Source organism: Bubalus kerabau, chromosome 6, assembly GCF_029407905.1.
Source record: "Bubalus kerabau isolate K-KA32 ecotype Philippines breed swamp buffalo chromosome 6, PCC_UOA_SB_1v2, whole genome shotgun sequence".
NCBI lineage: Eukaryota > Metazoa > Chordata > Mammalia > Artiodactyla > Bovidae > Bubalus > Bubalus kerabau.
This window is the reverse complement of record NC_073629.1, coordinates 10,067,634-10,323,037: the sequence shown is the minus strand read 5'-3', so window position 1 is coordinate 10,323,037 and position 255,404 is coordinate 10,067,634. Positions and strand designations below refer to the sequence as shown.

At 48.0% G+C, this 255,404-nt stretch overlaps 10 protein-coding genes and 1 pseudogene across 17 annotated transcripts; 6 read left to right on the top strand and 5 right to left on the bottom strand.

Moving 5' to 3' along the window:
* Window positions 1-23,864: 23,864 nt before the first annotated feature.
* On the bottom strand, window positions 23,865-28,095 carry PIGM (phosphatidylinositol glycan anchor biosynthesis class M). Its single transcript, XM_055583877.1, has one exon. It carries the CDS (start codon window positions 27,735-27,737, stop codon window positions 26,466-26,468), a length of 1,272 nt encoding a protein of 423 aa, XP_055439852.1. The 5' UTR covers window positions 27,738-28,095; the 3' UTR covers window positions 23,865-26,465.
* A 10,292-nt stretch (window positions 28,096-38,387) lies between these two features.
* KCNJ10 (potassium inwardly rectifying channel subfamily J member 10) lies at window positions 38,388-72,073 on the bottom strand. The gene is made up of 2 exons (XM_055583878.1): window positions 71,867-72,073; window positions 38,388-39,527 (listed from the first exon to the last, which is right to left on the bottom strand). Exon 2 carries the CDS (start codon window positions 39,525-39,527, stop codon window positions 38,388-38,390), a length of 1,140 nt encoding a protein of 379 aa, XP_055439853.1. The 5' UTR covers window positions 71,867-72,073.
* LOC129654571 (40S ribosomal protein S18-like) lies at window positions 49,034-49,615 on the bottom strand. Its single transcript, XM_055583879.1, has one exon. The coding sequence runs from the start codon at window positions 49,547-49,549 to the stop codon at window positions 49,091-49,093; it is 459 nt and encodes a 152-aa protein (XP_055439854.1). The 5' UTR covers window positions 49,550-49,615; the 3' UTR covers window positions 49,034-49,090.
* Window positions 58,991-59,328, top strand: LOC129655865 (mth938 domain-containing protein-like; annotated as a pseudogene).
* Window positions 72,074-83,069: 10,996 nt separating the features above from the next.
* On the top strand, window positions 83,070-86,962 carry KCNJ9 (potassium inwardly rectifying channel subfamily J member 9). Its single transcript, XM_055583876.1, has 2 exons — window positions 83,070-83,920; window positions 86,595-86,962. Exons 1-2 carry the CDS (start codon window positions 83,071-83,073, stop codon window positions 86,960-86,962), a joined length of 1,218 nt encoding a protein of 405 aa, XP_055439851.1. The 5' UTR covers window position 83,070.
* Window positions 86,963-90,205: 3,243 nt separating this feature from the next.
* Window positions 90,206-97,304, bottom strand: IGSF8 (immunoglobulin superfamily member 8). Of its 3 annotated transcripts, none has more exons than XM_055583875.1 (7): window positions 97,093-97,304; window positions 93,694-94,071; window positions 92,432-92,893; window positions 91,709-92,116; window positions 91,083-91,496; window positions 90,622-90,752; window positions 90,206-90,490 (listed from the first exon to the last, which is right to left on the bottom strand). In XM_055583875.1, exons 1-6 carry the CDS (start codon window positions 97,145-97,147, stop codon window positions 90,637-90,639), a joined length of 1,833 nt encoding a protein of 610 aa, XP_055439850.1. In that variant the 5' UTR covers window positions 97,148-97,304; the 3' UTR covers window positions 90,206-90,490; window positions 90,622-90,636. The 3 variants fall into 3 exon arrangements, with proteins under 3 accessions (XP_055439850.1, XP_055439849.1, XP_055439848.1); XM_055583874.1 differs by having other exon boundaries at window positions 90,206-90,458; window positions 97,093-97,302; XM_055583873.1 differs by having other exon boundaries at window positions 90,206-90,752; window positions 97,093-97,303.
* Window positions 97,305-121,659: 24,355 nt separating this feature from the next.
* Window positions 121,660-146,658, top strand: ATP1A2 (ATPase Na+/K+ transporting subunit alpha 2). Its single transcript, XM_055583872.1, has 23 exons — window positions 121,660-121,795; window positions 126,481-126,585; window positions 126,814-126,873; window positions 128,279-128,482; window positions 129,184-129,297; window positions 129,547-129,681; window positions 130,387-130,504; window positions 132,464-132,732; window positions 133,608-133,806; window positions 133,931-134,040; window positions 134,169-134,303; window positions 135,340-135,529; window positions 135,646-135,821; window positions 138,959-139,095; window positions 139,536-139,686; window positions 139,771-139,939; window positions 140,170-140,324; window positions 140,598-140,721; window positions 140,925-141,070; window positions 141,271-141,401; window positions 143,423-143,524; window positions 143,620-143,711; window positions 144,675-146,658. Exons 1-23 carry the CDS (start codon window positions 121,784-121,786, stop codon window positions 144,701-144,703), a joined length of 3,063 nt encoding a protein of 1,020 aa, XP_055439847.1. The 5' UTR covers window positions 121,660-121,783; the 3' UTR covers window positions 144,704-146,658.
* Window positions 146,659-154,569: 7,911 nt separating this feature from the next.
* ATP1A4 (ATPase Na+/K+ transporting subunit alpha 4) lies at window positions 154,570-186,676 on the top strand. Its single transcript, XM_055583860.1, has 22 exons — window positions 154,570-154,719; window positions 154,903-154,962; window positions 156,828-157,031; window positions 157,763-157,876; window positions 160,316-160,450; window positions 160,706-160,823; window positions 162,301-162,569; window positions 164,318-164,516; window positions 164,758-164,867; window positions 165,048-165,182; window positions 169,412-169,601; window positions 169,742-169,914; window positions 175,361-175,497; window positions 175,880-176,030; window positions 176,312-176,480; window positions 178,091-178,245; window positions 178,400-178,523; window positions 179,742-179,887; window positions 183,407-183,537; window positions 183,628-183,729; window positions 186,273-186,364; window positions 186,648-186,676. Exons 1-22 carry the CDS (start codon window positions 154,570-154,572, stop codon window positions 186,674-186,676), a joined length of 3,093 nt encoding a protein of 1,030 aa, XP_055439835.1.
* A 3,736-nt stretch (window positions 186,677-190,412) lies between these two features.
* On the top strand, window positions 190,413-199,812 carry CASQ1 (calsequestrin 1). The gene is made up of 11 exons (XM_055583868.1): window positions 190,413-190,870; window positions 193,130-193,214; window positions 193,966-194,066; window positions 194,273-194,384; window positions 194,728-194,801; window positions 195,153-195,283; window positions 196,397-196,442; window positions 196,810-196,864; window positions 197,085-197,185; window positions 197,987-198,061; window positions 199,251-199,812. The coding sequence occupies exons 1-11, from the start codon at window positions 190,592-190,594 to the stop codon at window positions 199,374-199,376; spliced, it is 1,185 nt and encodes a 394-aa protein (XP_055439843.1). The 5' UTR covers window positions 190,413-190,591; the 3' UTR covers window positions 199,377-199,812.
* A 3,245-nt stretch (window positions 199,813-203,057) lies between these two features.
* On the top strand, window positions 203,058-213,741 carry PEA15 (proliferation and apoptosis adaptor protein 15). Its single transcript, XM_055583870.1, has 4 exons — window positions 203,058-203,217; window positions 209,862-210,035; window positions 211,383-211,538; window positions 211,686-213,741. Exons 2-4 carry the CDS (start codon window positions 209,864-209,866, stop codon window positions 211,748-211,750), a joined length of 393 nt encoding a protein of 130 aa, XP_055439845.1. The 5' UTR covers window positions 203,058-203,217; window positions 209,862-209,863; the 3' UTR covers window positions 211,751-213,741.
* Window positions 213,742-215,636: 1,895 nt separating this feature from the next.
* Window positions 215,637-254,799, bottom strand: DCAF8 (DDB1 and CUL4 associated factor 8). Of its 6 annotated transcripts, XM_055583864.1 has the most exons (15): window positions 254,491-254,637; window positions 254,078-254,233; window positions 253,511-253,583; window positions 240,980-241,054; window positions 237,908-238,569; window positions 236,806-236,946; window positions 235,665-235,759; window positions 230,611-230,721; window positions 223,496-223,568; window positions 222,944-223,001; window positions 222,325-222,432; window positions 220,835-220,965; window positions 217,230-217,349; window positions 216,706-216,822; window positions 215,637-216,072 (listed from the first exon to the last, which is right to left on the bottom strand). In XM_055583864.1, exons 4-15 carry the CDS (start codon window positions 241,026-241,028, stop codon window positions 215,956-215,958), a joined length of 1,782 nt encoding a protein of 593 aa, XP_055439839.1. In that variant the 5' UTR covers window positions 241,029-241,054; window positions 253,511-253,583; window positions 254,078-254,233; window positions 254,491-254,637; the 3' UTR covers window positions 215,637-215,955. The 6 variants fall into 6 exon arrangements, with proteins under 6 accessions (XP_055439839.1, XP_055439838.1, XP_055439836.1 ...); XM_055583863.1 differs by lacking the exons at window positions 254,078-254,233; window positions 254,491-254,637 and adding an exon at window positions 254,667-254,799; XM_055583861.1 differs by lacking the exon at window positions 254,078-254,233 and having other exon boundaries at window positions 254,491-254,643.
* Window positions 254,800-255,404: the final 605 nt, after the last annotated feature.

The following is a 255,404-nucleotide window of genomic DNA, read 5'->3' as shown; positions in this document are numbered from 1 at the left end:
CTGCTGTTCTCTTCTGCTCGTCCCCAAATCGGGCTGACACTGCACCTCCCAGGCCCCTGCCCCTCCCTTCCTCAGTGGCTGGACCATGGGCACCAGGACTGCACAGGGGGCTGCGCTGCTAATGGTTCCCTGACCACCGGCCCCACCAACCCTCTCACCCGCCCGGCCTCACCTGGGAGGCCAGCTGTTTGTAAACTCCCCCAGTGAAAACCGGGGGAGAAATGGAAACAATTTGAGGATCTCTGGTGCTTCCAATGGTAAAGAATCTGCCTGCCATGCAGGAGACCTGGGTTTGATCCCTGGGCCAGGAAGATCCCCTGGAGAAGGGAATGGCAACCTACCCCAGTATTCTTGCCTGGGGAATTCCACGGACAGAGGAGCCTGGTGGGCTACAGTCCATGGGATTGGAAAGAGTCGGACACGACTGAGCGACTAACACTTAGGGTCCCAGCGCTTGTGAACCAGACTGAATATAATAGGCATCAGAAAAGCGAAACAAGGGTGAGTTGTGCAGGAGGGCTCTGAGGTGATTGAGCAGTGGCTTAACTTATCATTTCCTACTTGAAATCGCCTTCTAACAGCTCCCCTGCCTCCAGCTCCCATCTCCTCACCTCTCCCAGACTCAATCTTTGTATAATTGAAATCTGACTGTGTCTCTCCCTTGAGGAAATCTTGCAATAATTTCCTGCCTGCTAGCAGGGGAACCCTGTCTCTCAGGCACCAACCTGAAGCCCTGCATCTCTCCACGAGAGATGGGGATTCTCAGTCCCCACCTGGGACCCTAAGCCTGGCCTTACCTGGAGCTGGCCGGCCCCAGCACTCCGTGTTCCATGGCACAGGGCCTCACAGGTCCTTCCCTGCCTTCTCAGCTGGCTGGCCCCTCTCACCCTTCGAGACTCACCTTCCCAGCGAGGCCTGCCCTGCTCTGTCTGGCACGTGCCTCACAGCTCCTGCCAGCCCTCTGGGCAGACTTCTGGCCCAGCATTTGCCACTGTGTGCCAATGGTCTATTTGCTTTTTCCCCTACCTTTGAGCCTCTTAAAGGCAGGGACCATATATTACTCATCTGTGTACCCAGGCCTGGCTCCATAAAGGCTGAAAGATGAAACCATAAATGAACATAGAAATGAATGCAGTAGTAACACCTCCGCTTACGTACCACCAGAGCCAGCCCAATGAAGGGATCAAGGAGAGGCCAGAGGGTGAGCGCTGCCTTGGTGACCCCAGTGGTCGAATAACCACCACTTAATCCTGGGACCCTGACATGATGGATGGACGCTGTTTCACCTTCAGGCTCAGTGTTTCCTCAGATGGGAGGGGCTGCTGGAGCTGGCCTAGCGCCACCTGGTGGACAGAATCTCCACTGCACTCCCCACCGAGGAACACAGCAACCCTCCTCCATCCTCCTCCCCGCCCCCCAACTCCCCACCCTTCCTGGGGGAGTCCTTGAAGACCCCAGCTGTGGATTGCCAGCCCAGAGGGTACTGGGGTCACCCCCAGAAGGTCAAGCCATAGGGCGTAGGGTGTCAGACCACAGTGTCACTGTCTGGGGAGAGAAAGCTGGAAACAACCTTCCTCTCTTGCCCACAGCAAAATGTTCACTACATTAACCACCAAGGCCTGCAATTCATCCAGGGGGTGATCTCCTGTATCCTGGAGGTCCAGGTAAAGACACCTGCCTGGAAATCAAAGAACTGCTTCCAAGGTTACTGCCCAAGGAGGGAAAAGTTGATTCAAGCAACTGGTTTTCCTGAAACGCCCCACGACCCCACCCCCAATCTGTATGAGAGGAAACACCCAGCTCCCCACCCTGAGTCCACCAGTCCAGATCTGTGATGTTGCACAGATCACAAGCTGTTTTGGAGACCACAGCAAGGGGAGTAAAATGATCCATTATGAAGATTTGGGAGGCAGGTCAGAGGCTAGAAGCTAGTGGCTATGAGGTCAAGGTCTTTGTATGGCCAGGCCAGTTTTGTCATTTAAAATAATTCATAGATGCCCATGCCACCTCCTTTCTAGTTCGCCCGAGCCCAGATGGACCAAGACTTCACCCAAAGTCCATCTTGGGTCCCAGACCAGTGTCTGCCTTCTGGACAGGAATCTTCTTCTTCCAACTTTTCCCCTCATCTCCCTCTCCCCCAACAGTAAATTTAGGACTCTTGGAATTTGGAATATAACTCAGGGATACATTATGACTTTCGTGGGCCATAGGCATTTTGGCCTTTGTCGGCCTCTTGCTCAATTAAAAATAATTTTTTAAAAAATTATATTTCAAGATTGTCAGTATAAAAACCAAATATAATTAATATACATTGGATTAATTATTCATTTTTAGAGTTACATTTATTTTGATTTCAAAAGAAATTAAATTTAAATAGTCTTCATGAGCCTGACCCACTCTATATTGTGGCCCCTAGACACGTGATTCCCATGCCTCGTGGGCAAATCATGCCCTGCAGAACTGAAGCCCCCACTGCACAGGTGCGCAAACTGGCCTATCCCCCGAGGTGCCCACGCTTGTGCCCTTGGTCAGCGTCGGCAACTGCAGCAGCCCCAGCGGACCTCAGGGAAGCCTAGGAGTTTTCTTTTAAGGGGATAGTGACAGTGATTCTCGGAGAAGGCAATGGCACCCCACTCCAGTACTCTTGCCTGGAAAATCCCACGGATGGAGGAGCCTGGTAGGCCGCAGTCCATGGGGTCGCTAAGAGTCGGACACGACTGAGCAACTTCCCTTTCACTTTTCACTTTCATGCATTGGATAAGGAAATGGCAACCCACTCCAGTGTTCTTGCCTGGAGAATCCCAGGGACGGGGGAGCCTGGTGGGCTGCCGTCTATGGGGTCGCACAGAGTCGGACACGACTGAAGCGACTTAGCAGACAATGATTCTAGTGGCCTCTTTGCTTCTCCCTGAACACCACAGCAACCTTCAAAGTAGCCAGAAGATCATGCTTCTAATCAAACCAGTCCTTGAACTGTTGAGGTTTCTCTGAATCTGGACTATGGGGCATGTGGTGTTGCAATGGGATTCTGTCATTATAAAATCTCATTTCCTTAAAAATAACTATTTGAAAACTTAAGAATTCTGAGAAACAGAAGTTAAGTGTTAGTGTAAGGTAGGTTTATATAGAAAGATATAACGAAATTTACTTTACATGTGAAGTTAGATCAAGAACACTTTTTAAATTATTCTTTCAACTAATAGTTATCAGAGCAACCAATATCATAAGGTCACAGATCTGTGAATTCTCATTTCATTAAAACCTCCACTTGGCAGCCTACACAACTTTTAGTGAATGTGAAAGTTCCCAACCAAAATATTGCCAAATCAATTAAATCAAGGCATTAAATCTGTGGCTGAAAAGTTATGAAACCACTTATATTTATTTATTAAATGGCATTTTAACTGCATTAACAGAATCATTAATTAGGCACATCATTTGTTTAAATTTTACAAACTTGTTCGAATTACTTTTGTAAACCGAACAAATAAGATAAAAATTAAATTTTAAAATAAACTGAACTACCTGGCATGTTAAATTATTAGGTGAAGAATTGTTTTGTATTTCATCAGCTTTATAAATTCACATGGTGACATATCGAGTTTCCCCAAGTAGGGAGGGATACACCTGTAAAAGATTAGGACCAGCGTGTCTTGTTTTACATAAATAATTGTATTGTGTTATGAAATTGTGGAACTTAATCAGAAGACTACTTAGTCTCTTAAGTCCTTGTTCCCACATTTTTTAAAATGAAAGCTCGGACTAGTCTGTAGTTTTCAAATGATTTTAGCTATGAAAACACTTTTATCAAGTGAAATAATCATAGCTAATAAGACAGATAATCTTTGTGGTTTCACATTGCATCCTCACAACACTGTGTGATCAGTGTCCTTACATAGAAGCTGAAGATACCGAGGCCAGAAGAGGTTAAGCAACATGCTCAAGATCACAGAGCTAACCACAGAGCCAGAATTCAAACCCAATTCTGTCAGCTTCAGACCTCATGTGCTTTAATCATTTGAAGCCCTCTCTGTGAAGTAAAGAAGCGGACTCTGCTGATTGAAAGGAAGGGGGCGGGGCTCCCCAGAGCCTCACTAACTCTACTTCTCATCCTAGGAGTTCAGTTTAGGAAATATCTGGTTTTTTCCTTTAAAAAAAAAAAAAAAAAAGAATTTCAGCTAAAAGTTTAGCCTTTATATCTGGCAAATCATTTAAATTTTTTTGATAAAACATTTTAAAATTCTCATAATTCTCTTTGGTCATCTGGTCTCAGTCTGCCTTCTTCAATAGACTCAGGGATTCCCAGGAGTCTGTAGATCCACAATTAATAAATTCAAGTATTAACCTAAGGGGTGGGATGGGGTGGGAGGTGGGAGAGAGGTTCAAGAGGAAAGGGACATATGTATACCTATGGCTGATTCATACTGATGTACGGCAGAAACCAACACAATATGGTAAAGCAATTATCCTTCAAGTGAGAGTTGGACCATGAAGAAGGCTGAGCACTAAGAATCGATCAATGCTTTCGAATTGTGGTGCTGGAGAAGAAGCTTGAGAGCCCCTTGGACAGCAAGGAGATCCAACCAGTCATTCCTAAAGGAAATCAACCTTGAATATTCATTGGAAGGACTGATGCTGAAGCTGAAGCTTCAATACTTTGGGCCATCTGATGTGAAGAGCTGACTCATTGGAAAAGACCCTGATGCTGGGAAAGATTGAGAGCTAGAGGAGAAGGTGGCAGCCTAGGATGAGATGGTTAGATAACGTCCCTGACTCAATGAACAAGAGTTTGAGCAAACTCCAGCAGGTAGTGAAGAATAGGCAAGCCTGGAGTGCTGCAGTCCATGGGGGTCTCAAAGACACAACTTAGCGACTGAACAACAGCAAAGAAATTCAAGTATTGATAAAATTCAGTTCAGTTCAGTCGCTCAGTCGGTCCGACTCTTTGCGACCTAAGATTCAAGGGAGAAATCCCATATACACAATAATATGGAATATAGTGCCATCTACTGGCACATCGTGGTATTGCATTCAACTTCCTCTTGACATAAAAGAAGCCAGTGGCTAAATTTTACCCTGTTGCAGGTATATATTGAAATAGGAGAAATTCCTGCTATACAGAGAGCAAGGGGGAGACAGTAGAATTTCCCAGTGGTTAAAATCCCAAGTTACGGGCCTGGATTTGCCATCAATAGCTGTATAGACTTGGTTACGTCCCTTGGTGCCTTGGACAAGAACTCGCCTTGGATCATGTGGGCTTTACCATTTTGCCCTCAAAGCACTAAGGACACCGGAAGGACAGTGCCAGAGAGGCAGAGCCTAGAGAGTGTGGCTTATCTCCTCCTCTATGATGCAGGCACTTCTCTTTTTACCTCTTCATATGCTAATTTTAGAAATAATATTCTATCCTCAAAAAGAATTTCACAGCTCTTTTCAAAAGTTTCTCAAAATTCTCTTTCTACTATAAAGACCTGGCCGACCTATGTCAGCATTTACTGGGCCTACCATAATTTACTGGGCTTCCCTGGTGGCTCAGAGCTTAAAGCGTCTGCCTCCAATGCGGGAGACCCAGGTTCAATCCCTGGGTCGGGAAGATCCCCTGGAGAAGGAAATGGCAACCCACTCCAGTATTCTTGCCTGGAGAATCCCATGGACGGAGGAGCCTGGTGGGCTACAGTTCAATGGGGTCGCAAAGAGTCGGACACGACTGAGTGACTTCAATTCACTTCACTTCACTTCTTCACCGTAATTTAAGGTCTTGCATAATTCTTTCCGAGTACAACATAGGAGACCCCCCCTTCTCCTGAAGAACTTACAATACGATTGAGGAATAAAACAAGCACATCATCTGCTCCTTCCTTAACTAAGCATTTTTGTCAAACCATTTGGGATATTTTTTTCCATGTGATCATATTTCTGATTTTGTAACACTAGTCAATGAGAGAGAGAATTCTTTTTATAGTCAGTCTTGCTGGAAGGCATCTTTGCTATAAAACCAGTGTTTCGGGAGTCTCTGGGGAAGAAACTGTGATGGAGTTGAGACCCTCTGTCATCACTTTATGTAACAGTGTTCCTTCTCATGGGAAGTGCGTCGGAATACGAGACTTTACAGGTATAATCTGCTATAAGCAAAGTACATAAGGCGCTGAGGGTCCCAGCCCAGACAACAGGCTGTATATCTGCAACAAAGGAAGACATACAGATCTCCTCCAATTTTCCATTCGTCTTCATTTAGTAATCAAGTTGCTTGATTTTTTAAACATTTCTATTAAGGAATGGACTTCCCTGGTAGCTCATTGGCTTCCCTGGTGGCCTTCCAATGCAGGAGACACAGAGTTGATCCCTGGGTCAGGAAGATCCCCTAGAGAAGGAAATGCAACCCATTCCAGTATTCTCGCTTGGGAAATCCCATGGACAAAGGAGAGTAGCAGGCTACAGTCCATGGGGTTGCAAAACAGCCTGGCACGATTTAGCAACTAAACAACAACAACAGTTATGGGAAAGGGAGCAGTATATTCCTCAATGATCCAAAGAAAGTAATGCTGCTATCGTGAATTATTAGTATTGATTAAGTATATTGGCCCAGGAGTTGTTCTAAGAGCATTAACTCCTTTTATTATCCCAACATCCCTAAAAAGTACATTTTTATTCTTACCATTTTACAGAGGGAGAAACTGAGCCTCAGAGACATTAAATAACAAGGCAGTTATCATTGACACCATTGATCCAGACTTTCTGCCCTTGAGGAAGTTATGAAAGGGAGTCAGACCAGCTCCCTCCACCCCCCAGTTGATGGGCTACTCTCAAGACCTTGTTGCAGACCCTCTCCTGCACGCTGCTCTGGCTTCCAGTATTATGTGGACAGATGAAGAACCCCCTCTTCTTTCCTTTGCCGGATCAGCAGTGGCACAGACAGTGCCCGAATATTGTTTGGCATTGTATTCAGTAAGGAAAAGGACATTTAAAAAGAGAAAGTCAAGTTCTTCTGGCCTGTCTGTGTCTCTAAGCACCCTGTATAAATCTATATTTGATAAGATTAGATTGATCAAATCTAATCTTCCTTTAAATCAGAAACAGGCCCCCCAGATTGATATTAAAGGCAAAAAGATGAGAGTTTCAAGATTCCAACAGGCATTTTTTAAAAATCAAAGAATTCTTTTACTTTCCCCTTTTTCCTCTAGCCAAGAAAATCCAAGAAGTACTTGACTATAACATGTGCAGTTATCAGATTTCGGTTGAAGATGAAGTTCTCTTTTCATGTATCTTAGACCTCTATAATACCGCCTTCCCCATTCTACCCTACCCCTGGTCTTGCAAGAAAGACCTCCAGACTGTAGGCAAGTCCTGTGGGCACAAAGGGATAACTCTTAAAGGAAAGTGTTCTCGCCTTTTAATTATCTTCCCAAGAGCAGGAATGATCAGCTGGAAGCTCCCAGTCATAACTCACTGACATCTTGCTGCTGCTGCTGCTGCTTCTAAGTCACTTCAGTCATGTCCGAAGACCAGCTGAATAGACAGGTCTGCTCTGATAGATATATTATGCAGCAAGCAAAGAACAAAGAGACTCTTCTCACGGGAATGTCAGCATCGCTGTGTGTTTTCATCCTTTCTTGTAATATGTATAATTTATCTTCTTTGGGAAAAGTACATATAAATTTTAATGCAACTTCCTAAAGAATAATAAACAAAGTCACCGTTCACTACTCCCATTCGTTTCTCAGGAGAAAGGGGAAAATCTTAACTGTATGATGAGTATTAGGGGGACTTCAGGCCAATAAAGGGGAATTTAACCAGAGATCTCCCCAGAGGGAAGGGAGGTCCTTAAGACAATAAAAAAGTATCTGTGCAATGACAAGACAGCCTCATCCTTCACACACTGACTAAAAAGCATTAGGTAACATTGAATAAAGAGGCACGTATCTCAGGATTTCAGGATTAGCAAGATGGATTCCCCTTAACAGCAAAAGAAAACACCAGGCACAGAATTTCTGGAAATGAAGAGTATTGAGGACATTGTTCACCCTCCATCCACTGTATGTCTCCCATCCACAATAGCCTTGGCAGGTGGCCAGTCCCCGTTTTGTTGTCCAGAAGCTAAAAGGAAAAGACCATCTAATTCAATGTTAGAGACAAATGCTTATCTCCTGGGAGGCTGTAAATTGCAGGCAGCCTTCAGGGCAGTAACCTGCTGAATGGGCTATGATTTTCACAAAGTGTGGGTCAGAAAACAGAAGCTGCCTATCCCTCTCTGCCCTCCCAGCTGGGCTCTGAGAGACCTCACAGATGCACAGCAGGCCCACCTTTCAATCTGAGAGTCAATGCAGGTGACATAAGTTGTGTTTCCAGTCCAAAATTGACAGTCCAAGTCAATACACTTAACACTGTCCCTTCATAATTCCCAGATGAAGTGACTTCCGGGGCAGAAGATGACAAACCCTCTACGTCTCAGAGTGACACGGACCAGAGATGAGTGAGTCTAGCATTTTGAACAAAGAGGAACAAATGCTTGTAAGACTAGCATTTTGTGGAGGGTGGTGCCAAATTTGAACCCCACCGCCGCCTCAGAAAAGGGCAGCGCACTGGAGTCCCCAAGGAGGGGCAGGTAGCCGAAGGTACGCCCAAGGCTTGCTCGAGACACAGAAAGCATGAGAAACGGAGCAGAGATGCTGATGATGTCTGGGGCCCCCATGTCACTTGGAGGGAGTTTTGGCTGTCCCATCAGCCTCGGTGTCCACAGAGGGAGCCCTTGAGTCAGAGGTGAGACTGGCTGCCCTTGGCCACTTCTTACCGTCACCCACCATGGAATTCCTAAGGTGATAAGATCAAGGAAATAAAAATTTGTTTCCTTTGCTGAGACTGAAAGACTTCAATAGGGACACATAACCTCAAACAGAACATCTATCATCTCCTTTTCTGGACAAGCACCGAACTTCCTCTGTGAGGATGGGAACACAGGGGGAAATTACCAGATGTAGAAATAAAAGGGCCCGTATGAGGAGTGCCAGGCAAGTTTAACAAAAGAAGGTTTATATGGATACATTCCAGCAAAGACTGAATCTCCAAGATAGAGAAAAGGGGTCTGTAGCCATCCAGGTAGAAAGCAAAACCAACAGGCTATTTATACTGAAAAGTAGAAGATTTCTGCTTTGGAAGCTTAAATGCAAAAATGTCATTCAGTAGCAGAACAGATAATTCATTTGTATAATGGAAGATGATACAACAGAGAGAATACAGTGTGCTTCAGCTATGCCCTCAGCACCAAGGAATCGCACTCATAAAACAGGGCAAAAAGGTGTCAGAAAAATACAGTGCTGTTTTTGGTGGTGGGGTGCTCAGTCATGTCCAACTCTGTGAGACACCATGGACTGTAGCCCACCAGGCTCCTCTGTCCATGGGATTTCCCAGGCAAGAATACTGGAGTGGGTTGCCATTTCCTTCTCCAGGGGATCTTCCAGACTCAGCTACAGACACCTAGTCTCTTGTGTCTCCTGCATGGGCAGGTGGATTCTTTACTGTGCCACTTCACAGAAAAACAGTATGATTCCATATATGTAAAGGTTAAAAGTAGTCAGTCTAAACATTGTATTATTAAGGATGCACATCTAAGAGGTTAAACTATAAACAAAAAGTTGAGATTACACTAACTCAAAACTCAGGAGTTCATTTGGCGAAGAAGTAGAGAGATGCTAATGGAAACTTCCAGGTGTTGGTGAAGTCCTGTTTCTCAGGCCAGTGGTGGCTGCACTGGCATTTGCTTTCTTATTATCCGTTAAATTGTGCAAATACATGTGATACACTATTCAGTGGGCTTCCCAGGAGGCTCAGCAGTAAAGAATCTGTCTGACGATGCAGGAGACAACAGAGACACAGGTTCAATCCCTGGGTGGGAAAGATCCCCTGGAGGAGGAAATGGCAACCCACTCCAGTACTTTTGCCTGGAAAATTCCATGGACAGAAGAGCCTGGTGGGCTACATGGGATTGCAAAGAGTCAGACATGACTGAGCACACACGCACATCTATATAACGTTTCAAATAAAAATTAGGACAGAGACATCTCAAATAGAAAATGAAATGCATAAAGGAAAAATTAACTTTTTTAAGATTTAAATAATGTACCAGTTAATGCAATTTTTAAAAATTAAACATAGGCAGAAATAGGAATATCATATAAAGTATATTTTAAGAAAAAAACTCACCAAAAAGAGAAAGAGAGGAAGATTACAATGGATGAATCTCATTTGTGAAAAACAGATGCAAAATTCCCAATAGGTCTTTTTAAAAATAGGATATTAGACTAAGAGGTATATTATTAAGGCTTATCAGGTACTGTTAGGTATTATTAGACTTCATAATAAAAATATGCACACAGTTTGACACTGGAACATCTCATATTAAATTCAGAGAAAAGTCTCAGGATAATATCAGTAGATGCCAAAAAGTCATTCAATTAAATTCAACAAAAATTAATTTAAAATTAAATATTAATAAAAAATTGAAGTGCCAGAGAACTATAAAAGTATACATCTTTGAAGTCAAACACTAGGGGCATTCTTATTAAAATTCAGTATAATATAAAGATGCCTGTTATCATGACTGTTACATTATTAGGAAGTTTTAGGCAAGTAAGTAAAAAGAATAAAGAAGCATACATGTTGGAAAAGAAAAGACAATTACAATGTTTTGCATGATGATATAATTATTTGAAAACATCAAGAAAATTAACTTAAAAAATGATTAGTACAAATGAGAGAGTTCTTGTGTTGTGTCTAATTGCAAAATAAATAAACAAAACTTAATAGCAATGATCACAACCTCAAAGGCCTTCAGGCAGACAGCAAAAATGAATGATGCAGACTGGTGGGGATCTTCTGGGACTATAGAAGGCAACAGCTTCTCAGCACCCATACATTTTCATCAAGAGAAAAAGTGACCACAGAGTTGCTAGATATTCGGATTTTTTAAGAAGTTTCATAAAATTATGTTTTTGTATGAAAATTTTCTGATTTTATATGTGGATAACTAATTCAAAAATTACATAAACTAAAACATATCCATAGGCTAGATATAACCAGGAGGCTCCAGTGTGCAATTTTTGATCAGTATTTTGCTATTATAACTACTCTGCAAATAGAATGAAGGGAAATGTGAAATGGGACAAAAATTGATTAATTTTTCAATAGCTCACCTTTTGAAATAAAACTAAATTTCTTCTTACATCACATCAAATAAAGGCTAGAGGGTAAAGATTTAAATGTAAAATATGAAGCTAGACAAGTACTGGAAAAATATATAACTGAATATTTATATAATCTTGGGGTGGGGAAGTCTTTCTAAAAATAACAACAATATAGATATTATAAAAGGAAAAAACTGACCATACAGTTTTTAAACATTTCAGTTCTCAAAAAATAAAAGGCTGTGGCAGACTAGGAAAAATACTTAAAACAAAAAAGATCAATAGCCCTTACATAGAAAGACGGATTGTACAAATCAATAACAAGCACCTTCAGAAAATATCAAGCATAGGCTGTGGAAGAGTAATTTGCAAAATAAGGAATGCCAACAGCCAATGAATATATTGTAACATCCCAGGTCACTAATCAAAGAAATACAAATAACGCCAGTGACTCAATGCCATTTTCCCCTATCAACTTGAAAAAGATTTTTTTATATATATTTTAATTTTTTAATGTATTTGACTGCACCAGATCTTAGCTGCGGCATGTGGGATATAGTTCCCTGACCAGGGATTGAGCCCCCGGGCCACTTGCATTGGGAGTGCAGAGTCTTGGCCACTGGATTACCAGGGAAGTCCCTGACAAAGATGTTTTTTTTTTTAATTGTTTTTGAGGTCCAGTGTTGACAAAGACATTTATCATTGGTAGAAGGATCTTTGAATACAGCTTATAGAACAATTTGACAGTATAGGTCAGAATGCTTTAACTCAGCAAGTCCATTGCTGGAAGTTTAGCCTAAGGAAATAAGAATATATACAAGGATTTAGTTGCAAGAATGTTATTACTGATATAATATGTGTGTGCTCAGTTGTGTCCAACTCTTTGTGATCCCATGGACTGTAGTCTGACAGGCTCCTCTACCCAGGTTGATGTAATAGCAGAACCCAAAAACAAACAAAAAAAGAGAACAATGCAAACACTAATTGAGAAATACCTAAATGAGTACATTCATAGTGGGAAATTCTTGGCAGTCAGTTGAAAGTCTGAAGAAGTCTTGAAAAATATTTATTATTATTGAAAGACATTCACAATACATTGCTGAGGATTTTTAAATTTTATTTTTAATTACATTTAAAACAAATAAAATTAAGTGTATTTTTAAATTAGTGTGACTCCAAACTACACAGTTGTATATACAAAGATCAGAAAGAATATATCCCAAGATACCAACAGAAGTTCTTACAGTGGTCATCTCTGGATTGTGGAGATATGATTATTGTGTTCCAAATCTCCTTTTTTAACATTTTGTTTTTGTTTTTCTATAATGAACATTTTGTTTTGATAACAAGGAGGGAAACTTTATTTTTAAATAAAAAATAAGGAAAGCTGGGGATACCAGGTGGACTAATTGATTATTACAGTTACTCAGCTATAAGTATTAGAAGGAACTAGATAGAGTTCAGATAGTCTGGTTTGCTCTGCATGTGTGCATAAACATGTATACTGGATATAATCAGGCTCACCTTTCTACTCACGTTTTGCTTTGACTGCTTTTAAAATAAAGTCATTTGCTAAACGCTGGTAAAGAGAGCCACCCCAGAAATATGCGAAATGCAATAAGAGAGCTTAGGCAGGATTTAATTTAACCTGAAAAATTAAAATTTTATTGCAAATACTCCACAAAATGGATTTTCTACACGTGGTTTATTAGAGTTGCTTATAAGTACCTGGTTTAGCCACAGTAACTTAATGGGCGCTATACAAATATTTACAGGCCCAGAGAGAGGTTTATTGGCAGACTTGGCCTTCCTGCCAGGCCTAGCAGTGAATTCCTGCCAACCCTTCAAACACACATAAAGAAGCTAGAAAGATTTTGCCAGTGATTTAGGCAAGGAAAAGTGTGGAGCTGTGAAGGGTCTGACATTTACTAGATGAATCTGGAGTGTATTCATAAACAATGCGAGTATCCAAAATAAACTGAGTGGTACATGTTAACCTGCAAACTAAAGACCTGCACTTTAAAACCAAAATGGCATTTCTCTGATCTCACCAACCACTCCCTGTCTCTGTTGCCCATTGCTGCCCAGCTAGACTTTCGACTCTGACAGTGCCCAGGGCTCGGTCTTAGGTGCCTCCCACGTGACCTCATCCCGCCTCTTGTTTTAGGTAAAGTCTGTGATCTGGTAGCTCCCAGACATACATCCAGCTGCCCACATGCTTCCCCACTCAGACATCTGACCCCTCAAACTTGACACGATATCATTCAATTCCCAACTCCATCTTCCTCCCTAAATCTGCTCCTTCTCTCAGTCTTTGCAGCTCAGTGAAGGGTATTACTGGGCTTCCCAGATGGAGCTAATAGTAAAGAACCTTCCTGCCAATGCAGGAGACATAAGAGACACAGGTTCGATCCCTGGGTTGGGAAGATCCCCTGGAGGAGGGCATGGCAACCCACTCCAGTATTCTTGCCTGGATAATCCATGGATAGACAAGCGTGACGGGCTATAGCCCATAGGGTCCCAAAGAGTCGGACACGACTGAATCAACTTATCTCACACACACGCAAAGGGCATTACTGGCCTCTTAGCTGCTCAAGCCAAAAGCTTAAGAAACATTTGGATCAACTTCGTCAGCACGTCCTGTCAATTCCCTCTCCAAAACACAAAAATACATGCTGAATATATCCCCTTCTCACCCTCTCCAGTACTACCCCCTTGATTACAGCCACCATTGCCTCTCAGCTAGATTACCGCAATCACCTCCAAGTTGAACTTTCTAGAATTCATTCTCCATCGCCAAACTGAATTTTTAAATGTAATTTATACGCACTTAAATCCCTCCAGTGACTTTCTATTTCACCCAGGAAGAAAAAACCCTAACTTCCCACCACTGCCTACAACTTCGGTGAATGCCTTTCCTCTACTCCCCATTCCTTGCAAATTCTTCTTTAGCTACAAGAGCCTTCTTTCTATTTCTGGGACTCCAAGTTCATCCTACCCATTGCACTTTTTGTCTCCTCTGGCTCAAAGTTCTCCCACCCAATTCCCACCCCATTCCCATTCATTCATTTTTAAAACAGTAAGAAATTAAGAATACGCACGGACAGAAAGCAACAAAATTCTGTAAAGCAATTACCCTTCGATAAAGAAAGAAAGAATAAGCACTGCGGTCACAATGTGTCCCTGGAAAACAGAAGACCTGGGTGCTTGTCTCCCATTGTTTTCAAGGTACGACACCTGCTGCAAACCAGTAGTGATCCCAGCAGCCAGCAACCCCCGAGGAGATGCTTTGACTCACAACTTCCCCTTCTGTAGGACGGGTCCCAACAGCTAGCTTCTCTCCTGGCAATTTAAAACCTGGACACAGAGATCTAGAGCCTGGAGGTCTCGATGGAGCTGGTCCCCTCCTGTGGAAGTCCCCAGACTACCCCATTTCTTGTGTTCCCAGATTCTCTTGTTCGGGTCTCTCCTTGGAGTTTATGAGCTACTCGGTACTCTTCAAATAAGTCCCTTGGCTAACCTTTGTTTCCGTAACGTACAACTGAAATGAACTTTGACTAAAATAATGAAGGACTCCATCTTAATTGCCTGGACTGCATCCTAGAACTCAGCTTCACAGAATCCTTCTTTTACACATGACTACTGGCTAACCCAGGGCTTCCACTCTGGTGCTAGTGGTAAAGAGCCTGCCTGCCAATACAGGAGACATAAGAGATATGGGTTCAATCCCTGGATCAGGAGGATCCCCTGGAGTAGGAAATGGCAACTTTCCAGTATTCTTGCCTGGAAAATCCCATGGATAAAGGAATCTGGCGGACTGCAGTCCATGGGGTCACAAAGAATTGGACACAACTGAGAAACTGAGCATGGATGGATAGATGGTTGGCTAACCCAGGTCATCCTTGGAACCAAAAATCAGCATTGATGTTGGCATAAGTGATAAGTGAAAGTCGCTCAGTTGTGTCCAACTATTTGTGACTGCATGGACTAAACAGTCCATGGAATTCTCCAGGCCAGAATACTGGAGTGGGTAGCCTTTCCCTTCTCCAGGGGATCTTCCCAACCCAGGGATCGAACCCAGGTCTCCCGAATTGCGGGCGGATTCTTTACCAGCTGAGCCATAAGGGAAGCCCGATGTTGGCATACTTGGGCAATTTAATAGTCATTTTGTCCCCTCTGACTGATATACACACACACACTCCTGAAGTCTCTCCAGGTCCTCTTTCTCCAGCATCCTTGAGGATGAATTATGTTCTGCTTTGATGTTTGCTCACAGCTCATCTCCTCTCTGCACTGCACGTTTGTACATGTACATGAAAGGGCCTCATGCAAACACAGCAATAAATCCAAACTCTAAGAAGGAAATCTCTCCTAGGAGGAACTTACTTCCCTTGCCTTTCCTGAGTTAATCTTCTTTCTATTTCATTTTCCCCAGTAGTTACATTTTCATCACCAAGACAGCGAGCTTCACTTTTTGGAATTTAAGGACTATTGATGAAGGCTACCTACTTTTTCACAAATAAATGCACACTCCCCACAAGCACACACAATCTTGCATGCAACAAAGAGCTCTTGGATTCTTGATTGAGAATCACTTCACTAGGAACAGTACTTCTGTGACCTTCTACAATCCCATACACACACACACATACATACCACTAATTCCCCCCTTTCTCTACCAATGACTCAACCACACTTCTGCTGTCAAAGATACTGATAAATTAAATGTGGTTCCTCCCTTCTAGGGTTTATTCTGCTGGTGAAAAAAAAAAAAAACCACCCAAAGCATCCTTAACAATTATAGGCAGATAAATTTATGAGTCATCAGAAGCTTCCCCCATTAGAACACTTCTCCAGGACAAACATTTAAAAATTTCCTAGATTACAGTTCATCTCACACAAGTTACATTTTAAATGCTTTCCTTCATGGGGAAGCACTCTTGGACTCTGACTGAGATTAGGAAACAGACAAGTTTTATCAGTAGCACACTTATCAGGAGTTTCTTAGATGGGTTATTTCCTGGGTAGATTATCGCAGTATTTAATCTCATCCATTTTTCATTGTCAGTTTCAGAAGGTGACATTTTTGGCCCTGTTCCCAGATTCTAGAGAGGTTGTCAGTTTGGAACCTGCAGCTTCCTATATACTGACTCTGCCTTCTAATTAGAGCTTAGAAAACACTGGTGTTTTCTGGGTTGCCTTCTAAAATCTAAATTAGAGTCTGCTAGGGGTCTGCTCTGGTGGCTCAGAGGTTAAAACATCTTCCCACAATGCAGGAGACCTGGGTCCGATCCCTGGGTCCGGAAGATCCCCTGGAGAAGGAAATGGCAACCCACTCCAGTATTCTTGCCTAGAGAATCCCATGGACAGAGGAGTCTGGTGGGCACAGGGAGTCCACAGGGTCGCAAAGAGTCGGACACGACTGAGTGACTTCACTTTCACTTTAAGGACAAGAAAAAGTGGAGAGGAGAAGGTGGAAAGAGGAAAGACTGGATGAATGCATTAGAGAAAGAACGGAAAAATCAGAGGCTGATCAGATGAGTCTTTTTTTTTTTCTTATAAAAGCCAGTGGCTCCTGATTGGCCTCAAGCCCCTAAGGTGTCTCTTCACCCAGTTAGCCTCCTGGTAGATGCATTTACTTTGTACGATTACTCATTAGAGTGGGGTTTCTCAACCTCTGCTCTGCTGACATCTGGGGCCAGAAAGTCTTTGTTGTCAGGGCTGTCCTGTGCATTGTGGGAGGTTAAGCTGCTTTCCTGATCTGTACCCTCTAGGTGCCAGTAACAAGTCCTAGTTGTGGGCACTAAAAATGAGTGGGGAGCAAAATCACCCCTGGCTGAGAATCACTCAACAGAGGAAAGTTGCAGACTCAGATTTAGGTTCCAATTCTAGCTCCATCCTTTACATCCTTAAAAAATAAACAAACAAAATAATATTTACTTGAGCCTGTTTTCTTTCTTTTTTAAAAATTTACTTACTTATTTGTCTGCACTGGATCTTAGTTGCAGCATGCAGGGTCTTTAGAGGTGATATGTGGGGTCTCGTTCTCTGACTAGGGATTGAACTAGGGCCCCCTGCATTGGGAGCACAGAGCCTTAGCCATTGGTCCACCAGGGAAGTCCCTGAGCCTGTTTTCAGGTCAGCAAATGCTTATCTCAAAAAACTGTTTTGAGAATGAAATGAAATGTGTGAAAAGCATATATTATCATTATTATTGAGCTCCCAACAGGTGTTTAGTAAGCATTTGTTCCCTCCCCATTTCAGCTCCATTTATTTAACACATATTTATTGAGAACGTATGCTGTATGCTAAGGATACAAGCACAGAACAATTCCTGTCCTCCAGGAGGTAACCCACTCTGAAAGGAGATAATACTGCAGGTTTCTACATGTACATGAAAGGGCATATGGACATATATTATAATAGTATACTACTATACTAGACCAAGTGCAATAATAATGTTTACCAAATCTTACAACTCTGGTCCTATTTTTCTTTCTTTTCTTACCAGTTAATGTCTCTGTATAAACTCACCTTGCATGCCTCTTGGTAGACAAAGGGGCCTGTGAATTGGGTCTTAAAAAACATGTGACAGTTCATCTGAAGAACAGGAGAAGCACATGTGGCAGAGAAAGAGAAAGAGCAAGGGCAAAGGCTTAACAGTGTGGTGATTTCAGAAAACCCTGCATCATTCAGCAGGTAGAGAGAGGCTGAGCAGAAGAAATTGGCCCAAGATGGAGGATGCTACACAATTTAGACTTTCTCTTGCCGGTCACGCACGGAGTCCTCTAGGATGCTTTTATCAGGATGGTGACAGGATCAGTCTGCTTTGGAAAGCGTGCTCTGGCAGCAGTCGGGAGGATAAATGAGAGGCGCAGTGGAGGGTGGGAGAGATGGGATCTGCGAGGACCAGTCAGGAGCCATCGTTTCCAGATGAGAGATAATGAGGACCTGAACTGTAGAATCGGCAGTGACAATGGCGAGATGCCAGCAGGCTCCAGGGACATTAAAAGGTAGAGCTGACAGGATTCAGTGACTGATTAGATGGGAAGGCAGGCAGCAAGCGAAGAAGGAATAGGAGGTGATTATAAGATTCTAGCTTAGAAAATTAAGTGGATAGACGGCATTTAGAAATGACAGGCACCCAGAAACTGCTCCTTTCTTTTCTCAGCTGCCACCATTGACACTGGGCAAAGAAGCTCACTATCCCTGGTTCCCACTTGACAGATTCATGTACAACTCAATTCAACAAACCCAGGAGAGTATGTGGCACACACAACAGCTCGATGACATGTGTTACTTCTGTTTGGCTTTTCTTGGTCCTGGGAACACCCAAGGAAAATAACATCAGTAACTAAGAAATAATCACTGTCCCTGGGGAACTCAGTCTAGGTGGCTCAGACACACAAGTGGGAAGTTACTGCACAATGCTATCTGCGCTATATAATAGGGGCACTGAATCAGAGAACGTTTCATGAAGGTCGTTGTTAAACCGAACAGGAGCTGGTGAGAGAGACAAGGGGATGAGAAGAACGTTTTGGCCAAAGAAATGGCAGATGAAGAGGCGTGAAGAGGTGGTGTGGTTTGGTATGACTGCAGGGTGGGTTGAGGTCCAAGAGGAAGTTGGAGTCATAGGCCAGGGCCACATCATAAAAAGTCTTGTGAGCTAAGCTAAGGAGAATCTAAAGTATACTTAATCACTGGGTGACCTAAGCAAGGGAGTTTCAAAGACAGCCCCCAATATTTACTCAGTATTGAAGGAAAACAGGTAAGTAATAAACATCTCAGTACCTAGTGCTAAAAGATAAACCAGCGCAATTAATTTTTTTAAGCTTATATGAGCAAAAATTGATTTAAATTGGGCAGATCAAACTGGAAGTGGTTAAGAGCAATCTACCTACAGGAACTAGGGGAAAGACTTTTACAGGGAAGAAGCAGAAGCAGAGCAAGGAAGTTATGTGACTGGCTATAGCTCCAGGTGTTGCGTTATTTGGGAAAAACCTACTTAGCTGTCCGTAACTAGCTTTCCTTAGGTTTCGGTTTGAGAGGTTAAGGCCTTCTTAACCTTTACAGGCTTAGGTTTTAGCTTGCTCATGCAGGCTGCTAAGGTTTTAGTTAACCTTAGTAAATGGTCTCCTTGTTTAACTAACTTAACACTAATACGCACCATGTTCTGTGCTGGCTTTGTCCAATGGATGGTTTAGTGAAGCGCTCCCAATTACTTTATATGTGTTTGCTCTTGCCATTGTCACACTGAATTATAATCACCTTTCCATCTGTGTCCTCTGTGAGACACTGTGAGCTCCCTGAAGCGGGGAACGTGGTCATAACCATCCTCACACCCCCAGCCTAGCTGAGTGCATGGAACATGACCAAAGCATGGAACAAAACAAATTCAGGAAAAATGTACTAAATGAGTGAATGCTCTATTGGACAACTTTTCCCCAAACTTCTACCTTCTAGAGTCCACATCTAAATGATAAGAGTAGCACAGAGAGAGGAGCGGTAACTTCAGCTCTGGAAGATGTGGGTTCTGGTTCTATCTTATGTACTAACTCTGACCTTGGGCATATATTCTGAGCCTTAGGGTTCTCATCTGTGACAAGAGATTCAAGAAAATACTCATGTGTCAAAATAACATGTGAAAGTACTTTGTAACACTGCTTAGTTTTTTTATATATATATTTTATCTTCCTTACAAATTAACATGTGATCAAAAGTCAGGAAAAACAGATCTACAAGTTATTCTATTACAGGCCAATAAAAATACTAATGTTAATTGTATTTCTCAACTAGCATTCATCTTCTGCTGGATACTGTGCATTCAATTCTGGTTCACCCTCGCACACTCCCATCCATTATACTGTCCTTCCTGGTGTTCTTTAAACCTGCCAAGCTCTTTCCTATCTCAGTGGCCTCCACGCAGCAAGGTACACTCCTCAGAGAGCTTCATGAGTGCTGGATCTTCGCTTCCTTCAGGTCTCTGCTCAAATGCCACCTCAAGATGCCATCTGCAACCACTTTATCTAAAATAGCACCCCTACTTCTCCTTACTGCCGTCACTCTTTACTTTCTTAGCTTGCTTAATTTTTCTTTGTGACAGTCGCCACAGTCGTGTATTTGCTTATTCTTTGCCTCCCATGAAATTGTAAGCTCCGTGAAGACAGTCTTTGCCTCACTCACTCAGAGATGCATCTACATTGCTTAGAACAATGTCTGGCACATAAAAGATACTTGGGGCCTTTTGTTATATGAACAGCATTTGGTAAATAAGTGAAGTTTCTCACTGTAATCACCTGTCATCATACGGAATTAAGAAGGACTTGCAAAATACAGAATTAGGATCAGAAGACCTACTCTTTTCACTAACAAGCCATTCGGTCTTGGAAAGCCACATGCTTCTTAGCCTCTATTTTCTTATCTGTAAAATGGAAATAGTAGAATACCTTCTACTGCCTCATTTTACAAATCACCAAATTGTTGTGGAACTTAATGAGGTCTCATATAGAATTCATTATATTAATGTTTCTGTCTTTACTGTTAACTCTTCAAGAGTATGGACCCTGTCTTGCTCATCTATTATTAGACTTGGTATAGGCCTGGATCTATAAATAATCACCAAAAGGATGGAGAGCAAAGGTTAAAAACTCCCTTTGTGAAATCACTGAGCTTCAAATACTCACACTACAAATTATCTTTAAATAGTCACTATGTCATTTCATCTTATATAGCAGACATAACAATTAGCAAAGTGTCTGAGCAGCTAGAAATATTCCCATTTTGTCTGGGTTTTGTTCAGGGTAATGAATATGAATGCTTGTTTTGACTAAATGAATGGTTCTCCTGGATCAGCACTGAATAAATGCTTGCGCTATTATTCTGATGATTCTCAGCTAGACAGAGGACACGTGCTTCCATCAACATAACGCCAACCCTTGAATGACCCCTCAACACAATGGAGAAAAGAAGTGCTGTGTAACTTAGGGGCTAGAGCCAAATCTCCAATGTGTACTGTCAGCCAAGGTATGACACGAATGCACACACACAAAACTGTCAGGTCAGAACCAGAAATCTAAAAAACCTGCGCATACATTCTCACATACAACTACTATCTTCTCAGAGAACCAGATCAAAATGAGAAGAAATAAAGCTTATATTAACAGGCAGTTAAAACAATTATTTAATACAAATCCAGGTTCTTTTCCTATATTCTAGTAAATTGGGAGAAAAAGACTTAAGTCTAGATTCTAAAAGGAGTTCCTTCTTTAAAGGCTTGTAAACAGAAGTGAAACCTGGGGAGGTGATGGGGAACAGCTTGTCCTAGGCGGGCATAAGCACTTTGGGTATATTAACGCATTTAATTCTTACAAGCAATTCTATGAAGATTATATTATCATCCCCAATTCATAGATGGAAAACTAATTTATCTAGATAGAAGAAATCTGTCCAAGGTTACACTCTGGGATTTGAACCTAAACTGTATGAATCTGTGTTTTCGTTTGCTATACTTTTAGTACAGGACATGAGTTTGAACCATATGAATGCACCCTGCAAAAAGTACATTGCAGAGCAAGAGAAATTTAACAATAATCATTTGGAAACCATTGATTTATAAATAGAAGGGCTAACATGTGGCTCAGCAAATCAACTTCTTAGACCAGGCTATGGAGGGAAAGGACATTACAAAGTCAGCAGTAACAAATTATACAATTTGGTGAGAGGGTTTGGATGTGGGAAGGGGTTATTAAATGTCTGGAATTACTAAAGTTGGGGAATGACAGAACCTTTTGCCCAACTGCAAGGGAACTGCCCCTCAAGCAAATACGTAAAAGAGTAAGGACAAATTGATTGGCAAGGTAATTGTTAAGAGTAGTGCTGAGTTTCATTTATTTTGCCAGAATCTCCACCTATTGCATCTGGACACTTTGGAAAATCCCAAAGCCTAATATAGTGGAAAGGTTATGACATGTAGTCTGGCAAAATGTGCTTCAAATTCTAGCCCTGTAATTTATTTCTAAGCCATTTAATCTTTGAGCTTCTTCATTCATCTATAAGATGGAAGTACAAATATCAATTCTAAAGTGTTGCTGTGAAAATTAAATGAAACCATATATGGCAGAATAGGTACCCCGAATCATTTAGCCATGAAAAGCCAGAACTTATCATCAAGATATAAAATCAGTTAATCACTTGTTGGAAGAGAGAAGTAGATATCAAGAATCTACACCCAGGGAATTCCCTGGTGGCCTAGTGGTTAGGATTCTGGCTTTCACTGTGGTGATCCAGGTGCAATCTCTGATCAGGGAACTGAGATCCCTCAAGGCTCATGGCCCAGCCAAAAAAATCTAAACATGAAATCTTTTATTTGGAAAACTTATTAGGCATGATTACTGCCCTGCATTTTCTTAGGAGGAAGACAGAAAGATTTGCACAAAAGAATTGTTCGGTCGACTTTGATAGAAGGTAAATCCCTTAGTTCTCACTTTGCTTTCAAGAACAGGGAAAGATCCAAACTTCCTAATTCTGGATTATTTATCATCTATTTCAGGTAATCTTTGAGATCCAAGAATGTCTATTCTTTAAAATTAAACACAAAATAATTGGAGAAACTTGAAAATGGACAGGATGCAAAATTATATTACATAACAATGTAATAGTTTTACAGGAAGAGTATTTTTATGCAATGCATGATGATGTACTTAGTGGTAAAGTTCAATGATGTTTTCAACTTTGTGTGGTTCAGGAAAAAATTGTATGTAAATAAAGCAAGCATGGCAAAATGTCAGTTGTTGAACTTAGATATGGTAGGCATATGGGTAATGTTTAAAACTGTTCATGGTAAAGCACTGGGGATGGGGAGGTGGGGAAACAAACAAGAAAGTGCTTTTAAGGACTGTCCCACATGAAATTTTCCATCTTTTCCATTTCTACTCATTGCAGATGGTTGAGGTAAGGGTGGTACAACAGAAAACAGCTGAAGAAGTGATATATTCAGTAATATATTCAACAAGTGAACTAACTAAAAGACAAGTTCTGCAAAGCTTTTGAAACCATGTTATGTCACTCAGACTCATTCAACAAGGTGATGAGAAGTCAGTAACTGAAGAATATGGTTTTCAGAAAGAGGTCCTTTCCAATGGACCTAATTCAGGGACTTTATCTAGGGATATTTAGGGACCACATTTTGAAGACATTAAGGCAACCACAGAAGAAAATAAGTCATGCAGTCCCTCTGTTTAGAACACAGACCTTCTTGAGAAGCATCCTTCCATGTTAATAATTAATGTTTATCTAGAAATGGGTATATTGATCTTAAAGGGTGGCATAAGAACCAAAAGTGTCATATAGGAAAAAAGCCAAAGTGCTATTCAATTTTAAAGTATTATAAAATGATAACAGTGTTATAGGATTAATAATGAAACCAAAGGACTGCACATGAAAAGACAAGAAATTTTACAAAACCAAAAAACAAAAATAAATGAAAAAAATTTTAAAGCCCAAGAGACCAAATAAAATCTTTTCTTGAGTTAATTTACTAAATGTCTTGTAGAATAAAAGAACACTTTCAGCATCTTCTAAGAAATGCCTGCAGTTCTTTGGTAGAGAATTTCTTATAAGGCAGGATTTGCTGATGAAATTCCCTCCAAAATCCCAACAGAACCCCACTGATTTCTAAGAATGTTAAGGTAATTTAAAATGTGGAAAATGTTTACTCTATGATGCATTTATAATGTGAACATTCATATGATAGAGTATTATTTAGCAATTTCAATGTAAGTATGAAGAATGTTACAACAAAGAATGTTGTTACAATGTTACAACAAAGAATGTTAAAGTAAAAAAGAAATAAATAAGTAAATACACTTGTGACTATTAAAAATACCAAAACCAATTATATTGAGATGTTGGAAATCTATTTCTGATTCCCTTTCCCTCCCAGTTCTGCCAGGAAAAAAAAATTTTTTAATTATTATTATAAAAGGATGAAGAAAAAAAAAAAGGAAGACTGCCATGGCTGGAAGGCCACTCACTATTGAACAGTCATATACAAATGTTAATGTTGCATATGAGACTAAATGTTACAAGAAAGGTCTCTGTCCTCAACAATTAATTCTCTCTGCTACTTTCATCCAAACAGCAACCCATGCAAAGTCACCCATTCTCCCCTTCTTCATCTTCTTTTTTTTTTTAATATTTATTTGGGTCCATTCTGCCAGGTCTTAGTTTCAGCACCTGGGACCTTTAGTTGCGGCATGTGGGATCCAGCTCCCTGGCATGGGATTGAACTCAGGCCCCCTGCATTGGAAGCACAGAGTCTTATCCACTGAACCACCAGAGAAGTACTCTCCCCTTCTTTTTAATGGTGGGTTGTAAAAGGTATCCATTTAAGAAGTGCTGCCAGTAATAGCATTCTTAATTATGACCTGTCTACAGACATCTTATTTTCAGACTTTTTTAGGCTTGAACTGACATGAAATATACTACTTCCTCTGCAGTTTTTTGGTTTTAGTGAAAGAACAATGTTGTCACATTACTCATCTTTTACTATCAAAATCATAAAACCAAACTCACTCATTGCTAATACATTTAGAGTGTTAGGGAGTCCCCAGTCTAGATGGGTTGTTTTTTTTAGCCTGCTTGTTTGAAACTCAGAGCATTTTTCCCTAGAAAATTAAGAGTAATAAGGAAAATGCACCTGGCTACTAAAGCCCATTTTCACAATCTCTCCGTCAATTTCCTGGTCTAGAAGACTAACGGCTATTAGAATGCTTCTTATACTTTTTAGGAGCCTCCTATGCAGGTCTTCATTTCTATCACGAAATTTTCATAAGTGAGGTATTTTTAAGCTGGTAAATGCCTATTAACGATTTATTTTTTTATCACCTAAAATCTCTAATTATTTTAACAACACTGATAATACTTGATTAACTTATATTTTGTATCAAAAGTCTCTTCTAGTAATTAGAAAATTAAAAACAAAGAGACAAAAGAGAGTTCTAAAATGTCATAACAGTATGTGACCTCAAACATCAAAAGCAAGATGCTATTTTAAGATGTTGAGAAGTTTAAAGATGAATGAATTTATCTTTTTAAAAATATTTATTTATTTATATTTATTTGGCTGCACTGGGTCTTATTTGCAACATGTGAGATCTTCATTCTTTTGTTGCGGCACATGGGTTTAATTGCTCCGTGGCATGTGGGATCTCAGTTCCTTGACCAGGGATCAAACCCAAGTCCCCTGCATTGCAAGGTGGATTCTTTACCACTAGACTACCAGGGAAGTCCCAAGATGGATGAATTTAAATTTAATCCTTTTTGTATAAAACCAAACAGTAAATTAATACCACTAGAATTAAGTGCTGAAAAACTAAGTTATAAAACAAATACATGAAACATGACTATAATTTAAATTCTTTGGATTCTTTATCTTCCAAGCCTCCACTTTTAATATGGAATTAATTTTCCCAACCTCAGTAGTATTACTTAACACTTTATATCTCAAAGCTATACTTATAGGAACACTTTGAGTTTTCACAGTTATCAGGAAAGCCTTAGAACAAAAGTGAAGGATAAAAGACAGTTTCAGACACTACCACAGTATAACTGTAACAAATACTGGCTTAGATTTCATCTCTTAACTGTATTCCTCTGTCCTTTCTACAAAAACCTTTTAGTATCTGATTATTTCATTAGCCTTTCCATTTTCAAACAAGAGGACTGCAAGGAGATCCAACCAGTCCATTCTAAAGGAGATCAGTCCTGGGTGTTCTTTGGAAGGACTGATACTAAAGCTGAAACTCCAATACTTTGGCCACCTCATGTGAAGAGTTGACTCATTGGAAAAGATTCTGATGCTGGGAGGGATTGGGGGCAGGAGGAGAAGGGGACCACAGAGGATGAAATGGCTGGATGGCATCGACTCGATGGACATGAGTTTGGGTGAATTCCGGGAGTTGGTGATGAACAGGGAGGCCTGGTGCGCTGCGATTCATGAGGTCACAAAGAGTCGGACACGACTGAGCGACTGAACTGAACTGAACTGAACCTTTACTTCCCATCATGTCCCAGATGAATGAGTCCTGAGGTTTCCCAAAGGGTGAAACTCAATTATTGAGCCCCCTCTATAAGTAAGGCAAACGTTCATTTAAATTTGTTGGAATAGTTTTATGCTCCAAACTGAACTTTCACTAGAGTGCTTAGGATGTTCAAAAAAAAATTTCTCCAAAGCTCTCTGTGATCCATTCAGAACAATCAGAATCCAAGTCGCAGAAGAATTGGAGCATATCAGTCATATTTGGTTCTGTCTGTCAGGGGTTCCTCCTTGTAATGGGAAATGATTTGAATGAGGATGGAACAGTTGATAAGGAGGAAGAACAAACCGGCTAACCAGATAAACAAAAAGGTGTTCTTTCCTTGAAACTCAAGAACATAAGCAGGAGCCAGCCATAAGGCCTGCCCGATGAACCATAACATCAGGAGAACCACGGCTCTTCTCCAAGGTATTCTCACTAGCGGCATCACAAGAGGCAGGAGGCAGAGGTACCAAAGAAAGTACTGAGAGGTGCAGACTTTGTTAAATGTCACAAAAATTGACGTATGAAGAAAGCAACAAAAGACAAGGTCTCTGTAATAGGCGAAAGACACTGCTGAAAGTAAGATGAACTGCGGCAGGAATGCGGCGATTCCCAGGGAAAAACTCCACTTGCTCTCTGCGGTCAAATACAACATGTAGAAGTATGGAGAGAAGTTGTGTCGGATATCCCGCCTGGTCAGGTGATAAAAGTAGGCGTGCTCCAAAAACTCCCAACCATATCTGTAATAAAAACCGAAGCTCAGGGCAAAAAACGTGAGTCCAGCAACTGCTACGAAGAGCAGCACAGCCCGATGACACAACCTTTTCAGGAATTCGTACAAACGAACCTGGAAAGAATATCGGGATTGACGGGGACCTTCGTCACTGTCGCGTTCCGGAAGCAAGTGGAGGGCAATGGGAAGGATATAGGTCACCGGATACATCTTCAGGTGCACTGCGAAACCATAGGATACAGCGGCACACGCGACGAGTCTTTTTTCTATTAGGTACAGGGTCATAAGCACCAGGGAGGCGACAATCGAGTCCGCATTTCCTCGGCTGGACACCGCCATAGGTAGGGGATTAAGAAGCCAAAAGACACAGTACCCGCAAGCCTGGCGGCGGCCCAGCCCCTTAAGAAGCAGTAGCCGGTATAGGAGGAAGGCGGTGAAGAGGTCGAAGCTGATGAAGAGAAACTTTCCGAACAGTTCATTTAGATAGATATTGGGAGTGAGCAGCCACGCCAACAGGGGAGTGTATCGGTATGTCGCCCTGAGGTAAGGGGAGCGCCCCTCCGTGACGAAACGCGCGGCGTCCGTGAAGACCTGGTAGTCGATGTCCGTATACCTCACGAGCAGGGTCCGGTCCTGGAAGACCCCATAGAAAACCAGGGCCACTCGGGCAAGGAAGGCCACAACAAACACCCCGGCGGGGGGCACCCGCAGATTCAGGAACTTATCTCCCCAGTGTGTGGTCGGGCTCATGATCTGACGGCACCACAGCAGCTCAGTCCCCAGCTCTCAAACTGCCCTGAAATGTGTAATCCTCGCTTCGGTTCCTCGCTTCAGAGTGCCTGCACAGCTATCAGCTAGGCGGCCAATCGAAAACAACTTCCGGCAGGAAGATCCGCCCCCGCCCTGCTTCCGGCCACATACCAGGGGCTGGATTCTCAGTAGCCGCTGCGGGAGAACTACCTTCTGCATTGGCTGTCTCTCTTCCGCTCCTTCTCCGGCGAAGGCGGGATTTCCGGTCCTTGGGGTAGGCGACTTCCGCTTGCCGGGCCGGTTGGCTCTGGGTGGGCTCTTTACAGAGCTGGACGTGTGTTATTTGTTGGTGGCCGTGTATTTCCCTCGCCTTAACTCCAGATGGGAGAGACTGACTCTAGAGCGGAGCGAACTTCGAGCCACATTCCTCTGGCCTGGGCGGGAGACCCGAGAGTGAAAAAAATAGGAGTGAAGAAAAAAATAAACCTGTGATTTCTCACGCTTTACCTCTCCTGCTCAAGGGTAATTCGGGGGCGGGGGGCGGGAGTGAGGCAGATTGTGGGCTACCAGAGAGCCGAGCTGGAATGAATTGAAAGGAGGCCCAAAGTGTGTGCAGTATTTGGGACCTACTTATATTTTGAAATTATTGTTTATCTAAATTTGAGTTGAACTGGTCGGCCTGTATATTATCCGACAACGCTTGGTGGAGGAACGGGAAGGGAGGACGGGAAGCTTCGGAGGTTTTCTAAAATATGTTATGCCCTCGTACTTCAGTGTCATTGTATTTGCTGTTCTTTCTGTCAACGTTGCCGTCTCCTCTTCAGTCACTACTTAACCCTTCAAGCTTCGGCTCACGTGTTAACTCCTGAAAGCATATGCTGGCTCTCAGCTCCCTTTTTCATCAGGCACTGTGATTTAGATGCCATTCCGCTAAGTGAGGATAGACGGACAGAGACCAAGGGGCTCTAAGTTCTAGAAAGTCATTCACACAGAAGCTCCTGCTCCTCTCTGCTGTCCAGTGCCTGCTGTCCCGTTGCTTTAAAATTCCCTTTTGGAATCACTATCCCTGTAATATAGCATTTGTCAGTGATAACTGTTTTTTGGTTTCATTTTCCTAGTTTTCTGTCAGGACGCTTTGAGTTCTTTGAGAATAGATTATCTTGTTCTTTTCTGTACAGGCGAATATCGCATTACCAGACTGATGGCATTCGGTACACGTTGAATTGATTTTCCAGGTTACTCATAGCAGAAGCTCTGGAGCGGCATCTTTGGGGATGCTTCCAACTCCCAGTCCTTTTCTCTTTGAAATATCCTTTATTTCAAGTTCTACCTCGTTTACTCATCCCACTCCAAAACCCTGTTCCCATGAATTTCTCACCAAGGACTCTAACCTGTGATCTCTTGCCCTTCTGTGGGCACTTACTGAACTTACAGTCTGCACTTCGGAATTTCACCATTTATTTTATATTGTATTCATAACCCTTTCAATGAGATTGTAGTGTTTTTGAGGTTAGGGGTTATATCTTATCCTTAATTTTTTTAAATTACTCATAACTTATTATAGTCTTAGGCACACAGTACATGTTCAGTAAATGCTGACTTTCTTGACTTTACAGATTGATCTACTTCCTAGGGGAAGTTTTCTATACTAGCATAAGGAAAGTAAATAACTCCATCTAGTCTGAATATGCAGCTCCGAGGACTACCCTCCATTCATCCCTTATACAATTTACATTTATTCTTTGGATAAACTGTCTTAATCTCACACAGCCGGTATTCATATTCTGATATCCCTTTGTCATTATCTGTACCTTAGTATAAATATAGACCTTATATTAATAGTAACTTAAAATTTTTTTTTGCCTGTGCTGGGTCTTTGTTGCTGCGTGAGCTTTTCTCTAGTGTGGAGAGCAGTGGCCACTCTAGTTGCAATGCGCAGGCTTCTCGTTTTGATGGCTTCTGTTGTTGCAGAGAAGCCATGTTGGAGCCATGGCAAAATGGATCCAATTAGAGCCCCCATTAATCTTAATCATTCCACTCTTTGTCCACCCTGTTCTATTTGCTTTCTTGTTCTTACACCCCACCCCCCACCCCAGAAAGAATCTGCCTGCAATGCTGGAGACCTGGGTTCGATTCCTGGGTCAGGAAGATCCCCTGGAGAAGGAAATGGCAACCCACTCTAGTGTTCTTGCCTGGAGAATCCCATAGACAGAGGAGCCTGGCAGGCTATAGTCCATGGGGTCGCAAGAGTCGGACACGACTTAGTGCACTGTCTCTCATGTCTCTTGTTGCAGAGCTCAGGCTCTACAGCACATGAACTTCATTCAGTATTTGCGGGATCTTCCCAGATCAGGGATGGAACCCGTGTCTTCTGTGTTGGTAGGCAGATTGTTTACCACTGAGCCACCAGGGAAGTCCCAATAATTACTTTTAACCTTTTTTTTTTTGTAGTTATGTAGCCATAAATACAATGGCACCATTCAAATAATGATGGTGATGATTTTTAATAGCCAGATTTGTTGACTATTACTATTTTTGACTATTGACTTTGTTGACTATTACTATATTTGCAGTATGTCCATCATCACACTAAATACTTAACCATGTAAGGTAGATAGTCCCACATTCACAAATGAAGAAATCAAGGCTTATGGAGGTTAAGTAATGTTCCTCAGTCACATACTCAGCTAGTGGCAGAGCTGGAACTCAAAAGCAGATGGCCCAGAGTATTCTTAACTACAGTATGGCTAACCTGCAAATAGAATGTTAATTATGATATCTGATTTCCCCCTCTCCCTCCCTTCATTGATCTCTTGTTTGAATCTTTCTGATATTTTCTCTCACTGTGATTTATCTCTGACTCTTTTCCTCTGCTAGTGATAGATAAGTGAGGGCTGGTCCCAGAAGGTAGAGGATATGGGAGGTAGACATCTGAGGATTAACTTAGTTAATCCTCCAGAGGGAGAAAGGGGTTCCTTTGGTTGGGTTGGTTTCGATAGTGTGACAGAAAGGCCTCAACCAGTTTGTCCCTATAGAGCTTAACCTAGTAAACGCATAAAACACATCAAATTTGGGAAATTAAGGAAACAGTAAGCAACTAATCAAAAGAAACTAAGTTTGGATCAAAGCGAGATGTAGATAGTGTTTGTGGGACTTAAGAAGGGAGTAGATTAGGGAAGGTAATTCTAGGCAACATTACTGTTTTGAGGTGAGACAGAAGTATCACGGCACTAAGGACCCCATATTGAGCTTTTTGCATTGGGCATAGGAGTTGTGTCTTCTCACTTCTCCCTGAAAAAGCTACATTTTTTCAAATGCTCCACTGTTCATTACCTCTTGAACTATTACTTAAAATCCTTCCTAATTCTCCCTTTCATTGTCTGTCTCTTGGATTCCAGTTTTTTAGAACGAACGGCTAGGGAGAACACACAGACATGCATACCTCAGCCCTAGCATCGTCAGTGAGGACCTTGGCCTTGGTTGCTGTGCTGTGTGTGCTCTCACTAGCTTTTTAGGTCCACTCTCTGTCTATTCCTCCCTGTTTTTTCAGCATCACACGGTTTCCCTTGCCCCCTGGCTTATTAGAATAGGCCAGTGGCAGGCATTAGCAGAACTTTGGCAGTGGCATGAGTTCCTCTATCTAAGGCCAAGGCTCCTGCTGAAATTATAGCCCTGTCCCTTGGCTACAACTCTCCACAGGTTTCAATGACAGTCCCTTCAGATTTAAGACTAGTAAAGGCTTCCTTAGAGAAGGGCATGGCAACCCATTCCAGTATTCTTGCCTAGAGAATCCCATGGACAGAGAAGCCTGGCGGGGTCCATAGGGTCAAAAAGAGACATGACTGACGTGACTTAGCAGGCACACACTTAGTAGGAACAAAGTCTTCCTACTGTTCCAAGTCCCTGGGTTCTTCACCAGCCCTGACCCTCCCCATACCTCTGCAGATAATCTCTTCATTAAATCATGTCCAGTTAGCCCTTTGAGCATAAGCATCTGCTTCCTGCCAGTGCCTTAATTCAATCGCCTTCTCTTTTTGTCTGGATCTTGCTTATATTTCCTGCTTTGTAATTTCTTTTGAGTCTATCCCTAACTCTTTTTGTGCTCAGCATCCTGCACCTCAGTCCAGACTTCAACAGCTCAATTTGATAACAGTATTGACACTTGTATTACACTAGGATCTGTGGCAGTTACCTTTCCCCTAAGTTTTGCAAGTCTCTAACTGGTTTAGTGTCTCCTGGTTCTCAATTCTGCAGCCAGATTGTTATTCATAAACAGTATTTTAATTAGATGCTTTATTTCCTCAAACATCTTCAATAGCTCCCAAGCCTGTAGAAAAAAATAGTAAACTGTTTAACCTGATATTAAATCCTTCCATTATCTTATGTTTTAAACCTATTCACCAAGAAAGCCCTCTATTCTAGGGTGTTTTTTATAATATAATTTTTATTTTATATTGGGGCTTCCCTGGTGGCTCAGAGGTTAAAGCGTCTGCCTACAATGTGGGAGACCTGGGTTCGATCCCTGGGTCGGGAAGATCCCCTGGAAAAGGAAATGGCACCCCACTCCAGTACTCTTGCCTGGAAAATCCCATGGAGGGAGGAGCCTGGTGGGCTACAGTCCATGGGGTCGCAAAGAGTCGGAGGGGACTGAGTGATTTCACTTTCACTTTCACAGTTAATTTACAATGTTGTGCTAGTTCCAAGTGTATAGCAAAGTGGTTCATTTATACACACACATATATACTTTTTTTCATTCTTTTTCCCTGTAGGTTATTTCAGAATATTGAGTGCAGTTCCTTGTGCTATACAGTAGGTCCTTGTTGATTATATCTTAGGTTTATTAATCATTCCTTAAATATACTGTGATACTTTTTCTCATGCTGTCCTAACAAAGGTTCCTGTTTCTCCTCACTTATTTATATACTACTTGTCTTTCAGTACAAGAACAGACTTGTCTCCCTCTTTTCTTTCCGTCCTTCATTCTCCAGTTCTGAGCATCACACATGCAGGCGGGCTTCAGGTGGCACTAGTGGTAAAGAACCCACCTGCCGATGCAGGAGGTGCAGGAGACATGAGTTCAATCTCTGGGTCAGGAAGATGCCCTGGAAAAGGTATGGCAACCTGGAGAATCCCATGGACAGAGGCGCCTAGAGGGCCACGGTCCATGGGGTTGCACAGAGTTGGACATGACTGAAGCAACTTAGCACGCATGCATGCATGCTGGTGCAGGGCTAGATGCCCAGCTGTACTGGTGACCCGGCACTGACAAGAATCGCAGTTAAAGTCACATGGCGCTTAAAGTCTAGTGGGTGAGGCAGATATTAGTCAGATAATGGACAAGTAGCAAAATTGCAGCTGTGACAAGTGTAATGAAAGGAGTACATGATGCAGTCACAGCTTTTAACAGGGTTTTGTCTACTGAGACTTAACATGGGAGTTTGCAAGCAGTACGGAGAGTTCCCCAGAAGGAATAGCAGGTATAAAGTCAGAAAAAACTGTATGTACCTTGATGGTATGTATCGTGTCTTGTTTGTCTCTTGAATGGTACATTTCTTGTAATAGGAACTCAGTTTTTGCTGATTTTTCTTGAATCCTATGTCAGATGTGTTCTAACCACACCTCCCTTGCCTAGTGCCCATCCTGGGGGAATGTTTCCCACAGAGATCTCACTGTTTAGAATATATTGTTAATGGTATATCTGGCCCTAATGTATGCTACTTGTTGTTTTGTCTTTTTTTCTTCACAAGTTGGCAAGTTTCTTCAAATGTTATGGGTCTGTATATTTCATATATCTTATATATCTTTCCTGTTTTATGTGTTCATGCATGAAGTCGCTTCAGTTGTGTCTGACTCTTTGTGACCCTATGGATCATAGCCCACCAGACTCCTCTGTCCATGGGATTCTCCAGAGAAAAATACTGGAGTGGGTTGCCATGCCCTCCTCCAGGGGATCTTCCCGACCCCAGGGCTCAAATCGGAGTCTCTTACATCCCCTGCATTGGAGGCAGGTTCTTTACTTCTAGTACCACCTGGGAAGCCCCATGTCCCATGACTCATCCCTAAAACCTAGTGTTTCCCAAATGTTGTAGATAAGTATTTATTGATGACGATAAGAGACCCAATCTTCTCCCTCTGTCCTTCCTTTTCTGGGGAACAAGAGTCAGTAACCATAGGGGTCTGTTTTTTCAATTCAGGACTGGATATTAACAACCAAGCCTTTTTCATGCTATTGACAGATAAGCATAGAAGAGAAATCCACTTCTTTGAGAATTTGGGGCAAGAAATACCTAATGATTAAATGAATAGGCATATAGAGCCTTGAGGACATATAAGGAACTACTCCGTGGTAGCGTGGCAGGGAAGTTGCGTTCATGATCGCTGGCTAAACAGGGCAATGCCTGGATTCCAAAGCAACTTGACTTTCCTGGATTAAGCTGAAACAGTTTTCAGATTTCTCGTCTTAACTTTTTTGTAATCCTTTTAAAACTGAGTGTAAAAGGTATTTGCTAGAGGATCCTAAAGTTAATGAGGGGAGGTGTGGGAAAGGAGTTGGTGGACTGATGGTAACACTAAAAGAGAAAGACCTGACCATGTTGTCAGCGGCTCTTCCAGCACAGCCCAGTTCCACCCTCCTTTCCCAAAGGAAGGCCAGTGAGTTCAGGCCGTAATAACAGGATTGGTTTTGATTTCTAAAAGAAGCTGAAGCGAAGAACATAGATTCAGCCATTTTATTTAGTAATAGTAACTTGTTTTGAACAGACAAAAATAAACCAAAAAAAAAAAAAAAACCAACAACCCCACATACTTTTCCTAGGTACGTTTGACCTGGTTTAGTCTTTAATGCAGTGAATGGAAAAACCATCCCTAGATATTTCTGCTTTCAATAGAGTTGGCCATGACTGAGCCCGAAGCCCAGGCTAACTTTACAGCAAAGGTAGTGTGTTATGTTATGTTATGTTACAAATAAGCTAGGTTAACTAGCAAGGGTAAAGGACCAGGGTAGCAGCCTTGGGAGGGGGCAGTGTCCTTGACTAGTAGCAGTAGTATAACTGGCTGCTTTTCTCTGCTCAGGTCTCAGAGAGAAATCCCTGATGGTCTTACTAGCTGAGGCTGGGTTAGGGGGTCAGGCGGGTAATGAGGTAAAGCACAGAGTAGGGATTTCAGAAGCCTCTCCCATCAAAGCTAAAGCACCATGCCCTGCCCCATGCCCAGATGCTGGAATTGGGACTCTTCTAGCACAGAAGGTATTCTCTTTGGGCTGCTTGCAGCCACACGGAAAGCTGGGCCTCTGCCTTGAGAATATCTTGGGTCCAGCAGCTCTTCAGTCCTGGCATTTAGATTCTAGGCTTGAGGCTTCCCTTTAGTACCTCTGACGCCAAAGTGCTCAGCCTCTCAGTTTAATAGCCATCACCTCCTGGGGCTGGAGCTTCAGCTGCCCCACCCCATGACAGCAGGGAAATAGAGAGGGAAACAGGACTTTTAAGTGCCACAGGGACAGACACTGGGCGTGCAAGCACACCGGCTACGTGGTAGACCGTCCTAGATTTCCACGGATGGAGTGTCTCCCCTCCTCCTGGTCCTGTCGGCAGCACAGGGTTTATTGGAAGCCTCAGTGGACACCTCTTTATTCTGAAGAGCAACTTCCACCCCTCCCTTTCCCATCATCAAACCTGAAAGCCTTTGTCAGGCTTTGCATGTTGAAATCAGGATCACTGGCTGTAAGTTCTGGGAACCTGGGGAGTCCTACCCCCCAAATGAGAGCAAGTACTTGCCCCCATGCTGAGCTCTCTGAATACTTTCTTTCTGCACATTCTGTATATTTGGTCCTATGTACATCTATATTACATCTCTCTATGTGTGTGTGTGTGTGTGTGTGTGTGTATATATATATATTATCTCTGTTTCTCTTTCTTAGATAAACCTTTGATTTATTTATCATAGCTTAATTCCCCAAGCCTCCAGCTACTTCTTGTCTGCTAACCCAAGTAAGACTCAAGGGTTTCATCGATTTCACTAGGTCCCCCCGTACCACCCTTCCTCATCTTTGCACCCTGAGTATCCTCCCACATGAGTCATGTTGCCCATCCTCTGAAATCTCCTCCCTTAAGATCTGTGCCCAGTGCTCTCCTGACAGTCCAAGTCCATGGTTGGTGTGGTCAGGGATCCCATTGCTCACCAGACCTGGCTGCTTCTAAAGCTTGCCTGATAGCCTGAAAGATGATTTCAGCTCAGAAGAGATGGGGGCTGTAGGCTAGAAAACCACTTAGGGTTGAGGGCAAGGGAGTGTTGTTCTCTGATGGGGCTTATAAGCCAGGTTGTATCAAAAGGATGGTATGATTTAAAGTGCAATTTAGAACAAAGTCAGGGATTGTGCAGGAGAATGAAAAAGGGTCAGTCAGAAAGTGTTCATTTTGTTATCCAAGAATCTGAGGAGTCTGGAGGCTTGGAATAGACAGCGAGGGAATGGGAAAACAGCATTTCTCTCAGGAGGGAAGCAACTGTACAGAAGAAACTAGGTGGAGGACAATTTGAAAATAGATCAGAAGATAGACACACAACGCAGTGCTCTTTGCCCGTACACGTTGAAGAAATCAGGTGAGTCAAACACTGAATAAAGTGTAGAGCCCAGAAGGTGACTCTTTGCCTTCTGTCTTCTGTCTCAGATTTTCAAGTTGTTCTGGTTCCTGTTTGCTTGAGAGCTAGGGAGTAATGGTGGGGTTTACAGTAAGTGGAGAATGAAGGGTTGAGTTCAAGATCATATAAGAGGATCTTGGGCAGTTGTAGTAAATGATAACCATGGGTCCACTCTCCAGATTTTGTGGGTTTCTTTGTAAGGCTCATCTTTACACAGATGCAAATACACATTCTGTATAAGTGTGTAGCTTATAACAATTGTGTGTGTGTGTGTGTGTGTGTGCATTAGTTGCTATAGCCCACCAGGCTCCTCTGTCCATAGGATTCTCCAGGCAGGAATACTGGAGTGGGTTGCCAGTTCCTTCTCTAGATCTTCCTGACCCAGGGATCAAACCTGGGTCTCCCAGATTGCAGGCAGATTCTTTACCATCTAGGCCACCAGGGAAACCCATAACAATTGGCTGGTCTACCTTAAATAATTTGCCACTTAATTCATACATTGACTCTATGCGAATCCATCTGGGGTGGGGGAGAGTGTTCCTTGGTACCTAAATGAGAACAGGGAGCACTCTTGGGATTTGGAGCTTTAGAGAAAGTTCTGGCATCCATACACCCTTTATGACCTCATACCACAGTCCCCATCAGGGAACAAGGAATGGCCTGAGTCTGATCTCGTAAAATATGCCTTTTAACTTGCCTGAAACTGGCTTCATGGCAAAGGAGAGAAGAGAGAAGACTGATACTCATTTTATACTGTCTCAGGAATGGCTGAGGGAGATCATAGTTATTTGATCAGGAGGTGTAATTTCCTCCCCTCCCAGCACTGCCTAACAGAATAGCTGGCACTTTTCAGAAGGGCACTGGGAGGGGTAACAGTGAATAGTGTCTGCCAGCCACAGAGTTCTGCCTCTGCTCAAACCTTAAAGCCACGCCAATTCCCAGAAGCTGTATATAGCAGTCTGGAAATCTGAGAATGTACTCCTCCCATTTGGTGGGTTGGTTTAACTTTCCTGCAACTCGGTGCCCTGTGAGTCTAGTTTTAGTCAAGCATCAGTGTTGAGAGGAAGGCCCTTGCATTTTCCCTCCCTCCCTTCAGAGCTGGGGTTAAGGAGAGTGGGTTGGGCAGGAAAGAATCAGGGAAGCCAGGGACAGTGTAATCAGGAACACTATTTCCAGACCTTTCTATGGGGCCTGGACATTGGACTTTTTCTAGGGGAATGAATTGGGGAGGGTCATCACTTTATAGGACACAGGGAAACAGGGCTACCTGGAGGACAGGTTCAAGGTTTTAAACAGTAGCTCTGCGTTAGTCACCCCACAATGAAGAATTCAGTATTCAGGTTGGGTACAGATGTGGTGGTTGTGTCTTTATGCTTTATATTCCCTGGGAGTAGAGGACATGTGTGTAGGAACTGGGTATCCAAAGAGAGAGTCCAGTTTAGAAACTAGAAAGAGGAAAACAGTGGGGACCAAGGTCCTAGGTTAGAGTCGGGAGTTGCCAACAGAAAGTAAACTACACCATGAAAAACCCTGGCTTCTCTCCATAGGTTTTGGTGGAGAAAAATTATTCTGCCGACCTAGATTTCTGAGGGCATATACCCCATCAGAGAGAGTCTTGCCTTAGGTAACATGGTAAGTGGGAAGATAGAGAGGGAGGGGGCTCCAGCCTCAAAGTACCAGACATTGGTGGTAATGGGAGGTGGGGGGGAGTCTATTCATCCAGCCGCACGGTCCTTCTAATGTGAGTCTCCAAGCATGGCTGAGGCCTTCTAAGCCACCAGCCTAATCTTCCCTCTCCTTCCCCCATCCTGGCTTAAGGGAGTTGTGCATCTTGGGGCCAAAGTGGGGTGAGGTGAAGGGAGGAAAACGTGGACTCCAGGTGACCTCGGGGTTAAAGAAGAGGAAGTGGAGAAGGATGCTTCTGGGGCTCCCCAGTAAGCCTGGATAACAAACATCCCTCACCCAGGAGCCACAAGAAGAGAAACCAGAGGGATGGGGAGGTGGGACTCCAAGCCGTCAGACATTGCTGATGCGTACACTAACGGCACTGCCCTCCTTCTCAGCCTGCTCCCTTAGCGACTCCTCCAACCTGAGCTTTTCAGGGTCTCCATAGCGTACAGTGCTGTCACGGAGGCCGCTTGGAGAGGCTACTTTCACCACTTGGTCAAAAAGGCTGAAGTCTGCTATGTATTTGCCATTGGCTGACAGCGAGATGGCGGGTATGAACTCATAGCCCCAAAGGATCTCCTCCGGCAGGTAGGAAGTGCGCACCTGGCAGGTGGCACTGGTGGATTCCACTGTCCCACTTAGGATCAGCACCAGCTCAAAGTCGCCCTCACCACTGCGGAGGGGGAGGTCTTTCAAGGGACTGGTCTCATCTACCACGTGGTAGAAAGTAAGGGGGAGGATGAGGAAGGGGCTGTCAGAGGCTGTATCCACTTGGAAAGTCACATTGACCTGGTTGAGGCGGATGTTCTCACCCTCCTTGGTCTGGTGGGTCTGAAGCAGTTTGCCTGTCACCTGGCAGCCAATGAGGAGGCTCTTACGCATGTTGGCCACTCGGATCATAAGGCAGGGCTTCCCATTGTGAGCGGCTACGACTGCGTGCTGGCTGAAACGGATGGTCTCCGCCCGCTTCTTGGGCCGGGCAATCTTTGCCAGGAAGGTACCTGTGATGAAGATTTCCAGGATGGTAGTGAGCACCAGCTGGGCAATAAGAAGCACGATGGCCAGTGGGCACTCCTCACTGATGTAGCGGAAGCCATAGCCAATGGTGGTCTGGGACTCAAGGGAGAAGAGGAAGGCCCCGGTGAGTGTATGCACCTGTACCACACAGGGGGTGTGGTTGGCCGGGGGGCCCAGCTCCAGCAGGTCCCCGTGGGCCACGGCTACCAGATACCACACTACACCAAAGAGGAACCAGGTGCCTGCGAAGGTGGCAGAGAAGAGCAGCAGCTTGTAGCGCCACTGCATGTCAATGAAGGTGGTCCACAGGTCCTTGAGGTAGAGGAAGCGCTTGTCAGCGATGTGCTCCATTCTCACGTTGCTGCGGCCATCTTTAGTGAGGACTCTCCTCCTCCGGATCCCTGGGCCCATTAGGGGCCGGCTTTCCGTCTGAGTGGTCTGGCTGTAATACACCTTGGCAACCGAAGTCATCTGCAGAGAGCAAGACAGCATAATGAGAGTTACTGCAGAAATCCAGCCAACTCCCAGCCACCCCCTTCCCAACGGGAAGGAAGAAGTAGTCATTTCAGTGCCACTGATCTTATTAGCAAATGTTTACTGAGCACTTGCAACATGCCAGGCCCTGTAGTGCAAGATGCTGGAAAGTCAAAAATGAATCTGACAGCTGACAGCAACCTTGTTCTCCAAGAATTCACAGCCTAGTGAGAAAGATACTTGTTCAGCAAAGCAAATAATTGCAATATAGTCTGATATTTTTAATCCTTAGGTGGGCCAGAGAAGAAAAGGTAGTAAGTTCCCAGTTCCTTGAAAGTGGCAGTGGGACTAAAGAGGGCTCTGCTGGTCTCCTTTCACCACAGAACTAGTTCTGTGAAGATCCCTAATTCTGAAATAGGATCCCTCCCTACTGTCTTGAATGACACCAGCAAGAAAGACTATCCTGTTATCCTTCCAGGTCAGTCCCCCTGAACACACATATGCCCTTAATTTCTCCATTCTCTCCCCAACCTCCACGTCAGTGCTCACTGGTGATACTAAGATACTCTTCTAGCTGAGAAGATAGCAGAAACTACCCATTCTTCCACCCCTCAAGATGTTCTCTAAGCACCCAGCCCTTTTCACTATTTATTATTATTATTGTCATTATCATCTTTTTGCATTATCTAGGTTTGGGTCTGGAGTGGTGTCAGAAAGAGCATAGACAACTGAGCAAAAGTAAACAAGCGATGGGGTAGGAAAAACATCAAACTGAAGCCTCCTGGCAGCACTGGGCCATTTTCCCAAGGACTGGGAGAGATGCCAGATTGTGGGTGGCAGAATTGTCTCGACTGAGTGAAGTAGGAGAGTTGGGGGTGTATGTTAGCTTGTGACCATGTGTGCTCAAGTTCAGATTCAGGAATGCTGTTTGTCCTGATAGTAGAAAGTGGGACAAGGCTCTGAAATAGGAGAACTCATTTAATACAAGGTGCTTGGCACCTCTGCCCAACGAATAACTTGTACTTTTCCAGCAGAGAAAGAATTATAATAAATTGAGCCCTTGGACTTGAGATCTGCCGGCCAGGCCTTCTGCGAAGGAGCAGGTGATCTCTGGGGAGTTTGTTTCTTCTTGGAGAACACAGAGAGGCTCATCACATTCTGCATTCTCAGAAGTCTGTCCCATTGCATTTTATCCTTCTGCACACTGCCCCTTAGCCTGTATTTCCATGGCCTTATTGTTAGAAAGCTCTAAATTATCTAGGTCCATTCATATATTCACCCAGTCAGTCAGTTCAGTTGCTCAGTTGTGTCCGACTCTGCGACCCCATGGACTACAGCACCACAAGCTTCCCTGTCCATTACGAACTCCTGGAGATTGCTCCAAGTCGAGTTTGAGTCAGTGATGCCATCCAACCATTTCATCCTCTGTCGTCCCCTTGTCCTCCTACTTTCAATCTTTACCAGCATCAGAGTCTCTTCCAATGAGTCAGTTCTTTGCGTCAGGTGGCCAAAGTATTGGAGCTTCACCCAAGTAGACACAAAATTGGAGATCACCAACAGACAAGAATCCAAGAATATTCAGAGACAACCAACAGCGCATTTTACACTGCCCACTTGGAACTCATCCACATGAGACTCCTCAGCCAGACATGGCTATTTTGGAGAAGGAGACCCTGTAATTCTGAAGTTTGAAAAATTTTTACTTAGGGCCCAAGTAAAGCCCCGTTCAGTACTCAGTAGTAGTAATATTAGTAAAAGGAACAATCACCACAAGACTCGCATCTGTGTGCAGTCACAGGTCACATGTTAGCATGCTGCTCATCTGACCCTCAAGCTCTTGAAAGAAGTGAAACTTCTATAGAAGATTTTGAAGAACAGGGGAATCTAAAACAGGTTCTAGAGAACAGAAGGCGTGCTAGAAAGTTGTGGATGAGTGAGCATGATTTTAATTTTCAAAAAGAAAATTTAAATGCATTTCATAAACTACAAAGAGGTAGACCATAGACAAGACTCTAGAATGGAACATTAAGATAGTGAACACTTGGGCAGGGTTGGGGAAAGGCAGTTATCAGTAGGACCCAGCATGGGGTTACTAAGAACAAGTCAAATGACGCTAACCTAATTTTCTTCTTTGACAAGGTTACTAATTTGGCACATCAGAGAAATGTAATAGAGAAAGTGCAACTAAGCAAGATTTTTTTTTTTTACAAGATCTCTCGTTATGTCCTTGGGGATAGAGACAAATGAACAAAATGCTTCTCTAATTGGGTGGCTTAAAAATAAAACATCAGTGTTACTGGTGAGTGGATCATGAGAGCCTGAAATAAGCTTTCTAATGATGTACCAGAGAGCTTTATCTTTGGTCTTGCCCTCAGTCAATGTTCTTAACACTAATTTTATTCAAAAATATAGAACACATGGCCATTGATTATGCAGATAACACAGAGCTGGGACAGATCAAAAAGAAGCCAGATGAGTGGGCCAAATATAACAAAAAGGATAAACATAGGATTACATATTTGGGTCCAAAAATTACCTGAGCAAGTTCTGCAATTGGAAAGATGTGATTTCATAAGCAGAACCATGAAAACAAATGTAAGCATTTTAGCAGAAAGTAATCCAATGTGAGTTACTTACGTGTTTTGACTGCCAAAAAGGCAGTGCAATTGTAAGTTCCTTGAGTTGAACTAAAGTATCTAAGGATTCAGCTGAGTCTGAACCTCTGTTCATCTCACATCTGCAGTATTGAGTCTCAAGGAACAATCAGGACATGAGGGTCTTCAGAACCAAATCATGTGAGAAGTGGCTGAAGGTAATGGAGAAGTTTACTTGGGAGAAGAGGCAGTCTGAGGGATATGAAGGCTATGTGAGAATATTTGGTTTGAATGCACTGCCATGTGAACAGAATTTTGAGCTCCAAGGGGAACAACCAGGACCACTGAGTTTAAACCATCAAGAAAAAGATAAACTGCCAAGAAAAGGATTACAGATTGATATGAAGAACATTGTAACAAATGTAGAAAGAGCATCTCAAAAGGTAGAGAGTACCCTGTCCCTGGAAGTGTTCAACGCCAGGTAGGATGAGAACTTTACAGAGATTCTATAGAGGAGATTAGAGCTTTGGATGGGAGGTTTAAAGACTGTCTTTAAGTTTCTGACTGCATTCATAGAAGATCAAGATGCCTGCCTCCTCCCTGTCTGTATCGCCTCACTTTATACCATGACATCCAGGGATCCTACACTGAAGTCCTAGCTTTGCTTGTGCTGAGGAGAGACCCTGTATAATCTGGGGAAATGGAAGCCCTTGGGGCTCAAGGAATGTCTTGCTTATTGTTCCCAACGTAATAGTCTATGATTATACATCATTTGGGGTCTTCCCTTGTGGCTCAGTTGGTAAAGAATCCGCCTGCAATGAGGGAGACCTGGGTTCAATCTCTACGTTGGGAAGATCCCCTGGAGAAGGGAAAGGCTACCCACTCCAGTGTTCTGGCCTAGAGAATTCCATGGACTGTATAGTCCATGGGGTTCCAAAGAGTCAGACACGACTGAGCGACTTTCGCTTCACTTCATATATCATTTTACAGTTTATGAGACATGTAATTTGACCCCCACACCGTGAGGTAACGAGGAAATGCATCATTAGAAACTAAGGTTCAGAGACGTTTGCTCCAAGTAGATTTGGAGCCAGAACCCAAGTCTTCTGGCTCCAGAACTTTTAAATTATAGCAACTGCTTCCGTATATCCCGAGTTCATTCTCACCATCTCATGTTCTCAGGAGGTGCCTCTGTAGTCTCCTGTATAGAGGAGCACAGCTGAGACAGAGAAGATGGGGCGCAGAGCTTCCAGAGGCCAGTGTTAAGGCGACAGATTCTTGGGCAGTGGAGGTTTGGGCTACTGCTAGTGGTGACTGCCGCCTCCAACTGTGGGCCTGCTGTTGCCAGCCTTTGTATCTGCCTCCTCCAGCTGCTACACGCTGCTCCCAGCTATTGCGCTACCTCCCACCGCCAGGCAGCTTTGTTCTCCACAGTAGTGAGAGTCAGAAGCATATAAACAAATCTGCTACACTCCACCCCCAGGGCTGGCTGGGCCCCTGAGAAGCGGGCAGCGTAGAGTTCTGGAAATGATTTGTTGCTGCCCCACCTGAAACACCTAACTGTCTCCTCTAGAGGGTGCTGTTTCCCCAGAACAGTCCCAGCCAGATACCAGGGACAGTAGCTGAAGAATTCTGAAAACAAAAGCAGCCTCTCAGCTGTCAGACACAATCACCTTCTTTCTACTCCAAAAATTAAGCTGCTACTGCTAAGTCACTTCAGTCGTGTCCGACTCTGTGCGACCCCATAGACGGCAGCCCACCAGGCTCCCCCGTCCCTGGGATTCTCCAGGCAAGAACACTGGAGTGGGTTGCCATTTCCTTCTCCAATGCATGAAAGTGAAAATGAAGTAGCTCAGTCGTGTCTGACTCTTCGCGACCCCATGGACTGCAGCCTACCAGGCTCCTCCGCCATGGGATTTTCCAGGCAAGAATACTGGAGTGGGGTGTCATTGCCTTCTCCAAAATTAAGCTAATGAGTCCCTAAAACAAAGGCCAGTCACACCTACCGTGATGTCTGGCACGTTCCCTTAGCAAACACCTCTCCCTCCTGATTCACACCTGCAGATGGATCTAAGCTTTATTTCTTTATGTAAGAGCTCATGAGTCATTTATTCTCCAGAATGGATTTATCAGAGCCTTTCTTGAGTACCGGACTGCTCTGCAGTACGCACACTCCTCCTGTGATTAAAACTGATTCCTGCCTCCCCATTGCTCTGAGCACAACATTCAAGGCTCTTCATGATTTGGTCCCTGCCTCCTCCTTGGCTTTGGTCTGGCCACTTTTCTGCTCATATCCTAGACTCTAGCTCCATAAAGCCCCTCACGTCTACCTTTACCTCTGGATCTGATTTTGCTCCGCCCTGCTCCTTGCCCACCAGGATGATGACCTTCAGCTTATCTTTCAAAACTCACCCAAGTGTTAGTTTCCCCCTTGGAAGCCTGCCTGACAGTTGAAGAAACAGTTCATCTCCACCTCCCCGCCTCCAGAAGCAGTTTGTACACATTCCTATTTTCAAACATCATGGTGTTTTGCAATGGTTTGTTTACAATTGTTTGCCATCTGTGAGTTCTAAATTTAAGGCCACAGACTGTGCACATCACCTGTTTCACTAGTACTAAGTGCAGTTTGTTAAGAAAGTCTGAGTAAAAGGATGACTAGAACCCTGATTTGGACAAACAAAGGCCTGAGTCAGGGCTGCAGCCATGGTCTACCTCACAGGGGCCCAAGTTTACACGTGTGCAGATGTTTACGAATTCTTTTTTCAAAAGGTGGGAAAGAGCAAGCCCCAGGCACAGGTCCCAGCTCCCTCTGGGTCTGCAGTTCCCTTTCCAAGAGGATGAAGGAGGAGAACAAGCCTATACACAGCTGTGGGCATTGGGGAGGACTCTGCCAAATGGCATGACCAGAAAGGATGCTTCAGCCCCCTCCCTGAGGCAGTGGAGGAGGGGCAGTTAGATCTGTGTACCTGTCAGGCTGGGAGTGGGGTTGGCGGGGAAGCAGCCCTGAGCAAAGAGCTTTATCTGTCCTCTCTGTGGCAAGAGCAACCCAAATGAAGAAGCTTTGGGATACAAATCCTAAATGCATCCATTTCCACGTGTGAATGAATTCTCTTTCTTCAACTTCTGCCCCGCTTTCGTTTCCTAAATAGTTAACAGTGCCAGGACTTCCCTGGTGGTCCAGTGGTTAAGACTTCGTGCTCCAGTAAAGGAAACCCTCAGAAGGGGAGAAAATAATTGCAAATGAAACAACTGACAAAGGATTAATCTCGAAAATATACAAGCAGCTTATGTAGCCCAATACCAGGAAAACAACCCAATCAAAAAAATGGGTGGAAGATCTAAACAGACATTTCTCCAAAGTAGACATACAGATGGCCAACAAACACAGGAAAAGATGTTCAACATCACTCATTATTAGAGAAGTGCAAATAAAAACTACAATAAGGTATCACCTCATACCAATCAGAATGGCCATCATTTTAAAATCTACAAATGCTGGAGAGGATGTGGAGAAAAGGAAACCCTCTTGCACAGTTCGTGGGAATGTAAATTGATAGATATGGCTGCTATGGAGAACAACATGAGTCCTTAAAAAAAAAAAAAAACTAGGAATAGAACTACCATATAACCCATAAATCCCTCCACTGGCCATACATCCTGTGAAAATCGTAGCTGAAAGGGGCACATGTATCCCAGTGTTCGCTGCAGCACTTTTTTACAGTAGCTAGGACATGGAAACAGCCTAGATGTCCATCGACAGATGAATGAATACAGAAATTGTGGTACATATATACAATGGAATGTTACTCAGCTTTAAAAAAGTACACATTTGAGTCAGTCCTAATAGGTGGATGAACCTATAGCCTATTGTACAGACTGAAGTAAGTCAAAGACAAATACTGTATATTAAGCATATATATGGAATCTATAAAGATGGTACTGATGAACCTATTTGCAGGGCATCAGTGGAGATGCAGATATAGGGAACAGACTCGTGGACACAGTGTGAGAGAGAGGATGAGACGAATTGAGAGTAGCATGGAAACATACATTACCACATGTAAACTAGATAGCCAGTGAATTGGCTGTGTGACACAGGGAGCTCAACCCAGTGCTCCATGACAACGGAGGAGGGCTGGATGGGGAGGGAGCTGGCAGGGAGGTCCAAGAGGGAGAGGATGTATGTATACCTGTGGCTGACGCATGTTGATGTATGGCAGAAACCAGCACAATATTGTAAAGCAAACACCTTGCAATAAAAATTTTTTTAAAAAAGACTCTGTACTCCCAATGTAAGTGGCACAGGTTTGATCCCTGGTCAGGGAATTAAGATCCTGCATGCATGTTACAGCCAAAAAAAATTTTAAATAGTTAACAGTGCCATAATCTCCAAGTTAACTGCATTGAAAATGTTTCATAACATCTCAAACTCTGCTCCTTCCTCATCCCAATATTCATCAGGTGCCACATGCTGTGGATTTGTTACTATGTCTCTTCCTCCTCATTTCATTGTCTGAGTTCAGGTCCTTAATACCTTTTGGCTGAACCATCAACCTCCTACTCATCTCCTGTCTCTATTCTTTCTCTCCCCAAATCCTTCCCACACTGCTACCGGATCACTCTTCCTAAGCTACGCCTCTGATCACGAATCAGTGCACATGCATCCGGTACTTCACATAGCACTTCTACTCTCGTGGCATTCCTATGAGGTGTTAAGGTTACAATCCTTATTTTATGAATGAGGAAACTGAAGCCAAGGGAGATGATGTGATTGGTAAATCGAGGTCTTTGGCCTCCCAAACCTTTCTCCCTCCAAACTCCATTTGTCATTGTACTATAACTATCTCAGATCCTTCCCCAGCTCAATCCCTTCTACTCTTGGTTTAGGTTTTACAGATGATGTGTCCACTAGGTATCAAAGACAGGCTAAACTCAGTCTGGAGCATTCGCAGAGTCTGCTTCTGTACCTTCTTTCCAGCCTTATTTCCTGCCTCTTCTGTCCTTGGCAAACTTCAGACAAACCAGCAGTCCCCTGGTCCCTATTGCACAAACCCCAGTTTTCCTGCCTTCAAAGGATTGTTCATTCTCTTGTCTCTTCTTGGACTCCCTTTCTCCTTGTCTTTATATAGTCGAGATATCTTTCAGAGCCCATTTCAAATGATTCCTTTTCCATGAGGACTTCTCTGACCCCCACAGCCTTAAGCCTCTGGGGAAAAAAAAAAAAAAATATATATATATATATATATATATGTGTGTGTGTGTATATTTATATTCCATCTATATCTTCTATTGCACATCTACTTGGTATAATATGTATCTTCTACTACAAAGAAGCTTATTGAAATAAGGATTCAGGTATAGCATATTTCGATTAGCCTGACGTATGATTAACACAATGTATGACACACAGTAGGTACTCACGAAGTAGTTTCAGTCAGGTCAGTTGCTCAGTCTTGTCCGACTCTGCGACCCCATGAATCACAGCACACCAGGCCTCCCTGTCCATCACCAACTGCCGGAGTTCACTCAAACTCACGTCCATCGAGTCGGTGATGCCATCCAACCATCTCATCCTCTGTCATCCCCTTCTCCTCCTGTCCCCAATCCCTCCCAGCATCAGGGTCTTTTCCAATGAGTCAACTCTTCACATGAGGTGGCCAAAGTATTGGAGTTTCAGCTTCACCATCAGTCCCTCCAATGAACACCCAGGACTGATCTCCTTTAGGATGGACTGGTTGGGTCTCCTTGCAGTCCAAGGGACTCTCAAGAGTCTTCTCCAACACTACAGTTCAAAAGCATCAATTCTTCGGTGCTCAGCTTTCTTCACAGTCCAACTCTCACATCCATACATGACCACTGGAGAAACCATAGCCTTGACTAGACCGACCTTTGTTGGCAAAGTAATGTCTCTGCTTTTGAATATGCTATCCAGGTTGGTCATAACTTTCCTTCCAAGAAGTAAGTGTCTTTTAATTTCATGGCTGCAATCACCATCTGCAGTGATTTTGGAGGCCCCCAAAATAAAGTCTAACACTGTTTCCACTGTTTCCCCATCTATCTGCCATGAAGTGATGGGACTGGATGCCATGATCTTTGTTTTCTGAATGTTGAGCTTTAAGCCAACTTTTTCACTCTCCTCTTTCACTTTTATCAAGAGGCTTTTTAGTTCCTCTTCACTTTCTGCCATAAGGGTGGTGTCATCTGCATATCTGAGGTTATTGACATTTCTCCTGGCAATCTTGATTCCAGCTTGTGCTTCTTCCAACCCAGCATTTCTCATGATGTACTCTGCATAGAAGTTAAATAAGCAGGGTGACAATATACAGCCTTGATGTACTCCTGTTCCTATTTGGAACCAGTCTGTTGTTCCATGCCCAGTTCTAACTGTTGCTTCCTGACCTGCATATAGGTTTCTCAAGAGGTAGGTCAGATTGTCTGGTATTCCCATCTCTTGAAGAATTTTCCACAGTTTATTGTGATCCACACAGTCAAAGGCTTTGGCACAATCAATAAAGCAGAAATAGATGTTTTTCTGGAACTCTCTTGCTTTTTTGATGATCCAGCGGATGTTGGCAATTTGATCTCTGGTTCCTCTGCCTTTTCTAAAACCAGCTTGAACATCTGGAAGTTCACGGTTCACGTATTGCTGAAGCCTGACTTGGAGAATTTTGAGCATCACTTTACTAGCGTGTGAGATGAGTGTAATTGTGCGGTAGTTTGAGCATTCTTTGGCATTGCCTTTCTTTGGGATTGGAATGAAAACTGACCTTTTCCAGTCCTGTGGCCACTGCTGAGTTTTCCAAATTTGCTGGCATATTGAGTGCAACACTTTCACTGCATCATCTTTCAGGATTTGAAATAGCTCAACTGGAATTCCATCACCTCCACTAGCTTTGTTCGTAGTGATGCTTTCTTTTTTTTTTTTTTTTTACTGTATAAACTATTTATTAACACAAAGCCCACACATTATTTCTTCTTGGACACACCCACAGTGCGACCACGGCGGCCTGTGGTCTTGGTGTGCTGGCCTCGGACACGGAGTCCCCAGAAGTGGCGCAGCCCCCTGTGGGCCCGAATCTTCTTCAGGCGCTCCAGGTCTTCTCGGAGTTTGTTGTCTAGACCGTTGGCCAGGACCTGGCTGTATTTCCCGTCCTTCACATCCTTCTGTCTGTTTAGGAACCAGTCTGGGATCTTGTATTGGTGTGGATCCTGCATAATGGTGATCACACGTTCCACCTCATCCTCGGTGAGCTCCCCGGCCCTCTTGGTGAGGTCGATGTCTGCTTTCCTTAACACCACATGAGCATATCTTCGCCCCACACCCTTAATTGCAGTGATGGCAAAGGCAATTTTCCGCCGCCCATCGATGTTGGTGTTGAGTACTCGCAAGATGTGCTGGAACTTCTCAGGGATTACTAGAGACATGGCGGCGGCCCCAGCGGCGGCGTGTAGGCCTCCAGTGGAAGAGCCGTAGTGATGCTTTCTAAAGCCCACTTGACTTCACATTCCAGGATGTCTGGCTCTAGGTGAGTGATAAAACCATCATGTTATTTGGGTCATTAAGATTTTTTTGTACAGTTCTTCTGTGTATTCTTGCCACCTCTTCTTAATATCCTCTGCTTCTCTTAGGTCTATACCATTTCTGTCCTTTATCGAGCCCATCTTTGCATGAAATGTTCCCTTGGTATCTCTAATTTTCTTGAAGAGATCTCTAGTCTTTCCCATTCTGTTGTTTTCCTCTATTTCTTTGCATTAATCGCTGAGGAAGGCTTTCTTATCTCTCCTTGCTATTCTTTGGAACTCTGCATTCAGATGCTTCTATCTTTCCTTTTCTCCTTTGCTTTTCGTGTCTCTTCTTTTCACAGCTATTTGTAAGGCCTCCTCAGACAGCCATTTTGTTTTTTTGCATTTCTTTTCCATGGGGATGGTCTTGATCCCTGTTTCCTGTACAATGTCATGAGCCTCCATCCATAATTCATCAGGCACTCTGTCTATCAGATCTAGTCCCTTAAATCCATTTCTCACTTCCACTGTATAATCATAAGGGATTTGATTTAGGTCATATCTGAATGGTCTAGTGGTTTTCCCCATTTTCTTCAATTTCAGTCTGAATTTGGCAATAAGGAGTTCATGATCTGAGCCACAGTCAGCTCCTGGTCTTGTTTTTCCTGACTGTATAGAGTTTCTCCATCTTTGGCTGCAAAGAATATAATCAATCTGATTTCGGTGTTGACCATCTGGTGATGTCCATGTGGAGAGTCTTCTTTATCAAGAAGTAGTTTATGAGTAAATAAATGAGAAGGAGGGTACTCCCAAATCACTCCAGCCACAGGGGCCAATGTAAGCATACTGAGAATCCTCCTCCACGAGGACCGAGGGCATATGGAAGCTCTTGGTCTGAGGACAACAGATAGAACTTCACTCTGGTTCAGGGTCTCTCTCCCTCTGAGGCCTTCTCACTCCCCATTCTTGTTTGTATCTTCTTTTGATTATTTTTTTATGATGAGTTTTCTCTTCCCTGTATCCACTGAAATGCCAATAACTAATTATCAGCACTATTAGATATGCAAACAAACCAAACATCCTCATCTGTAATGATGCACCCACTGCATAGGCATATTTATGCATTCTCAGGTGTGTGTTCGTGCATTTATACAATGAACATTTACTAGGTGCCAGATTCTAAACAGGACACTGAAATTATGGAGGTAAGTTGGATATAGATTCTAGCCTTGAGCACCTTACAATCAAATAAGGGAGACAACCACAAAGCAGACAAAATGTGATAAGTGCCACGGGGTGGGGGGAAGATCCATGAAGTCCTGGGGGACTTTGCAAAGGGAAAGGTGACATCTAGCTCAAGACGATGGGGCTGGAAAGACAACCAATATGTATTGACGGAGCACCTATTAAGTGCTAGGCACTGGGCTAAGCTGTTGGGGATATTTTAATGTTATCTCATATAATTGCTATTATCCTCATTTTTTTTTACCAGGAAACATAATCAGTAAGTAACAAGAAGAGTTGAGGTTTTTCCTCCACACCTGTTTCAGCCAGGGGAGATTATGTTAGAGAAAGGTGGCACTGGGACTGAGCCTGAAGGCAAGATTTGGACCCTTAGAGACTGGAGTTTGGGGGTGGGGTCAAAGAGAAGGCCCCTCGGGGAAGAGAGCAGTAGGAACAAAAGGTATAGCGTTGAGGCGACCCAGGGCCAGCAGGGGAGAGGAGCCAGTCATTTTGGTAGAAGTGTTGAGTGCACATGAGACTTAATGGGACAAATGGGAAAACAACGATGGGCTCTGATCCCATAACACCCTCCTGCCTTGTGGTCAGCTTCATGGATTTAAAGGTTAGGCTGTTAGAATGAGGGGCATGAGCCACGTGGCCTGGGTATGGAGCCCAGCGCCTCCCACAGGGATCAGATTCAGGGACTTGGTCCCCTGCCTGTAGTGCACACCCATTCAGAGCCCCCAGGGGGAGTCTTCTCTTCTGACCACGGAGTACTTCCTCTTCCTGGCGGCTGGTTCAGGGAAAGAGAAGGAGAGAGAATGAGGGCAACTATCATTTCTTGAATGCCTAGTTTAGACCAGCACATCACATTTCACCTTCGCAGCAACTCAGGAACAGAGTTTTGTTTTGTTTCTTTTTTTTTTTTAAGATTTTTTTTTTTTTTTGATGCAGACTATTTTTAAAGTCTTTATTAAATTTGTTACAATATTGCTTCTGTTTTATGTCTTGGTTTTTTGGCCACAAGGCATGTGGAATCTAAACTCCCCAACCAGGGATCAAACACACACCCCCTGTGTTGGAAGGCGAAATCTTAACCACTGGACCGCCCAGGATGTCCCGGGCAGAATTTCCATTCTTCAGTTCCTTATGGAACTGGGATGCAAGGAGCCCAGGTGACCCAATATATAAGTAGCAGAGCTGAGATTAGTATCTAGTTCTGGCTGCATTACAAAGTTCTCTCCACTATAGCTTCAGGTTAACATTACAGTGACCTTGCCTTTGCTGAGCAGATTTCACACTCAACAACCAGAGAAGATGGACACCTGGAGCAGGATGGGGGCTCGCAAGAGCCAGGTGTGAAGAATGTGCAGCAATCACCCAGGGTGCGTCTGAGGGTTGGTGGTCATACTCTCTGTTGTGTGACTGCTCCGTCCTAGTGTTCCTTCTAGGTCTGCATGACAGGTCTTTATCCTCCCCATTCCTTCCCTTGGACTCTGCTCCCAACTCTCTTCTCATCTCTTCTATCACCTGCACTGCCCTGCTCATATTTCATACTGGCTGTTTTACCAAAATGTATCTCCCCTTGTCTATCCTTCTTTTCACCTTCCTTTTTGTCTTTTCACTCCCCCTACATCTGTCTGGCCCATCCCTTTTTCTCCTCCAAGTTTCTTCTGCCTTCTGTCTTGCATCCTGGACATGTGATTTTGGAAGAGGGTGATATGGAGGAATACTGTGTGTGTGTGTATGTGTGTGTGTGTGTGTGTGTGTGTGTGTGAGAAAGAGAGAGTCACTCAGTCGTGTCCCACTCTTTGCCACCCCATGGACTATAGCCCACCAGGCTCTTCTGTCCATGGGATTCTCCAGGCAAGAATACTGGAGTGGTTAGCCATTCCCTTCTCCAGGGGATCTTCCCGACCCAGGGATCAAACCCAGGTCTCCTGCATTGCAAGTGGATTCTTTACTGTCTGAGCCACCAGGGAAGCCCGAAGGAATACTGTGCTGTCCATCAAATCACACCTCTGACCTCCAAAATCTGTGTCACTGTATCCCCACCCACATCCCAAAGCCAAGGTGCCCATGTTAGTAGAGGCATTCTAAGCCCCACAACCTCCCATTCACCCTGTTTCCTCCCTCCAGAGATGGCTTCTTGATGCAGGGATTTGAAAATGGGGTCAGAAAGGGAGGCAGTTTCTAGGAAGATAGGAAGAGTTCCCACTATCCAATTATTCTAGGTTTGAAGGGACAGGAGTACCTGAACCAATCACAGTGGGGTATAGATAAATGAATGGGTGGCTAGAAACAGGAAGTCGTAGTGCCAGCTCACTCTCTGTCCCAACAACAGCCCATCATGCTCGGGTGCTGTGTGCTGGGAGAGCCCTGTGCACAAACAGTGGGGTTGTGAGCATGATCGGAGGCTGGGTGGGTCTCCAAGCCCATACACATCTTAGACAGCTGAGTTAGGTGTGTGTCTGAGCCTAGCGTCCTAGAGACGGAGCCAGGGTATCAGGAACTCATAGGTAGGCAGTGGGCTGGACTGGGAACAAGAGCTTTCGGTACCTGCCTCAACTCTGCCTCTGACTAACAGTGATCTTGGGTAAGTATTTAAACTTCTTTGGCCATTATTTCCTTAACTGTGGAAAAAAGGGCATCATATTAGCTCCATACTTCTCAAACTAGGATGCCAAGAGGTGCTCAAAGCCACAGGATTAAATTTAACATACCTTCCTAAGATATCAATTTCACTCAAGGATTCTGAGGGGAAATCTTATTTTACTATTAAACATAGTTAATATTACACAGTTAAGTGTTAGTCGCTCAGTCGTGTCCAACTCTTTATGACCCATAGACTGTAGCCTGCCAGCCTCCTCTGTCCATGGGATTCTCCAGGCAAGAATACTGGAGAAGGTCCCTACTCCAGGGGATTTTCCCAACCCAGGGATCAAACCCAGGTCTCCTGCATTACAGGCAGAGTCTTTACTGTCTGAGCCACCAGGGAAGCCCCAATATTTAACAAACGATGTAAAACAGAGTACAGTGAAAATTTTATGTAATTTAAAAGACAAAACAGATTTCAAGGATATCCAGGGTGTGGGAGCTTATGACCCACACCTATATCTTCTGGGATAAAATTCCTTCTGCCTTTTAGAACCTGTTGCTGGGTCAATTTGGGATGCACTGTGCTTGAGAGTTATCAAGATCACTTCCTGCTTTAAAGTCCATGTCTAGCCTGAACCCCTCCCTGTGCAGATGGGTCCCATCCCTCCCACTGGCCTTGGTGGAGACAGGAGACTACTACTTAGCTTCCTCTCACCAACCATATTATCTCTGTTTTGGATACCAGCTCCAACTTGAATAGCGACCTTGGAGGCCCTCAGGAGGAGATCAGCTGCACAGTGGGGACTGAAAAGAAGCATTTCTAGGCTTCCAAGTGTTCTAAATGCGAGCGAGGGGAAGAGAGGAGAAAGGAGACGGTGTCAAGGAAGGCCTGGAAGAAAAGCACTCTGGGGTTATGTAAGCCCTCAAGGTTGGGAGAGGAATGGAGCTGGGTTTGGGGTTCTTTTGAAAGTTGATGTCTTTGTTCATTAATCTTCCTCCTGTCCTGCCCCAAAGAAAATAAACAAATAGAAACTGAGCCAGATGCACACAAATCTTGAGGTGGGGAAAAAAAGGGCCGTGTGTGTGTCCAGGGCCTGCCTTGCCAGCTGAGTCACTGCAGGCTCTGCCTCCCACCCTCCTGTCTCCTTCCCCTTCCCTCCCATCCTCTAGCCTCGGCCTGACACAAGGCCCTGGCCCAAGGAAGAATAGGCTTTTCTTCCCTTGTGTCAACGTTTGGAAAGTTCTCATAGCCTGATCAAAAGAAAGGATAAAAGCCTTCAAAGCATTTCCTGGGAGCCTGTGACCTCCATCTGGCCCTTCTGACCCTCTTGTGCTTTCCGGTCAGAAGAGGGAGGAACACAGAGATGGAGCCTTGTCAGATGTTCTCCTCTGTCCAGACGCCGCCCCAGTCAGTGTGGGCTGATTAGGACCACAGCCTCTTCCTCCACCCCAATTCCCTGGCAGTGACTCCTGTCCCATATGAGAAGGGAACAGCATTCCTGCAAAGAACTACCGGGGCGGGGAGAGGGGGATGGTTCCTCGGGGACCTCCTTCCCCCAGCTGGAGAGGGAGATGACTTCCTGGCACGTGCAGCCGGTGACGACTGCCTCTTTGATGCACCTGCCTCCCCTTGCCCCCGGCGTGTGCTCCCTCTTTGAGTCACCACCTGGCCACAGTGTCTGCCCCTACCCATTGTGTGGGGCCATAGGGCTGCACATCCTGGTCCTGTGTGAGGAGCTTGGCACCATCCAGAGTTCAGCTGAGGACAAAGGATGCACCAGTGCCTCCTCAGCCCCAGCTCCAGCCATCTGGGGAGCCTCCCGGCCTGGCCCCGTCTGGGTCCTCACCTCAGAAGAACGTCTCAGAGATATTAACCCACCCCTCCTCACCTCGACTGAAGAACCAGAAAAATCAGGCGCTAAGACACAGCTGAGGCGCTGAGAAGCAATGGCATTAATACAAATAACATCCGTTGTCATTGTTATTCTATTGTCATTGGTAAGACCTGAGACACCGAAGAGGTCCCCAAGGACACTGGGGGAGGTTTCAGAGGAGCTGGGCCGGCGATGACCAAGGGCTTGGTTCAAGACCTCGTGTTCATGTGTCAGCTGCCCTGACTCTTTAATCAGGCACCACCTGGCCTGGGTTCCTGAGATTCTCCATAGAACCCAACTGATTCCCAATGATACTAGTTGAGAGGATCACCCTAGTTTGGAAGTTAGAAGTATTCTTCCAGACAGAGCCCCGCTGGGAGAGTTCACCCCCATGCCCAGCTGCATTTAGCATAGAGGGTGCTGCAGATGGCTGGAGGGGAGCAGAAGAGATGAGAGCACTCCGCAAATTCAAGCTTCACCAGGTTACCTGCCCCCAACACCCCGCCCCCCGTTCTGTGCTGAAGCTCACCTTCCCACCACCAGGGGGCAGGGCACCCCAGCCCCAGGAGACTGCCTGTGCCCAGGGCAGCTGGGCTACACCTGCTCTAGCCGCCCTAGCTCCACCCCAGCCCCCTCCTTTTACTATTAGGTTAAAGCATACAAAATTACCCATTTTTTAAAATGTCAGCAATCTCAAGTGGTCCAATCTATTAATATTTAATAACAATAAAAACAAGAGCACCAGTCTCCTTCAAACTACCAGGGTCTGCGTTCTGCAAAGCACGTTAGAAACAATTTCACTTGATCCTCACAGCCAGCTGGGTGGCAGCTAGAGCTCCAAGAAGCTCTCTCCAAGGTCACAGCTTAACTTCCAGTCATCAAATCCAAGGGCATTTTGTCAGCCCTTGACCCCAGCAGTCTCTCTGCATCATGTGAGACTGATGACCAGTCTGTCTGTTCTGGACACTCTCTCCTTTGACTGTCCTTTGACTCTTAACTGCAATGTGATGGGGATCCACTGATCTGGAGACTTTGACTAGCTCTTAGCAGCTCTGCCACGTCTAGGCTTTGGGATTTGGGGAAAATCACTTAAACTCTTTGAGTTTCCTTTTCCTTTATTTGCAAAAAAAAAGGGGGGGGTCTAATGATGCCTACCTCCCCAGGGTGTTGGGAGAGTTAGATAAGCACACAGATGTACCAAGAGCACTGGGTGGGCCAGTACAGCCTGTGTGGAGGGTCTCACCATCACTCTCTGAGGTGCTCCTCCAGGCTCTCTCCTCCCTCTCTTTTCTTTTTTTTTTTTTTTTTAATTTTTTGGCCGCACAGTACGGCTGTGGCATCTTAGTTCCACGACCAGGGATTGAACCTGCATACCCTGTATTGGAAGCGCAGAGTCTTAACCACTGGACCACCAGGGAAATCCCATCTCCCTGTCCCTTTACATTTGGCCCATCTCTCTTGCTGTGGCCTCTTGCTGACCCTGAATTACTGATGTTTCTCAGGGATCCTCCTTGGCTCTCATCTCTAACCACTCTGCTCTCACTTCCTCTGCTGTTTCAGCCACTCCCACAGATCTCCCCTCACCTCTGCCTTCTAAGTCCAACCCTTACAGGCTCCCTCTAACTGAAGGTAATAGTTTTACCATGTTCAGACTCACTCGCTATTCTCAAAAGGGAGTCTCTTCTGTGCTTCCCCTCTTGTTAGCAGAATCACCACCCATTCAGTGCTCAAGCTGCAACCTTAGAGTCACCCTCCGTTTCTCTCTTGCCCCCCATCCAGTGGCTCACTAGGTCTTATCAATCTGCCTTTGTGGGCTTCTCTCCGTCTTCTTTGAGGCTGCCCAAGTTCTCTTTCACCTGAAACACTGCAATGATCTTCTGTCTCCCCACCCCCCAGCCTCGCCTCCCTCACCTCCACCTCCTCAGCCGCAGCAGCGCCTTTCAACAATACAGTTACATCCCATCGCTCTGGCTTTCCATCCTCAAAGAGTTCCACAGTTTCTGCAATAAAACCCACACATCTAGACATAGCATTCTGAATCCTTCCCCATCTGATGCCACCCTGATTTTCACAGCCTCTCCCTCTGGTTCTTTTCCCCTTCAGACCTCATATTCTAGCCATACAGAACTGCCAATGGCTCTTCAAATGCAGCCTGCACCCCCACTTGCATGGCCCCCAAGCTTTTATCAAGCAGGCCCCTCCACCTAGAATGCCCACTAGATGCCCTCTACATTCCTGGGACGTTTTACCACGTCACCAGTTCAGTACTCCTCTGTTCTTCAGAGATGATGAGCTCTTTGAAGGCAGAGGCTATATCTTAGTTCTCTTTTAAGCAGGTGCCTTTGAACTTAACCTAATTGATTAGTATAGGGAAAGGACTTAGACATGAAGTCCTGGTGTGACTCCTGGCTGGGGATGCCAACCATGCTGCAGGTGGGCCATCACTTACTCCACCTCCCGCCCTTCAAAGATATCACCAGTTCATCACAGTCCATTTTTTTTTTTCTCACTGAGCCTCAGAATCTTTCTCAACATGGTGATACAGAGAGCCATTTTCCAATGCAGTTAGCCTTACAAAGGAAACCTGTTTGTTATCTTGGCAGGTCTGAGTCACAGCCAGAGGTCCCTATCTATTCTTCTTTTCCACTATTGGCCATCCTGGTCTGTGCCATTTACCAGGCATAGGAACTCCAATCAATCTCTTCATCTCTCTAGGGCTCTATTTCCTCACCTAAGGAGGCAATAAAACCTTCCATTGTGTGTTTGGGATTACAGGAGTTAAAGTTTCTGAAATCTCTATGGCTCTTATGTAAATATAAGGTATTATTATTAGCCTACTTTGCAGATGAAAGAAAAATATCTACCAAATTAGAGAAACTAAGGATCAGAGAGGTAAAGTAACTTGCTAACGTTTATATAATGGCAAAGCTGGACCCTCTGTTCTCCAAGCCCAGTGGATCTTTACTCATGGTGCCTCTCCACACCCCCTTGGGCTTGATGGTGCTCCAGCTCCCCCTATCTTATTTGTCCTTTCTCCAGGGTAACAGTGCTTCATGGAGTAGGACTTCCTATAGCCCTGGAATTGGAGGAGGCTTTCCGCCCACCTCCTTCATCCTGCTGCTGCTGCTGCTGTTAAGTCACTTAAGTCATGTGCGACTCTGTGCGACCCCATAGACGGCAGCCCACCAGGATCCCCCATCCTTGGGATTCTCCAAGCAAGAACACTGGAGTGGGTTGCCATTTCCTTTTCCAATGAGTGAAAGTGAAAAGTGAAAGTGAAGTCACTCAGTCATGTCAGACTCTTCGCAACCCCATAGACTGTAGCCTACCAGGCTCCTCCATCCATGGGATTCTCCAGGCAAGAGTACTGGAGTGGGTTGCCATTGCTTCTCCTTCATCCTACTTCCCTATAATTCCCAAGGCAAAGCTCCCTCCAAACCCATTCACCCTGCCAAACGGTAGGAAAGGTGTTCAGTGAGGGATGCCCAATAGAATCCAGTTCCTCCATCATGCTCTGCAGCCCCTTTGCCCTCCTCCCCCAAACCCCGCACCTTGATAGCTCCAGGCAGCTAGCAGGCTGTTTAAAGCCCAGGATGAGAGGTAAAGCACAGAGATGTTTCGAAATGCATCTCTGAAGAGAGCACACTGGATTTCAGTTAAGTTCCTTATGTCTTCACCTGAAATTTCTACCCTCTCACAGGGGCAACTGAAGTACCAGGCTCTACCAAAATCTATAAGGACTACAAAGTGTGGCCAGGGGGAACTTGATAGGAACTGATAATTCCTGGTGTGCAGGCTACAGATGAGCAGGAAGTTGTCAAGAAGGGTGTGCAGATCCTTGTGATTGGCCAGGGGGTGACTGAGGCCGGGAGGGTACCCCCATTAGCTGTGGAGTACCTCAGGAAACAAGGCACTGATGTGCGGGTCCAAAGGACGCTAATGCCTTGCTTACCCAAGGAGTCGGGGCAGAAGTGGTCTCCATTCCCCCTGCTGATGGAGCCTTAAAAGAATAAATCACTAAGCAATGATCAAACAAATTTTGTTTAAAACTTTTTACAGAGCCCAGGATGCCAGGCCCAAGGAGATAAGGTTTCTGGGGTGGAGGCCAGGGAGCCCCTGAGCTGTCACCAGGTCTGCCACCAGAACCTGGGAGACCAGAGGAGGCCAGGTTAATGGGACTGGCTCCTTAGGGTCCTGGGACCAGTGCGACTTCCCACCTGAGAGAAAACAGGGAGGCTGACTACCTCCTGGCTGAGGGTCCCCTTCTCTATCCCCTTTCTTGTCTGGGACCTTAGACATTGTGTGGCTAGCCGGTGGAGGCTCCAAGAGGCAATGTAGGCAGCGGAGGAGGCATGAGCGTTACCCCCAGTGTAGAAGCACCTTCAGGAGAAGCTGCCAGAGGGGGCCTTTTATCTGTTCCACTTCTTCCAGGAAGGATCATGCTCCCCTTCCCAATCAGGAGGATCATTTCTTTTATTTTAAACTATTTATTTATTTGGAAGCTCTAGGTCTTAGCTGCAGCATGAGGGATCTAGTCCCAGACAAAGGATGGAACCCGGGCCTCCCTGCACTGGGAACATGGAGTCTGAGCCACTAGATCATCAAGAAAACCCCAGGAGAATCATTTCTGAACAGCTTCCTGACCAGTGCAGTGTTCATCTTGGTAACCTCCTCAGTGCCTAGTACAGAGCTTTGGCTAAGTAGTTCTTGGCTTTAAAAGAACCCATAGGATTGACATTGTACATCTCTTTTCCCTCCCTCAGGCCCCCTTTCTGGCGAGTGACCTGCTTCATCCTTGGGAAGCCCTTCCTCCGAGTTTCCCATGACAGTGTCAGCCTTTGAACAGCGGAGGGCGCTGACTCGGTCTCCCCGTCAGCCTTTACTCCAGGCTGAAGACCTGTCTTCTCTCTGGTTTCCCTCCATGCTCACTCCGCACTGCCCTCAGCCCACCTCCGCCAACACTCTCACGTCTCTATATCCTGAGGGGGCAGTGTGGCAGCCAAGGTCCACAGTGGGTACACAGGGAGCCTCAATGCCAGAAATCCAGAGTCTTCAGCAGAAAGCAGATCTTTCTTTCATGGCGAGAAAGGAGACAGGCAGAAAACTCCAGACCTGGACCCCAGACTGAGCCCAAGTCAGACAACTGGGGCCCAGAGCTTCTCCGGGGACCAACCAGGTCCTCTTGGGGAGCCCAGTGCTTCCCTGTACCCACGTGACCAAAGACAAGAGGACTGAGCTTGAGAAAAAGAAAAGTAGGAAAAGGAAGATGCAGTAGAAGTGGAGGGACCCCAGCTCAAAAGCTCCTAGGGTTACAGGCAGCAGAGTGTGTAATAAGCTGCCCTCTGCTGCCCTCTCCAGCATCAGTGTTCTTGGCCCTCCACATGCCCCTCACACACGGCCTCTGATCTCCAGCCACACTAAGCTGCTCCCAGCGCCTGAATGGGCCATGCTTTCTCTCACCAACAGTTCTCGGCAAACAGCAGGGCCTCTTCCGTGAAGCTCCCTTCCTCTCCCCACTCTCCTAGGTCGATCTCTACCCCTCCTTCAAGCCTCAGTGTGGATGTCAGTTTCTCTGGGAAGCCCTTCTGGATGCCCACAGCCTCGTTGTGAGTTGCTGCCCCTCATCCGTGTCCCCATATGCCATGGACTTCCCTGCCTCAGTCCTTACAATGAGCCAGGCCATGTGCTGAGTGTTCGCACACTGCATCATCCTATATCCTCCCTGGGACCTGGGTGATGCCATTGCCCTCATATGAATGTGGGGAACCAGACTCGCCCAGGAGGACCACTAGTGAGGAGGAGGTGACTGCAAGGTGAACCCAGGCCCACTGAAACCGAGATCTGTGCTTTTCCTTTGACCGCTCTACCATCATGGGGTGTTGGCGCTGGGAGGCCCCCATGGTCATCTTGTCCAATCACCTCATCCCATCGAAGAGAAAGCCAAGTCCCAGAAAAGCTGAGTAACTTTCCCACAGTCACAGAGCTGGCTTGTAGCACCAGAATCAGAGAATGACCCTGGCTTTCTTCTTCATCCCAGCCTCTCTCTTCCTACAAGATCTTTTCTTGATCCCCGAGTGCTGAAGGGCCAACCTGGGAGCATTAGCCACTGAGGTTTCCCCTCCAACCACAGCCCCAGTCCCGGGTGTGCAATGTGCCCCGCCCATCAGCAGGCCTCAGGAATCTAACCCAAACCCTAACCCGCCCTCCCACAACAGCAGCTGGCCCAGAGATAGACCCAGAAGAGCTGGAAGAAACAGCAGATAGGGGGCCCATTAGGAGAAGGCAGATCCAATGACACTCTCTGTGGGGTTTGTGAAGCTGATCAAGAGAGTTTCTCTGAGACAGCTGGAAATCACACAGCCCACAGGGGCTCTGAGCCCCTTTGGAACTGTCTCCTAGATGCCCCCCACCCCACCACCTCTGTTCAATAGGAGACTTAACCAGGCCTCTCTTTCTCAAGGGGAGTGGGTCGTCCACCTCTCTCCATCCTTCCCCTTTGCCTGGTAATCCCTTACCCAGGAAATACTTCCCGTTAAGTCAAAATTGACCTGTTGCTGCCTAAGCAATTTCCTCTTATTTTCACCCTCGATGGAGATGGAACCCCATAGGTGCCCTGAGCTTCTGATGTGTATTCAGGAAACTGACCCACCTTCCCTGACGGTGTCCTCGCCACTCCCTTTCCTTCTCAGGTCTCAGGCATACAGAACAATCCTGACCCTCAGACAGAAACCTAGAGAAGGTCTACTGTCACCCTGGGAGGGAACTGCTCCGTCGTTCCCCAGCTGTCAACTTATTCCTCATCCACATTCCTTGTCCAATCACCTCATCCCATCGAAGAGAAAGCCAAGTCCCAGAAAAGCTGAGTAACTTTCCCACAGTCACAGAGCTGGCTTGTAGCACCAGAATCAGAGAATGACCCTGGCTTTCTTCTTCATCCCAGCCTCTCTCTTCCTACAAGATCTTTTCTTGTAGAAAAGAAGTTTGGGGGCAGAGTGGCACAAAGATACTGACTAGATGCAGAACTAGATTCAGAGGTGGCTTCCCCGTATCCCTCCTCTGAGACAGAGTGCTGCTGGACAGGCTGAAGATTTTGGCCAGGCCCCCTTCTCCAACGGGGAGCATTTGAAGGGGCACTTGGAGACGGAAGAACCAGAGAATAAAGACTGGGGCAGAGTGTTCATACATGGAGGAAGACAGATGAATCATGCAGCTTAAGCTGAATCTGGTAGCGAGCCGGGGAGCATCCAAGATGAGCAGTGGGGTAAGGAATAGAAGGGTCCTCCTACTGGTAAAGATTTTGCCAGCAATGCAGGAGACCTGGGTTTGATCCCAGGTCTGAGCCACCAGGGAAGCCCATGAACACTGGAGTGGGTAGACAATCCCTTCTCCAGGGGATTTTCCTGACCCAGGAATCAAACTGGGGTCTCCTGCATTGCAGGCAGATTCTTTACCAGCTGAGCTACCAGGAAAGCCCATAGATCCTTATACAGACATAGGATATTAACAGGGAAGGTCAGAGTCAAGTGTCATGGACTTAAAATCAATACAGATCTCAATCCCTAAACCCTAGCCCAGAAGGCCATGTGGCTTCTCTCTCCAGTGATCCAGTCAGCAGCAGGGGTGGGGCTCATGGGAAGGCAGGAAATGAAAGGAGGTAGACTCACCCTGCCCAGAGGCGGTCAGAGGTCAAGGTGACCTTTCAAAGTTCCTTCTAGACTGAGAATCCCATTTAAGCTTCTTGTACCTGTTTTTTACCCCCTCTACCACCCATCCCAATATGCCCTGACTCTTCCCAACAAAGATGGGCAAAAGATAGCTCTGATAAAATTCCACATGGACTAGGTCATCCGAGGAGGTCAAGAGGCAGACAGTGCACGTGTGTGTACTCAGCCCTTTCAGTCGTGTCCGACTCTTTGCGACCCTATGGACTGTAGCCTGCCAGACTCCTCTGTCCATGGGATTTTCCCAGCAAGAATACTGGAGTGGGTTGCCATGCCCTCCTCCAGGGAATCTTCCTGCCCCTGGGATCGAACCTGAGTCTCCTGGGTCTCCTGCATTGCAGGTGGGATTCTTTACCACCAAGCCAACCAGGAAGCCCCTAGGCAGACAGTGACCAACACTGCTCCCTCCACAAAAAAAAAAAAAAAAACCAGAAAAACACCAAGCAGCATTCCAGAATAGAGTCCAGTCTTGCCACCTGGACATATCATGTCAGCTGGTCAGAGCCTTCCCGTAAAATGGGGACATAATAACGCTCCCGTCTACCTCACAGGGTTGTAAGAGGCTGTGACCAGGAGTGCACTGGGTGGGTGCAGAGGTGGTCGCCCTGGGTCTGGGCTGGGGCGGCTTGGGGTTCATCTTCCCCACACTGCTCCATTCAGTGTCTGGCTAAGCCCTGGGGCCGGGGGTCCTGGGCCCACCAAACCTCTCTGTGGGCGGTGAGACGCCGGGGGAGCCTGTTCGGAGGTCAGCGGAGGCGGTGTCTGTGGTTAACAGGTAAGCAGGAGCGGTCTGGAGCAGTGGGACATTTCCCGCCTCAGGGCTACATTCTTGAAGTCACAAGTGCAAACTTGTTATAACCTGTGTTGGAGCAGCAGGGGGCAGCGAGGGCATGGTGGGGGGCGGGGGGACCGGCGCTGAGCTGCCCGAGGCTGGTGAAAGGGGCGCAGAGCGGGTGGAGGGCGGGTGTGCAGGTGCATATATGCAAGTGGGGGGTGGGTCGGTGCGCCTGAGTCCGCCTGCTGGGTCCAGGCGCCTCCTCCGCTCAGATGTGCGGACGAGAGCGTGTGTGGGGCCGCATACAAGACCGTGCGCCTGTGTGTCTCTGCATATATGAGGCTCGTGGTGGGAGGGCGAGGAAAGGCGGGCAGCCACCAGCCGCGGTGGCTGGGCATGTGGAACCAAGGAGTGGGCAGGCTGCGTGCCCCTTCCCCTGGGCCGGCCTCATGGAACCTGAATTCCAAGTCCGTCCACAGACTGCCCGGCCCCGCCCCCCTGGGAGCCGGGGCCACTCCCTGCCGGGTGCCCATCTCCCCAGCCTGTCCAGGGAATGGGGAGGGGGGGTTGCCTCCTGCCCATCCCCCCTGGCCTTGGGCTCATTCCCCCACGCTCACTGGGCCCTCTGGACACTGGGGTGGGTGGGGGTGGGGGTGGGGGGAGGCTCTGAAAGCAGGTGACTGTTTGGGGGAACTCGGGGACAGAGCCCCCATTGTGCCCGCCCCGGAGCCGCCTCAATGGAGCTCCCGGGCACAAAGGGGCTTTGACAATGGGCAGGACATTAGTATGCAGGGCCAGCCCCTCGGCCCTCTCCCTGTCCCACAGCCCAGGGGAGGGGGGGGGGGGCGCTGCTGCCAGCCTCGTGGGTGGAGGCAGGGGATGGGGCAGGGCTGAGGCTGTAGAGATCTTAGCCCCCAAAGGCTCCCCTGGGGGCACTGCCCAGGAAACAGGGGAAGGAGACTAGACCAGGGCCCCCAAACCTGCCACTTGTCAGGGCTCTCCAAGTGGAAAAAGCCAGGGGGACTGGGAGGAGGAGGGGCAGTGCTGTGGGAAACCAGGATCCTTCCTCCCAGGCTGGACTCTTGAAGAAGCACGTGGGCAGTCTGAGTCCACCCACTTTTTGGCCTCAGTCTTCCCATCTATTCAAGGGAACTGTGTGGGTGGGAGAGGCAAAACCAAGCAACAGGCAGGAAGGTCTCAAACCTCAGCCTGCCATGTGTCAGAGTCGCCAGGCTGCATGTGGGTCCTGACCGTCCAGAATCCTTCTGCTCAGGGTGTGTGCCTGGAGTTCGGGGTGTTTAGGCTTCAGACAAGGTAGTGCCTGCGGCTCAGCCCAGGGGGATTTGGCTGATAGAGGAAGAGCCTGAACTAGCTCCCCTCCACCCCTGCCCCCACCACCACATGTTTGTCTGTCTCCCGCATCTGCCTCATCCCCTTCCCCAGGCTGTGGGAAGAGGCTTCTCCTCCTGGCCAGGGACACCCCCCGCCCTATCCCTCCTCCACCTCGACTAGCACCTTTGCACCACCCCTGCCTTCCCAAGGTGCGAGCACTGCCTGTTGGCACCACAGGACAAAGGGCAGGGTTGGAGCAACGCGGAAAGGCACCCCAGGGCTGGGAGACTGAAAGGGAGTGATGCTCGAGAAAGGGCTGCAGGCAGACAGCAGGAAAAGGGACACCCCGGAGAAGCAGTGTTGCTGATTAGACTTCCTCTGCCCTGGGTCAGGAACCCACGGGAGAGAGGGTTGGGGCCACTTTACAGAGGTGCTCCCTGCAAGGCACAATGGAAAACCTGGGCTGAGAAATGTCTTCTTCTGGCTTGCTTTCTCCTTTTGCAGTTGCTGTTGATGTCAGGAGGTCCTCCCTGCTACCCGCCTTCCTGCTCTGCCTTTAGCCATGGATGGCACACTTGGGATTGCTGGGGGAAAGGTAAGGTCTGCTCCCCTCTCTGAGCATCTTGAGTTTTTTCCCTCCACTGAAACAGTCTGATGGGGAGAGTGCAGAACTAAGAATTAGGACTCCTGGGTTCAGGCCCAACAACCCTGTTAACTTTTTCTGGGACCTCGCGCAAATCACTTTTTCTGTCTGGTTCAAGAAGCCCACATCTGCAACATGGGAAAGGTCAATTCTGCATCACCCTGCCTTCTGGGACCATGGGCAGTGGATTCAGGGACAAGGCTCTGGGATTTACGAAGAGCTCATATTATTCAGGATTATGTTAGGCCCTTTTCTAGCCTTACATCATCTAATTCTCAACAATTCTAAAAACTAGACACTATTTAAAAGTTCCATTTTGTAGACGAGACAACTGAAGCCCAGAGATGTTAATAATTTGCCCAGGCTTGTACAACTAGCAAGTGGAGAACTGAGATTCAAGCTCAAGCAGGTAGTCTGTCTCCAGAGCCCACATGATGAATCACTGCCCCATACTGCCTCCCTAGTGAAAATATTCAGAAGACCATGGGCAGCTGAGAGAAATCAGCCAGGATATTCAGATCACTGAGGGCTTTTCCAAACCTATCTTCATAATAACGCTAATATGTCATTTGCTTTTTTTTTTTTTTCACTTTCATTTTCTCATGGGTGTTCAGTAGAATTTTCCAGAATCAATGTGATATTGTAACCTATTGAATGCAGAAGCAGATATGAGATACCAACTGTCTTCTGTTAAGCCAGATATATCACACAGATTTGAGACAGTGAGACAGTGCCACTTACTAAATTTTGTTTGTTTTTAAATATAGCTATTTTTCATTAAAAATATGTCATTAAAGTTGACATCTAAAATAGGTTGATTGTTATTTTTGAATAAAGTGATATATATTTTAAGTTTGCTCTTTCTAACCTATCAGCAGATGTAATCTGCATGAACAAAACTCAATAAATTTTAAGATGTGAAGGGAGTCCCGAAATCAACAAGTGTGAGAGCCACCGCCCTAGACTCAGACATCCTTACCTTCTCCTCTTGCTGTTGCCTGTGACTTTTTTTTTAAGCAGACCAACCAGGGAGATTTGGACGTGGGGAAAAGGTCTTGGGGTTGAAACTAGGATGAGGGCTGAAGTTGAGTATATAATGCTAAAAAGTTAGGCCTAACCCCACTTGAGAACTATCTCCACATGTCTCCTAGCCTGCAAGCTCCTGCCCAGAGGTATGCTCAAGACCACGGGCCTGTCTCAGGCTGGATTCTGGTCTCTGCCCCTTTTGCAATCCAGATGCCCGCTGACAAGTCCAACATCAGGCAGGGGCAGACCTTCCTGGTGAGGAGAGAAAACTTCTGTGGATACCCATGTGGATTTTTGTGTTTGGGCCAGCAATGCTTAATCTGCTGCCTGTAATCTTAGGATGAAACTGTCTCCACAGGATGGGGAGCCTGGTAGGAGATAAATGTCTCTGGCAGTTCCCAGGAGAATTGGATAATAGGGTCTTATGTATACCCTAGTCTGGGCTTCCCAGGTGGCACTAGTGGATAGAACCTGCCTGCCAATGCAGGAGATGTAAGAGATGCAGGTTCGATCCCTGGGTCAGGAAGATCTCCTGGAGGAGGGCATGGCAACCTACTCTAGTATTCTTGACAGAGTTGGACATGACTGAAGTGACTTAGCATGCACAAATGTGCACCCTAGTCTAGGACACTCCTAAGCTTCTAAAGCCCTAAAAGTCAGGACCCTCCCCCAGAATCAGCAACCAGAAAGACTTTTTACCTAGAATCAAGCTGGTCAGTAGGCACTCTGTGCCCTGGGGTAGAGGGATCCAGGGAGGGAAAAGATGCGCTTGCTTCAGGGAGTCCACAGTCTGACAGGGGTGTAGGCCCCTCCCTAGAGGAGCCCCCATTATTGAAGGAGACAGGATGTCCCCTCCAGTATTACCACTGCCCAGGATGTCCTGGGCAAAGTCACAGACACAAAGGACAAGGGACAGGCAGGATGCTGACAAGAAGGAGTACAAGATGATAGAGCATTTAGGGAAATAGGAGGATGGAGATTTGCAGGAGGTGTGAGGTTAAGATCCATAGGCCTGTGTGAGGGCCCAGGGTAGAAGGGTGTGGCTCAGGGATTGCCGTGGGATATGCTCCCCCAGTACAAGGTCTGAATAGATTGGAGTCCCTAAAGAGGGGGTGCTGGAGGGGATAGGAGAAAGGCTGATATAAAGCAGCTTGAAGACTGTGATTGGGAACTTTAGTCTGAAAACCGATAGAGATGTCTGGGTAGGAAAGGGGCAAGGTAAAACTGATGCTTCATGATGACAAGTGCAGTGATGAGTCCGTGAGGTGAAGGGAGAGCATCAAGGAGAAAGAAAGGCGGGAGTCAGGAAAGTCCTGAGGAGGCTGCTGTGGGCACCCAGGCTCATGGGATGGACGGGCTGATCGGGCGGCAGGCAAGAGGTTGGCTCACACACCTGAAAGGAGTTGTGGGGGGAGGGGGGAAATGGGCAGGGAGGGGACAGGCAGGGCCATGGAGGGACCAGGGTGAGATGTGGGGACAGAAAGAAGCTGCCATCTTTGGCCGGAAGAAGTAAGTTGCCCAGAATGGGGAAAGACACTCTTTTAGGGAAGCTCACCAGCTCAGTTACATTTGTCATATCTGAGTTGAACGCAAGACATCTGCTAGGTGAAAACTTATGAAAAGAAAGGGCCAGGGACGTGGAGACCCAGGCTCTGGCTGTGGCCAGACTGTTGGAATGAAGACAGGAAGCTCATCTTCAACAACTTGATAATTCTCCCACCCTTCCAAAGTCTAGAAGGGTGGAGAGATAGACACCTAGGACAGACCTCAGAAAAAGCCCCAGGGAAGGGCTGTGGCAGGCCCAGGAGCCAGGCAAGATGATGGAGTAGAGAGTCACAGACGTGGGGGAACCACGATAGCCAACAACTGCACTGTTTTAGTTTCCACTTGTTGAGCACCATTCCAAGCCCTTTACAAATACTGACTCTGTTAATCCACAACTGTAACTTTTAGCCCCATTGTAAGGATGAGGGAATGTGCAGCTACAAAGCGGCACAAAATGGATTGTAAACCCAGGAAGTCTGACTCCAAGGCTGTGCTCCTAACTGCTATGCCTCTGCCTTTCAGGCAACAGAAATGCACCCTGGGATGCACTGTGGGTCGCACCTTCCTTCCAGAAGAGGCCTCTTGACCTGATACAGTAATCCCTGCATTTCTCTGAGTTTCACAGCTCCCCTCACAAGCCTTAATGATGGGCTTTTGTTTGTTGTTTGGGAGCTTTTTGTTTTTGCTAGCGTCCACAGGGTGGTCTCCCTCTCTTTTCCAAACTCCAGATCTCTTTCCTTCTATGGACATGCTTCCTGAAATCTAGCCTAAGTCCTTCAAGTTGCAGCCCCAACCCTTTCCCTAGGTCTTCTGCCATTGGCCACATCCACTCCTTGAATACTACACCTTTTCAGGGACCTGAAGTGCTAATTAAGCCCTCTCAAGCCCATGCTTCTCCAGCTTCCTTCTCCAGGCCACCATTTCAGTTCTCACTTCTCTCCTGCATTCCATAGCCAACCCCTCCCTTCTCCCCACCACCTCAAATCCAGCTCCCAGCTGGCTGACACCCACGGGAGGGTTTTTCCCATAATCCCTTTCTCTCTGCCCTTTCAAGGTTCTGATGGGGGGAGGGGATGAAGAGGGACCACGCAAATGCACTGTCTCCATGAAAATGGTGGCAAAGCCTATAATAAACTTGGATGAAGGGAGAAAAGCATTGAACTCAGCCTATGGAAGAGAAGGGGTGATGTGGTAAACTCAGAAAGCTCTGATTCCCAAGAGCTGCCCCTTCCAACCACCCTTCACTGGGTGCTAAAACAGTTGGATTCCAGATCTCCCATCTCTCTAATCTTTCTGCAGTTTCATCTTAACAGTGTGCCTTGGACTCTCCCTTCTCTCTGCCCCTTCCAGGGCCTCACCACCATCCCGGACAGCTTGGCCTCAACCTGGACCGTAGCACTGACCAGTCAGGCAAGAGAAGAATCTAGGCTAGCTGGGGAGGGGATTGAGAGTGGAAGTTTCTTCGTTCTGTCCTAAATAACCCTTGGCAGGGAAGCTGAGGGGCTCTGTGGCCCAACATCTCTTTCCCTCCCCACCAATGCCAGGGGGTTCAGCCTACCTTCCATCTTGTGTGCAGAAACCAAACATTTTACTAAAAGATGCAAGAGGCCGTTTCTCCTTTTTGTAGAAGTGGGTCTTTCTGCCTGACTCACTCCCCCACCCAGAGCCCTAAACCCCTTATTCCATCAATCCCAGCATGGCCCCAGAGGACTTCATTTAAGCTCACCCAGATCCAAGTGCGCCAGCCTTTCTGGTCCCTAGGGAGGACTGGGGAAGGAGGGCCCTGGGTCTTATGCCATGCCCTTCCCTTCTAGCCCAAGCCAGTGTGCACAGAGGTGCAGGTACAGAGATGGGGCACCCACCATCCAGTGGGGCACAGGGACGAGGTGGGAGATGCCAAGGGCCTGACAACTAACCCTCCCACACAAACAGATGCGTCCACAGACTGCATGTGGGGCGATGTTGGGGAGACAGATTTTTTCCCCCAGAGTAGGGGACAGCAGTGGGATTCTGCACTGAACCACAGAAGGGATGGGACCATACCCCTGCCCCCCCACCCCCCTGTATGGAGTCACTGCCATTTGATATCCACTGAGACAAGTTGGCTGCTCTGCTCAGGGTGGAGGGTGGGGGGATGGCTCAGAAAACAGCAGCTCCTTTCAGGGCCTAGGTTGGCAAGGCCTTTGGGAGGCTGGACTGGCCCAGATCACCCCCAACACCCCCTCTCTCCCTCCCACGCCACCACCACCAAAGGACTGGAGGGCGGCGAAAAGGAGTTGGCACTGCCTGGGCCATGCCTATTGCCTCTGTAGACCAGCCCTAGCCCCCCTCCTTGGCATGATGCCTTCCCTCACCCTCCTCCCTCATTTCCTCCTCCCTGAAGACCTAACTATAAACCAGGTCACCTGGTTCCTTCTACACTTGGTCCCTAGTACCCAGCTTATACTATGAGGAATTAACATGCCTGCCCCTCAGCACAGGATGGTGCCCACCATCATGCCAGGAACATAGAAAAGAAATCCTTGGAGATTAGGGAGACAGTTTTAAGATGAAACTAAATGGAACTCAGTGGTAGCTGCTGGTCTCTCCTCAAACTGGTTTCCTGATAGCCACCCCAAACCCCCCTCATTCCTAAACAAGAGTCACTCCTCATAGGACACCGAATCTCTCACCATCTCCCTCCCACCCAGAAATGCCTAAAGCAGTCCTGGTGGGGGAAAAAAAAAAAAAAAAAAAATTCAAGAACCACAACCAAGGCAGACAGGCTAAAAATCTTTAGCCAGAATGTGTATCAGTGAGCAACAGCAGCAGGCTTTAAGCCTAGGCCTCCTTTGGGGTCCAAATTTGTATTGGCTTCTTCACCACCCCTCTTTCCCAACTGTCTCACTTTGCAGTGGGGAGGGGGTTATTAACGGGGAGGCATGTCTTGAAATGGGAGGCAAATTGGAGTGGAGGGAAGAAGTTAAGTGGGCAGGGGGTCCCAGTCATACCAAGCTACTACATCTTCCTAATCTGAGCTGTATAATATGAGCAGTAGTTACACATACAGCTTTCTTCCTCTGTGTGAATTATGTGTGGGTGTCACTATGTGTCACAGCATGGGGAGGGGGAAAGGGGCTGGGCATGGGAGTGGGAGTAACCTGATGATCCTGGGAAAAGGGGGCGCTGTCTGGAGTGCCTGTGGGGCGTGCATGGTTATATGTGGTAGTTACTGAATTAGTTGGAAAGCTGTGATGCAACTCCAGGTCTGCCCAATAGGAAGGGGTATTAGGAAAGCCCCTTCCTGGGCTGAAAGCGCTGAGGTGACCAGCTTAGGTAAATTTCCCTTCTTGGAGAGCCCTTCCCAGACGCCCAAGGTGGGAGGCTAAGGAATAGGACTGTACCACTGAGGCCAGTCAGGGTAGGGACCCAGGGACTGGGGGCCCCGGTATCTCTGGAGAGTGAGGTAAACGGGACCCCGGCCTAGGCGGCAGCACTCTTTCATTAGGGCCAGGGTCTTACCTTGGGTCCAGGGTGGAGTGGCCCCTCGGATGGGCAGCGGGACAGACGGACGGACGGGGCGGGCAGGCGTGAGGAACGGAGCTGTGCAACCGGCAGGGCCAGGACTCTTAAACCCGGAGCTGGGATCAGATAAGGGCTGGTCCAGGGGCCAGGGCTGGGGTCGGGCCGGCCGGGGGCAGAGCTGGGCCGGGCCGGGCCGCCCCCTCCCTCCGCAGCGCAGAGCCAAACTTTGCGTGAATGGAGGGACCTAGAGGGGCCGGGCGGGCGGGGGCGGGGGGCTCCGGACAAGACCAATGGGAACGTGGAGCGCCAGGCCCGAGCCGCCGGGATTGGAGGGGCCTGGGCAGGGGGCGGGGCGTGTGGAGCAACGAAGCGGAGCCCCAGACAGCTGCAGGAACGGGGCAGAGAGCAACACCCAAAGACAGAGACCCAGACAGACTCAGGAGAAAGAGATGGAGAGACGATAGGCGAAGAGATAGAAGCCGAGCTGGCAAGGTGACAGAGGAAAAGAGAAGGAAGAAAAAGGAGGCGGTCGTGTCAGGGATGGGGAACAGAAGCGGGAGCTGGCGGGGGCGGGCCTGGGGCCGAGTTAATGAGGTGGAAATGAATTCAGCACCCGCCCAGTGGCCCGACAGGCAGCGCCGAAGGGGCGGGCTCCGGGGGCTACGGGGTTATATCCCTCGGCACCATTTCCACGCTGTTTGCCGTTTTCTAAGCGCTGAGTGAGGTCCTGCGAAATGCGCAGACATCATTCCCACCTGCAGTGGCTTGGTTTGAGAGGGGGCAGAACATGCAGCCCTAGTGCCTGGGAGGTGCCAGAGGCTGCAGAAAGGGAAAGAGCACTCTACTTAGGAGGTCTCAGGTGGGAGGACAGACTTCCGATAAGGTCCCTAAAGAATGCAGAGGATTCAGGTACTAGGAGATGATGGGGAGGGAATTTAAGGCAGAGATAGCTGCATTCAACAGTTCTGGGAGGACAGGCAAATACAAGTAGGCTTGGGAAAGAAACAGCAGCAAAGTGGTCCATTGGACTGGAATATAGAATGGTGGTTCTCAACCTTATCATCACAAGGGACTTATTTGATTATCTGAATCCATGTTTTGAGAGGTTTTTCTCCACAATCTCCCATTCTTGGCATACATTAAGAAAGAAAACATTTACTTCCCCATTTCTATACATCATAGATATTTAACTACTAATCAGTAAACCGTATTATCATATTGAGTTGATACACATCTGGGGGAGGAGAAAAGGAAAGAAACTTGACATTTTAGCTTAGTTCAACTTCTAAACGCCCTATGATGGATAAATGTCCGTTCAAACAGCCCCATGGGGCAGGCCGTGGGGGCAGAGGGGGTTGCACTGGGCTGAAGTAAGCACCACACGTATAGTGATTGTGGTGGGGGAAGATCTGGACCAAATATAGAGCTGTGCCCATTCACGGTCAACTCTGAAGGCGATGGAGAGCAATGAAGGTGTATTGAGCAGGGGGGAGACAAAGCTATAGCAGAATTTTAGGGGGGTTAATCTGGACGTGAGCAGAATGGTGACTCAGGAGGGAATCTGGCAGCAATCCTAGACTCTTCCTGAGCAAAAAGGTGGGGCAGGAGGGAACCTGGCAACAATTCTAGGCTTTTCCTGAACAAAAAGGTGACTCAAGATGAAACCTGGCAGCAATCCTAGACTCTTTCTTTACCTCCCTTATCTAAGCATTGCATCTACTTTTCTAAATCCCCTAAATCCCGCTCCCTTCCTCCCTAGCTCATCATCCAGTGGTCCAGGACCCCATCACCTCTCACCAGGATTACTGCAGCAGCCTTTCAACACCTACCTTTAGTCATTCTCCACTCTAACAATCCTTCGAATCATGAAATCCTTCTTTTAAAAAGAAACACCAGTGCCTCTGAAACACAGATCTGACTGTTTCACTTCCCAATTTAAGCTTTCAATGACTGCCCATTGTCTATAAGTCAAGTCCAAATTCTTAACCATGAAACAGAAGGCCTCTTATGGCCTGGACCACTCCAGTCTCTTCTTCTTCCACTGCCCCTACATCCCAACCTACAGGTTCCTCCTCCAATACTCAAGGTTGAGTCTTATGTTCTCTTTCCGTGTCCTGCCCCTGGAGCCTTCATGGTTTACACGGCTCCAGCTATGTTTCCTGAGTTATACCCAGATCTCTGTCTTCAGTCTTAGGCTGTCTTTAGAGGGTTACCTCCACAATTCCAGTTCCTTGCTGGGGATTTCCACTCTCAACTGGACAGGCACCAAATTGAACTCATCATCTTCCACCCCCAGTGTGACACTTCTCATGGCTTCTGTGACTTCTCATGACTTACTCTGTGTTTCTCCCGGTCAATCAGATTAAAAAGTTAGAAGTCATCTTCATTCTCACCCTTACCAACTGTGCTCCATCCATCGGGACGTCAACTAAATTCTGTCATGTCTCCCTTTGGCCTATTTCTCCAGGATATTCTTTTTCATTTCATGGCCACTTTTAGGGTCAGGAAGATCCCTAGCAGCCCAGGACCTTGACCCGCCCTTCACCTTTCCTTCCAGTCTCAAAGGAAGAGGCAGCCTGTATTCACCATGCCACTCCTTGTGTCCTTGGATCAAAACCTCAAACTGGTGGCCCTTGCTAACAGGTCACAGCCCAAACTCAGTAGCTTGACACTTAGAGTACTCCTCTGAGGAGTTGGAGGGGAGGAAGAATCAAAGGGCAGAAGCAGAAAGAGATACCTAGTGGTGAAGAAGTCTCTGGAGAAGTTCCTTACAAAAGGTCTTCACTTCTGTGTAGTTCAGAAAAGTCATTCACTGAAACTCAAGGTGTGGCAGGACTGGACAGTTAGAAAGCACTTAGACATTCTAGAATAGCAGGTGTGTGGGGACTGTAGAAAGTGTACAGATAACTTGAATGGCATTGTTGAGTTTTCCATTTTAAAATAGTGATTTAAATAAAAGTTTTGTTCTTTTTATGTTTTATACAATTATAGAGATATCTATTATGTATATTGCTTTTTGCATAGTCAGTTTTTAATTTTTGTCTTGTTACAAAAGAGAAGTCTCAAAACAGTCATTAGGAGACCAATATGGAATCAATAGTACAGACATAGGAAATTCATATGTGTGAGTGTTCACTATGCAAGATACACATATTACTTGAGATGGGAAAACGGAGAGGTTCGGCAGCTCACCTATGGTAACAGAGCAGAAAGTGTTAGATTTGGAATTTGAATCCACATATGTTGGACTCCAAAGTTTGTCTCAAGGTAATACTAGAGTGAATTTGCATGGTTGAAACAAAAACTCGGCATTATGAACACACGTTTGTATGAAAAATTTGCCAGGGTTGCCGTGTCCAGTGTTTCCCAATTTGGGGAACCGGCGTCCTTTGAGGACCTCCCCCCCACCCCATTCCTCCCTTTAGCAAGTTCTATCTTTCTTATTTTCAATGACTCCTTTCCAACTCATTCCTTCCAACTTCGGCCTCATCCCTTCCTTTATCTCATCCGTATAGGGCAGGGGCTTCCTCAGAGCACAGAGGGCCGCAGAGATGAGAAGCCTGTTTGGGGAGGAGAGTCCACAAGCGGGCAGCAGTATGAGGGGAAAGGCCAGTGGACAGAGGACAGGGAACCTTTGGGTCAGGAGGCATGAGGAGGCTCAGAGTAGACAACACTTCACAGTCAGGGGTGCCACCTAGAAACAGCAGACGTTGACAAGGAGAGGATGCCAAGGGGCATTTTAGTGTTCAGGCCCCATAAGGCTGAGCAATTTCCATTAGTAGTAGGGTGCCTACTAGCTGGATAATTCAGACCACGGAGGAGAAAGCCAAGAGACGGACTGAGCCTTCCCCCCGCCAGCCACGAATGGATTCATTATTTAGATATACCACTTCCTTTCAGTAAATGAGATATACACAAACATTTATAAGACATAAGTTATGGGATGCTTAATCACATGACCAAAGTGTTCTTCCCAGAGTTTCTGTAACTAGGTGGTTTGCTTGTTGTGTTGTTCAGTCGCTGAGTTGTGTCTTGACTCTGCAGCACCGTGGACTGCAGCACTCCAGGCTCCTCTGTCCTCCACTGGCTCCTGGGATGTACTCAAACTCATGTCCATTGAGTCAGTGATGCTATCTAGCCATCTCATCCTCTGAAGCCCCCCTTTCCGTTTGCCTTCAATCTTTCCTAACATCAGGGTCTTTTCTGAGTTGGCTCTTCACATCAGGTGGTCAAAGTATTGGAGCTTTGACTTCAGCATCAGTCCTTCCAATGAATATTCAGGATTGATTTCCTTTAGGAATGACTGGTTTGATCTCCTTGCTGTCCAAGGGACTCTCAAGAGTCCTCTACAGCACCACAGTTTGAAAGCATGAAGTCTTCAACACTCAGCCTTCTTTATGCTCCAACTCACATCCATACATGACTACTGGAAAAACCATAGCTTTGACTATACAGACTTTTTTTGGCAAAGTGATGTCTCTACTTTTTAATACACTGTCTAGGTTTGTCGTAGCTTTCCTACTAAGGAGCGAGAGTCTTTTAATTCACAGATGCAATCACCATTCACAATGGAAACAGTGGAAGACTATTTTCTTGGGCTCCAAAATCACTGCATATGGTGACTGCAGCCATAAAATTAAAAGACGCTTGCTCCTTGGAAGAAAAGCTATGACCAACCTAGACAGCATATTAAAAAGCAGAAACATTACTCTGCCGACAAAGGTCCATCTAATCAAAGCTATGATTCTTCCAGTAGTCATGCATGGAAGTGAGAGTTGGACCATAAAGAAGGCTGCGTGCCGAAGAATTGATGCTTTTGAACTGTGGTGTTGGAGAAGACTCTTGAGAGTCCCTTGGACAGCAAGGAGATCAAACCAGTCAATCCTAAAAGAAATTAATCCTGAATATTCATTAGAAGGACTGATGCTGAAACTGAAGCTCCAATACTTTGGCCACCTGATGCAAACAGCCGACTCATTGGAAAAGACCCTGATGCTGGAAAAGATTGAAGGCAGTAGGAGAAAGGGATGACAGAGGATGAGATGTTTGGATGGCATCACTGATTCGATGGACATGAGTTTGAGCCAGCTCTGGGAGATGGTGAAAGACAGGGAAGCCTGGCGTGCTGCAGTCCAGGGGGTCACAAAGAGTCGGACACGACTGAGCAACTGAATGACAACAATCACCATCCTTAGTGATTTTGGAGCCCAAGAAAATAAAGTCTGTCACTAGTACTTTCCTTTTTTTTTTAAATTAGGGCCTTTCTAACTGGTCCAATGGACAGAAATTCTATTAACACCCAATGTACTGCAATAGGAGGGAGGTAACAGGGAACACACGAACAACCAGGGACCAGGAGCCAGGCAGCCCAGATCTCAGGCCTGTCTATTCTTTTGGGACTCATCTCTTACCTGTAAAGTGAGGACTAATTCTGGACTGCCTCTAAAGACATTGACTTTTAAATCCTGGTCTACTTCCACCCAGTCCTATAAAGCAAGATAGACCTGTGTATGAGAAGGCTCTGATCCTTTTGCTCCTCTGAACTCAGCCAGAAGACAGCAAAGCCCTCAGCTTCAGAAGCCCACTGGGGCTCCGTGTGCCTGGATCTGGGCTCCACTTCTCCCCACTCCATCCTAATCTCCAGCCACATGCACTCCGGCAAACATATGCTACCTCTCCTCTGAACTTTGTAGGGCCTCATCTCCCTTGAATCTATAGAAATTGTTATAATCTATCTGATTGGCCTCCTTGCTCCATTAAGCTCATATCCTCAACCATCTCCTGACTCCATCATGCTTCTTCTCCCACTTCCAGCCTTTTACCCAAGAAGTTTCATGATATTGCTCAAGGAAACCTTCCCGGATTGGTTGATCCCAAGGCTGCCACATACAGGTGCACAGTTTGTGGACTGCACAAAGGCACCTGCTGAGGGGGCAGACTGAGGACCAGCATTCAGTTTGCCTTTTGTTGCATCATGGCTCAGAGCAGTGTTTACTGGAGGGACTCCCGTTTTCACTTTTTTAACCCCAAAGTACCACTTGCTACATGCCATAAGGAGTACATCTGCCCAGAGAGGGTTCCTTTTTGCTATTTTGTACTAAGTTTCTTTATAGACCAGCAATGTGGCCCCAGCTGTGACCCTCCTGCCCTCAATATTTTCCAGTTCCAAACCCAATCTCCCATCATCACACTGTACTGACATATTTAATTGGTTTCTTGTAAAGTTGCTTGCTTTATCCCATAATACTGACAGCTGGGATCTTGCCTATGTTTCTGTCTCCTGGTACCTAAGAAAATGTTTTTTCCCTCACTCTGTTCAAGTTCAATGATAAACAAAGAGTTGAGGTTAGATACCAAGCAAAATCCAGGACCAGAAGGATCGGCAAAGCAGGGCAGGGGGTTGTGGGCTTCTTCTTTGTCAGCAAGGCTATGCTCAAGGCAGCCTAGACTGAGGCAGGGGGCTGGCTGATACAGCTTCTGGGGGGCCCTGTCAGCTCTGCCATCTCCCCCTCCAGGAAATGGGGCCAGTCCTATGCAAATACGTTCTTGCCCAGGAGTTTGGTTTCTTCTCCCTGGGCGCCTGGCACAGTGGCACCAACGTGAGTGGCTGTTTGGCAGGACACAGAAGGGCAGGCTAGCAGTCCCGAGGCTCAGGTGACAGGGCTAGGCCCAGGAGACAGGGATGCTGACGGGGCTCTAGCTGCCCTCCTGATGCCAATCTCAGGCTGAAAACTCGATATTTCCACTTAGAACAAGAAACACAGGGGAGAAGGCTAGGAGAGGAGGGCAGTGTACCAGGAGTGCCCCCTGCAGGTCTCACTAGGTGGCACTAGATCAGGCGAAGGTGGCACTGGGTGGGTGGGGATTTCGGGAGACGCCTGGGCGGAGGATAATGAGAAGGAAGACCATAGCTAGCATCTTCCAGGTGGCGCCAGTGGTAAAGAACCCACCTGCCAATGCAGGAGACATAAAGAACGCAGGTTTTTCCCTGGGTCAGGAAGATCCCCTGGAGGAGGGCATGGCAACCAACTCCAGTATTCTTGCCTGGAGAATCCCCATGAACCAAGAAGCCTGGTGGGCTACAGTCCATGGGGTCGCAAAGAGTCGGACACGACTGAGCGACTAAGCACAGCACAGGGAACTACGATCCCACAAGCTGAGTTGGTGGCCAAAAAAAAGAGAATACTTTCATGTTCTGGTTTTTATGTAACAGTGTGCCTTCATGCACGTTTACATATATGAACATAGTAACTGCTTATATTGCTTTGCCATAGATGTTGCATTACCAAAGGAGTGACAAGATGTGTGAGTGTGACCACTTCTCTGCCAATATCCAACTCTGTGACATTCAGTAAACCATTTAACCTTTCTCACTTTTAGTTTTCTCATCCATAAATAGAGAAAATAGTACTTATCTCATAGGGTATCACCCAGGGTTTTTAAATGAGGTGTGTCTAGCTCAGAGCTGATATTCAAAGAATCCTTAATAGTAGTGTCAGTATTCGGAGAAGGCAACGGCACCCCACTCCAGTACTCTTGCCTGGACAACCCCATGGACGGAGGAGCCTGGTGGGCTGCAGTCCATGGGGTCGCGAAGAGTCGAACACGACTGAGGGACTTCACTTTCACTTTCCACTTTCATGCATTGGAGAAGGAAATGGCAACCCACTCCAGTGTTCTTGCCTGGAGAATCCCATGGACGGAGGAGCCTGGTGGGCTGCCGTCTATGGGGTCGCACAGAGTCGGACACGACTGAAGTGACTTAGCAGCAGCAGTGTCAGTATTCTGTGCTTATGTGTCTTTCTCCCGAGCAACCACGTGCTTCTGGTGGGCAGGGACTTATTTCTGTAACTGCTCCCAGCCAGCACATTACCTGGCACTTGGGCTCCATAAGAGTTTGTTGAATGAAGAGTTAGTAAGCCCTAACCTAGACTTTTTTGTTGGACATCTGGGCTGTTTCTAGACCTTTCACTGTTAACAAATTATACTCCAAAGCCCTTCTATTTACATTGCCTCATTCAATCTGCACACCCTGTGAAGTAGACGGAAAGAGGCTATTTGCACATATCCACGTCCTGGAAAAGATGGAGCAACTGTGGCTGACTGAAATGGGTCACCTCGCAAATCAGTGACAAAGGTCAGAACCCCTGACCCTACCTCCCTTCCTTGAGTGGATCTCTTTTCTCTCTGACTACTTTCTTCTGGATCAGGGTGGCCTCTCTAAAAATGAAGACTGTGATGGCGGGCCTGACCAAGAGCCTGACTTGAACCCAGAAAACTGCCTCAGGAGATCGTGTTACTCAGCACTGCCTTTTCCATCTTGCCAGGCCATTCCAGGAACTTCAAACCTTCCAGCACCCAGAAGCCCGACTGGAGGTGAATCCCCAGGAAACCAAATGCCTAATTCCCAAACACATCAGGGCTTGTATTTTCTCAGAGCAAGGAGCTTCTTAGGAAAGAGCCAGCATGTCAGCTTTTCTTTTTTTTTCTGAAGGGGTGAGGAGGCGAGCATTGAGTTGTCCAGGAGGAGGGACTTTGGCTAAAAATAGCTATGGCGTGTGGATCAGCCTCTAGTGGTACCCAGGACTGGGGAGGGGAGGGGGATGCTCTAGAGCTGTCGCCAGACTGGTTGCTGTGGAAACAGGAGAGGAGCAGGGGAGCCTGGGAAGTGGGGATGACACAGATAGCAAGTCCTAGTCAGAGCTGCCGCTACATTTAGGAGAAACAGCAGTGCTTGCGGCTCCCACCCTCCAGGGGTGCTTGGGGTGAGGGGGAGGCGGTGTCAGGGGCATGGACGCTTCCCCCCAGGGGTCTCCGCTGCCGGCTACTCTCCTCTCCACACGCTGTGAGTTGAGTTGCGGGGGACTTGGGTTTGGGCCCCTATTTCCAAGGCAAGTGGGGATTTGGGAAGAGCTGGTTACTGAGGGAGTTTTCATCAGATCCCCTTCCAAAAAATAAGCCCCCTTGCAGGCCAGCACTCTCAAGTGGGAGAAAGGGAGATTCAGCAGAATGCAGCACTGGGGTCTTCTGAAAAGGGGACACAGCATGCACGTGAAATAAGGAGGAACAGGCTGGAGGAACAGGACTCTCCAGAGGGAAGCTGCAGAAACTGAGTCTTTGCTTCCGGGATGGAGGCAACCATTTCACACCTTGGCTGCCCCATTGAGAAAAATGCAGACCCCACTTAAGGAAGATAGGAGAAAGAACACAATCAAAGTGAGGCTCACCTAGATGCCTAGGACAATGGAGGATGAGAGAGTTCTGGGGACTCTCAGACTCTGGGGTTTCTTCCCCACACATGGCAGAGAAATCTGCCTAAGCAGGCAGATTGGGGGTCAGATGACCTAAGACCTTGAGAGAACATCTGAAAGCCCACCTGGATGGAAGCTGGAATAAGTGGGCTCAGGTACTTTTCTGCAGGACCTGTGATCTCTAAGCCAGTCAGTGCTTGGAGATCACTTCTCAAGGATATCCTGGGCTGTGGGGAGAGAAAGGGACACTCACCACTGGGGGAGGGGAAGACCCTAACCTGCCATTGCACTGGAACTCGTGGATGTGTCCCTGATTCCTCCTGAAAAATAAATATAGGGGATGCCCCCAAGCTCCAAGCCATCTTGTTTTGGTTTTTCCTCCTGCCCTCTACCCCAGCAACACACACACACCACACATACACCCACACCCACACCCACACAGCCTCCAAAGATCTATAGAACACCTCACTCCAGAACTTAAATTCAAGAGTGCTGGGTTTGGAGTTACATATCCAGGCAGTTTCTCCCCAGGACCTGGTCAAATGTCCAGACCATCTGTGATCCTTATGTCACATCTTTCCGTCCACCACTCTACTACAACCAGTCCAGGATTCCTTGGAATGGGAGAAGAGGATGATTCCCAGGAAGATGGGAAGGTTGAAAAACCTTGAATCTTTATTCTTTACCTTTCCTTGTATGGGCCATACCTCCTAGGGGTCCCTAGATGCCTATGGAAGGGCTCTGGGTCTCTCTCTCTCAGGGCAGATTGCAGTCCAGAGAGCTGCTCACAGGGAAGAATTTAAAGCAAAATAAGGTAGGCTTCTCTTGGAATGTGAGATCTGGGACATATGGAGGGGGGCTGTTGTGAGGATAGTCAAGGGAGGTGGGAGGCTGGGGTGGGGAGAGAACTGAAGGGAGGAGAGAGGTAAATGTGGGTGCTTCGATCACTTACCTGAGTTAAAGGCTCATCAGGAGTAGGTTGCTAGAGGGTTACAAGCCTAATCTTGATGAACTTTGTGCTTCTTTTATCCTGGCTGTCCGTGTTGATCTCACATCCTCCGACCCTCCTGCCCATTTGCAGGCTGTCTCCACTGTGGAAATAACCCAGGGGAAACGGGGCTAACGCTACAGCTGCAATGACCAGCGTCAGTCCTCAGGGAGACTTCTCAGTGGGCATTTCCTAAGGTGGGAATGTTCAACCTTTGCCCACTGGAGATTTTTCACTCGCTTTCCACCACTTTCATTTCTCCTTTGTAAGCTTCTTGAGAGGAAGAAGATGTGTGGGGAGGGGGGTTGGGAGTAGAGTAAGCAAGGTCCAAAGAGGGAGGAATGGGAAAGACTTTCTGCGTCAGTCTCCTGGTGAATGGTAAAAGAGCCTGGTTAGCCGGCAGGCTGAAGGCGGAGATCAGGAATAAGGGGACTGCCTGACTTTAGCCTGGGTGGTGTGGAAGTGGGAGGCCTTTGGGCAGGGAGGCCTCTGCCCTGGAGAGGAAGATGAACCACCTGCTTTCAAGAAGCTCACAGCGTACAGATCTCAGGAAACTCCCTTCTTGCCCAGGGCCTTTTGCCTGAGGGTGGCTGTGAGGTGCTGTACAGCCCGGTTAGAGGCAGTGGGACCAAGATCTCTGTTACCACGCCCCGCCCTTTCCTTCTAAAATAATCAGTCATGCAGAGTGCGATCCAGTTCATACACCCTATCCCACTGGATCCTCACGATTTTGTGAGCTGCGGGTGGGGCCAGCTAGGGCTGTGTGTATCGTTCCCATTCTACCGATGCGGCAAGCCGAGGCTGAGAGGCAGCATGGGACTCGCACAGGGCCACCCGGCCCCTGCGCGCAGGCCCGGACGTCTCGGCCTCTCTGGCGGATCGGCTAACATGGCCCACCTCTCAGCCCCTCCAGGCCCCGCGCCGCCGCCCGGGCCGTGACCTCGCCGCCCGCGGCCACGGCCATGGCTCAGGAGAACGCAGCCTTCTCGCCGGGCACGGAGGAGCCGCCGCGGCGCCGCGGCCGCCAGCGCTACGTGGAAAAGGACGGGCGCTGCAACGTGCAGCAGGGCAACGTGCGCGAGACGTACCGCTACCTGACCGACCTGTTCACCACGCTCGTGGACCTGCAGTGGCGCCTGAGCCTGCTCTTCTTCGTGCTGGCCTACGCGCTCACCTGGCTCTTCTTCGGCGCCATCTGGTGGCTGATAGCCTACGGCCGCGGCGACCTGGAGCACCTGGAGGACACGGCGTGGACCCCGTGCGTCAACAACCTCAACGGCTTCGTGGCCGCCTTTCTCTTCTCCATCGAGACGGAGACCACCATCGGCTACGGGCACCGCGTCATCACCGACCAGTGCCCCGAGGGCATCGTGCTGCTGCTGCTGCAGGCCATCCTGGGCTCCATGGTGAACGCCTTCATGGTGGGCTGCATGTTCGTCAAGATCTCGCAGCCCAACAAGCGCGCCGCCACGCTCGTCTTCTCCTCGCACGCCGTGGTGTCGCTGCGCGACGGGCGCCTCTGCCTCATGTTCCGGGTGGGCGACCTGCGATCTTCGCACATCGTTGAGGCCTCCATCCGCGCCAAGCTCATCCGCTCGCGCCAGACGCTGGAGGGCGAGTTCATCCCGTTGCACCAGACCGACCTCAGCGTGGGCTTCGACACGGGCGACGACCGCCTCTTCCTCGTCTCGCCTCTCGTCATCAGCCACGAGATCGACGCCGCCAGTCCCTTCTGGGAGGCGTCGCGCCGCGCCCTCGAGAGGGACGACTTCGAGATCGTGGTCATCCTCGAGGGCATGGTGGAAGCCACGGGTGCGGGCGGCCCTGAGGAGGAGGAGCAGGGGAGGGGAGCGGGTGGGCAGGGAACTGGACCTAGAGGAGCCAGGGCCGACGAAGCAGGGGGCGAGGAGGGATGGGGGAACTGGTAGAGAATGGATGGAGAGGCTGGTAGAGGATGAGAGAGGCTGAGGTGAGATTCGGGATCTGGGTTAGGAGAAGTGTGTGAACAGAGTGATCCCCCAGAGAGCCGAGAAAAGGCAGGAATCCTCTGAAGCAGCCCTGGCCGGGGCCCTGGCTGAGAAGTGCAAATAGGGGAGAGTAATGACAGTAGCCAACCCAGTGCTTACTCCCTGCCCTCCACGTTTCCAAAGCACTTTACCCCTCTGAGCTCATTTAATCCAAATCCCATGAAGGACCCTGCTGAGGTTATTTCTCATGTTTGTGCTCATTTTTCAGGGAGCAGAATGCCCCAGTGAGAAGTTAAGTTGTCCACAGTTATAGGCTAAATAAGCAGTGGACACGGGCAGTCTGGCTTCAGTGTTCAGGGTGCAGAGTAGGAGGGAAGGTTAAGGTTTGCAATCTTTCTCAATACTGAGAGGTCCAGGCTTCTGGAATTTGATGGTGAAGGTTTTCCATGACCTGTTTTTCCTACCCTGGACCTTAAGGAGAGGTTGATAGCTGCTCGCAGCTCTACCTGGGTTTCCCAATCCATCAAAAGGCTCAGTCTCCACTGACAAAGGAAACAGATGACCTGAAGATTTCGAGCCCCTTTCCAGAAGGAATTGGCAATGTACCTGTAATGTCAGAACTTCCAACTCAGGCCTCCACAGTGAAAGGTTTGGGAGCAGGTAGGACAAGACCAGTGTAGCAGGACCAGCAGATGAGTCCTTTGATACTTGAGATCCAAAAGAGGGAGAGGGTACTTCCCTGGCAGTCCAGCAGTTGAGACTCTGAGCTGCCAGTGCAGGAGGTGGGGCTGGATCCCTGGTCTGGGGACTAAGATCCTGTATGCTTTGGTGGGGCCCAAAACATTTTTTTTTAATGGGGATAGAAATGGGAGAAGCTTGCAGGTGGATAACCCAAGGCCCATCAGGTGGCCCTGTGGCTGCTGCCTGTGTCCCCTGCTGGCTTATCCTAAGTTGGGGCCAGCAAGCACGCTCCACTCCGACCCTGTACCACTGTCTGCCCCAGTCTTCCTCACTCCTTTCCCCACACCGCACCCCGTTCCTTTCCCTTCCCCACTCACCCTGTTTCCTTTCCTCTCATCTCACCAGCTGGCACTCTTGCTGGTACGTGGGCGATCCCTGCCCAACCCTCTTCTCAGGTACCGCCAGCCCCTCACCCTCTTCCTTGAACCCCCTCTCTCCAGGGTCACTTTTGCTTCTTCTTCCCCTCCTCTCCTGGACATTTCCTATGCCAGCCAAAGGAACAGAGAATACCAATGTCCCCACACTGGCTCAAGGCAGGGCTTTCAGTGTTAAGAGCCAGTCTCTGCTCAGCTAGTGTTCACTCTTCTGTTCCCCTTTGTTCGAAGGTAGATATGAGCTGAGGGGGATGTGAGAGACCCCAAGTAGAAGAGAAGCATTTGCCGCAGTGGCTGTGGCCACCCCACAGGGAAAACAGGACACACGGTCATGGCAAGGAGTACGGGGGAGGGTGAGGTGAAGGAGAGAGGGAGGGGAGCTTGTCGGATTTTTCTAGAGAGACAAAGTTGGAAAGGATGGTAATATTTTGGGTGAGAGAGTCAGTATCCAAAATGCTTCTGAAAAGCAAGTATAATGAGCCAAAAACCCAACAAGATGACATTTAAAAGGAATAAATATAAAGTTCTAGATTTAGGCTTAAAAAAAATCACTTATGTAAGCACAGCATGGAAGAGCTCTGGTGAAAAAAGAACTGGGGGTTTTAGTTGGCCACAGGCAATGTGATACAGCTTCCCAAAATGTTTATATAATGTAATCTTGGGCCTATTAGCTAAAGAATCATGGGCAGAAGGAGAGGCAGTGAGCCCTCTCTTATGCGTGCATCAGGCCATGGTTGAAGTATTTGTCACATTCAAAGTGCTTAAAGCATCCTCCTTGGCCGTTCTGGGTTGCAGTCAAGAAAGTAAAAATTTTGGAAGCCAGGTCATAGGAATGGTGAAGGGAGACAGATATTCAGTCTGAAAGAGAGAAGACATGATGAAACCTGAGACTCCTGCTTCCGGTTACTTGAAGGGGTGTCATAAAGCAGAGGAATGAGACTAAGGGAAGCAGATTTGGGCTCTGTGTAAAGAACAACTCAAATATTAGAGCTATCACGCAAAAGAAGGGATTCCTTGTGAGGTGGTGAGGTCTTAATCCTAGGAGGTAATCAAGTGCAAGCTAAATGCACATTATTGGGAATGCTCCAGTGGGGTACCCTGTATAGAGGGGCAAGTTAGACTAGATGATCTCCAAGGTCATTCTCAAAGTTAAGCTTCTCTGATTGGCATCTCCAATGGAGGGGAAGGGAGAGGGAGAATGTGGGCCAGAGATGAAGAGTTGGAGTAAATGGAGGGGAGGAGGGGTACAAGAATTGGGAAGGAAGAGAAAGTAGACTGGACCAAAGGGGGTTGCGGGCCCTTGAAGAGGGCTACAGGGAAGAGTTTTAGGAATAGGATTGTGGAATGACACAGGAGAGGTAAGGCTGGGGCTGGGATCCCCTTGACCTATGCCCCTCCCCCCAGGAATGACATGCCAAGCTCGGAGCTCCTACCTGGTGGATGAGGTGCTATGGGGCCACCGCTTCACCTCAGTGCTGACCCTGGAGGATGGCTTCTACGAAGTAGACTACGCCAGCTTCCACGAGACCTTTGAGGTGCCCACACCTTCATGCAGCGCCCGGGAGCTGGCTGAGGCCGCGGCCCGACTGGATGCCCATCTCTACTGGTCCATCCCCAGCCGGCTGGACGAGAAGGTGGAGGAGGAGGGGGCTGGAGAGGGGGCTGGAGAGGAGGCGGGAGAGGAGGCAGGAGAGGGGGCCGGCGAAGGGGCTGGGGTTGACAAAGAGCAGAATGGCTGCCTGCCACCCCCAGAGAGTGAGTCCAAGGTATGACCAAATTCCTCCAGACCCCTGTGGCAGGGCCAGACACAGGTACCTGGGGAGCTGAATATCATAGGTGGAGAAGGAGTCCGGCAAGGTCCCTATGAATGCACCAAAGCTGGAGACCCCCCTCAGAATCTCAGGTCTGGGATCCAACTTGGACAGGAGAGATCCTGATTTCAGGAGAATGGAGGGTGGGGATGGGTGAACTTACCCAGCCTGTCTGTGACCTTCCTGTCTGTTCATGGGTGGATGCGTGGACAGAAGGATGGACCTGTGTGAGCCGGATGAGAAGATGGAAGCAGAGAGAGACAGTCAGTAGATAGATAAATGGGCTGACAGGCTGGTGGAGCGCTCAGGGCTGCCGCTAACTCACAGAGCATCTTTGTGCAAATTCTAAAAAGGCACCCTTTTCCTCTAGACTGACACCACCCTAAACCAGGGTGCACGGTTTGGGGAGCAGATGTGGGCTGCATTTTAGTCCCCTCTCTTCTCCTCAGCCAGCCTCCCCAAGTCTGGCGCATCTGTCTCACTGGACGCAGCAGCCCGAGCTGGCCCAGGGCAGAGAAAGCTGGAAGGGGACAGACAGAGAGGGAGAGGCTGTCCTCCTGCCTTCACCCCCACCACCGTGACAGGCTGGGGGCAGGCTGAGAGGCTGCGGGGGCAGCTCAGTAGGGTGTGAAGGATCTCGTCCACGATGCAGGGAAGCCAACTGTAGGGGAGATGCCAGAGCTGGGGCCCTAGGGCCCTGGGGCTGGGGCTGGGCCTGGGCAAGGCAAGCCGGGGATGACCATCTTCTAACAGCGGAGGGAGACCTCAGAAGTGCTACTGCAGAGGTGGGAGGGGAGAGCAGGGTTGTGAAGAGAAGAACCAGGGGAGACATGAAGCTCATGAGTTCACTAGAGCTGGGACACAGGGCCCTCGGGAAACAAGACTCAGTCTTGGGGTACAGTGAGAGGGAGTCATTCACATGGCTCACTGGGTGCCAGCTGAGTCCGGAGCACTGACCCGGGCATGTGTGGGGAGGATGGCCAGAGATCCGATTCCTATTCCGGAAATACAGCACGTGCACGTGGGAAAGACAGGGACATATGCCTTTGGCAACTGTTTCAAACCAAGAACCTGGGCAATCTCTCTGAGTAGGGGTGGGAGGGCTTGGTGATCAGAAAGTCGAGGGCTGAGTCAGACCTAGAGAGTGACCTGAGCCAGCAGTTGTGAACTGGGGTGGGCATCAGGGTCAACCTGGAGGCCTCGGGGACACAGATGGTTGAACCGCACTCCCAGAGTTTTGGACACAGTAGGTCTGGGGCAGAGACTAAAACTGCATTTCTAACGCGTCAGGTCCTGATGCCGGAACAGGGACCATGCTTTGAGAAGCCCTCCCCTAAGCAGACTGGGGGTTCTCTCAGGAAATGGGCATCAAGCTGAGGAGTCGCTGAGGATCCTTGGGAAGGAAACTGAAATATAACGGGTGGCAAATTGTGGTGGGGGGAAAGGGGACCAGGAAACCCAGGCTGAAGAGTTTAACTCTGGACCCAGGGACTCACCCGTCAGTGAAAATATGGCAGCGACAAACTAGAGATGGGGTTTGGTGAAGATGAGTAGGCATAATAGATAAAGCAAAGCAGCTGGGAGGGCTTCAAGGGGTGTCCTGGGGAGGCAATGGGAGCTGGAGGAGGAAGGGCATCAGTGACAGAGGATGGAATCCCACGTGGGACTTGAGGTAGGCTTAAACGTGGGAGAAGGTGTGAGAGAGAAGTGAGAGTCCAAATATCCAGATGTTGCTGTGGCCTGCCGTTTGCCCAACTGGGACAGGAGCCCCTGGAGACATGTTCCCATGCCACGTGCATCCCCTTCCTGGCCTCATCCCAGTCACCAGTGAGGCCCTCCATCCCAGGATGATGCAGGGAGAGCAACAGCGAGTGAAGAAGGGGCAGAGACGGGAGGACCTGTGGCTGGGAGAGACGTGTGCACACGCGTAAGCGCACCATCCCCAGCAGTGACCTCCAGCCCTTGGCCCTGGCTACATCCCACTCCTGAACTTTTAATAGAAGTCTGAACTCCTTGGTGGGGAGCACCCCACGGTGCTGCATTCCAGGCTGCGAAGCTGGGGTCCTATGAGACGCTGTACCTCCTGGAAGCAGGAAGGAGCCATGCTAGCTCAGGACGTCTTTGCCGCAGATCAGGGTCACCTGGGCCACCATCAGTCAAAGATGAGGTCCCTGCACCCTGGCATCAGTTGTTCACAAAAAAAACAAATGTTGGGGGGTGGAATGGGGTGTGCTTTTGGTTCAATTTGCTGAGACAGCTGGAGCCCGAATAGACGGGAGGGGACTGTTGGTGCCTACACTTGCTCCCGTGGGAGTTCACCCACTAAAAATGAACCCACTGCAGAGAACTGAGGCTGGATGGGAGGCCTGAGACCCTGCCGCCCCTCTCCTCATGCTCAGCCACCTCTCAGGGCCCCGCTGTGTGCGGCTCAGGGAGTCTGGAGACCCGGGTTCAAGTCCTGACTCTGTCACTACTTAGTTCTATGACTCTGGGCAAGTCGCGTCACTTCTCTGGGCTTCGGTTGCCCCATCTGTAAAAACAACACTTGGCAAACTGGTAATGCTCAATAAATGTCTAAATCACTGAGTTGAAAGAGATCAGAGAATCCTTAGGCACAGACAAATTCTGGGAGCCCCAAGGGCGCGGGAGGGGATGGGGTGGCAGCCAGGAGGAGCAGGGGGTTTGTAGGGGCTCCTCTGAGTGCCGTCCTCCTGCCACCCAGGCGGCTGTGTTCTGGGGCTTCCATTCTGCTGCTGTCAGACCGAATAATGAAGATCAGGAGGGAAAGGCTGAGGCCCCAGGGCCTGGGGAGAGGAGTCAGGTCCAAGATTAGCCTGATCAAGAGACTGAGATTGTAGAGTAGCATGGGAACTCAGAAAGGGGGGCACTAGGCCCTGGAAGCTCCTACCCCGCAACCTGGGAGAAGTCTGAGGCAAGGCTGTGCTCAGCTGGAACTCACCCGCCTTCCTCCCTTCCCTCCCCAAGCAAGAATCCCAACAGGAATCGGCTCTGCACTGACAGCTCGGACAGCAGATGGGACCCAGGTGTCCCCTCCTGGGGTGGGCGGCATGGCCCACGGAGGCCAGATGGTGTTTGTAGGGGGAAGAGCAGCCCGGGTTGTCCAGAAGAGGCTGTCAGCCCCCAGCAGCCTCCCTGCCACCCGCCCCAGCCCCCATGGCAGGGAAGACACAGCCAGCCCGGATTTTATAAAACAAGTTTATTCACATTTTAGAAAAACTAATTCTAGGACAGGGAACTGCCTCCCTTTGGGCTGGGTATGAGATCATGAAGAGAAGGCCAGAGGGATGAGCTTGGGAAGGAAGGCGTGGGGGGTGGGGGGCCATGTCCCCAGCTCTGGCTGGGAGTCAGTCAAATAAATTAAAGGAAGGGCAGGCAGAGGGAGAGGGTATTCAGACACCAGAGGCAGGCTTGCAGCTGGGCTGGAAGACAGTCACACCTGCAAGAACAGGAGAGCACACGGCGAGGGGGCTAGGGAGAGCGTGACTCCCTCCTGGCCCTTGCCAGGGTCCCGCAGAGCTGCGAGTTGCTGGGTAGGGCCAGGAAGGGAGCCATTCATCTTGGGACTGGGGAAGGCAGGGCTGGGGGTTCTCACCCCTCACCTGGGGTACGAGGAATCACCGTTTCCGCAGCCTTTTCATGAAACAGCAGGTGATGGAGCCGAGGATGGTGGCTCCGATGACTAGAGCAACCCCCGCGCCCACCAGCAGGGGCACAAACAGAGTGTCCAGGGCTGGGCGAGAGAGGATGGCTCTGTTCAGCCTGGGGTGTCCCTGCTCTCTACCCACAGTCCCAACCATTTGCCAGCACCTTCTGTCAAGCTGTCCACACCACCTTCTCCCACACACACAGTCTTCTGCCGGCTCCCTGCCCTCTGCACTCAAGCCAGTACCCACCACCAGGACACTGGAGCAGCTGGGTGGCGAACAGCCAAAAGCTGGACTTTTGGAGGAGAAAGAGGGACCAGAGGGACAGCTAGTGGGAGGATCAGAGGCAAAGGAGAGAACAAGAGCGGGGGATGGGGGGAGGCCTGAGCAAGGAGGACAGGGCGGGCGTAACTCACCATGCGTGTATGGGTAGACTGTGACAGGCCCTGAGCGGGCACTGCCCGCCTGGTACCAGCTGTAGTCAGCGTGCTGCACCCAGGCGCTGGGGGCGCAGTGGTACACGCCTTCGTCCTCAGGCCCCAAGCCGTGCAGTCTCAGCCGATGGCTTCGGGGCCCCACCAGCTCCACGCTGACAGGGCCTCCTCCAGGCCGGACTCCCAGCTCCGCCACACCGTCCTGGCCCACCCCACCCACCAGTTGGGCAGGGGCAGAGCTCAGCTCCCCCTCCTCCGGCCGCTCCACCCACCAGCTGGCAGCGAGCCGCAGCCCAGGGGGGCCGCCCCGCACGGAGATGTTGCAGAGCAGGGAGGCAGTCTCCCCGCGGTACACTGCGCCTCCCGCTAGCCAGGCCACGGCCTCCAGCACCACACCTGCACAACGAAAGTCAGAGGTGAAAGGTCAGGGCACATGGGGTTAGGTCCACTGTCCAAGCGATCCCCCAGAAATTCAGTGTTCCCACAATCTTGAAGAGGAGTGTGAGGCTGAGACATGGAGGCAGCTGATAGGGAGAGAGGCTCAGAAACGGAAGGGAAAGGTTCTACAGACCCCGAATCCTGTCCAGGGTCCAGCCTGCCCCGCTCACCTTCTTCTCGGACGTGCACAGGGAGGGGCCGGGAGCGAGCACTGGCGGCTTCGCGAAGCCGGGCCCCAGACCCTCGGACATAGGCCTTGGCTAGGCAGCGGTAGGTGCCCGCATCCCCAGGCCGGGCAGCCTCCAGCCGTAGCCGGTAGGTTCGGGAGGCCACCTTCTCCATGGCAATGTGCCGGCCCTCGTAGCCAGGGCCCAGGCTGCCCACTCCCTCCGTGTCCAACTGGGCCACCAGGCGGCCGGGCCCAGGTGCCCCTGCGGGTGCCATCTCCCAGCCCACGGAGTACGCGGCATGACGGCCTGGTGGGGGCAGGGCCCCCGACACATTGCACAGCAGCTCCAAGGGCTCCCCTGGGCCGACCCGACGCTCACCAGGCCCCACTGTCACTGCCAGCTGGCTGGCTGAAACACAGGCGGGGGAGGGGTGTCAAGGAGCCAGGAGAGGGCACGGAGCACCTGTCCTCTCTTGACCACAGGCAACTGCCCCCCATCTCCCCCACCCTGGGGCCGGCTCTCACCCTCAGCCGCGGCCCTCCCATCTCCACACCTGTTTCTGAGCAGAGAAAACCCATCACAGGTACAGATGCTAGTGGGAAGCAATGCTAACGAGACTGCTCACTCGAGGGAACGGGGGCTCCCAGGTCTCGGACCATGGTCCTCTAGTGTCCCTGAGATACTCTGGCTCCCAGCTGGCACTGGGGGACCCCGGGCACTCACACAGTGTCTGAACATCCACGTGCGCCAACACAGCCCTCTTCTCTGCGATCTGGGCCCAGCTGCCATCCGGATCCTGGATCCACTCGGTGGCAGTGCAGTGGTAGGTGCCTGCATCGTCCGCCTGGGCACCGCCCAGCACCATGCGGTACCGCTCGGGCCCCTCCTTGCCCAGCCGCAGCTCCCCGGCTGCCAGTCGCGCGGCATAGGGAGCTCCAGCGTCCACTGCCAGGTCGGGCCGGAGCCCCACCACTTCCTGCAGAGTCGCTCGCCCCACAGGCGCCTCGGGCACGGCTCGCCCAAAGGACACGGCCAGGTGTGTGTGCTTCTGCGTGCTCGTCCTCGCCAGGCAGCCCAGTGCCAGCTCCTGCCCCTCGTGCACTGTGAGGCGAGGGGGTGAAGTCGGGGCCTGGCGGCCTCGGGGCCCCGGAGGGCTAGCAGACACCTGCAGCGTGTCTGGAAGAACTAGAGAGAGCAGGTGGAGTGAGGGGGCGCTGTTGACCTGTGTGAGCTGTTTTCCACCTACAACTTATTTCCCTAAATAGACTGTGAGATCCTAGGAGGCAAAGACTTCGTGTTGTATCATTCCTTCTGTAACCCAGTGGTGCCAAGCACAGTGCTGGGCACACAGCAGGCACTCAATAAATACTTGCTGAGTTTCATAGAATCAGCTCATCGCCTACTCACCCTTATGTTTGAGAGTGACTCCTGTTTGAAATACTCAGCAAAGTGGCTCTGTCTTCCTTCCCGGAAGACAAAGAAACTTAAGAGAGCAAGAATGTCACGTGGTCTCCCTCCTCCTACCCTGCCTCTACTTTTCCCACTCCTCCCCCAGATCTGGATCCTGAAATCTCCAGGAATGGAGTCTGTTCACCCTATGGGGCTCCCCTACCCTCCAGGCAATGGAAAGCTTTAGGACACTTCCCCTTCTCCCAGAAAGCCGCTTGGTAGAGTAAGAGCTGTGCTGTGCTTAGTCACTCAGCTGTGTCTAACCCTGTGTGACCCCATGGACTGTAGCCCGCCAGGCTCCTCTGTCCATGAGGATTCTCCAGGCAAGAAGACTGGAGTCAGTTGCCATGCTCTCCTCAATAAGAGCTGTTGCCTGGAATGAAGAGTTCTGGGTTAGAGTCCCAGACCAGTAACTAATTTGCACAAAGTCAAATTAGGGGACCTCCTTGGACCTCAAGTCCCTCTTGAGTTGCTGGCCGGCCCTGACTTCCTGCCTTTTGGGAGAGAGCGGCCCCACCCCTCTCAGGGCCCAGTACCTCTCAGTTCCACTTTGCCGCTGTAGCTGCCCAGGTAGCGGGCATCAGTGGAGGGTGTGTAGCATTCGTAAATGCCAGCATCCTGGGCCTGCAGGCGGGAGATCCTGAGCACCGCGGCATCGCCCTGCAGACGCTGCACCTGGACCTCACCGGCGGCCACTCGGGGCCCAAAGATGGCGTAGGAGAACCGGGCGTCCCTGGTGCTGATGATGCCCAGGGCGGCCTCTGGGGCCTCGGGCCTGTACAGGAACCACTCGAAGTCCTGCTGGGCAGAGCCCTCATAGCCACTGACATTGCAGGAGATGGAGATGGCAGTGCCAGCCACACGGTACAGGGGCCCCTGAGGGACCAGCACTTCCCGGGCACAGCACCCAATTCCTACAGGGAAGGAAGGAGTTAGGCACGCCTGGGTCCTCACTGCATCCCCCCAGCACCTGCATCATCCTTGCTGCCTGCTTGTGAAAGGAAAGGAAACCTGAGCACACTTGGTGTACAGCTTGGGCCCCATTCTGAGAACCAGGAAAGGATACTGGAAGGCAAGACACCTGGGTCTCAAGGAGGTGGTGGGAGAGAGCCCGGTTAGCCTCAGAACCCAGAATCATCCCTGTTCCTGGCAGGCCAGAAGCAGAGCAGCCAAGTGCAGGAAGGAGTGTATCTGCTTTCTGATTTAACCTTTCCTTGATTCCAGCCGTACCCTCCCCTTGTTACCCCACTCTCCTGTCTGCAGACCAGGTGAGCCTTCTAGCTAAGGGATCCTGAGACCACATGTCCCCCTCCTTTGTTTAAAAGGAGCTGGAAAAACTTTGATCAGAAGGGCTGGTTGGCCCAGCTGTGTCACCTGGGCCAGGGGACTCCAGACAATGGAGCCACTGGCCTGGGCAGGAGAGGGTACAGGCCCAGTCAGTTCTCACCACAGCATCCCTCCCCGGTCTCCAGCTGTGTCATGAGCTCAGTGCTTCTCCGCCCCCTGGGGCTGCCGAGGCAGCTGAGGCTCACGGGGCAAGAACCAGCCTCTGCCCTGGGCTCTGGAGGCAGAGGCTCCCCTCCCCCACCAGTGCCTGCCAACCTTCCCCAAGGCCCAGCTGACACACAGTCCTCCCCCCACCCCACCCCACCACTCCCTAAACAAAAGCCTTAATTTGCATATAGTGTGCATTCATTTACATACTGCTCCCTTTCTGTAGGGAGGCTGTAACCACCACCACCCGGCCCCCCACCCGCCCTCACAGTTGTCCCCTCCCATCTCTCTCTCCTCAGAGAGGCCAAAACTCTTCTTCACCCCACGCTCACCCCTAGCCTGCCCTCAAAGGGTAGCCTTGTGGCCTTGGAGGGCTCAGCTTCTTCTTCTGTCTTTCCACAGCCCCAAATCACAGAATCTCAGGACACAAGGAGGGCTGGGTCAACTCTCTACCTCCATCTTACAGATGAGAAAGGTAAGGTACGAGAAGTAGAATGTCTTGGCCAAGTTCCTACTCTCCTTGGCTGGCCTCCCCATGCCCCTGTAGAGGGACAAAGGCAGGGAGGTAAATGGGGACATACAGGGGAGGCCTGAGGGCAATGGCCTCACCAAGCAGAGCATCACTCCAGGGACAGACCCCAACCTTTCTGCAGGGGCAGGAGGAAAACACCTAGTCTGTGGTCAGACTGTCCTCTGGAAGCCCTCCCCATAACTCTGTCTTCTCCCTGCGGCTGAGTCATGGGGAGACCTCATGGTCACCCGGTTAGAGCACAGGCTGGAAGTCCAGAAGCCGAGTTCCAGCCCCATGCCCATCCCCAGCTGTACTGTGTGGACTAGCCCCGTCCACGCTACACTGGAGGAGAGCTAGGAGCTTCTTCCACTTTAACAGGGAGAGAGCCTGTGACTCAGAAGGGCCTTGCCCCAGGGCGTTTCATAATCAGCGTGTTGGAGCCGACACCTTCACTGGCCTCAGGGCAGACTCTGCTTAGGAAGGCCCCCTCCCATCTTCCTGGCTCCACAACTGCTGATGCTTGGAGATCCCAATGGGAAAGTCACCCTCACCGCCTTGGGAAACCAGCTGCCAGGCAGCTTTCTCCACAGCCAGGCCCCCTTCTCTGGGTTAGCAGAAAAAGAAAGGAGAGCAAAGAGACCTGCTTCAGGTCTCTGGTGTGGGTTCAAATCCAAGCCCCAACACTCACTCAATGTGTTCTCTGGGGCAAGTTATTTCATTTTCCTCACCTTTAAAGTGAGAGTAAGTGCCCACATCCAGGGCACTCAGATCCCACACACTCTCTTATCTTTCTGCGCCACACTTACCCTGGGCTCCTCTCTGCGCCACGCTGCCCACTGGGGAAAAGAGGCCCAGTGCTAGGTAACCAGGGCCCACAGCTCCCTGCTCTGTATGGCCCTGCCTAGGGCCCCAAGGAGAGGACTCATTCTAGTCCCACAGGGCCCCGGGGACCTATGCAGTACAGGGAGGCCGCTTGGCTCTGAGATGGAGCGCTGGTCTAGAAACAGGCTGCTGGGGCTACGTCAGCCTCTGCCTTAACTATGACAGCTCCGAATCCGGGCACCAAAGCCACCCCCTCGCCGCCCTGTGCTCTGATTTCGAGGGTTGCAGTCTCCTGAGTCTGTGTAGGCAGTCACCATCCGATCCTCCTCCCCAGGCCAGCCCTACAGGGAGCCCTCCAGTTCACACCCAGAACATTTCCACTGTCACTGCCCTCATGCAGCCATGCAGCAGTGGTCCAGACAGCCCAGCCTCAACACCCACCGCAACAGACACGGGGTGCTTGGGGATCTCAGCATCAGTCTCCAGGAAGCCCGGTTTCTCCTGAGGCAGGGAGGCTGGGACTAAGGGGGTGTGACAGCTGGTGGGAGGCTACAGAAACAAGTGCTATCTGAGAGACCCGGCCCAGGATGAGGCTGACGCGTCAGATAATGAAGTTGGAGAGGGGGGTGCAATTAGGGGAGACTTACTTCAAAAGATCGTGGGGCAGAACGGGCCCCTGGGCCTCCAGCCAACTCGGGCGATTATGAAGATGGCCAGGCACTGCCCACGCAGGGCGAGTACCTAAGGCCGGGCCTGAAGCTGAGTGTGAGGCAGACAGGAATCGCAGCGCCCCCCGACCTGAGTGTGCCAGCAGGGAAGCGGGACCCGGCCCCCGGAGGCCTGGTCCCCAGGGACCGCACTTTGGTGGGTCCTCACTGTGTCCCAGCCTAGGGCCTAGAACCGGGGTGCCTCATCCCAACCCCAAGACTGGCTAGGCCGGCGGCCACAGAGGGCAGCTGGACGCCAGGCCCGGGAAGGCTGGAGGCGCCGCTGAGGGAGAAGGGGCTACCAGGGGCTCCGAAATGCTGGGGAGACGACAGGGCTGAACAACAGATAGCAGGCACCTGCCGGGCGGGGCTGGGAACCGGGGCGGGGGGGCCGGGCTTACCCAGCATTAACAGCAGCAGCGGCGGCGGCGGCAACTTGGGACCGAGGGCGCCCATCCTGCACAGCTGGCTCTAGGAAGGCTCTGGGGGGCGGCGCGGGCTCTGGGTGACCAGGGGTTCGGGGGGCGCATGCCCGGGTGGGGGTCACGAAGCGGAGCTGCGAGGCGTGGGTGCGCAGAGCGGAGCTGAGCTAAGCCGGAGCTGCCAAGTCCCCGCCCTCTTCCCTCCTCCCTCTTCCCTCCTCCTCGCCACCTCCTACTGCTTTCCCTCCCGCCTAGGCTACTAGGAAGACCGTTCCCGCCCCGCCTGGCCCCGACCCCTCCCAGCCTTGCCCAGGCCCCGCCCCGGCCCTAGGCTGCTGGCCCCAGTCTGGCCCCGCCCTGGTGCCCAACTCCGCCCCAGCCCCTTCCGACCCTGGCCCTGCTCAGATCCCCGGGTTTGTCCCGACAGGGTCCTGGACCTTGGCCCCGGCTCCGCCTGCCCCAGTCTCCGCCCCGACCTCAGCCCAGGCCCAGCCCGAGGGCGGCTCGGGTACTCGGCTCCGCCCAGACCCCGGCCCAGGCCCGCCCCCCTCAGCCCTAGCTCCGCCCCGACCCCAGTCCGCGGGCGGGAGGCACAGGAGCTTGGCCAAGTCCCTACAAGCTCCGCAGAGTGCACAGGTGCCCTGCACCGTCTTGCTTTTCTCTGAGAGTTAGATGCTAGGGCCCTGGGATGGGCGAAGTGACTGTGCCTTCGCGTTTAGAACCTGGCTATTTGCTCTGGACCTCTAGTTCTCGCCGCAAATCCTGCTGAAACGGGAAAGGGCGGGATCTAGACGTTGCGGAACTAGGAGGATCTGAACTGAAGGGCACTACCGGCTCCACGGGGTCACTGAAGACCTGTTTGCCACCCCCTGGGGGCAGAACAAGAGGAAGAGAGTTAGGAGGCTGGGCCGTCGGTGCCGTCACTTCCTGGCTGGCAATCCTGGTCAAGTTGCTTAATTTTAACATCCCTCCACTTTTCTTGTTGGCAAATTGAAATGAATGATATCCACCCCAAAGGATTTTTGTGACAACTGAGATAATGTACAGAAGGTGTCTGGCACAGAATACACTAAATACGAGATGCTGCTGCTGCTGCTAAGGCACTGCAGTCGTGTCCGACTCTGTGCGACCCCATGGATGGCAGCCCACCAGGCTCCCCCGTCCCTGGGATTCTGCAGGGAAGAACACTGAAGTGGGTTGCCATTTCCTTCTCCTCTGAAAATGAAAAGTGAAAGTAAAGTCGCTCAGTCATATCTGACTCTTCATGACCCCATGGACTGCAGCCTACCAGGCTCCTCGGTCCATGGGAATTTCCAGGCAAGAGTACTGGAGTGGGGTGCCATTGCCTTCTCCAGTGCATGAAAGTGAAAAGTGAAAGTAAAGTCGGTCAGTCATATCTGACTCTTCATGACCCCATGGACTGCAGCCTACCAGGCTCCTCGGTCCATGGGATTTTCCAGGCAAGAGTACTGGAGTGGGGTGCCATTGCCTTCTCCGAAATAGGAGATGGGGGAGGGGTAAATTATTTAAAACGTTTGCTAAGAGATTTAGTTCAGACCTAAAGACGGGGTGATCCTGGGGTTTAGGTGAAGGAGTCTCTAGTTCCAGTGAGGGGAAATGGGTGCTGGAGAAGACTCTTGAGAGACTCTTGGACAGCAAGGAGATCAAACCAGTCAATCCTAGAGGAAATCAACCCTGAATATTCATTGGAAGGACTGATGCTGAAGCTGACACTCCAATACTTTGGCCACCTGATGCGAAGAGCCGACTTATTGAAAAAGACCCTGATGCTGGGAAAGATGGAGGGCAGGAGAAGGGGGCAACAGAGGATGAGATGGTTAGATGGCATCATCAACTCAATGGGAATAAGTTTGAACAAACTCTGGAAGATAATGAAGGACAGGGAAGCGTGGCACGCTGCAGGTGCATGGAGTTGCAAAGAATCAGACTCAACTGAGCGACTGAACAACAACAAATACTGCACTGGGAGGGGTGGAGCCTGCCCAGAGGTGGGAGAGTGGGAAAGTCATCTTTCCCAGGTACTCTGTCTTTCTCTGCAGTGGAGAATGTGGGAAGTGGGGAGGAACAGGAAGGGTGGGGCCAGACCAGGAAAAGGGACAACCAGGCCTGCTAAGCTAAGGCTGTCAGAGTGGCCATCCATAGGGGGTGACCCCAAAGGTCATCTAGCACCTTCATCCTCAAACTTTCATCTGTTCCCACTCGTTCCCCCCAACCCTTCCTTTCACTCCTTACTCCCTTTTACAGAGGAGGAAATGGAGGCCCAGAGAGGGGAAGTGGCACAGGCCAGACAACCTTCCATGACTTTGTCTTCTCAGAGTCTGGCACAGAGTCTAGATCAGAGGAGGTGCTCAGTTGAAGCCACATCAGGAACCCTAGAGAGACTGGAGAAATTCTGAGGCAGAATCCTGGGGACCACTGAGGGAACCAGTGGTCCAGCCCCCTGCTCTCAGTACTTCCAGTTCTGCCCCAAGAATAGGGCAGCAGGGTGCCTTTTCCCTCACACTTTATCATATCTACAGCCTGATATCTCCAGACTCATTTTATCTAAACGCATCCACAGGCCAGATTGAGTTATGTGAAAACTGAAATGTGTCAGGAAGCTTTTGGAGAAAAGCCACACTCCCTTTACTTGGGAGTGGAGTGGACATGATGCCTTTCTGATGCTTGAGAGATGAGAGATGTTGCCAAACATCATTATCATCATAGATGCAATTTATGGGACGTGTTGATCTTAAAGATAACAAGGTCTGAAGCTACAAAAATGAGTTTATCCAGGAATAGCAGAGGAATTACAATTCAAGAGACACAAACTATGCTGAACCATAGGCATGTTGGAGAAGACAAAGAGAAGCTCAGCTTTCATAAGGAAGAGCTTTCATTTTAAGGAGGAAACGAGAGGGCAGATTTCTTTTTCATTTTCTGCAAGTGGTGAACAGCTTGTCATTGCTGAGTCAGAAGGAAACCGTTTTTCCTGTTTGGGTGGGATCTGTAAGCTATAGTGAGTGTTATGTGTGTAAGAGCCCTCTCTTCATGGCTTCCTGACTCCATTTGGACTTAGGTTTCCTTTGTTCATTTTCACATTTTCCCCTTTCGATCAAAATATTTCCTTGAAAGTGTCGTGTTGAGTCAACATTCTATTTGGTGCTTTGTTTCTGCAGAGGTTGGACAGGCAACAGTTGCAAAATCTTTAAATTATACAAAGCAAAATTAAAAGTGGCTTTGTCTGTATGATGCTTTTAAATCATGACCCTAAAGTAGTCAACTGACAAGAGCAAGTATACTTCTTCCCTATCTTGTATAGTTGAGTTTCTCCTTCTCCAGAGGCATTTATCCATGGGCGACAGGTGGTATCTGCTAATGCCACCTTGTTTGGAGTCAAGGCTATTGATTGTCTACAATTACTTTAGCCAGGAATTCAAGTGATCATTGTTAGGCTGCAGAAGCAGCTAGCTCTCCTAACACTAGAAAGTGAAAGTGAAAGTGAAGTCACTCAGTCGTGTCCGACTCTTTGCGACCCCATGGACTGTAGCCTACCAGGCCTCTCTGTCCATGGGATTTTCCAGGCAATAATCCTGGAGTGGATTGCCATTTCCTTCTCTAGGGGATCTTCCCAACCCAGGGATCGAACCCAGGTCTCCCACATTGTAGACAGATGCTTTACCGTCTGAGCCACCAGGGAAGTCCTCCTAACATTAGGGAGAGATTTACATTCATATGCTCATTGGCATTTTGACCCAAGAGGGATAGGCTCTTGCTCAGGAGGTGGGCCCAGAGTCATGTATGGCCCACGTAGCTTCCACTGGAGATGCTTATGAAGGTTTAATGGGGAAAATCAGTAGGAAGCTTCAGATTTATTATAGATATTAAGAGGGATGATTAAATATCCCAATAAACTCTGGCCTCCCATTTACCAGCTGTCCAAATATTCACAAACTCATTGAGAGTTTCATTTACCACAGACAAAGCTAAAGGCAGGTGGTGCACATAAACTTATTAATAGTGCCAATAACTGGAATTTGTCAATTGGTCTTTTAGAGCCAAGAGTCAGTGTGTTTGGGGGATATTTAGGGAGAAACCATTCTGTTCGTAGATTTCATCACTAAAGGCTGCAGAAAAAGGAGGTTTGTTTTGTTACAGCAATCAGACTTAAGATAATACTAGAGGGTCACCACTGACATGGACACATTGAGGTTTCTGGTACAAATCTGACAACTAGAAAGTGTTTCCTCTTTGGCAATGGATTGGGAAGCATGGGTGAGAGCACTGTCTTTCCAAGAAAGAGAGGGAGAAGATAAGGCAAGAAGTAACAGTAGGGGAAAGATGTACAGGCTGGGCATATTGGGAAAGCTGTTCCCTTCATCTATTATATGCTTCAATTCTTGGAAATCTTTACCTTTAGGTAAAGTTGGGGTGTGGGTCCAGTCGGGGTTTGGTGCTTTCTTTAGATGTGACACATGGATCCAAGAGCCTATTCCTTGGGAGTTTCATGGCCCAAGGGTTTGTTAACAGTACTTGATAGTGGCCTTTCCAGTGGCGTTGAAGACAGTCTTTCTGGAGATGGCTTTTCCAGTAGACAGGTTCACCAGGTTGTAAAGTGTGGTGCTTAAGGTCTTCATGCCCCAGGAGCATGCCGTGATTGTTTTAATATATGGTTAACTATAGTTTGTGGGTTCCAAAAGGAGTGTCCCTAAGATTCAGAAGAACCAATGGCAATGCTTTTGGCCAGGGGTCTCTACAAATTTTTTCTTTTTTTGAAACAATTTTTAAATTTATTTGTTTATTATTAGCTGTGCTGGGACTTCATTGCTGCATGGGCTTTCTCTACTCGTGGCCAACAGGGGCTACTGTCTGGCTGCAGGGCCCGGGCTTCTCATTGCGGTGGCTTCTTGTTGCAGAGCAAGGGCTCTAGGGTGTTCGGGCTCAGTAGTTGCGGCTCCCGGGCTCTAGAGCACAGGCTCGGTAGTTGTGGTGCACAGGCTTAGCTGCTTTGCAGAATGTGGGATCCTCCCAGACCCGGGGTCACACCCACGTCTCCTGCATTGGCAGGAGGGGAGCCACCAGGGAAGCCCTCCTATTGTTTTTTTTTTTTTTTTTAATTTTTAAAAATTTATTTATTTTTGGCTGTGCTGGGTGTTTATTGCTGTGTGGGCTTTTCTCTATTTCGGGCAGCTACTCTAGTTGCGATTGTGTGGGCTTCTCATTGCGATGGTTTCTCTAGTTGCAGAGCTCTGGGGCGAGAGGGCTTCAATAGTTGTGGCGCATGGGCTTAGTTGCTCCTCGGTAGGATCAAACCTGTGTCTCCTGCATTGGCAGGCAGTTTCTTTACCACTGAGCCACCAGGGAAGCCCCTCCTATTGGGTTCTGATGATGCCGTTGGTGCATTTGACTAGTCCTGAAGACTGGGGATGATAAGTGCAGTGAAAATGCTGCAGAACTGGTCAAACAGCACAGACTCCTTGTTGTACTTGACCAGTAAAGTGAGTTCAGCAGTACTAGCAAGTTTGGGGGTGGTTCCCTCAGATAGGAATGATCTTTTCCAATAGGATCTTAGCCACTGAGGAGTCAGAAGTTTATCTACATGGAAAAGCTTCAGTCCAATAAGAAAACATGCAAACCATTGCCAAGACATATTTACACCTGTGAGGTTAGGGTAGCTGTATGAAATCCATTTGCCAAATCTCAAATGGTCCATCAGGCAATTTAAAGTGCCTACAAGCAGTGAGGACATGTTTTTCCTGGATTGTATTTTAGGAATAAACATCAGCCCTGAATCCAACATCTTCCTAGGCAATGCTGCATAATATTGCTCTGATATCATCTGCTAAGAATTCATTACTTGGGAAAGCAACATTAAAGCCTGCCTACTGGTGTTAAAATCCACAATATGTAACACTTTAAACAGCATGTCAACCTGCTCCTTCATTTTGTCATCAGTAGCCTGTTTAAGCATTTTTGATTCAATTTTTTCTTGACTTGTTAAAGTTTATTAGAGTACCCCACTTCTTGAAATGGTTTAGCATTCTGAAGCAGGGGCTGTTTAATAGTAGCTCCAGTAGAAATTCATTTCCAGTCTGGAGAAGGGTTGGGGAAAGCCCCTGTGTTTTCTTAAGTCCCATCACTGGAATGTAGGAAGACACTGAAAAGATTGATTGGGTGACTGAAGACTCCTGAAGTGCTTATAGCAGTCTTTTTTTCAATGTCCTGGCTTCTTACAATAATGACAGGCCAGGAGGATTTTTACTTAAAGGCCTCCATCTGTTGAAGCTGGAGATTAAGGATGTTAATGGTTTTTTTCTTAATATGATCATCTAGGGTGCAGGCTAATCGGTTTGCCAATTTACGTCTGGAATAGACACGGTTTCCTGTTCTGTTCTGGTTCACTTCACCAAGAGAGAAAGGTCCTGGTTTAGCCTACTGATGAACACGGAGTTGAAGGCTACCCAAATGGATTCAACATCCAGAGGTAGATCAAAAATCTCAAAAACATTTGGTGTTGACTCTAAAGAGGGGCTTCCCTGGTAGCTCAGATGATAAAGAATCCTCCTGCAATGCAGGAAACCTGACTTCAATCTCTGGGTAGGGAAGATCCCCTGGAGAAGGAAGTGGCAATCCACACCAGTATTCTTCCCTGGGAAATCCCATGGACAGAGGAGCTTGGTCTACTGTAGCTTGGAGCTACAGTCCATGGGATCGCAGAGTCGGACGTGACTTAGCAACCAACACTTTCACAAAGATGTGCATAGATTCATTTGTTTCTGAGTGTAAGCATGAGTCTTATTCCAATTAACAAGTTTGGGGGGCTGCCAAGTGAAGTCATCTAGCAACTGGTGAGTGTGATTCTATAAGGCAGGGGGTAGGTCTCTCTTTCGCAGTTCTAGAGCTTTTTCGGGGTTATTCCAATTAGCTGTGTTCATTTAGTGTTGGGCTTGGCCTTTGCCAACAAGCATGTGAACTAGCTGGCATAAATCTGAGGAACCTGATTGGTAAGTCCAGATAACTGTATTAAATACCTCTGCAAAATCTATAAGGATCTTCAGTAGCTCTAAGAAAATCCTTGACTATGGCTGTAGTTGGGCCTTAGTCTAGAAGACATGAGAAATTAGGGGCTAAGCATTGGGACCCTCAGAGGGACTGATTTTAAAAGAGCAGGTTCTAAGAGGTTCTGATGAGGAGAAAGTAAGAAAGAGTGAGGCTTGGAGTAAAAGGGAAATTCAGTGACAGGGTTGGAATGAGGATGTGGTAGGTACAAAGGAAGTGGGGTACATGCAGAAGAGGAAGAGGACGGAGTCTTCCAATGCCTTTTAATCTTCCTGTGATGGTTTATTCACCTCAGTCAGTTGAGAAAGGTTATTTTGTAAAGCTTCAAGATGTCAATTGAGGACTTTCCTGGTGATCCAGTGGTTAAGAATCCACCTGTCAATGCTGGGGACACAAGTTTGATCCCTGGTCGGGGAAGATCCCACATACTCTGGGGCAACTAACCCCATGCACCACAACTACTGAGCCTGTGTGCCCTAGAGCCTGTGCTCTGCAACAAGGCAAGCCACCGGAATGAGAAGCCGGTGCACCTCAACTGGAAAGTAGCCCCTGCTCGCCACAACTAGCCCCCATGAGCTGCAGCGAAGACCCAGTGCAGCCTAAATAAATAAATAGGTGTCAACTGAGATAAGCATGCCATTCAGTTTGTTGTATTTCGGAGCCACAATCCTCAAGTTTCGTTCTGAGAGAAACAAACTGGGGAGACTGAAGCTTCGCCACTATGCAATTTGGATAGGTCAGTCCATTAGATTAAAAATGCAAACGCGGAGGGACCATAGTTTTTAAACGCAGAAGGGGCCAGGGTCCCAAAGGAAGGGCCATCCTCAGAGTGTTTTGAGGACTGGGATCCCATAACCTTAATTTAAAAGTTCAGGGGAAAAAAAAGAAAGAAAAAGTACTCACCAAAAGGACAAAAAAACAGATCCTGAATGAAGTCAGAGAATTCAACCAAAAAGAGGGAGCTTAAATCTGAGAAGAAACGTGTGAACCACAAGGAAGAAGGCAGCTCACAGGAGCAGAGAGCACGCTGTTCTAGGGGGCTCATCTCCTTTGGGTCCTTTAATGGTCGCTGTGAAATGTTGACCTTAAAAATGAAACATCAAAAGTGTGTTAGTTGCTCAGTCTTATCGGACTCTGTGACCCCGTGGACTGTAACCCATCAGGCTCCTCTGTCCATGGAATTCTCCAGGCAAGAATACTGGAGTGGGTTGCCATTTCCTTCCCCATGAAATAACAAGGTCTTAAGCTAATCAAATTAACTTTATCCATGAATAGCACAGAAATTGCAGTTCTGGTCATGCAAACTATGATGAACCACAGGCAAATCCAAACAGACAAAGGGAAACTTAAGTTTTACTAGGTTTTAGGAAGAAATGGAGGGCTTCCCAGGTGGCTCAGTGGGTAAAGAATCCAGCTGCAATGCAGGAGATGCAGGAGACTTAAGTTCGATCCCTGGGTCTGGGTCGGGAAGGTCCCCTGGAGGAGGATGTAGCAACCCACTCCAGTATTCTTGCCTGGAGGATCCCATGGACAGAGGAGTGTGGCAAGCTGAAGTCCATAGGCTTGCAAAGAGCTGGACACGGAGGCGACTGAGCATGCACACACACAGGAAGAAATCACAGGGGAGGAAGAGGCTGTGGGCAGGGGATTTTTATTGGCTCCAAGCAGTGGACGGCTTGTTGCTGAGTCAAACGGGAGACTTCCTTCTTGGTGCTGGGGTCTGTAAGCTGTGGTGAGCGATGAATGCATGAGAGCTCTCCCTTCATGGCATCCCGATTCCATTTTGATTCGGGTTTCCTTTGCTCATTTTCACAGATGCCTGCACACTAAAGCCCTTTTGGATATTACTTACAGCCTTTACAGTATGTTGTGCAGATGGTGTCATTTAACTGATGAGAAACCTGAGGTCCAGAGGGGTTAAGCGTTTTGCCCTAAGCCACACAGCTTTTAAGTGGCTAAGGTGTAACAAGTTCGGGCCTATCTGCCAAAAGCCCCCAGGCAGTGCCCATGGTTGCTACTGCTGCTGTTTTCCCCACTGATCTAGGAGTGGTCATTTTTTATGAAGTCTACTGAAAGAGGAATTTACTGCTCCCTAAGTGGAAGAATCACGAAGGTATAGAATTGAACAGGTTAAAATTTAGGCTTAAGCAACAGAGATATCTGGAGAAGGCAATGGCGCCCCACTCCAGTACTCTTGCCTGGAAAATCCCACGGACGGAGGAGCTTGGTAGGCTGCAGTCCATGGGGTCGCTAAGAGTTGGACACAACTGAGCAACTTCACTTTCATTTTTCATTTTCATGCATTGGAGAAGGAAATGGCAACCCACTCCAGTGTTCTTGCCTGGAGAATCCCAGGGACGGGGGAGCCTGGTGGGCTTCTGTCTGTGGGGTCGCACAGAGTCGGACACGACTGAAGCGACTTCGCAGCAGCAACAGAGATATCAACAGCACCAAACTTTCATCTTATCTGAAACCTGTACATCCTTAGGACTTTGGACCTTTTTAAAGTCTCCCAAGTATTTTAAAACATTGACTTTTTAAAAGCTTAAAAAAAAAAAAATCTTCCCATACCCCAGTGTCTTCCCAAGCCTCTCCACCCTATAAACTTTTCATTGAACAAATACCAATTGGAAATAGATAACTGTTAAGGACCTACTGTATAGCACAGGGAACTGTACTTAATACTCTGTAATGACCTAGATGGGGGAAAGAATCTTAAAATAGAGTGGATATATGTATACTTATTCACTTGGATTGATTCACTTTGCTATATAGCAGAAACTAACACAACATTGTAAATCAACTATACTCTAATTAAATTTTTTTCATGGGCATGCTGTGGAAGCATACACACACACACACACACACACACACACACACACAAATACCAGTTGGGCGACACTTCTTGCTGGGCACTGGAGAGCAGTGGTAAACAGGTGGACATGTTTCCTTTACAGAACATACAGTCATGCCACGGAGATGTACCATAGCAAGTGATAACCAACCCCCTAGTATGACTGTCACGAGAGGGACACTCAGAAGTAGAGAGCACCCCAGGGCTTGGGGCTGGGAAGAAGCTAAGGGCAGGCAGTCAGTGAGAACTGGGCGGGCCTCCCTGTGGGAACGCGGCCCTGGGAGACCCCCTCTTCTGAAGCCCCTCCCCAGGCTGCGAGTTCCAGAGGCTACCAGTAGGGGGAGCCCATTGCCCAGGCCTGAGTAGCCCCAGTTGCTTATGTAACCTGGAAACCTGGGGGAGGAGAACAAACCGCAGGCAGAGGCGCGTCACACATACAGACACACGCGTGTACCCGGAGAGGCTTCTTACAGAATGACGTCACGTCGCCAACAGAGCGATGCACAGACACGCAGCACGCGCACGTGCTGCAGAGGAGGGATATATCTCGGGGAGTGGAGAGCTTCCCATCTAGTCCATAAAAAATCCAACCAGGCGGACCCAGCACTGAGGCCGATGCCTGCAGTGGGTTGAGCAGAGCAAGGGGGAATGCGGCCTCTCTAGGAGTCTCAGGAGTCTTAAGGGAGGGAGCCAGGGGCTTCCCTGGTGGCTCAGACAGTAAATAATCCGCCTACAATGCGGGAGACCTGGATTCAATCCCTGGGTTGGGAAGATCCCCTGGAGAAGGGAATGGCAACCCGCTCCAGTGTTCTGGCCTGGAGAATTCCGTGGACAAAGGAGCCTGGTGGACTACAGTCCATGGGGTCACAAAGAGTCAGACACAACTGAGTGACTTTCACTTACGGAGGTTGCAGAGACATGAGTGAACCGGGACACGGTGATCAGTGATCCTGGGGGGCTGTCCTCACTATGCCATCCCCAGCCCGCCAGCTCTCCTTGTACCACCAGGGGTGGGCATACTTCAGGTACCAGGCTCGTGTTTCCCAGGCTTATTTTATTCATTTCCCCTAAGATGAAATATGCACAGGGCTCTGAGGCGGCACGGAAGTGTCCCGAGTCCTTGAAATAATTAAGACCCATGCTGTGTCCTGAAAGAGTGTGTGTATAACCTTGCTCAGATGTCACACTTCACAGTCACAATTGTGGAGACAGGGTTCTCGGAGAGGCACATTCACGGACGGGGCTGCTGATGTATTTTGACCTCCATCAGGTATGTAACGTGATCTCACCTAATCGTCCCAGGACCCTGTGAGCTTACTGCTGTTATTATCCCCATGAGGAGACCGAGGCCTACAGGAGTTTAGGAACGTGTCTAGGGTTAATGGATTAGTTACTGTCCAAACTCAGGTTTGAACCCTGGATTGTCTGGTGTGAGGAATCCGTAACTCTTGTTACACGGCTTCTTTTATTTATTCATTTGGCCACACCACGTGGCAAGTGGAATCTTAGTTCTCCAACCAGGGATTGAGCCTGAGCCCCCTGCAGTGGAAGCACAAAGTCCCAACGATCGGACTGCCAGGGAAGCCTTGTTACGTGGCCTCTTAAAGGCAAACGTGAGGGAGGGAGGTTCAAGAGGGAGGGGACGTATGTATGTCTATGGCTGATTCATGTTGATGTATGGCAGAAAGCAACACCACACTGTAAAGCAATTATCCTTCAATTTAAAATAGATAAATTATATTTTTTAAAAAAAAAGGCAAACATGGAGCAGCATGTATGTGAAACATGTATTCTACTCTGGACCCAGACAGCAGCATGGGGACAGGGTGACAACCACACCCAAGCACAGAGCACACACCCTCCTCCCCCCAGACACTTAGCACACTTAGCCACGAGCACACTTAGCCCTCAGCTCCGTTTCTCTTAAGTGTGTATAAATCCCAGTTTGGTGGGGGCTAAGAATCACACACAAGAATGTCCTGTGATATGTGTGTGTTTATGAAAGCCTTGACCCATACTGCCCCGATGAGCCATGTTTTCCCCTCCTCCCAGAAGGGAACATTCTCTCTGCCCACTTGCTGAGAGGCTCAACTCAAAGAGAAAAGACAGAGATGCTGTCTAAAACCTATCTTTACGCAGATGCCCAACTCGTGCAGAGATGAACCAAGACAGGTGTGCCAATCCAGGGACCTGGGTGCCCTGAAAGATAAGCACAGACATCATGCACACCCAAACCCACTCACTCCACCACAAAGCTGTTTCCCACAACCACGCACACTCACACCAGACCCGCCTTCCTCCCAGCCAGGCATCTGCATCCTCATGGGGAATTGTGTGTGTATCTACTCCCTGTACCCTCCTCTAGCCCTGGCTGGGCCCACACTCCTTCTCAAGTTCTTAAACCCTATGCCAAGTGGGTGGCACATCTGTTCAAGAACAGAGAAGCCACAGCACCACTGCCAGCCTGGCCCTGACTCCTGAGGAGACCTTGCCATCTCACCCGGATTAGTGCCAGCTGCCCCCCACTCTGGAATGCCGTGGAAGGATCCCTCTCTGCTGGAATCCCCTTATCCTCCCCCCGCCCCCTGACAGTCCCTTGTTCCCTAGTCCCACAGGGCTGGGTGCCCGGGCTCCACCCCAAAGGCTCCCCCATCCCTCTACTCCATCCCTAACCAGCTAAGAGGGAGCTGGTGCTGCAGACATATGTCTAGAGGGTGGCACAGGGCTGAGGCAACCCCTGCTGTGTGAGATCACTTCTTCCCCACCCGAACAGCTGGCGTGGGGGAGTGGGGACTGAGTAAGGGCAGAAGATGGCAGCGGTCTGGCTAGACAGATCTGTGGGCTGCATGTAGCTGAGCCTCCGGGGGCGGGGCAGGAGGTGGTTAACTCCAAGTGGCTGCCTCTGAGTCAGTGAGCGCAGATCAGATTTGGAGAACAGGTCGTTCCCAAGTGTGTCAACACCCGGCTCTGAGCAAGGTGAGGAGGAGGCACCAGGAACTGCTGATAGTGAACACCCGCTGTGTGTCCGGCACTGCTCTGCAGACCCTGCACACGCGCGCTCTCTCCCTTGGCCCTCGCAACAACCCAGAGGGCTGAGTCCTATCGTTACCTATTTACAGATGGGAGCAGGAGGCCTGGGGAGGATACATCACTTCCCCAAGGTCACCAGGCTAGCAAATGGTAGCACCTGGATGCCAAAGCCAGCTGTTTAACTCCCGAGCTTAAGCTTGTAACATTCCTCTTGCTCCTGCTTTCCTCCTCACACACTTATTCATACACGCACATGTGCGTTCGTGTGTGCAACCACACACTCTCTCCTGGCGTCTGTGCAAACTTTTGAAATAATAGTCTTTTCCCACCAGTGTATTTCCAGCTCCTGACACACAGTGGGTGTTCAATAAATATCTGCTGGATGAATGGAGGCAGTGCTGAGGCTCGGGAAAAGAGGAATCAGTAAGAGGCAGGTGTGTATGTGTGCGGGGGTGGGGTGGGGAGAGAAGAAAGGGTGAGAAGAATTCCATGAGTGCACTTACACAGCCCTCTAGAACTGCTGATGGTATGGAAGGCTTGCGTCTACCTCCGAGGCCCGGCGTTTCCAAGCGCCCTGGATGGGGAAAGGGGATTGAAAGCGGGGTTCACAGGGTTCCCTGAGTGAACAAGGGGCCTTACCTCTTCCCCTCCAATCAGGACAGAGTTTGGGGGGGTGAGGTAAGGTCTGGGAGGAGGGTAGGGAGCACACAGCCACTTGGGCCATTGCATCCCCTGCTTGTCACTATTCCCTGCCCCTGCGCTTCAAGCTTTCCCCAGTGCCCACCCCCCCCCAAAGCCCTGGCCTCCCGCCATCCACACCTGGACTCTCCAGGAACCTGGCACCCCTTAGCTCTCCTGGCCAAAGAGTGGACAAGTCCCCTTTTCCCTAGTCCAACTGAAACAAGGGTGGAATTTTTCCAAAGGCTCTCTGTTGGGAAAGGAAAGGGAAAACAAAGCCAGAAATAAAGATTACAAAAACAAAGAAACAGATGGGTGCAGGATCTCGCCACGGGAGGGAGCGGGCCTGGAGCCCTGATGCCCGTGCAGCCTCCCCCGCTCTCCCAGCACCTGTTCTCAGCCCTTGGATGGTGTTCTCCACTCTGCATTGTCATCCCAGCCTTGGTTTATATCTGCCTCTGCGTCCTGGCTGTGAGCTGCTCAAGGCCACTGTTGGCTCTTCTTGGCTCTGCCCCCAGGCCTAGTACAGTGCCTGGCAAGCAGTAGAAGTGCCAAAGACATGTGCCAAGCAACTGAGGAAGCGAAGGAGCAAGGGGGTGAGTGAGAGAGAAGGAAGCCGGGTTGTTTCTCTCTGGTGACCAGATCGCCTCCATGGTGGGCACCGTTGACCCCTCTGGAGCTTGTCTCACACAGGACACTTCCATCCAGAGCTGACAGAAAGCTTCTCCTCCTATTTCAGAGCCCAAACCTGCCATCCCTCAGCAACAACCCAGCCTGGCTTCCCGGGCAGCCTGGGATGGACCCAGCTCTGTCCTCTGGGGAGGGACGGGTCCTGCAGATCACATTCAGCTGAGGAACAAATTGCAGTCCTGAGACCAGGACATGGAAAAACAAGAGCAGGAAATCGTAGCAAACATGCATTGAGGATTTGGATTCACCAAACAGCCCTCTGAGTTAGAGCTGATGAGGAAATGAAAGCTCAGAAAAGTTAAACTTTTGGCCAGTGAGTGGTAGATCTAGAGTTTCTTTTCTTTTTTAGTTATGTGGTTTTATTGAGTATGGATTTGGTGGGGCTTCCCTGGTAGCTCAGCTAATAAAGAATCTGCCTGCAATGCAGGAGACCCCGGTTCGATTCCTGGGTTGGGAAGTTCCCCTGATGAAGGGATAGACTACCTACTCCAGTATTCTTGGGTTTCCCTGGTGGCTCATACAGTAAGAATCCGCCTGCAATGTGGGAGACCTGGGTTCAATCCCTGGATTGGGAAGATCTCCTGGAGGAGGGCATGGCAACCCACTCTGGTATTCTTGTCTGGAGAATACCCCTGGACAGAGGAGCCTGGGGGTCTACAGTTCACGGGGTCAAAGAGTCCGACACGACTGAAGTGACCAAGCACAGCACAGCACTGTGCCCCGAGGCACGTGTGATCTTATTTTCTGTGATCAGATGTTGAATCGGCACCCCCTGCAGTGGGAGCGTGCATGGGTGCTAAGTTGCTTCAGTCGTGTCCAACTCTTTGCAACTCCATGAACTGTAGCCACCAGGCTCCTCTGTCCATGGGATTCTCCAGGAAAGAATACTGAAGTGGGTTGCCGTGGCCTTCTCCAGGAAATCTTCCCAACCCAGGGATCAAACCTGCGTCTCGTACGACTCCTGCATTGCCAGGCAGGCAGGTTCCTTACCACTAGCACCACCTCGGAAGCCTCTGCAGTGGGAGCATGAAGTCTTAACCATTGGACCAGCAGGGAAATCCCAGATCTAGGGTTTCTTATCCAGGCATTCTGACTGCACAGCAGTTCCTGACCGTGTTGCCATTCAGCCTCTGCATGGGACAAACCAGCACACTGAGAAGAGCTGACATCCAGGGGAATGACAGGGGAGCAGGTCCAGCCGGCTAGCAGGACAGGGTGGTAGGAGTCCAGATGTGCAGGACTACCTACTCCAGGGGGTAACAAGGCACTGAGCATGGGCGCTTAGGATGCCAGCTCCTGAACCGGATATCCCTGGGGGAAGGCAACCGGACGGAACACACCCCCAAAGTGGGGGATCAAGCCAGTTAGTTACCTTCAGGAGTTCACACACATGAAATAGAACTTCTGTGTTCTCAACACAGTCAAAAATGTCAGGGCTGAGATTCCAGAATCAGACAACAGAGGCCTGGATGCGCCTGGATCTACCAGCTGTGTGGCTTCCATCCCATCCCTGAGTTTCTCTAGCCTTGATTTCACAGTGTGGAATAGGAGAATTAGTATGGTCTTGATCTCTTGTTTTTTTAAGGTTGTTCTGAAAATAAATGAGAATGTAGGAACCACAGTGCCTGGCTATGATCAAAGCTAGGGCTCCTGCGGCAGATCGAGGCAGGAGATTCTTCTTGGTGAACCGTGTCCTTCCCTGGCTCCCACCTACTCTGCTCTCTGTTCCCTGCTTTTTCCTTCCACTTCCTGGACTCCTCTTGAAGAGGGTAACCGCCACCCCTGCTTCAGTTTCCTCACCATGCACTCCTTGCTGCTGCTGCTGCTAAGTTGCTTCAGTCGTGTCTGACTCTGTGCGACCCCATAGACAGCAGCCCACCAGGCTCCCCTGTCCCTGGGATTCTCCAGGCAAGAACACCCTTCACAATTTTATTTGCAAACTCTACCCTCCTGGCTCAGACAGTAGAGAATCTGCCTGCAATGTGGGAGACCTGGGTTTGATCCCTGGGTCAGGAAGATCCCCTGGAGAAGGGAATGGCAACCCACTCCAATATTCTTGCCTGGAGAATTCCATGGACAGAGGAGCCTGGCAGGCAACAGTCCATGGAATTGCAAAGAGTCGGACATGACTGAGCGACTGACACACACACACACACCCTCCATGGAAATGGTTTTCTAAAGGTTACACCAGCAACTTCCAAGTTTCCCCAGTGTGGCCATCTTTCATTTCCCCCTGGCCTTCTGTAGCATCTGAAGCTGCTAGTTTCTTGCCCTTGAAACTTTTTCCTCTGTCGGTTTCCAGGCCTCCTCCTGGGTCTAGTTCCCCATCTCGCTGGCTTGTCTACTTCTCCGTCTTTGGATCCTCCTTCTCTGTGCTGGGTGTGACCCACGTGTCTGCCCACGACCGCTGGCGCTCTCCTCCGCCCTCCTGGTTCAGCGCTCACCTCTGTGCAGGTGACTTCCATGGCCTGTCCTCTCTCCCAAGCGCCAATCCTCATTTCACCACCCCCTGGGCACCTTCACCTGGAAAGCCTGCCAGCAGCATCTCACACTGAACACGCTCCAGGGCAAACATGCACCTTCTCTCCCACACAACCTTCTTTCAGCCATCCTCCGCCTTCTTTTTTGGCTGTACTGGGTCTTTGTTGCAGCACGTGGGCTTCTCAAGTTGTGGCACCAGTTTCTAGAGTGTGGGCTCAGTAGCCGTGGTGCACGGGCTTAGCTGCCCCATGGCATGTGGGATCTTGGTTCCCTGAGCGGGAATGGAACCTTGTCCCCTGCATTGAAAGGGTGGATTCTTTACCACTGGACCACCAGAGAAGTCCCCATAACCTTATGGTAGTCAATTCTGCACTAGCATCCACTTTCATCTTCAGCTCCTTCCTCCCATACAATCAATTGCCAAATCCTGAAATTCTACCTCCCAAAGTCCTTTTCTCTTCATTGTCATTGTGACTCTCTTGCTCCTGACCTTCATACCCCTTGGCTAAATTTTTGCCATAACCTCCTTTCTGTCTCTCCCAGCCCAAGACTCCAGTCCGTGCGCACACACCGCCTGCAATCATTGAACCATCTGAGAACATCCCTCCTCCCTGCTCAAACCTTTGAAGTGGCTCCATGTCGCTTATAATAATATTTTTCAAACTTGCTTGGTGGTAAAAATACTGAATCCCACTCCCCACCCCTGCCCTTATGGATCAGGATTTCTAAGAGATGTGCCTGCTTTTCTGTATTTGTAACAAGCACTCCAAGTGATTATTATCATCAGAGCCTTTAGAATGGCACCTAGCTGGTCTTCAAGGCCCCGCATGAAATGACCCCCACCTCCATTCCCAGTATCAGCTCCTGTGTTTCTTTTCTTTTTTAAAAACATATTTGTGAGCCAAGTCGCTTCAGTCATGTCCAACTCTGCAATCCTATGGACTGTAGCCCACCAGGCCCTTTTGTCCATAGAATTCTTCAGGCAAAAATACTGGAATGGATTGCCATGTTCTCCTCCAGGGGATCTTCCCAACCAAGGATCCAGCCTATGTCTCTTTTGTCTCCTGCATTGGCAGGCGCATTTTGTTTTTTGTTTGTTTTTTCTTCTTACACTAATGCCGTTATTTATTCGGCTGCTCTGTTCTGGGTTTTAGTTGCGGCATGCAAGATCTTTAGTGTGGCCTATGAACTCTTAGTTGCGGCATGTGGAATCCAGTTCCCTGACCCTGAACCCAGGCCCTCTGCATTGGGATCATGGAGTCTTAGCCGTTGGGCCACCATGGAAATCCCTTGGCTCCCATGTTTCTTGGCGCACTGGGAGTTCCAGGCCTGACCGTGGTGTTTCCTCTACTTGGAGCATGCTCTCTCTGGGTCTCTAAGCTAGACCCTACCCATCTGTTGAGGCCCAACTAGAATGCCACCTGCCCCCTGCAAGCCTCCTAATTCTTCCATCTGAGAACCATCTCTTCCTTCACCAAGCTGCCCTCGCCCTCTAAACAGAACAGTGTGCAGCCAGCTGTACTGTTCCTCTCCCGTGTCTTCTGGGGGCACTTCACTCTCACCACTGCAACCTAGAGGTTTCTGCACACATGCTCCTGGGGATAAGAACCCAGAGCAGATCCTTCTCTGCACCCCTGTACTGTGGAAATTACACATTCCGGTTCTAGAAACAAACTGCCTGGGTTTGAATCCCAGCTGCCCTGCTTGGGTTAGCATCTTGGGATCTTGGGGTTTCAGTTTTCCCATCAATAAAAGATTTGTTTGTAATTTAAAAGTTATTAAACTGAGGAACTCATGGAAAGTACACAAGCACTTAGCATGGTGCCTCATTAAGCTGTTAACTCTGATGAGCTAGAGTCCTTAGACATAGTTGGTTCCAACTCTGCCTGCACATTGAATCATCTGGGAGCTTTTAAAAGACACTAATGGCTGGGCCCCATCTCAGACCAGCTAAAACATGATCCTTGGGGTAAGGCCCAGGCATGGAACCTTAATATATGGCTAGGGGTGAGAACCTCTGCGTAGTCCACCCCCTCACTCTATTGATGGGAGGTAAAAGACTTATTCAGGTCCATACCGCTAGCTCATGGTGGAGTGAGTCCTATTCCGCAAGCCTCTGCCCTCCCTCTGGTCTAGCCTCAGTGATGTCTAGGGCTCTGTGGCCTAGCGTCTTTGGGATAGGGGAATTACCCAGGTGGGAAGCAGAGCCTAGGCCCACCCAATCTCATTCAGCAGAAATGGAGGTGAAGAAGTATGAGGAGCTAGAGGAAATGAGGTGTCCCCAAGGGCTCAGAGCTGCCCTGGGAGCTCAGGTCAAGGGATGCCGTGGAGGGATTTGGAGGCTAAAAGGCCATGAGATTCTGACAAAAGGACCATGAGGTGGCGACCTTGTTCGCCTTGATTGCAACAGTCTATCTAGCACCTGTGTGCAGGGAGCCTGGCACATGGTCAGTGCTCCAGAAACGCTGGGAGAGTCTGAAGGGGGCGGTGGCCTGACTGGGAACCCGCTCCACTGGCTGAGTCATCTATGGAGGCCTTCATGTTCCCCCAGGGGGAGGGCTGAGAACATCAAGAGAGAGCACAGGGTGAATGGGTCCAGGACTTGCAGAGAGACTGAGGCCCAGGAGAGGCCGAGCTCCATGAGGTCCCAAGGAGAGCTCGTTGTGCAGAGCGAGGCTGCTGCCCTGCGTCTCAGGTGTTTTCAGGGCCTCCTGGCCCATCTGGGAGTCCGGAACGCCTAAGGGGGCAGGAAGACAAACAGAGCTGTGTCCTGGGCCAAGTGGAGGGGGCCTGGTTAGGGGAGGAGGAGGCTGCGGGGGAACCAGGCTGCCTCTTGATAGGGGGAACGGAGAGGCGGGGAGCTCTGGGTCAGATCTCCAGCCAAACCAAACCTGCCCCAGGGGGCTGGGGGCCGCTCCCTCCCTACCCAGATGGAATCAAAGGCAAACAGGAACCCTAGCGGGCCCAGCTGTAACCCCTGCCCCCCACACTCAGCAGGGCCCATTAACCGCATCCTTCCCATTACCCCTCACAGACTTTGCCCAGCCCAAAGAAGCTCTGGAAACAGACTCATCTGGGTTTTATGGGTCAAACGCCAGCCAAGAAATGTCCGGTTTCTCCAACCTCACTCTCAACCTGGCTCTTCTCCCTCAAAGATAGCCAGACCCTTTCCCTTCTCACGAAGGTACTCTGTAAGAAATCAGGGTAGTCTTTGCTCAGACCCTGAGCCCTTCCTTCCCTCTATGCCAAGAGCTGAAGGGATCAGACTCATTTCCGAGAGTCATACTAGCGAACAAAATAGGAGTGCCTGCCCCTTGGATTTCCTTCTGAACCCTGGGCTCCAGGGTTGAACATACAAACACAGGTAATTTTTCCTGTTTACCTGGGTGGAGCCAAGTGCTAAGAAGGAAGTAGCCTGGAATTTGGGGGATCATCAGAGCTGTGAAGACACCTCAGAGATTTTCTAGCTCTGCTCATTATTCAGATGAAGGATGCCCCTTCCCTAAGGTCCCTTGAACGGTTCCACTGGCACCAGCCTCACTGGCCTGACGTGCAGACATGTCCCCTTTGCACTGGACCATGGTCGGGGCTGCAGGTAGGACTGTGCGAAGACAGGCCCGAGCAGATCTGGGCCATCGTGCTTAGCGGGGAGGTTGACGTGCATCTCCCAGACCACACTCTGATCCTTTCCTGCCCCTCCATCTGCCTTCCACCGCACTTCCAGGACACAAACATGGAGCCATCCCCACCCAGAGAGCAGCAAAGAGAGCCAAAGAGGTGGGCAGGAGCAGAGGCGGAGAGATTGAGGAAAATTCCTCCAGGCGCTCTGTCTTCTTATCCATTTTCTGAATTCTGTACAATGTGGTTTTACCAATTAAAAGGATAGAATAATCCAGAGGAAAAATTTAAAATGACAGAAGCAAGGAGACGGAAGAGGTTTCTAAGCTGCTTTCTGAGTGGTTTCAAAAGATAAGAAAGAGCACAGAGGCACAGATGTAAACACACAGAGAGAGAGAGAAAACAAATCCAACACAGCCCTTGTGGTCCAGTGGGGGAACTGAGGCAGCAGCAGGGCCTGGACAGGCTCTTTGCAGCTCCGAGCCCAACCTGCCCACCACAAGATCACTGCAACCTGCGAGGAGAGAGGGCTGGAGAGGAGGAGGGAAAAGAGGCACCTTTCTGGGACAGCCCAGGCTTGCCCTGCTCCAGTTCATCCTGTCGCCCAAGACAGCCTCCCAGAGCCAGGAGAGCTTTTTCACTCACTCCCCCAAGAAGGCCCCAGAAGCCTGGCAGTGGTGACAAGACCCTGAAGAGCAATGGGGGGGAAGGAGAGCAGCGGGGAGGGGAGGGAATGACGGAAGGGAGAGGAGAGACTGCCTGGAGCGGGCTGACAGAGGGAGAGGAGGAAGAGCAAGCAGGACCGGCGAGCCAGGGAGGGACTGGGGCAGAGAAGTGGGGTGAGGGGTGGGCGCAGGGCCAGGGGCGGCAGTGACAGCGACTCCCAGTGCTTCCTGCCTCCCACTCGCCCTCCCTCGCGCTCTTTCATGATCTTGAAACAACCTTCAAGTCTGGGCTGGAGGCCCCAGGAGGCCAGTCACTTAGGAAACAAAACTGTTTCTTGGAGACCTTGAAAGCCCATCTGCAGCTGAGCGGCGTCCCCACCCCCTCCCCGTGCACACACACATTCTCCCATGGACTCTCACGTACACCCACCCGACTCCACACCAGCCACACACGCACACCAGGAACACCGGGGGCGGGGTGTTGCCACGCTGACGACACCCTCTCCTCAGGAGTTCACTCGGCTCCTTCCCACAGGCTCTTCCCCACACACAGCAGCCCTCCGTCACAGACTAGCACACGTCTGCACCCACACAAGAATATACCCTCCTCTGCCTGTCTCCTGTCTCGCTCTCACGCACACACCTCCTTCTCAGACCCTCCCATACCAACAGAACACTTGATTCAGGACCACACAGCCTCTCCTTCGTGGGTCTGCTTTCTGATCTAAGACTTTCTCTCAGATCCAGCCCCCGGCCCAGTCCCCCTGGACTTCCGACCCCCTACTTTCAAGTCTTTCTTGCTCTCTGCTTCCCTCTTCTTACCCCAAGGGCATTGGTCCATGCTGGCACCACTGGCTGTGTTCAAAGGAAGCAGGAGCCCAACCAGGCACCCCAGATCAAAAACCAGGTGGCAGCTATTCTGGTTGATGTCCTGGAGTCGGAGGTCTGAAGAAGAGGAGGACGAAGGGGTGACCTCCCAGAGCCTCCACACTGTCCTGGGCAGGGAGGGAGGCCAGGGACACCCTACACAGGTGAGGGACGGGCCCTGGGCCCTGTGCTCCTTTGCTTTGTCTGAGTCCCAGATATGCATGTAGCAGCGCCCTTAGGACTGCGTGTGTGTGTGCACACGCTAAGTTGCTTCAGTCGTGTCTGACTCTGTGCGACCCCGTGGACTGTAGCCTGCAAGGCTCCTCTGTCCATGGATTCGCCAGGCAAGAACGCTGGAGTGGGTGGCCATGCCCTCCTCCAGGGGATCTTTCCCACCCAAGGATCCAACCTACATCTCTTAGGTCTGCTGCATTCTTTACCACTAGCGGCTACAGACTCATCCAACTGCAGGGCTAGGCAGGGACCCTCCCCTCTTCACCAGGTTTGTGTGGGCAGAGAGGAAGGGCACAGCCCCTTCCGGTGTTGGGCCTGGCTACAGGGACCAGGACCTTGGAAGGACTGGGCAGTACTGGGAGGCGCCAGCAGGGATGAGGACGGGGTGTGAAAACCCTGAGAAACCAGTGCTGGAAGCCGGCATGGCCTATCTCACCTTGTGTCCTGCAGAAGATAACCGGGGCACTCTGACCCAGGAACCGATGAGTAGCTGCTTCCTAAATCCCAAGTCATCTCTTGTCCACCCAGGGCAAGGCTGCCCCCTACCTGTAGGTCTCTCTTTCACCGACTTCTTCAGGCGGTCCCTCCTGTTGTCTAACCATGAGCCTTCTTGCTGCATCTTCAATTACTTCTCTCACTCTCCTCTCTACACACCGAGGCTTGAACTTGGATCTGTTTTCTTCTTGTTGTTTCCTCCCACTACCTGATCTCCCCAGGTCCAAAATCAAGGTGGAGGGGCCGGTGCAGAGAAGGGAGTTGCCCCCTTCCACTCACCCATCCTGCTGTAACCCAGGAAGAGAAGGAAGGCAGATGCTGGGCATGACCTACCGGATCCCTGTAATGGAAAATCCCAACCGCTGGCCCGGAGGGGGTCAGTTATTTGGGGAATTCAAACATGAACCCTGTGCTCTGAGAGTGGACTTGCTGGAGGAGAGGTCGATAATCCCTCTGTGGGGCATTCCCTCTGGGGCCAGCAAGGACCAGTCCCGCCAGCAGACACCTCAGGCGTCCGGCTGGAGGGCCCCACTCCCGCCCTCCTCTCCTAACTTCCTTTGACGCTTATTCGCCAGGGCTCAGACCTGACCCCAGCCCACTGGCTTCCCTCCACCAGGAGAACCCTGTCCTCTGGCAGCCTCCACGAGAAAGCAGGACTTTTTTTCTTTCTGTGCCCCTTCCGGTTTCCCTTTCCTCCTTTGGACCCCAGTTCTTTGGCTCTTTTGACAGATGAGCAGCGACACCACAGCATCCTGTCTTGGTCACCTCCCCTACCCCTGTTTCTGGCTGGTGTCAGCAACCAGAGCCCTCCCCCCTCCCCAGGCACTGCCTCAGTTTCTCCCAGGCTTCCCTGCAGAGAGGTCCCTGTGTGCTACCCGCCATCCTGCCTGCTGCAGACTCGGCTTCCTTTCCCCTCCACCCGCCCCCCAATAAGGAAGCAGCTGCCCTCCTTTCTAGTTCACAAGTCTGGTACTTGTTAGCATGCTGACCTCCACATACCTCTTTGAATCTCCCCATTTGCCTCTCTAGGGGCTTCTCCTCAGGTACCCAACAACCCCAGGCATAGCTTCAGCCCAGAGCTCTTGGTTAGTGACTAAGCAAGTAATGTGTCCCATCTGTAACCAGGGTGAAGGAAATCCAGAAAGAGATCTTCTCTGGAAGGCCTACTGGTCTGTCCAGGAGGCCCAGCCTGCCCTTCCACCAGCCGCCTCCCAGATCCTGCGAGTTCTGATGCTCAAACTTTGGAAAGGTGCATCTGGAGGGCTTGGGGAGACTCTCTGTCCTCTGTCTCCAAGCAGACTCCATGCTGCTCCTGACACTGTCTTTGACTCTTGTATCTAAGGGCCGGCCTGGGGCTCCAACGCTACCTTCCCCTGGCTTCGGCCACCCCACCACCTAACAGTGCAGGAAAAAGTCTCCCTTTCTTACTCTGGGAGGTTAGATACAGACTCAGGAGACCTGGGTTCTGATTCTGTTTCATCAGCTCAAACTGTCAGTCTCCCTGGGCCTCAGTTTCCCCATCAGGAAATCAAGAGGAAGATGTCGCACTTCATGGGCTCCGGCCTCTACCAGGCTGAGAGGACTGGTCCCCCGCGCCTGTCCCGAGGGGCGCGTTCCCCACAGGGCACAGCCTCACCCCCCCTCCCTGCCCCCAGCCACCCCCCCCCCCACCCCGCTGCTCTCGGCGGTGGTGCCAGGCCTCGGAGGGTGAGGGGAGCCCAGGGGGAGCACCCAGCGGGACAAATGGACCTTCCACGGGCCAGTTGCTTAAGGGGCGGGAGGGGAGGAGTCCTCAGAGATCCTGTTTCAACAAACGTTTCTTTCCCGAGAAGTGGAAGGCGGGGGAGAGGGGGAGAGGGACCTATTTAAAGCTACCCTGTTGCTCACTGTCTCGGTCTGTCTGCCGGGGTCTCTGGCCACTGCCCCAGACTGGTGATCTGGGCTTGGGTTCCTCCTGGCGACCTCTCCCGTCTAGGTCCCTCAGCCACTCTGCCCCAAGATGGGCCGTGGGGTGAGTATCTCCAAAGAGCAGGGGTCACTCTGGAGGGAGCCGTAGGGCTCTCTGGATGTGAGGGAGGCTGGCGGGAAAGGACGAGGTCAGGATGGGATGTGGAGGGAGGAGCAGTGGAAGAACGAAGAGTCTTCCAGCTAGGCTGTGTGCACAGACCCGCAGCGTTCACCACCCGCTGTGCTCTCCTCCTCCTCCGCGGCAGCAGCCCCCAGCCCAGCCCCGCATCTCCTCCAGCGCTCCCGCCTCCCCGCCTCATCTTTGTCCCTGCGCCTCCCCACCACATCCCCATCATCACCCTCTGGCCTCCCAGCTGCAGGGATCTGTGCCACTGTCAATGCTCCCCACCTTCGCCCCCCGCTGAAACTATCTGTTCCTCTAGGAGTCTCAGCCTGGGGGATGGGGGTCCAAGGTGAGGTGGGAGAGAGGGACAGGGGCCGTCCACTCCTGAGTCACCAAGCAGTTGTGCACACCAGCCCCAGGGGCCCTGAGCTCCCAGGACAGCTGGGAGGAGTGTGTGGAGGAAAGCAAATGTGCCCTGAGTCCCCCTGTCCAGCACCCCTGGGCGTCTCAGGCAGCATTGTCCTCCAGCTCCAAGCCACATTCCCAGAGGCTGGTGAGAGCTGCCGGCACCCCCCTCAGTCCACCCCAGCCTGTGGCATTCTGCAGCACTGAGTATGCCAAGGGGAAGATTAACAACCACCAGGGCAGAGGGGGGCAGGGCCAGGGCTTTGAATTCTTGGAAATGAAATTTCCATATGGAGAAAAGGGATCCAGTCCCTTTACATCCTGCGCCTGGCGGCTTTCCTTTTGTGGAATGCTGGCCGAAGACAGCAGAGAGGGAAAGGGTCTGGGGAACGACAGGGATGGGAGGGTGCTGAGGAAAGAGGGTGCCAGGGGGAACTGTGGGGGCATCTCTGGGGCTGGGAGGGTCAAGCAAGGACGTGGTTTCGCACTAAGTTTAGCAGCTGGGAAAACTCTGAGCTTGGACACCAGGGTTCCTGAGCTGGGGTGGGAGCTATAAATAGAACTGGGGTGTGTGTGTGTGTGTGTGTGTGTGTGTGTGTGTGTGTGTGTTGGTGACTCATGCATTCTCCATAGACTGCGGTTGATACAGATATTCCTGGGTGAGCACCTGTGTTTGTGTCTCAGGAGACAATTTTGCAAATGTGCAGGCCTTCGAGCATGAGTGGGCATAGATGTCACCGTGTGGGGGCACGTGAGGGTCTGTGAAGAGCTGTCTCTGACGTGTGGGCTTCACAGAGGAAGAGCTCACAGCCGTGGGAAGATACACTGGGGACTCTCAGCTGCACCTTGACGTCTTTTGCTCCCCGCAGGGAGCGGGAGTCCCCAGCTGAGGCGCAGGATTGCTGACCTCTCCCCTCCTCTGCCTTAGCACAGGGTGGACCCAGCTCAAGAAGTCCTGCTTGAGAAGCGATTTGACCTTGACTTCTTCAGGGGCCTGTGCTTTTCCCCCAGCACCCACGAATTCCCTCCCATCCACCCCCAGTAGCAAGCCAGGGAGTAGGTCTGGTTCTGTTCAGTCTGAGGCTGGGGCCCCTTGGGGCTTGGAGCTTAGAATTCAACCAGCCTTGAGACCCCCGAAGAGGGAAGGCACCCCCATCCACATCCCCTGTTCCCTGCAGAGCAAGAGCTCACTGTCACCACCTCCCCCTGTGTCGTGGAAGGGCAGCGTGGGAGTTGGGGGGAGGGACAGCCGGGTGGGGAGGGAGCCTGCTCCAGCTGCCACGAAGGGCAGTGGTGGGGAGAGCGATGGCTGATTTCCAGCTGCCCCCACTGTGTCCTGGCCTGGGCTCTCTCAGAAAGAACTCTCTGTTCTCCTTCAGCATTCAAGGTCCAGAGAGGGGGACTTGTGGACTTGTGGATGGGGGAGGGAGAAAGGGGGGGTGGTCCTTGCTTCCTCTCTTTCTTTCTTGCCTGAGCAGCCCGCTGGCCCCAGATCTCCGCAGGCTCCTGGCTGCAGAGCCTGAGATCTCTGCCAGGATGGGAGAGGGGACAGGGTAGTGTGTCCCTAGCTCTGTGACCGCCTGCAAGAGAGCAGGGTGGGCACTTGGGGGTTGCTGCTCAGCCATCATCTGTACATGCCAGACGTGCATATGTGGGCTGGCAAATTTTTAAAGCCATACCTTTGATTCCAATTTTCACAAACTTTATTTCATATCTAAGTATGCAGAAATTCTCTGGGCTCTGCTCCTTGGCCCCCAGTCGTAGCCTAATCCTCTGCGCATGCTCAGGCCTCATCCTACCCTAGGAGCTATGGAGGGTCACAGAGAAGTTTGTTTAACCTCGTCTCTTGCCTCTTGGCTCTTCAATGCTTTTCAACCATTCTCAGCCCTGTCCCACCAAGGACAGGATCCAAAGAATTAGATTGGTGAATCTAGGACTTTTCAACACATTCAATTCAATGAGTCCCCCTAAGTCACTGGGGAAAGGAGAGGTACCACTCACAACCCTTCCCCACTCCTTCTGTTGAGCTGTTTCAGTCTCCCCAGGAAGAGAGCCTTCAGGACGCCAAAAGTAGCCCTGATTCATAGATGCTTCACATGAAAACAAATGCAAGATTTACCAGTCATCTTTGCTGAGAAGAGCATTTCTGAGCAACACAGCCTAGGAGAGCTCACATCCTTCTAAACAGATCATTAGGCATTATCTAGGCGATAACGGTGTCCACCTCTCACTGCACTGCTCCCACCCCAGTTCCTGATTTCACTGGTCAGACTTCTATTTCTTCTAATGCTAGAATCTAGGTGCTAGATGCATGATCTCTTGTGATCAGGGCAGCTGTCACATTCCTTGGATTGCTCCTCTTTGATGGGAAAAAATTGTATTATCCTTGAGCACAATGGATTTCTAGGGCAGTAAAACTGCTCTATATACTATAATAGTGGATATATGTCATTATAATGAAAGTGTTAGTCGCTCAATTGTGTCCGACTGTTTGTGACCCTATAGACTGTAGCCCACCAGACTCCTCTGTCCATGGAATTCTCCAGGTAAAAATACTGGAGTGGGTAGCCTTTCCAGGGGATCTTCCCAACCCAAGGATCAATGCCAGGTTCAATGGTGAAGAATTGCAGGTGGATCCTTTGCCTTCTGAGCCACCAGGGAAGCCCATATGTCACTACACATTCATCCAAACCCACAGAATGAGCCCTAATGTAAACTACGGACTTTGAGTGATAATGATATATCCATGTAGGTTCATCCATTGTAACAATGTACCACCGGTGCCAGATGTTGATGGTAGGGGAGGCCATGCACGTGGGGGCAGGAGATATATGGGAACCTGTAATTTCTGCTCAGCTTTGCTGTCAACCTAAAACTCCTCTAAAAGAAAAGGTCTTTTTTTTTTTTAAGCATTATCCTGAAAAAAAAGCGGAGGTGGGGGTGGGGGGACAAAGCCCTTGATGTAAATCCCACCCAAGTATCCTCTCTTTATGGAAAAGAGAGGAGTGTTTCTATACTAGTGTTTCTATAGAAACACTAGTATAGAAACACTAATCCCTGAAGCCTTGGCCCGGCACTTGGGGTCCAGGAGAAGTAGGCGCAGGACAGCAACTGAGCAGCGCCTCGGCGACAAGGACGCCACGGCCTGAAGGAGTTAGGAAAGGAGCCTGGGGAAGAGGGAGCGAGCAGTCACTGGCCACACCACGCCAGGCCTCCTCAGCCCCTCCTGTCCTATCACCCAAGACCCCTTGGAAGGAGAGCTTCCTCACCCTCTCCCCACAAAGTCCCCTGTGAGACCCTGGAAGCCTGGGGGCGATGAGGAGCCCACTGACCCGTAAGAGGAGGGGGAACTGGTGACCTTGGGAAACTCCAGTTAGAATGTCCACCTGACTTCACCAGAGGACCCAGGAATGTCTGGCCCTAAGAGTCCCATGCATCTTCAGTTTCAGATTTATCCTCAGAGATGATCTCTTCTCTATTTAGACAAATAGGGCCCGGTCCTCTCCTCACCCAGTTGTGCTTTGAGGCTTTGTGTCCTATGTATCGCCTTTTACCCCGTCACAGGCAGGCCTGCCCAACAGGACACTCTGAGTGCCCATTTCCTGGAGGCACTGACCCTCCAGCTACTGATTTCTCAGTCTGTGGGCCCTGCCCATCATTTCCACACTCCACCACAACACTAGGGCTCCCCCCTCCTCTAGACACTTCCCTGCCCTGATCCCTGACTCCCCAAAGACTCCTACCCCCCAAATTCCTAACTCTCTCTTCTCCCCTCTGAGTCAAGCAGTCACACGTTGAGACAAAGACATTCCCACAGGGTGCTTCTACCCCCTCGATGAACCCCCCCCAGCCAGTCCCTTCCAGAACTCCAAATAGTGTAAGATGGTGGTTTTTAGCTTTTTGTTTATTTTACTTTAAGGGTTCTTTCAACAAACAAAATCTTAGCAGAAGCCCAGCTACTAAACAGCTAAGGGTGGGCTCCTGAGTCCTGAGCCCCTCAGCCTTTCCTAAAGTTCAAACACAGAGCCCCAGGACTCTGCCAACACTTTGCAAACAGAGAGCCTGGGGTCCCTGCCACCCTGCACCCCCTCTCCTCCCCTGGGATGACCACTGACTTTGAATCCACTGGCCTCCACTCCCAGTGCCTGGGTTCCCAGTCCTTCAGTGGGAATAGAAGCTCCAGCCTCCCTGACTCCCCAGGTCCTCTCTTCCTCCTGCAGGCCGGCCGTGAGTACTCGCCTGCAGCCACCACTGCGGAAAATGGGGGCGGCAAGAAGAAACAGAAAGAGAAGGAGCTGGATGAGCTGAAGAAGGAAGTGGCCATGGTGAGCCCCAGCCTGCCCTGCCAGGCCATGGGAAAATCTCCCACGCTGGGTCTCCCACGTGGGAAAGTCTCCCACGTGGGAAAGTCTCCCATGCAGCCCGTGCACTCCTGGATGCCCGCGCCCAGCCTCGCATGCTCCTTGCTCCCCTGCTGTGCTCTGAGTGCCCTCAGATGCATTCTAGACATGCTCAGCCTTCTTCCTCAAAGCAACTTGCTTTCCCTTCCCCAGGATGACCACAAGCTGTCCTTGGATGAGCTGGGCCGCAAGTACCAAGTGGATCTGTCCAAGGTCAGTGAAGGGGTGTCTAGGGAAGCACCAAAGAGGTGAGAGAACCTTTTCCCTGAGAGAGCCTGAGGGAAAAAGGAGCTTTAAAATTCAAATCCAACCCTCTTTATGGCTAAGGAAACCCAAGCCCAGAGATGAGGGACTAGTTGATGGCAGAGCCAAAACTAGGGTGCAGATCCTCTGCGTCTTAGTCTATAGCTCCTTCCCTGGCTGCCTGGAAGCCAGGGCTCCTTACACCCCAAGGTCCCGGAGGGCCTCTGGGCAGCAGCTCAGCGACACCTCCCCTCGTGGAACCGACATACCTGTGGTGGTGAGGGAACCCAGGACCGCTGTCACAGTAAAGCCCTGGGCGCCCACTATGCACGTAGCACTGGGGTAAGATTACCTACTTTCCTGATTCTTACAACCAGCCAGGTGTGGAGCCCTGTTCATTAAAGCAAGGACACTCAGGGTAACTTCCCTTGATTACGTCAATAGTTGGTGGCACGTCACATTACCAAGCCCATCATTTTGAAAAGTAATAAGTCATTCATCAAAAATGTAGGCCTTCCCTGACTGCCTTTTTGAAAATTCTATGCCCCCTTCCTTTACCTTACCTTATTTTTTAGAATAACATTTTTCACTATTGGGCAGTAATGTCTGTTTATCGTGTATCCCCTCATGAGATCATCAGCTTCACAGGGCAGGGACTTGTGGCTCTTGTCCATCCCTGGAGCCCAGCTCTGACTCGATTGCCTGACGTGTAGGCGCTCAGTACACATTTATTGAATAAGCAAGAGGACAGATAGAAAAATAGTTAAGAAATGGCTTCTGCCTTCAAGGAGCTCAAAGTCTAGCAGTCCAGTGCCTTGTGGTGAGTGCAGCCCTAGAATCATGCCTGGGATACAAGGGGACCAGAAAGGGGTTGTCTGGGCCAGCCTTGAGCTCAGGATAAAGGGCCAGGTGAAGCTTTCTGGGGAAAGTGATGAGTGGTGACCAAGCCTGTGTGACATTGATGGTCAATAATGTAGGACCTTCTTGAATCCTTGGTGAAGGGGAGAATCTGAAGGAAGAGAGATGAGGCAGGGTGGGGGGCGGGGCCAAGTGAGATGTCTTTTCAGAGAGCCTTATCCAGGCTGCCTCCAGACGATATTACTGGGGCCCTAACCAAAATGTGTCTCAACCCAAGGTTGACCAGAGTTGGGGGAGCCACAGCCCATATCCTCAGCCTTCAAAACCTCCAACACCCATTGCAAATGCCACCTCCTCCATGTGGCCTCTCCTGATGACCCCCACCCCTTCCAACCAGGCGGGATTTTTTCCTCCACCTGGACATTATGCCCTGTGAGGTTCCTGGCGGGAAATGGTGAAGGGCCAGGTTGGTTCTGGATGTGAGCTCAGCTCCCTCATCTCTCCTCACCTCCCTCAGGGCCTCACCAACCAGCGGGCCCAGGACATTCTGGCTCGGGATGGACCCAATGCCCTCACCCCACCCCCGACCACCCCTGAGTGGGTCAAGTTCTGTCGTCAGCTTTTCGGGGGCTTCTCCATCCTACTGTGGATTGGGGCCATCCTCTGCTTCCTGGCCTTCGGCATCCAGGCTGCCATGGAGGATGAACCATCCAACGACAATGTAAGCCAGCACACCTGACCTCTGAACCAGCCTATGACTCTGCCCTGTAGCCCTAAATCTTCAGTACAGTGGGTCGGGGGGAGGCAGGGAGCAAGACCTCTTGTACAATCCTACAGCCCTTCAGCTCTTTGGACTGAAAAGGGGTGAGGCTTCTGAAAGTGAAAGTGTTACTTGCTCAGTCAGGTCTGACTCTGTGACCCCATGGACTGTAGCCTGCCAGGCTCCTCTGTCCATGGGATTCTCCAGGAAAAATACTCAAGTGGGTTGCTGGGACCTCCTCCAGGGGACCTTCCTGCCCAAAGATCAAACCCAGGTCTCCTGACCTCCAGGTGGATTCTTTACCGTTTCAGCCACCAGGAAGCCTTCTATACACATCTAGAAACACCCCCTCCAACACACATACTCATGATGGAGACAGCCCCTCCCTGTTCCTTCACACTTAAGTGGACTTGTCTGCACCCCCACGTCTTTCCCCCCTCAAGAAGCCCTAGTCCTGGGAACTTCCTACAATTTCCCCATCCCCTCTAGTCTTAGGTGGCTGGGGATTAGCAGGTTGAGGGGGGGATGGGAGAGAAGGACTTTCTTCCACCACTCTCACTTTCAGACACAAACAAAGGGGGCACTAAACTCTCACCCTGAGTGGCAGCTGTCGCTCTAGGGCTGGGAAAAGTCAGGTCCTTCAAAGCCTGTCTCCTTACCAGCTTTATCTGGGCGTGGTGCTGGCAGCCGTGGTCATCGTCACTGGCTGCTTCTCCTACTACCAGGAGGCCAAGAGCTCCAAGATCATGGATTCCTTCAAGAACATGGTGCCTCAGGTAGATGGCTGGGGGCTGGGCTGTGGGCTGGGCCGTTAGGTTTCTGGGAGAGTCTGGCTTAGCTTTTCTCAACTCCTTGTGCTCAGAGAAGGAGGCTTGGGCAGAAAAGACCCTCCAGTTCTCCACACTGGAACCTATCTTGTTGCTAAGGGTGCCGGGTTTGTCCTTCTCCTTGGTGGGGTTGGAGGTGAGGGGGGAGACTGGTGCAAGAGGAAGGTCGGGGTAGAGATGAGCACAACTTCCCCGCAGCAAGCCCTTGTGGTGCGAGAAGGAGAGAAGATGCAGATCAACGCGGAGGAGGTGGTGGTGGGCGACCTGGTGGAGGTGAAGGGTGGAGACCGCGTGCCTGCTGACCTCCGGATCATCTCTTCTCACGGCTGCAAGGTGAGAGCGCCATGTCAGAGCCACTGGCGGAGTCTAAAAAGCAAGCTGTCTAAGGTGCATGGGGCCAGCTAGAGGCTTAATGTTTGGGAGACTCGGGCCCAGGTGTCAACACCTGCCCCCACAGTGCCCAGCCCCACCTGGTCCTATACTAGAGCTTGCGTGTTGTTTGCTTGTATCTGTGTGCCATGAATGCTCTGCACCCCGGGTGTTTCTTTGAGTTTCTTTGATATCCACTTCATAGCAACAATTTATTGAGTATGTGTCAGGTGCTTTATAGACATTCACACAGGTTATCTAATTTAACTCTGCCAGAGTGGTGTAATCACCCAGGGATGTTACGCGTGGTCACACAAGTCATGCCACACACAACCTTAGACAGTGCCATTTTCACAGACTACAGAGTTAGTGGCACCCCCTGTAGTTGTGCAGGGCAGACATTCTGCTTTCATGCCCCATTTAAAGGTGAGTAAAACAGAAGCACTGTTGGTTATGTAACCAGCCCAAGGTCACAGAAGAAGTCAGTGAGCCCAGATTCCAAACCAGAGCAGGGACAATAGCTGAGTAACACTATAAATATGTGATGAGAGCAAGTGTAATTCTGTCTCCAGTGTCATGGTGACTGAGTGTGGCTGGAGTCAGGACACAGCTGTGTGTGCACGAGCGTGTCTGCCCATCTGATGATCCCCACACTGCCTTCCTCCTCAGGTAGACAACTCCTCCCTGACAGGCGAGTCAGAACCCCAGACCCGCTCCCCCGAGTTCACCCATGAGAATCCCCTGGAGACCCGCAATATCTGTTTCTTCTCTACCAACTGCGTGGAAGGTGAGAGACCAGCCTGGTGGGGAGCCCCTGCTTCCAGCAGCAGCTGTGGGAGGAGCCTGAATTGTGGGTCCCCAGGCAGGACTGGGGGCTGTGGCCATGCTTGCTTGTCAAGAGCCTGGCTATGGAGAAGGGAATCAAAGGGTCTGGAGCCCTGAGTATTACAGGAATAATCTCTCCAGAGGGCAGCAAATTGGCTGGGGCAGTGTGACCCCATGGAATAGTTACCTCCCCACAGTAAGAGCTCTGTTCTGTCCACTCCAGGACAGAGCGGGTTCCTAAGCCTTCAGATATGAGCCAAGACCACTATACGCACGCACACACACACACACACATTGCCCAAACCAGCCTCAACTAGAAGACTTTGGTTTGACTGATGGCCCCCTTCACTCCTGGTTCTAGGGCTAGTTGCTTCATCTCCTGACTCTTGTTTGACCAGGACCCAGACTGGGGAAGGGGTAAGAAAGCATCCAGTCCAGGTGAACACTCAGGCCTTTCCTCAGGCCACCTCCAGGCCTGGGCTTCACCAAAGGAGCTGTTGATCATGCACAGGCTGCCCGGTGGGCCCTCAGCCCTGGCTTCTAGAGATGACCAAAGGCCAGGAAGAGGCCCCAGAGCTGTCACCGCCGAGTGGCTGGAGTCTAGGCCCACCCGAAACCCTACCCTCTGTGGTTGTGAGCGGTGTCGGGGGCTGAGTCGAGCTGGTGGGAGGAAGTGTCTGACTAGACGATGAGCCTCAGAAAGTGGGTCAAACGGGCCTTGTATCTGCCGCCTCCCCCTCCCCCCCACACACACCTCTCCCTTCTTGTATCTCATTTCTCTGCAGTGTGTTCTGTTTCTCTGGGCTTTTCCCTTCCTTCAGCAAGTTGGATTCACAGCAAAAAATATCACCACACATTGTTTCCTAAAGTTTTAATGTCCTGAGATTCTGAAAGTTGCTCTGCATTTCCCACAATTGATAAAAATGCCTCGTAAAACATGCCACTGATTACCCTGAACTGACTTTGGAGAGAGGAGAGGAAATGAATGGAACTAATGTTTTTGGAGCGCCTACTATGTGCCAGATGCTGCTTTAAGTATATCACAGCACTGTCTCATTTCATTATTAAAATCAGTAGGAAGGAATTCACACAAGGACGCAAACCCAGGTTTGGCAGGTTCCGATGCGCGCTCTTTCCACAACAGTGCACTTTCTCCCCTGAGTGCCCCTGGAATGTCTACCTAAGAGCTAGTGGTTGCCTAGCTTCTTCTAGAGAGATTTGTACCTAGTGTCGAGAAACAAAAACTTATGCCTACATGGAAAATCCATAAGTGCTTTACTTACGAATTTACTTATGAACACAATATATTGTGTTCAAAAATATTGTTATATTTTAAAATGATAACAAATGTGAGATTAGGGCTTCCAGGGTGGTGCAGTGGTAGAGAACCTACCTGCCAATGCAACAGACGCAAGAGATGTGGGTTTGATCCTTGGGTCAGGAAGATCCCCTAGAGAAGGAAATGGCAGCTCACTCCGGTATTCTTTCCTGGGAAATCCTATGGACAGAGAAGCCTGGCGGGTGACAGTCCATGGAGTCACAAAGAGTCAGACACGACTGAGCACACACAAGATCTAAGAGATGAGATTGATTTTACTGAAATACCCACAGGCAATACTTTTATTTCATTCACTGAATCTCCTCAATGTGAACTTTGAGTTTATTTGCAAGGATTTGCCCCCCACCCCCATCCCAGGTCCAAGTATAAGAGAGAATAACGTGCTGTTGCACTGAGTTCTGGGATTGGCCATCTGTCCTGGGAGAGCAAGCCAAGGGAGGTAGTCTTCTGGAGGCACCCTCCAGGATGGGAGTCCTTGGCTTATGCACGCTGTGCTGGCTTTCCTTTCCCAGGAAGCAGGAAGGGACTTCAGTTCCTAGGATCCCCAAGGTACCCGACCTGGTATCCCTTCCTGTGTTGCAGGCACTGCCAGGGGCATCGTGATTGCCACGGGTGACCGGACGGTGATGGGGCGTATAGCCACTCTGGCCTCGGGCCTGGAGGTCGGGCGGACGCCTATAGCCATGGAGATTGAGCACTTCATCCAGCTGATCACAGGGGTGGCCGTGTTCCTGGGGGTCTCCTTCTTCGTGCTGTCCCTCATCCTGGGCTACAGCTGGCTGGAGGCGGTCATCTTCCTTATCGGCATCATTGTGGCCAACGTGCCCGAGGGCCTGCTGGCCACCGTCACCGTGAGTGGGTCAGGTTGAAGGGCTACCTGGGGAGGGCTCTACCCCCCTGCCTCAAAAGCAAGAGAGGCTTATAGCTTTTCTGCAGTTTCTTTCACTTCCAGCCCCTACAATCACACATTCAATTTCTCATTACTACATGGCTTAGAATGTGGGTCTGAAAAGGTCCACTTTAGGACCTGGCTCAGAGTTTAAGTAAGAAAAGTCTCAGGTTGGGCTGTGTGTTAGCACTCAGTTTTGCTCCCAGAGCTCTTGCTAGTCACCGTTCCTCACAACCCTCATATTAGTCATCTCTCCACTGCCATCTGGAGCTTGTCCTGGCCAACTCTCCTGTCAAGCCTCTCTCAAAGGTCACCAGTGACTGACTAGCAAATCCAGTGACCTTTCCTCAGCTCCCATCCTTCACTCTGCCGCTGAAATGGATACTGCTGTCCACCTCCCTAGCATTCTCTCCTTCGCGGATGGCTGCGACAGGTTGCCGTCCCGGTTCCCCTCTCCCCTGTTCCCTGCAGCGTCTCCTCCTCCCTGCCCCGCACTGGTCAGCAGGCCTCAGTGCTCTGTTCATCTCTTAATGCACCCGAGTGAGCTCTTCTCCTCCCAGTTCCTGGTGCCTGTTCCATGTTGATGACACGCACATACCTACACCCTGCTCTGGCCAAACATCTGCAACTCCTTACTGGACATTTCACCTAAATATACACTCATGATCTCAGCTCAACACGTCTAAAGTGGAACACATTCACGACTTACACCTAGGTCCCTCTCCATGTTCATGGAGTAGGATCAAGACAGGAGGGACAGAGCCATGGTCTGGGGTAAGAACAAGGTCATCTCCAGCTCCAGGTGGAGCCCTTTTTACTGCCCACTCTCTCTACCAGGTGTGTCTGACCCTGACAGCCAAGCGCATGGCTCGGAAGAACTGCCTGGTGAAGAACCTGGAGGCGGTGGAGACTCTGGGATCCACATCCACCATCTGCTCCGACAAGACTGGTACCCTCACCCAGAACCGCATGACCGTCGCCCACATGTGGTTCGACAATCAGATCCATGAGGCCGACACCACGGAAGATCAGTCTGGTGACTGGGGGCTCTACCCGAGCGGGGGGGAATGTTCAGAGCACCGGGGTTGGCAGGGTGGGTGTGATGAGATAAGGGCTCTGAAGGGGAGCCAACTTCCTTCTTCTCCCTCCTTTCCTCCCAGGGGCCACTTTTGACAAACGATCCCCGACCTGGACTGCCCTATCCCGGATTGCTGGTCTCTGCAACCGTGCTGTGTTCAAGGCAGGGCAGGAAAACATCTCTGTGTCTAAGGTAAGGTGGAGGGTCCCCGCAGTCTACCCCCTTTCCTGACACACAGCTTCCCCTTTCACACCTTGTGGCTGCCCAGAGGATGGTGTGCTTGGTCCTCCACTGTGACACTGAATTCTGCTTGTTGGCAGCGGGACACAGCAGGTGATGCCTCCGAGTCAGCTCTCCTCAAGTGCATTGAGCTGTCCTGCGGCTCCGTGAGGAAGATGAGGGATAGAAATCCTAAGGTGGCAGAGATCCCTTTCAACTCAACCAATAAGTACCAGGTGGGGTTTGGATGCCGGGTCAGGGGGAGAGGAAGGGATGGGAGTGAGGGGCACACAAAGTCAAGGGGGAATCCTCAGGCAGAGAGAGGCCCTCTGAGCGTCAGCTCCTCTCACCCCTGCCTCATCCCCCTGGCAGCATGGATGACCAGACGTCTGGTTGCAACGAACTCCTGTCCCCAGCTCCCAAATCTTTGTTTCTTTACTATAAGCTGCCACCCTCTCAACTCTTCTCCACATCCTCTGGCTCCAGTCCCCCAACAGTTCCATTCCATTCAGTTGAATCATACTTTGGAAATATCCTTAGGGTATCCCCCAGTCTGTCCCTATTAAATGCCAGGAGACCAGCCTCAGAACCATAGAGGTGGGGCTTCCTTGGTGGTCCAGTGGTTAAAAATCTGCCTGCCAATTCAGGGGACACGGGTTCAGTCCCTGGCCCGGAAGATCCCGCTTGCCTCAAGGCAACTAAGCCCAGGCACCATAACTACTGAGCCCGCCCTCTAAAGCCCAAGAGCTGCAAACTATTGAAGCCCGTGTGCTTTAGAGCCCATGCTCCACAGGAGAAGCCACGGCAATGAGAAGCCCACACATCGCAACTAGAGAATAGACCTTGCTCACCGCAACTGGAGAAAGAGCTTGTGCAGCAGCGAAGACCCAGCGCAGCCAATAAATAAATAAATAAAATCTAAAAAGCCATATGGGTAAAGCCCCCTGAACCCAGTGTGGTGATGGGGCATGCTGATGACAGAGCCACCGTCGCCCCTAGCCCAGGGCCTGTCCTAAGTGATCAGAGTAAATATCTGCTGAGTGAATAAATGTCATATGGGAAAGTGACCGGCAGGTTGCAGGGTTATGACTATGAGGTCCAAACACCCATCCACACACAGAGACTCTCGCTATGTTGATAGTGGTCAATGGCTCAGGGGTTATCTTATTAAGGGAATTTTACCATCCTCTGCTCTTTCCCAGGCCCCATGCTGGGTGCTGGAGCTTCTGAGACAAGTCTGGCCCCCTCTGTAACTGCCTATCCTCTCTCCAGCTGTCCATCCACGAGCGAGAAGACAGCCCCCAGAGCCATGTGCTGGTGATGAAGGGGGCCCCTGAGCGCATCCTGGACCGCTGCTCCTCCATCCTGGTGCAGGGCAAGGAGATCCCTCTGGACAAGGAGATGCAAGATGCCTTCCAGAATGCCTACCTGGAGCTGGGAGGGCTCGGGGAGCGCGTCCTGGGTGAGGGGACAGAAGCAGGGAGCAGGGCTCAGGAAGGCCTCCCTGGGATGAGGGGCGCAGGGGGACACCCAAGTGACCACCAGCCTGCTCTCACTCCTCCCATCCGCCCTCTTCAGGCTTCTGTCAACTGAATCTGCCCTCTGCAAAGTTTCCTCGGGGCTTCAAATTTGACACGGATGAACTGAACTTTCCCACGGAGAAGCTCTGCTTCGTGGGGCTCATGTCCATGATTGACCCTCCACGGGCTGCCGTGCCCGACGCTGTGGGCAAGTGCCGGAGTGCAGGCATCAAGGTACTGGCCTCGCTTCGTCCCTCCTCCCAAACACCAAAGGTCCAGGGGATGTGAGGGCTGCTGCCCTGGGGAGACCCGACCATGGGTGGCCTCCTTCCCACTGACCAAGAGGAGAAGTTGTCCATCTGCAAGGAAAGTTTCAGCCCTGCCTTAGACTCTCACTCTGGTCCTTCTGCTCAGAGTAACCAGTCTTCCATGCCCATCCTCTCTCTCTCCAAGGCACAGCTCCTTCCACTCTGATTTCAAGCTGATCAGGCACCCCTGTCTTGGAGATCTGGTTGTTTTCCCCTTCCCAGGCACTGCCCACTCCCTCTCTCTAGCTGTTTGGGATGAGATTAGACCTTCTCAACAACTACTCCCTCTTCTGTGCTACGTGTGTGCTTCATTCAACAAATATTTTATTGTTTACCAAGTATGTACCAGGCACTGTTCAAGGTGCTGGTGTTCAACAAACAAACAAAAGTCCCTTCCATCTTGGTTACTTTCTTGTTTCCAAGATACAGCTCTTTACCACTCTTAGCCTGTCCAGTTGCCAGTTCTGAGGCCATCATTTGTTCTTCCTTTTTCAACATCTCACCTACTCCCAAATCAGCTCAACTCAGTCTGTCTATTGAGGGCTGAACCGGGCACTGGGGATACAAAAACAAATAAGATACAGTGCCTGGCCTCCAGAGTTCATGATCCCTCTGGGGGAAAGATGCCTTAAAATTAATCACAGAGCAACAGCTAGGGTCTTTGCGCACCTGCTAAGGGGCAGATACTCTAACAATAAAAAGAGCCCATTGTTTTGTGAGGCTTTATATTGGCGCCAGTGGTAAAGAATCTGCCTGCCAAAGCAGGAGACTCAAGAGACGTGGGTTTGACCCTTGGGTCGGGGAGATTCCTGGAGTAGGAAATGGCAAGCCGCTTCAGTATTCTTGCCTGGAGAAACCCATGGACAGAGGAGCCTGGCGGGCTATAGTCCATGGGGTCGCAAAGAGTTGAATACAACTGAGCAACTAAACAGCAACCACCACCAGAATATGCATCAGGTACTATTCTAAGCACCAAATCAGCATGATCTCATTTGATCTTCACTACAACCCTATAAGTAGGCACTATTATTTTCCCTTTTTTTACAGAAGGGAAACTGAGGCTTAGAGTAACATGTCCAAGGCCTCAGAGTTAGTAAGTGGTAGAGCTGGGATTTGAACCAAGGCATCTGCTATTTTTTAACCATCACACTCAAGCACTTGTGTGTATATATGTACATATATGTGATTTCTGAACCCTGCCACCACTCTTTGTCTGTAAGGTAGGCATCACTACTCCCATTTAAAAATAAAACAAGCTGAGACTCAGAACAGTAAGTAGCTTTCCCAAAATAAAACTGCTATTAAGAGGGAGATTGGCTAGAGGAAGCCTGGCCAGCTCATCTGGAAACCCCATGCTCCCCTTGTCACCTGGCAGCCTGTTGCCACGATCAGAACTGTCGCCAGGCCTGGGAAGGCACGTCCGGGAAACTCAGAGCAGCAGTGAGCAATTAAGTCCACCTTGGAGAACTGGACAGTTTTACAGAGGGCATGATATTTGATCTGGTCTTCGAAGGGTGAAGAGCGTTTGGAAAGGAGGGAGAGAGCGGAAGGCAGGAGCAGGGAACAGCGTGTACCCTGCCGTGGTTGAGCTGTTCAGGGCACATGGGGGTGGCACTGGGAGGTGGCCACGGAGTGGCTGGGATGGAGACTGGAGCCAAGGCCAGGGCCAGTTGGAAGGACTTGGCTTAAATGCCAGTCTTGGGCTTTATCCCGCGAGCCACTGGGAGTCACAGGTATCACAGGACAGAGCTAGCTCTTAGGAGGCTAGACCCAGATGGAGGAGGGGCTGCACTTGGAGAAGAGTTAACTCGAGTCAGGGAGACAGTGTAAGAAGGTGACACAGTAGCACAGGCAAGGAAATGGCCCAAATGAGGGCAGCGACAAAGGGAGTGGAGGAGTTAACACTTGACAGATGTTTTGAGAACTTGGTGGGCAAACTCAAATCGAGAGGCAAGGAAGATCCAGAAAACAGAGGGACTGGATGAACAGAGGGACAGAATCTCAGGTGGGGAGCAAAGAGGGCGGCTCAGTGAGGGTGGTGGGAATAGATCACTAGTTCTACTTGCCCTGACATTGGAAGGGTCTGTAAGATGCCCAGGGGAGATGTTTCTGGGAAAGCAGGAATATGCCTACCAAGGAAGGACAGGGCTTCAAGGAGAGGGTGGTGGACAGTGTCAAACTCCTCAGGGGGTGAAGAAGGATGAGGACTGCAAAGATGCTTCTGTCTTTCAGTTGGGAGGCCCGTATGGCCTTTGGGGGTGGAAGAGAAGGCAGGGGGGCCTGAAGAAGCTTCCTTCTCAGATCTGTGGGTTTCACTCCAAAAACCCCCACATGCAAATGCTGTCCTAAGCCAGCTCTGATGCTTATAAAAGCCTCTTATCCAGCCTCTCAGATGCTAACCACCCACCTCATCCAACTGCATCCATTCTGCAACAGCAGCAATGAACATCATCGCTGTTGAGGCGGGGAACCCCATGGTGAAGGGATGGCAGAGGCAGAGGAGCATGAGACGGAAGGTAGAGGGAGGGCCAGAGGAGGTGTCCCCTTCAATCCCTGCCCAGTCCAGTCGGGATGCCAGCAGCCACCACATTGAGCAGTAAGAAAGCCATGTCCGTCCTGGCTCCTGGGACTTGCAGCAATGAAGGGGCTGCAACCGAAGGGGCTAAAACAGACAGCCGAAGCCTTTAGTTCCTCATCAGTGAGATGAAGGAGCTGTTAAGTCTTTCCAACTCTGACAACCTTGTATCCCATGGAATCCAAACTCCTAAACAATCCTAGAGGCTCCTCTTCCAGGGGACACACATTAACCTCGTTACTCTATCAGAGAGTCTTTCCTGCATTTAGGCAAATGTTCTCTGTATCTCCTGAACACAACCTGCCATCTCTCCCTCTCAAACACACACAGTTCAGTCATTTTGGCTGGGCCCACTTCCAGCCCCACTACCCACAATCCACTGGTCCCACTTCCAGCCCCACTGTCTAGTTGGAAGACTTTGGGGAAGGAATAAAAGGAGAAAAAAAACGTAATGCTGCTTGCCTTTTCTCTTTCCTTCTTCCCGCCAGGTGATCATGGTGACCGGTGACCACCCCATCACAGCCAAGGCCATTGCCAAAGGCGTGGGCATCATCTCAGAAGGCAACGAGACAGTGGAGGACATTGCCGCCCGGCTCAACATTCCTGTTAGCCAAGTCAACCCCAGGTGAGGCTCTGCAGGACCCCTCGCCATCAACTCAGCCTCTCCCACAGGACGCTCGAGCATCCCGGGCTATCTGGTCCTAACCTCTGGTTCCCTAGTCCTGAGTGGGTGACCAGGCTGTGCTGTGTAACCATGAAGACATCACTTTCCCTTCCTGAGCCTCCATTTCCTCAAGATGAGGGTGTCTCTGCGCTACCAGGTTGCTATGGGAGCGAGATACGTGTAACCAGCACATGGCCTGGCACACTGTGCTGATGACCACGGTGACGCCACACGGGGAAGACTGAGCGCCATCCCCTCTAAGAGAGAAGTGGGAAAGGCAGGGCACTGAGCTGTAGAAGGAGAGGAGGACTGAAGCTGTGGGGGAGTCCCTGCAGCAGCGAGGAGGGGCAGGGGGTGCTCTCAGGCTCCAGGGAATCAGTGGGCTCTGCCCCTGCCTCCAGAGAAGCCAAGGCGTGTGTGGTGCACGGCTCTGACCTGAAAGACATGACGTCGGAGCAGCTGGACGAGATCCTCAAGAATCACACGGAGATCGTCTTTGCCCGGACGTCTCCTCAGCAGAAGCTCATCATCGTGGAGGGCTGCCAGAGGCAGGTGGGTGTGGGGGGCAGGGGCCAGGGCCAGGGCCAGGCGTGTGCAAGGGCTGCACCCCCAGCTATGGCTGTACCCTCTCCCCAGGGAGCCATTGTGGCAGTGACGGGGGATGGGGTGAATGACTCCCCGGCGCTGAAGAAGGCGGACATTGGCATCGCCATGGGCATCGCCGGCTCCGACGTGTCTAAGCAGGCCGCCGACATGATCCTGCTGGATGACAACTTTGCCTCCATCGTCACCGGCGTGGAGGAGGGTGAGGGACTGCACAGGCTGGGGTGGCACCCCGGATTCCGAGCTGGCACAGCTGCTTCCCTGCCTTTTACCTCAATTACAGACTCAACTCAGGGTTTCAGGCATCCGCCTTCTGATTTAGCTCCAATACAAAATCTCCCCCTACTGGGAAGATGGGCAGCCATGCTTGCAGGAGCCAGGGGTGGGCAGGGTCCCTCCAGCCTCCCTGATGCCCTCAGGACCTCCCCACAGGCCGCCTGATCTTTGACAACCTGAAGAAATCCATCGCCTACACCCTGACCAGTAACATCCCCGAGATCACCCCTTTCCTGCTGTTCATCATTGCCAACATCCCCCTGCCTCTGGGCACCGTGACCATCCTCTGCATTGACCTGGGCACTGATATGGTGAGGCCAGGGGTTGAAGGAGGTGGTGGGGCAAGGCAGTCGTGGGCTGCAGTGGGTAGGGATAGGCAGCAGAGGGAAGAAGAGGTGCAGCAGGGGCACCCGAGGAGGCTGGGAGGGTTGCAGAGAAGAGAAGCACAGGCCTGGAGGATGAGCGGGTTTGGGGAACTTACTAAGTGTTTGAATTGTGTCGAAGATTCTTCACTGCTGGTCGTCCTCTGCTCCCACCCCCTCCCTTCAAATGCCCTCCCCCCAACCCATGGCCCCCCTGCACAGGTCCCTGCCATCTCCTTGGCTTACGAGGCAGCTGAGAGTGACATCATGAAGCGGCAGCCGCGAAACCCGCAGACGGACAAGCTGGTGAACGAGAGGCTCATCAGCATGGCCTATGGACAGATCGGTGCGGCCAGACCCCGGGTTCAGGAGGGAACCCCAAGAGGATGCCTTTCCTGGCTTTTGAAGGGATGATCCCCCTGCAAAATTCCAGAACAAGGGCCACCTCCCCAAGGGTCAGCGATGTCCATCTCTGGCCCAGAGGGGCTGGCTCCACCCTGCTACCTGCTCTGACCCAGGCCCTGCCCTTTGTCCTTTGCCCACCTACAGGGATGATCCAGGCTCTGGGTGGCTTCTTCACCTACTTCGTGATCCTGGCAGAGAATGGTTTTCTGCCTTCGCGGCTTCTGGGAATCCGCCTGGACTGGGATGACCGGTCCATGAATGACTTGGAGGACAGCTACGGACAGGAGTGGGTGAGTGGGCCGCGTAAGTGCGGATGCATGTGCACAGTGTGGGGCTCAACGCCTGGCAGGAGTGGTCAGTCGGAGCTGGTGGGATTGGAGGCTAAGGCTGGTGCAGGTGCCCAGCGTTTAACATCCGCCCTGGAGCACAATGAACTCTGGTCCTCCCCTTTCCTCTCACTCTCTCACCTCTCTCTGCCTGCCCCCCGCAGACCTATGAACAGCGGAAGGTGGTGGAGTTCACATGCCACACGGCTTTCTTTGCCAGCATTGTGGTCGTGCAGTGGGCTGACCTCATCATCTGCAAGACCCGCCGCAACTCAGTCTTCCAGCAGGGCATGAAGTGAGCGCCGCCCACCACCTGTTGGCCCCGCCCACCGGGCAGAGCACACGTGGGGTGCACTCATCCACCCATACAGGCCCAGATCTGCTGGAGTCTCAGACGGCAGTTGCCCAGCTATATATCTGTAGCATTGTTGGAAATAGATGAGAGAAGAGGAAGGAGGGCTATGACCATTTCTGATGAGTTTCAATTTGCTTCTAAAATCTCCTTCACAATGGTCTTCCATCTTCCTTTTCATCTTCTCCCCATACCTCTTCTCTCCCTTCCTCCATTCCTTCCATCTTATACTCTGATCCTCACCCATCCTCACCCTTGGGCCAGCCCTAAATACAAGATCTCCTGTGCTCCTCTCCACTTGGCAGGTGGCTCCAGTTTGTAGCACTTGCCTTGTGATGGTGGTGGTATTCTTGCAGGGCAGAAAGTTACTTGGAGTCAAGTTCCGGGCCTTCTACTAGTGTGAGTTACAGGTGCCAGTCACTGTGCTAAGTGATTCACATACATCCTCTGACACGCCTGAGGTCACCCAGCTGGGAATGGCTGAGCCCGCAGCTGTTACACTGGGTGGCTCACCCATCCCAGAGCCTGGAATCCAGGGGGCACTCAGTGATTTCCTCTGCAATTCCAGCCTGGATGGTGATCAGTACTGAAGGTATCATCCCTATTTTCTTTCTTTCCTATTACTGCAAGCAATGGGCACAATCCCCGTGAGTTTTGTCACAATTTCTTACTTTTTTTTTTTTTTTAATTTCTTACTTTAAGAAGAAAAAAAAGAAAAAAAAAAAAGATGCCAAAACTCTGGTGAAGTTAAGAGCATTAAGATCCTAGGGAGAAGAAGGGGAAGTGTCTGTTAGATAAAGAAAGGTAGCCCAAGAGAAAGAGATTCCACTGAGCTAAAATCACTAATGGGGACAAGGCAGGGAGGAGAGAACAAGGAGCAGAGAGTCCTTACTGTGCAGGGTGCAGCAAGCAGGGAACATAACCATTCTTCATTGAGTATCTACGACCAGCAGCTACCAGGGGCTGCAGAAGACACTGAGAAGGTATAAGACACCCATGGGTCCTGAACTGAAGGGGTTTCCAAAGCATCTTGCTGGGGAGACGACACTTTCAAAGGCCATGTGCCTGGAGCACTAACAAGATTATAAGATGCCTGAGGGCAGGCCCCCATTCTCCAGAAGGAAGCTTCTCCAGCACAGGGCTGTGTAGGCTGTGTATCACCCAACACATAGGAAACATTTCTTCAGTGAATAAACGTATGTGTTATAGACAACAATCGGTGGTGAAACCAGTAAGAAAAAAAAATAAAGACAATCTTTCTTTGGTTACACAGTACTCTTGCTGGGAAAATCCCATGGACGGAGGAGCCTGGTGGGCTGCAGTCCATGGGGTCGCTAAGAGTCGGACACGACTGAGCGACTTCACTTTCACTTTTCACTTTCATGCATTGGAGAAGGAAATGGCAACCCACTCCAGTGTTCTTGCCTGGAGAATCCCAGGGACAGCAGAGCCTGGTGGGCTGCCGTCTATGGGGTCGCACAGAGTTGGACACGACTGAAGCGACTTAGCAGCAGCAGCAGAAGGGAGAAGGCAATGGCACCCCACTCCAGTACTCTTGCCTGGAAAATCCCATGGATGGAGGAGCCTGGTAGGCTGCAGTCCATGGGGTCGCTAAGAGTCGGACACGACTGAGCGACTTCACTTTCACTTTTCACTTTCATGCATTGGAGAAGGAAATGGCAACCCACTCCAGAGTTCTTGCCTGGAGAATCCCAAGGATGGGGGAGCCTGGTGGGCTGCCGTCTATGGGGTCGCACAGAGTCGGACACGACTGAAGCGACTTAGCAGCAGCAGCAGCAGCATCAGAAGAGGGCGTTTGAAGAAGGAGGACATTGTTTGTAGCCTTTCCTCGGCATTTCTTCCCGCCTCTCTCCCTTCCACCACCAAGGGTCACCCTAGATCTCTGCCCCCGCTTCTCGCCCTCCCCTCAAACCCTATTTACCCTCCTTTCTTTGCCTTTCCAGAAACAAGATTCTGATTTTTGGGCTCCTGGAGGAGACAGCACTGGCGGCCTTTCTGTCTTACTGCCCGGGCATGGGTGTGGCTCTCCGAATGTACCCGCTCAAGTGAGTGTCCCCTCGGAAGGGCCCCCCTGCTAGGAGCCAAGTTCTGGAACCTCGGAAGCAACTTCTGATGCCCCTGACACTTCTGTTTCCTTCAGGGTCACCTGGTGGTTCTGCGCCTTCCCCTACAGTCTCCTTATCTTCATCTACGATGAGGTCCGGAAGCTGATCCTGCGGCGATATCCCGGTGGTAAGCACCCCCGTGCCTCACCCCGACCCCGCAAAGTGCAGCCCCCCACTGTCGGCTACCTACCCTCCAGGGCTCTGAACGCGGACTCCACCCTCAATACGGATCCTTGCGCCTTTCCCTCCGGGCCCTCCATCCTGGGCTCCCTGGGCCTTGGAGCCCTGACTCCGCGGAACCTCTTCCTCTCCGATTCCGGTCCCACCTAACTGGTCTCTGAGGCCCTCCACCTTCCACCTGGAATCACAGAACATCGGAACTAGAAGGGCCCTCCGAGGCCATCTAGTCCCACCTCCACATTTTACAGACAAAGAGAGGGGCAGAGGTGAATTGATTCGTTCAGGGTCAAAAACAGAGGAGCCGCAGAACTGGCCCTACAGCCCAGGCCTCCCAAGTCCCAGGCATCAACCAAGTGTTTTTTTTTCCCCCCCAACAAGCATTTTTGGTCACTTAGTGGAGGTCGAAAATGGATGGCCTGCAAGCCAAATATGGTCCGTAGATATTGTTTGGTTTGGCTGCCCTGTATGGGGCGGGTGTTTTTTGTTTGTTTGTTTTTCAATTGGCCTAATGTCTAAAACTTAGGGGCTTTCACATAAAACCTGAATTTCTGACTTCTCCTGAAAAATCACAGGTGCTGTTGACCCCAGGTCCCATTTCTGCACAGCAGCCATGGACAGCTGCCCTTAAGGAACTCACTTATTACTTGAACAGTCCCTGTTGGCATTTCTATTTTCACCCCCATCCCAGTCTGGGCCCACTGGCCCCTGTGCTAAGAGCGGGTCTCTCCTTCCCCCTAACCCACGGCCCCACTCACTGGAGTCCCCTTCTCCCTTTCCACCTTCCACAGCTGTTTTCCCCTCCCTCCAGGCTTCTGTCCCACCTGGCCTCAGCCACCCAAGCCCCTAGGACATTTATCTCTTGCCTCTTTTTAAGCTCATGCTGCAACCCCACCCCTCATCTCTCTAACAGGCTGGGTGGAGAAGGAGACCTACTACTGAGCCGGTCGGAAAGAAGGAGCAGGCACAGAGAAGATGGGGGGCCCTGGAGGTGTCACCAGGATGGCATTGGGTAGGGGTGGAAAACACTGGGGTGTATTTAGGGGGGAGGGTGAGAGAATGAGGCAACTCAGCAGGCCAAGTTGGGGGAGAGGGTAACTTAGCTTGGGTTGATTGCCCCAGAGGCCTAACTAGGAGCAAGCAGCTTAGACACTACATGTCAGGATCCCCTCCCCAGATCCTGCTTCATTCTACATGCTGTCTTTCTTATCCAAGGAACTGAGGGGTACCCCAACCCTCTGCAGTCCCTGCCCCTTCACCCCCACCTCCCACTAGATTGACACCGAAAGGCAGGGATCTGTCTAAACCGGGGGAGGGGAGCTGTCTCCGATCACCAAGGTCCCTTTATCGCCCCAGCCTCACCCTACTTCCTACCTTTACCCCTCATTTGCTTCCTGCTCAACTCTGACCCCTGCTTCCCCTTCAGACCTGGAATCCACCTGGTGAGTGCTAGGACCTGAGGCCAGAAAGGGAACAGGTTGGAGAAGCTGGCCTGTCTGCCAGCCAAGGCCATTCAGGAAATGCTAGAGGAGAGCTTCTCGGACAGGTGGGAGGGTCGGGTATGGTGGAGGAGGTGGGCAGGAACGGAGAGGGGTCGATGACAGGACCTCTGACATAGACATCCTGGCCCCAGCTCTGAGTCCTGCCCTTTAGAGTAGCCTGCCAGCATACCAAATTCCAGGGTCGCAGAGGCAGAGGCAGGACCAGGAAGCAGTCTGGGGAGCTTCACTGAGGCTGCACGCTCAAGGTGCCGGTGGTGCTCCCCACAGACACTTGCTTTGTGGTCTGTTGGTCCCCAAGGCCCAGGTGTCACAGAAACTCCAGCTCTCTCTGTCAGCATCCTTGGTAATACCCTGGCCTTTAGAATGCCAAGTCCTCAGAAGTTCCACATGGTGCTGAAAGGGGGAGCTGCCATTCCCCATCATGCCCACCCGGATGAACCTGCACCACTCCCAGGCACTGCCAAGCCAGCCCTGGAAAAGAAGGTCCCAGGCCATGAGCTGGAATTGAGGTGGAGAAGTTTCCAGAAACATCCTGTCTTCCAGGGACACACAGAATGAGCTTAGGTCATGGACGTGGTTAGAACCTCTGGACAACACGAGAGAAAGCATTAGGAGTCTTGCCTTGGTCTCTCAGACGGCAGGGCTGTCCCGCCCAGGCACACGCCCTTCACACTATGATCATTGTGCCCACTTTCCCTTGAGACAGGGAGGTGGTTTCAGGTCCCTACAGGAAGATGCTTTTCCTCCTCAACCTCCTCCCCACCTGCACTCTGCTCTGTTGGCAGTGCTGCCCGTTCTCTAAGCCTGGCTTAGATTAGAAGGCATTGGGAATATCCTGTAGAGAGACACCTAGGTGAACCAAGAGTGTGAGAGACACACCTAAGGAAAATGGAAGACCTAAAGCAGACAGGAAGGAAGCACAACAGATAAACATCAGGCCCGCAAACAACCTCCCAAGGGCTATTACTTCAATACACTGGAATTTTACTTTATCCGAAGTACCTTGAAATAACGAGTCATTGCCTGGGGCTTAGAAAACGAAACAGGAAACCATATTAATTTGGGCCTGATGAATTTGAGATTTATTGACCATGGACAAAGGTTTATCTTGCACAATGAATAAAATGGCATTTGTTTAGCAGATTAAGAGCATAAACAATATTGCTAGGGGTGGCACATGTAGTCTCCTAAAACAATACTTTTTGGACACTTTAGGAATATCCATTTAGAAATAGTGAATGCATGGGCTAATTATCATCTGCTGTGTTTGTTAAAGAAGCATCTGCAAGACCTTTACTTGGTGACCTTTTGCAAGACATTAGTTTGAGGCAGTATGTATGTACTTGAAAACAATAAAGTTGCATTTCTTTATGAAAGAAGTCCCTTCCACAAGTCTGATTTTTATACTTAGCACTTGCCTCCCTCCCAGACTGTGATGTTGAAGTGTGTGCTGTGGCAAGATTTGACTTGTAGAGGAGGCAGTAGGGAGGGCAGGAGGTAAGGATCAGAGGGAAGCAACCTGGGAGCAGATGATGTCAGTGGAGCAAGAGAGAAAGGAAGAAGTTAGGTTGCAGAATGATCCGGAAGAGAATAGAGTGGGGCCATCCTTCCTGATGGCTGAACCCACCCCAAGAGCCATCAAGGCTTTTCTAGGACAGGAAAGAGTCCATGACTCTATAGGCCCTAACCCTGAGGGCCACGTCTGCTTTTTCCATGCCAGACCACAAGCAGGCCACTCTTACTATGAGCAGCAGGGTCGGGATGGCGGGGAGGAGATGGTGGGCTGAAGGACCCTGATTGTCAACACCAGTCAACAGTCTATACTGTTCTAGTTGTTGTTTTGGAGGGGGAAGAATGGAGGGAGAAGCAGATACAATCCTTGAAATTCATCTAAGTAGCGGACATTGGAGGCTTCCCAGGTGGCTCAGTGGTAAAGAATCTGCCTGCAGGTGCAGGAGACACAGGGTCAGGAAAATCCGCTGGAGGAAGAAATGGCAACCCACTCCAGTATTCCTGCCTGGAGAATCCCATGGACAGAGGAGTCTAGTGGGCTACAGTCCATGGGGTCACAAATAGTCGGACACAACTGAGTGACTGAGCCGCAGCAGCGGACATCAGAAATCTTCTCGGACAGGGTGTGATGGGCAGTAAGGAGGGATGCTTCTGTGCTGGGGATGGAGGGGTGCATGGGAGGGTCTGTGTTTTCCCACGAGTCCCTAACAACAGGAGAGAGGAAGACACCAAACTCACAGCCCTGTGCCAGGATCTTGGGATAGCAGTCAGGAGTCAGCTCTTGGCCCCTTTATTGCAACGTAAGCAGTGGTGGTGATGGTGAGTATTGTGATAGAACTTGCAGGAGAGCTTAGCGCAGCTCTCTCTGTGCTGTAAGTAGGCCTCACTTTTAGTTGTATGCACGCATGCATGAGGTCGCTCAGTCGTGTCCGACTCTGTGCAACCCCATGGACTGTAGCCTACCAGGCTCCTCCGTCCATGAGATTTTCCAGGCATGAATACTGGAGTGGGGTGCCACTTTAGTTGTATAGTCTCATTTAATCCTGCCTCAGGGCCTCTATTTTTGATGGTCCCTCTGCCAGGAATTGATTTCTCTAGTTCTTCACGTGACTGTCTGCCTCACTTTCTACAGATTGCCCCTTAAACATTACCTCTTCACAAGGTCCTCACAGACCACAGCAAATAAATTAACATTTTTGGCACCTCTTTCCCCATTCTCTCTGTTTTCATTCGTGAACACTACTTCAAATTTACATAGATAGGCGGATATAGGTAGTGTATAAAAATATATAAATATAATTCACACACACACATATATAGTTTTTTGTTTATACAAAAGCAAAAATGTTTGCCTGACTCCTCCAGAATTATTTCCATGTACACAGAAGTATTTCTCTCTTCACCACCTTTATTTATCACCTAAAAAAGTGATGCCTGACATGTATTGGGCAATTAATAAATATTGGTTGGATGATGAAAAAAATCCTCTTAATCCAGTGAAATGGAAACTATTGTTTAATTTTCAGATGAGAAAATTAGGGCTTGGAAAGGCAAAATTATGTACTCCATCTCAAAGATGGTAAGCATCTGAATCAGGATTCAAACCGGAGACCAGCTCCCTTAACCAGCATGCCATACTCATTGGCAACTGTGTGAACAGAAAACCCGTGGGCATGGAGGCAGCCTGATGAGTGCAATGGTTTAACGAACTGGGGAAGCTACAAAGGGAGCCAGGAATGCGTGGACAGTGAACATTTGACCAGTAGAGGCTGGGCAGATCCAAGTGATTAGAACCCAAGAAGGGGAGAGGGCATGATGGGTAGGGAGTTAAGAGTCAACCATCTTAGAGGCTGTTACTGAGAAGATGAGAGACTCTTACTATGGGATGTAGGGTAAAAATTAAGGTCAACCTCTGACCCAGGCAGACAGGTTTTCCATGCCTTTTCCTTTTTCCCTACAGAATAGTAAATATCAAGATTCATCAGAGACAGACAACAAGCTAAATACTCATAATGCTAAGAATGCAACACGACATAGGGCAAATGATTAGATCATTTGGTGCTGGTTTCGTGGAATATCCTTCCTAGATTTTGAATGCAGCCCCTCCCCCACACCTCTGGGGCACTTCATTAGGTGAAGCCGTGGGTCAGCTGTGTCTCTGATCCCTGATCCCACATTTATTTTAGGGATTAAAGAATGGGGGAAGTAGGAAATAAGGGGCACTCAAAACATTTTCCTAGATCTTTGGCCCCGGGTAGCATTAAAAACAACTGAATGCTGTACCGTCCATGGGGCCTGTGTCTATAAGCTTTCAGCCATCAGCCTGCTCAGAGCACTGAGGAGCAGATAAAATTGCCAACAATTAGAACTCAAAGAACACCCTTATATTATTTCAACTGTACTGCTACTGCTGCTAAGTCGCTTCAGTCGTGTCCGACTCTGTGCGACCCCATAGACGGCAGCCCACCAGGCTCCCCCGTCCTTGGGATTCTCCAGGCAAGAACACTGGAGTGGGTTGCCATTTCCTTCTCCAATGCATGAAAGTGCAAAGTGAAAGTGAAGTCACTCAGTCGTGTCCGACTCTTCACGACCACATGGACTGCAGCCTACCAGGCTCCTTGGTCCATGGGATTTTTCAGACAAGAGTACTGGAGTGGGGTGCCATTGCCTTAAGACAGAAAAAACTTTTATATTGCTCAGCCTATTTTATGAAACAAATACAGTTTTGATAGAATTTAATAAAATAAACAAATATGTATATTTGTTAATGTATCATCAAATAGTAGACCATTTGACTATCATCAAATAGTAGAATTCAAGGACAGTATATTGTACAGAAACTAACCACTAACATTCACTAGAAAAATGCTTAAATAATTATTTCAAAAGATGTTAGAAGGTTATCAATGAAATTTAACATTTATTCCTGATTAAGATGTTTGAGGAAAAAGCATTAAGGAAGACATAATATGTTCAGAGAAGCGGGGAAGGATGTATGAGTCTAGAAAACTATAATAATAACAACTATAACAAAAGCAATAGCAGCAACATTTGAAATCTTGGATAAGAAGTTTGTATTTATATGGTCTAAATAAAAGGACAAGCTGGAAGAAATAAAAACATAGTTTTTTGGTAACCAATATGGTTAAATATCTAAAAGTATCCAAGGAAGTCAACCAAAAGAAAGCTACAGCAACAACAAAAGAAGTCCTATAAGCAATGATTTCAAAATTAGAGGTACAAGACATTGGTTTTTTAAAAATAAAATTTATCTCTATGTATTAGAAAATACAGTAAAAGAGCTCTCTATTTACAACAGAACCAAAACAAATTACACTCAAGACTTAGCGTTTGTGACATAAGGTACTTATTAAAGAAAATTTAAAAACACAATGAGAATAATTTTAAAAAAATCATAAATGCACGGAAGGCTAAACTTGACTGTTGTTTGGGAAGACAGAATATAGTAAAGATAAAAATAAGTTGCTATAAAGAGCCAATATCATACCAATTAAAAGCCTCACTGTCTTTTTATAAAACATGACATGTTGGTTGTGACATTCAGCTGCAAGAGTCATCAAGTAAGAATATCAGAAGGTTTTTTTAATAAGTAATTTTTAATAAGTAATTATGAAGCAAATGTTCAAGCTGGTTTTAGAAAAGGCAGAGGAACCAGAGATCAAATTGCCAACATCCGCTGGATCATGGAAAAAGCAAGAGAGTTCCAGAAAAACATCTATTTCTGCTGTATTGACTATGCCAAAGCCTTTGACTGTGTGGATCACAATAAACTGTGGAAAATTCTTCAAGAGATGTGAATACCAGACCACCTGACCTGCCTCTTGAGAAACCTATATGCAGGTCAGGAAGCAACAGTTAGAACTGGACATGGAACAACAGACTGGTTCCAAAGGAGTACGTCAAGGCTGTATATTGTCACCCTGCTTATTTAACTTCTATGCAGAGTACATCATGAGAAACGCTCGGCTGGAAGAAGCACAAGCTGGAATCAAGATTGCCGGGAGAAATATCAATAACCTCAGATATGCAGATGACACCACCCTTATGGCAGAAAGTGAAGAGGAACTAAAAAGCTTCTTGATGAAAGTGAAAGAGGAAAGTGAAAAAGCTGGCTTAAAGCTTAACATTCAGAAAATGAAGATCATGGCATCTGGTCCCATCACTTCATGGGGAATAGATGGGGAAACAGTGGAAACAGTGTCAGATTTTATCTTTTTGGGCTCCAAAATCACTGCAGATGGTGACTGCAGCCATGAAATTAAAAGACGATTACTCCTTGAAAGGAAAGTTATGACCAACCTAGATAGCATATTCAAAAGCAGAGACATTATTTTGCCAACAAAGGTCTGTCTAGTCAAGGCTATGGTTTTTCCAGTGGTCATGTATGGATGTGAGAGTTGGACTGTGAAGAAACCTGAGCACCGAAGATGCGTTTGAACTGTGGTGTTGGAAAAGACTCTTGAGAGTCCCTTGGACTGCAAGGAGATCCAACCAGTCCATTCTAAAGGAGATCAGCCCTGGGTGTTCTTTGGAAGGAATGATGCTAAAGCTGAAACTCCAGTACTTTGGCCACCTCATGCGAAGAGTTGACTCATTGGAAGACCCTGATGCTGGGAGGGATTGGGGGAAGGAGGAGAAGGGGATGACAGAGGATGAGATGGCTGGATGGCATCACCGACTCCATGGACCTGAGTTTGAGTGAACTCCCGGAGATGGTGATGGACAGGGAGGCGTGGCGTGCTGCAGTTCATGGGGTCGCAAAGAATCAGACACAACTGAGCGATTGAACTGAACTGAACTGATGAAGCAAATGAGTAGATAACTGTAACGCTCCATATCAACCCTAACAGGTTTTAAAACATAACAGACAAAAATGATGGGTATCGAACCTTATAATATTTGGATAAAACCTGAAAATTCATTGTCATCAACTTATTTTTAGGAACTGTCTGGGGATGAACCACTCTGTGCTATTCTAGGGGCTTGGTACAGAGCCTAAATAAGCCCAGAAAGGTCCTCATTGTCATGGAGAAACAGAAAACTTAACAAGTCGATGGATAAGCGGCAGGATAATTTCAGAGGTTAAGAAGTGCAGTGAAGCCCACAAGTGATGGATTGAGGACTGCTTGTGAGAGCTGCTATTTTGGATTTGGCAATTAGAAAAGGCCTCTCAGAAGAGGTAGACTTTTGAGCTGAGATCTGTGGGGCAGAATGGGGTTTTCAAAAATAAATTCACTTGATTTTATTGTCAATAAAGTTGCCTTGAGGGACCTCCTATGTGCAAAGCTGGGCTAAGTGGTGTTGTTACATGGATGATGCCTAGATTAACTTAACAGTTTTAACTTTAATTCTAACCTTGCTCTTTGGGATTTATGATCTACATTAAACACAGAGACTGGGAGAAAATATTTGTAATGTATATGATAAGAGGTTGGAACCCCTTGGAACACATCAATAAGGAAAAGAACAATGGAAAATTGGGCAAATAATGACAATTTAGAAAAAGGAAAATGAAGTCCAGAAAGCCAATAAATATAAGAAAAAGCACTACCTAGAAAATAAAGAAATGGAAATTAAAACTGTAAGATATTAAAGTCTGACAGTTATGATAGAAAAAATGGTCAGGGTCATCCAGTGTAATCAAAGGTGTGGGAAGTGGACATTTCTGTATCTTGTTGGTGGAATATGGGTAAGACAAGCCCTTTTGAAGAGCAATCTGGTAGAAATTTTTTAAGATTTTAAATGAGAGTATCTTATGATTCAGAACAAGAATCAGTTCTATGTAAACTGAAGCTCAAAGGCCTAAAATTACTATATATAAGGATGCTGCTGCAGCAATGTTTTTAATAGTTAAAAAATTAAAAGGCAAATATCCTATAAATCAATTAGTAGTGGGAATGAGTGAATAGACCGCCATCAATACAGAATATGGTATGCCTTGTGGCCATTAAATAAAATCTTTACATAAATGAAAGGGGAGTTGAATGAGTCTGTAAAAAGTGAGAGTCCACCTCCTTATAGATACTATTAGTATAAATGTAGAAAAAAGACTGGAAGGACACACCAGAGCAATGACATCAGCGGCAGGGGGGGGTGTCTAAGTTTAGGGAGAGGGAAGGGGGACTCTCAGTTCCTATTTTGTATGCTTTTAGAAGAGAAGGAAATTTTCAGCCAATCTATTAAAGAAACAAACTATTACTTGTCCTAGCTGGGAAGGGAAAATTTCTATTTCTGAATACTAAAGGAATGTTACATCAGCCCCTAGGTGGATGTTTTCTGATCCAGTCATATTTTTGAAAAGCATGCCAAACCAAAATGCAATTAAATAAATATCCCACCTTAGAAAGGAAAAATGTATGTGACATGCATAACTGAAAAACGTATAAATAATATAAACATTTTGGCCACTTCAGATGGTTTTTTGGACGGGGGCACAACATAATTTTCCATGTAAAATATATATAAAGTTAATACAACCAAACAGCATACCAAGATGTCAATGAAGGTGAATAAAAGAGATAAATATGTCATGAGGAAATACAGGGTATTCACATGGAAAGGGTATTTTCGGTCTCACTGAAAAGAGCTGTACATTAAGCGACAGATAAGACTCATAACATTTAATTTAAGCTATATGTTGAGCACAGGGCTTCCCTGGTGGCTCAGCAGGTAAAGAATTTGCCTGCAATAGAGAAGACCAGGGTTTGATCCTTGCGTTGGGAAGATCCCCTGGAGAAGGAAATGGCAACCCACTCCAGTATTCTTGCCTGGAGAATCTCTTGGACAGAGGAGCCTGGCAGGCTACAGTCCATGGGGTCGCAAAGAGTCAGATACGAGTAGGTGACTTTCACTTCATTTCATTTGTTGAGCACATTCTATGTATATCAGATATGCTATACATGAAGCACCCCACTTTAATCCTTACTCTTGCCAGCTTACAATGTAGATGGTATCCCCCTCTAGCGATGAGGAAAGAGAGGCACAAAGGGGTTAGGTGACTTAACCAAAGCCACACTCCTCTGGTAAGCAGAGGAGACAGGATTCAAAGCCAGAACTGACTCAAAAGTCCAAAGTCTGACCTAACCTGCTATCTGATCTCCTATAACCAAAAGCTCAAAGTCAATGTCAGTGGGAAGTGCGCTTCTGCAAAAGCACACTCACATACAGACTGCCTACTTTATTTTTTAAGTCAGCTATCTGGGGCACCTCTGAGTCCTGGAAGCTGGCAGGACCAGGCTGGGACCTGTCTCTAGTCTTGCCTTCAGACGACAATTGTCTCTGTGGCAGATCCTGCTCCAATTGTTGCCAAACCCAGAGACTAAGACTTGTGTATTCTGGGTTAGAACTTTGCAGAGGCCTTTGTGACCACTGGCCTGGGCGTTGCCTTGTTGCCACGGGGGCTGGGGCTGGGGGGCTTCCAGCATACCCTGAAGCCCACTGCACTTCCTACCTGCTCAGGGTCCTGTAGCATCTTCAGCACTGAGGCACATAACACCCTCCACGCTTCATTCCATCGGCTCCCTCGCCTCCCTCGCCTTACCCCTTCTCCTTCCTGTGACTTAGGCCTAGGCTCCTCTCACCCCTCCACACCTCCCCCCTCCCCATCCAGGGCTTCCCCACCGCTGCCCTCCCTGCCAGCCTCCCTTGGCCCCCCTTCCATGAGCCGTTCTTCCACTCTCCCCAGTCTCCTCCTTCCTCTGACCCCTCACACTCCTCACTGTCTTTGCTTTCTTCCCATCAGTTGATCTGGGGCAGCCATATCCAGGGAAAACCATGGGGCTTGGAGGGAAAAAAGGGGCCATGACACCTCATGAGCGGAATCCAAACCCAGGACCTACAAACAGTCCTAAGATGAGTAAAAAAAAAATGAAGAGGAAAAAAAAGAAGAAAGATATGGAGGAGCTGAAGAAGGAAGTAGTCATGGTGAGAAGAGCTGAAGAGGGTGCTGGCAAAGTGCCCTCCAAAGTCTCTGTCAACCCTCAGCCTTCTAACATCTCACCCTGAGAATTCATCATGCGGGCCAGAGCCTCCCCTCTTCCCCACAAACGTTTCCCCTGGAAATGACGTGTCACCACCTGACCCTCAGTGGCTCTACTGTCTCCTCAGGATGATCACAAATTAACCTTGGATGAGCTCAGCGCCAAGTACTCTGTGGACCTGACCAGGGTGAGTGGAGGAGTTCCCCGAGGGAGGCAGAGGCTCTCCATCCCCGACCCTGAGGCTCCCAGGACAAAGGCAGAGCTGGAAATCTAGCCGCTGACTTGAAGGTCAATGTTCTGACCCTTAACCTGCACCTAGCCAAGGACACACATTCCGAAAAAGATGATAATGATAACTACTCCAAAGAGAGCTCAGGATTAGAGCAAAGAATAGGATGGACTAGGGCAGCATGTCTCAACCTTTGTCCCGGGGACCCATTCACACTCTTACAGATTTTCAAGGACTCCAAGGACTTTGGCTTATGAGGGTTACATCTAGCAGGCTTCCCCGGTGGCTCAGCCGTAAAGAATACACCTGCAGTGCAGGTATCGCAGGAGACGAGAGTTGGATCCCTGGGTCAAGAAGATCCCCTGAAGGAGGGCATAGCAACCCAGTATTCTTTCCAGGAGAATCCCAGGGACAGAGGAGCCTGGTAGGCTGCAGTCCATGGGGTCGCAAAGAGTTGGACACGACTGAGCAACTAAGCACAGCACACATCTGTCATCTATATTTATCATATTAGAAATTAAAATTAAGATGATTAAAAAGTATTTCCTAATTCATTTGTAAGAGTAAAGCTATTATCTATTAGTACAAATATTTTTATGTCAACTGCTTTTCAAAGCAAAAAAATTCGTGGTATTTTACATTTTTGCAAATCTAACATCTAGCTTTTTAGGAGAAGACTGCTGGATTCTCACATAATTTCAGCATTAACTCTGTTGTAGTATCATGTGACCTGTAGCCTTGGGAAAATGCTACTATATACTCAAGAGAATGAGAGTGAAAAGACAGACAACAATTTAGTGTTATTATGAAAATTGTTTGAGAATTCCTTCATGGTCCAGTGGTTAGAACTCTACTTGTGGCCAAAAGAAAAAAAAAAAATTGTTTGGCTTTGTGGATCCCCTCTGCCCAGAAAGCATCTCAGGACCCTGTAGGTCCCCAGGCCACACTTTGAGAACTGCTGGTTTAACAGCTAAACAGTATATTACCACTGCCATCAATTCACTGCTGCTGCTTCTACTCTAACCACTAATACAATGATCACAAATAAACAAAAGCCCTGGAAATAAAAGTTCCTCTGAGCTCTAGAATCTCTTCATTGGAGGGTCTTAGGGTGACCATCTGGTAACCAGAGATGAGCGTGGGAGACGGGTCCTGTTTTTATTTAAATTGTATTTTTCCAGGGCAGGTTGGGGAGTGGCTGATGGATATTTAAGAGAAGCTGCTTTCTTCTTCTTCTTTTTATTACAATCCTCTAGCAGATTTTTCTCTCACTGTCACTCAGAGGAAAAAGCACCCAAGCTTATGCACCAGGCTAGAGTGAGGATCTACTTTCATGTATCTAGCTGCTTGTTTGTTTTTTTCTATTTCCAAGTTAAAGAACCAAAGTGTGGATGTCTGTACGTTATAAGCATATGCTTTGTATCTCATCATTCCATTAGCCTGGCACACTGTATGATAAATCGTTTATATGCATCTCCTCACTGGAGGTGGAGTTCCATTAGGCCCAGCATCAGTCTTACTCACTTCAGTACTCTACCGTTGTACCCCTCCCAAGCCAGGGGTTCAAAAGATTTGTGAATCAACCCATAAACTAAAAATCCTTCCTATGTAGGGAGGCTAAATAATATCCTTCTGTAATGCAAGGTTTAGAACCCCACTTAGGTAGGAAGAACTTCCAGGCTGACCTTCGGAGAACTTCACTGGTCTCTCAACTTATCCTGGGGCTATAAACGGAAGATCTGTGCTCTGAAGCCAGGTTCTCCTTTGTGACAGCTACTTTCTTCTCATGGTTCTCCCTTCCTCCCTATTTCTTCTCCACACAGGGCCATAGCCCTGAAAAGGCGCAGGAAATCCTGGCTCGAGATGGACCCAATGCACTGACTCCTCCCTCTACCACTCCAGAATGGGTCAAATTCTGCAAGCAGCTATTCAGCGGCTTCTCCCTCCTGCTGTGGACTGGTGCCATTCTTTGCTTCGTGGCCTTCGGCATCCAGTTGTATTTCAATGAGGACACCACCAAAGACAACGTGAGTCTGTTCAACCACGGCTGCCCAGTCTCTGCTCAGCCCCTGCTGCTCTTCTGCTCGGCAGCCTAGCACTCCTGAAGTCTTCAGGTCCAAATCAATATACTCCCAGGGGTTGCTAAGAGAGCTTTGGTCCTTCCTGGTTTCCCTTTTATCTAGAAAGCCTCTTTAAAAAAAAAAATCTTGGAAATGCCCTGCAGTCCAGTGGTCAGGACTCCGCTGCACTGCATTGCTTCCACTGCAGGGGGCACGAGTTTGATCCCTGGTCAAGAAACTGAGATCCTGCCAGCCATGTGGTGTGGCCCAAAAAAGAAAAAGAAAGCGTCTGACTCAGCTCCCTGAGATACAGAGTTCTCTCTAGAAACTTGTTCTCCTTTCATTATCCTCCCGACTGATCATCAAAGCACATTGCTATCCATTCTCTTTCGCAGAATTTTAATCTCTCTCCTTCCTGTCCATCTCCCTCACGAGCCCCCTCCCGCTGTGAGTAGCCTTTCTGGAGAGGAAAAGATGGCGCTTCTCGGATCTGGAGTTTTGCTGGCTCCAAACTGTAGCTCGGGGTTGAAGCTGAAAGAGCCAGGCTGTCTCAGACTCTGCTCAACCGTGTGCTCTGCCACCAAGTCCCATGGGTTCCTCCACTCAGAGAAATGGCTATTACCCTTGCAAACTGACTTTCTGAGGATGAAGAGGGAGGAAAGAACCTATTGACGAGCCCTTGGTTTCCCTACCCGCAGCTGTACCTGGGCGTTGTGCTAACTGTCGTGGTCATCATCACCGGCTGCTTCTCCTATTACCAGGACGCCAAGAGCTCCAAGATCATGGAATCTTTTAAGAACATGGTACCTCAGGTAGGATTCATATGGAAGGATCTAGTGAGAGAATGTGTTAGAATGTAACCGAATATATGACCTTTATGTCCCTTGAAGAATTGTACTCTACCATGAGTGGACTGTGTGAGGCTGATAATGACGGTGAATTCATTTAAATTTTGTCCTGTCTCAGCTTAAAAGTACCCTGAGAAAAACACATCACTTTTGAAGTTGTCTGGTCTGAAATGCATAATCTGAATCTTAATGAGCGTAATGAAAGTGAGAGTGTTAGTTGCTCAGTGGTTTCTGACTCTGCGAACCCACGGGCTGCAGCCGGCTAGCTCCTCTGTCCATGGAATTCTCCAGGCCAGAATACTGGAGTTGCCATTCCCTTCTCCAGGAAATCTTCCCCACACAGGGATCTAATCCAGGTCTCCTGCATTGCAGATGGATTCTTTACTGTCTGAGCCACCAGGGAAGTCCAATGAGCATAATATGAAACCTCAAATCTGTTGGGTTCTATCCCCCCAAAAGTAAGGTGGAGGCACAGGGGGTTGGGGAAGGCAGATTCTTCAAATGTCGATGTTTTTAAAGACAGAGAACAGCTATGAAAGTGATGCAGATTGCTGCTGCTGCTAAGTCGCTTCAGTCGTGTCCGACTCTATGCGACCCCATAGACGGCAGCCCACCAGGCTCCCCCATCCCTGAGATTCTCCAGGCAAGAGCACTGGAGTGGGTTGCCATTTCCTTCTCCAATGCATGAAGGTGAAAAGTGAAGGTGAAGTCTCTCAGTCGTGTCCGACTCTTAGCGACCCCATGGACTGCAGCCCACCAGGCTCCTCCGTCCATGGGATTTTCCAGGCAAGAGTACTGGAGTGGGGTGCCATTGCCTTCTCCAGTGATGCAGATTAAAGGAGGCTAAATGGACATGACAGCTAAATGCAGTATCTGACCCTAGACCAAATCCTATGCTGGAGCAGAAAATAATGTCGTAAAGGATATGTTGGGCCAATTGATAAAATTGGAATGCAGACAGCAGATGAAAGTATTGTGTCTATGTGAAATTTACTGAGTTTGATGACCATTTTATGGTTATTTAACACCCTAATTCTTATGCTTGCATGCTTAGTCACTAAGTCATGTCTGGCTCTTTGCAAGCCCATGGACTACTGTAGCCCACCAGGCTCCTCTATCCATGGAATTTTCCAGGCAAGAATACTGGAGTGGGTTTCCATTTCCTTCACCTAATTCCTGGGAAATGCACCTTGAAGTATGTATGATAAAAGATCATGACTTATTGGGGACTTCCCTGGCAGTCAGTGGTTAAAACCTCAGCTTCCAGTGTAGGGGGTGTGGTTCGATCCCTGGTCAGCGAACTAAGATCCCACATGCATTACAGTCAAAAAAAACAAAATGTAAAACAGAAGCAATATTGTAACAAATTCAATAAAGACTTTAAAAATGGTCCACATCAAAAAAGATAATTTTTTAAAAAAAGATCATGATGTATGTAACTTGCCCTCAAATAGTTTGGGGGAAAAAAGAATGCACATACACACATGTAGAGACAGAGAACAAATCACAAAGCGGATAGGGTAAAATGTTAACAGATGAGTCTGGGTAAAGGTTATATAGGTGTTCTTGGTACAATTTTTATTCTTGCAACTCTTCTGAAAGTTTAGATTATTTTCAAATAAAACCTTTCTAGAGAACTTGGAAAACAGGACGGCAGAAGGACATTCCTAGGCACAGGGCTGGAAACTTGAAGAGGGACAGGCTCCAGATTTTCCCAATGACATGGTCATGTTCCAGGCTTTTAGCCCAGGATCTTCTCCCTTTGATGTCAACAGAACTTAATTCCTTCCTTGGGTAAGAGTGCAGGGGAGAATGTTTTGGTAGAAGGAAGTAGGAGTTTGGAGCCTATCAGTGTCTGCTGCCTAGCAAGCCACCCTAAAAACACCGTGGCTCAAAACGACAAATATCGTACTTCTCACTGTGGCTCGGCTGATCTGATCTGGGCTGAGCTTAGCTGGTGCTGGATGGTCTTAGATGACCTCATTCACGTATCTGGGGTCTCAGATGAGATGTCATGGACATCTGGACCTTTCTCCTTATAATCTCTCTTCCTCCAGGAGGCTAGCTTGAGCCTGTTCAATATGGTGACAGAGGGCAAGCCCCAGTGTGCAAGCATTTTTAAAGTATCTGCTTGCATTACATTTGCTAATGTCCTATGGGCCAAAGCAAGCCATATGTTCAAATCTAAGTATAGAAATTAAGAGATAAACCCCATTCCTACATGGGGTATAAGTGAGAGGAGCATCAAAGGGCCCTGCAGACAGTGATGGTAAGAATTTGCAATCTACCAAAGTGATCTGCACAAAGGATGTGGTAACCGTGGGAATCAGAGGACAGGAGACCAGGAACTGGATGGGAAAGAGAAAAGAGCTTTGGAAATGACCCTACACTGTCTTCCCACAGCAAGCTCTGGTCATTCGAGGTGGAGAGAAGTTTCAGATCCCTGTACACGAAGTGGTGGTAGGCGACCTGGTAGAAGTGAAGGCTGGGGACCGGATCCCCGCTGACATCCGGCTTATCTCTTCACAAGGATGTAAGGTGAGGGGTGTGAAACGCTGCGGAAGGAGGCCGAGTGCAGTCTTCGAGCACCTCGGTGACCTGGGCTCAGTTAATGAAATTACCATCTTATTCGGAACCGTGAGAAGTCACAAGAGCAATTTGAGGTTGCGGCGGTGTGCAAGTTTATGTTTCTGTCTGCGTGTCGATAATGATGCTGCTGCAGAAAAAGATATGTCATCTGTGTGAATCTTTTTTTCCATTCTCGATTTATGACCCTCCTCTCTCCCATCCCAGGTGGACAACTCATCCTTGACAGGAGAGTCAGAGCCCCAGTCCCGCTCCACTGAGTTCACCAATGAGAACCCTCTGGAGACCCAAAATATCTGCTTCTTCTCCACCAACTGTGTGGAAGGTGAATGTCGACTCATAAGTAGCCTAGATTCAAAAGTAAAGATTGATGGTGGTCACCTAGGGTGGTCCGGTGGTTAGGACTCCGACAGTCCACTGCAGGGGGCACAAGTTAGATCTCTAGTTGGGGAGTTAAGATCTTGTGTGCCAAAAAAAAGAAGCAAAGGTTGAAACAAAGATTTCTAGAACTCTCTATCATCTAAAGGTAGTAGGGAATGTAATAGCTAGTAAATAGGGTACCTTCTTTGTCACTCGTGAGCTGTACGATCTTAAATTAAAGGTCAAAGCCATCATTTCCACATTTGAACAATGACGATACTGAAAGTCACTGGTCCATAAATTTTTATGTGGGTTAAAGAAGATAATACATATAAAATGCTTAGCACAAGGCCTAACACATTTTAAGTGCCCTGTAATTGTAGCTATTTTTATTCTGTGTAGTGAATGGACTGTGCTCTATGAGCTGAAAATAGCATAGAAGGGAAGAAAATTATTCAGCCCTGCTAATTCATTCTTCTCCTGAAGTAAGCCCTAACTTCTCCTCAGCATTCCAAGAGAGGGTACTGACTTTAGAAATTTGAACTTGCCCCAGAGCAAACAGCTAATACGTTGACAAGTTGAACTTTCAGGCATGAGTCTTTCTGATTAAAAAATAAGAGCTATCTCTATAATATGTCGCTTTTCTGGGTGATTCTGACTGTAACTTTAATGGTAGGAATTTCAGTCATTGTGGTAAGGCAGGAAGAATTATTGTAAGCAAAGAACTTTGTGGGGCCCTTCATTTCAAGCCGCATGCCTGAGTGTTCTACATCCTGTGTGTGAAGTTTGCCTCCTGACTTAGGGCCCAGAAGCCCCACTTGTTATGGCCTGTGCCAGCCAGCAGGGGTCAGACTGGCTCCAGCCAGCAAAGCAGGGAGGGGGCTCCAGGCAGAGCGCTACTGCCACCTGGGCAGCGTTCTTGCTGGTAGGGGAAGGAGGGCTGTCCTCTGAGTGCCAGGATGTCTGGCAGCACCCTGCTTTCTGGCCATTAGGTGCCAGTAGCAACCCCTCCCATCTCGGTCTCAACTCAGATGCTGCCAGATGAGTCCTGGGGAGCAAATTGAGAAGCCCTGGGTTAGAGGATGGGGAGTTTGGGAACGCTGGATTCCAGCAGAAGGGTAACCACTATTCCTGGGGCTCAGGAAACTCTTCAGCTGCCGAGGACAAAATGAGAAACATGCAGGCAACAGGAGATATTTAGATTAAGTGCAACAAAGACGAAGATGGTGAAGGCGATTAGGCAATAAAATTGGCTATCTCTGGAGAACTGTGGAATCTGAGATTTTTCAGATTAGGAGCCCCTCACTTGTACAAACGAAAAGTAAAGAGAGCAGAACGTAATAACCTCTCAGAGACCCTTGTTTTTGACCAGTGACAGTTTTCTCTGTGTAGGAACCAAATCCAACAGCCTTCTGGATTCAGACTTCCCCCTTCATCCACAGGCTCAGCCCAAGGTATCGTGATTGCCACCGGAGACTCCACCGTGATGGGCCGTATAGCCTCACTGACCTCCGGTCTGGCAGTGGGCAAGACCCCCATTGCTATTGAGCTCGAACACTTCATCCATCTGATCACAGGGGTGGCCGTCTTCCTGGGTGTCACTTTCTTTGGGCTCTCGCTTATCTTGGGCTACACCTGGCTGGAGGCTGTCATTTTCCTTATCGGCATCATTGTGGCCAACGTGCCTGAGGGACTGCTGGCCACCGTCACAGTGAGTAACCAGGGTGTTGGGTGGCTCCAAGGCAGACAAACTGCCCCCAAGGAAGTGAAATCACTCGTATGTTCTTTTGTGGCTAAGCCTCTCAAGTGCAGAGTACTCCAATGCATACACAGATGTCAAATCATTTAGTTCCCAGATTACGCTGACTTCCTCCACCCGTATTTTCTGGTGCCTTCTCTCTTTAATGAGAAAAGAAGTGAGTTATGATGCAGAAAGCATTAGATTATAAATTACCCGGAGTGAGTTCCAGTCCTGGGTGTACTGGCTGGTGAACCCGGCCAACTCGCTGCACCCCAGGGCCTCAATTTATTAGGATTATAGCATCTTACTGGTAAGGACTTCAGAGTTCACAGAAATTCAACCTTTCAACCAATGCCGAATATCCTGTATAAAATCTGCAGGAGATGATGATGATTTCTAGTAATGGAAAGCCCACCCCACTTTTATCTGACTTCATTTCATTGCTGAGTTGCTCTGCTGCTGCTGCTAAGTTGCTTCAGTTGTGTCCGACTCTGTGCGACCCCAGAGACGGTAGCTTGCCAGGCTCCCCCGGCCCTGGGATTCTCCAGGCAAGAACACTGGAGTGGGTTGCCATTTCCTTCTCCAACGCATGAAAGTGAAAAGTGAAAGTGAAGTCGCTCAGTCGTGTCTGACTCCCAGCAACCCCATGGACTGCAGCCTACCAGGCTCCTCCGTCCATGGGATTTTCCAGGCAAGAGTACTGGAGTGGGGTGCCATTGCCTTCTCTGTGAGTTGCTCTAGTTAGATTTCATTATGTTGAATAGACATATGATTCTCTGTTTGATCCTAGTTTTCTTATCTGAAGGAACACAAAATAAGTCAATTCTCTCCTACAAATCTACCCTTTAATTTTTTTTGCAGTAGCCATTATATCCCCTCAAACTCTCCAGGTGGGGGAGGTCAAAGAATCCCTTTTCCCTTAGCCCTTCTTTCTGTGACATGATCTTCAGACACCTGTTTGGAGCATGTGCTTCTTTATCAATATCCTTCTTAAAATGGAAATGAGAACAATATCCAGGGAGTGGCTGGACTAGCACAGAAACATCAGGACTCATGATGTTATGTAAATAAAAGTTCCACAGTTCAAATTCTGTACATAACCACAGCCTACGAATTTATTTGCTTTTAAAATAACCTTGCCGCATGCCTGGTTTTCACTTGAATTATGGTTAACAAACATCTTCTGTTTTAAGTGATTTCTCAAGTCCTTTTCGGCGCTGCAACAGTCCTTCTCAGTTTCATCATTCTCTCCTCTTCATTCTTCCCTTAAACTATTGGGGCAACCCTCCTCCGCCCCCAGCATCTTATACCACAGTCAAAGGTTAGTCATCAACGTGGTCCTTGCAAAGACTGGGCTTGAGAAAGAGGTGTGGCCTGAACTTGAATGGAGAAGAGGCTGTGGAAGAAAAAAGATGAAAGGATCACGGGGGAGAGGAATATTCCAGAAGGAATAGGAGATCATTCTCTACAATACCCTGGTAAAGGAATGCACTCTTTTTTTGAAACTCTGCCATAAAGTACAAACCAAAATCATTTTCCTAATTTCCTTTACTGTGGCCACAGATGAGATTTCTAAAGACTAGGTGACAACAAAAGGGAAATAAGTGCCAAAAATTAAAAGAGCAATAAAAATGATCAGGTTTCCGAAACCACAGAGAGCTGTGAATAGCAGAGGTCTCCTCTTCATTTAAACCCCTCTCGCCTCCTCCTGGCCTTAGGTGTGCCTGACCCTGACAGCCAAGCGCATGGCTCGGAAGAACTGCCTGGTGAAGAACCTGGAGGCGGTGGAGACTCTGGGCTCCACCTCCACCATCTGCTCCGACAAGACGGGCACCCTCACCCAGAACCGCATGACCGTCGCCCACCTGTGGTTCGACAAGACCATCTACGAGGCGGACACCACTGAAGAACAGACTGGTGACTGGTGGCGTTGGTGGTCAGAGAGTGGAAGGATGTGGGAGATGTGATGGGTAGCTGAGAGGGCGTGCTAAGTCCAGACACTGAGGAGAGAGCTGGAGAGGGAGAGGAGAGCCAGGAGGCCTGGAGAAGAGGCGGCATCTCTGAGGAGTGTCTGGATGCTGAACGGGAGGCGAATAACCCCCTGCTTCAAACTCTCCTGTCCCCCCACTCCCTGCTCACAATTCTATTCTCTCCTCAGGGAATCCATTTGCCAAGGGCTCTGACACCTGGTTTATCCTGGCCCGAATCGCTGGCCTCTGCAACCGGGCTGATTTTAAGGCGAATGAGGAGAGCCTTCCCATAGCTAAGGTGTCAGGCCCAAGCGGGTAGAGGGGATTTCAGTGTCCAGCATATAAGCCTAAATCTCTCTTTCCTGGCCCCGGGTGATGCCCCCCAGCAGCCCTCCCCATTCTGCCCCTCTCCTTGTTACCGTCGGCAAACCCAGGTGCCATGCCTCCCAGGCTTATTACACCAACCCCATCCTGGCAGCGGGCAACAACAGGAGATGCTTCGGAGTCAGCGCTCCTCAAGTTCATTGAGCAGTCCTACAGCTCTGTGAAGGAGATGAGAGAGAAAAGCCCCAAGGTGGCAGAGATTCCCTTCAATTCTACCAACAAGTACCAGGTACAGAACCGACCAAAGTAGGAGATAGCGGTGGGGGACGGGCTCATCCTCTGTAGGACGGGGGAGTTTTACCTTTGCCTTTATGTCCGAGCTGCAGAACAAGATACAGTGTGTAACCGGCACCCCAGTTAGGAGGCAGGCTCACCAGAAGGGAAAGTGCGTGCATGTTAGCGTGCAAGTTGCTTCAGTCCTGTCCAACTCTGCGCCCCTGTGGACTGTAGCCCGCCAGGCTCCTCTGTGCACACGATTCTCCAGGCAAGAATACTGGAGTGTGTTGCCAGGCCCTCCTCCAAGAGATCTTCTCAACCCTGGGATTGAACCCGAGTCTCCTGCGGCTCCTGCACTGCAGGCAGATTCTTTACCACTGAGCCACCAGGGAAGCCCAAGGGAAAGTGGTAAACAGAAAAAGGCAGACATAGATGATAAAGGAAGAGGCGTTCAGCCCTAAGCAGTCTTGAGGCTACATCACTATGCAGAGAGCTAGTCACGAAGTACTCTCTGAAATGTCCACAGGCAGCAAGGGCTGGCTGGGTGTCTCTGTGTTGCTGCTGCAGAATATGTTAGATCTGTCAGTCACTTCCTTGAGTACCTTATCTCACAAGTCATCAAATATTTCTTTTCGTTCCATGCCCGCAGTTCTAGCAGCTGCCATCAGGTAGGCGGTCAGGGCTCTCCTGACTGTTTGTGAAGCTGCTTTTTCAGGGTCATTTTGTGCGTGATCCAGGGAGATGTGACCAGAGAAGGAGAAATGCTGCGGCAGGGACAGTGGTGGCCCTCACAGTAAAATTCATGAGAGGGACAGGAAACCCAGTACTTCCCTCCTATGTGGGAAACACTGGCACACTTTTAGGAGGGGTTCTGGGGGAAAGGAGGGGACAGCGGCATTACTTTTGGGGTGGGAGCTCTAGCAGCTAAGGGTTGATTTGCTTAGAATAGTGAAATTCTCTAAATTCATGCAATACCGAAAGCTCATTCAGGTGTGGATAACAGAAAAGAAATGAGACTCCCAAAAGTCAGTTTGGGTTTCGAGTCTTAAGAACACGTAACAGGGCTCACTTCACAACACATGTACTGAAACTAGAATAATACAGAGATTACTATAGCCCCCAGATGACAGGCAAATTCGTGAAGCGGTCCATACTTTTACATTTGAAAGTTGCTTAAAAGAATAGATCTTAAAAGTTTTCGTCACAAGAAAAACATTTTTGTAACTAAAAATAACAACAACATAATAAAAGCTATATAGATCTTTTTAAAACAAAATACCTACACTTTCACATTGAATGTTGAACAAGTGAAAGCTTAAGAAACAGACCTGAAGGTTTTTTGTCTCAACTGGCTTTTCGTCAGTGAAATAAGATAGGTCCCCTAGGCCCAGACTGCAAACCTATTTCCATTTTTTCCTGATGCTTAGTGGCCTCACTAACCAGACAGGAATTTTGTGCTTGGCAAGGCCCAATTAAAGCCTTCAACTGGAAAGAATTAGGTACCTCTCTTTCCACAAGATTCAAAATAAAAGCAAAACATAGTTATGATATTTGTTGGGATGTCCAAAAAAATAGCAATCTTTCCCCTAGATGACTGTTGGATGCCTTTTCTGAGCTATTGAATATCAAGTTCAAACAGCAAAATCCTCCTCTACACCAAGTGTGCTTGACCAGTCTGCAAGCCGCCAACTCTTGTGGGGCTTGCCTGGGGCCCCAAGAAAACCCCTCTGACTCATTTCTTTCCCTACCCATAAACAAGCTGCTTTATTGGCTTGCTCTCTGCTCTCGGGGCAGTCAGAGGCCCTGATATGCAAGGGACATACATCTTAGCCTGTTGATCGTTTGCAAGGCCTGGTCTCTCTCCCCTCTCTGAGACTGAAATGAAAGGAAGAAGCTTCTCAGTTCTGACATTTCCAGTTTCTTCCATCTTTTTCATCTGTAATTTTCTATCAAGGTGTGATTTGTGTGTGTGTGACTAAATTACCAGCTTAAGCAGGTAAGACTTGCTGTCATCTCCAATAATCTCCTATTGGAGATAGTCAGCAAAGGGGGTTTTTTAAGTGCTCAGAAAATTAAGCTTTTAAATTGTTTTTTACAGCTTTCTGCTTACGTGAGTTAAGGTTTTCCCTTTTAACTGCTTAAGCATATTTTGAATGAAATAGTTTTTGGAAAGTCTCCTGAGGAGCGGTTGTAACTACATTTTACACCCAGGTTTCGCATCTGGCTTCTCCCTGGGCCAGTGTGGTCTGGCTCCCTCAGCACCACAGGCTCAGTTCCTCCCAATGTGCTGATTTTGTTCCCCGACAGGTTATGTAGCAGGAATTTCCTGTCGATCATTAGAGGAACATCAGAAATAGCTCCTTTGCTCAGATCAGATCACAGAAAAATGAAAACTGAAACTGATCTTCTCTGTCCTTCAGGCTCCCTTCATGACTATGCCCTCTGCTCCACGACTGAGCCACAGGGATCCCCAGTCCCCTCTCAGGGGACTCGTCATGTTTCCAGGAGATTGGCCAGGGGGCTAGAATGGCTAACCATTGTACTTCACAGTTTTCAATATATTCTTTTTTTTTGGTTTGGAGATGTGTTCTGTTTATTGGTTAAAAAAAAATTCATAAACACAAAATAATAGTACATTCAACATATAAATAAAATTTCCAAAAATGCGATTATACAAATTTTACTGGCAACATGTGGAAATTAGTTTATCATTCCCAAAAATGAACATAAGAATAGTCTAAGCCACCACCCCTCACTAGATCTGACTCAGATTCATTCCTTCTTATGGCTGAGTAATATTCCATTGTATGTGTGTACACAGCTTCTTTATCCATTCATCTGTCGAGGGGCATCTAGGTTGCTTCCGCGTCCTGACTGTTGTGAATAGTCCTGCAGTGAGCATTGAGGCACATGTGCCTTTTAGAATGGTTTTCTCAGGATACATGCCCAGTAGTGGGGCTGTTGGGTCACGTGGTAGGTTTATTCCTAGTTTTTAAAGAAATCTCCATATTGTTTCGGAGAAGGCGATGGCACCCCACTCCAGTACTCTTGCCTGGAAAATCCCATGGACAGAGGAGCCTGGTAGGTTGCAGTCCATGGGGTCGCTAAGAGTCGGACACGACTGAGCGACTTCACTTTCACTTTTCACTTTCATGCATTGGAGAAGGAAATGGCAACCCACTCCAGTGTTCTTGCCTGGAGAATCCCAGGGACGGGGGAGCCTGGTGGGCTGCCGTCTCTGGGGTCGCACAGAGTCGGACACGACTGAAGCGACTTAGCAGCAAAAAAATCAGAATGCTTGAAGAGTTTGGTAACTCAAAGTGAATAGATACCCTTATTCTTTTAGGAAAAAAATAAAGATAGTATTAATAAAAATGAAGCCACAATCATAAATATTAAATAGACTATCACCAAATACGCGATGACAGAGTTAACAAAGAATTTAGAACATGGACTGGTTAAGAGAGCATGTTCTAAAGTCAGTCCACTTGGATTCTTCCCTTGATTGCTTCTACCTTCTAGCTATGTGAGTCTGGACACAGCTTAAGCTCAGTTTTGTCATCTATAAAACAAAGAACTTTATAGTGCCTACCTCAGAGGGAAGTAGCTGGAGGATTAAAATGACGATTCACGTAAAGCACTTGGAACAATGCCTGGCACATAGTACGTGCTCAATAAATGCTACTATTATTACTCACCCTAATCCCATCCTTCAGGCTCAACCAATCATGGTAAAGAACTGTCAATGCTTTTCAATATATTCTTCATTAATACTCTCTCTCTATAAAAGCCAAATGAAGTGGGCATCGCAGATCTTTGACATTTTCTCAAAGGAGCTAAGGTTTGCCGAGGTTAAATGGACAGACCCGAGGTCATAAAGCTAAGAAAGCCTTCCTGTTGCTCCTAGAACACAGGTGTTCGACTCTAAGCTTTCTTTCTTGTTCACTCTGCTGTCTCTGCTCACTAGCCACTCAGGCAGAGAGGAAGCCAGGGGGACAAAGTGCCTGGGCTGCCCTTAGCTCCAAGTATGGCTAAGAAGATAGCAGAGATTTGTGTGCAACAGGCTGTGGGGTCCTACAAAGGAAGAAGGGGCTCGACCAAAGAGCAGATATGACTGCAGGGAGAAGGGCTGTGTTGGGTCAGGGAACAAAGGAAATGGAGGTAGACACAGCTTAACTTTGCTTCTCTGACCCAACCCTCGCGCTCTCCTCCTTCCATCGAAGCTTCCTTTCCTCTCCCTAGGTGTCCATCCACCTGCGGGAAGACAGCTCCCAGGCCCACGTCCTGATGATGAAGGGGGCACCCGAGAGGATCTTAGAGTTTTGCTCTACTTACCTTCTGAAAGGGCAGGAGTACCCAATAGATGATGAAATGAAGGACGCCTTCCAAAACACCTACTTGAATCTGGGAGGTCTGGGGGAACGTGTGCTAGGTGAGGCGGCTGTGGGAGAAGCCTCTGCAGAGTGACGTCAAAACTGTCGTTATTTGTGGGGTGAAGGGTCTAGGAGGTTGGGGCAAGCGGGTAGAGATATAGTGGAATGACTACTGGTCCCCTCTTCTGTCCCTCTCCAGGGTTCTGCTTCTTGAATCTGCCTAACACTTATCCCAAGGGATTCAAGTTTAACACCGATGAAATCAACTTTCCCATAAATAACCTTTGTTTCGTGGGGCTCATCTCCATGATTGACCCTCCCCGAGCTGCCGTGCCCGATGCTGTGGGCAAGTGCCGGAGTGCTGGGATTAAGGTAAGTGCCTGAGCAATCCAGACACCCTTCACCTATCCTAACCTGGATCAGCTGTAGGAAACCTTGGACAGAGTAGGTTCTTCATTTAATTGAGCTGATTTCTGCTTCCTTGAGCTTATAAGTTTTAGTCTAAAGAGAGAACTTTATACTGTGCCCTCTGTAGTTAGAATCCTGTCTTGAATTAGAATCACCAGGGGATGAACACAACATTGTAAATCAACTATACTTCAATAAAATTAAAAAATAAAATAAAACGGGATCCCCAGGGGAGCTTTAAAACTCTGACACCTTGGCCACGCTCCAGACCCCTTCAAGTTTCTGATTGGGAGCCAGGTATCTATATTTTTCAAAAGTCTCCTAGAGATTCCAGTGTGCAAACAGGTTTGAGAACCTAAGCCCTAGGAGAGTGCTTCTCAAACTGATGTACACTGAATAGCCTGGGGCTTTTATTGGAATGCAAATCCGTTTTCAGTAAGTCCAGAGACCCCAAGATTCTGTATTTCTGACAAGCTCCCAGGTGATGCCATTGCTGCTGGTGCCAGGCCACACTGGAAATAGCGAAGTGCTAGAAGATGTCATAAAAATGTACTGCTGAGTGGGTTGTCAAAAGGGTGAAGCCAAGTGGGCTGGGGTCCTGGGGCAGCACTTGTGAGAATGAGAGACTGAGAGCTGGGGCCCTCGATGGGTCTGACTCAGGGTGAGCAGCTGCCATAACAGGTATATGTCCAGGGGCAAAGGCTAGAAGCTTAAAATGAAGTGGTCCGAGAGCAAACCCAGAGATGGGAACTTCCCTCCAGTCGGAAGAGGACTTTGGACTTCATGGAATAGCAGCAGTAAAATTCCTCTAATTCCGAGATGTGCTGTATTCCACTTTCCCAGGCCAGATTCTACCACTTGTTGCTGCTTGTTTGTTTGTTTTTGTATTTTGGCTGGCATGCGGGATGGTTCCCCGACCAGGGATCCAACCCAGGGCTCTGCAGTGCAAGTACCAAATCCTAACCACGAGGCCACCAGGGAACTCCCTCCAAGGTCAAATTCTAAGACTCCTACACATCTTCATAGATTAGGTATTGTCAGCTCTCTGCTCACACTTGATATTCTGGAATATTTAGGACAGCAGGTTGCAGTTGGGTGGGGCTGGAAGTATTTAAGGAGAACTGGATGCTCTGTGTCAGAGTTGACTTCATCTTGACCTTTAACCATTGGCAGTTTTTCCCTGAGCAGTCGGGGTCACGCTAAGTACAATGATTGGTCACTATAGTGGGAACCGAGGAATGCATAGAGGAAACTATTCTGAGTGAATTCCCTGATTACTACAGGATGTTTTGGGGTGCAACAGTTCTTCATTATAACACATCTGCACAGGGTAACCATACATCTTGATAGTCCTCCACAGATCTACAACATCATGCTATGGTAGCTAAATGGAGAAGGGGTTCATTTGCATTTTCTCAGCTTCCAGGTGGGCTGCTGGGATGAGAAGTATAGATACTATGGAGGTAGTCGAAAGTTTACTTCATCAGGGAGTTTATGGATCTCTTTAGCAAGAAGGAGAGCTATAACTGTGTCCACAGGCGGGGAGGCCCACCCAGGAGACAAAGAAGTGATCTGAGTCAGGGTGCCTGCCGGCGCAGGACACGCTCATAGCCTGAGAGGCAGAGTGAGCTGTGATAAGTAACGGTCCGCAGGGCACTCGGGCGGGTCTGGAGCTGGCACCTGAAGCACAAAGGCTGGTGCTTCCTGGTCCCGTTCTTGTTCTGGGCACAGGTTTACACTTTAATTACTTACCTCTTCTGGACCTGAAGCTGACAGAAACTTGGCTGGCTTGGTGAGGAATTCTGCATCACTCCCTTTTTTCCCTACAGGGGAGTTTAAGATGTACACAGGAGGCCATCCTTCAAGGAGGATGAAGTGTAGTGGCTAAACAGGGGGTTGGGTTTCCCAGGTGACTCAGTGGTAAAGGAACTGACTGCCCATGCAGGAGACACAGCAGACTCAGGTTTGACCCCTGGGGCGAGAAGATCCTCTAGAAGAGGAAAGTGCAATCCAATCCAGTATTCTTGCCTGGAAAATCCCATGGACAGAGGAGCCCGACGGGCTACAGTCCATGGGGTTACAGGGGGTGGGACATGACTGAGCACACACATACAGAGCGTTGTCCCAGCAGTGAGAACCTTCCAAGGTTAACTCCAAAGTGGTGTTGATGCGGAGCTGACGGATGTGATGAAGCTGTTGAAAGAGGCTGGATAACAGCTGCGTGGCAGCAAAAATTTTTTTTTTACAATTGACAGTGGAACTGGTGTTTCTCAGATAGTCATGTGTTCAGGCCTTAGGAATGAATGATTTTAAAAAACTAAAAATAAGGGACTTCCTTGATGGTCCAATAGTTAAGACTCCACACTTCCAATGCAGGGGGTGTGGGTTCAATTCCTTGGGGAACTAAGATCCCACATGCTGTGTGTGGCATGGCCAAAAAAAAAAGAAAACTGAAATGAAATTATCCCATTATGGCAGGGGAGTCAGCGGGGAATGGATACATGTATATATATGGCTGAGTCTCTTGGCTGTCCACCTGAAACTGTCAGAACATTATTAACTGGCTATGTTGTTCTTTAGTCGCTCAGTCCTGTCCAACTCTTTTGCAAGCCCATGGCCTGTGGCCTGCCAGGATCCTTTGTCCATGGGATTCTCCAGGCAAGAATACTGGAGTGGGTAACCATGCCCTTCTCCAGGAGATTTTCCTGACACAGGGATCAAACCCACGTCTCTTATGTCTCCTGCATTGGCAGGCAGGTTCTTTACCACTGAGCTACCTGGGAAGCCAACTGGCTCTACTCCAATATAAAATGAAAAGTTTTTTTTTTAAATAAAGAATACCAAATCATTAAAAATAAAATTACCCCATCATATTTGCCACTACCTGAGGCCCTTAGCAGTATGAGGCTACTTGGCCCTGGCTATGAATTCAGCGTCCTCTAAGAACTGCAGCTGAGCAGCAAGCACCTGAAGTTAAGGTCACCAGCTCTGGAAGCTCTCTCTCAATGGGTCTGATCTGGGAGAAGAGGGCCCAAAGGAACAAGGAAGGCAGCTTGCAAGAGTACGTGGGAACAGCAGAGGTACAGTCAGCATCAAGAAGTGAGACATGAAATTCCTTTAGTACTTGACGAATTCCAGAAACTACCAAATGCCTTTTATTTTGAAGGGAGCCATTCTCTTCTGTTATGTGAATGCATCTCAATGTTCTGTGAAATTGTGTCCTAGGAACTCACTCTTGGGGTGACTGACTTTGTTTTTATTTCTCCGGGCTGGCATGGAGGTGGTACTTCCAGAAACTGCTGTAGAACAGTAGTTCTGGACAGGCAGGCCTAGGTACGACAACTGTCCTACATGTCATTATTAATGAGCTACTGGGAAATGTGCAGGGCATGGTAAGCCTAAAAAGCCATCGCTGAGGGCTCAGTCTGAACCACACCTGGAATCTTTGGTGCGGTTCCCTCCTAGATCCACAGGCCCAGCTTTGTGAGGCCCCAGCGCCCACAACCGAGCCAGGGCATTGGAGACCAATGATGGGGGAACTGCTCATAGCACACCTTGCCTGAGTCCCTGGTAATCCCGGCTTAGTTAGCACTTCATCCAGCAAGCTAGCAGTGCCAGTATGGAATGAGGAGGGCTCATGGGAAAACCCCTTCAAGGCTTATTTCCACGCTCTGGGAGTGAACAGACTGACCTTTCCAGGACCTCTGTTCTTAGTTCAGCCACAGTCAGACAGTTCCCTTCTCCCTCCCACCAAAGCCTGAGAATTATGTGCTTAGAGGGCACTTGGGAACCATGGGCAGCGGTTCCCAGGAAGCGATCCTGCCTTCATTCTATAATTGCTTGTTGATGGATTACTCTGTGCTAGGAATTATGCTAAGCTGGAAACTTAACATGAATCACAGGCATGGCCCCATGCTCTCAGAGTTCTCAGTCCAGCAGAGGAGAGAGACAGACAAGCCATCACACACAGACAATGTGAGGAGGGTTAGGAGAACAGAAGGCTAGAAGACCACACACATGGGCACCTGATCTTTGGGGAGGAAAGGGATAGGTCTAGGGCTGGGCCCAGGTACCCGGAAAAGGGCCAGAACCCAGGGGCGCAAGGAGGCAGTGGGAAGAAGAGGGGTAGAGTGAGGATCAGAATGCACTTGGCTCTGGATGACATTTTGCTAGGCAGATGGATTCTTCCAGACGTTCCTTTACTGCCATTGTTCTAATGGTAGGTGCTTCTGTCTTTGAGCTTAAAAAGGCAGTATAGCACTATGGAGAATAGTACGGAGATTCCTTTAAAAACTAGGAGTAAAACCACCATATGACCCAGCAATCCTACTACTGGGCATATACCCTGAGAAAGCCATAATTCAAAAAGACACAGGTACGCCAAAGTTCGTTGCAGCACCATTTACAACAGGCGGGACATAGAAGCAACCGAGATGTCCATCACCAATGAATGGATAAAGAAGTTGTGGTCCATACATACAATGGAATATTACTCAGTCATTAAAAGGAGCAAATTTAAGTCAGTGCTAGTGAGGTGGATGAATCTAGAGCCTGTGATACCGAGTGAAGTAAGTCAGAAAGAGAAAAACAAATATTGCATATTAACACATACATTTGGAACCTAGAAACATGATACTGATGAACCTGTTTGCAGAACAAGAATAGAGACGCAGACACAGAGAACAGACTTAGAGACACAATAGAGGAAGGAAAGGGGGCAAATTGAGAGAGTGGCACTGAAGCAGCTACATCACCATACATAAAACTAGTGGGCAGCTGCTGTTTAACACAGGAAGCTCGACCTGGCGCTCCATGACAACGTGGAGGAGGGGGATGGGGTGAGAGGTGGGATGGAGATTCAAGAGGGAGGGAGTATACGTACACTTATGGCTGATTTGGGTTGTTGTAAGGCAAAAACCAACACAACATTGTAAAGCAATTATCCTCCAATTAAAAAGATAAAATAATATTTTTTTAAAAAAAGAGGCAGAATAGCTTCTGGAGCGATACATGAAATTCTGAATATAGTGTGCTTGTGAGTGCCGAGTCACGTCAGACTCTTTGCAACCCCGTGGACTATAGCCTGCCAGGCTCCTCTCTCCATTGGCTTTTTCAGGCAGGAATGCAAGAGTGGGTTGCCATTTCCTTCTCCATCTGAATATAGTAAATACACTCAAATCCCTGATTTATTCATGGGCAACCAGAGTCCAATTTGTCCTATGTTTTATGGTCTGATGGCCTTGACCCCCTCCCAAGGGTTGAAGCTAGCATAGCAAGATTTTCGACTGACAGCCCAAGTTCTTGGGAGTGGAATGGCAGCAGTGATCTCTTAGCTCTTGGAGAGAGAGGTGAAGGACCGGGGACCTCTCTGAAGATGACTCTGCTCTCTTTCCCTCCCCTCCCAACCCAGGTGATTATGGTAACAGGGGATCATCCCATCACAGCCAAGGCCATTGCCAAGGGTGTGGGCATCATCTCAGAGGGCTCTGAGACAGCAGAGGACATTGCTGCCCGGCTCAAGATCCCTATCAGCAAGGTCAATCCTAGGTGAGACCCCCTAAAGAACTCAGATATACCATTTTTTCCCCTCCATCCTTAGCTTGCTCCACCAACTAAAGTTTTTGGAGGTTCTTTCTGTAGGTAGGACATGCATGGTTTACTTACTGAAAAGTAAAACATAATAGGAAATGACCAAGCGACTATGTCAGTAGGCTTTCAGATGAAGGTGGGCCGAAGAAGAAGGCAGAGAAGAGGGAGGAAGAGGTGGGGGGTGGGGATACAGTGTGCCAGTCATGGCTGGGGACAAGTTGAGGAGATGGGGGTGAAAGGAGAAACAAGCAGGTTATAGCAAAGATGAGTTTGAGGGTACCAGGATGCCTGGTGAATTCTCAATACCTGGAACTAACCTTTAGAAATTCCTCTTCCTCAGGGACGCCCAAGCCATTGTGGTGCATGGCTCTGAACTGAAGAATATGAACTCTGAGCAGCTTGATGAGATCCTCCAAAACCACACTGAGATTGTGTTCGCTCGGACCTCGCCCCAGCAGAAGCTCATCATTGTAGAGGGATGTCAGAGGCTGGTAAGGGAGACCAAGGAGGCTTGGGAAGTCACCCAGCCCCAAACCAAGCAGAGGAACATGTGGGCTGGGCTGGAGGAGCCAGAGAACATCCGATTGTGAACCTCTGAGACCGGCATCTATCTGGGGGCTCCCTGATAGTTTTGCTATCTCAGAAGGTGCAGGAGAAGGAAGGGCCAAGAAGCTATAGCAAGAAACAAGGGATGATGAAATCAAGCTGACCTTTGGGACGGGTCCTGAACCTGACACAGTAATTAATTTCACTCCCTCTGTGCTTCCTCCAGGGAGCCATTGTGGCAGTGACAGGGGATGGGGTGAACGACTCCCCGGCGCTGAAGAAGGCGGACATCGGCATCGCCATGGGCATCGCAGGCTCGGATGTGTCTAAGCAGGCCGCCGACATGATCCTACTGGATGACAACTTTGCTTCCATTGTCACGGGTGTGGAGGAGGGTGAGGAAGCTGGGTAACCAGGGTAGGGACTTACTTGGCCCTCAGACTCAGGTGAGAGTTGATGCACATTATTCTCATTTCCTTTGCCCATCTTCCAACCTCCTGTACACACTGGGAAAAACCAATGTAAGTCACAATTTTGCAAATTGGATTCAGCTGGTCCTTGGACCATCACTACGTGGAACCCTTATGTGATTGGAGGAAAGTCCAGATTGTCTAGGCAGCTAGTGCAGCATAGTTTGTTTGCTTCTCTCATGGAGATTCAGGAGATCCTACTTGAATCTGCTGTAGGTTTCTACTGTGGGATTCTACTGTAGGTTTCAGGGTGTAGCCATACCCATAAGACTACTCTGTACTTCACAGTCTCAGGAGGACTTTCAGGCAACCTGTTGTCTGAATGATGTTGACATATCAAGGTCATTTGGAGCCTGACTGAATGAGCCAAATCAGGTCCCCTCTTTCACGGAGACAATTCCCATTGGTGAAGCCCAGATTTCTGCTTCCTGGGCTCCCTGATTTCTGTCTGGAGCTATGAATTAAAACCTATTACAATTCACGTAATAATAATGGTTAACATTATATTGAAACCATGAATGATCCTCAGTATTGAGACCTTGTATAATCCTCAGTATTGTATGTCCACTCAATTCAATAAACTTTTGAGCATCAACTGTGTATCAGGCACCATTCTAGATGCTGGGGATTCAACAACAGGGAGTAAAAAGACACCTCCTTGCTCTCAGGTAACTTAATTTCTAGTGAATTAAGATAGATAGAAAATCAACTGAACAGTGTAATAAAAGACGACAAGTGCAATGGAAAAAAATAAGTAAAGCAGGGAGTGGAAGGAGGGGTGACACTTTTTTAAAAGGTTGTCAGGGAAGGATTCAAGCCATCTTGCAATGCAGGAGGAATGAAGCTCAGAGAGGTGAGGGGTGCCCAAGATCACAAGTTAGTTATGGCAGAAAATCCAACTGGAACCCACACCCAGGCTCTTTCCATTTCAGCCTTAATTTTTTTTTTAATTGAAGTATAATTGATTTACCACATTGTGTTAGTCTCTGGTGTATAGTGAAGTGATTCAGTTTTATATATAAGTAATTTTCCCCTTTGATAATCATAAGTTTAGTTTTCCATGTCTGTGAGTCTGTGTCTGTTCTGGAAATAAGTTCATTTGTGTCATATTTTAGATTTTACATATAGGTGATGTCATATGATATTTGTCTTTGTCTGACTTACTTCACTTAGTATGATAATCTCTAGTTCCATCCATGTTGCCACAAATCCAGCTTTAATCTTCTTAGGGCTTTTATACTGGCATTCTCAGACATCTCAAAGTATTAACCAGGCCCCAGCCTGCTTAATTTTCAGAGATCAGATGATAGTAGCCACGTTGAATCCAAGAACACAGAGTATACAAATTTGACATGCTTAAATCATGGCTTTAACTAACAGTCACACAATTTAGAAACAAAACTGGGGCTGCCACGGCCCAAGACCCTTTCACGGACTGTGTGACACGGCTTTGAGTGGCCTCTCTGCCCAGGAGCTGGTTTGTGGGAGGTGCGATGTCTCTGTGCTGCTCACAGAAGGTTGACCATCCTTCCCAGGCCGCCTGATCTTTGACAACCTGAAGAAATCCATCGCCTACACCCTGACCAGCAACATCCCTGAGATCACCCCCTTCCTGATGTTCATCATCCTCGGCATCCCCCTGCCTCTGGGCACCATAACCATCCTCTGCATTGACCTGGGCACTGACATGGTGAGGAGCCAGATGGGACCCAGCTCGTGGAACTCCTGTGAAATGGACTGAGTTGGGACAATCTAGGTCAGGCAGAGGGGCAGAGCTTGAGGGACTTCTCTGAGTTTCCTTCTGAGCTGTGTGTCCCCTGTTGCTTCCACCCTCCATCCTCCAGGTCCCTGCTATCTCCCTGGCTTATGAGTCAGCTGAGAGTGACATCATGAAGAGGGCTCCACGGAACTCAAAGACTGATAAGCTGGTGAATCACCGTCTCATTGGCATGGCCTACGGACAGATTGGTGCGGCTGCAGGAATGAGGGGTGGAAGGGAGTGGGGAGAGGCTGCCCCAGAAGGGTCATGAGGCCAGTCTTGGTTTGGAAGTTCAAGGAGCTATCTTAATTATGAACTGTGCTAGGCTCTAGCACAAAAAACCCACTGATCTCTGATCTGCTCTTAAGGATCCAGTCGGAAAGGCGCAAACACACATGAAAGAATGGCAGGTTGTTTTCCAAGTGCCATATATTGAGGACAGATAGGACACACTACAGGAGTACAAGGCAGGAGTCGCCAATCTTGCGGACAGAGAGGCCTTGTGGAGGAAACATGGCTTAGACTTGGGGCTGGAAGATAGCGCTCAGCTAATGAATGGATGGTCAGACAGTGGCCAGATGATACCTGGCTGTTGAAGAGTGAATACATGAAGTTGGTGGAGTGCTTATTCCTGATAAAGAAGTAGTGGGGAATGAGGCTGTGGACACAGTATTTATAGTGGGTCCAAGTCTTGAAAGACACTTCTTTGTTCTTGAGTAGCCAGGTACAACGGGGGTACAGGCAAGAGATATGGACAGAGGAGACAATATCTATTTAGAGATGGAAACACATAGAAAAGGCACAGATTTAGGAGCCATATCTATGTTTGAATCTCAGTATCACAACTGACTACCTGTACAACTCTGGATAATGACTGAATCTTTTTCATGCTTCAGTTTTCCCACTTATGAAGTGTAAATGACAATTCAGAATTGCTGTGAGAATCACCATGTACAGGTACCTACAAACAGTGCCAGCTCTGTGGTCAGTAGGCAAACATTAGCATCAGCCACGGCTATGGTTCCCAGGCATGGGGGATGGAGGTTTTGACCAAGGGAGAGGCATGGAGCAGACGGGAGAATGTGAGGGAAAGAGAGGACTTGATGAGTGTCCTGGTGTCAGAGGAAATGGAGAGGAGGAGTCCAGCATTCACTTGGAGAGAGAGAGAATAAACCCCCTCTCAGGTCCTTTCCAGTTTTACGGTTATATGACCCTGGGTTACAGCTTAGAAACCAGTGTCAGACTTTGGAGGCGAGTCCAACAGAGGTGGCGGGGTCAGATCACTGATGGCATGAATCTTCAACATTACAGCTCAGACATACATCAACCCTGCTAGAAGCAAGTCCCAGGCACCACCTCTTCCGTGCTCTGCCTTTTGAGATCCTCCTGTGAGTGAGGTTCCCCTGACCTCTAACTATCACTGATAGGGATGATCCAGGCTCTGGCAGGATTCTTCACCTACTTTGTGATCTTGGCTGAGAATGGTTTTAAGCCTCCTGATCTGCTGGGCATCCGCGTCAACTGGGAAAATCGATACATCAATGACCTGGAGGACAGCTATGGACAGCAGTGGGTGAGTGAAAGGCAAGATAGTAAATGGTGGCCAATAAGAGTGAAGAAGTAACCAGGAGAAATGGGTTTAGCAAGTTTCTGAAGACACCAGGCAGACAGAGACGATCCTCATCTCCAGTCCTACAGGAGCCTTCTAACACTTGACCTCAACCTCCGATCACATCAGCAAACATTCTTCTCTTTGTTTACAATGACTTCATTTCTGTTAATTACTACTGTCTGTTGCCTGTTCATATCTTCCTGGGTCTTTCTGGCTTTCTTGGACCTGGAAATCATCTCTGTCAGTTAACTTCTGGGAGGCTGATTTCCAGGTTCTAATCATCATTGCCCCAGAAATGAGTGCTGGATCCTCTTTCTCCTGTTATTCTCCTTTTCCTGTGGGAGTTCAAAGAATAGGATTTTAAATCTGAAAACTTATTTTCTTTGTATATTTTCTTCCTTGTCATTCTAAACTGTTTAAACTTAGAGGATGCCTCTCTGTATTAGTCATTCCTAACACCCAAGATAAATGAGGTCTAAACTTAAGCCCTCTATCCAAAAATATGTATTTAAGAATTTTAGTAAGTATGTATTTGTGAACACTTCCATCCCAATTTCTGAGACAGTGGGAGACGTGACACCAATTTTTGCTAGAATCATAGGACCAGAGACTTCACATACAGTCCATGGAGGACAAGATGGCCTATTCTTTAGCCTACAAAGGAGGAATCTGAATCTGGAAAGGTTTAGTGACTTATTCAAAGCCCCACAGTGAACCCGTACAAGAGCTGGACTAGAATTCTGGATTGATTCCTGCCCAGCACTTTCCCATGTCACCATGATGCCTCCAAACCAAGCTAACCGCAGGGTTCTCAAAAGTATGTTAAAATCAAGATAATTGTTGGAACGCTGGCCCGCACACACAGTTCAGTTCAGTTTAGTCACTCAGTCGTGTTCGACTCTTTGTGACCCCATGGACTGCAGCATGCCAGGCCTCCCTGTCCATCACCAACTCCGAGAGTTGCTCAAATTCATGTCCATAGACTTGGTGATGCCATCCAACCATCTCATCCTCTGTCGTCCCCTTCTCCTCCTGCCTTCAATCTTTCCCAGCACCAATGAGTCAGTTCTTCGCATCAGGTGGCCAAAGTACTGGAGTTTCAGCTTCAGCATCAGTCCTTCCAATGAATATTCAGGCCTGATCTCCTTTAGGATGAACTGGTTTGATCTCCTTACAGTCCAAGGGACTCTCAAGAGTCTTCTCCAACAGATTTCCACTATCTGAGCCTCTCGAGGCCGACAGATGTCAATGTTCCCAGCTAGCAAAGTCCAAAGATCACAGAGTCCTCACTGCTGTGTACCTTGTCAACATCTCAATCCTCGGATCAAGCCCCTTGTTAGTTTTATATCTTGAAACCATCTCCCTGCTACTAAGATGAAGCTTGTCATATGTTTATTTACAATCAACTAATGATAGTTAAAATTAATTTGAATTAATATCAAATTATATCAGCAACATCTTAAGATATTGCAAAACAGATTGAGAACAACTGCCCTGCCAAATAAATGCCATAAAGGCAAGGTCTATGCCTCTTCCACTGCTGTAATCTTCAGATTATCAAGTATAGAGCTTCTTCCCTAGGAGTTACCCTACATACTGCTAATACCTCTGGCAGTAATTCAATTGATCACCGTTCATTCATTTAGCGAATACTTGTTGAGCATCTTCTATGCACTGGAGACTGTTTTGTCCCTGGGATATGGTAGTGAACAAAAATAGCCAAGAGACTGCCCTTGTAGAGGTTATATTCTAGTTAGGGGCACAGGGTGGGAAGGGAGAAAGATAATAGCCGAATAGATAACATACTGGGTCCATAGATTGTAAGCCCAAGAGGAGTTCAAAGAAGTGTTGGAATTGGGATGCTAAAGTAGGTGAGATTGAAAGATGAAGATGGTGAACAGAGAGAAAAGAGGTGCTTGAAAACTGAAATCACAGAAAAAATGTGGCTACTGAAAAAGACATCTGGAGTTTAATCATGGGAGCAAGCAATCAGGTGGGGAAGGGAGTATACCATTGGAGTAGATGAAGATACTGTGAGACCACGGTATGGGAAGGATTATCAACATGGATATTTTAATCTCCAAAAATGAGGACAGGCGCCGTTAGAATGACAGTGAGTCAGAAACTAAAATTTTCAAGGGATGATGGGAGTGGTTTGGTTTCGGTAGCTGGCTGCAGAGGACAGGGGTGGCATGATCTGACGCACAGAAATGTGCTGACTGGTCTCATTCTAAGTTCAGTGCTTGGCTCATCAATTTCTAGCTTTTGTTTTCTATTGTTTTGGGCTCTGTGGTGGTGGTGGTAGTTTAGTTTCTAAGTTGAGTCCAACATTTGCAACCCCATGCACTATAGCCCTCTAGGTTCCTCTGTCCATAGGATTTCCAGGCAAGAATATTGGAGCAGGGTGCCATTTCCTTCTCCAGGGGATCTTCCCAACCCAGGGATTGACCCTGTATCTCTTGCACTGTAGGCAGATTCTTTATCACTGAACCACCAGGGAAGCCCTTAGGGTTCTGTATTTCCCTCCAAGTACAACTTTGACCACATCCCATGAGGTTCTATCTGTAGTATCTCATTACTGTTCGGTCCTATACATTTTCAAATTTTTTATTCGAGCTACAAGTTATTTATAAACATGCTATTTTTAAAAAAGATTTTGTTTGATGTTGACCACTTTTTAAAGTCTTTATTGAGTTTGTTACAATATTGCTTCTCTTGTTTTTTGTTTTGGTTTTTTGGCCATGAGGCACGTGGAATCTTAGCTCCCCAACCAGAAATCGAACCCATACCCCCATGCATTGGAAGGTTAAGTCTTAACCACTGGGTAGTCAAGGAAGTCCCCCAAACATGCTGTTGTTTTTTAATGGGCTCTTCCTCCAATCTAATTTAAATGCACCTCTTCTGTGTTTGCACATCTGCGATGTCCCTCTTATAACCAACCTACTGTGCCGACATAGCATATTTATCTTCCCCACTGGACTCTAACTTCCTTCTGTGCAAAATGTGAATGAAAGAATGAATGAACGGTTGAGTGAATGCCTCCCATCTGGGACCACTCTTCGAGTATCGCTTCCCCTCTGCATGCAGATTCCCTACAGTCCCGTCTTCCTTACCTGTTTCCTCAGACCCTGCTTTCCTCTTGAGTCCACCTTCTTTTACACCACTCTTCTTATTAACTTAGTAAATATTTATGAGCCATCCTCCCTGCCACTCACTGAACAAAGCATGGGGAGGGAGGACACAGATAAATATGACGAGGTGCTTGCCCTTGAGGGGCTCTCAGTCAGATAAGGAAAACATATACGCAAAACACAAAGTGAAAAGCGCTATGACAGAGATATGTGAGAAGGGCTGTGGGAATCTAAAGAGGTCCCCTAAATCAGCCTTGGGGTCTGGGAAGGCAGGAGAAAGCTGCAGCCTTTGAGGCATAGCTGAATCCCTCCTGACGCTGATGGCTCCCCTCTGCCCGTCCTTCCCTAGACCTATGAGCAGCGGAAGGTGCTGGAGTTCACGTGCCAAACGGCCTTCTTCGTCAGCATCGTGATCGTGCAGTGGGCTGACCTCATCATCTGTAAGACCCGCCGCAACTCAATCTTCCAACAGGGCATGAAGTGAGCGCCGCCCCCCAGCCTCAGCCCCGCCCCAAACTGCACCCCCTGCCCCTCCCTGATCACCTCCTTCACCCCATAAACATCTCTCAGAAACAAGATCCTCATATTTGGGATCCTGGAGGAGACAATCCTGGCCGCTTTTCTGTCCTACACTCCAGGCATGGACGTAGCTCTGCGAATGTACCCACTCAAGTGAGTAAGGGGACGGGCAGGGGGCGGGGCAGGGGGGCAAGGCAAGGCAAGGCAAGGCAAGGCAACCTTCTCTGGGCACAGGAGAAGCATATGGGAGGAAGTGCGGTTGCGTGGGAAGTCGAGCGAGCAGGGCGGCACTCAGTGATGTAGAGAGGACCGCCTGTGCTCCCATAAACACATCTTATTTGAGGAGGGATTAGGGATGAGTGATTGCACTCACCAGACATGCAAATTTAGTGGATTCACCAGTGCTTAACAGAGTGGTTTCTTTTCTATAATAATGCATGGTATAGCTGTCCCAGGCTACATATTGCTCGGAACTGATGCAATCATAAAATAGCCTAATCTATGCAAGGCTAATTTTGCTGTACTTCTGCAAATATGTTTTCATATGTATGTATGTGAGTGGGCACACTTAAATTTTTACTATCTGGTACCTTGTTTGGTTCAAGTCCTATGTTTTCGTTTTTTATATTAGTATATGCTTATGAAATTTTTTCATTTAACTCCCATTTCACTCCCCCTTCCCCCAACTCTGTATTGGTAGCCTCTATGAATGATTTAGTGTGTATCCTCCCAGCTGATTTTCTACGTGTTTATTTTGCTCACCTTTCTGTCCCTTGCAGTGTTTTACACAATGTTTTACATTCTGTAGCTGCTAAATTAATGTTTACTAAGACATTGGCACCGCCCTTAGATGCTGGCAATTCCAGATTTGAATTTCAACTGTACTATATATTATTCTATGATCTTGGACAAGTTGGTAACCTCTCTGAGCCTCAGCTTCATGGCAAAGTCTTGATAACACACATCTGGCAGACCTGAGAATTACATGTAGAGATGCATATAACACGTGGAGCATGGCACTTGGGCCCTGGGGGGCACTTTGCTAATAGTAGCTCAGCTGATGTTGCTATTAATGTCAACATACAAATGCTAGTAAATGTGGTTGGGCATTAACCATGCTCCCAAACACTGCGTGTAAACCTTGACCATAAAACTCATCACCTAATACTGTGATTATTTTGTGTGTTTCTGTTTTCTCCAATCACTTGAGCATCTTGAGATCAAAGACCATCATGTCTTCAGTTTTATTTCCCCAGGACCTAGCACACAGAGTAGACATATGATAACCATTGTTGAATGGCTGCATGACTGTGTGTATGTAACTGCTCATATTGGCTGAAGGGTATGTGCGTGCACACATAATGAACCATGGCCTAGGCCTGCTCTGTCCAACATGGTAGCCACCATCCTTATGCAACGATTGAACTCTTGAAACATGGCTAGTGAGATTGAGAAACTGAATTTATAATTTTAGTTTACTCAAAGTTAAAAACTAAAGCACTGTCAAATATTTTTCTATTAAATACAACTTTATTGTTTTGGTTGGACTACATTTTCCACCAAATATTTAGTGTCTTACTTGAGACACACTGTCAATGTAAAATACTCACTGGATTTCAAGGACTGGGGATACAAAAAGGAGGTAAAATAACTAATTATGTTTATATTGATTATGTGTTGAAACAACAATCTTTTGGATATTTGGGACTAAGTAAAATATTAAAATAACTTCACTTGTTTCTTTTTCATGTGGCTACTAGAAAATATAAATTTCACATGTGGCTTACAGTATATTTCTATCAGACGGTGCTGGTCTAGGCCATCTCTCTATCATCCAAGGGACAAATGTGGTCCTGACCCAACCCCTCTCTGGAGTCAGCTCCTTGGTCTATTGAAGAGATTCAGGAAGAAAAAGATTTCCCCACCTGTGCAATATGGAGGAGTATTTATATTCCCTGGCAAGATATCCCCCACATCTAGTCTCAGACGGACCACCCTGCTTTCGGTTGCAAGAGCTAGAGGACCTGGAAAGCAAAGGGGGGTCTCCCTCAGTGACTCCATGAAAGCCAGTATATAATCTCCATGAACAATGTATGTACCTCTTACATGGCATTTATCCCACTCTGTCCTCATTGGCTTTTTAATGTTCCTGTCCTGGGCCCTCCACCCTCACTCTCCAGGCTCTGGCCTCCTCAAAAGGTAGGAATCAACCTTCCACACTGAAGCAAAGTTACACGGCTCAAAATAGCATGGAGTTAAAACTCCCCTCGGGTCCTCCCCACCATTCTATGCAAAACAAAGAACTCTCTCACCCGAAGAAAAAAATGGACATTAAGGTTGATTACCCCAGCTCCCAGCCGGTCCAGCCTCTGGCCGATCTCCAGAATTCCTTGCCCCAGCCATTTAAGAGATAACTACTCCAAACAACCTTGGAGAAGAACACGCCCCCTTAAGACAGTAGATTTCCACATATATGCCTATATATACTTACTCTTCTCTTGGGTTAGTGCAGTAGCTCACTAATCTGACTGCTGCCCCTTCTCGCCTCATTAAAGGTGATCTGTTCCTGTAAAGTGCCGGTCTCATTCTTTTTCTAAACCTTGCCTTCTCTAGCTCCCTTACCCTACACACACAATAAACAAAACAATTCCCAGCCACGATCTCCTCCTCTGCTGACCAGCTTTTGCTCTCTTCAGGATAACCTGGTGGTTCTGTGCCACCCCCTACAGCCTCCTCATCTTTGTGTATGATGAAATAAGAAGACTCCTCATTCGTCGTTATCCCGGCGGTGAGGCTCCCCCACACCTTGGCCTGAGAGGTCGCTAGGCTTCTGACTGGCTGTCCCATTGCAGATGGTTCCTGCAGCCCCATGGCCCATCTCCCCAGGTCACTGCCTGGCCTGTGCAGTGCCTGGAGCCTGCCCTCTAGTCCTTGACCCCACCACGCTGCTCCTTCCAATCCTTGGGGCCCTGCCTTCCCTGCTCAGGCCTCCCACCCTGTCCTGGCTCATCTTTCTGTTTTTCTCCCCTTGATGCCTTCCCCAGTTCACTCTGGTCTCTTCTCTTCCACAGGCTGGGTGGAGAAGGAGACCTACTACTAACCTCAAGAGAGGAGGAGCTCACACGACATTGGGCTGTTCTGAGGGCCAGGTGGGGGAGGTTTAGAGGCAATGAGCTTGGGAAAACATCTGAGAGAGCATATTAGTTGGGGCAGAGAGGTACCATGAGGAAGAACCTTGGATAAGAGAGACAGGCGGTTCTAGGGCTGGGTTGATGGCACCATGGGTAGGAGATGAGGTGGGGGTGAGGGGAAGCCCAGGTTGTGTCTTCCTGGAGCCCAGTGAGGGGCTCAGTAACCAGTCAAGAGAGTAAACATTTGCAACAGCCCTCAGCTCCTGGATGTGTCGCATTTGGTTTTCAGAGATGCTCTCTCCCTAGATCTTCATTCATGGTAGCCAGGCAGAGGGTGTCTTTCAGGGGCCCGGCTCGGAAGGGATCAGAATCAAGCATCCTTGCCCGCTGAGGGTATCCCCTCAAAGTTACTCTCCAACTCAATTGATAGCAAGGACAGGACAAGTCAAGCTGGGATCAGAGAAATGGAGGGGATGAGAGAGGGGCGGGAAGCCACACCTTACAGCGGGGCCACAGCACCCGCTCAGGTCCTCAGATAATGTACAGACTCGTAGAATCTTCATGCTAGAAGACACCTCATTTCATCAGGAAGGACAGGAGGTCCAGAGAGGTTAAAAGATTTGGAAGGGGCCACGTGGTGAAAGGTGGAGGCTGCTACCCCACCTCCGAGGATGATCTGGTGTCCCTGACCTCAGCCCTAGTCATCAGGGCATCTCGACCCCATCCCATCCCTTGGCCGTTTTCCCTGGTGTAGCCTTGCAGCAGAGACTGAAACAATGCTGTCTGGATGCCTGTAGCCTTTGCTTCAGGCATAGCACCCGCCCCCTCATGCTCCAGCTCAACATAGGTGATGGCCGTTCCCCAAAGCCTGGCCTCTGAGCCTGGCACTTGCTGCATCTCAGGTCACTGTGGAGTCCCCAGGAGCTTTCTCTCCTGCCCACCCTCGGCGGCAGCTCTTCCTTCCTCTTCACCCACTAGCTGGCTTTTGCTTTGTGAGCTGCTCTACTCTGCCCTGTGGATCAGTTCACTCTCAGGCTTTTTTTAGAGGAGAGTTGGCTATGCCAAAAAGCATAGAAAGAGAGAGAGAGAAATGCTGAGAAAAGCTGGGGGAAATCGTAGACTGTCACCAAAAACAAAGCACATGTGTTAAGTGACTGCACATTATGTCTGGCAGTGGACAAAGGCCTTAGTCACATCATCCATTAATCTGTACAACAAACACATTCTTACCACCCGACCGGGTTTTTTAGATGATTCTGATTCCAGAACTTGTGCCCTTAACCACTTTTCAGGCTAGTCTTACAATAAAGGCTGGGCCAAAAATCAACAAATGCGTAATGAAAAAGGAGTCTGGCGGATAAGAGGCTGTGGGCTAGCAAAGAGAAGGCCTGTCTGTAAGGGACACCAGCCACTTTCCCCCTACACCGGGCACGCCCTCCTCGGAGGTCTCTCTCCCACCTGCTCCCCTCCTCCTCCAGCACAAGGTCTCCTGGGGACAGGGCTGTACCAGTCTGGGGTCCTTCCCTGCTGCTGACAGGGCTGAACCAGACCCTGGGAGACAGAGGGGGCCAGGTTGTGTGTGTGTGTGTGTGTGTGAGCTTGGGAGAGGGGAGTGTGAAACCAGCTACTCAGGTTTCAGCAGCAGGAGCTTCGGGTGTCTGGTGGGTTAAAAATACAGAGGCCCCAACTTAGGGTCATTTGATACCAGTGGCTGAGCCTGAAGGCAGGGGCCTAGAGGGAAAGGACCGAGTAGAAAGTAGAGAGGAAAGCATCAGAAAGGAGGACAGGGAGGACAGGAGGGCTGCAGCTGCTGGAAAGGCTCTGGTGTCTCTGGAGAGCCAGGGGCGAGGAGAGGGAGCAGGACAGGATGAAGCAGCCTGGTAACTGCAGGAAAGGAGGGGAGAATGGAGCGGGCCTGGGGCACTTTTTCCTCCCATCTCACACCCGGAGGTACGAAAGGTCAGATTCAGGATGAACTGAGTCTAATGTCCCAGTGTCTCTGTCTCGATGTCCCCCACCCCCCACCCACAGAGTGCGCACGGCAGGAGGAGTCAGGGCTGGACATCATCTGGTCGTGGACGTCTGGGTGGGTCTGCCCTTCTCTCCCGCAGTCTTTGTGCCAATGGTACAGCGCGTTGTTTGGCCTCCCTGACTCCAGGAGATGGGTTCTGGGGTGTCTCCAGCTCCAACATGCCCTGCTTAGCTACATCTGGCCTCTCCTGCTCCGACAGCTGCCTCTCTTGGACGCACTCCTGCCACGTTCCTGAGATATTTTCCTGGCCTTCCTTGCTTAGCTGTGTAAGGTCTGCCCCACGGGAGAGGGGAAAAATTCCTCCTCTAACATAATTTCATGGTGCAAAACACATGCTTGCTCGCCAACATCAGAGATACCTCCGGGCAGGGATGGAGGCTTCTGACTTCCATCTAGCTAGCCTCTCTCTGGCCTCCCTTGTGCCTCAGCTTACCTGTGCATGAGCCCTGGGTGGTGGTGGGGCCATGAAAAGGGTCCTTCCTTCAAGGTACCCAGAGTTGAACTCATCCACTCTGCCCTCACCCCCAAGCTGGGATCCAGGAAGCGAGAGGCCCATCCTCCCAGCTCTGCTTTGACGCTTAGTGCACAGGATTAATCAACATCCTTGGTTCAGGGCCCCACCTCCTTATGTTTCCCCAGTGTTAATTTTTTCCCCTTATTCTTTATACCTGGTCCTTTTTGTCTTGTCAAAGATGTAGGAATGAGTAGTCGCAACTTGCTTTCCTCGGAATCATTCATCCTGGGGAAGCCTCCTTTCCACCGTGCCCTAGAAAACCAGTCCCATAGGATCAGAGCAGAGAGTACCAGCAGGAGGCCGCAGCCGAATGACTCTCTCCTTCTCATCTCAGGGCTGTGGGCAGAGAAGCCCCAGATCCGCATCTCCCAGGGTGGCTGTGGGCCAGCACTTCACGCCCCACGCCCCGTCCTTCCCCTGCATTCTCCAGTTAGGAATGTTGAGTGAAGCAAAGGAAACTGGCTGGAGCTGAGCCAGGGCGCCGGTCCTGGACACGGCTCCATCTTTTATTCGGGGAATGATCTCATCCTTGGTCTTGGTTCTTTAAAGGGAAGTGCAGGGGGTCTCTTTCCTGCAGCCTGGATTGCATTTGTTCTCCCCGCCTTCCTCCACAGGATCAAACAGACAGACTTGACCCGGAGGAGAGCCCCAGGTTTTAGGACTCAGAGGCAATACCGCACTTGTCCCTCCTTTACGAATGTATCACCAGTCCAACCTCTGACCCGGAATACAGCCCAGTTTCCCTCTCTCCGAGTACCCTCGCCCTCCCTCAACTCTCCCTAATTACCCCAAGCCTTCCCTCCCCCAGCCCCAGCTTCATTTACCTCCGACTCATCTCATCTTATTTTTAGCTCCAGCTTTTTCCTTTCTTAATATGGTGATGAGCTCTTAGGCCAGTGTGGGGACAGGGGCTGAGGAGCCCTGGACATGGGGTGCGGGGGAGGGGAAGGAGGCTCTGGGAGCCTGGGTGAGAGATGGTGGAGGTAGGAGGATCCCGGCCCTTGTGGAGCGCCCTGGCCTCAGAAGGTTATCCGTCTCCCCTGTCAATCCTGGAGACATATTTAGACGGGACCAGGTGGGGGCCGAGGGGTGCCAACCTCAGGGGCAGCTCCGGTTCCCTCCCCGCCCCCTGCTCCTATCCCTCCTCTGGCCCTTTTTCTCTTGGCTCTGTCGGCAGTTTCTCCAGGGCCGGCAGGGTCCTCTGTCCACTGCTCTGGGCCATTCCCCACCCCACCCCCACTGTGAGCCCCCAACTCAGGATTTGGGACCCAGGGGCCCCTCCCTACTCCAGCTAACCTCTTCTAGACGAGACGCTCCGACTCAGACCCCACTACCTCCATGAGCGCTGCAGACAGGATGGGGGCCAGAGCTGTGCCCGGCCTGCGGCTGGCACTGCTGTTCCTGATGGTGCTAGGGACACCCAAGTCAGGGGTGCAGGGGGAGGAAGGGCTCGACTTCCCTGAGTACGATGGTGTGGACCGTGTGGTCAATGTCAACGCAAAGAACTACAAAAATGTGTTCAAGAAGTATGAGGTGCTGGCGCTGCTCTACCACGAACCACCCGAGGATGACAAGGCCTCACAAAAACAGTTTGAGATGGAGGAGCTGATCCTGGAGGTGAGTGACGGGGTCTGCAGGCTGGCAGAGCAGGCCCAGCCCCTCTCTGGACCCCTCTCTCCTACAACGCCACGTGGATCTTTGAGGGTGGGACTGGGGGGACCGGCAGTGCAGCAGGATCCTGCTTCCACTAACAGGACACAAGTGGCATATGACCTTGGCCAAAAGAGAGAGAGATTCAGGAACCCCAAAGTACCCCTGTAGCCAGGCAATGTTAGCAAAGAGGGGAGCTGCAGGGAGAATCCTCCGTGCTAGAGGAGGCTGGCAGTACTAGGTTTGGCTAGGAATGGGGTGACCTTGGGGGCACCCCAAGGCGGGTGCAAAAAAGGAAAAGAGAGTTTCTTCGTGGGAAGGAGAGGAATTGCAGTGCGCCCCCAAATCTACCATCCTAGCCAGAACGTGCCCGTTCTCTATACACTTTAGGGGCTGCACTCCAGAGAGTTCCAAATGGTATAAATATAAATGTCATTGACATTTTATTTGCATGTTGTTGTTTAGTTGCTAAGTTGTGTCTGACTCTTTTGTGACCCCATGGACTGTAGCCCAGCAGCCTCCTCTGTCCATAGGATTTCCCAGGCAAGATAATGGAGTAGGTTGTCATTTCCTTCTCCAGAGGACCTTCCCGACCCAGGGATGGAGCCCACATCTCCTGCTTGGCAGGCAGATTCTTTACCACTGAGCCATCTGGGAAGCCTGCATGTCACTGATTTCATAGCTAAAGGTGTAATGGAGCCCACCATGCCTCCCACTGGTCTCTCAGGCCCCTCTCTCCTCCCCCATCCCATCTGCCCCTACTGGATCAAGCTGGGCACGCCGACTGGAAAATTTTTGTGTTTGGAGGCGGCTTCACCATGCCTTCCCCAAATTGTCTTTGTGGGAAGACTCTCCTCACCCGCTAGCTGACCTCAGGCATAAAGGAGAGAGGGCCTATTGTTACAAGGAAAAAAGCCCGTGTTCATAAATGATTGGAGACTTGGTCACACAGCCCTCCAGGAGCCGGGATGTGTTGGAGGCTCCTTGTCCAAGCTGCTGCAGCCCCTCCTCTAGCTTGGCAGCACAGAGAGGCCCCAGCTTGCCCAGAGCTTGGAGTATTTCAGGGCAAGACACCAGGATTGCAGGCTCTCATTTCTGTGTGCCCCTGCCGCATGCTGGAACCTGCCATCTGATTAATGAGCTGAGTATTTTTATCCTGAGTGCTCAGCATCCCTGGCCATCCACCTGCCAACCGTCTCCCTGCCCTGTCCTCCTGAGAATCTGAGCACAGACTCGGGCACTCAGATGGGTAAAGGTGGGGGGTAAAGCTGCAAACTGCCCAGCGCAGAGCACATCAGGGTCAAGAGACTGGCAGGAGGGGGTGCGTGGGGCACAGGGACAGGGGCCTGGGGCTGACGTTCCACAGCGTAAGGACAGGCTGAAGTAGACGGTGAAAAGCCAAGTCCCACTCCATTGAGGAAAGCCGGGCCTACTTCACCTCTAGTCTCTCTGTTGGTCTCTTTGCCTCTGCGGGTAACCAGCGTTTCTCCCAGTGACCTCTGCTGTCAGCTCTCCATCTCTCCCCGCTCCTCAGCAACATGAACAGACCCATTACCACCCTCTCTCTCTCCAAAATTCTCCCCACTGGGAGTCACTCAGAAGAATCCAAGGGACGCAGAACATCACCCCCACACTGAGTATGGCCTTCGTATGGAGGACAGGGCTCAGCTCTGAAGGAGGGAAGGGCCTCAGGCATTCTGAAGATCCCTCAGTATCCCTAAGGAACCCATACGCACATGCACAGTGCCTTCAAGTTCAACGTACTAAGCACATTGCAAATGAGCAATGGGCTTCCCAGGTAACTCAACGGTAAAGAATCCACCTGCCAAGCAGGAGACGCAGATTTGACCCCTGGGTGGGGAAGATCCTCTGGAGAAAGAAATGGCAACCCACTCCAGTATTCTTGCCTGGGAAATCCCATGGACAGAGGAGCCTGGTGGGCTACAGTTCATGGGGTCCTAGAGTCAGACATGACTTAGTGCCTAAACAACAATAAATGAGCAGTAAGTGTTCAAGGATTAAATTTGAACCAAAGACCAAAAAAAAAATGGCCGGCGCAGGGGTGGGTGGCGGGTAGAAGGTAAAGTAGAGATATCTTGGATCCTGGAACAGTGTCAAGGTCTCATAGTCCCAGAATCCCAAATGACCCAACTCAAAAGAACGAGATGGGAACTAGTGGTTATTAAGACTTTCAGGGGCTGATTTTAACTCTAACTCTCCCTTCAGTTGGCAGCCCAAGTGCTAGAAGACAAGGGTGTTGGCTTCGGGATGGTGGACTCTGAGAAGGACGCGGCTGTAGCCAAGAAGCTAGGTAAGGGTAGGAGGAGCAGGAAGCGGAAGGTGGCAAGTGAGGAAAGGCTCAAATTTGCAGGGGTATGGCTGGGGGTTCCAGGGTCTCCGTTATTCCTTACAGAGAACCATGCTCAAATCTCAGAGAGAGGTGGAACTGGCCTTCTTTGTACGCACCCAAAAAACAGGGCTACGTGCTGGAGGAAGGGGGGGATCAGGGAACACAAGCGCGGCTGGAGAAGCCTCCGCAAGCTCCTCTTCCAACCCCTCCCCCACCCGCAGAGCTGCGGGCCGGATGTTACAGCACCAGACGCCAGGGGGCAGCACAGGCCGGAGACCGGACTCCGGATGTGGATGGGGGAGGGGTGGTCCGTAATGAAGTCATCCGGTCAGTAATAGCAGAAGGTTAAAGGGCCCGGGCTGGGAATTAGCAACCTGAGTTCTCAGAGGCGGTAAAAGAAATATCTGTCCTTGGTTATGGCAGATAGAGAAAGGGAGACATCTTGCTAGAGTCTTTATCTCCCTTTGTCCTCCCCTAGCATCCTCTGGAGAGCCCCTGGGGCCAGACTAGCCACTTAGGCTAAATCCAGGGGGCTGGACCTTAGGGATGTAGGGGCTAAGAGGCAGTGGAGGTGAGCAGGGCCGGGGGCAGGGGAGGTGAAGGATGGGAGAGAGGGTCCAGTGGGATTATGGAATGGGCTGTGATCCTGGATTTGGACCCTCGGATCTGTGGGAAGGCTGGAATCATGGCCTACCTCTGGCTCCCTGCCTAGGACTGACGGAAGAGGACAGCGTTTATGTTTTCAAGGGGGATGAAGTCATTGAGTACGATGGCGAGTTTTCTGCTGACACCCTGGTGGAGTTTCTGCTTGATGTGAGGACCCCTTGGACCTAATGGCCTTGCTTAAAGACCTCATGCCCATCCGACCAACTCCAGCCTCACACACAAACACACACACAAAGGCAACAGAGAGCCCTTCCTCCCCAACAGAGAGCCCCTTTCTCCCTGATCCCTCTCCCTGTCTCTGCCACTGAGTTCAGAGATTCACTCTCATTCCTTCAATGTCCTTGCTCTTCCAGGTCCTAGAGGACCCTGTGGAATTGATTGAGGGTGAACGAGAGCTGCAGGCATTTGAGAATATTGAAGATGATAACAAACTTATTGGCTACTTCAAGAACAAAGACTCAGAGCGTGGGTAACCCTCAGACTCCACTGCCCCCCCACCCCCCACTTCATCTGCCCTCCTCCCTCTCCACCTCACCCACTGGCTCAGACCCCTGCCCCATCACCCCTCTTGCAAGGGTGGGTCCAGCGACTGCTCTGATCTCCCTGCACTCTTTGAGTTTCCCATACAGGCACCAAGGCATTTCCCTTCTCCGCCCCCTCACCACTCTATCTACTCTCAGAAAGCTAGAGGGAGTGGGTCTCAGAATGAACCCATTTGCCAAAGAACTGGGGAGACAGAGTGGAGGCGGAGGTGGCTCCCTGGCAGCCCCTGGTTGCCCCAGAGACTGACTCTGCATTCCCTCCTCAGATTACAAAGCCTATGAGGACGCCGCGGAGGAGTTCCACCCCTACATCCCCTTCTTCGCCACCTTCGACAGCAAGGTTCTCCTCCCTGTGGCCACCCTGAGTCTCCCTCACTCCTGTCATCTGCCCTCCAGACCCCCTCCCAGAATCGATGGGGGACCTCCTCCCTCCTTACACACCGGTATTCCCCACCCCACCCCACGCCGGCTTCCTCCACTCCACCGATTTCAGAGGATCTAAGCCCTCTCAGGTTCAACCGAAGCCCAGAGAAGTTAACACATGTGTCCAGTGTCACAATGGCAGTGACAAGGGCCCAGGTTGTCTGACTCCCTGTTTGATACCGGCTCCCCACCAACACTCTCCATTAATACTGCTTCTCCCCCTGACTGCGTGTCCCCTGCTCCAATCCCCCATCCCCTTCCCCAAAAGGTGGCAAAGAAGCTGACCCTAAAGCTGAATGAAATTGATTTCTACGAGGCCTTCATGGAGGAGCCTGTGACCATCCCAGACAAGCCCAACAGCGAAGAGGAGATCGTCAACTTCGTGGAGGCACACAAGAGGTAGGGCATGGGGGCAAGCCCCTGAGCAGGGCGGGCTCCTCCTCAGGAGCATGTCTGAGAGATGGGCTGGGGGAAAGGCAGCTGAGCAGGAGCCTGGTCTCCCCTGGAGACGAATACGTCTCTGGGGACTAGTGCTTCCTGATGCACTGATGGTTTTGCACAGTATTTTGCACCCCAGCACTCAGCCAGAGCCTTACACACAGAAGGTGCCCCATAAACCTGTACAGTTCACTGTGATGTGGCCTGAGACCAGTGTTGAGTGCCTGTGGTCTGCTAGGAACGCTGAAGTGCTCTCTTTCTTATTCTATTTAATCCTTTAACAACCTCAGTTAAAGAGAGTCCACAAGGAGTGTGAGAACAGGGATCCTCAGCCAGGTGTGACCCGTGTTCTTTCTCACACATGGCCTACACCAGTGGTTCTCAACAGGGCTGGAGGGCGTGGGGAGGCAGGGGGCGGTTCCGTCTTCCAGGGGATGTTTGGCAATGTCTAGAGACACTTTCGGTTGGAGAGAGTGCTACTGGTGTTTAGGGGGTGGAGAACAGGGATGCTGCTTACTATCCCAAAGTGCACAGGGCAGCCTTCCCACAACAAAGAATTATCCGGCCCCAAATGTCAAATGCTGAGTCTGAGAAACCCTGCCCTACACTCACACAGAATTCTCTTCCTTCACAGTCCTCCACCACTGGGAACACCCATTCATCACTGAGAACACTATTTAACGTCACCCTCCCCCTCTAGATTACTGTTCTCTCCCTCAGGGCAGGAATATGCTGGCCTCGCTCAATTCTGTCTGCACAGCACCTAGCACAGCGTTTAGAACATCTCCAGCACTCAATTTGTGGATGAATGAATGAACATCCAGATGTCCAGTTCTTTCTCCCAAAAGTCTCTTTTCCAGTCCCCTTGCCCACCCTCTGCTCTCCCACCTGCTTTAACCATGCAATGATCTGGGCCTAGTGCCCGGAGCTTGGTCTTTTCCCGATGGCTTGGTTCTGGGCTACAAGCTGTCTGTGCCCTAGGCGTGACCCTGTGGCAGCCTCTGCTTACAGGGATCTGCTGGAGCCAAGGGTGTCCTTCTCGCCCGCTGAGTAGTGCCTTTTTCTCTCTTCTAGATCAACCCTGAGGAAGCTGAAGCCTGAGAGTATGTATGAGACTTGGGTGAGTGCCCCTGGATGGGGCCAGGCCCTGGGCGAGCATGGGAAAATTCAAGTCCTGGGAACATCTAGTCCTGCTGCTCCTCATGTCTTGTTTGTGGTTTTACAGTGCACCAGCCAAGGTTGAGGGTTTCTGTTCTGAGGAATGTGTCAGGAGCTGGGGACACACGTAACTTGATGACGATGACAAAGGCGGAGCCCTAAGCTCTGGGGCTGAAGGGTTTGCTAGAGGAGTGTGGGTGACAAGAACATACCTGCTTTAGAAGCTAGACTGCCACAAGACTCAGGTCCAGGGAAGATCTAGGGTCTGTTCTGGGCTCTCTAACTTCAGGGAGTATAGCTAAGGTCTTCCTCCCCACATCCCTCAACAGGAGGACGATCTGGATGGAATCCATATTGTGGCCTTTGCAGAGGAAACTGATCCTGGTGAGGAAGGAATACTGGGTTGGATTTGGGAGGCGGGGGCACTGGTGAGACGGGGAGATGGGGTATTAATTAGAGCGTAGGCTTTTAACACGCAAGATGTGTTTTCTCAGAGCACAGTTTACAAGCTAGACATGTGGAGCTATGGGACGCGGGAACAGAGGGCTGGACTCCAGTTTCCTCTGTGCCCCGTCACACCCTTATCACCTGTGTTCCCTCCAAGATGGCTATGAGTTCTTAGAGACACTCAAGGCCGTGGCGCAAGACAACACGGACAATCCTGATCTGAGCATCATCTGGATTGACCCTGATGACTTCCCCCTGGTAAGAATCGTCACTGGGCACTGCTGTCCTTGGCAGGGCCTTAGCCTGGAGCATGTCCTGAGGGGGTCTGTTTCAGAGTTCCTATTCCCATCTCCTAGTGGAGGACCCTACTGCATGCTCAGGGGCACTAAGGGCATCCTCAGAAAGAGGACACAGATTGGGACGTGTGGGAACAACAGGATTCCCAGAGCAGAGGCTGAGCAGGAGCTCAGGTGCCCAGGGGCACCTTTCTCTTTCTAGAGAAATCCAGAGTTTGGGGGAGCAGGGGGCACATTAACCCTGCGTGTGGGTGTACATAATCACAGAATCAAAGCACAGAGACTCCATGTCTCAGGGCATGGCTCTGTTAGCAGCAGAATCCCCAACACCTAACCTTCTTTGTTGAAAAGAGAACTAGATAAACAAACAGAAGTGTGAGGACCAATGGCAGTCACTGATTATAACTACCTTAGAGATGCAGGAACTGAGGGCCAGGGAGAAGTGACTTGCCCTGATTCACAAAGTCAATCAGTAGCAGATCCAGGATCACAGCAGGCTTCCTATCTATCAGTAGTTTTCTTCAGAAGGAAGTGGCCAGTGTCCCCAGCTGACGCTCCTGATACTCTCCTTTTGGTGTATCTACTCTTTCTTCAACTGCTTAGTTCTGCCCATTCCCTTCAGGGACTGTAGCTGGACCCATTGCCCACCCCCCACGGGCTCACAGTGTCCTCTGTCTCCCCCTTGCTGGCCCTCACATGCACCCTCCTGGACTCAGGTATTCCTAGCCTCCATTAAGTTTTACCATATGTGGTCTCTCCACAGCTGGTTCCATACTGGGAGAAGACATTTAACATCGACTTGTCAGCCCCACAAATAGGAGTCGTCAATGTTACTGACGTGAGTTTCCTTCCATCATCCCTGGCTGACCTCCACCTCTGCTTCCCAGCATAGCTATTTCTCTGCTTTGCTAACTAGGAATTGAGGGCCCTTCCCAGAGGAATCAGACCTGCCCAGTCTAATGGCTGGAAAGAGGGAAAGATTCCTGCCCTGAACACACTCCTGCTTCTATCTGTTGGAATTTGGCTGCTCGTCCTTCAAAGCCCAGTTCAAATCCTCTCTTCTCCATGAAGTCTTTCCAGATCTCCCATCTGGAATCATTTTCTTTCTCCCAGAGCCCGTTTGGCATTGAGAACATGACTTTTATATGGCTATTATGTATCATGTGTGCCTCTTCCAGTAGTCTTTGAGCTTTTAGAAGGCAGAAATCTTCTCTTTCACATACATCAGATGCTTTAACATTTGTTGAGTTGAATAGCTCATGGTCTGCTTTCATGTAGTTCTCAGTCTAAGTGGTGAAGTAGGTATTCCATTAACCACCAGGCCAGATCTGATAAACTCTATAACAGAGACACAAATAAAATGCCAGGAAAGCACAGAAATCGGTGACCTCTACCTGTGAGTCAGAGTGGGTTTATAAGGAGTAGAGTTTAAAGTGGAGATTGCTGTAAATCAATCATACTTCAATTTTTTAAAATAAAGAATAAATTATTTAAATGTAAAAAATTTAAATACACTGAAGTTCTGTGAGTGAAAATTATGAGACGTTATTTCCAAACTGATGGAAAAGTTACTGCAGAAGGTCAAAAAGAAGGAAAATCAGTATCACGCCTGGGAAAAGGCAAGTCGGATTTTATGGCTTGAGAGTCCGGAGATCTCTGAGGATGATGCCAGAGAAGCAGGTTTTGGAAAGTCTGGAATGCTAGAGGTCTTCTGACTTGATTCTCCAAGCCATGAAGAGTCACCAGTGGTCTTGCATCAAGGGCACTATAGAGAGGTCTGTTTTGTGAAGCTCAGCACAGCAAGAGCTAGTAAGAAAGACCAAAGGGAGAAGGTCTACTTGCTGACCCAGCTGTTCTTTCTATTCCCACTGTCACTGTTCCAACCTAGACCTTCATCTGGACACTTTTCCTGCCCAGGGACAGATGCAGAGAAGGGGACAGAGGATGTACAGAGTCCAGAGAGTGGGAGGACAGGTCTAGAGACCTGAGTCAGGCTTAGTTCTGATCCCGTCTGTGCCGTGTCCTAGGCGGACAGCATATGGATGGAAATGGATGATGAGGAGGACCTGCCCTCTGCCGAGGAGCTGGAGGACTGGCTGGAGGACGTGCTGGAGGGCGAGATCAACACAGAGGACGACGACGAAGACGACTAGTTACCGTGGCAGCCGTCTTCCGGCCCCACCCGCTCCCCTCCTGCTCCCCTCTCCTTCCCTGAGCTCCTCCAGGGACACTAGGTCATCCTCCGCCATGGGGCTTGTTGGGGTCTGTATGCTAGGTGCTGAGATTTCCCGAAACACCAGCTCAGCTGTCTTCTCTCTGGCTCCTGTTCCCTGTCCCACTGCATCCCTGTATCAATTGTTTCTTCCGTCACTCCTTTCATGCTTTCTTGTGACTCCCCCCTTGCCATATCCATGGGTCCCCATCTCTTCTGTTCCCCCTACCTGAGCAACTCTTCCTTACTCTCTCAAGTCCTCTGTCCTTCTGATTGTCCTATCCCTGGCCAGAGGGATGGGAGAGTACTGTGTTTGGGGCTGAACTTTAGCAATCTCTTGTTGATGTATTTGGGTCAAATGAGACCTCAATAAAGGATCTGGGGCAACATTAGCAAGTGTCTGCTGATGAGGTCTCACCCCTACGGCAGGAGGAAGGCAGCTAGAGGGTGGGGGATTTAGGTGTGGGTACCTTCTTAGGGGACTGTGATCACAAGGGGGTGGGGCTCTTCCCTGCGGACAGTCATCCCGGAGAAGTTTGGGTTATTTATCTGCTGCAAGTCAACAACGCTTTTCTGAACACATGGTGTTCCTCCAGCACCGCTGTCAGGCTCTGGGAGAACAGAGAGTGCTGGGCCTGTCCCTGCTCTCCAGCTGATTAGTCTCACTGGGAAGTCAAGACAAGCACACTAAACAATTGAAGAAAAATACAAAGCAATATATAATTAAGTGATTATGTGCCACTTGATAGCATCCTCCCTTGCAGCTCTTATTTGAACAGCAAGATTGAGCCCAAATAACACTTCCTCGGTGAGGCCTTCCCAGAGGTGGCCCTTCCTGCAGCTCCCTCCTCTGGGTTCCCACCACACTCTCTCCATCCACCTCCTTCCACCTGTATTCTAGTGTCTGTCCTTCCCACCAGACTGTGAGCCCTTGAAGGAAGGAAGGACCCCAGGCTTTTTCTCTGTGTCTACAGGGTTTGGTACACAAAAAGTCCTTAGTAAATGTTTGTTGAAAGAAGGAACAAATGAATAGAAAAGACTCAAAAAAGAGAGATGAGAATGGGTTTTGATGACTTCATAAAGGAAATGAGTATTTTCTAGGTCTTAAATGAAGAGTGGAATTTGGGGCAAAGGAGTTGGGGAGGAGACATTTCAAGTGGTGAAAACATCAAACGCACTGGCAGAATGTGTGTGCCATGCTAGGGGTACAGAGAGGAGACCACACAGACAAGAAGAGTTCAAATGGTGGCTGTGAGGTTGGTGTGCATCCAGGGCTAGGTCGCAGAGGTGTCCTGTGAGCTAGGGAGGAAGAGCAACATGTAATCTGGCAGTGATGAGCAGGATGGATAGGGGGAAGGAAGCTGATGGAGATACCAGAGGCAGGGAGTCCAACTCTTACCAGACTGTTACAGTCATCAAGTAGAGTTGGGAGAATGTGGGCTGGAGCAGTGGTCAAGGGAATACAGAGGAGACCTTTTATTTTGTACAACGGGGATTCCCCCAGACCTGGGGGCCCACTGGCAATCCTGGCAGGAAGGACCCACATTCTCTCCAGCACAGGCCCAGGCTGGGGTAAGTGTAATGGAGTCAGGAGTAGGCGTGAAGGACAAGCAACTGAACAAGCCCATAACTAACGGATGTTACAGTTTTCAAAGTCGGAGTATAAAGGCATTGCTGGACAACTTAAGAGGATGTCTGAGCATGGATGAAGGAGACCTAAGGTGAGAGAAGTTTTCACCCTCCACAGACAAATCCAGGAAGTCTTCCTGGAGATGGCAGCAGAAGCATAAAGTAGAAACCACCTATTCATCCAACTTGTACCCATCTGCTACTGCTACTGCTAAGTCACTTCAGTCGTGTCCAACTCTGTGCGACCCCATAGACGGCAGCCCACCAGGCTCCCCCGTCCCTGGGATTCTCCAGGCAAGAACACTGGAGTGGGTTGCCATTTCCTTCTCCAATGCATGAAAGTGAAAAGTGAAAGTGAAGTCGCTCAGTCATGTCCGACTCTTAGAGACCATGGACTGCAGCCTACCAGGCTCCTCCATCCATGGGATTTTCCAGGCAAAGTGGGGTGCCATTGCCTTCTCCGTGTACCCATCTAATAAATGTTTAATACATGGTGCGGGCACTAGGCTGATACAAAAACACTGCAGAACCTACTCTCTAGCATAGGTCAGTGGAAAGCCCCAGACTGAATGATAGCTCCCATGTTTTAAGCATCTATCTGTGCTAGTCACTAAGGACTTACGATTTCTAAATCTCACAAGAACCCTGTGAGACAGACATCAGCGTTCCCATCTTACGCACAAGGACACTGAGGCTCTGAGGCACAACCTGCCCAGGAGAGGAGCAGAGCCAGCATGAGGCCTGAGCCCCCTCACCTGGCTGCCTCTGAAAGACCTGGACCTTTCACTGACTGTAGACAAGTCATTCAGTTTTTCTCAGTCTCAGAGGTGGGTCAACTAAACAGGTTTTGGCCCTACAACTTAGAACAAAGGAGACTAATGCAAAAGCAAATTAGACTATGTTACTACCACAGGGGCAGTGACAGGGCACCCTGGGGAGAGGATGCCATAGCAGAGAGAAGGGCTGTGAGGCCCGAAGCAGCCAGCCTGAGCCTCTTCTAGGGGAAGTGTAGTCTCAAGAAAGGAGGGGCTGACCTGAGGCTTCCTGAGGGGTCCCCTGCTGGAGCCCAGGTGAAGGAACCGAGGCTGGTACTGAGGTGAAGCCGGGGCATTCCCGGAGGTGACACAGAGACTGATGGGGCTCAGACCTCAGCAGCAGGCTCTGCCGGAGTTGAGGACAGACCCTTCAGGCTGGAGAGGAAAACAGGCTTTTCTAACTTCTTCCTTCCCCCTTGCAGTCTGCCTGAGAATCTGAGGGAGGAAAGTCCCCAGGGTCGAGGGAAGTGAGAGCTGCCATGCTGGGCCTGGGCAGAGGGGTAAGGCAAAGAGACAGAGGGAAGCACGGCTCTGCAAGTTGTCTATATTTGCATGCTGAGCTCATTGCTGCTCTTTTTCTCCCCAGAAAATAAAATTACATCACGATGCAGTGGGGAGGGGGAAGGCTGGAGGGTGGTATATTTGGGAAAGGTGAGAGGAACACAAGGGGGCGGCCGGCATCATCCTGGAGAGAGAAGATCTGTAAGTCCAGGACAGGCGAAGAAAGCCCCCACTTTGCTTCTGGACTCCACTCCTCCCCCCTCTCCCGCCTTCAAGGTGGATAAATCTGAGTGGTCATTTACTACGGCTCCCCTGACCCATAAAGGGAAGAAAAAGGTTTTTTCAAACACAGAGACAAGCAGCTAAAAGGATCCAGAGGCCAAAGGCCTTCCAAACTCTAACTTACTCTTTGCCGTCCAGGGTCCCAGCCACTGTGGTCACCGAAAGGTCTAAGGGGAGGTGTGTGTTCCTTTGGGAATAATTAAATCTGAGAATGGGGGTTCGCTGCTTAGGGGAAGAGGCAACGTCACTAGTCCAGTCCTCCCTTACTTCTGCCCCCATCCGGAGTCTTCCAGAACCCCAGCCCCCTCCTGCCTCCCCTCCCCCTCTCCCGCCCCTCCCCGCCCCCCGCCCCTCCCCGGCTCTGACATCACGGGCCGGCCGGGTGGGGTGAGGCGGCGCCGGGCTCGGGCTCAGGCTCCGCGGGCGGAAGAGGCGGCGGCGGCGGCGGCAGAAGCGGCGGCGGCGGCGGCGGGAGCCGAGGAGGAGGCTCCGGACGCTGCTCAGGAACCGGGGACGCCCGAGTGCCCGCTCCCCGAGCGCTCAGCCCCGGAGGCGGTGAGAGGGCCGCGCGGGGACGTGTCGCGGGGAGGGGCGGATCTGGGGTCTGGGCTTGGAGGGGCGTCGATCCGGGACGCCTGGGGGCAGATGCGGAGCGTGGGGGCCCCGGACGGGTTCGCTCCGTGTCAGGCCCCACGGGCTCCGTCTCTGTTGGTGTGCTCGAGCGCTGAGTGCCTGCTGGAGGCGGCGTGGCTCCGGCCGCACGTTCCACGATGAACGGCAGTTTGGGAGTCGGACCGGGGCCTGGGGATTGGGATGCAGCCTGCTTCCCGCCCAGCCGACTCGACTGGGCCGCCAGCTCCCGCCCCTCCCTCCCCTTCTCTGGCTTCGGACTCGCCTCGGCTGGCGGTCTCCCTGCCCAGCCCTGCCTCAGTTCCGCCAGCAGCCGCCCCTACTCTGAGGGCTTAAACCCGGCAGCTGGCACCACGTGCCTTCATCCAGTCTCTGCACCTGGGAAGAGGTGGGGTTGTCGAAGGCTAGTCCAGAGGGAAGGAATCGGGAGCTGGAGGGTGTAGAGGAGTGGAGTAGCTAACGTAAAACCTATTAATTTCATATAATCCGTGTCAAAACTGTCAGGGACACACACACACCTACAAGAGACACGCCAACACACACGGTGACACACACGCATGTGACTCTTACACACATCAACTGCACACAGCAAATCACAAACAGCCAGCCCTGCACTTGGGCATCCAAGCCCCCACCTCATCCTCACTGCCTCCCATGTGCGAGTCTCCTGGAAGAACATCAGTCTAACAGGACAGCTGAAGTCCACCCTGATTTTCTGGGCATTTTCTCCCAGCCCTAGGTTTCGGATTGCCCCTCTTTAAAACGGTGAAAAAAAAAAAAAAAAATGTAGAAAATCCTGGTCGCATTCCAGGACAGGGAGACAGGATCTTGAGGGTGAGTGAGGCTGCTACTTTGAAACTGGGTGAGTAGTGAGGGTAGGGGCTGCTGGTGGCCTCTCTTGCTGGGTCCATTTGGAGCTTAGGGTGCTGGGAGTGGCTGGCTTCTGGGCTTCTGAGTGGCCAAGGGACGGAGGAGGGGGTGGAAGAAAGGGAGAGGGAGAAAAAGAAGAAATGAGTATGAGTCAGCCAAGGATGGAGCCCAAGTCAGAGAGAGAGAATGAGGGGAATGTGTGTGACAGGCAGACGACATCGAGAGAGGGACACAGGGACAGAGATACAGTCAGGGAACTGGGAGAGGAAGGAAGTGAGAGGCAGAGATGGTCAGAAGGGTGGGGAGAGTGCTGGGGAATGGACTACAGAGGCCCAGAAATTAGGGAGGATGAAAGCAGGGTGGTGGTGGGACCACTGGGAGTTAGGGGAAACATGCTGAATCTGTGTTTTGTTTCCCTGTGTGTCTGGCCTCCAGGCTGTCAGAGCGATTAGCTTTAATTGCTCTTCCCTTTGTGGTTAAACACTCCATTGGGGAAATTGCCAGAGATGCCCTAGGCTGCTGGCTGCCCTGGTTGCCTACTTCCTCACTTCCCTGACACCTGTGCCCATCATGTGTGCATGTATTGTCAAGCACGTATAGGACCAGAGTTACACCCTGTCGTGCCATCCCCTCACTCTCTTAACAGCATCACCCACTGTGCAGTGGCAGACATCACTAACCTGTGTGCAAACTTATTTTCTTTATAGCAGGGACACTCACTCCTTCCTAGTATAGCTATAATAGTACAGTAGCTCTGTGTATTAAAATGAGGACACCAAGTCACAGAACCCAGGAATACTAAGGTATTCTTGGCTACCACCAGGTAGGATAGGATGAAAGCCCATTTAAAGACCAGGGACAGACATAATAGATGAGGAAGAGATAGAGATGGGAGAGAAATACAAGTAGAAAGAGATAGAACCAGATGATTAGAGAACAGCACAGCCCCACTCCCTCTCTCCTGCCCTGCCTGATCCAATGCCTGGTATCTCCTCTTGCTCTCATCTTGGGTCCAGGCTTTCTTCTCTTAGACTAAGGGCAGGAAGCTTCACCCCTTGTCTCTGTGCTCAGGCGTAACCCATTTTGCTTCTTGCACTGAGCATTGGGAGGTTGAGGTGTCCTACCTCACCCCCTCATTCCGAGGCTGGCTCTGGAGTCTTAGAATCCTTTTCTTCCTACTTTATAGAATAAATGCATCCCCTGCGCCCCACAAAAAGTTGAATAGAAGCTAAGGGGAGAAGTCAGTTGTGTATGACTGTAAAGGGATAATTAGGGATGGACAACAGGACTGCTTGAATTTGGGGCCCAGATCAGGCTTCACCTGGCACTTTCCCACCCCAGCCCTCTGCTTTGCGGTGATTACCACCCTCTCAAGCCCAGGCAGTAGGACTGACAGACCTGAGTGCCTACAAGCCCCCTTCTGCCTGCTGCAGGGATCTCCAGGTCCTTGCAGCTCCCCTCAGCTTAGGCAGCTGCAGCAGATGTGAGGGAGGGAGGGGGAGCAGCCCCTAATCCCAAGGCTTCTTAAATTTACTGAGGATTTGGAACCAAATGCTAGGGAGTGGGGATGATCATGAATTAACGTCCAAATGCATAGAATTTCTTGGGGTGCTGCCACCTCCTCCAAAGGACGTTTTACCCCAATTTGCCAGACTTCTCCAAGTGCCCCCAGGGCCTGCCTCTCCCTCCCCAGTGCCCATGGAGCACCCACCTGTCATGTTCCCGACCACTACCATCCTAGAAGGTCAGAATCTAACCCTTACCTCTTGCTCCTCTCCCTCAGCATCCTCAGTTGGTTTGACTTTTGTCAGGGCCCCACCTGCAGCCAGCTCAGGAGGAGAGGGAGGCAGGAAGGAAGGTGTGAGGAAGCGGTGAGCAGAGCACAGAATGATCTGGGAGGGAAGGGGACTGACTTCCTGGCAGCCTCAGCTCCGGTTCCCGGTTCCTGCCTGAGTATCCTGTCCCAAGAATGGCCTCCACCCAGGCCGCCTGGTGTTCCCCTGGGCAGCCTCTGCCCTGTTCCAGAGATCAGGAGGACTTTCTGAGCTATGGGGACAGGAGAATTCTCTATAGGCCCTTTGGAATTCTCAATCTTGGGTGAGAAAAGCAACATGGAGAGTGAAGGAGCCAAGCTTCTGCCAAGGCGCACCCATCATGGCCAGACTACCACTGAATAATGGTTGACCAGGCAGACTTGAAAACCGAGTAAGGAAACTCCCCCCACACTTCCCTACTGTGGCACCTGCTGCCACACCCAGGCCTGGGCAGATGGCTGTCTCCAGGGAGGCAGGCAACCAGGCTGCCTTTCCCAGCTCCCTCACGGGGCCTTTCCCCTATCCTTTCTGTCTCTTCTTACTCACCATTCCCCACATCCCTCCCATCCAGTGGTGTCATTGTCCTGACAACTCGGGGGGACCAGAACTGAGGTTGCCATGGTAACCGCTGAGCTCAGGGCTGCAGCCTTCTCATTGTGGACTCTGTGCTCCCTGTCCCCTTCACCGCCGCTGCAGGATTCCTCATTTGCAGCCTCAGTCTCTCCCTCTCCCAACCCGTTTGCTTCCTCTGTACTGTAGGCCCCCTCTTACCCTTCCTCTTTTCTCTGGATGTAAGCTTGTGATTATCTGCCTGCTTTCACATACTCTCAGCTGGTCAGACACACACACACACTAGACCACATACACTCAGAACCACTCATCCAATGTTGGCACATACACATCCGTTACCAGAACATCCACACACACCCACAGATAGCAGCACCGCCTCCTCCCTGCGCCTGTGCCCACACTCAGAGCAGCACCCACATAGGGTTCTGGCGCATACACCTTCCCACCCCATTTCTCTTAGGGGCCTCCTCGCTTCCATTCCACCCTCACAGAAAGGTCCTACCCGCCGCCCCCAGGCTTAATACACATTAATCCCTTCCCACCTACCTCCCCTGTTAAGTCTGCACACACACACACACACTCCCTCCTCCCTTCCAGGAGCTACACACACCACACACACACACACACCTCCCTCCCAGGAGCTACACACACACAAACTCCCTCCCCCCTCCCAGGAACTATACACACTACCTCCTCCCTCCCAGGAACTACACACACACACACACAGACATACCTCTCTCACACACACACACACACACACACACACCCCCCTCCCTCCCAGGAGCTACACACACACACACACAGACACACCCTCCCTCCCAGGAGCTACACACACACACCCACACCCACCTACATCTCCCTCCCAGGAGCTACACACACACACACACACACACACACACACCCTCCCTCCCAGGAGCTACACACACACACCCACACCCACCTACATCTCCCTCCCAGGAGCTACACACACACACACACACACACACACACACACACCCTCCCTCCCAGGAGCTACACACACACACCCACAACCACCTACATCTCCCTCCCAGGAGCTACACACACACACACACACCCCCACCCACACACACACACACACCCCCACCCACCCCTCTCCCCCCCAGGAGCTATACACACACACACACACACCTCCCTCCCAGGAGCTACACACACCACACACACACACACACACACACCCCTCCCTCCCAGGAGCTACACACACACCCCCTCCCTCCCAGGAACTGCCTCCCCCCGCCCCCCCCCACACCCCTCTCCCTCCCAGGAGCTATACACACACACACACACACACACGCCTCCCTCCCAGGAGCTATACACACGCACACACTCCCTCCTCCCACAGTATCTCTCATTTACAAACTCGTCTTCGATGTGAAAGCAGGGCGCTGTGATCTTAAAGTCTGTCCCATTTTCTAGCTGAGGGCTTGGTCCCAGAGTCTCCTCAGTGGGGGCAGTCTTCTTGAGGGCCTCCCTCCCACGCTGCCCTTTTCCTTTCTGCTCTTTTCATCCCCCCCTTCCTTCTTATCCCCTTCTCTGAACCCTGTCCCCGTCATTCCCTTGTCTCTGCACCCCTCCTCCTGTCCTTGGATTATCAGTGCAGGGGGCGGGGGCTGAGCTCCAGAGCCTGCTGCTGTGACCTAGTTTTCAGGGCGGAGACGGTCCTGGTGCTGACAGTCGGAGAGCACTGCTGCTGGCCCAGCCTGGCAGGGCCACCGCTGGGCCCTTCTGTCTGGTTGCACCTGGGTGTGCAAGTGAGCATGCGTGCAAGTGCCTGCTTCTCTGGGGGTCATGCTGGCCCTGCCGCCTGGCTTATTGTGTGTTTGTGTCACAGTGCCTGCCACCAAGGGAGGCTTGTTTGTTCTGGTCCAAGCAGGGGGCTGGGAATGGGGCCTGCTGGGTCCACACCCCTTACTATATGGTGGCCATGCTTCTCCACCTCAGCTTTCCTTCATATAAACAGAAATAAGGAAAATGGGCTGTGTCAGCCAGCCCCTTTCTGCAGTATTCCTAGCCCATTCTTGGAGAGATTTGTGGGCAGTTTCGTACAAGGTCATCTCCCTCCTTGCTCCACCTCTTGGTCTAGCTACAGACTGTTTACGGCATAACTTATTTTTGTAAATGCTTTACTTTTCTAATTACAAAAGAAATATAGTCCTAGGGGGGAAAATCCCCTTTTTAAAAACCTACCACTCGAGTTGTGTATTTTATCAAATCCAGAAAGTTCATTCTAAGGTCTGGCCTTTCTTCTTTCTGTCTTAGCCATAGTCCCTATCTTAGTGGAAGGAGGGTCTTTGATGTCCTCTCCCTTTTCACCCAAGAATCATGAAAGGGGCATGGGGTGAAGGCCTAAATGAGATCCAGCCTTCCCAGCTTTGGGGAGGTCATGTTGAAGGTAGTGCCAGCCGGATGTTGATGGAAGCATAAGTGGCAGCCCCTTCCTGCCAGACTTTCCCAAAGCAGCATCTGAACCCCTTCCCCCTGCCACCCAGCCAGCCTGAGAACTGGGCAGGGGGCCAGAGCCAGCCGCTTGGTATTCTTGGGCGCGGGGGCTGTAGGCATAGCACAAAGGCTAGGAGAGAGGGTTGTGTGGAGGCCTGGCAGCCATCAAGGGAGAAAATGGGCTCTACAAAGGTGGGGCTGTGGCCCATTGCTTTACCCTCCCCACCCCCACCCCGATGACTGAATACAGGGCTGAGCTCGGAGGGGCCAGGGGACCATTGGACCAGGCAACTAGGCATCTATCCAAAAATGAGGCACTAGTAGGGTAGTGGGGAGTTGAACTGAGGGACCCCGTTTGCTTCTGGAAAAGAATAGGAGCTAGAACATGAGCCCCCCAACCAACCCCAGCCCCCTTTTGTTAACCTTCTTACTGCCACAGCAAGCCTTTCCCTGGTGGTAGTTTTGGAGTGTTTTGTTTTTTGACAGGGGGAGGGGTTGCAGGTGGGTGGGGCGATCTGGGTGAGAAAGTCAGGAGCAGGTTGCTATGGTAACCGCCTCCTCAGTCAGGGAGCCGTTGCCAGGGTTACTGTTACAGGGAGGAAAAGGAAGAAAAAAGATGGTGGGAGAAGGAGGTGTGATTTTTCACTCTTGACTTGAGCCTGGTCCCTAGCTTTCCAGTTACTTCCTGTCTGCTCCTATCTCCCTTGGGGTCTTCCTTTTCTCCCTCCAGCCCTGGCCTCCCCAGCCTGAGTTCTGGGCACATGCCTGGCAGGGCTGAGGAAGTGGGCAGTGCCAGTGAGTGAACCAGATCCTGAAACTCAAGTTCAGCGTCCTGTCTCCTTGTTCCCCCAACTCCAGTCATGGCCGAGTACGGGACCCTCCTCCAGGACCTGACCAACAACATTACCCTTGAAGATCTGGAGCAGCTCAAGTCAGCCTGCAAGGAGGACATCCCCAGTGAGAAGAGTGAGGAGATCACTACTGGCAGTGCCTGGTTTAGCTTCCTGGAGAGCCACAACAAGCTGGACAAAGGTGGGGGAGGGGGCCACAGGCATCTGGCCGTCAGCCTCTCAGGCTCAGCTCATGCAAGTAGAAATCAGACCTCCTGTACAAAGACCTCCTCTCTGACAAGGCAGGATGAGAGGAATGCTCGAGGAGAGGAGATCGGCTCTAGGGCAGTGGTCTTTACATTCTTCATGGTTCCCTTGTCAGTAAAAATATTAATTCAGTAGATGTTACTCAGATCCTACTGTGCTGTGCTATTATCACATATATAATAGAACATTAAAGTAGAAGTTAAAAGCGATAAAAGTTTAAAACCACAAGTTCTATCATTTTCTTGTCTACTTTTAGAGACCACTGCCCTGGAAAGGGCTTTGGGGAGGAACTGGTGTTTAAGATGGCCCTGAAGGGCAAGAGGGATTTCAAAGGTAGGGTCCAAAGGAAGACCTGCTAGGCAGAGGGACACAGTATGTTTAGAAGTGGCTGGAAAGGTGAGTTGAGACTGTGCTGTGGAGGGCCTTGAGTGATGCAGCATTTGATAGGTGAGGTCAATGACCTGAGGGCCCTTTCAGAGATGCACCTGTAGCGTGGAATATAGGGAGGCTGGAGGAGGACATGCAGCACTCAGGAGACTACTGCAGTGGAGGCAAGGAGCCAGGCAAGAAGGCCTCGGCAGTCTCCTAGAACTGGCCAACTCACACCATCCCTCTGGTCGTGTCCGTACCTTCTTGTTCACAATTACCCTTCTCACTAGGCCCAGAAATCTCTCCCAGGTTGTCTCAGATCCCACCCTTTCAGTCCCACTTGGGCTGCGAGGAAATTCTGAGGCATGTTGTGGTTTTGTCGCTAAGTCATGTCCTCTGTCCCTGGGATTTCCCAGGCAAGAATACTGCAAGGGGTTTGCCATTTCCTTCTCTGGGATCTTCCAAGTCCAGGGATCGAACCTGAGTCTCCTGCATTGGCAGGCGGATTCTTTACCACTGAGCCACCAACCAGCAAAGCCCCCATTCTGATGCTTACTTGGAGGAAAAGTGGAAGAGGGACAGGGTGGATGATGGGTATTTGGAAGGCCAGTTCATTTTCTCTGCTCCCCTCCCCTCCCGTGTGGAACCTGGTATTTCACCTAAATCTCACATTCTAAATCTGTAATCTTGAAAGTTAACTGATCAATGATCTGTCCTTCCCGGGAATAGTCAGTCCTCTGTACTGTTTTTCGCCCTGGCTTTCTGTTCCTGGCTTAGTTAACCCTCGTCTTCCAGGGAGGCCTCACTCTTCTGGTGGAAGTGCTCAGTCTCCGTTCTTGAAGCCCAGTCCAGTAGTGTAGGGGAAGCCAAGAGCTACGGTCTAGCTCTGACCCTGTCTCCTGCCTTCCTCTAGACAACCTCTCTTATATCGAGCACATCTTTGAGATCTCCCGCCGTCCTGACCTCCTCACTATGGTGGTTGACTACAGAACCCGTGTTCTGAAGATCTCTGAGGAAGATGAGCTGGACACCAAGCTAACCCGTATCCCCAGTGCCAAGAAGTACAAAGGTAAGAGGCCATGCCTTTAATGTGCACCTCCGCCCCTCCCACGGACTACCTGTGGAATACTTGAATTTGGGGAGGACAGAGGCTCTGTTAGCCTGTCTGCTGTCTCCCATGACTTCTGTCCCTGGACATGTGCCTTTTTGCCCTCAGACATTATCCGGCAGCCCTCTGAGGAAGAGATCATCAAATTGGCTCCTCCACCGAAGAAAGCCTGAGCAAGGGGGAGGAAGAGGAGGAAGGTTGGACCTTCATCAGACTACTCTTTCCCCATCCTGCAGGGGAGGGGCAAGGGCAGCCCTCCCCCATCTACCCACTTACTAACCTGGTCCTAACCCCTTGCTGTGCGCGTGTGTGTGCGTGTGCGCACGCTCTGGCTGTCTGTCTACATGTCTAGCTCATCTAGTTCCTCCTCCTTGCGAGGGGATGGGGGTCAGGGGCTGGGGGTGGTGGTGGGGCTCAGTTTCCCCACTCCAGGGGTAGTTGGGGGCTATTTCTATGCAAATAGAAATAGACACATTCTCTTACTTCCCTTTCCTCCACTCTTCCCCCACCTCCAAGTGTGGGAGCAGAAAGGACCTGTGTTTTCCTACATTGAGGAGGCAAGGCAAGAGTGAGGCATGGGAGAGTTGGGTGAATCTAATGAAAAGCAGTGAGAGGGAATATGAAGAGGCCACCCAACCCCCACCTGGCAGGGGCAAAGAGAAGCCAGAGTTTGTGTTTGTACCCCAATGCTGGACTGGCTGAGGAGTCCTGTTTCCGACTGTTCCTCAGGTTAGAGGGCCTGGGCACCAGCAGGTCCCCTTTTGCTCCCCTTTCATAGGCCTAGGGTGGGTGTGAGCCAGGGACCTGAAGAGAGAGATCACTGGATCCTTCCCTGGTCCCCAAGTTCAAACCCCATGAGAACCCAGCACTAGATTCCACCCCCATCCCCCACCTCTGGAGAGACTATGCTGGGAACAGGCCCCCACCACTGAGCCTGAGGGGATGAAGGCAGAGAGGAGTCCTCTTTTCTACTCCTTTATTCCTACTCAGACTGTTGCACATACTAGCCTTGGGAGTTCCTAGAATAGAAATCCTTAGGTTTTAATTCCAGTCCTATTTCCACCTACAGAGTCCCAACGTGGTTATTGCAGGCAACCTTCCCTCTCTCCGTGGTCTAGAAGCCCCTCCCCCAAGGTAGAAAGAAGGGAAGAAGCGAACTCCAGTGTTTCCGTTGCACTGATCCCCAGTTCAGTCCAGGAGGGGGCTTGGTAACCCCTCTCCCTCAATATCCTGGCGCCTTGGGCTTGTGAACGCCTCCTAGCCAAATCACTAGAGTACAGTGACCCCAGCCTCCTGCCTGTCCCGAGTGAGCCCTCCCCACCCTGACCGTGCTAACTGTGTGTACATATATATTCTACATATATGTATATTAAACCCGCACTGCCATGTGTACCCTTTTTCTGTGGTGTCTAGCATTAACTTATTGTCAAGGCCCGGGCGGGGGTGGAAGGAGAATGCCACAGTGAAGGGAGTGGCAGAGTCAAATTGCTATATAGTCGAAAAAGAAAACTTTTTTAAACTTTAATTTCACATGCAATCTCAAGAGACTATTTAGAGAGTTTAAGTGAGGTGGGGAGCTTTTGGGATGTTGGGAACAAAACTTCAGTGGGAGGGAAGGGCTGGCTGTTGGAGAGGGAAGAAGCCAGCCTGGCTGGAGAGCACCCTCTACCAGCCCAGCCCAGCCTGTCCCCTCTGGCCACTGCTGCGGACACCTGCCTTAAAACATACACCTCGAGTACTCCACAGTTTTGCCTTAAAGGACCTTCCCAAGTTTCCCCAGCCCTGTCTGGCTTTCTCCCTCAAGGAGAGAGAGATACTTGTAGAATTGGGAGGTGGAAAATGAGCATGAATTGTCCTTCCAAGCCAGAATACGTTACGTGAGATAGAGTTTGAGAAAGAGAGAGAGAGAGAGAGAGAGAGGGAATAAAGAGGCTCTTCAAAGCGAGGCTTCCATTGGAGGGGAGAGGATGAGATGAGAGAAGGGAGACAGGGTTCATTTTCAGCGGAGTGTAGTAAATTTCTCTGTAAGGCAAAATAATCTAAAAAGACTAACCTGCCCTCCTATCCCCATACTGCTGTGAGACTGCCCCATTCTCTGCTCCTCTGTCTGCAGTGTGCACGGCCTTGTTCTAACCCTGGAATAAAGGTGATTGATTGTACTGTACCTAACTGATTTTAGAATCTCTCTGAATGACCAAGATTTTGGAGACTTTGGATGACTGGGAAGGGAGGGAGAGCAAAATTTACCCCCAAATCCTTAACTGCAGCCTGGAACAGAGGTCAGGAAAATACCCCTAAGTAGTATCTCTCCCTTCCCTCATCTTCGAAGTATCACTGAACTGTGAGGCCTATTCCACTTACACAGTCTCCAGCTGGAGCCCAACTGCTGGAAACATGGATATACCAAGCTGGACTTCCTAAAATTGTAAAACTAAGGTCAGGCACCATACTGAAAGGAGCAAAAATGGACCATCACAAGTGAATGGCTCACATATCACACACAGAGCAGCAGTGAGGAAAAACAAAAAAAAGCTTTACTGAGAGAAAATACACAACAAATTCCAGAGTGCATGGTTTCAGCCCACTCCATCACCCTACCAGCAATAAGAACACAGACCACTCACAGCCACCACACATTCCCTACCTCTGGAAGGAAGTGCAGCAGCTAACATCTGGTCTGAGAGCTGCTAGGAAAAGGGACAGGAGGAAGGAGTGTCTGGGAATTCCATCCTTTCACTCTTCCCTTCCTTCCTGGCCTGTTCTAGTGGAATCTGACTGTCCCAGGATGCAGAATTCCTAGCTGGGAACAAACAAATAGCAGCAAAAGCATTTAAGGGCAAGAATTCAACTGGGACTTTCCTATTTATTGACCACTGACACAACAGATGTCTGAGCCCCAGCCACCTTAATCACTCCTTAGATTAATGCCTTGTCCGTCAATCCCAAGATATGGGAAGGTGGACAAGGTAGAAAGTCAAACCCAGGAGGTCTTTCCCTATAGTCTTCCATTAGGAAGGGAGCTGGTGTGAAGCTGGATAGCTTAAAGAATCAAGCAGATAAAGGTCAGAGTGAGTGTGTCTTCTATCACACACGGTACTAGGAGAAATGGTCTGCAGTGGCAGGACCCTTCCTGAAGTCATAGTTCAGTCAAGTTTTAAAGATAAGCCAGTCTCTGGCTAGAAGAGCCATCCTAGGAACCCTTACAAGACTTAAGGAGAGGTAGGATATCTGGGGCAAAAAGCTGAAAGGGGTTTTCCTCAACCCTGAAACCATGGTGGGAAAGCATGGAAGGGCAGAATTCAGGATCCTTCCATTCCTGAGCCTCCAAAAACCTAAAGAGTTAAGCCCCAGTCTCCAATGGCCATGCACAGAGGGTAGGCTGACCCCAGGTGACCCCTCCACACCATTACTCTCACTCACTCTCTCCTGGAAGTCCCTTTATTGCAGTCATAGAGAATATATAGGTATTTAAACTTTGACAATAATTTTAACGGGATACATCCAATTTTGAGTTGCTTTTTAATATATTTATAGATATAAAATTAGGCCTCTAACAGTGATAGGGACAGGGAGATTGCTGCCACCAAACAACTTTTTTTTTAAAGTAAGAGAAGAGGTAACATCCTTCCTATGCTTCCACTTCTGCCCCTCCTCCCACCTCCCCCCAACCTCCCTCACCAGACCTACTGAGGGGATGATGGGATAAAGAAGAAAGTGAAGGATACATAATCAAGTGCAAAACACTGTGATAAGTTCAGAGAATGAATGGGGTGGAAAGGAAAGTGAAGAGTGTAGGATGGTTAGGGACTCTTATTAAAAAGACTTCCCAGAAAGACAGGATCCTGGGATGGGGTTGCTCGGGGGCGGGGGGCAGGCGGGTGGAGAAAAAACAATGCAACTGTCATAGACTTTTAAAAAATAAAAGAAAATAAAGTCAAAAACCTAAACCAAAGAGAGTGTGGCATTTCTACCACCCCCAGTCTGGCCCCTCGGTACTGAACAGCCAGTTATCCCCCCACCCGCCACCCAAGAAACAAGGGAGACCAAAGAAAAGGAAACCCCATTCCCTACCCCAAACCAGTTAATAAAATAGGCTCTCCCTTCCCCCCCAAAAAGGGTTTGGGGAGAAGCCATTTCTGCTGAGTCCTATGCACCTCTCCATGGAGCCCCATTCCAGGGCTCAACTCCCACTCCTAGACACTCTCTGTAGGTTCACTCCCCTCTGGCTTGTCCTCCTGGGATGTCTTTTTTTTTTTTAAATCTAAAGCAAAAAAGTCCAAAGTGCGTTTCTGCTGAATGTTAGGGCCTGGCACAGGAAAGGGCTGCCCAGGCAGGATCGGGTTGGCAGCCCCAGCCCACCCCTCCTGGGTATGAGGCCTCAGGATGGCATGCACTGCACCCGGTCAGGACCCTCCTCCTCGTCCGATGTGTCTGAGGAGCTGGGAGACTCATCAGAGTCGGCGTCTGTGGCCCCAACCCCAGGTTCTCGCCAGCGCTGTAGGATGGGAAAGGCTTATTAGTAATTTCCTTGGAACAAGGTCAAGCCTGTTAGGCCTTAGCTACAATTTATATGCTCTAGCCCAGGGGTCAGCAGAATTTTTCTTAAAGGGCCAGATGGTAAATATTTTAGACTCATGGGCCATATCTCTGTCACAACTATTCAACTCTGCTTTCCCGTTGTAGCATGAAAGCAGCCAGACAATACATAAATGAATGGGGGTGGCTATCTTCTAACGATACTTTATTTACAAAAAGCAGGCATTTGCCAAAACTGCCGGTTTGCTAAACCCTACCCTAGGGTCTCTTCTGGCATGAGAGAAAAAAAACAGAAGACAGCCTGAGCTTTATTATTTCTTCTCAACCCCTTCCCCACCCTCATGTGTTTGCCTTTTTGAAGACACCCTGGCGCGTGCATGGTGATGGAAAACACAAAGCAGACACCATCTATTTCCACTAGTGGCTTGTCCAAGGCTACATGAAGGCTCTGATGGGGATGGGGAATAATGGATAGGAAACCCAACCAACTTCACCTGATTCCTCCTAAAGCAATGAGGAAGTATTCACTGGAATGTTTCACCCTGTTGAGAGGGTCACTGCCCTTGGGAGCTCACTTCCCACTCCCGCTTACCCGGTGATGGCGTCTCTGTCTCAGGTGGTGCATGAGGAACCAGAGCATGTGGCTATCAAACAGGTCAGTGTGGTGCAAGCTATCTTCATCCCGTTCCCGCTTGTTCTTCTTAATCACCTGGAACCGAAGAGGGTGAGGGGATTGGGCGATGAATATAAACCCTAGACTTGATCAGAAAAGGCTGGAGTTCCAGCCCAGTAAAATCTTCCCTTAGAAACTTAATAAGCTGGAGTGAGCTAGATGAGATTAAGAAAGGACGCTCCAAGTCCATCCATTGAGGTGGATAATTTTTCCTAACGATGTCCCCACCCCCACTCTACCATTAACCAGAGGCACTTCAAAGCTGTGCCATGGACCCCTGGCCTGGGACTATTCCTAGAGACGCAATGACAGGCATGTGGGGGGATGGTGTTAGGGCAGCGCCTTTAAAAAATTGTACAGCAAGTTATTCCTTCCTATAACAATGAAAACTCCTAACAGTATTTTGATAAGCAGAAAGAAGAAATCCTTAGTCAGTTACTTACATCCTTTAACCCTGTAAGTTCAGTGGAAGTTTCAGCTGTGGGTGCCCAGATTTTGACATCATGGTCTAGGCCACTGGTTGCCAGCACAGGCAGGTGAGGGTGGGGCTCAAGACAGTTTACCTGGTCAGGAGAAGAGGAAAACATAGGCATAGGGGTACGTGGGAATAGTCTAAAAATCACTTCTCATTTTGCACCAATAACTGTCCTTGATAAAAGTTAAGGTAGCTGCTGGGAGGACATGCCCACCCATCATGAGCCTAGGCCAAAGGGTCCTGGACACAGACTGGGTATAAGATCAGGCCTATCTCTCATTTCCCATGTTCAGGTAGGGGTGGCCTCATCCCCAGACATAGCTCTAGGGGTGGGCGGGTGACTGGCCAAGCGTATGCTGCCTTCACAAAAAAGCAATGAGGTCCAGATGACCTCATTCTCTCCAGATTCCAAAGCTCCAGCTCGCCCAAGGCTGGAAAAAACATCTCAGTGGCTTTTACCAAGTGGCAAATAAATTTTTCAAAATGAAGGAAACAGCAGCAGCTGCTGAGCCCCTAGAGAAGGCTCAGAGAACAATTACATTCACTTGGCACTGTTTACTAGACCTGGAAGAAGGCATGGGCTGGGAAGAGGCTGAGCCTGAACACTGGTGGGGGTAGAGGAGACCCACGTCTGCTTGAGACCCCTGCACACCCCAGGAGACGGCACCCTGCTGCCTGCCGTGAAAGCATAACAGGCTCAGCTGCAGGACAGCAGAGTACAGCAAGGCAGTTTCCTGGGGCACCAACTGCCTCAAGCTCTGCCACCCTCCGGATATTATTCACTGAGCAGGAGGAAGGAGTTTCAGAAGCTGAGACGAAGGCCTTCTGGCTTAGGCAGCCTCCTATCCAAAGGCACCCATGCCCCCTGCTGTCTGACTTGGAAACATCAGCCTTCCTCAGGAGAGCAGGGCAGCTACCATCCCCACCAGAAGACCTGGTCCTAGTCTAGTTGCTAAAGAATTCTTGGGCTTTTAGTCAGACGAGGAATAGACAGCAAAAGTATCCAGAAGGAAGACGGTGTGGCCCCGTCCACTCCTCACCTCACCCCACCCCACCCTGTCTTGCAGCTGCCATGCAGTCCAAGAAAACAACCCTTGGCAAACAGCCTCTTAGTTCTCTATGGACCAACCTCTGCCTCCCCTGCACATGCAGAGTGGCTGACAGGAGGCCAAGGTCAGCATGGAAAACTGACATACAGATTTCTAATATTTGTCTTCCATTTTATAAGTAAACAAATTCTGAGAATAGACTGACGCTAAGCCTGAGTGTAAAAGTAAAACAGAAACCACATTTCCCTGTCTCCTTTTATTCCACGTATCAGCTCATTGCAAAGTTTATATCTGAGCTCCTTTAGGAAGTGTGGAAGAAGCTCCACCACCTGGAGCAGAGAAGGCACCAAATAGAAAAACTCCAATGCCAGAAATATTATCAAGATATGTGATAACTTAACACATAGAAACCTGAACTCATTCATCCATCTCCAGATAAGCCCTTGCTACTCTTCTAAAACTCTGACCTAGCTTTGCTAGACAAGTCAGTAAAATAAAAAAGCACAGGAGAGAAACTCCTTGGAACTTGAGACTTATGGACAAAGTCAGTAACAAGAGAACAAGACAGTAAGTTACATATAGTACCTGAGTTGGAGCTTGCAGAGGGAGCCGACAGAGAGCTTCTGGGCCAGAAGACCTGGTCGTTTCACCTGACCTACCTGAAGGTCAGGGCTTATCCTGTCAATAATGCCTGAGCAGAAAAAAGAGCTCTGGCCTTAGATGACTGAGTTAGGGGATGCAGAGGATGGGATAAAGGAGCAAAGTGCTTTTGGGAAACTAAGGATTGTCCTGTGACAACCCTTGGCCCTGAGTGAAAACAGTAAAAGGCCTAGATTTTGAGCCAAATACAAAATCAAGAGACTTGGGCAAGGTGGATGAGAATTTCAAAGATCCCTATCTACTTTATGATATATTCCGCATTCAGGCTGGTGGTGTGACCTCACTGCTGGGAAGTTAGCACAAGTAGTCAGAAGGAGCCACATGAGGACCGCACGGATCATTTAGCTTACACAGAGGCAAGAAAAAAGCAGGAATCTTACTGCAGGGTGCAGTCTTCATACCTCCTGTTCTGGTGCTTCACTCTTATGACCACTAAAACTCAGGCTGGGGCCCACCCATCCAAAGCAAATGCCCTCCCCATCTGAGCACCTGGATTAATCACTTAACCCTGACACTGGCTGAGCTGGCAAGAGATTGGCCTGTGGAGTGATCTGGGCAAAAGACAAGTACTGGCCTGTGGGGAGGGCATTTAGCCCTGTATTTCTCTAGAACAGAATGCAAGACAATAGTTTATGAAGAAAAGATTCACTGGCTTCCTTTGACTTCCTTATGGCTACATGCCCACTACAGAATTCTCATTAAGACCACAGTGTTCTGGGTCTGCTCACTACACATGGAAGAGGGCCTATGGAAGAGCAGGAAATGAGGCAGGCAACAGTGACACATCCCTTTAAGTTCTAGACTCTTCCCTGCTTATATTCAAGCCATAAAAGCCCTGGATCTATACTGGTTCCAGGTCCCCCACATTTAGTGGAAACCAGGAAAGTCTGAAATAGCCTCGCACCACGATCAGAGACACACAAGAAGAAATGGGAACCCAACTGCAATGAACCATTCTAAATTTTAATACCGCTCTCAATAAAGCTCATCAAGGGATGGCTGGGTTCTCTTACAGCTCCTCAGCCATCCCTGAGATGCTCTTAACCAGACTATCTTGGGTAGTCAGGACAATGCAGCTGCCCCAACTGCCTCTTTCTTACTGTCTGCAGTCTGAAAACCTTATAATAGAAAGCTACTGAATCCTTCCTGACTCTAGGTCTCAAAGGAGGAAAAAAAAATTATGGTTAGCTAGATATATCTTAGGAGGTGACCACCTTTCACTCCCCAACTCAAGATCCTCAGGCTTCCTTTTTTGTCTTATCTCTATGGAGGTTGTCTGTAGAACTCAAAGGACAGGCAGCTATGATATGATAATGGGTTGTATAGCAGTCCCCAAAAAAAAAAAAAAGGTGGTCGGGCAGGAGGTGCATATTTTCTCTTTTCTATATATATCATGTGTGTTTGTATCAGTGTACAGACTATATCCTGATTTTCTCAACTGTCAGAAAAAAAAATTCTCCTCCTAGCTTGTATCTGCTAATCCAGGATGTCATCAAGATTACTACTAAGCTACTTACTACACTGTGTAGGATGGTGTGCCCTTAACTCTAATGCTTTTGTTCTGGAAAAAGTCTACACCTAAAGATATCTCAGTCAGGCCAGAGATTCTTCCCTAAAATCCCTCTCTCTTCTTAATAAACCATGCTGTAGAGTTACAGAAGACAGGAAAAGGAAAATAATTTCATTAAAACCTCAGCATCCCCATCCCATAGTATAAAAAGACTGTACTGTCTTTTTATTTAGCTGGCTAGACCTCTAAGACATGGTATTATGTTGTCAAAGTAAGAATTCAGCGGCCCTGCTAAAACCTACCTTAATGACTGGAGAGAGTAGGGAGTCAGCCAGCCCAGCAAACCATACTCACCACGCCTCCCTTGTCCCCCTCCATGAACTGAATGATCTGGCAGGATGATTTCTCCCAGAGGAAGATGTGCCCACAGTCACTACCGCTCACCACAAACTCACTCTTGGGGCCATAGAAATTGACGCCTTTTACTGTAATGATAAATGAGGGAATAAACCGCATGAGAGCTGGCATGAGGCCTAAATATTTACCTCACAGGAAATTTATTCACAAATCTAAATCAGCTAAGAGCCAAGAATTTCTTTCACTTTCACAAAACAAATCGAGGGATTATGCATGTAAAATAGATAGAATAAGAATCATCATACCAAGTCCTAGAGACGATTTATAGTCTCCCAAAGAGGTCCACGGAGCTGAGCGGTGTACAGTCCTCAGCAACAGCCTCTATGGAGCAGTCACCAGCCTTACCGATGCCTCACCTGTCCCAGCCTGAATGGCCCCAGACTGCTCACTCTAAAGCAGCACTGTCCTATGCCCTACAATTATCCTTGGTATCTGTGATTCACTGGTACCCTGTCTGTGCTTCCTGGGTCATTAGATGACCTAAGACAGGTGGAAGTTTATGCTACAACGGCCTAAAGCACCTGAGGTGGGCTTGCTACCAAGACTGAACAACAGGACTCCACCTTCTGAAATTAGTAAGAGAATCCAGGAGTCCCAACTGCTATGTCTAGTACCATATCCATCATAAAACTGGAACACTTCCTTCTGTATGCCCATGGACCAAGATTAAATATAGCATTTCCCCTCTCTTCTCACAGTTCAAGAGAAAAAGGAAAACTAACTGCTCTCTCCCAGTCAACATTATAACAGACATCTGTTATGAGCACTAATAACAACCAAGAGCAGTGATTTCAACTTGTCTGTACAAGAATCAAACAGGTAGCTTTTTAAAACTCCTAATCAAGTTGTACCCTATACCAATTAAGTCAGAATGGATGGGTATGGGAGCCGGCTTCAGGTGACTTCATCGTATAGCAAGTTTGGGAACCACAGACAGAACAAAAAAGGCCAATCACCACTGCAAACCTGGGTGAGGTGCTACCGCATTCCTCCTCTTCTGTCTCATGCAGACGAGTTATTTCTTCCTCGTCCTTAGAAGTACAAGCTCACCCCCTATTTTAGGCAATTAGTCTTAGTACCACTAACTAAGGAGGGCTCTCCCAAACTCCCTAGTAAGTCTTTTAATCCTGAAGTTACCTGAAATCATAAGTTTGCATATATATATATGTATATATATTTTATATAGTCAGTCTAGTTTCCTTACACCCAAACCAAGTATAACATCACTGTCATCATGAGAAATGCTCCCGAGCCCTCTCTCCTCTAGCACAGGAGGGCCGATAAAAACTCCAGCCCACTTAGGCCTGTCCCTTGGTGATGGGTAGCCTACTCCTTTAGGTAATTCTTATTTGCACAACCTAAATGAGATACTGTGGTTCTTCAAATCAACAGGCTTGGGGTACAGAAACCTAGAAAGACAGCCTCACCTGTGGCATTATTTCTGTGGCCCTTATATCTCTTAATATACTGGGCCCCATCACTGTGAGAGGAGTTGAAGAGGTAAATGTCTTCATCATTGTAACTGGCCAGGAGCTCTGCCAAGAACAAGCACACAGCAGTGAAGGCAAAGGCTGAAAAAAGCTAGGACTAGGAGTTGGGGGTTGGGGTGGGGCTTCTTGCCAGTAGTGCCCCCTCCTAACACCCAGGTATAGCGCCCATCTTACTCAGTTGGAACAGCAAGCAATTCAGGTGTCTAGGGTAGACTAGGAACACGCTGCCAACTCAGGGGTAGCAGAATGCTCAGGAAGATCATACCCATTAATTCAGGAATGAGTCAAAGGCGTAAGAACCTGCTCAAGCAAGTAGCCCGGCCTTCAGGACAGGCCCTGCCAAGTATCAGCTGTGGCATTCTGCGAGTGCCTGGCATCTCCAAGGGTCATCTGCTGCATCCTCCCACTGTGTGCTCACCGTCAGCGACTACTCCCCACGGCTCCACTTGGAGCTACAGCACAGTGGTGAGCACGGGAGGGCACATGCCTCGCTGGCTCAGCAGCTCCCTAGACAGAGGGGGCATGCCAGCCTAGGAGCTGGGCCCTGCTCACGTACCTGTGCCGTCGTGGCTGTACACAAGACAGGTGATGTTTGCTTTGGACTCACTGTTCACCTGCAATAAGGAGCAGATACTGACTGATGCCCCACCCCCCCATTTATTACACCACCTTCAGGAAATAGGTTTTCCTTCAAACTCCCCTGTATCTTCTCCCAGAGTCTGAGAGAGAGAGAGAGAGACAGAGAGAGGCAGAGAGGCAGATAGACAGGAGCACAACTGAGGAAACTTGACCAAATTAGGGGGAGAGGGCTTTCTACCGGTTGTCTTCTGTGTGCGAGCCATTTCATACGCACATTATCTTGTTAGGCTTTACCACTGTGGTACAAGGCAGTTATCTGTATCTCTTTTTGTTGGTAGGAATATTGACGCTAAAGGAGGTAGGGTGACTACCCAAGATCACAAAACTGCTAAATGGTAGAGCCAGGATTCAAATCCAGGTGTCTTTTGACTCCAAAGTCCAAGCTCTTCCCACTATGTCAACAAGTCTGGTGGCAGGCTTGGGGTTGAGTCAGGGAAGCCTGGAGCCACTGGCCCTTCATGAATCTTACCAGGTGATGAGGGCAGAATTTCTTGAGTACTCCATTGTTTTCATTCTCATCAATCTTCCTCTGGTCATAAATCCTACAGAAGAAGCAATGAAAATGTCAAAACTTACAAACAACACTTGAAGAACCAAAGTTCAATGTAATGACTAGAACAGCAGTCAGCTGGATGTCAGAACAGATAAAAGACATTCCCCAATTCAGCTTCTGGCTTAGGCTTTTCCTCAAAAATCTTCTCCTACCCCTCTTCCAAACAAAACTCTTTTATCCAGGTACTTCTCATTTCAAGTAGTAATCTTAAATTACATTATTTTGAAGTGGCTTATCTCTTCTCTCAGCTTTTGTATCACTTACGATTTATCTGCCCTAAAATAACATTACAGATCCTTTTCTGTGTATGCTGCTTCCCCAATACGGTTTATTACTCATGGGCAGAGACCATGCTTTTTGTAAGTCAGGGAGTCCTCAATCCCAATCCCTCCCTGAAATTTTATTTGGCTAGTTTTCCCCCTAGTTCTCCCCACAACTATTACAAGCTACCACCTATATCTCAAGACTCCATCTATTCTTCCATCTTTTCCATCAAGCACCAAACTACCTTCACCTTCCCTCATCTTTCCAATCCAAACTTTAATCATCTGTGCAACCATTTATGACACATAGATTAGGTGCCAAGTATTATACCAAGTGCTAGAAATACAGTGAGGAGCAGGCCAGATCTAGTCACTGTCCTTGCACATCAGTGTCCCCCAATCTCCAGCGTCTCATCCCTCCAAGGACCCTGTTTAAATCCTTCCACTGACCTTTCCTACTCTTGCTTTTTCTGTCCCCCCACTTCCCCACCACGCCATCAGTTAAATTACGGAAAAGAGCAATCTGCTTTTAACATTTTCATTCCCTCACCCCCTATTCATTTCTCAATCCATTCTAATCTAGCTTTGGCTTTCAATTCACTACCGAAACTTCTCTGGCTAAAGTCATCAGTAACCTAAGCACCAATGCCAACAAGATACTTTTTTAGGTCTTTCTCTCTTCTTGACATTATTCATTATTCCTTCCCTGAAATATTTTCCTTCCTTGATATCCAACCACAAGCACATGGGCTTGTGCTTCTTTGTTTACCCCTTAAATGCTAATGTTGTTCAAAGGTCCAGTCTTAAGTTCTCCTCTGACTCTATATAAGGAAATTTTAAAACCTAGAGTTCAAGTATATGTGAATGCCCAGAAACTGTGCTTACATGTATTTTTCCAAGGAGACGGGATCATAGTTCTCGTACTCGCAAAGAGGCCAGAGACTCAAAAGGGAGGAAGAATTCTGCACTATACTTTCTTCTGGTGATCAAATTCCATTACCAACATTTTAACTACCACCTATATGTAGATACATGTCTCTTAGATCTGTGTCTCCAGCCCACACTTGTTCGGAGTGATCTCTACATTTATAGCCACATGCCAAATGAATGTTGTAATGGAATGCCCAAAACAAAATCATTCTCCTTAAGATCATTCAAGATCTACCCTTTCCCCCAAATCTTTGTTAATGACACCATCCTAAATTCAGGTGGCCAAACCAAAAATCAGGTCCTTTCTTCTCCTATATTTCTTTCCTGTCAACAATTTGACCTCCTGGGTGTATTTCTTCACTATATCTGCTTTCTCCACTCTTATTCATTCTTTGCCTACATTATTTGTAGTAACCTTCTGATTTCCTTGCTCATACTGTCACCAGAATTACATCTAACATGAAAAATTTAATGTAAATTCCATAATTAAATGTCTCAGTGATTTTGTACTTTTAGTAAATAAGGTTCAGACTACTCAATATGGCTGCCTACCACTCCCAAAGATCCTATACATTACACACACACACAGCTATGCTTTCTTAAATATACCATGTCTCATCTTGTTATCCTAATACAATTGTTCCCTTTACCTGAAATATTTCCCATTTGTCTTTAATTTTCTTTTGTGAGAAAGAACAGCATAGTTAATGGTTTCCACCATATTGAAGGAATCTGAACTGAGTTCAGATACTATGCTACTTACTAGATGAGTAATATTGGGTAAGTTACTTAATATTTTTAATCCTTATATACCTGTTTCTTCAGAATCCTCCTTGAAGGCAGAAACTGTATCTAGTCCACTGTGTATCTAGCACACAGCAAATGCTCAGTAAATGCTAGGTGAATAAACAAATGAATCAATGTATGTTTGTATTCTCCACAGTTCATTAACAAATACCCTGCATAAACAGACTATCCAGGAAACGTTTTTTAAATGAACGAATAAAAAAAGAAAACAAATAGGAGACTGCTATACTATCAATTACTACTCTTCAGCAAATATAGCTGCTAACAATCAGATTTGTTTCCCTCTAAGTCTAAATCAACAGCTTTCAAGTATCACTAGGTCATCATTATGTTCCCAAGTCATCAAATTAGTAAAAAAAAAAATTTTAATTAAGTATTTAATATTCTGGTGTATGGAACATTCTGTGTTCCTCAATATCTAAAGCTCTTTGCCCTTCTTTTATCTTCCTCTTTCTTCCATAAGTATTTATTTAGAACCTACTATATTCTAGATATGATGCTTGAGACTGCTGCTGCTGCTGCTTAGTCGCTTCAGTCGTGTCTGACTCTGTGCGACCCCATAGACGGCAGCCCACCAGGCTCCCCCGTCCCTGGGATTCTCCAGGCAAGAACACTGGAGTGGGTTGCCATTTCCTTCTCCAATGCATGAAAGTGAAAAGTGAAAGTGAAGTCGCTCAGTCGTGTCCGACTCTTAGCGACCCCATGGACTGCAGCTCACCAGGCTCCTCCGTCCATGGGACTTTCCTTGCTTGAGACTAGGGGTTGGCAAATTTTTTTCTTAAACGGCAAGGCAGTAATTATTTTAAGCTGGCAGGGCCATCCAGTCTCTGTCACAGTAACAAATGACTATGGCTATGTTCTAATAAAACTTTATTTACAAAAACAGTGTAGACTGCTAACCCCTGTGCTAGAAAGTGGTGATACAAAATTACAAAAAATTCTCTTATTATTTGAGCATAGGACAGAAGCTTGTCATTTAAAAAAATTTTTTTTTACTTATAATACTTTACTTTATTAAGCAGTTTAAGGTATATAACAAAACAGAGAGCTGTATAGATGTTTTCCACACACTCCCTGCCCTCACACATGTACAGCCTCTCCCATTATCTAAATCACTCACCAAAATGGTAGTTTTTTAAAAAACCTACACTGACATACCATAATCACTCAAAATCTACAGAGTTTACTCTACATTCTACAGGTTTGGATAAATGTATAATGACATATCCATCATTAACATCACGGAGTATTTCCACTGCCATAAAAAATCCACTGCCTATTCCTCTCTCTTGCCCCACCCCACCCCTGGCTATCACTGATCCTATTTCCACAGTTTTGCCTTTTCCAGAATGTCATACTGTTGGAACATATAGTATGAAGTCCTTACATACTGGCTTTTTTTCCCACTCAGTAATATGCATTAAGATTCCTCCATGTCTTTTCATGACATGATAGCTCATTTCTTTCTAGTGGTGAATAATGTTCCATTGTCTAGATATACCACCATTTCACATACTGAAGAACATGTCGGTTGCTTCCAAAGTTTGGCAATTATGAATAAGGCTATAGACATCCATGTATAGGTTTCTGTATAGACATATGTTTTCAACTTGTTTAAGTAAATACCAAGGAGCTTAACTGCTGGATCACAGGGTGCCAGTTCTGGAGACACTGTCAAACTGCCTTCCAAAGCAGCTGTTATTATTTTGCACTGTATGCATTTTCCTGATGGTCATCTTTCCATTCAGTTATCTGAATATCTGAAGTGAGGTGTCTGTTAAGGTCTTTAGCTCATTTTTGATTGGGTTTTTTTTTTGCTATTGAGATTTAAGAGTTATTTTTGTATTTTGAGTAACAGTCCTTCATCAGATGTGCCTTTTGCAAGTATCTTCTTAGTCTGTGGCCTATCTTCTAATTCTCTTGAAAGATACTGTCACAGAGCAGAAGTTTTTAATTTTAATGAAATCTAACCTATCAATTTTTTCTTTCATGGATGTCTTTATAATGCAAGGTCTTCTAGGTTTTCTCCTATGTTATCTTCTAGGAGTTTCATAGCTTTGGGTTTTACTTTCAGACTATGTCTAGATTCAGTTTTTACATGTCAATGTCCAGTTATTTCAGCACCATATACTGCAGAGACTATCGTTTCTCCATTTTTTGCCTTTGCATCTTTGTCAAAGATAGCTCAACTATATTTACGGGGGTCTACTTCTGGGCTCTCTATTCTGTCCCTTTGATCTATTTGTCTCTTTCACCAATATAATGCTGTCTGAATTACTGTAGCTTTATAGTAAGTCTTGAAGTTGGGTAGTATCAGACCTCCAACTTTGTCCTTCTCCCTCAATATGGTGTTGATCTTTAGTCTCACCTCACAAACTTTAGGATCAGTTTGTTGATATACATAAAATATCTTGCTGGAATTTTGACTGGAACTGCACTGAATCAACAACTCAAGTTGAGAAGAACTGACATCTCCACATTATTGAGTCTTCCTGTGCCCCTGACATTTTAAATCAAATGAAGAATAGCGCCGGCACTGTCTCAACACCCTCACTGCATGTCTCTGCACAGGCCTCCAGGCCCTCACTGACTTTAAGCGCCTCTCTTCCCTCCTCACCTCCTCTTCCTGCCATGCGCCTTTAACCTAGTGTTCTCTCAGTGTCACTGATAACAACAGGGAAGCAAAGGACTACTTACTGACTCTGTTTTATAAATCTGGGCCTATTCCAAATCCTTTAGCAATAAATTTACATGTCAACCAATCACACAGCCAAATCTATCACCACACGATTCATTTATCTGATATAGTCTCCTTTCCTTCACTCCTGTAAATTCTTACACCAACCCAAGCAGGATTTAGTAGCAGAGACTCAAAGTGCTATCACCCTTCACCTGCCTACCTTTTTTCTTTCTCCCTACCCATCCCCACTTTTTGATCATATTCCAAAAAGCATGGCTCTCTAAGGTTTCCCTTAAATGCTCCTTCACAATCCAAAACTAAAATTCAGTATTTACGATGCAAAAGCCTTGAGGATAAATAAGCGATTTCTCTGTACTCCCTTAGAGGTTTTCCTTCAGGCTAGTGAAAGCTAATAGTGCTATGATATAAAATATTCAGCAAAAATATTTTCAGATTCATACTGTAAGGTGAGCCTACAGTTTCGTCAAAGAAAGAATCAGAAAGGAGGAATTCCAATATACTCAATGAATGAAGAGGTGCCAGAGAAATTGAGGATGATGAGAGACGAGCTAGGGTGTTGGAAGGGCCGTCTGCTCATAGGCAATCAGTTCAGTTCAGTCACTCAGTCGTGTCTGACTCTTTGCAACCCCATGGACAGCAGCTCGCCAGGCTTCCCTGTCCATTACCAACTGTGCCTCAAAATCTACACGTGCTTCTGTCACGTGAACAGCCTATGACATGCTGAGAATTTGGCATGCAAAAAGGGATAAAGAACACTGAGGCTGATAAGAGTCAGAAGATCTGAGTATTTCTCCTTGTGTCGAAACACTGAAACAAATTTCCAGCCCCATTCTAACCCTCAGAAAGTATCAGCTTTGGATAAAGGCATTATCAATTGCAGTTATCAATACAGACAATGCCTCTATTTTCCTCCAAACATCAAGGTCCTTGTGGTTGAATTATCTGAATTCACAGACTTTTCAATGAATCCAGAGCTCAAGCAGGAAATCCAAATTAGAAATTTCAGTAAATGCTTTTTTTGGAGGAAGTAGCACTTGAAAGTTCCAACAACTAAACCCTTTTTCGGATCAACAGCTTCCTATCTTTAAAAAAAAAACAAACAAACTACTGCTACACATTTGCTATTGGTCAATAGAGGAAAGGAACTTAGAAGGCAATGAAAACAGGGGAAGAAGAGAGTAATAAAGTTTCCCAATTCTCTTGTAGGGCTCTCAGGGATTTCTAAAAATTTAGTCCATCCCTGATTCTTAATAAAATTAATTATAGAATAAACTTATATAAACGGAGAAGGCAATGGCAACCCAGTCCAGTACTCTTGCCTGGAAAATCCCATGGACAGAGGAGCCTGGTAGGCTGCAGTCCATGGGGTCGCAAAGAGTCGGACACGACTGAACGACTTCACTTTCACTTTTCACTTTCATGCATTGGAGAAGGAAATGGCAACCCACTCCAGTGTTCTTGCCTGGAGAATCCTATCCCAGGGACGGCGGAGCCTGGTGGGCTGCCGTCTATGGGGTCGCACAGAGTCGGACATGACTGAAGTGACTTAGCAGCAGCAGCAGTTATAAAAAGTACCCTCTCATTTAAAAAGGAAGATCATGTATTTCACCACTATCAGAAAAACATAAAGTCATTCATTTTTCTATAAACCTCTTTCCTCCCTTTCAAACTGACGATCCCTTGGCAACTAAAAAAATATACTTGAGACAGACCAACTGGGTAGGGATGGGATATAACTGTGACAAAGGGTCAAGGAAACTAACTGCAGTCACGTGTAGTCATGGACTGAATCCATAAACTCTGTTTCCCTTAGGATATGCCCCAATAGACAATGTTACAAGAAATGTTCAAAACAAAAATATCACTAAGGATAAAGAAAAGTGGTTCAGGATACTAGGAGCCAAAACCTCTAAGTTCACAATGAGAATTTCCAAGTCAAATAAATCATTTCTGAATCTGAAACCAGTATTCAAAATTTCTAGTGCATGTTAACTTACGTATGAAAAATGGTGGAAAGTATTTACTAACTAGAGCACTTGGTAGTAAACCTGGGTTTACGCTAACTACTAGGTGGAGACCTCGGTCAATTCATTAAACTTCCTTAAACCTGATAATATCCGCAACATGTCAAGCCATCCCTCAGGGAATGTTAATTACAGAACAGAATATATCACAGAAGTTTAAGAAGAAGTTTAGGAAGATGGCAAAAAATGGAAGATGGTGGTTAATGGATTTCTAGGCAATTCATACCTTTCCAAAAGGGACAGCTGGTAGGACACAATGCATCACAATCTCAAACTCTCAAAGACACAAAACAGCCACAGACTCACCTTACAAACTGGTCTCGTCCACCCACTGCAAACTGGTGGGTGTTGGCAGGATTCACATAGATTGTATACAGCCCCACCTTCTTCTCCTTTTCTTTTGTCACCACCAGTTTCCTTCAAGAGTAGAAAAGTACAAACGTTATATTCTCCCAAAGATTCAGACAGTCATGGCAAGGGAAAACAGAGTAATGCAGACACAGCTAATAAGAAATCAAACAGATTTTCATTTGGAAAGAAAGAAAAAAGTGGTTTTGTTTGTACATTGCAACAAGAAAAGAAAAATATAACCCACTGCCATATATATTTACTAAGTGCTACTTTGGAAATGGAATAAAACATGTAGTACTTTTATGGTGTTCCTCAAGAAGTATAAAATTAAAGGTATATGAAAGTATCACTCCCCAGAGTCTCAGCCTGAGTCCAATATGATGATAACCAACCAACCATTAAAGAGACAATACCCACATTTTCCCACCTTTCACTTACAAATATATCTTTCCAATCATCTGGGAGCAGGGAGTGAGAGGAGGATGAAATCATAGGAACAGTGGACAGAAAAGACTTTAAGGTCAGAATCTACCTCCCAGATTTCAGAAAAGCATCATTTAAAACACAGTTTTAAAATGCACAAAGAAAAATGGCAAGCAACAGTTAATCCAAAGGGAAACAATATTAGTGTTCCCTTATTTGAAGAAAACTAGGAGAGGAGATTCTTATGAAGACAGCTATTTATAAGGCTGAAAATAATTTCTGAATTATTCTTCTGGTTGTACTACAAAAACAGGTGATTCTGAAGAGGGCATGGGACCCCAAGGAAACCTTATAAAATTTCCATAATTTGTCCCACCTTAAGGGTGGCCCTATGACTACTCTTTCTAGATTGAAGTGTCCAACCTATGAAATATGACATCATAAGGATTAGTAAATTTATAGAAGACAGGAAAGGAAGGGTTGGACTTGTTTTTTTTTTTTTAGTGCCAAATAATATTCTATTATCTGGGTCTAGCATAGTTTATCCATTCACCTACTGAAGTACATCTTGGCTGCTTCCAAGTTTTGGCAATTATGAAGAAGAGTTTTCATTTTTAATTCTAAGCTTTTGTTCATTTCTGGTGCTTAGAGAAAGAACTATAATTATGACAAGTTTCTTTGTAAATGATGTTAGCATCCTCTCTACATGGTCAAAGTCACTCCAACCTAAACTGTTCTAGGCAAAGAGGAGAAATTTTATTAATATTTAATTTTAAAATCTCTGTAGTTTTCCATTAAAAGAATAGTGTATAGAGGTCATCAAAAATAAATGTTATTAGGGAAAACATAAATACACATGTACCCAACCCTCAAAAACACAAGGCAGAAAACAAATCAAAAAAGAGTTTCAGGAACAAAATTAGCAATGGAGAAGAGGCAGCTCTGAGTTTTAGATAAGGAAGAGGAAGAGGAGTAGACGCTGCTCTTTTCCAGAGTATTGTCTCATTTCCTAAGCAATCTGGATTTTTTCAGAGGGAGAGGGTTTCAGACAAACATACAGTTTACCATGCAGAAGCAAAATGAGGAAATCGAGGTGAAAGATTATGAAGTTATTATGACAGCTCAACTGTCATCTAATCCTGACAAAGAACTCAATCTTTCCATGCCTCCATATATTCACCTAAAACAAACACTTCTCTCTCCCAATATGTAAATACACGGAGTACCTTGAGCTCTCCATGGAAAACGCAGAGGTATAAATATGATTAATAATGGTAGCAGGGGGAAAAAAGGTTTGACACCAGAGCAAGGCAGCAGACAAAATCATATGAAACAAATTTACCAAATTTTGCCTTAAAACTTGCAGTTTTAATGAGCAGGTATGCTCTAAGAAAAAGGGAAATTATGGATCAAACCACAGGATTCTTTTGAAGAATATCTCAAACCAGTTTTCACTAGCTAAAGGAATATCCCCCCTACAGCTCTAAATCTCTTTTCCTATGACATTAGCCAATTTCACCAGCTTCCAGAGAGTCAGCTATTATGGATACAAAAAGGAAATATTCTCCTATGTCAATCTCATACAAAAATGCCTAGCATATAAGCGGATGTTAAGGCACCAGCTTAAGATATTCTAGCCATGACCTTCACATTCAGTCCTCCAACCTCATTCCAGCCTTTCACTAATTCAACCCCTAAAGCAAAAACTTCTTGAATACCCACTGTATCTTATTTTCCCAGCTCAGAATCTGGACCCCCTCCTACTATAAGTTCCTCTTACGTTCCCCCATTTCATTTCGATCCCATCTATTACTGCTCGCATCTAGATTCACTGGTCAACTCTCAGTCAGATTTTCTGCCTACAACATTTCATCACACATTCCATTATCTGCCAAAGTCATGTGCTCTGCCCATTACTTGAACCAGATTCCCAATTTCTTGTGGGTTAGTAGTAGTTTTCCTCTGAATCTGATTCAGAGGATCTCGTTCTGCTTCACAACTCTCTACCAGAGCAGACCAAACAAACTCCTATCATGTTTTCCATCTTTGCCCTTCCCACTCCTCTCTGGAAAACTTGCTAATGTTTCATAATTATCACAGAACCACAGAACTTTAGAATTGAAAATAACAAACATCATTCAGTTTAAGAGGTTAAATGATTTCTCAAAGGCAGATAACTACATGCTAGGACTGAAGGTAGCACCTTTATCACCCAGGCCTGTTCCCTTTCCAGAAGTCCATTCATTCTCTCTCAACCTTCATCCTCTTGAAGTTTTACATAAATAACCAACATATCCTTTCCACAAGCCGAAAACACGTCCATCCTTTAACCAGTTATTTTAAATTCTTCCACTTTGTAGACAACTTTTTCTATACTTAATTCTCTAAAAGTCTGATAATAATCAGCTGTTTATATCACCTAATTAACATATATTTTACTTGTATGCTTTGTAAAAATCAGTAATACCCCTTACTCAGTATTGGTATTCACTTATAAGATTTAAGATAATTTTTAAGGGGGGAAAAGATCTGTAAAGTTGAATACTCTGTGGTCCCATAGTAGACTTCCAGTATGCCATATTAAATATATGAAAGTGAAAGTGAAGTCGCTCAGTCGTATCCGACTCTGCAACCCCAGGGACTGTAGCCTATCAGGCTCCTCCGTCCATGGGCTTTTCCAGGCAAGAGTGCTGGAGTAGATTGCCATTTCCTTCTCCAGGGGATCTTCCTGACCCAGGAATCGAACCCGGGTCTCCCGCCTTGCAGGCAGACGCTTTACCATCTGAGGCACCAGGGAAACCTGCGTCTATGTTATGTTCTTGCAATTTGCCTTTTTCACATTATAATGCATTTTGGAGATATTTCTACGTCAGACCAAAAAGGCCTACCTCATTTTTAACCATGACATATATATCGTAACATTGGTGTACCACAGTTTGTTTAATGATGACCTAGTTGATAGATTATCTAGATTATTTACTGTATTGTTTGTTTTAAAAAAATTATATATATTGTTTGTTTGTTTTAAATTATATATATAATTTTTAAAACAAACAATACAGTAAATAATCTAGATAATCTATCACCCAGGTCATCATTAAACAAACTGTGGTACACCAATGTTACGATATATATGTCATGGTTAAAAATGAGGTAGGCCTTTTTGGTCTGACGTAGAAATATCTCCAAAATGCATTATAATGTGAAAAAGGCAAATTGCAAGAACATAACATACACGCAAGTTTATATATACATACAATTATCCCACACTGGAGGGAAAAGCGTATATGTATATAGTAAAGATACGTAAATGTACATAAAAAGGACTGAAAAGGCACTCAAAATTTTTAACAATAGTTATCAACAGCTAGAAAAGTGGGAGGCGGGGGAGGTACACATGAGGTCGCATTTACATTTTGTCCATGTGCTTCATTACTGCATCCATACATGTTTTCTTACAAGCACAATAAAAATGAAAAAAGTAAACTAATTAGCAGCTACAATTTAACCAGGTATAACCACGGTGCCAGGCTTCCCTGGTGGCTCGAGTGGTAAAGAATTCACCGGACAGCGTGAAGACACAGGTTTGACCCCTGACCCAGGAAGAGCCCACATGCCACAGAGCAACTAAGCCCGGGCGCCACAATTATTGAGCCTGTGCTCTAGAGCCCAGGAACCTAACTACCAGGCCCTCGGACACAACAACTGAAGCCACGTGCCACAGAGCCTGCAGTCCACAGCAAGAAAAGCTACACAAACAGAAGCCTGCACACGCAACCAGAGAGCAGCCCCCGCTCACTGCAACTAGAGAAAAACCAGCGCAGCAACGACGACACGGTGCAGTCAAAAAAGAAAGAAAGCCACCACGCTGCCACACACTATGCTGAGGTATCAAACACATTTATCAGTAATCCTCACAGAAACCAGAGAGAGAGAGAATGAGACTGGCTGACTATATCCACAGCGAGGCTGAAGAACCTGAACTTCAGAAAGGTTACATGGGTCACTACTAGTCATGCCCAAATTAATATCTGACCTAGGTCTGCCTGGATACAAACAAGACGCTATGCTCTTTCTATGGTATCACACAGCTAAAAGCAGATATAATTTACCCATTAGTCTCAGATTCATGTAAAAATGAGCTATGATATGATGAGTTCTACTACAACTACCAATATTTTTAAGAATCACCATTTAATTTTTATGTTTCTATACATAACTGAAGTGAAAATTACACATGAGCATATCTCTAAGCTGCCAGTAATGTGCTTCTTGTGGGGAAACTCAGCGGCACCCAAATAAACTAGAAGATCATCCAGTTATTACAGCCCACAATATAATAAGATAACTGAACTCTGCTTTAGAAATGAAGCTAAGCTGAATAGTACTTTATTGCTGAGAAACAGATAAACAACAAAGTAAGGAATTTCCCTAAACTAATCCATATCTTATTATAAACACAAAGGAACTATTCTTTGTGTTTAGTTGAGAATTATCCAGGACATGTGCAATATCTTTAAAACCTAGGACAATCCTTTCAAGGTCAAGAAATTAAAATTCTGTAAAAATACTATTGCTATACTTACGAAGCTGGTCGGTCTTGTCTGAGGTCAATGGTGAAGACAACTGCATCTTCACCGGCAGACAGGAACGTACAGGGAGAATCTGGTTCCAGGGCTAGCTGAAGGAGAAAAGAGAGAAAGGATAAGGTTTCTAAAAGATTAAAACTAAAGGTTGTCTAGTTCATTCCTTTGTATTTATGAAGGACTGCATTTAACATGTCTCAGCAAGACAAATACCTAGCTTTTTTTGTTGTAAAATCTCAGGAAAGAAGGTAATTTAATAAGCCCATTGTCTCTTGTGTGTGAATTACGTACAGCTTGTTTATTCTATACAAGTCAAAAGCACAGGTGATTTGCTACTTTAACTAAGTCTCCAGGGGATTTGAACAGTGACACCAAAGGAAAACACTGCCATTAGGGCTTATTCTCAAATCAATTCCACACCCTCAGGTGGGGAGAGAAATGGCACTCAAGTTTCATTCTCTAGAGCTTAGTTCTAAAAGTTAGTTGTCTAACTAGTAGTCTTAAGAATCAAAGAAATAGGTAATTTTCACATTTCTTGAGTAATTTGGGCAAGAAAAGCTATATATTTTATATATATTCAGGTCCACCTATATATTTGTGTAGGGTTTATAAAAAGAGAGGATGATCTTTTCATGGCATGGAAGAAAACAGTGCCTACTCTGAGACTAGGCAGTTCTTGGCTCCTCACTGCCTGCCACCATGACTATTTGGCCTATATTCCCAGCTCTAAATAGGGCTTCCAGAAATAGTGCTGTTTATGCACTGAGTGTTGTGGACAGGGAAGTTGGAGCTCTCACATATGAGAAGCCAACAGCTTGCACCTTTGAACTGTTAAAATGTTCCAAATACAGTAAGGGCAAATTTTAAATGCTTGGGAGGCAAAGGGGGCCTCGAGGATCTCCAAACCAACCATGGCTCAGCTTAGGAGTTAAGGATAATCAGGTGAATGCTGCATGTGCACGATTCTGAGAAGTTTTGGGAGACTGCTTTTTCTCCAGTCTTATCTACAAGTCTTAGGACTGGAAGAAGTGACGCAGGTATCCATAACAAAGGGGACACAATGGACAGAAATACTGGAGGGCCTTGGCTGAGATCCACAAAGAGCTAAAATGTACAACCTTTGGGACCAGGGCTTACTTACCTTGTGGGATGCTCCCTTGTGCTGGGCCACACGCTTTGTGTTCTTGCAGCACTGTGTAGCAGACAGCTCTGCTACCCGAACCTGTCCATCACGGGCACACATGGCCAGGGTGGAATCACCACTGTTAGGAAGGAACTTGGCCTGGATGTTAATTAAAAAACAGGACAAGAGAAATGGAAGGAGTGAATCTGAGAGGTAAAAACATGATGACAACCCCAAACCATCCCCTTTTGCTATACAACAGCTGGAAACTTAGACCTCCTGCTCTCGTACAGCTGGCTCAAGTTCAATTTCTTCCGAGGGTTAAAGGAGAAGAGAAAGAATTTCTAATATGAGAGCATTTCTGTTGATTCTGGAAGGTTGAACTGGTTTAGGTTAAGTACTCAGGTGAACTAGGACTAACCCAGTAAGAAAGAAAGGTAAGGGAAAAACAGAGAAGAATCTTCCTTGATTCAAGAAGTCAACAAAAATTTGCTACAAAGATAAAGGAAACCAGAGGGGATACTGGGAAAGGAAAGAGAACATGCTTAGGGATAAAGGTCTAGTACTATATGATGGATGTGCTGATAAGTAAAACTTCCAGAGAATAAAAATGTTAACTTTATCTATCAATGATTTATTAAGTACCAGGCACGGTTCTAACTGCTTAGCTTCTATTGTTATTTAATCTTCATAACCCTGTACGTTATCAGTCCTAAATTAAAGGCAAATAAACTGAAAGACAGAAGTTAAATAAACTTGCCCATAATGACACAGCTAGTTAAGGGTTTGGGCCAAGATTTAAACTCAGTAGTCTGGTTCAAGAGCCTCTTTCTGTTCTTATATTATATGCCTCCAAGCACGGCATTAGTGCCTTCCTGATGATTTCCAAACACCCTTCCTATATAACGAGGCTTCTAACAGTTTCTGTGCTCAAGGAAACAAAAGATCACCATGAGTCTTTCAGTGTATTTAACTCTTCTAAGTCATTATGGGAGCCAAGGTATGACCAACTCCTGATATCTAATTCCTACCACAACTCACTATCACTCTTACTTCAGCAGCAGCTCAGGTCTAACTCATGCCTGATTTTCTCAATTGCCAATCTGTTCCCTTGCCTCACCTGGAAGACATTGCTCTTGTGGCCGCTCTCAAAGTCCAATACTGGCTGCCGCCGCACCCAGTCCCAAACCACCACTTTCAGGTCATCGCTGCCACTGGCCAGCCAGGTGCCGCGTTGGTTAAAGTGCAGAGTATTGACACAGCCAGTATGGCCTTCAAGCCCATGCTGCAGGCGGAAACGCTGCACAAAGACTCTTGCCCCACAAGCCTCATACACAAAGCGGGCACTTGAGCCCAGCTCCCGCTCCCGAAGGGCAGGAAGGGCTTGCCAGCGAGGTCGGGGCAGGGCTGATGTCTCTGAGGACACCCAGTCTTCCAGGGCCCGCTCATCGTCTGATGAGTCCTGGTCACGATTGGCCCGCTTGCGCTGCACACGACGACGAGGATGCTCCTCCTCCTCCTCCTCTTCCTCCTCCGAGCGGTCATGGACTTGGCTCTCGTCATTGACCGAGTAATGGCCGGTGTCCTCCATGCTGTCAGAGTCCTTGTCTTCACCTGAGCTCTCTGTATCTGTGCCTCGACTCTCTGTGCTGGTGCGGTTGGGGCCACCATCGTCCCCGGTCAAGCTCAAGCTCAGGTCTGAAGCCTCCACTTCAATGCCTGAGGATGTCTCCCTCCCCTCCTCAGCACCAGACATCTCCTCTGGACTGCTAGACAGGCTTCCTGCATGTTAGTAAGGAATGGGTAGGTGAGGGGGCAAAATAAGGAAATAAGATAGTGACCAGAAGGATTTCCTCTCCATAAGTCTAAAAAAATCATCACATCATGAGACCCATAAGCCAACACTGGTCAAAAATGTTTTCATTACAAATGCTTATAAAGAGTACCTTCTAAGAGGGAATCCCGAAAAGATTAAAGCCAGAGATACCCACAAAGAACTGCAAGACATACAAATGAGAACTGCAGGACAACCAAAGATTATATAAATTCTCAAGACGCAAAGCACTGGCAGATTTTATTAAAGTATGCCTGAGCCTAACTACCTTAGGCTCTGTTTTGCTAGATGGGCATCCATTAGTTATAGCAATTAAACTGAATATAAGGAAAAAGAACAGCCATCCCCAGCATGAGTTGGCTCGAAAAGAAAAGTTTATCACATTCTAGGTCTGCCATACTGGTAGTTATACAGTAACTGGGTCACTTTGAGCAATATAATTCCCAACAGTCAGATACTGAATTCTCCTATCTAACAGCCAAATTATATACCAGTGAACACTCAGGCAATGTTCTGGAGCCCACAGGGCTACAACTTTCAAACTAAGGTCAAGGTGTAAAGAAAGGAGGGGGCAAATGAGAATTTTAAACACTGCTTATGGCCTCTTTTCCTCAGATGACTACAAATTTTATCCTGCCAGAAGTACAGGCTATGAGGAAAGGCTGACCAGCTATGCGTGACCCTGGGATAGCTATTCAACCCCAGTACCACACTGATGGTCTAAGGGTTCAAAACGGGAGTGTCTTCTTGCTTAGTCATCTGGGTAAGAGCAGTGATTTCTGAAGCTCTTTGAAGCAATGACATCTCTTCTCAATGAACTCTTAGACAAAGTCTATTACGGAAAACAGATAAACACATATGTTTTTGGTTCAAGTAGTGACGAAAGGCTGGAAGACACATAAACATCTGTTTTCAAAAAGCACTTCAACTAGAGTACAGTGTGAAAACGGCTAGGAACTGGAAGGAGGAAAAGTGCAGCAATTTGCTTCTAGGAACTACATTTGCTGAGGCTCCTGTGTGCAGTGAGAAAGATTAATACATGTAGTTTTTGAAATGAAACTGCGTTTGAGATTGGGAGTAGTGACAAAGCATAAAATTTCACACCCATCACTTCTGGGGAGAAGAAAAAAAATAATACATCAAACTTCCTAGCACATATTGTTAAAATTATGATTAACAAACAAAGATGACTTTGGGGGCCTTACCACTTTAAGATAAGGGCCAGAGCATATCACAAGCTCAGTAAGAGGCTAACAGTCAATGACCAGATACAGCTAAGAGTTGGCAATTTTTTTCTATAAAAGGCCCAATAAAAATTTTAGGCTTCACGGGCACAAGTACTCAACTCCATGTTGTAGCGCAAAAGCTACCATAAATACTATGTAAATAAATGGGGCATGACTGAATTCCAATAAACTACAAAAAAAGCAGTCTGCAGGCCATAATTTGCAATCCCTGATCTAGCTAATGGCCAAACTCCAATTCTGCATCTCAAACCCCTCTAGAATCCTGTGTCTTTCAACCAAGCCCAGTGACAAATCTTAATCACTCTTCTTTACAGAAAATAAGTGAGCAGCAGTGTTAAGAAAAGAACAAAAGGGGTAGAAAAACAGCATGTTGAAAATCTCCCGTTCCCTTACTCAACACTTCACTGCTCTATCAATTACATCAACTAGAATTTAGCCTATAATCCTAACCTACAAGGTGCTAAGGAATACTGGACTCTGTACTGCCCAACTGTAACTATTCTGAAGGACTTTCTCTAGCTTGGAAGTTGGCTCCGAGTTGATGCACTGGTCAAATGACCCAGTGGTAGCTATATTCTATTAGAATATTGATATTCTACCTTCAAATATGCCCTAGACCCAGTGATTTAATAGTTTTTCCTAAGAAAAGAAAAAGAAATGAAGAAAAAGGAAGAAAGAAAAAGAGCCCTAATCCCAGTTATTTATAACCATCTCTTATCTAATCTATTGAACTATGATCTACCATGGAAAGAGACCTCTCCTTATAACCGGGGAGGTCTTGCCTTCCCAACAACTACCTTGGTTCCACCACCAATTAGATCTTCTTTTCCTCCTTTATTAACAGCATCTCCTAGGTTTTGTCCACCCTTACAAACTTTCAGAATTCCAAACCACTTGACCTCTTAGAGGCACAACTCCATTACTGATCTTCTGAAAACAATCAAGATAAAAGTTGAAGGAATAAAAGTACCAGAAACAAAAAGGTGTTTCCTATGTACTTTCAACACTCAAAACAGCACAGGAAGAGTTCACTCCCTCCCTTAAAATCCAGGTCTCCATTCTCTTTTCAGTCGACAGCAAAAATAGCTTCACCTTCGTTCTGGTCCCTTACCATTAGCTAAGTCTGTTCTGCCATCTGTGCTGCTCCCTTTGCTGGACATCTTGAATGATATTTACTGTAGCCAGCCTGGATTGAGGAGAGGAAGAAAATGAAAAAATTAGGAAACAATCTGGGAAAGATGATAAAAGGACCAGGAGATTTAGCGATGTACAGCCTTTGTCATTTCTATAATAATGATTTTTTGATGTGTGCTCAACAGGGCTTCTCAGTTGCTGAAAATTATGTCAGATAGTATCCCCCCATGTCTAAATTCCATAAAGGGATGTCTCTTTGGCAGGCCAACTGCCATCTCTTTACCTTAACAAGTAACTGGCAGTGATTTTTCAGATGGGGAAGACGAACTGAAATAAATCTTGGAACAGCAGGTCTATATCAAGTGACAGGTATTGCAAGCAAGCAGTCTTAATACAAAGAAAGTTAGCTTCAGCACTACCCTCTTAGGCAAAAATCTTGTTGTAAATATTCACCGTATGTATCCACAAAGTTTATAAAACATTTGTCTTCACAACATGAAGAGGAGGGTCAGAATGAGTATCCTTTTACATACAAAACAGCCGAGATAGAAGAGACTGAGCTTTTGGTATAACACCTTGAGCTTTATGGCTATTCAGATGCCTAGTTTCAAACTTACAGGCACAGATACAAACTAAGGATTATAAAAAAGAGTCAAATTAGAACCCAGGAGCACCCTACCCCTAAAAAAGAACCTAAAAGTTTTTTCTTTCCCTTACGACTAGTCAGTCATCAAATGCAAAGCTGGAGAAGAAAAGAGCAACATTTCCATTAAAACCATCTCAGTCCATTTCATAAAATGGCAAACACTATTTCACCTAGTTCCACCAACTTTCACCAAATTTGTCTGTTTAGCAAGGCCCTAACTAGGAACTGGGGTACCTAACTTTATTCCTTTTATATTCCTTTAATACAGTCATTATTTTTTCAGGGCCTCACTCCCACCTCAAGCAAATTCCAAAGAGCAAAGAATATTATTCAGACCAGAATTCTGTAAAGCCCTTTCAGTGCCCTGGACAAAAGGCACTGGTAAAAGACAAAGTATGATTATGATTCCAGTCCTTGTACCCAGGCACACTGGCCTCTAATCTTTCAACAGCCCTTTCATTCCCATAACAATTATCCCAGAAGCAGCCCCATCCTTATCCTTACCCCCTACTCTCTCTACAGAAATCCAAGTTGCTTCAAAGAAAAAAAAAGTATCCTCTGCCAAGAGACAGCTGCCCAAAACTTGCTCACATTAGGCCAGGATGAGGCAGTAGAAATAATCCAAGAGCAGGAATGAGGCTGAATTTGAAGGAGGGACACCTGGAAGGGTGATGATGAAAGACAATGTCAACAAAAAACAGATCTGTGAAGCCACATAAAGAAAAACAGAAGAGCTATTTGCAGAACAGGCTGTTTTATTCCTCCTACTTCAATGATGTATTTTTGTACAGTGTTCTCCTCACACAACACTTGTTTTTTCCTCTCCGTTGTCCCTGTGTATATTCTTTGGTAACTCAGCAGTATCCTCTTCCCTACCTAGGGCTTAAATTAATTACATTAATTGCAAAAGTCTATGGAGCAGGGAAAAATAGTTGTACTACTTTAAGATTAAAACCTAAGGTCATCGACATACCTTATGGTCAACTGCTAACAGAGCTGTTTTTTCATTTCAAGAATCAAAACTGTCAACCACACCTTACTTCCCACCTCACTAATATCCACTCCTAGGAAAGCAGTAAAGCAGCTCCAGAGACCCTTATCTCAAAACTCAATCTCATCAACTTCTACAGAAGCCCAGACTGCTTGAACTTCAGTCTCATAATGGCTCTAGAAAACATGTGCTGGGCCGGAGGAGCCAAATGCCTAATGCTTACCTAGCTCTGAGAACCACCTCTCAGAAAAGGAGAGCCATGGGGTTTAACCTATACCCAGAAGTTGCAGAGAACGTCTGCCTTTTGGGAAATTGGTTTAAGGTTCTTGCAAGGAGGGATCTTTTCTTTGAAGAAAAAAGCTGACAGAATTTACTCCTAAATTCAGAACAGAACATAGTCTATGTCAACTCTGTTTAATCACTGAGCTGATAGCTTCTAAAGGTCACATTTTAGGGGCCACAGAGTCTAGTGAAACTAGTCATAGGCAGAAAATCAGAAGTGCAGGGTTCTAGTACTAGCTAAGTTTATTAACAAACTTTGTGACATGACTTTGGATGTGCTGGTTAATCTTCTCTGGGCTTCATTTTCTTCTTTTGTAAAACAGTAATTACAGAGATGGTACAATTAAGCAGAATTATATGTTAAAACTTCAGCAGAGGATGTTCTTACAGCAGTGATCTCAAAACTTATTATGAACGTCTATCATTGAAAACTCTGTGCATGAACCCACATTTAATCAATTCACATTAATTATTGAGCTTGATTTTTCTAGGAAAAAAAAACAAAGATTTCAATGTTCTTTCCCTATACACCACTGGATCATCTTCCATACCCCATGTGAAGTGAAGTGAGTTAGTCGTGTCCGACTCTTTGTGGCCCCATGAATTATACAGTCCATCGAATTCTCCAGGCCGGAATCCTGGAGTGAGTAGCCTTTCCCTTCTTCAGGGGATCTTCCCAACCCAGGGATGGAACCCAGGTCTCCCACATTGCAGGCGGATTCTTTACCAGCTGAGCCACAAGGGAAGCCCTCCATACCCCATGGGGTACATACATTCCCCTTCTGGGCGACTGCTTCTCTAAACAGCCAAGAAATGACGACAGTGATAAAACTACAATTACTTTTGGGATGAGTTGTTATTATATAACTGTCTGTCAAAATGAAACTTAAAACCATCTCAACACTATGGCAGAAATTAGAGTAAGTGCCCAAATTAAAGCAGGCTGAAGTGCTATGACTGTTCCCTAGGTCTTAGGTATACGAGTCACGCTAGAATTTCTACCATCACCAAAAAATGCAATCTTATTTTATGATCTGAGTTTGGGAACCATATCTGACCCAAACATAAATATTACTTTTATTCTTTAATGTGCTCCATTCCCAACAAATCCACTGTTTTTACCTTGATCATTTTCCATGTAAAATCCAGTCCAGAGCAAACCAATCTGAGTTTGGAAGAGCTCACTGGCCCAGGTAGCTGGGAGAGTTAATCAGACTAGCTCTACTGCCTGTGCTCTAAAAATAACCATAACCCCTGCCGAAGGGAAGGTTAAAGAGGAAACTATGGGGGATGGTGAAAAAGACCCAGGTGTCATTTTAATTTCTACTCAAGAAATTCTAATGACTGAGATTTTTCCTGTCTTAAAAAGGCATTAAATTTTTGACCAAATACATGATAAAATATTAGCTAAAAATCAAGAAGAGGAGGAGTTAAACTAGGATGTAAGAGGAGTCTATGCAAGAAGCACCAAACAGCTCTTGTTTAAAACCACTGGGGCTGCTTTCTTATTCTAACACTGAAGCAAGAGCTATACAAGAGACCAGGTATACTAGAACAACAGGACATCCAAATGTAAAAAAAGAAACTCAATTTGTACACTGAACGATATACAAAAGCTAACTCAAAATGAATCACAGACCTAAATGTAAAAGCTAAAACAAAACAACTTCCAGAAGAAAACAAAGTAGATAACCTTTGTGACATCGGGGTAGGCAAATATTTCTTAAGACAGGGCAAAAAAGCACAAGCCATGAAAAAAAAGGTTAATTAACTGGATATATCAAAATTAAAAAGCTACTCTTCAAGAGACACTGTTAAAAAATGAAAAGATGAGCTAAGGACTGGAAGAAAATACCTGCAAAAGACATGTTTGACAGCAACAGGAACATATTTAGAGTCTCACACCTAAATAACAATCACTTGAAAAAGATGATCAACATTATGAGTCATTAGGAAAATTCAAATTAAAACCACAATGAGAATCCTCTACACACCTATTAAAATAGCTGAAATTTTAAAAATAATAATAATGAAAGTCTTCTTTATCAAGTGCTAACAAAGGGTAGAGTAACTCAACTCTCACACACTGCACAGAGAAATGTAAAACGGTAGTTAGTTGCTTTGGAAAATGGTTGGTTTGGCAGTTTTTAAAAATAAAGTTAAACATACACTTACCATACAACCCAGGAATCCTACCCAGGTACGTACTAAAGAAAAATGAAACTAAGAATGAAAAGATCCATCTAAAAATCTAAATGTAAATGTTTTAAGTGACTTTACTTAGATCCATCAAAAACTAAAAAGTGTTTTTGAGAGCTAGGTCATGGATAAACAAACTATGGTCCATCACACAATAGGCTACATCTGAGCAATAAAAAGAATGAACTACTGATACACAACATGACTGGATCCCAAATGTGTTATGCTACGTGAAAGAAGCAAGACTCAGTTACATAGTATTACTTCATTTACAGGACAGTCTGGAAAAGATAAACCACAGGGACAGAGAGTCATTGCTGGGATTTGGGGAAAAGGAACTAACAACAAACAGGCATGAGAAAACCTCTTGGAAAGATGAGAATGTTCTGCGCCTTCATCGCAGTGGTGTCACGTGACCATGCATTTGTTACAATTCACAGAATAGGTCAATGAAACAAAGGGCAAATTTTACTGTATGTAAATTATCAATCAATCTGGCCAGAAAAGAGAAACGGGGTGAGGGGGAGGAGATTCATGCAAAGTGTTAAATGACAAGATACAACCCAACAATTAAAAATACTAGACTCTAGAGCTTGTGATTACTAATAGAAGCTACCTAATAGTGGTCAGTAGGTCACAATAAATGAGAACAAAATGTCAGGTCTTCTTGCCTGAAAATTAAAACATGGAAGAATTTTTGTTGCAAACAAAGCTGCCTTATCAGAACCCCATTAAATGTAAGATAAATCCTGAACTCATAAAAGTCTTCAACCCTAGTCTAGGTGACAGCTAAGAATATCAGAAGCTTAAAGTAGTTCAAAGCAGTTAGAGTAGTTGTACTATTAATTTGTATACATATGCCTTCTACCTTGAGAGAAATTTCAAAAATTTCTCTTTCAAGTTCACTTTAATCCATTTGGAGTCTAGGGTCTATGGAAAACGGTCTGATAACTCTACTCTACCTCAGTTTCCATTTCTAAATAATATTACTGTTCCTGATCCCTTTACTAAGACTTGAACTTAGGTTCAGTGAGTTCTCTTGAGTTACATAATCCCAGCATTCTCTTGGGTCCATCCAGCTGTCTCATGTGGCATGTCTTATTCTGCAACTTAAGTTCCCAAGTTTCTTACATAGACACCCATGTTTAAATGAGACAAGGTCTCAGAACTTCCTCTGAAAGTGAAAGGTGACAGTAGAAACTACTTCAATTATTAGTAAGACAGATATCTGAGAGCCACACAATCCCTAGTTCCTCTTGGGAGGACAGATGTCCCATACCACTCATGACTGAACAGCTGTTCAGGGTTGATCTCCATCCAAAGTACAAATTTGCTTTTCAGTCTTGGGTCCCCACAGTCCATCTGGAATCAACCAGTACTACTCTTTCTCCATACCCAGTTTTTGCTTTCAAACTGAAATGACTCATTTAAATTCATTCTCCTTACCTTACTACTCTTCTACTTTACAGTAAACACTTCTCCAAGCCAGCCTTCCCAACCCCAGCTGCCAGCCCGACTCTAATAGTACAGTGTTTATTAATCAGACAGAGAACCTTAGGGTCTGAAATTCAAAGAATGACTCCAAGGAAGCTGAAACTCATACTATATAAAATATGTTTATAGTGAGGCAAGCCTTTAGTTCTGGGCTACTCTCTATTAAAGTAGTTGGAGGTGTTATTAATAAATACACTATACTGTCTCCTCTGGTAAGCTGGAATGAGGAGTAGAAACTATAAATGTTTCTGGGATCAGGGAAATTAATCTCTATTCCTATCCTGCAGAATAAGCAACAGCACCGGCTAACCATACAGCAGCTCGAGCCTCCCTTTTTAATCTAAATTATAAGCCTCTGGCACCACCCAGTGGCCCATTTGTACTGAGACATGCTAGTAATGCAACAATGTACAAGGCAAGATAGGAGCTACAAATACAAACAAGGCAGTCATAATACCTTTTGTAGCCAATACTCAATTAGGAAAAACAGGTATACAACTATGATATAAGAGACACAAGTGTTAGTACCATTAAAAAAAAAAAAAGATAGGAAATTCCATGGTGGTCCAGTGGTTAGGACTTTGCTCTTTCACTACCATAGCCCAGGTTCAATTTCTGGTTGGGGAACTAAAATCCCACAAGCCACGTGGTGCAGCCAAAAAATGGGAAAAAAAGAAAGAAAAAAATGAAAAAAAAGAAAGAAAAAGAAAAGATAAATAGAATATTGTTATAGTTCAACAGAATAAGGATTATATTGTTTCAGGGGGAAATAGTTCATCAGTTAAGAAGTGTGTGTGTGTGTGTATGTGTTATGCATCAGGAAGATTTGGTTAGAATGATAAGATGGACAGAAGAGGGAGAAACAAGTTTAAAAGACTTCCCTGGTAGCACAGTGGAAGAATGAGTGAGTGAGTGAGTGTGTGTGTGTGTGTTAGGCATCAGGAAGATTTGGTTAAGAATAATAAGATAGACAGAAAGGGAGAAACCAGTTTAAAAGCTATCACAGGACTTCCCTGGTAGCACAGTGGATAAGAATCAGCCTGCCAATGCAGGCGACACAGGTTCGATCCCCAATCAAGGAAGATTCCACATGCTGGTGCACAATTAAGTCTGTGTGCTACCATCTCAGCCTGCGCGCCTAGAACCTGTGCTCTGCCACAGGAAGCCCTCGCACCGCAGCAGAGTAACCCCTACAGAAATGCTCACATGCGGCAACCAAGACCCAGTGTAATTAAACATTGTAACAAATAATTCTTAAAAAGACACACATGAAATATTTTTTTAAAAAGCTATCACAAAGTTGCCAAAGTTAGAAGCAATGAGACCCTGTATCCGGCGGATGGCAGAAGACATGAACAGAAGGGGACCAATGTGAGCAGCACTGTACAGGGGCGGGACTGACAGTCTGGCTCAATGAGCAGCCGCTTCTCTGTGGGATCACCTCAGGAACTGAGGGAAAATGCTGGTTTTCTCCCTATTCAAGTATCATAAGATTCAGCTATCTTTTCAGTTAAGTCCATTAACATTATTTCCATAAAAAACTTATTAGATTACCAATTAATGATAATCTGAGATCTGTGTGTCAACAATTAAAAAATGTTTTCATTCATATTATCATTTGGACAGACCTTTTATACTTTAAATACACTTTTATAAGCAGCATTGAATTCTACCTTTCAGCTCAAGTTGCTTCATCACTTGGCATTGAAGAGCCCTGGTTCTTAAAGACAGCATATGGTATAATGAAAAGAAAAGGGCTTTGGTGTTACTCAGACTTGGGTTTGAATTTTACTTCTACCATCCACCTGTGAGTTTGTTTCTCTTTTTATAAAATGGGACAATACCATTATCCTGAAGAAATGGTTTAGAGGATTAAACATGGTATTTGCAATTGGCTGTCTACACGTGTCAGGCATTTATATTATTTTTCTAGCTTCTCATCTCTGGTTCCAGACTGCATTTTCTAAAGAAGCCTAGGCATCTTCACCACTCAACAATGATCCTCCAAACACTGTACACAAATTAAGACATAGTTCCAAGTCTATGAAATCTGCTTACCTGCTATATCACTGGTCTTTTAAAGTATTCAGAGAATACTATTCTCTGAATTTTCTGAATTCTATTCAGAGAGGGACTTCCCTGGTGGTTCAGTGGTTAAGACTCTGGGCTCCCAATGCAAGGGGCACAAGTTCGATCCCTGGTAAGGGAACTAGATCCTACATACCACAACTAAGAATTTGCATGCCATGACTAAGACTGGCACAGCCAAATTAAAAAAAAAAAAAAAAAAAAAAGAATTCAGAGAGCTCTGTTACCTTCCTTTGAGCACATTCATGTTCTACGAACTAGGGTAAAGCAGTACACCCAAGAGCCCACCACATTAAGTCTCTTTAAGTTCTCCTGCCTTTTGAAGTGTCAGAAGATAGCCAAGGTGAAAACTTCAAAGCAATCATCACAAATGATGAGGGGGAACATAAGTCCTACATCAACTATACTAAAAACAAGGAACTCTGTTCCTCCACTGGAATGAATGCCTTCTCTCCCTGTTGGTAACACCAAGTGCCCTGTGTTTATAGTTTATTGACTTTAATTCTACTAACAGTATTTCAGGGTATGTTAGGAATGTGCTAAGTGCTATCTCCAGCAGCAGCAAGAGCTAAGGAACTTTTTATAATAACATTCACCTCAATTTAAATAATTTTAAGAAAAATCACTTAGGAAATTTCATTGTGTTTCTATGAAATGTTTTATATTTAAACATTTGTTACTAACACTATTAAACATAGTGTTACTATGAAATGATTTGTATTTACATCAGAATCCAGTTCCCATTACCTGTTTTTGCCTTTCACATTTCAAATTTTTCTTAAAATTGTTCAAAAGTATACCAGAGAGATAAAAGGGTACAACTTAAAACAATAAGGAGAGGCTAAAAACATCAAGACGTGCCCTCCAATCTGAATGAAACTAGAGGCGAGAGTATAATGTGGGTCCTGAGTAAGGTTACAAATATACCTGAAAATGTGGCAATGCTTAAACACCAGAGGAATATAGCCTCTTGGCTACCACTAGAGGTAAATCCTATAATAGCTTTCCAGATGGCTAACTTAAAAAAAAAAAAAAGACACGTGAGGCAACGTGGATGCTTCACATTAGAACTTGCCCAGACCTCCTTAAATAGTATCCTCAGAGGATAAGAGCAAATATTTAACCTCTTAGATACGATGAAACTTTGTGCAATAACCCAATCCATTAGACATACTACATTTCATTAATAAGATGTCATCTTTGTCAAATTAATCACTTATCATGCCCTATTTGCAAATTCAGGATGGCTTTAGTTCATTGGCTTATCTTGGGCATATACCTTCTTTGGATAAAGGTAATACTTGAGAAACTGAGCTTCTGGCCCAGAAACTATGTTCTGTAGAGGCAGAAATTTTTTTTAAATGTTATATAAAGAAGTGACAAATTCATAAAATGCATCACATTCTAATCTTTAAAGACCTTTCAAGACTTTCTTCTCACTCTAAGAATAACTGAATCAGTAAACAAGAACAGGTAACCCCTTTTTCTGACCAATTTTAAGAGTGATGAAGTTTACTCATGAAAATGAAAGATGAAAAGTTTTCAGTATTACTATAAAGCTAATCTAAAATCCCTGCCTTTGGGCTCTGAAACTAAAATATGCACAGTCATTACTTCCATGACTGCCGCTGATTCAATTCCTTCAGTTGCCTGGGTTCCAAATGGGTGAGGGTAAATAACAGATTATCTTGGCTCACCAATAATCTGCTTTAAAAAAAAATTAATTCAATCTTAAAAACTAACTCTAACACCACTGGGATGCAATAAAAAGCTGTTTGGATAACTCTTTTATAGAAACTCTGAACATTTACTAGACATGTTTAGAGTAACTTTTCCACAGTAGAAATAATCCAGAAATAAACCTATCTACTGCAAACAAAGGTCAACCAGTCACTTCATTATTTAAAAGCCTTTAACTCATCTGATAGAACACAGGACCTAGAGCATGAAACTTTGAAGACCTCAGTCTCCCACAACAGGGCACACTTCTATAGAATGTCTTCTACTAGAGTATGTCTGCTTTTGAAATGCCAGTACTGTTTTTAAAAGGTAATAAAAAGACATTTCTTTTTTCTCTGAAGACACGATTCTGTCTTAGGTTGATCCTAATCAAAACTAAAGGTCACGGAGACTGATTCTCACACATTTAATAAGTTGCAGTATAAAATGCCCTGTCAGGTTGGTGGTGGGAACTAAGATCATAAGCATAACTAGCCTCCTACTGCAGCCACAGAAGGAAATACTTCCTAGCAAGATGCAACAATTCTTATGCAAGTTCCTGAAATATAAAATATCCTCAGAAATACATGAATTTTAGAATTGTGGTCCAGAGACTACAAATACTGCTTCACTGTACACACAGGTGTCACTTGGAGCATAAAATGTGAAGCCCTTCCTGGTAGTGGTGATGGTGGGCGGAGGCTCTTACCCAGCACATCCAGTAACAAGGAACAAAGTTAGGGCTCTTTCAACATAGTTCCTTTTCTCCTCCCACACCCGCTCCTGCCCTACTCAACACAGAACTCTAGATCTCAAAAAAAAACCCAAAACACAAATAATAAAGTGCACGTTACTATCCTTCACCCCAAGAGTTTTTACCTTTCAAGAGAGAGTATTTAGACCCTAGATGGTAGTAATGAAAGTTGGTTAACTTTAAGTTGATCATTGGCTTGAATGAATACAGTTGCTTTCATCACAATGTTATCAACATTTTCTTAATTTTCATGTGCCCTTACCTCCCTCAAAGATATATGTCATGTCAATGTATGGCAAAACCAATACAATATTGTAAAGTAATTAGCCTCCAATTAAAATAAATAAATAAATAAAATAAAAATTCTGACAAAATTTCAAAAAAAAAAAAAGTGAAATGAAAGCCAACAAGAGAAGGTTAAAAACTTTTCATCTCTGCTGTTATATTAAGATGGCCAAGTTGGGGAGATGAAATAAACACTGCATTCCTGACTTCCTAGCCCAGATTCACTTCAAAAAGAAAGGAGACTTTTTCATGGTCCAGGGTTGTTTTTTTGGCCATGGGGATCCTAGTTCCCTGACCAGGGATCAAACCCATACTCCCTGCAATGGAAGCGCAGTCTTAACCACTGGACCACCAGGAAGTCCCTCATGGTCTAGTCCTTTGATAAGCTATTGATGAGGATCACTGCAAAGCCCAACGGCTTGGAAAAAAATGTATTCTTTCTGTGGCAAAAACAAAAAGGCATAAGCGGTAGCTGGAGCTGAGGTGGTGAGCAACACTGAATCAGGAAGGGAAGGAATTATATAAACTCTGATTAGGTGTGCTAAAAGGGAGACCAAGAGGTAGGAGCAAAGAATAAAGGAAAGTTACTGATGCTTAGTTTAAGAATGAATTTAGAAAGACATGTACATCAACATCTAATATTCCTGCTTTTCTCTGGTCTTGAACTCCCACCAGAATGACCTGAATCACGATCAAAAGGCAACCTTGGGTGGGCACCTACAAAGAACACATCTAAGCTGGCCAATTAAAAATGAATCTGAAAAAATGACCAGGAAAACACGTTCAAAAGTAAAATGCCAAGAAGAGGACACTAACATACAACTTATTTAAAGCTGTATCAATGATGTGTAAAGAAAAATTTTTTAGTGTCTATCTTGTGCTAGGCATAATATAAGACCTTTATATGAGTTTTCTCACACAATACTGACAATGACTCTAGGACATAGGCTGTATTATTCCACTTATAGAGAGGTGGAAATTAAGAAAGGACTCAGAAAACTTTAAGTGACTTGCCCAAGGTCACATGGCCAATAAATCTTAGTACAGTATTTACACCCAGACCTATCAAGTTCTAAAGACTGTATTTTTCTTTTATTTTATTGATACACACACATACTGCCAATGACCTTATTTCAGCTCCTAATAAGCAATTTCTACACAGAACACCATGTGGAAAACAACTCACCAGTGTCACACTCAACCTCTTCCTACTACAAATCATAAACATATTAACAATCAGCCAGGTGTACCTTCCAGAGCCACTCAACTCTTCCATCACATTCCATGAAACTCAACCATAGTACTATTCTCTGCTACCAGGAATCCAAAATCTTTACAAAAATTACATTTACCAGTAGTATGTCCTAACTCCCTCTGTGGCACTGGCCCATGCTGCTGAATGCATAGGATGATTCCTCTGCTAAATAAGAATTCTTCAGACCAGATATAAAAGAGCACCACTGTTTTGTAGGGTCTTTTTTCCACTCAAAACTTATCTCTAAGTCCTGAAACCAGAATTCTGAGGTGGATGAACTTAGACACCAACTAAAGGCAGTATCACTCAGGTTCACTAGCTTTTAGTTAAAAGCAGCTAAATGTTCCCCTAAATAGCAAGAAATGACAATCCAAAGCCCTAAGAGGCAAAGAGAATTGATTTGACAAAGGGCTAAAGAGAACTCTGGCAAACTAATTCCCAGCTTTTAACAGTGTAAGAAACACGATCTGCACAAAGGCAAAACGCAAGGCAAATGAATAAAGAGGAAGATACATTCACTTCTAGGCTTAACTGGAGTCATGTGAAGGTAGGCAGCAACCATTTAGGACAGAAAGTGAAGATAGGCAGCAACCATTTAGGACAGAAAGTCAAGAAGCCTAGAGTCAATTAAACTTGCAAAAGTAATTTTACCAAAGGTGGAACAAAGCTAAGAACAACACCCCAACTCTTTGGAAACAGTAGCAGGAATTTTATGACTTTAGTGGTCAGCACTTGAGCACCAGAGTAGGGTATGTCTCGAACTCAGGAATTTAAATGCCTTCAACTCCTACTCACCTTTCCTCCTTTATCACTGAAGTAGAGTCAGGCTGAGCTCCTGAGAAAATAGGTCTGCAGATTCACTGAAGGACTGAGAAAAGTTAAAGTTTAAATGGCAAAGGTGTCTCTTCTACTAAACATAATAAAAAATTGTAATATAATAAAAAAGTATTAATACATGCTAGTATTTTTCAGACCTCCTCGAACTATTTAGAACCACAGAAATTTATCTGACTACTAAAGAAGTAACTTTCAAACACTGTTACAGAAATGAAACGAACCAGGCAAGTAATCTCCTAGTTCTGCTAAAATGTAAAACTCATTGGAAAGTAAAACCTGAAGCTTTTCAAAGCTAACCCATAAGCAAACCTCTCAACAAGCAGCCACAGAGCAGGGGGGAAATCCCGCAGAGAGCGTGATCGCGCTGGTGCCGGTTTGTTTACAGACTCCAGCAGCAATCGCATGAGTCAGAAATTCAAACCACCAGATGCTTTCCAACTAACAGGGACCAAACGGCACCGTTCTAGGGTGTCCTCAAAGATTTAGGGGTGAAGGGAGGCAGACTACGAGAATTACATTACAAACCGGACAGGAAAAGACGGCAACAACTGACTCCCGGGTTCTTGAACCTCGGCCTTCCGTACAAGGTGCTGGGCCCGAGAACTCGAGATGGGGGAGGGGGCACACTGCGCGGTGGCCTCGAGGTTACAGGGAAACTCGAGGGGAGCCGCGTCCCTCAATCTAAAGGTGGGGGTGGGGTGGGGAGCGCACACAAATGAGTCACCCGACGAAGCAAGAGGTCCTGCAGATTGTGGGGCAGGATCCTAGGGGCAACCCTGGGGCTGACCTGAGGGAAGGGCAGCCAGTCCTCCCAGCGGTGACTCGGGTCATGGGGAAAAGACCTGAGCCCTGGGAGCTTGGGAAAGGAGTCAAACCCATCCTGAAGGGGTTTGGGCCAGGGGAGAAGGGGTCAGGCCAAGCCGGAACGAGACACGGACCGGGTAGGTCAAGGGGGAGGGGGGGATGTCCGGCTGGGGCAGTTACAAGCACGGGAGCCGGCGAGGCTCAGCAGCCCGCTTCCCGTCTTGGGTCATCCTTCTGCCAGCGGCTGCTCCAACTGTTCCGGGCCCAGCCGCCCCGTCCACTGCCGCCACCAACGCCGCCGCCATCTTACACTGGCCAGCGGCCGCCACCACCACCGCCTCCGCTCTCTGCGCTTGCGCCTGCGCCGCCACGCTTTCCGGCCCCTTTGCGACGCTGTGCTGGAGAAGGTTGGGGGAAAGTGGTCGCGCGAGCTCTCGGCTCCCAGCCCTCCTCGAAGGACGCATAGAGGGCGGGGCTTAAAGTCAACGGAAAACGGAGCGAGGGGCGCGTGCGCATTACTGAGGAGGGAAAGTTGGCTTTTGGTAGTTTTGCTGGGGGTTCACTTTGCTCGTGATACTCAGAAGATAGACGGCCTCCCAGAATTGTGGTGGAAATCAACTTCATTTCTAACAGGCTGGCAGGCAACCTTCTGAACGACTTCCGTTTTCCCCCGTTTTTGAATACTTGGAACAAGCAGCTGTCTCTAGATTTCTTCTGAAAGCCCATTTCCTTTGAGGACCTTGTTAAGTGGTTTCTATACCTCTGAGAGCTATTTACCCCTGGGAGCCTCCATTTTTTAAGAAGCCTGAGATGTAGCTAAGCTATTCAAGAGGCTCTCTGAAGCAGGGTAGTGCGTTGAAGACTCCCAAGGATGGGACTGGAGGTATTCACTCTGCCTACTTCTGACACCTGAAGGAAGCGTGCAGAAGACCCGTGAAAAGGTTACACCTAGCTGTCAGGCCGGGGGTGGAGGGGTTGGGGGCGGGGGTGACCAGAAGGCCAGGGTGCAAGGCTCCTTGTCATCTCTTCTACCGCTATATTCCTATTG

What these genes read in the sequence shown, in the direction of transcription:
- LOC129654571 (XM_055583879.1), bottom strand. Translation starts at nt 49,549, where the DNA reads ATGTCTCTAGTAATCCCTGAGAAGTTCCAGCACATCTTGCGAGTACTC.
- KCNJ10 (XM_055583878.1), bottom strand. Translation starts at nt 39,527, where the DNA reads ATGACTTCGGTTGCCAAGGTGTATTACAGCCAGACCACTCAGACGGAA.
- KCNJ9 (XM_055583876.1), top strand. Translation starts at nt 83,071, where the DNA reads ATGGCTCAGGAGAACGCAGCCTTCTCGCCGGGCACGGAGGAGCCGCCG. An exon ending in GGGCATGGTGGAAGCCACGG is followed by an intron (nt 83,921 to 86,594) that starts GTGCGGGCGGCC and finishes CCCTCCCCCCAG; the next exon opens with GAATGACATGCCAAGCTCGG.
- PEA15 (XM_055583870.1), top strand. Translation starts at nt 209,864, where the DNA reads ATGGCCGAGTACGGGACCCTCCTCCAGGACCTGACCAACAACATTACC. An exon ending in CCACAACAAGCTGGACAAAG is followed by an intron (nt 210,036 to 211,382) that starts GTGGGGGAGGGG and finishes GCCTTCCTCTAG; the next exon opens with ACAACCTCTCTTATATCGAG. An exon ending in CAGTGCCAAGAAGTACAAAG is followed by an intron (nt 211,539 to 211,685) that starts GTAAGAGGCCAT and finishes TTTTGCCCTCAG; the next exon opens with ACATTATCCGGCAGCCCTCT.
- DCAF8 (XM_055583863.1), bottom strand. Translation starts at nt 241,028, where the DNA reads ATGTCCAGCAAAGGGAGCAGCACAGATGGCAGAACAGACTTAGCTAAT. An exon ending in CAGAACAGACTTAGCTAATG is followed by an intron (nt 238,570 to 240,979) that starts GTAAGGGACCAG and finishes ACTAACATGCAG; the next exon opens with GAAGCCTGTCTAGCAGTCCA. An exon ending in AGACAAGACCGACCAGCTTC is followed by an intron (nt 230,722 to 235,664) that starts GTAAGTATAGCA and finishes CTACTCTTGAAG; the next exon opens with GAAACTGGTGGTGACAAAAG.
- ATP1A4 (XM_055583860.1), top strand. Translation starts at nt 154,570, where the DNA reads ATGGGGCTTGGAGGGAAAAAAGGGGCCATGACACCTCATGAGCGGAAT. An exon ending in ACAGCTATGGACAGCAGTGG is followed by an intron (nt 179,888 to 183,406) that starts GTGAGTGAAAGG and finishes GTCCTTCCCTAG; the next exon opens with ACCTATGAGCAGCGGAAGGT. An exon ending in ATCTTCCAACAGGGCATGAA is followed by an intron (nt 183,538 to 183,627) that starts GTGAGCGCCGCC and finishes AACATCTCTCAG; the next exon opens with AAACAAGATCCTCATATTTG.
- CASQ1 (XM_055583868.1), top strand. Translation starts at nt 190,592, where the DNA reads ATGAGCGCTGCAGACAGGATGGGGGCCAGAGCTGTGCCCGGCCTGCGG. An exon ending in TTCGTGGAGGCACACAAGAG is followed by an intron (nt 195,284 to 196,396) that starts GTAGGGCATGGG and finishes TCTCTCTTCTAG; the next exon opens with ATCAACCCTGAGGAAGCTGA. An exon ending in AGAGTATGTATGAGACTTGG is followed by an intron (nt 196,443 to 196,809) that starts GTGAGTGCCCCT and finishes ATCCCTCAACAG; the next exon opens with GAGGACGATCTGGATGGAAT.
- PIGM (XM_055583877.1), bottom strand. Translation starts at nt 27,737, where the DNA reads ATGAGCCCGACCACACACTGGGGAGATAAGTTCCTGAATCTGCGGGTG.
- ATP1A2 (XM_055583872.1), top strand. An exon ending in GCTCGGGGAGCGCGTCCTGG is followed by an intron (nt 135,530 to 135,645) that starts GTGAGGGGACAG and finishes CGCCCTCTTCAG; the next exon opens with GCTTCTGTCAACTGAATCTG. An exon ending in ACAGCTACGGACAGGAGTGG is followed by an intron (nt 141,071 to 141,270) that starts GTGAGTGGGCCG and finishes TGCCCCCCGCAG; the next exon opens with ACCTATGAACAGCGGAAGGT.
- IGSF8 (XM_055583875.1), bottom strand. Translation starts at nt 97,147, where the DNA reads ATGGGCGCCCTCGGTCCCAAGTTGCCGCCGCCGCCGCTGCTGCTGTTA. An exon ending in GCTGCTGCTGTTAATGCTGG is followed by an intron (nt 94,072 to 97,092) that starts GTAAGCCCGGCC and finishes CCTTCCCTGTAG; the next exon opens with GAATTGGGTGCTGTGCCCGG. An exon ending in TGTGCACGTCCGAGAAGAAG is followed by an intron (nt 91,497 to 91,708) that starts GTGAGCGGGGCA and finishes TTCGTTGTGCAG; the next exon opens with GTGTGGTGCTGGAGGCCGTG.